The sequence below is a fragment of the Typopeltis vanoorti genome, chromosome 23, assembly GCF_054136105.1.
Source record: "Typopeltis vanoorti isolate ZY-2024b chromosome 23, IOZ_Tvanoo_1.0, whole genome shotgun sequence".
Classification (NCBI taxonomy): domain Eukaryota; kingdom Metazoa; phylum Arthropoda; class Arachnida; order Uropygi; family Thelyphonidae; genus Typopeltis; species Typopeltis vanoorti.
In genome coordinates this window covers 93040494-93252500 of record NC_143571.1, presented here as the reverse complement: position 1 = coordinate 93252500, position 212007 = coordinate 93040494, and the positions used below count along the sequence as shown (strand labels likewise).

The window sequence follows — 212007 nt, the reverse complement described above, 5'->3', positions numbered from 1 at the left end:
TGTGTGTGTGTGTGTGTGTGTGTGTGTGTGTGTGTGTGTGTGTGTGTGTGTGTGTGTGTGTGTGTGTGTGTGTGTGTGTGTGTGTGTGTGTGTGTGTGTGTGTGTGTGTGTGTGTGTGTGTGTGTGTGTGTGTGTGTAAACCGTTAAATTAACAGTGGTTTGCGACGGGTATTGAAACGAAACAATGAAACCACCGCTATGTATTATCTTCCTAAGACACGCTCTGCAGAAGCTTCGAGGAAGAAAGCAGAAATGTGACCAAACAAATTATTATTATTATTATTATTGTGTATATTTATAGAAAATTATTCCATTACCAATATCGTTAAAATGAAAGAGATCACTCTTACCATCTTAAAATAACCATTGTGATAGAAATGCAAATACATTACAGGAAAACAGCGCTTAATGCGAATTCGATACTGGAGATAACTAGTTAGCGAGATTGTGTGAAATGATACTATTTCCAGCTTTAAGCGAGTGATTAATCAGTTATCGCGATTTTTTATGTAATGCAAAATTTTACGTTACTCGAAGTTTTTTGTCTCCAATCTGCAGCGAGCGGCAGCACTTGTCAATGTAGCAGCCAGTGGGCAGTGGCAGTGCTCTGGGCGGCGGCCGGCGACACTCGGCAGTTGACTCAAAACTTTCATCGCAAACGTGCAAACTCTGTTCTGTTGCTCCATCACTTCTCCTTCATTTTGCTTTAATTTAAATATCTATAAAGCCTTATTATGTTCAGCCCCTGATATGGAAAAGAGATAGACTGATAAAGAAAGTGGTTGTAATAAAAAGAGAAGAAAAGTGATTACGTCACAGGAAAAGCTGGAAGTCATTGAGACATGAAAGGCTAGTAATACAATTATTGTGTGAGACCTGGGATGTAGCAAGTCTACTTCGAACTATATTAAATATGAGCAAAAAATTCAAAGAAGAAGAAGAATTTGCTACTGCTCCTTTAACCATGCAGATTACCAGAAATCGAAGCCATTAAGGATCTAGATAGAACGTCTTCTATCAATCTCGATTGAGGATTGTAACCAAATAAGAATACCTCTTAATACAAGGAATATTCAGGTAAAATCTTTCAATTTTTTACAGCATTGAAAGAGACCACATTTCGAGAAGAATGTGAAACCTTTACTGCGAGTTTAGGACAGTTTGACCGCTTTAAAAATCGAGCGACTGCATAACGTAAGAATAACTGGGGAATCTGATACTGCTGATAAAGATTTTGCAGCCAGGTTTCCTGAAGAATTGCAAAGGATAATTCGGGAGGGTGCCTGTGAGGATCAGCAAATATTCGACGCCGACGAAATTGGTCTCTTTTGGAAGCGTATGCTAACAAAAACATTCCTAGCTAAAACTGAAGCATCTCGACAAGGATACAAAGCACCTAAAGATCGTCTTATGCGTTTATTGGGAGGCAATGAAGAAGGCGATTTTAAACTGAAGCTTATGTTAGTTTATCGTGCGCAAAATCCAAGAAAATTACATGGATGTAGCCATCAAAAATTGGCTGCAATTTGGGAAATCAAATAAGAAGGCTTGGGTGGCGAAAACACTTTTCGAGGAATGGTTCAACTGTTATTTTTGTCCTTCGGTTGTAGACTACTGCAGGAAAAATAATCTTACCTTTAAAGCCCTTTTGTTATTAGATAATGCTCCCAACCATCCGATATGAATGAAATGTAAACGTTTTTTTCTTTACCCGAGTTTTGCAACTTCTTTACTTTATCCGATGGACCAAGGGGGTCATATCATCGTTTGAAGCGTACTACCTTCGTAGAAACTTTGCCCAAGCCATTGAAGCAACGAGGAAAGAGAATGCAATTTCTTTACCCGAGTTTTCGAAATAATACGGTATCAAGCAAGCAGTAGAAAATATTCATTTAGCATGAGAGGAAGTCAACGCCAGCAATATGAGAGCTCTGGCAGAAGATCTTACCTCACTGTGCAAATGATTTTGTTGGTTTTAATAACCCAGCTGATAACAGTATTGAAGAACTCAACGCAATTAGAAAAGAACTTGGATTTAATGAACTGGATAATGAAGATATGAGAAGCTTGCTCGATTCCCATTCGGAACAGTTAAGCGAGAATGATCTCCTTCAACTAGAAGAAAAGCGTGCATATGAAGAAGAAGCGGAAGAGGATAAGAAGTGCGAACAAGGAGAGAAAGTTACGACTAAGAAGCTAACTGCAAAAGAACTTGCGCTACTATTCAATCACATTGAGCACGTTAAATAAATTTTGTTTGTTTGTTTAATCCTGATATGCAACGAAGCTTCGAAGGCCGAAGAAGTCTAGCACGATTCAAACATCTTTACTTAATATTTTGTAGAAAATTAGCTCAAATCAAATGCTTAGACAGGAAATAAAAATTTAAGCAATTGATTTTTATTAACTATGATGATTTTATCGTCTAATATATCTTTTTTTTTAATTTAAGCTAATTGTATGAATTATAATTATTTCTATAGTTTACAGTATTCGCTTAACGCGATTTCTCAGCGCTCATTAATTGATGGATTAAGTAAACGCGTTATGCGAGGTTTCCTGTATTATTATTAATATTTATCAATATTTATATATTATTTACTTAACCTTCTGGATTGAATATTTGCACTGAACAGAAAATGTGATAGCTCCTTCAATTTCATACTTGTAAAAATTATGTATATGTGATCAGAACAATAAACTTATCAATGTCAAAAAAATTATTATTGTTGCTCAGTTTCAAAAAACTATACAGGTTTTAAAGGCCTTTCCTGCTCCCTATAAGGGAATAAAAGGGTTTAGCTGATTTTTTTCATTATAAAGCCGATGTTGCTGAGTGGAAGTGGCGCTTTTGTCCTCTGTGCTAGGCCTCCCGAAGTGACTTCACTACAAGTTTAGTTGCTGACTGGTGGAACTTTTTCCAAGCCTATCTTCAACCGCTTCCCGAGTTAGTCGATTTCTGGCATGAGCGAGCATGTTTTTTTCTCCCAGAAAAGAAGGTTTTTCTTCCAGTAAACTCAAGAAATTATACTGTAGGATCCACACAATTTTAGACAGTAACATATCCTGTTAGGGTTTGGTACCAAGAGATGGCAGCACTTGTTTGTCTGTCGCGTCATTGTTATCGGCTTATAATTAGTGATAGTAATGGTTCAGCTATCTCTGATTGGACCCTGCTGGAGATTGAACTGCCCATTCACTCTCCAAAAGCTAAATAGGATTAAAAGGCCTTGCCGACTCTCTATAAGGGAATAAAATACATTATCTTATTATTATTATTATTATTTTATTAACACCTCTGTAGCTCAGGAGAAGTGGCGCATACATCTTCTGCACTAGACTTCCAGAAGATAGACTTATTAGTTCAAGTCTAGTTGCCGACTGGAGGAACTGTTTCTAAGCCTTTCTTCGACAGGTTCCCGATTTATTCGATCTCTGGCACATGCATGAGGGTTTTTTCTCCGGTAAACTCAAGACAATCGACAGTAGAACCCACATTATTTCATACAGTAGCACATCCTGTTAGGGTTAGATAAGAAGAGATGGCAGCAATTGTTTGCCAGTCTAATGGCAAACAATTGCTGCCATCGGTAGCCACCTATAATTAGTGATAGTGATTGCTATATCTGATTGACTACTATTAGAGACTGAATTGCCCACTCAGTCTCCAAAAGCTAAATAGGGCTAAAAGGCCTCTCCTACTCCGAATAATGGAATAAAGGCGTTAGCTTATTATTATTTTTTTCCTGCACTGATCCTAATCACTGAAAAATAAAAAGTGCTGATCGTAAAACCATAACCATCACATAAGTGAGAAAAACATGTTATCTGGGATTACATTTCAATTCTGATCAAATTTCGAAAAGCTATACAAATTATCTACACAGGATAATAGCAAGCAAAATATATCAACTAAAAGACATTGCTCAGACGCACAAAAAAATAGTAATCTATAAAGCATTATGTGAAAACATTTTAAGATACACAATTACACTATACACATTCTCTGTAGACTACAAACGTAACAGGTTACACTCAATGCAAACTGAAATGATAAAGCTAATATTCTCAGAATAAAGAGAAGAGTCCACTCTCACACAGACAGCAAGGACAGAACACAAAATATTTAAGGTGAAACACTTATGCCAGTACATAGCCACTAAAAGTTTATTTCAGTCCAACTATAGAGTAACCAGAACAACATATCATATAACAAGACACCACAGTCAATAAACTACATAACATATAAATACAGTATAATAATCACTACAGAAAAGTCAATCAAAACTTTTACATAACTGACATAATCAACAAACTACCATTTGACCAGAGACACCTAGGGACCTACAGAGAGCTGAAACAGGCGCTATATAGATATTATAGCACGACTTAAAATTAGAAGGAAATTACACACACACACATTCCTCTCAAACATTATTACAAAGACACAAGAGCCTCCATAGCTCAGTTGATATAGACTTCCTCTATATCAACTGAGCATTAGGCTCATTAGCCGGTCTCATTTGGAGGTAGAGGATTTTTTCATCTGGAAACTTGGGTTTTTCGTCCCTCGGAGCATTCAAATCGGCCAATGAACAGACCCGGATCTACATTGATAAAATACAACATACTTAATCCCTCATTACAATGGCTCAACTAGTAATAAATAAAATAAAATCTAGAACACAAATATATATATATATATATATATATATATACAGGGTGTTCGGGATAAATTTGACAGTTTCGTAAGGAAAAAGAAAATCTTCTTTGTATCTATTAAATTTAATGAATTGACAAAAAAACATTACAGGCAGAGTTATTACAATACTATCAACAAGATTTACTCAAAATAACCACCATTAGCATCGATCACAGCTTCAATTCTGCTTCGGAACCTCGAACAAGCTGATGCTACAGTCTCCCTGGGAAGGGCCGCAAAAACTGTTTTAATTTTATCCATTAACTGGGCTTTTGTATTACTGGAAGTGCGATTGGTGTCTTTTTCAACTGCGCCCCATACAAAATAATCCATGGGGTTAAGGTCTGGGGAGTTTGGAGGCCAAACATTTGGACTGGTGAAGTCGTAGAAATTTTCAGACAACCATTTTTGACTTTTCCCAGAGGTGTGGCAAGGGGCCGAATCCTGTTGCCATACATACGGCCTACCATTGGCTACCCTTGTTATCCAGGGCTTGACTACAGTTAGCAACTCCACGAACAAAGCCCGAATTCCAATGCCAGGGTTCTTCAACACCTGTTCCTGCAGATTTGCGAGGAATTCTGCTGTACGAACGCAATCAGATCGTCTGCTAGGGATCTTTCTTCTTGCTACATCCTCGTAGTCACCATTGCAAGTCTCTAGTTCATGCCTGATTGTTTTTACTGTATTCAGGGAGCATTGGGCAGCAGTCGTAATATCCTTATTTTGATGGCGGGCACGAATCATCATGATACAAGTTATTCTCTTCCATGATTCAGGTGGGTTCCAGCTATCCATCCTTTCTGACATCTTGTATATGAATGAAGAAGGGTCCAAACTTTTAAATGAAGAGAAGTGTGTGTTAATACATGTAACTTACGGAAAAATATAATTAATTATAAATATGTCAAATTTATCCCGAACACCCTATATATATATATATATATATATATATATATATATATGCTTTACATACCTATGAACAGGTAAATGTACATCTGGCTCACGACGGTGAAACAAAACCACGGAACCACTGCCATCTATTATCTTCTGCAGATGAACTATGCAGAAGCTTCGAGGAAGATAGCAGAAATGCCACCAAACAAACAAACAAGCATATCCAAAAAAATTTACTCAGGAATTTGTGTACGAAATTTTTGTAGAGAAATAAAACAATAATAAAAATTATTTTTATCAAAAATATCTCTATTAAAACTATCTGTATTAAATACTGAATATATAAAAATATTGAATGAAAAACACTAAAGACAAAATGCAAAAAAAAATTAAGTATATTAATATAAAATCATTCCATTATTATTACTACCATTAAATGGTTGGCGGTACATTTGAGCCGTCTCTCTTCACTGTGTACTGCTTAATTAGTGATATCCTTGGGCCATCAATCTCTGATTGGTACCAGTGGAGATTGAACTGTCCACTCAGTCTCCAAAAGTTAGATAGTGCTAAATGGCCTCGCCTACTCCCGTATACGGGAATAAAAACGTTAGCTGATTTTTTTTAAATGGTTGGTTATATTAAAACTTTGTATAAAGCATTGTATTCACATTCATCCCAATCCATTTGTAAATACGATGGATAAATATTTAGCTAGTTTAAAAAAGTTATATTTATAAAAATTCAAGTATTCCACATATTGTACTGAATCATTGTGCTCCACAGAAAATACAATGTCTCATTGTATATATATGTAAATACACTGTGTGATAATAATCCATGTCATTGTAAAAAAAATTATTATTAGCAGACTCGACTACTCCTATAAGGGAATAAAAGGCATTAGGTTTTATTATTATTATTATTATTATTATTATTATTATTATTATTATTATTATTATTATTATTATTATTATTATACAAACGGGTACATGGTGATATTGCTGCTCCAGGTTTTTTATAGTTTTAAAGTAGTTCTAACTCCTGTTTTTAATTTGAAAGTATTCCCAAGTAACTCTACTTGTCACGTCGAAGACAGTGATATAAAATTAACCGAAATAGGCTAAGAAGAAACCAAATTTTGAAGTGCTTTGCTCATGGTCAACAATGAGCAAAGAACAAAGGACGTCGCCATCTTTACAATCACACTACAGTTGTTCAAGGGAATAAAGGTGAGTCATGAAATGCATAAAATACCTGAAGGATTTATCGTACGACCGAAATCACATAACCTGTAGGAAATGTCATAGGAATCTACAATTTACATGTGCTGACCTTTCAGAAACAACCTGGCAATGTAAATCCAATTCAACACGCAAGGAACGGAAGTGCCTACTCTGCAGGGAGAACAAAGAAACACATCTAAGGCAGCCACCTACAGCACAAGCGATTATACCAGAGGCAAAATCAGACAGTGAACTGAACAGACAAAAAATGCAGGTGAGTCCTATAATTTCAACTCTTTAAATATACTAATAGAAAACGGTCTAGAGACTATAAAAGCCTGCTTAATAGATCTTGTGCAAGAACTCTCTGATAAACAAAACGCACAAATAATAAAAAATCTAGAGAATATGAGGATTTGGTCAAACATAACAATTTAGCAGTGAAAGAAGTCTTGCAAACGGTAAAAGATATTAAAATCAGCATTAACGCAATAACTGACAGGCAACACAATTTGATGAAAGAGACATCCTAACTCCGTCAAGTTCTTAATTCACTAAAACTGCAATAAACATTAAATCAGCAACGATATAAAGACGATCTTGTTATAAAGAGTCTTGATGAAACTGCGCCTACAGAAAACCTCAGAGACGTAGTTTTAAAATTAGGCCATGTAATCGACATCCCTCTACAGCATAACGACAATCAGACCATAAATGGGAATTCCCAAGAAGAGCAAAAAACAAGGCCTGCCACGATCCATACCAGTCATAGTTCATCTTACAAGCAAGTCCATAAGAGACAATCTCATAAAAGCCAGCATACAGAAAAAAACAGTTGACAAGGACTTGAACGCATTGCAAGACAATACACCAATCTTCCTATCAGAATGTTTAACACAATTCAACCAGAATCTGTCGTACCAAGAGAAAAGCAAAAACAGAAACAAATTATCCATTTTTGTGGATCACAGATTCCAAGATATTCTTGAGGACATCATAAACTTCAAAACCGATACAAATTAAAAGCTCAGAAGACATAGAAAGACTGCCATAGGGAAATAAAAAGAATGTCTCCTAATTAGTTCAAAAATAAAAACAGAATAAAAATGAATGTGAACCATCGATGCAAATGCAATAACACCAGAAAAAAATATTGCAATTTCACTTTGATCAGACCTTTCAGATCATTCGTTTGACCTCTCGGATATCAGCCTACTTCCAACATGGCAATCAAATTAATAAAAGATATCTAACCAGTGTAATCCTCAGATAAGCTTATTAAAAAGCATCGAGGATTCAAGACATTTATTACATTGAGGTGTTGTAGTTGCAGTGCTTGAATACATTAAAAACAAAAATTGCAAAACATAACTTATTGTTAGGTTATATGTATGTAATATATGTATTATTCTATGTATGTAATTTTTATAATTTTTGAATTTGGTAATTTCTATAATTTTATAATCTAATTATTATATGTATGCAAGACATAATAAAGTGTTAAAAAATGAGCTATGATATTGATATTGAAAAAAAAAATTATGACATTTATATTTTTAAAAAAATCACTGCACTCTACATTTTGTACTGAACAGAAAATATAATAGTATGCTTGATTGTATATATGTAAATACTCTGTATGATGATAAATAAAATGTTAATACAGTTTAAATATTATTATTATTATTATTGTTGTTATTATCATATAACTATATTAAATAACTATACAGGGAGTTGATGGTCAAGCTCTACAATTACTTATTGATTATGTATATTCTGCCGAAATAAAGGTGACAGAAGAAAATATACAGGTATTATTACTTGCAGCTCATATACCACAATTAACTGATGTCAGAGACGCATGTTGTGATTTTCTTCAAGCACAGCTTCATCCTTCAAACTGTCTAGGCATTAGAGGCTTCTGCTGATCTTCATGGTTGCCTGGAATTTCTCAGCTATGCAATAGCATACAGAACAACAGTTTGTAGAAGTAGTCGAAAGTGAAGAATTTTTGGCTCTCTCTTCTTCTCATGTGTGTAAACTTATTTCAAGTGACATGTTAGCAGTACCATCAAACGAAAAGGTATTTGAAGCAGTTATGGCTTAGGTAAATCATGACTTGGAAAACAGAGAGGAATACTTAGCACAACTCATGGAACATGTCCTGTTACTTGAAAGGGAGATGGTAAATCCCGTTTTAACTTATAGCCAGGTCCGAAACTCGGATAGTAATCGATCCGAGCGAGCCCAAGTGTAAATGATCACTTGGGAAGTACAACACCAGGGCAACTCCATGCAAAGGTGGAGCAAGCTCCGTCACTAACTTTAATATTCTCTCATAATGTAACACCCAGCTCCTAAGAGATGTATATATGTTGTTTTACATTATGAGAAGAGATCACTACACAGACCGGTTTCAACCTTTTTTTTTGAGGTCTCATCAGTGCGTAGATAGACCTGGAATATGAAGGTTTTTAAGTGAATACGAACTTATATACCTCTACTATCGAATTGCCGAAGTGGTTTTTTTTTCGGCATGAAACTCTATGGATTTCAATCGGAGTTTCGGACCCGGCTATAAAATAAAACGGGATTTACCATCTCCCTTTCAATTAACAAATTCGCCGGTAAAATAGCCTTTCGGCTTATTATCTTAGTAATGTCCTGTTACTTTTGTTATCGCAAGAATATTTAGTACAGCAAGTGGAGGAAGACCCTCTTTTGAAATCTAATCACCTTTGTAAAGATTTCCTAATAGAGGCAATGAAGTACCACTTATTAAAAGGTGAACAAAAGGTGATGTATAAAACTCCACGAACAAAACCCAGAACTCCAGTAGGAAGACCAAAGATTCTCTTAGTTGTTGGAGGACAAGCACCAAAGGATATAAGAAGTGTCGAATGCTATGATTTTTAAGATGAAAGGTGGTATAGCAGTTAGCTGAGCTTCCAACACGTCGATGCCGAGCTGGACTTGCTGTTTTTTTAAATGGGTTTGTTTATGCTGTGGGTGGCTTTAATGGTTACTTACGAGTTCGCACTGTAGATATATATGATCCAGTACGAGATCAGTGGTCTCAAGCTCCAAGTATGGAAGCACGTCGTAGTACATTGGGAGTGGCAGTATTAAACAATTTGATCTATGCTGTGGGTGGCTTTATTAGCTCTATAGGCCTTAATAGTGCAGAGTGTTATGATGTCTGACTTGGAGAGTGGAAAGTTTTGGCTCCTATGAGTGCCGGAAGGAGCAGTTTTGGTGTTCTGTTGAAGTCCTGATTGGATTCCTCTATGCAGTTGGAGGTTATGATGGTGCTTGACGTCAGTGTCTGAGTTCAGTAGAATGCTACAATCCTGAAACAGATAAATGGTCCTTAGCAGCAGAAATATCACCTAGACGAAGTGGAGCAGGTGGTGGTGTACTGGACAATTTTTATATGCAGTTGGAGGCCATGATGGCCGTCATATCAGGAAGCGTGTGGAGTGTTATAATACAGAAAAAAACAAATAGTTGGACCTCTGTGGCAGATATGGTTATGTGTCGGAGGAATGCAGGTATTATAGCTGTTGATGGACTCCTCTATGTAGTTGATGGTGATGATGGCTCCTCCAATTTGGCATCTGTTGAAGTGTTTATAACCTAAAACTGAAACATGGACTATGTTGCCTTCATTTATGATTATTGAACGGAGTTATGTTGGTGTTGCTATAATTGGCAAGCCAATGTGATTGCTTTAACATAGCTAATCAAAATATTTCCTTGTTTTCAGTATAGACATTTTTGAAAAGAATAGCTTTATCAACATAGGCTGGAAAATAAACTGAAGCTACTTGTAAAGTAATTTTTGTCAAATTTTTAATAGGATACCGACAGTTCCATGTGCTAAAATTCATAGCCATATGAAACAACATTTTTACTTTAAGAATATTAAAAGTACTCTCCTAAGTGTGATGAAAAGTTTCATTTCTGTGGTAAAATGCTTAAAGCAAGCGCAGAAGATGTTTAAGTGCATTATTCAGATTTTCATGTGTGTTTGATAATAAATAAGTTAATCTTTAAAAATTATTATTATTATTATTATTATTATTATTATTATTATTATTATTATTATTATTATTATTATTATTATTATTATTATTATTATTATTATTATTATTATTATTTTATTCACATAAATGATACATAGTCAAAACAAGATATCATATAAATAAACGTTTGACAGGTGATTCAGAACAATTCAGATTCTACCCAAGAATCTAAGAATAGTTCGTCAGGTAGCGTCGCAAAATATGGATCCAAGTAATGCTGTTTTTTGTAGGTCATATGGGGTCACTTCGTTGATTTTTAATTGCTATAAATAGTTGGACAGCTTCTTTGAAGTTGCACCAAGTGCACCGATAACTATTGCGATGACTTTGGTGTGTTTAAGCCACAGTCGGCCAACTTCGATTGCCAGATCTCGATATTTTGTAATTTTTTCCAGTTCTTTGTTGTTAATGTTGTTATCACTGGGTGCTGCAATATCGATAATCCAAACCTGTCGATGTTCGATAATTGTGATGTCAGGTCTATTGCGTTCCAAATGCCGATCAGTTTGTATTCTAAAGTCTCAGAGAATTTTTGCTGTTTCGTTTTCCAATTGAGTCTCTATTTTATGCTGCCACCAGTTATCAGAAGTAGGAAAGCCATATTTTTTGCATACCTGCCAATGAACTATTTTCGCCACTTGATCATAGCTGTTTTTATAGTCAGTTTGAGCTATTTTGCTGCAGGCACCGATTAGATGTTCTACAGTCTCATCTTTCTAATTGCATAATCTGCATTTGCTGTTATTATTGATGTTGAAAATTTTGTTTCGATTGCATTAGTTTGTAATGCCTGTTCTTGAGCTCCTAGAATAAATCCTTATGGTTCTTTTTTTAATGTATTCATGTTGAAGCCATTGCCATGTCTTGTTCACGTCAATTTTGTCCTCAGAATTTCGAAGAAATTGGCCATGCAAAGGTTTATTTTCCCAGCGCACATATTGCATATTTTGTTGTTTCTTTTTTTGTAATCGGATTTGTTTCCTGTTGCTTTTAGAAGGACCTCTTGTGTAATTGCTTGAAGCATTGTCTCAGAGCTATTGTCGATGTAATTTCTTAAACCAATTTCTTCTTCTTCCACAGCATGTCTCACTTGCAGCTGACCCCGTCCACCTATTCTCCTCGGTAGGTACAACTGATCAACATCACTTCGTCGGTGTAATGCATGATGCATAGTCATTAGTTTTGCGGTCTGGTTTGTCTAGGTCTTCTTTTTTCCAATTTATTATGCCAGCTGTGTATCGGATCACTGTATAGCCCAAGAATTCATTGCTCTAATTGTGTTTAATCCATTTAGTTTTGTTTTTAGAATACTTCCAAATCTTTTAATGTATTCTGATTTTGCCTGTTATTTAACTTTCGAGTGGAGAATATCATTTGCTTCTAATATTCCTAGGTATTTATAGTGTTCGTCAGCTGAAATTGTTTTTATATATTTCACTTGATCAAAATTAAAGTTGCTAGTGTCATTAATTTTTCCTCGTTTAATATATAAAATTGCTCATTTATCTAAACCAAATTTCATTTTGATGTCCTGATTGAAAATACGAACTGTGTTCAATAAAGAATCTATTTGCTGGGCCGATTTTCAATATAGCTTCAAGTCATCCATATACAACACATGAGAAATTTTAATATTACATTTAGGAATTTCATATCCAAGTTTTGTTTTCTTCAGAATCACAGACAAAGATATCAAAGAAATGGTGAAGAGCAATGGTGACAAAGAATCACCTTGGAAAATTCCACGTTTAATCCTGATATCTCCAAATCGTCCATTATTCATTATTAATGTTGTTTTCCATGATTTCATGGCAGTAGCCAGAAACGAACATATGTTTTTGCTAATTCTAAATATTTTTGCGATTTTAAGATCCAGGAGTGTGAGAGGGAATCGAATGCTTTCTTGTAGTCTATCCATGCTATGTTTAAATTAGTTTTTCGTCTTTTTGTGTTTCTGAGAATCATTTTATTAATAAGGTTCTGGTCGTTTGTTCCTCTAGATTTTTGAAAATTGCCTTTTTGTTCACTCGGATAAATCTCATTATCTGATAAGTAGTGGTAAACGAAATTTGCTATGATTGCATTGAACAACTTAAGCATAGTTGGGAGGCATGTTATTGGACGATAGTTACTTGGATCTACACTCTTATCCTTATCTTTCATGAAGAGAAAAGTGCGCCCAGATATCATCTAGTCTTCCACTGAGCCTGACCGGAACAAATAATTAAAGTGTTCTGACATTCGATCATGTAGACTGGTTAGATGTTTTAACCAAAATCCATGTAGTTCGACTTTTCCAGGTGCACTCCAGTTTTTTAATTTTCTAGCTTGAGCACTGACCATTTCTTTAGTGATAATGACATTTTGCATTTGTTTTTGTTTCATTTCTGACTCTATTTCCTTAATCCATTAGGCATCTTTATTGTGTTCAATAGGATTATCCCAGATCGACTTCCAAAATGTGAGTGTTTCTTCTTTTCCGGGTGAATGATGGTTTGCATTTGTATGTCTCTGGAGAGACTGAAAGAACTGACGTTGGTTCTGTCGAAATTGCATATTTTGTGCATATTGGTTTATTCTTGCTTCATGTCTTAATTTTCTGTGCAGTCGCTGTAATTCTTTGTTTTCACTCCTCGGTAACTTCAGCAATTGTTTTGTTGGCCATATTATATGTGTTAATCAGTTTGTTTTTGATGTTATTATTTTTCAACCGTCCTTCTTTAAAACTCTTTAAGTTGCTTAGATCTGCTCGAAGCCTGTTGACCTTTCGTTCTAACCGGATTTTCCATGGTGCAGATTCTTTCATCCTCAGCTTTTGCTCTTTCAGTTTGCAACCCAGCTTTATTGAAATGATATAGAACTCTGGTGTATAGGAGCTGATTTGTTTCCTTTATACTGTTGGTTGTGATGGTTCAATTACAGCATTTGCGTCTAAGAGGAGCTGTTTTAGCTTAGATTGTTGTAAAGATTTTAATGGTGGTAGTCTTATACGGTCATTTATGGCATATGTTCAAATATCCCTGACTTCATTTTACACTGCCCTTCTGTCAAACATTCTGAGGTATGTCATCAGCTTGATGTTTACTGAGTTGAATTCCAAAGTTTGATGTAGCTACCTTGTGATGATTGTCTGTTACTGGAGTTGTTGGCTTATTACATAACTCTTGCAGATCAAGATCAGTAAATATTTTGTTACAGAAAATGAAATTCTTTTGGTGCATAAGTCTTTGTTCTCTTATTGCAGATTCTGGGAATTTTTGTTTCCAAATTAAATTCATACGCTTTCTGAAACCTCGTTTTTCTGGTGTTGATCTGTAAAACCATTACATAATTTCTCTGTTTTCTTCTACGGTCCATTTTTTACGTTTGGTTTCTTCCAGTCGCTTTTCAGCTTTCTGCCCTGATTGCTCAGAAAAGAGAGCTGGATCCTGTAGCCCACATGTCGCCTGATGCACAGGATCCCCACCATCTGATGCAGTCCTTGATGATCCGGGTGTCGACTGATCCGGTATGGATCTCTCCTTCCTTTTCACCATTAAGATGTGGGATGGAAAACTGTTAGTCTGGCTCCTCAGTTGAGACCTGTCTGACAAGGGTGGCCCTCCTGGCAGCTATGCAACCGCCAGAATAGCTCTCAACATCACTGAAGCACGCAAGCCCCACCGTCACGGAAATGCCTTTTTCCTTTTATTATTATTATTATTATTATTATTATTATTATAAATTATTAAAATCAACATAAAAATCCTAGGATAACACAAAACTTAATGCTAGAAATACACAGAAAGGACGCTTTATGGAAAGAATTAAAGCCATATCCAAATAACACAGCTTTAAAAACTGAATATAAGATAACAAGGAATCGCCTTACAACACAAATCAGAAATGCAAAAAGAAGCTACTACAGAGACAAAATAACCTCTGCACAAAACAACATGAAACAAACCTGGCATCTGATCAATGAGATGCTAGATTTTGTTCCCAACACTACTGCCTCTGAAACCATAAAACACAGCTTCATGAAAGACGCAAAACCTACCCAACAACTAGCAAATGACTTTAACCAATACTTTGCAGACTCCATTCAAGAACTGCGCAGAAATATTTCCCCCAATCCCAAAACGAGACCCTCCACTTGGACCACAATCAAAACAGACATTATGGTTCCCAACCATAAAAGAAGCCGAACTTCTCTCTGCAATACATCAAATCAAACCAAACAAAGGCACAGGAATTGATGGTATAAGACCTAAAGATATAAAGCAACATGCAATTAGTTTAAGTCCTATCCTACTAAAATTAATAAAATATTTAAAACAGGACAGATACCAAGTATGCTAAAGACCAACAAAATCACACCCATCTACAAACATGGGAAAAAAATTAATCAGCAATTACAGACCCATAGCAACATTACCAATTATCAATCAAATTATGGAGCGGATCATACTGAAGAAACTCACAGCATACACTGAGATCTTTCATATTATCCCCAAAACACAATATGGTTTTCAGAAAAATAAGGGAATAACATCTCTCTTGGAAGACTTTACAGACTTTATTAATACCGCCTTAGACAAAAACAAAATTGCCATGGTAGTCTTTGTTGATCTAACTAAAGTATTCGACACACACTTACACATCAAACCTTGTTAGAAAAGCTGAGGCATGTTAGAATAGACGGGCCTCTTCACAGGTGGTTTACAAACTACCTTCAAAATAGAAAGCATATCACACGTATCGGATCAAACCGAAGCAGAGAGCTACCAGTAACCGGTGGAGTACCACAGGGAGCTGTACTCTCCCCAACTCTATTCAACATTTACACGCATGATATCAATCAGTTACCACTCAAAGGTAAGATATTCCAATACTCAGACGATACAGCAATAATATCCATCCATAATAACGCAAGCATAGCCCAAACAAATATGCAACATGACATAAATCTGATCATAGACTGGCTCACGAAAAACTCCATACACCTAAACTCAGAAAAGACAAAATTAATGATATTCAGAAATCCACTGACTCGACCAGTTGATAACAAATATATAACCATCCAACATCCACTTTCCAACATAAAAATCATCACACAGTATAGAAAAACCACTACAATCACTCAGGTTGAAACAATACGATACCTTGGAATTTACTTCGATGCAGATATGAACTGGAATAGCCAAATAAACCATTTACACCACAAACCCCGAACAATAAGTGGCAAACTCTACAGGTTAAAAGACATAGTTCCCATACGCCTAAAAACACAAACATACAAAGCACTATGCCAAAATATACTAAGATACGCTATAACAACGTATGCTTTCTGTGCACCCTACAAATTAAATAGATTAATGTCGCTAAAGTACAAAATGATAAAAGTGATCTTTTGGGAACAAAGTGAAAATAACGACCTTGTATACATTGCAATGTCAGAACACAAAATACTGACAGCAAAACATTTATGTCGCTATGCAGCTTTGCTAATACATTATTTTGATGCCAACTACAGGACAGTCAGAAATACATACCGTATAACAAGACCTCAGACAACTAATTATATCACATATAAATACAATAATCACTACGGAAAGGCCACGCGAAACTTCTACATTCCAGCATGATAAACAAATTACCTTTTGAATATAGAAACCTTAAAAAACTACAATAGCCTGAAAAGAGCTCTGAGGACATACAATGAACAAGAAATACGCACCCAAAATACCATACAAAATTAATGAAACACAATATATTCGTTCAGGCTTCCAGTTCAGCGAAGCGCGTGCGTGCGTGCGTGCGTGCGTGCGTGCGTGTGTGCGTGCGTGCGTGCGTGCGTGTGCGTGCGTGTGCGTGCGTGCGTGTGTGTGTGTGTGTGTGTGTGTGTGTGTGTGTGTGTGTGTGTGTGTGTGTGTGTGTGTGTGTGTGTGTGTGTGTGTGTGTGTGTGTGTGTGTGTGTGTGTGTGTGTGTGTGTGTGTGTGTGTGTGTGTGTGTGTGTGTGTGTGTGTGTGTGTGTGTGTGTGTGTGTGTGTGTGTGTGTGTGTGTGTGTGTGTGTGTGTGTGTGTTTCATGGGGACACCAGCATATAATTAATTATTCAGAAAAGGTCTAACTGCTGCCGCCATCTCGACTGTACTCTAAGAATTCCCAGTCTTTAACAGGAAAGAAATATCACACTTATTTGAAAAGTCGTGCCGCCACCTATAGACGACCAAAGACAAAAGTTCAAGACAATGGCGAATGTGTGTCACCCTGGGAAATTCCAGGATATCTTATCTCTAAATTTCACCCACAATTTCTTAGGCAAACTAAAAACACCACGTGATGTCATTGAGACATATGTTCTCCAGAAATTTCAAAACTCATATCGTCACGATTCCTTATCTCTAAACGACACTCACAAGGTCATACGTGAACCAAACACACCTCGTGATGTCCCTGACAGATGGGGGCCCCAACGAAATTCCAAACATTCCATACTCTGTCTTACCTATGCCATCACCCACAAGGCCTTATGCAAACCATTTACTTATCTACATCTCACAACAGTACACATCCATGACACTTATGTCGCTTCACCCATTCACCCTATCCCTGTTTGGTTTGAAGTGTCCTACTAGTCACGGTACGAATCCTTCTCCACTAATATATCTTCCTTTTCCATTCAAATCAATAACGTCACTTATTTACAACTAACGAATTACGTCACTTATCTTCAACTGATAACAGCACACATCCACGACACTAATGGCACTTTCCCCATATACCCCACCAATATTTTGTTCATATTGTACCACCAATCACAACATGAATCCTTATCCACTAATATATCTTCCTTTTCTATTCAAAACAATAACACGTCACTTATTTACAACTAACAAATTACGTCACTTATCTTCATCTGTTAACAACACACAACCAGCGCACTGACGTCGCATTCCCCATTCGCCCTACCCCTATTTGGTTTAAACTGCCCCACCAATCACGACACTCGTATTTATCTGTAAACAGCACCCACAATTCCATACGCGAACCAAAACACAAGACCTGATGTCACTGACACATATGCCCCCAGGGAAATTCCAAACATTCCAAACTCATGACATTACACAGACAAAGATGTCATCAGCTGAACAACCAATCACGTCACGATTCTTTATCTTATCTTGATCTTGATCTGGTTCAAAGCGCCTACCCTACTAATCGTGTAATCTTCATTGTTAATATTAGAAGACCACGTGTTGTAAATATAGATGAAAAAGAGTATTATTATCAAAAATTTAATTGAAATATAATGTACAAAAGGAATCACATATGCAGCACTTAGTGTTGAGTTTTGTAAAAATTACAAGTTGGAATATCACTAAAGATGATTATTGTAATTGTGTAAATATTTCATAAATCAATAAAAAAAAATAAATAAAAAACTATTGAACTCTGTGTTGCATTAGTTCATTGTAAATTGAATTGTATGTACATTCGTGCCAATGCTTATATAAATAGGATGGATATATATTTAGCTAGTTTTTAAAATCATATATATTTACATTTATAAAGAATTAAGTACTCTCTGTTTTGTACTGTACAGAAATATCTCATTGTGTGTGTGTGTGTGTGTGTGTGTGTGTGTGTGTGTGTGTGTGTGTGTGTGTGTGTGTGTGTGTGTGTGTGTGTGTGTGTGTGTGTGTGTGTGTGTGTGTGTGTGTGTGTGTGTGTGTGTGTGTGTGTGTGTGTGTGTGTGTGTGTGTGTGTGTGTGTGTGTGTGTGTGTGTGTGTGTGTGTGTGTTCATTTTAATATAAACTGACTAAAAACCCGAGAATTATAACAAATTAAGATTTATTTGAAAACGCAACATGTTTCGTCGGGATTGACTTCATCAGGCGTTAAGAACATAGAAAGCTATTAAAAGACACTGAAAAAAAAAACATTGAGACACTCTAAAGCTATACAATTATTAAATATTCGACTGTAAATTACAGTTATTATGAACTTGAGCTATAGTCCGTGTTAAAGTTCTATTGTTGTACACTCGTGCGTGTGTGGAACCACGCGATCTCCAGTATCTGTAGTAGGGCTGAAAGAGTCAGGCAAATTGTAGCTCAGATTATTGTTCATATGAAGAGGGGCCAAGGTGATTTCTTTTGACTCGACAATGCGGCGTTCTACCTCATCGTGGCAAATGTGTAGGTTTGAAGTTGTTGTCCAATTTACTTCATGTTGGCGGCTTTCGTTGTTCGTGTTTATTGAAAACAGGACATGGCCTAATTGGGCAGTAGCTCTGGTTCTCTTCTAAGCAATGTCTCTCTGGCGTTCCTAGAGACGTAGGATGATAGATTTCTCCGTTTGGCCATAGTAAGGTTTTCCGCACTCACATGTGACTTTGTATACACCTGGGAATTGTAGAAGGTTGTGAGATTGTTTGTAGTTGCTAAAACTTGATCTTATTTTTGGAAGAGTCGAGAAGCACGTTTGTATGTTAAATTTCTTTAGGATTCTACTCAGTTTTTTGGATAGTGTGCTGATATATGGCAAGGAGTATTACCTTTGGAGTCGTCCTGTGTCTCTACGTTTCTACGCTGACGGTGGGATAATTGTTAGTTGATACTTTTTAACGAGTAGCCATTGTTCTTAAAGGTCCATTTAAGATGTTGTAGTTCTTTTTTTAGGTTCTTCTTCATCTGCCAGTACAGATCTTGCACGATTCGCAAGAGTTGATATAATACCCAACTTTTGCGCTGGATGGTGATGTGAGGACCCATGCAAATATCTGTCCGTGTGTGTTGGATTTCTAAATATAGAGACTTTTATTGATTCAGGCGACTTGGTGAGTTTAACATCTAGGAACAGAGGGAACAGTTTTCTCCAATCTCCATGGTCAATTTGATATCCTGATGGAGGTTGTTTAAGTGGTTAAGAAACCTGTGAAGATTCTCAATAGTATGCTCCCATATGAGGAATATATCGTCCACATATCTAAGCCAAATTCTTGGTTTTAAACTAAAAGGGGATATTGCCTTTTGTTCAAAATCCCTGTGTGTATGTATATATATATATATATATATATATATATATATATATATATATATATATATATATATATATATATATATATATATATATATATATATATATATATATATATATTCATTCTACATAAAAAATCTCCGACCTATCGTATATATTATACGATAGGTCGGAGATTTTTGATGTAGAATGTTAGTCTACTTGGTTCCTCATCTGACTGGTGGCTTCGACTGGGCAAGATAACTCTATACAAAACAGCCTAAATGTTAGCTAGTAGGCTAACATTCCGTATGAAAATCTCCGACTTATTAAACCCAGTTTATATCATCTTATAATATATAGTGGTCGAAAAAAAAACATTCATCTTTAGATATTAGTTTTTCATTATATAAAACTCTGTGTAATCTTCATTATTAATATTAGAAAAAATGCCTTGTACATTATTACAAAGTTTTTATTGAAATTTAATGTACAAAATGAACAATATATGCAGCATTAAGTGCTGAACTTTGTAAAATAATAAGTTAGAATATCACTCAAAATCATTATTGTATACAGTGGTACCTTGGATTGCAGTAACTTGGTCTGCGAGTGTTTCGTAAGACGAGCAAGAATTTTTAATAAATTTTAACTTGATTAACAAGAAACATCTTACAATACGAGTACTGTATTACCTATAAGCTTTGTCTGCCGATCGTCACGTGATCACAAGCCGCTCGGGATTGTGGGTAATCGTCGGCACACCTCATTCGCATAGTCAACATTCGTGCTTGTGTTGTGACCACGTGTGTGTGCGTAAAGCATTTTTTTATTTTGTGTCCAAATGTAATGGCTGTTCTTTATTAAACTGTACTATGACAATGGCCAATGAAGAAAAGGGTTGAAAGAAGTGACATCCATAGTTGTGACTGTGAAGCACGGAGACGCTGCGAGTTCGGACGCAAAGGCAGCTGTGGCGCTCGTTGCCGAGTTTCAGAAGCTCATGGTTTCCGAGTGTTACCTGCCGCAGCAAGTTTTTAATTGCGATGAGACAGATAGCAGTGATTCCGTTAGTGACAATGAAAGTCGTCCTACCCAATACAGTTAATTGTATTTACTGTAATATGTAATTGTAAAAAAAAAAAAATCAGCTAACGCCTTTTTATTCCCCGTATACGGGGAGTAGGCGAGGCCATTTAGCCCTATCTAACTTTTGGAGACTGAGTGGGCAGTTCAATCTCCACTGGTACCAATCAGAGATAGATGGCCCAAGGCTATCACTAATTAAGCGGTACTCAGTGAAGAGAGACGGCTCAAATGTGCCGCCATCTCGTGGTCCCTAACCCTAACACAATATATTTAATGTCTGAAATAATGTGGGTTCTACGGTCGATTTTCTTGTGTTTACAGGACGAAAAACCCGAGTTTCCGGGAGGAAAAACTTGCTTGCCCGTGCCAGAGATCGACTAACTCGGGAACCGGTCGAAAAAGGCTTAGAAAAATTTCCTCTAGTCGCCGACTAGACTCGAAACCAAGTCTTCCTTCGTGCGGCCAAGCGCGGTGGTTGGCAAACGCCACATCCACTGAGCTACACAGGCTCTTATATGTAATTGTAATGTATTTAATAAATTCGATTACTTTATGTATTTTGTATTAATCGTTTTTATATGAATATTTTTGAGTTTTGGAACGAATGATCTGAGTTTCTATTATTTCTTATGGGGAAATTCGCTTTTATATAGAGTGCTTTGGATTACGAGCACGTTTCCGGAACGAATTATGCTCGCAAACCAAGGTACTGCTGTATATGTAAATATTTTAGAGATCAATAGAATTAATATTATTGTTATTAAAAAAAAAATTTTATTAACATGGCCTTGGGTACTCCCTATAAGGGAATAAAAGACGTTAGTTATTATCATTGCCATTATTATTATTATCTTATAAACATAATTGATACACAGTCAATACAAGATATCATATAAACAAAAATATGACTGGTGATACAGAACAATTCAGATTCTACACAAGAATCTAACAATAGTCCGTCAAGTAGCGTCGTAAAATATGGGCAGTTCCAAGTAAGGATCTAAATAGAGCTCTATTTAGAGTTAGTTCCAAGTAATGGTGTTTTTATAGATCATATGGGGTCACTTCGTTCATGTTTAATTGGGGTAAATAGTTGGATAGCTTAAAATTTTCAATATTTGGTCATAAAATACAAACGCAACTTTTTGTGGTTATAAGACCATATGTTTTTTTTTTTTCGCCAACTAGTTTGTTTCGCTAGCTACTGTGTAGCTTAAAATTTAGCTACCTAACAGTTACAAACATTTCTGTATTCTTTCTTATTTTTTGTGTGTACCGGCAGAGACTTGACAAAGTTAGACCGTAACTAGCGAAACTAGCCGGCGTTTTTATACTGATATATGTATTAATAAAAAAAAAAAAACATATGGTTTTATAACCACAAAAATTTGCGTTTTTAGTTAGATAACTTCTTTGAAGTTGCACCGATAACTATTGGAATGACTTTGGTGTGTTGAAGCCACAGTCGGCCAACTTCGATTGCCAGATCTCGATATTTAGTAATTTTTTCAGTTCTTTGTTGTTAACGTTGTTATCACTGGGTACAGCGATATCAATAATCCAAACCTGTCGATGTTAGATAATTGTGATGTCAGGTCTATTGTGTTCCAAATGCCGATCAGTTTATATTCGAAAGCCCTAGAGAATTTTTGCTCTTTCGTTTTCCAATACAGTCTCTATTTTATGCTGCCACTAGTTATCAGAAGTAGGAAAGCCATATTTTTTGCAAACATGCCAAATGAATTATTTTGGCCACTTGATCATGGCGGTATTTATAATCAGTTTGAGCTATTTTGGTGCAGGCACTGATTAGATGTTCTACAGTCTCATCTTTCTGATCGCATAATCTGCATTTGCTGTTATTATTGATGTTCAAAAATTTTGCTTTGATTGCATTAATTTGAAATACCTGTTCTTGAGCTGCTAAAACAAATCTTTCTGTTTCTTTTTTAATGTATCCTTATTGTAACCATCGCCACGTCTTGTTCACGTCAATTTTGGTATAGCCCAAGAATTCATTGCTCTAATTGTATTTAATCCATTTAGTTTTGTTTTCAGAATATTTCTAACTCTCTTGGTGCATTCTGATGCTGCCTGTTGTTTAACTTTCGAGTGGAGAATATCATTGGCTTCTAGTATTCCTAGCTATTATAGTGTTCGTCAGCTGAAATTGCGTTTATATATTTCTCTTGATCAAAATTAAAACTGCTTGATCAAAATTAAAACTGCTATTCCTTGTTTAAATATAATATAAAATTATATATTATATAAATTTTAAAATTGTGCATTTATCTAAACCAAATTCCATTTTGATGTCCCGACTAAAAATACGAACTGTGTTCAATAATGAGTCTATTTGCTGGGCCGATTTTCAATATAACTTCAAGTCATCCATATACAACAGATGGGAAAGCTTAATATTACATTTAGGAATTTCATATCCAAGTTATATTTTCTTCAGAATCATAGACAAAAGTATCAAAGAAATGTTGAAGAGCAATGGAGACAAGGAATCACTTTGAAAAATTCCACGGTTAATGCTGATATCTCCAAGTCGTTCATTATTCACTGTTAAAATTGTTTTCCTTGATTTCATAGCAGCAGCCAGAAATGAACATATGTTTTTGCTAAATCCAAATATTTTTAGTGATTTTAGGATCCAGGGGTGTGGGAGCGAATCAAATGCTTTTTTGTAGTGTATCCATGCTATGTTTAAGTTAGTTTTTCGCCGTTGTGAGTTTTTGAGAATCATTTTATTAATAAGGTCTTTTGTTCCTCTAGATTTTTGAAAATTGCTCATTTATTCACTCGGATAAATCTCATTATCTGATAAGTAGTGGTATACGAAATTTGCTATGATTGCAGTGAACAGCTTAAGCATAGTAGGTAGGCATGTTATTGGACGATAGTTACTTGGATCTGCACTCTTATCCTTATCTTTCATGGAGAGAAAAGTGCGCACAGATATCATCCAATCTTCCACTGAGCCTGACTGCAACAAATAATTAAATTCTTCTGCCATTCGATCATGAGACTGGTTAGACGAACTCCGTGGATTTTTGTTAGAAATCCACGGAGTTCGTCTTTTCCAAGTGCACTCCAGTTTTTTAATTTTCTAGCTTGAGCACTGACCATTTCTTTAGTGATAATGACATTTTGCATTTGTTTTTGTTTCATTTCTGACTCTATTTCCTTAATCCATTAGGCATCTTTATTGTGTTCAATAGGATTATCCCAGATCGACATCCAAAATTTGAGTGTTTCTTCTTTTCCTGGTGAATGATGGTTGCATTTGTATTTCTCTGGAGATACTAAAAGAACTGACGTTGGTTCTGTCGAAATTGCATATTTTGTACATATTGGTTTATTCTTGCTTCATGTCTTTTAATTTTCTGTGCAGTCGATGTTATTCTTCGGAAACTTCAGCAATTGTTTTTTTGGCCAAATTATATGTGTTAATCAGTTTGTTTTTGATGTTATTATTTTTCAGCCATCCTTTAAAACACTTTAAGTTGCTCCGATTAATTTGAAGTTTGTTGGGTTTTCCTTCTAACCGCATTTTCCATGGTGGAGATTATTTCATCCTCGGCTTTTGCTCTTTCGATTTGCAACCAAGCTTCACTGCAATGATATCGGCTGTGCTGCATAGGAGATGATTTGTTTCCTTTATACTAATTTCTTCTTCTTCCTTATTATTATTATTATTATTATTATTATTATTATTATTATTATTATTATTATTATTATTATTATTATTATTATTATTATTATTATTATTATTATTATTATTATTATTATTATTATTATTATAGCTTGAGCACTGACCATTTCTCTAGTGATAATGACAATTTATATTTGTTTTTGTTTCATTTCTGACAAAGTTAAAAGAAACATATTATTTAACATATCAAAACAAAGACAAATACCAAATAATATCCTAAAAGCTGTCACAAGTATATATGAAAATAATCAAATACAAATAAGATTAAATCATGAGCTATCATATACAAGAGAGATAAACCAAGGGGTCTGACAGGGATGTCTCCTCTCAGCAACTCTTTTTAATATCTACTTAAATGAAATAATAATAAAATGGAGTAAAAATTTACATCAAGGAATTAAACTTTCACCTACAGTTAACTTAAACACTCTCCTCTTTGCAGACGACCAAATAATAATTAAAAATTCTGAAGATAACTTACAGAAAGCTATTTTAAATCTAAATGAGATATCCAAAGATTATGGTATGATAATATCAACGGAAAAATCAAAAACTATGGCCTTTAAAGGACAAGATCCAGCAAGAACTAAAATAGTATTAGATAACAAGATCTTAGAACAGGTGAATTCATTTAACTACCTAGGATGTATGATCACTTATGAAAATGAAAAAGATATAAACATAAAAATTGCAAAATATTTAAAAATAACAGGAATAATTAACTCTATATTTAAACCAAATCTAGTTCAAAAACAAACCAGGCTAAAAGTATACAATACATTAGCCCTACCGGTCTTAATGTATGGAAGCGAAATCTGGACAATAAAACAAAAAGACAAACAAAGATTAACAACAACAGAAATGAAGTTTATGAGAAAAACTGCAAAGTATACCCTATTTGATCATAAAAGAAACGAAGATATTATGAAAGAATTAAACCAAGAACCAGTAATTGAAAAAATTAAAAAATATAAACATAGATGGATGGAACAGTTCAAAGAATGAAAACAGAAAGATTACCAAAACAAGCCTTAAAGTACAAGCCATTAGGAAAAAGAAAACCAGGACGTCCTCTTAAACGATTCAACGATGACTTCTAAGGCCGGAACAGGCCATACTAGGCCTAAATCCTTGATACGTATGATGATGATGTTTCATTTCTTACTCTATTTCCTTAATCCATGAGGCATCTTTATTGTGTTCAATAGGATTATCCCAGATTGACTTCCAAAATTTGAGTGTTTCTTCTTGGTGCTATATTATCACCCACTCTATTCAATATATACCTTAACGATGTTCATAACATATCCATGAAAAGTCAAATATTTCAGTACGCCGATGACACTGCACTACTAGCAATCCACACAGACATCAACACGGCTCTCTGCAAAGCACAACAAGACCTAAATGAAATCACAACATACTTCCACCAAAACGCAATTCCAATTAACGGCACCAAAACACAGATGTTGGTAATACACAACCCATGAATCATACGCTCCGCATCACTATCGATACACTGTCACACATGCCGCTGCATTAACAACAAAAATACCTGCCAATGTTCCGAAATCAATCCTGTAACACAAGCAAAATACCTCGGTCTCTATATTGATTCCCACCTTAAATGGACAAAACATATAGAATACCTACACACCAAACTCCGGATCATCACAGAAAAATTCTCCCAAGTTAAAGACATTATTCCATCCAACATAAAGAAAAACTCCTATATCACAGTGAATCCCTACTCATATACTAATGACAGTCTATGCAAACATATCAAACAGCCACCTAACAAAATTAGAAACATTACACGGGAAAATCGTGTCAACAGTGATCTGGACACCTTACACGCAACAACCAATATCCGACAAGCACATGGCGATACACAGAATTCTGAGCATAAAACCCTGAAACACTACATGACATTAACAAGGAATTATTTGAACATCACCTATCGAAACAACAGAGACACATATCGTATAACACGACCCACAACAACTCTCTACATCCCTACACCCTTCATCAATTCATATGGTTCTTTTGTGAGATCTCATCAGATACCCACGCAACTCAACAACCTACCGAGACATTTAAAACACATAGATAACTCCAGAACATTAAAACACGAACTCTGGAAAATATACCAACAAAGTTTATATCCGATTAACACTAATATACACATCACAAATCACCAGCATCCAATGCCAACATCCCATACATAAACAGCAACAACAACATAAATAGTGAAGCCTAAATCCCACTCTCTTCACAAAAGCTAACCCAAGCTTCGAAGTAGGTGGGATTAACTCGCCTCACTCAACCACACGTAATCCTTATAACCAAAGAAGCAGATTATGTAATAAACAGATAGTAATGTTACAACAATAAAGAAGATACTGAAGATACTGATTATTATATGATAATATCATTAATATAATACTCTTATGTAACATAAAAAAATAATGTAATAAATTATTCTTATAATCAAAAAATTATATAAACAATATATATATATATATATATATATTATACAAAAAATTCTGAATAATCTCATTGTTAACATTAGAAGAACATGCGTTGTAAATACATAACACAGAGGCAAAAAAATACTATTAAAAATTTTAATTCAAATCCAGTGTAGAAAATGCAGCACTTAGTGCAGAATTCTGTAAAATTTTAAGTTGCAATGTCACTCAAGTTGTTTATTGTATGTGTAAATATTTTAGCTAATAAAAAAAAATAATAATAAAAAATAAATAAATAAAATTATTATTATTTTATTATTATTATTATTATTAATTGACACATCGAAGGTGTCTAAGAATCTTCGTGGGATGGTGCACTACTCCATTGCTCAACTCACCTTCTACCCTACTGAATTGGCCTATTACACGATTACCATCAACACACAACGCCAACTAGCTGCCACCACCACAAATAGTGTTTTTTGTCTGTAAACGTTGTGTGTTTTCATGATCTATTTGTCTGTTAGCGGGATGAAAAACCCGAGTTTCAGGAGAAAAAAAAAATATGCTCCACAAGTATGAAATTCAATAACTCACCTTCAATGGAAAAAGTCCATATAAATATTCCTGTCGTCTCGACAAGCATCGAACCCAGGTCTTTTCCAATCAAAGGGCGCAATGTCCAGTTGTTCATCCAATCTCTGTGCATAAGTGCCTTATATGTTTGGGGTTTTCACTTTTCACCACAATTGTTGAGCAATTCATTTATCTCTCATCAATTCTATCATCGAATATTCGAGTTTTGTCCAATTCCATGACATGTTATTTAATCCATTCTGTTTCTAACAATGAAGCGATTCTAGACTTCCCTGGTCATGTTGAGAATTACTGATGTAGTCTATTACATCTTTATTAAGTTTGGTACATGAACGGTTAGCTTACTTAGAAATAATAATTTATTTATATCAAATCCATTGGAAACAGCACAAAATCAAGCAGTTAAATTACTCATATCATAAAATAAGAAATTTTGTCATGTTGTACCATCATTTTTTATTTTGGTTTAACCAATAAGAATACAATTTGGTCGGCTAAATCCCAAATTGCCAGCCCATCCTCGTTCGTTCAGTATCAAAGTAGATACCCAACAGGGTGCACCACGAGAAGGTGAGGATTGGACATTAGGTCAGAAGCCCTGGTCGGTTCTCCGCATTCCTTTAAAGGCTATGTGCAGGTCTCCTCTCAGTTATACAGCTTTGACCCTTAAGCACCCCTAAGGAGTAGCCATAGTATTCAACACAAAATACGAGGCTAATCTTCTTGAATGGCAGTCAGTCTCAAGTAGAGTAATGTGGGCAAATATGAGAATGAGGAACTGGACAATGAGACTTATTTGTGCCTATGGTCCCACAGAAGGTTCTACTAAGGTAGAAGTGGAGGAATTTTTTGAGGCTTTAGAAAAAGCAACTGACACAATGAAAAAGGAAAAGTTGGTCCTTGTTGCGGATCTAAATAGTAGAGTAGGAAATGATTGTGAGACATACAAAAATATTTTGGGAAAATTTGGAGAAAAGAGCAAAGCTAATAATAATGGCAAATATCTGTTGGATTTCTGCTCAGGACATGGACTGGTTATTACTAACACCATGTTCCAACATAAAAATGTGGACAAATTCACATGGAGAGAAGAGGCTAGGAATAAGAAAAGTCTCATTGACTATGTTATTGTTGATAGTGATGTTTTCTCCCTGGTGCAGGACACCAGAGTGTACAGAGGATTTGAAATTGGAAGTGATGACTATTTAGTCTTGAGCAGAATAAAATTGAATTTCATATTGAAAAGAATAACATGTAAGAAAGTTTTAAAGCGAATAAAAGTTGAGCAGCTCTCAGATGTAAACTGTAGACTAAAATACAGAAATATTATTGAAAAGAAAATGAAAGAGTTTGAGAACAGGAATCAAACCTTGGAGATTCAGTGGCAAACTCTGAAGGAAACATTGATTGATTCTGCCAGAGAGGCATGTGGTGAGGTTGTGTGCAAAGATAAAAAAATCAGAACTCCCTGGTGGACACAGGAAGTTAAAGAGGCAGTGAAGGAAAAGAAGAAAGCATATCATAAGTTCCTGGCAAATAAGTCAGGTTTTACTCTTACAGAATACAGAGACAAATGTAAGAAAGCTAAACAGTGTGTAAAGCTAGCTAAACAAAAGTCATGGGAGGACTTTGGCAAGAATATAGAAAATAAATATCAAGAAGGTGGCAAAATATTCCGGAGGTTGTTGAAGAAGCTTAGGAATGGAGGAAAGAGTGCTGTAAAAGGAATTAGAGATGATAAAGGTAACATGAAAATGGGAGAAAAAGATATCCTTGAAGTATGGAGTAATTACTTTGAAAAACTGCTAAATGAAACAAGCAGTGATGACAGCACAGTGATAAAAAACACTGACCAGGCATGCAGTCAGGAATATATATCCATACTTGAAGTAGAAAAAGCCATCAAAGGCTTGAAATGTGGAAAGGCAGCAGGAGTAGATGATATTCGACCAGAAATGCTGAAGTATGGTGGTATAAGAGTCTTACAGTGGCTGCACTGCATAGTTCAGAAAGCCTGGACAGAGGGACGAATTCCCGATGATTGGAGTAGAGCTCTCATAGTACCCATATATAAAAAGGGAAATAAAACTGAATGTGAGAATTACAGAGGTATTTCCCTACTGAGTGTTCCTGGCAAGTTCTATGCAAGTATACTTGAGAAATGGTTGAGAAGAATTGTGGAAGAAAAGCTTGGTGAAGAACAAGCTGGATTCAGGCCAAATAGAGGCTGTAAGGATCAGATCTTCACTTTACGACAAATAGTCGAGAAAGCATGGGAATATAACAAAGATCTGTATTTAAGTTTTGTCGATTTGGAAAAGGCATATGACAAGGTGCCAAGAGAGAAGCTATTCAATACGCTGCAGTTATATGGTGTGAATGGGGCATTATATCAAGCAATACTTAGTCTTTATTTGAGTTGTGAGCCAGCAGTTAGAATTGAAGGAAGTACAGGAAGATGGTTTAATGTTAAATCTGGTGTGAGACAAGGCTGTACATTATCCCCTCTGTTATTCATTATCTATATGGATCACATTATGAAGGAATGTGGTATTAAATCTGATATCAAATTTGGAGATGTTAATGTCAGCTCTTTGCTTTATGCGGATGATGTTATACTTCTAAATAAATCCGCTACAAGTCTGCAAGATTCTCTGACTAAATTGAATAGCTGTTGTAATAGATATGGTATGAAGGTCAGCAATAAAAAGACAAAGACAATGAAAATAGGCAGAATCATTGAAAATGTCAACTGTGTTGTGAATGGAGAACCTGTGGAACAAGTAAAACATTTCAGCTACTTAGGCACAATTTTTACTGAAGATGGTAAACTAAATATAGAAATAGACAACAGAATCAGCAAAGCTGGTATCGTGGGAAGTCAATTGAATAAATTCATATGGAATAAGAAAGAAATTAGTCGGAACACTAAATTAGCTGTATACAAGACTGTGTTCAAACCAATTCTAACTTATGGATCTGAGAGCTGGGTCAGAAGTAAAACACTTGACCAAAGACTAGAGACCGCAGATATGAGAGTCCTGAGAAAGATTAGAGGCGTGAACAGATGGCATCAATGGCAATATCATATTAAAAATGAGGATATTAGGAAAGAACTTGACATTGTCAGCATCCAGGAATGCGTTAGCAGAGCTAATCTCAGATGGTATGGTCACTTAAATAGAATGGGGAGGAAAGATTAGCAAAACAAGTGTTCTCTGCCAGGTTGGCAGGAAAACGACCCAGAGGAAGACCAAGATATAGGTGGATTGATACTGTACAAAGTGCCTTAGACGATAGAAATATAAGATCTGATAATGTTGGAGTCTTGACAAGTAACAGACTGATTTGGAGGAAAATTGTAGATAGGAAGTTAGTAATGATGTAATTTTTTCATGCAGTACTGTCATATCCTGTACACCCCTTGAGGGTACATGGCAGGAATTTGATGATGATGATGATAAAATAAGAAATATTGTTTGCATTATTATTATTATTATTATTTGAGAGTCGATCTCTGGCATGGGCAAGCGGGTTTATCCTCCCCAAAACTGGGGTGTTTTTATCCAGTAAACTCAAGAAAATCGACCGTAGTACCCACATTATTTCAGATAGAAACATATCTTGTTAGGGTGAGGTACCAAGAGATAACAGCACTTGTTTGCACCCTCTTCATCGGTGGCTGCTATAATTAGTGATAGACATGGGCCAGCTATTTCTGATTGGCTACCGATGGAGATTGAACTGCCCACACAGTCTCCAAAAGCTAGATAGGGTATAAAGGCCTCGCCTACTCCCTATAAGGGAATAAAAGGCGTTAGCTGATTTATTTTATTTATTTTATTATTTGAGACCACCAGGGAGTCAAGGACTCATCAAGGGGGCTATAAATCACCCAAACCAGCAGTCATACCTACTCTTAAATTCATTCACACTAGATGCACTCACTAACCCTAAAGGTAAACTATTCCGGAAAAACATTTATTGGGATTATATTGATCAAGTGTATATAATAAACAACTAAGTTATACCAACTAGTTTCACCAACGAAGTCTGTTGGCATCTCCAGGGTACATAACTGGTGTAAGGCACTAAAAAGTAAAAAACTGTTACAAACTAAAATCAACCGATTCCAATTATATTAAACAAAGAACAGAGCGCGTACAATACATTCATAAGAGCGTGGATGATCTCACTTGTTGTTATTTAGGAACGTTCTATAGTTGGCACTATAATTCAGTTCTGGGGAGTTGAAGGATCTGGTAAGGGCCTTCCAGATCACGGGCAAGATTAGTCCTTGGTTCCTGTTAAGGTTTTGTGTACAGCGGGCAATTGTTGTGGCCTCCTTAAAAATTCGGGAGCAGAAGTCCTCCTCCATGTAAAGCATTGTGCTTCTATTCCACTCTATGGTATGGTTCATTCTTGAGAAATGAAAAGCTAACCCCGATTTTTTTTCTCTGTTATTATTGACATCACCTATATGTTCTTTTTGCCTAATTTTTAAATAACAATAAGTGAGATCATCCACGCTGTTATGAATGTATTGTACGCGCTCTGTTCTTTGTTTAATATAATTGGAATCGGTTGATTTTAGTTTGTAACAGTTTTTTACTTTTTAGTGCCTTACATCAGTTATGTACCCTGAAGATGCCAACAGACTTAGTTGGTGAAACTAGTTGGTATAAATTAGTTGTTTATTATATACACTTGATCAATATAATCCCAATAAAAGTTTTTCCAGAGCTTTTTGATCAAGAAAATCAAACGTTTTTAACAGGTAAACTTTCCATTCACTCACTTCTCACTGGGAGAAAAACCTAGCTTTTACTCCTTTCTTGACTGCAAATAAATTCAACTTCCATGGATGCTCCCATGTTCTCTCCCCACCTTCCATATAACGCAAAATTCATCAGATGATATCCAATAGCACGCATTCAAAAGTTTATAGACCTTTATCATTCAAACGTTTATAGACCTTTATCATATCACCCCCTCTTCTCCTGTTAACTAGAGTCTGCAATCCACATACTCGAAATCTGTCCTCGCAATTTAAATTCCGTAATCTAGATATGGCACGAGGCATTATGGAAAATTTTAGAACATTATGGTATTGACAACAAAATCATTAGGATTATTAAATCTCTTTATTCCTCATCTGATATGAGAATTGAAATTAAAAATTACAGCAACGAACCGTTCTGGGCAGAACGGGGGTAAAACAGGGATGCATCTTGTCCCCTCTTCTTTTTAATTGTTTTCTGGAATATGTCATAGATGAAGATCTTTATGAATATGACACTGGAACAGTAGTTTGCGGAATAAGAATAAATAACTTAAGTTTCTGACGATATCAATCTTCTGGCAGAAAGTGAAGAAGAATTACAAGAGATAACCAGCCGTGTTTTCGGAAAATTAAAAAAATATGGATTACACATAAACCTACAAAAAACAAAAACAATGATAACCTCAAAATCAGACATTGAATTCTTTAAGACACAAATTGGCAATAAGTAAATTGAGAATGTAAAGAAGTTCACTATCTAGGAAGCACGTTGATGGTCGTTCAAAAATCGACATTAAATACTGAATTGCTAAGGCAACCGTGGCTCTACAGAAGTTAAAACCATTGTGGGGAGATAACAGAATAGCAATCACAACCATACTAAGACTAATTGACACCTTGGTGAATTTTCCTTTTGTATAGTTGTGAGGCCTGGACTTTATTGAAGGAAGATGAGAGGAGATTCCTGTCTTCCGAAATGAAAACTTACAGAAGACTTTTCAGAATTCCCTATACCGCTCACGAAACCAATGAAAATGTCCGAAAACTGATTGACTCAATAGATGGGAGAAAAAGGGAAAATATTCTGACAGTAATCAGAAGAAGGCAGATGAAATGGTTCAGACCTGTGAAGAGGGCTAATGGCATTCTAAAGCAAACCCTAAAAGGAATCGTTCCGGGATCAAGGGTTAGGGGCCACCCTCGATTAAAATGGACTGACAACATCAAAAAATGGACAAATTCTTCCCTTACTCAACTGACATCAAGAACAAGAGACCGAGACGATTGGAGAAGGCTAGCAAAGAGTATCACCTACCAGCCATGAATGACCCAACGGTTCATTTAGGACTATGGGAGAAGAAGAAGAATCTAGATATAATATAATCTTTGTAACTCTTCTTTGCACCCTTTCCATAGCTTCTTTATCCCATTGGAACCCGAGAGACTAAATATGCCACAATAATCCAGGTATGGTCTTATCAAAGCCTTATAAAGAGGCAACATGACTTCCTTATCCCTACGTGTCAAAGGTTCGCTTCAACATCGCAATTATCCTCTGAGTTGTATTTGCAACTTTTACTATGTGACCTTTGAATTTTAAATTCCTATCCACCAATACACAATAATCCCTTGCCTCTTCAATTTTTTGTAGCATAATCCAGCTAATATAATACCGCTGGAACTCTAATCACGCCAAAGTGCATAAGTTTACACTTACTAACATTAAATTCACAGCCATTTTCGTTTGTCCAAATTTCTAGTCTATTCAAATCATTTTGTAATTGATGAATATCAGTAGCATCTCTGATTGCCCTGCCTATCTTCGCATGATCGGCAAGCAATTGCACATCTGATGTTAGATCCTTCCTGATGTCATTAATATATAGATTAAAAAATAATGGCCCAAGGACTGAACCCTGAGGCACACCAATAGTCACCTTAAATCTGGCAGATTCAGATCCACTGAATACACTTTTTGATATCTGTCTGGCAACCATTCCATGATCCAGGTCAATAGTTTATATTCCAATCCCATATTATCCAGTTTATGCAACAGCCTTTCATGTAGTATCCTATCAAATGCCTTAGAAAAATCCAACATTATTATAGTTAATCCATTCCCTTTATCCAACTCTACCATACATTATTATAAATTATGAGAAAAATGCTAAAACGTGACCTTCCTTTAGAAAACCCATGCTGTTCCTTGCTAGTTTGTCTACCCATTTCTGTATGCAAGTTCTTACCAACTTCTCTAAAATCTTTACAACAACTCCAGAGATAATTATAGGCCAGTCGTTAGAAACATCAGTTTTTGCACCACCCTTGTGCAATGGAACTATCATACAATCCTTCCATTCCTGTAGTATCATTACTGAGCTGAGACTCGAGTTATACAAAAATGTGAAAAGTGTAGCCAATTTGGCTGAACATTACTTTAGCAAACGGGCTGATAATCCATTAGTTTCTATAATTCAAATTATAGCAGTAGCTATAATTTGAATTATAGAACAATGCAGCAGTAGCACTGTGCACCATGTTACATACACTTGGTTGATATATCTTAGCAAAGTAAGCACTCATTAACTGAACGATCTCATTAGCTTCCGAAAGTCGACACAAGTCAGTGATGTGATTTGTTCAATTTTCTTTTTTATAATTTAGTTTAAATCCATGGAGTTTTTTCATAATAATAATAATAATAATAATAATAATAATAATAATAATAATAATAATAATAATAATAATAATAATAATAATAATAATATCGGTCCAGAACTATGCACACTAGATCTAGTACAAGGGTCTGAATTATCTGATTATCCCATTAGTGACGCTGCGTGGAATATAAGCGCCTTTAGAACCGTGCAATTCCTTTTGTGTGTTGACAAAGGAAGAGCAGTCCGATTTGTCACCTGTTTTAGTTGGATTGCATCACTACTCCCAGAAAAAAACTGATTGTTAATTATTATTTCTCCAATTCTATGATTCTTGATCTTTTTGTCAAATCTCTTTCTTCCTAATTTACGCTCATGCGTAGACCTGCACTTTTCACCGTGTAGGCATTCGGACCCGAAATCCTACGGAATAGGTTGGTTACTCCTTATTCCTGGAGGTATCCTATGACTGTAGGATATCCTATGAAACCTGTGTGTTCATGGGGCTGGTTTGCCTGCTTGCGGGATGAAAAGATAAACTTCACACGAGCAAGACTGGCTAACTTGGCTTTGGCTAAGGATGATCCTTGAGCTCCTCACGTCGTCGACAGGAATCGAACCTATAACAATCCTCCCCAGGCGTATAATGCCTGGGGAAGGATTGTCCTAGATTGTCCTTCACAAGCATTTGGTTGCGAAGCGCATAGAGCTAACCGCGCAGACACTCGACATTCGAATGCCTTTAATTATTTTATAGAAAGAAATGAGAACTTGTCTCCTATCCGGCCTGGTTGGCTGAGTGGTTAGTTTATCTGCTCTCCAGTCAAAAGGCTGCGGATTTGAATCCCCCCATTGGCATGGATGTTTGTGATTGTCAATGAAAATAGTATTGGTAGTGGTGGGCAGTAGATGGCGCTGGTATAGGTGATGCGGTTCGCTGTAGTTCGTGGAGACGGATAATTGTAGACTAGGTGCCCTCCCTCGATGAGTCTTTGGACACCTTGGAGGTGTCAAGTAATAATAATAATAATAATAATAATAATCAAATTGAATATCATGAAGTCTTCTGGCTCGATGGCATTTCTATAATATTTAAGAAAATTTGCGCTCAAGAGTTGACACTTCTTTTGTATTACATTTTCTTCCCTCCTATTCCCTAGTTTTTTCTCCTGGGGATTAGCGTATATTTCACTATTTACTGTACTTTTAAGGAGCAGAGTAATTTTATATATATAACGGAAATCACTTTTTCCACTTCACTTTGGACTCCTTGGAGGTGTCATATAATAATATCTTCTCCGGACTTAATTAAACCTCTCCACTCTCTCTGAAAGCTCATAAGCTGGTCCACGGTAAATTCTTTTGATTCATTGGAATCGGCTGTCAGAAAAATCCATAATGACTAGCTGAAAAATATTAGAACAAATAGGCTAGCTGATTTATTTCTTCAATAGTACAATACCAAGGCAACTCGTGTCAGCGGTTTGCATTTTTCAATATAGTGATGATTATCGAGACCTTTTAAAGCTTCAAAAGCTACTTTAATCATTTTAAAGATTACTAATTTGAAATTATTTTATAAACATTTTGATATTAGGGATTTCGAAAATTGCGATGGCGCTTTGAGTGTAAAAAAACAACAGATCTTACTAAAATGCGATACTGATCATATTGTGACTTCCTTTAATAAAATGTATTGAGACGTACACTTTATATCAGCTTTATGAAATTTCATTTCAGAAAGTGGCTATATTTGTGTCTTTCAATAGAGACATGAAAGCTTATTAAGCTTTCAAGGAAATTTTTCGCAAACTGTTACTGACGTGGCTTCTGCCAACTTGTCGGCTCACACTTCACGGTGATAGCGTAATGTGGTGATCGCTTGTATTCTGGTAGTGTCGTATTAGGTTGAGATTTTTTAGTTTATAACTTCTACATGTTGCTGTTTAGTTACAGTGTGTGATTTTAAAAGAAAATGGTATGTATATATGGATTTTAATGCGTTTGTGTTTATATGCTTTTTGTATACATATATGTGCGTGCGTGCGGCCGTAATGCCTCAATTGGTGTGGTTGCCCTTCCATTAAAAACGTTATTTCTTACTCCTTTCACTTAAAGCTTTCGCCAACTCAGATGTGCTTTGTTATTACATGACATCGCTATTATGACACACAATCTTCTGAAATTACTCAGACCACCACACGTAGATCACTAGTGTGCAGACTAAACAATATGCCGTTAGTAATATTTCTATTAATATTTGGCATACATACACTTTCTTTTTAGTAATAATGAAGACACAGATAGGGAATTCATATTGTACTTCTACAAAGTACACTAGCATAATATCCTTAGTTCATACTCTAAGTTGCCTCTACTGTAATTTAGAACAGCTCTTTCCTTGTAGTGCCTAGTAGACAAGTGCACAATTATTTGAAGCTTCACAATCCCCCATAACTACATTCAACTCTCTCATAAAATTTGCTGTTCCTCAAAGTGAGGATAACCTTTTGCATTTCACTACTATCATAATGCACACATAAATTTTTCATTACTTTTGATACTGCTTAATCTCAAAATGTTATTATTATTAGACCTCGAGAAAGTTAAGGACCTGTTGAGGGAGGCCATACCAGCTGTCATATCTTCTCTTAAACTCCTTCATGCTAGATGGAGTTTAAGAGAGTTTACAGTTCTGTGAAAGAAAAATGTGCCCCTCACCCCTTTTTTGTCTTGTCATGTCGGATGTCATCTCCTTCCAGGAGGTTGACACGAGCTTCCACCATGTACGGTTTTGTGCTTCTCTTTTACATTCTTCATAGGACAAAAAGGTTCAGTCCTTAATATTTCCCATCCAATCTGTTCTTTTTCCTTGTATAATTCCTTCTAGAAGTTTTGTAGGGATTCATGCCTTAGTATATGACCAAGGTAGGTGGTTTTCCTTTTCTTAATAGTTTTCAACAGAGTCCTATCTTCTCCAATCATCTCTAATTTTTCTAAATTAGTGTTTTTGGCAAAGCTAAAGATCTTGTACAAATAATCAAGAAAAGGAAAACATCATAATTTGGCCTCATCATGAGAAACAGCATATACCAACTTCTACAAACTATTTTGGTAGGAAGAATTGATGGCAAAGGAACTAGAGGAAGAAAAAGAATATCATGGTTTGACAATATTAAGACGTGGACAGGAAAGAGCAGTGCACAACTGCTCCGATTAACACAAGAATGCAGTTTTTTTTGCCAAGATGGTCGCTGACCTTCGATAGAAGATAGCACCATAAGAAGAAGTGTTTTTGGTAGTCCATGGACCTCTAAGAATTCTGAGAATCCACATCTCAAAGGCTTTTAGTTTATTTTCACAATATTTTGATATTGTCCAGGTTTCTGCTCCATATAGCAGTGTTGACCATACGTAGCATTTGGACAGCCTAATTCTTGTTTTTGTGTGAATTTCCCCTTGAGGTCAGAATGTTTTTCATGCTAATGAAAGTTGATCTAGCAATTTCTATTCTTCTTAATATTTCCTTATCACACTTTCCATTCTCTGTAATTAGTTGACCCAAATATATATAACTCTCTACTTGATCTACAGTATTTCCTCTGATCTTAATATTTATATCAGGTATTTTCCCTTTTTCTCTTGTTACCAGCATAGTTTTTGGTTATTTTGAAGTTGAAATTAAGTCCATATTTTTCACTTAGTTACTAGTAGGTTTTGAAGATTTTCAGCTAGCAGTACTGTATCATCTGCATATCTTAAGTTGTTTATATTCCTACCTCCTATGCTGACTCCTTTAAAAAATTCTTCTAATTCCTGGAAGATATTTTCACAAAATATACTGAAAATATTTCAGTATATTATCAGTATAGAGGTTAAACAATATATTATTATTTGACACCTCCAGGGAGTCCAAAGACTCATCAAGGGAGAGCACCTGCTCTTCAACTGCTTCCACCACTCATTCACTAATTATCCACCAACTGACTGCAACTACCTCAACCCCCATCTACCGCTGACCACCACCACTAGTTTTCCCACAAATCACAAGCATCCATGCCCACAGGGATTCGAACCTGCAGCCTTTTTAGCTGGAGAGCAGATATGCTAACCACTGGCTAAACAATTGGCCATTAAACAATATAGGCATAGCCTTGCCTGACACCCTTCTTTACTGGGAATTCCTCCGAAGTTTCTCCTGATATTTTTATTGAGGCGGTTTGCTCCCAATATAGATTTATCAGTAATCTGGTATCTTTACCATCTACTCCTAAATTTTCTGATGCATTTGATTAGTTGTTCATGTTTTATATTATCAAAGGCCTATATGTAGTCAATAAAACATAAGTAGACTTCTTTCTTCTTCTCCAGATATCTTTCTATAATAGTTCTAATGTTGAAGAGTCCTTTTCTAGTTCCTTTATTTTCCTGAAAGCCAGATTGTGTTTCATTAATTTCCAATTTGATTTTATGTTTATTTCTTTCTAGGATGATTTCCTCGATGAGTCTTTGGACTCCCTAGAGGTGTCACATAATAATAATATATAATATAACGTTTGCTATCTGACTGATAAGACTGATTGTTCTGTACTCTTCATATTTGATTGTCTTCAATATTTTAGGTATTGGTAAGAATGTTGAGTGCTTAAAATCTTTTGGCAGGTGTCCAGTTTTGTATATTTTATTACATATGTTAGTCAGTGATCTTATAGCCTTATAAACAGCATCAATAATTCCCCCACTCTAAGCCCATTGGAACTCGCAAAACAAGTTTGTTTTCCTCCTCCTCCATCCCTGGTACTGTGGAAGTCTTTCCCCTGATGTATTTCCCAAGGAATACAATATACAGGCTTTTAAATCAAATGTAAACAAGTTTCTCCTTGTCCAACCCACTACCCATATACGGTACTAACGTACTGTAGGTTGACCAGCCAGCGTCTCGTATATGGGCAAAACATTAAAAAAAAATAAAAAAAATAAAAAATTATATGAAGTCATTAGTTCCTGTATACAAGTAACCTAGTAGTGAAGTGACGTCAGGCATAAACTTTGTTTGCTTACACTTGGATAAAGGATGAAACCGAGAATACAATTTCTTGACATCTTTAATTTATAGTATAACCAAGTGAAAAAGCTTTGAACAACTTTCTCACTGGCCACTTACTACATATCTTGTCAGCAGCTAGATCGGTTGAAAGCACCATTTCTCTGATCACTACAGTTAAGCAAACCTGAGAACAGTTAGTACTTATGAAGGTGACCACCTGGGAACCCTGGTTGCTCTGGCATTAATTGTTTACTGGCCGAGTGGTATCTGCTCTCCAGCCAAAAGGTTGCAGGTTTTAATCCTGCCGTGGGCATGGATGTTTGTGATTGTCTGTGGAAGTGGTGGTGGTAATGGGCAGTAGATGGCATTGGTGAATTTGAGTGGTGGAGACAGAGTTGTAAAGTTGGTGCCCTCCCTCGATGAGTCTTTGGACTCCCTCGAGGTGTCATGTAATAATAATAATATCATGGTGGATGGTTTCTTCTCCTCAAATTTTTCCACCTATGCAGAGTATCTCAGGGTTCTGTGCTTTCACCCACTTTCTTCCTCTTGTATATAAATAACCTATTATCATTATGGATACGATTTGTCTTCAAATCCTATCCATATCTCTGCTGATGACAGTATACTTCATTCCTCCTTTTTATTTGACAAACCTTATAGTACTCAGTTGTTTGAATCTCAAGATCCAACATGACCTATGTCCTGAACTCCAATCTTTTAGCTATATTTTCTTTTATATATAGTATATTGTTTTGTATAGATTTCTAGTTAACTATAAAATTTCAGTTTTTGTTTAATATAATTTTTTTATCCCTAGGTTCTTCTGGCATCAGCAATATGTACAAAGGCTGGGAAAGGTATTTTCAGAATTTTATTATTATTAAATCCAATATTTGGATGTTGGTAATTCAGTTATCCACAATGATTAATTTTAGTAACTTGTATTCCATTTCATAGGTTTTAGCAAATGAAATTACTTTTCTAATGTGAAGTGTGTTTCTCATACTACAAAACTGAATTCACATCTCTTATCATATAGGTAACAGGATACTATGATTGTACTCTGTGAACGGTTACATTACTGCTTTTCTATCTCAACAGTTTTTTTCCCTCCATATTAGTCTGTTATCTGCCAGAACTCCATATTATTGTATTAGATCTTAGATTTTGGTGTACTAAGGCATTTCTAATGGCATCAATCCATCTGGATCTTGTTCTTCTGTAGTATTTTTTTTCATGGCATCAAAAACTCATTTTGCTTACTTTCAAGTGACCATGCCTGAGAAAGCTCTGCTTATGCATTCTGAAATACTAACAGTGTCAAGTTCCTTCATAATGTCTTCATTTTTAACATGATTTTGTCATTGATGCTGTCTGTTTCCTTCCCTGATTTTTCTCAGACCACTCATGTGCTATCCACAGATGAGAATTGAAAATTATACTTATATAATTTATCAGTATAATTCAGTGTAGACCATTTCTGTTTGTAAAGATGTTAACATAGGAACAATTCTAAGATATTCAGAATTTAGGAAACTTTCTATAAAGATAATTTTCATTTTTCTCTTCCAGTTACCTAGAAATTAACTGGAAACATTTTAGCACAATCTCTTGAAATTTAAAATTATTATTGCTCTTCAGTAATGCAGTTCATTAACAAATCAACTTAATTCAATATATACTGCTTCCAGATTAATAATTAAGTAACATTGTTGAGTGGTTGTCAGTCATTTAATCGGTTTTCTCAAGTAGTCAGCATGTTGTTTCCTATACCAGCCTGTTGTATATAAAAAAAAAGAAACTGTAAATTCCTTTCATTCGTTTTACTTACATTTATTAAAAATGCATCTCAAAAGTTTTTTTTTTTAACTTTGATTTTTTCGAAACTACTCTCTCTCTCTTTCTGTGTGTGCGTGTGTGTGCACGCACGTGCGAACCGTTTTAGCTGTTTTTTTGGCTAGTCCAAGTGATGTCTGCATGTAGCACTGGATTGTTATTGAGATTCTAAATTCAATTCAGAAAAAAGTTTGTGGAAATTCATCAAAACATATACAGTTGACTGGAACAGCGCAGGGGTTAGGGGGCACTGATCCCCCACGCAGTTGAAAATCCACATAACTTTTGACTTTCCAAAAATTTAACTACTGTTGACTGGAAGCCGTACCGATAACATAAACAATCAATTAACACATATTTTGTATGTCATATGAATTATATACTTTTTCTTACAATGAAGTGAGCTAGAGAAAAGAAAATGTTATTAAGAAAATCATAAGGAAGATGAAATACATTTACAGTACTATACTGTATTTATGAATACTTTCTGAAAAAAATGTATCAATGAGATGAAATATTCCAAACTAGACTTACTCAAAATAAATAAATATCGTAAATTTACATCATCTGTATACAAGATGATTGAAGTCTGTCTGTCAATACCTAGATCAATATTGTCTTATGATACAAAACACTTATATATTATACGTATTACTAACACTAGACTTCAAAAATAAAAAAATAATGTGAAAAAAAAATCATATTTATTTACAGATATAACGATTCATTGATAATGAAGAAGCAGAAATATAATTGCTTTATGGTAGCCTATTTTCATTTTTATACTAATGAATTAATAACATTTCATTTTATGCAATTATGATTTAATACTGCATCTTTATGTTTGTTTACATTTCTCTCGACTGCAAATAGCACCATATACAGTCTGTAAGTGTTTGTGTGCGTAATTTTTTTTTTATATTTTAACTTTTTATAATAGATTTATGTATATTTTATGGTATTAAATTATAAAATAGATACCATCTATTTATATTGTATGCATTCATGACATACCTAATTTTTTCTTAATTTTTTTGGTATTTCTAAGCTATTCAATTCTTCAGTGAATTGAGTAGCTTAGAATCTTATCTGTTTTTTCAAATTGTTAAATTTGAAATTTCAAATTGTTAAAGCTTATCTGTTTTTTTCAAATTGTCACAAATCTCAAAAAAAAAATTTTTCCAGTATATTTATTGAAAAAAATCCTCGTATAAGTGGACCTGTGCAGTTCAAACCCATATTGTCATCATCATCATCAAATTCCTGCCATGTACCCTCAAGGGGTGTACAGGATATGACAGTACTGCATGAAAAAATTACATCATTACTAACTTCCTATCTACAATTTTCCTCCAAATCAGTCTGTTACTTGTCAAGACTCCAACATTATCAGATCTTATATTTCTATCGTCTAAAGCACTTTGTACCGTATCAATCCACCTATATATTGGTCTTCCTCTGGGTCGTTTTTCTGCCAAACTGGCAGAGAACACTTGTTTTGCTAATCTTTCCTCTCTCATTCTATTTAAGTGACCATACCACCTGAGATTAGCTCTGCTAACGCATTCCTGGATGCTGACAATGTCAAGTTCTTTCCTAATATCCTCATTTTTAATATGATATTGCCATTGATGCCATCTGTTCACGCCTCTAATCTTTCTCAGGACTCTCATATCTGCGGTCTCTAGTCTTTGGTCAAGTGTTTTACTTCTGACCCAGCTCTCAGATCCATAAGTTAAAACTGGTTTGAACACTGTCTTGTATACAGCTAATTTAGTGTTCCGACTAATTTCTCTCTTATTCCATATGAATTTATTCAATTGACTTCCCACCATACCAGCTTTGCTGATTCTGTTGTCTATTTCTATATTTAATTTACCATCTTCAGTAAAAATCGTGCCTAAGTAGCTGAAATGTTTTACTTGTTCCACAGGTTCTCCATTCACAACACAGTTGACATTTTCAATGATTCTGCCTATTTTCATTGTCTTTGTCTTTTTATTGCTGACCTTCATACCATATCTATTACAACAGCTATTCAATTTAGTCAGAGAATCTTGCAGACTTGTAGTGGATTTATTTAGAAGTATAACATCATCCGCATAAAGCAAAGAGTGGTGTTATTAATATCAGCACTGTCTGAAGATGAATTTAAAAATGAAAATGGAATAATGTATTGAAAGATCTGCTTAAATCAGACAGATCATCAGGAACCACTACTGTTTATAATCAGAGAAAAGTGAATGGGTGTGATAAGTGCTTGAAAAAAAAAACTTTTTTTTAAAGCTAAGCCTTCCGATAGAAAAATCTATGATACTGAAAAATTTGTCACAAATGGTTACTTTTTATGGAGAGCCCATCTACGAGAGGCTGGTCAACCTATAGTATGTTAGCACTGTGTATGGGCTATAAGGAACTTATTCACATTTGATTTGAAAAACTGTGGATTGTATTCCTTGGGAAATACGAGTGGAAGACTAGGCCAGAGGACAGCAGCGGAAAAGATAAACAAAGAAGAGTAGAAATTTGTTCTGTGAGTTTGGAGTTGAACTGTGAGAAGGTGCTGGTTAGCTGCTGCACTGTTTGGATAGATTTTCAAGAGGGTGGGTGTGTTATTGATGCCATAAGGATTTGCCACCCTTTTTAGGAATAGGTTGTATATATGGGCTAGTTTCCGACTTAAGGATAGATACCAGTGGAATAAGAAAATGTAAATAGGCAGCATAAAGTGGTAGTCGGCTCTTGGGCACAGACGTTTAGAACAATTGGAGGGATGCCATCATGGCCGGGAAATATTTTGGTATCCAGTTTGAGCAAAATTTTTCTGGCAAGAGATCTGAGAAAGATTTTGAAAGAGATGAAAAATTGTATCAGTGAGATGAAATATTCCAAACTAGACTTACTCAAATCTTCTAGAGGTGCAAATAGCTCCCTCTCATTACTGATGATGATGAGACTGATATATCACTACAATCTAAAAGCTAAGTGTTATTTCCAAGAAGGGAAATATAAATGATTTCCAACACTAAAAAAATAAAAATAAAAAACTTTCCAAGCTGAGTACAAAACAATTAACAACATTATTTTGTCAGATTATGAGACCTAAGGAAAGCAAAGGTATGCAGATTTGGAGAAGATATATCTATTCATTATAACAAATTATGGAGATAACTACCATGTTAGAGTATCAACTTCAATTTAATATGAACTAAAATAATAACCTGCTGTTTGAACCTGTTATCTCAGCTATGTGTGTGTATACATACATACACACACACTACATAAATCAGAGAGCCTTTTCAGAAATTCCCAATGATTGGAGTAGAGCTCTCATAGTACCCATCTATCAAAAAGGGAATAAAACTGAATGTGAGAATTACATAGGAATTTCTCTAATAAGTGTTCCAGCAAAGATTTATGCAAACATACTTGAAAAAAGATTGTGGAAGAAAAACTTATAGAAGAAAAGCTGGATTCGGGTCAAATAGAGGTTGCCAAGATCAGATTTTCACTTTAAGACAAATAGTTGAGAAATCATGAGAATATGACAAGAATCTGTACTCATGTTTTGTAGATCTAGAAAAGGCATGTAAAGGTGCCCAGAGAAAAGCTTTTCAAAACACTACAATTATATGGCGTGAATGAAACATTATAATGAACAATACATAGTCTATATTTAAGTTGTCAGTTAGCAGTTAGAATTGAAGTTAGATTACATTATGAAAGAAAGTGGCATCAAGCCTGATATTAGAATTGGTGATGTCAAACTCAGCTCTTTGCTTTAACAGATGTTGTTGTTGTACTCTTAAACACATCTGGTGCAAGTTTCCAGGATTTATTAACTAAATTGAATAACAGCTGTAACAAATTTGGCATGAAAATAGGAAGGAGAATAGAAAACTTCAGCTGCATTTGAATGGAGATCCTATAGAACAAGTAAAATATTTCAGCTATTTAAGCACAGATTTTAGTGAAGATGGCAAGTTAAATTTGGAAATTAGACAACAGAATAAGCAAAGTTCATATGGTTGGTAGCCAGCTGAATAAATTTATATGAAATAAGTGAGAAATTACCCAAAACGCTGAACTTGCAGTATACAAGACAGTGTTTAAAACAGTTTTAAGTTATGGATCTGAGAGTTGGGTTAGAAATAAAGCATTTGATCAAAGACTGGAGACCACAGATGTGAGAGTTCTGAGAAAAATTAGAGGAGGAAATCAATGGCAGAATCATATTTAAAATGAAGATATTACAAAGGAACTTGACATTATTGGCATTCAACATGTCGGCAGAGCTATAGAAGCAACAGAATCCTCGAAACATACTCCAACTCATGGGTCTTGCCTTTTTGTAGCATCTACCCCGAAAAATTAGGTCGCCGCGTACTGTATGTGCGCGTGACCACTTGAGGCAACTTACTAATCCGGTGTCTTGCCCACGTACTTTGACCTTATATGGCCACTTAAATAGAAAGGGCGAAGAAAGGTTAGCAAAACAGGTGTTTGATGGCAGGAAAGAGACACAGAGGAAGGCCAATGTAGTGGTGAATTGATTCGGTTAGATAGATTGATTTGGAGGAAGATTGTTGATAGGAGATTAATAATCTGAACATAATCGTGCAGTGCTGTCATAGTAACCTGAAATCCCTTGGGGACACATATCAAAAAATTGATGAAGATATTATTATTATTATTATAAAACAAGTTATTATTAAAAACAAATAAAACAAATTATTATTATAAAACAAGCCTCAAACTACAAGCCATTAGGATAAAGAAAACCAGGACGTCCTCTTAAACGATTCAACGATGACTTCTAAGGCCAGAACAGGCCATGCTAGGCCTAAATCCCTGATACGCATGATGATGATTATTGTACAGTGCAGAATTGAAGTATCATTAGCTTCAGGGAATGTGGCATGTGCCATAGAGAAACATCACTGCTGAGGCTAATGAATGCCTTCCACATTGTCAGCTCATAATCAGTGACACTTTCAATTGTGTTCTTCAGTTAAAAAAGAAGTAGTAAATATTTTATTTATTATTTTATTTTATTATTATTTTTTTTTGGCATAATAGCTTGTACACAAGCACACAGAAGAGGACAGCAATTAGAAGATTCTTGATTCAGGAAAGGGGGGGGGAGCAAGAGAGAGAGTTAATCACAACAAACTGTAAACAATGTTGGTTTCACTTATTTTTTTATTATTATTATTATTATTAGTTAGTTCATTATTGCATTTATTATTATCAGTTAGTTTATTATTTTTGTCTGCGTGGTTAGACGAATGGCTATGGGCTTCACAACAACCATATCCCTGGGAAAGGAGTGTCCTGGTTCGATTCCTGTTGCTGACAGGAGGAGCTTAGGATGTTTCTCAGACATAGCCAAGTCACCCAGTCTTGGACTTGGACTGCAGGGATTTTCTTCTCAGTTTATATGGGGTTTTCATCCTGCAAGCATGCAATACACCGGGAGGCATAGGGCTAACTACCTTATCCTCATATAACGGTTGCAGTTAAACAAATAGAAAACCCTTGACACCGCAAGGTAAAAGAAGGGGAGAAAAGGAAGAAGAAGTTTTATTATTATTATTACGGGTATCTCCATGGAGTCAGTAGACTCATCGCGGGAGACCCAAACTAGCAAAACAATATCTATCATATCTCTTCTTGAATTCATTTACAGACGAAGAACTCACAACTAAGTCAGGCAATGAATTCCACTCATTCACTACCCTCCAGGCAAAAAACCTTGTTCTCACACCCTTGTTAACCACACTCTTCTTTAATTTCCAGGGATGACCTCTTGTTCTTCCATCACTATCACACAGCTGAAACATTTCCCCTGCATCGGTCCTATAAAAACTTTTCAGTAATTTAAATGTTTCTATCATATCCCTTCTTCTCTGCATATCACCCAACCTCTGCAATCCACAAGCTCTCACTCATCAATGTAGGGAGCATTTTTTATCTATATATCATCTAACACCTCCAGAGTCCAAGCACTCATCATGGGAGGGCATTCTATTCCACTACACAACTCAGTGTTTCTCACTAAGTAATTCTCTGATTACATATAGCACTATCTATGGCCTTCCATCACCAATTGTATTTTTTGTCTGTAAATTTGCTTATGTTCTGGCTGATTTGCACCTATGCAAGATCAAAAAACATGGGTTTCTTGGGGGGAAAAAAAAAAAAAAACTGTTATATTGACTTCTTTAAATTTGTCAAGTTTTTGTATGATGTTAAGGAACAGATTCTTCTCAACCAGTTTGGTGTAGGGTGTTGAGAGCATGATCAGAGCAACTCACTTAACCAAAATTGTTAAATTTAATGTTCTGTATTTTGTGTTTTTTTTTTATGGATTGAAATTGTGCCTCTAGTTTCACTAATATAAGAATAAGTTACAAATGCAGTGGATTCAATATACCCCAGAATGGGGATGCTTGGAGGAGTTAAATATATTCTGTTTATTTTATGTGATATCCTTATAATATATAGAATAGCTATGGTTTCACTGTAATCTTCTTTCCATTTTTAGGTATAGTTTTGTGAAACATTTTATTGATATCCAATAAGTGAGAGATTTAAATAATTCAAGTTTTCTTATGCTAAAGTAATTTAACAGTTTTCTTTCTCAAGTTTTTCACTTCTTGGCTGTCAAACACTGTTAAGAAGCTGTTACCACATTATGCATGTTCTCTTAAAATTTATGGTATTCCTAAAGTATGCACATATAACGTCCTTCTTTGTGATAGTTGAAAGAAGTATAGACAGCCATGCTTACCATCTAGCCAAGAAACTAGTGTCAACACTCAAGAAGTTGATAGGTCATTCTCCCTGCTATAGAAAAAAAATGCACAACACTTCATAAACAAAATTAAAAACATAACACTTTCAAACATGATTTATTAGTCCAGTTTTGATGTTTCTACCATTTTCACAAATGTCCTAATCTGTAACACAGTTCTTCTCTTGCGGAACAAATTTCTGCCCAGTATTATGGCTCTTTGCCCACTTAAAAGATGGAACATTCCAAACTTGATTTACTCAAATTGTTTAGAGGTGCAAATACCCCTCTGCTTCATTACTGATGATGAGATTTCCATATATTACTACAATCCAGAAGCTAATGCTATTTCCAAAAAGTGAAATATTACTTATAACTGCTGTTATACATATCAACTCTCCCATTTATCTTAAACTGTTGACTGCACCAGTTGTCATTCGTGTCATTAGGCTGCATCAGTTGTGTTAAACCCCACCTTATCTTTATCCAACCTTTTCTATTAAAATTAATGAACAATATTTCTATATGCATTTATTTATTTATTTATTCTTTTTAGTGGTTGGTTAGAATATTTTAGATTCCTATCCTTGATGGTGCATTGACTTCAAAAATCAACATACTCTGTGTGTGTGTGATATATTATATATAAAATACTTACTCTAAACAAATATACAGTATCTACCAGTAATTGCCTGGACACTATACAGGTGAACTTAATAGTGAGTATTTCCACCTTTTGGCTTTGATTACCTCCTGCACCTTTTTGAGAGAGGCTTTCCACCAATGTGCAGCAGACATCAGGTGGAATTTGTCTCCATTTCTCCATCAAAGCAACACTGAGTTCAGCGACAGAGATGAGGACATGCTACTCTGGACCTCAATCGCTGCTCCAGTTTGTCCCATAGGTGTTCATTGAGGTTGAGGGACTCTGCATAGGCCAGAGCAGTCATTTAAGACCCATCTCATACCCACAAAGCTGCAGCTGTTTGGCATGGGGTATTGTTGTCTTGATAGTAACATGGGGCTATTCCATAAAAATTCCACACTATAGGCAGCACCTGATTATCCAGAATATTAAGGTACTGAGCTGCCTTCGTAGAACCATGGACAACGACCAGTGGTCCCACTCCAAACCAGCTGAATTCACCCACACCATTACTCCTTCACCACTAAACTTTACTATAGATACAACACTCTATGGTAACAAGCATTCACTATGCTGCTTCCACACCCTGTCATCATACTAGAAACAGGTGAGCCTTGATTCATCGCTCCAGAGTTCCATTTTCAACTGGTCAGTTGTCCAATTCACATACTCTTGCACCAGGTCAGATGAGCCACAGTGTTCGTTGTTGTGATGTTCGGCTTGTGTGCCGCTGCTCTTCCATGGAAATCCAGTAAATGGAGTTCTTTTCGTACAGTGTTAGTGCTCACCATCGTGTTACTGGTGCACTGGAACTTATCATGGATGGTCTGTGTCGATTGCATCCAATTTTTGCATGCCACCTGTTTTAACATCCTTCTGTCTCTGTCAGTCATTTTCAGCTGCTACCCTGGGTGTTTTACTGCACTAATGATGCCAGAATGTCTCCATTTGTTGATCATATCACCAGCTGTTGATTTTGGATGCTCCTCCAGTTGACCGGCAGTGGCACATATGGACATGCCACCAATGTGACAGCCCACTATGACACCGCTCTCGAAGTCGCAGACTTCACATCATGTTGCCATACCACCTGTATTCAATTGCTACGATGAAATACTGCTTCCCACTATCTCTGCACCAGTTTTTATGTTATTAATAAACCTTGAATGTTCTATAACTTCAAATAACAGGGGTGTCCAGACAATTATTGGTAGATAGTGTATATACACACACACGATAGATTCGGTTCTGTATATTAAGTAACTCTCTCGAAGTTCTGACATTCATATTTTGTATATAATTACAATTAGTAAATTCTAATATTCTATTTGTCTAACTCTTAAATTCTAATTAAAAACAAAGGACAGATATATGGCCATTCTAGAATTACATAATATGAACTCAAAGCCAACATTATCTCTGATTCTCTGAAATTTGTTTCTGAAAAATGACATCAAATATTATACTAAACAAATTAAACATATGTAGCTGAAAGTTCTATAGTTTCATTTAACTATATGTGAACTTCCTGTCTTTATCTTCCTTTATTTACTTCATTCCATTGTTTTTATTCATTCATTCAGTCTTATCTCTCAGTTTCCTTACAATACAATAAAAGTTAAATATCTCACTCGACTAATATACTTGCGTATGTTTTCTTCTAGTAAACAAGTTTTCTTAATTCATCTTTCTTTCATTTTGCTGAAACAGGCATGAAGAATAATCAGTCAGACAATCATTGTCATTCTCGTCTGTTCAGGATGGGTTGAGTGTTCCATGGATTCTTTTCCTCCATTGGGTTCTATTCTCTGCCAGAACCATCATCCTGGCCATCTGTTAGAATGAGTTCAAGCCTGAATGGATCTCCCTGGCTTCACACCATCTGTTTATCGGTCTTCCTCTTTGGCCACTCCAACTCATCCTTAAAGGATATAAGGTAATCTTTCTTGGCGCATTCTGGCTGTGTCTGAACCACTATAGCTGTCTTTTGTGTAGCCTATTTAGGAAGTTATCAGTGTAGTGCAACTCTTTCCTTTTATCACTTTTTTTTCAGTCCATTTTGTGCTGTTGATTATTCTTAAGCACTTGATTCAAAACTTTTAATGTCTTCTTGTTTCTGCTCTGTACAGTACCATTGAAAGGATCATTGAGTAGATATGTTTAGTCTTTATAAAGGTTATGGCTTTTTTTTTTCACTGCTGACCATCCCAGACTGCCCAAAGACAATGAGTGTTTGGACTCCCTGGGGGTGTCACATAAGGAAGGCTCCCATTAGTAGCAGAGGCTCTACCAATCGACCAACCTTTGCTGTAACTTAGATCTTTAGTGATTAATGATCCTAGATAATTGAAATGGTCCACTTGTTCTATTATTTTATTATTTATTGTAATATTGACATATTTTTTCACTCTACCTATTACCATAATTTTGGTCTTATTGATTTGGTTTTATTTAGACTACCTTATGTCCTTTTGTATTTGTTGCTGGTTAGATTTTGATTAGAAATCATTGATTTTAAGTGCTCTAAATTATTGAGTATCAGAACAATATCATCTGCATATTTTAAGTGGGTGATATTTCTTCCATTGACAGTTACCAGGCTCAAACAATAGTTTAATTGAGCAATTCCAAATATACTTCCAATAAAAATAACTCTGTTGCCGATTCAATCCTGCTCCTTGAAACTTATACCACTTTTTTCTCATTAAGCACATAACATTCTCACTAATATACAAACACTTCATATCATTATACTGTCTGTCAGTATTAACTTCAGAGTTCCTCATTGAAGAGTAGTGCATGCCCATTATTGAGATTCAAATCAAACTCATGACAAAATGGCTGCCATTACTGAGTGCTCACATGTAGTGATTATGCATGGCATAAGAAACTGCTATAAACAAACATACAATAATATACATGCAACATTATTTCTATGAAAATCTTTAAAGATTACAACATGGTAAGCAAGAAGAACAAAGCTTAATAGCAACTCAACATACAATAGAAAGAAGAATGTGCAATCTTTTTCATAATGAATAGCATTATACACATCCACGGTTGGTCGATTGGTAGAGCCTCTGCTACTAATGGCTCAGCAAAAAAAAAGTTAAGCAAGTTATCATTCGATGCTGTTGGCACACTCTCCCTCAGTGAGTCCTTGGACTCCCTGGAGGTGCCACATGATAATAAATAAAATAGACCACATCAGACACAAGAAATCAGGAAGAAGTCTGGACTCAAAGATGTAATAAAAGCAATCTACAACAGCAAAAGTAGATGGGCAGATATCTTGCCAGAATGAGAGACAACAGATGGCCAGTCAGAGTAACAAATTGGTATCCGAGAAATATCAAAAGGAAACTTGGAAGACTGGCCTTAAGGTGAAAAGACACAATGATCATGAAAGTTGAAAGAAAATGGAGAAGAAAGGCTCAAGACAGGAATAGTCAGACTCTTTATGACCTACAGTCATGGAGAAATCCTGACTGAAATCACAGGTCCATTAAGGTAAGCAAGTTTACTACTAAAATATATTTAAGTCTCCTTTCATTATGCTGTTGCAGTAATACTAAGTGTACAATCGCATTGATAAATGCAAACAAATGCATTTATTTAGAGATTATCTTACACACACGCGTGCGTGCGTGTGTGTAACAAAACTTAAAGGTATTTATAAGATTTTAGTTCAGTATATATAATATTGTAAAAAACAATATATATCCACTATCCCCTTCTGTTGTTAATTTTTATATGAAAGCTTCTAAGCAATGCTGTTCTAAATCCTTTACTTTAAAACCTGTAAATTGGCTTTAGATACACTGAGGATGTTTTTATTAGTTGGCCACATGGCTGTCAAACTTTAAACACCTTCAGTCACCTGAACAAATAACAAGAACACATGCAATTTACCACTGAAATTGAAAACCAAAACTCACTTCCTTTTCTGGATACACTTGTCATGTCTGTTCCTTTAGGCAGTTATCCTACAATGTTTATTGCTAGCCACACATACTGGCCAATATATACATACAAACTTTTACCCTTTCACGAAAATGTTGTATTTAATATTCTCAAAAATAGCTATAAAAATTTGCTCTAATGAGCAAGCTCTTAAGCAAAAATTACAAATTATTAGGATTATATTTATAAACAGTGGCGGTAACAAAAATACTATCCATAAAATTCTTCACAAAACTAATCTAAAAATGGAAGTTGGAAGTTTATTTTGCACTTGGTTAGACTATAATAAATTTAGTTTAATCCTTTATCCAAGTGTGAGCAAACAAAGTTTGCGCCTGAAAATATCTTCAGGACTGTAGTAAGGTGGTGCAGCTGTTGGCAACCTGGAGCAAAGGTGGACCAAGCTCTCACTCCTTGCAGACATGTATAATGCTATGCATTGAGGGAAGGGCCACTACCCAGACTGGTTTCGACCTTTATTGAGGTCTCGTCAGTGGGAGGCAGACCCAGAGGTGTTGACACTAAGGCAGAAGCAATAGAGAGGTCATATAGTGGCCCTTCCCTCAATGCATAGCATTATACATGTCCACAAGGACATGTGCTTTGCATGGTGGGAGATACTGAGACAAAGAGTGATGAGAGCTACCATGCTACTATTTGGGTAAGATAGAAGAGGTAGCACAGATGGACAAAAGTTGCATCAAACAGCTTTTGCAAGGGACCAGAAGGTGCAACTGCCAGTGGCATAAGCAGCAGTCTACGTTTCTACATTTATCCTTGTTGTATTTAGACTTTATGCTTTTAATGGTAGTTTTACAAGTGTTGTGGGACTGTGTAGGCTGTGAAAGAAGCGCTGGTGTTTTGGTCTCTAGCCATTTGCAAAAGGCTGATTGCTTTCCTTGGACAGCCCTGGCACATTTCTTGGAGAACCTTGGTTTAGATATGGGTTGGGAAATTTGAGCAGAGTGAGGAATGAAAGTTCCCATTCCAATATGGATTATTTCTGTAAGAAGATCATACCAGGTATCTGAATCGGAAGATGGAAACAATAGTCTGACCATGGGAAGGAACAGTAAAAGTTATGTAAGTCTTCCCACTTGGGATTGTTGTAATGCCAAAGTACATGAGGTTGTGAATTGTTGATAGGACATTCCATAAGAAACTAAACTTGAATGAGATTGTGATCTGAATTATTAAGAGGAGCAGTCACCTGAACAGAGTATCTGGAAGAACTGGTTAAAAATCTCAACTTCTCAATCAGCTTGATCAGTGAAATTCATAAAAGGGAACCAATTAGAATTGTGGACATTGAAATCACCAAGAAGGATTACATTGCTGTTTTGAAATTTTGACTGAATGAAATCAAGCTTTGAAGATAGGAAGTAAGAGGTAAGATTGATTTTCAGAATTGGGAGAATGGTAGAGGCAGCAGATGATGAAACAAAATGTGTCAAAGAAATTTTAAGCCACAGGAGGTCAATAAATTCTACATTAGGCATCCTTTGGCAAGGAATATCAGAAAGCACAAGCAGAATATCAGAAAGCAAAAACCTTAAGGAATTTCTATTTGACTCCTTATCATAAAAAGGAGTCATATAGGATTAAAATAGGAGCCACAGTATATGTGCAACTGGCCATGACATCTATAGACATCAAGGTTACAAGGATGTGAAGTGTTTCTTAAAATTGTAATACCATTGATATTATATTGAAATATATGATGGATACGAAGTGTATGAGGAGTGTGTATTTTATCCATATGGCCGGTTGTGTAGTTAATGGGCAGCAGATGATGTAATATGTAAATGAGCATTAATTTTAGACAATAGTTTGTGTAGAGCAGTATTTCTTAAACTGTTCTGCAGAAACTAATATATGTTCCCCAGGTTATATAGACATTTATAAATTGAATTAGTGGTTTTTGAAAGATGCTTTCAGTGAATGGGAAAAGTACTACTTTTTTAAATGAACTATTTCTAAAACAATTATGTTACTTTATTATTTGTAATATTATGTATCAAATGTTTTCATGATCAAAATATTTTGCAGTAACACTTTATTGTGATAATTGCTTTCCGGTCGTTTTCTATAAAAATTTCATAGGTATTTCACAAAAAATAAATAGTTTTATATAGGGGTACAGAAAAACTTTAAGAAACACTGGCAAAGAGCACTTTCCTGTGTGACCTTGCATATCCTTGGGGATGTCATGTAATAATGTCTTAAATTCAGTGTTCAAAAAATGTATCCAGAATGAGGTGGATACATGGAAGACTTGAGTGTAAGCATAATAATATCTGTATATAAACTTCAGCTTATTTTAAATATTTTTGATTTTGTTCAACACAGATTTGCTTTTAGTAAAGTTACCATCTGAGTTGTAGGTACTCACACAGAGTTCGGAATTAAATATAATTTTAAAAATGAGAACCTTTTACTCCAATAAGTAAGAATATCTGAAATATGCTAATATCTTATTCTGGTCACAAAAATAGTAAAATTAAAAAATTTAACTTAATGTATTCATAATTTTCATTAGTTATGAATATAATAAATGTATCTGTAATTTAGGAACTACAATTAATTTTTGAGGAAGTTGAATACTACTCTTGACATAATTTCTATCATCTTTTCTCCATTTAGATCAAACAAACCTCAATCTCCTCCTCCACACCTACCACTCTCTCTCTCTTTCAGAGAGAGAGAGAGAGAGAGAGAGAACATTATCTAACCTCTTGACTTTAGCCAGATGAAAAATTAAGAAATAGCAGCACTTAATTAAATTTGAGGAAACAAGTATGCTTAAGAACCCTGTACAGTGACAGTTAGCCATCACAGATTTGGTCTTCAGAATCTTGAATACTGAATATAATGTGAAAGTGCCAAAACTAAACCAATAAAATGATTATTAAAAACCCTATGAATAAATACTTATGTTGGATGGACAAATTACTGAGCCTAAAAAAGGAACTGAAGATAATCTTCTGGGCATAGCCAAGCAGATTGCATGGGGCTAAGCCTCAGAAATCCAAAATCATGAAACTGATGTTCTGGCCACCACTATGTGGAGTATGCCAAACTTCACTGAAGTTTGGTTGGTCTCTAGCAAACCAACTCCTGTGCCTACACCTTCACATAGATGAACCTGTCAGTAGACTGGTGGAGAGGACTTTTAGAAGTTTACTAATGTAGCTAGTGGACAAGGTGAAGTGTGTGTGTGTGTGCATGCACACACATCCCCTCAGAGGGAAGGCAAAACACTTCTGTGGTACTGGCATCACTAGGTGGTAGATGAGTTTCATCATTTGTTATAATACCACCTCATTGTGTATTGGAAGCTTGAAATTACTAAAAACTATATTTGGATTCTTGAGAGCCCAGTTGCTTTTATCCCATTGCTTCCAGCATCTCAGCCCAATGTTTCATCTCGCCTCTTTTCTTCAACCTTTCTGTAACTCGTTATCCTGGGTATCATATGCCGTTTGTTCTAGATGCTTTGTCCATTTGGTTTTGTATTTTTCTTTACCATTATTGATATTTGGTTTAGTTCTTTAAGTATTGTCTTCGTTTTTCTTTTTGTCTATCTCTATGATGTCTCTATGACAGAGACATCATAGAGATAGACAAGAGAAAATTGATGATTGACCTTTTTCAATTCCATGATATTACCATTTCTCATGATTGCATCTAACACTGTGGTTTACACAGAGTAAACCACAATCAAGGTATGTGTCTCGACTATTCCACAGTAAATGAAGTGTTTCACATATTTCATATTAATGTAGACCTGGCATGTTCTGCTCTGGATGAGAGGGTCATGTCAGTCATCAGTTTAAAGTGGGGAGAGAGTGTGAGAGAGAATGCCTATATATGAACCTGATATCAATTATAATTGTTGAAATATTTCTTTTTGAATAGCTATTGTTTCCCGCCAGTTTGTGGAAATGTCGCGTACAAGAATTGAAGGACTCTTAGCTGCCTTTCCAAAGTTATTGGGCACTGGGAAACAACACACGTTTGTTGAGACTGAAAGTGTTCGTTATGTTTATCAGCCATTGGAGAAGTTGTATATGTTGCTGATAACCACACGAGCTAGCAACATACTCGAAGATCTAGAAACCTTGCGCTTATTTTCTCGAGTGGTAAGCCTTTATAAATAGATTTTTTTAACAATGAGGTATATATTTTAAAAATATGATAAAGTAACATTAGGAATTTTTTTGGAAAAAAAAAAAATATTCTAGTGAAATACTTGAAGCTTTATTGTGGATTAAGAATCTAAGTTAAAAAGAAACATAAGTTTCCAGGATAAGTGTTCAGTGTTCTCAGCTAAATCTCCACTCTTCAAGTATGGAGAGTCAATCTCTTTCCATTTATAGACATCTGTTTTTATCTCCTGTGTCTTTCTCCTGATCTTGTTAAGAATAGAACATAGAGCATTGACCTTCCAAGGCATCAATGACCTAGTGATTGGATTAGAAATGCAGCGGTGTATTTCTGCCAGTAAAGTTTTCAGACTACGGTGATATCAGACACCTCATCTACCATTTGTACAGCAGTTCTTCAATCAGGTTAAAGCCTGACTGGGTGAATCATTTTATTCTCCATAATGTGAAGGAGGTGCAATCTGTTGACATCTACTAGGGAGAACATATGATATATATTCGGCATCATTGTTATGGTAGATCTAGCAGACTATGCCTTGAACATCCCTTCACATAATGATGTTACACATAAGTCATTACAAGTCAGAGAAATTGCTTTTGGAATCAGCAGCGGCTTTTAAACATTCCTTTGAACCTTAACAAGTATGCTATATCAATTTACCAAAAAGCTGGGAGCCAGTCACGACGGAATTGATAGTTGTCAACCTCTTTGTCCAACAGTAGATGGCAGTAATTACATCTTTAGTTCTTTATGTAGTTTCATTACAGTTTTAAACTGTGTCTCACTATTATCTAATTGTTGCTGTTTGCATACTGTGACAAACTGTTCTTGATCTGAATATCATCATCAGTGCTCATGGGTCCCATGCTCATTGATGTCTGATGCTTGTTTCACCATTCCTTGCCATTTCTCTCTATCCATTTCCAGGCCACTCAAATCTTGCAAATTCTTTCCACACCACTCTTTTGCATCATCTACCCACTCTCGCCTTGGCAGTCCTCTTCTGTTTATACCATCCATGGTACCAAGCATCAGTGTTTTGATCTTTCTGCAGCTATATCCAAATAGCTTTAGTTTCCTTCAAATGATTTTCTGCATTAAGTTCTCTTTGCAGTTTTCTTGATTTGTTACCTTTCACACCCATCTAATTCGTAGAATCATTCTATAATGTGTTCTCTCAAAAGCCAATATTCATCTAACAGTTTTTTGACTGTTACCCATGTCTCACAACAATAGAGAGCACTTGTGAATATGTGTTTCCAGCAGTCTCATCTTTATGGGAAGGCTCACTGATTTGCTTTTGTTATTCAAGATCTTATCTCCTTTTAAATCATGTCACGTTGCACCCTAAGTACATGAAATTTCTAACTACTTCCAGCTGCCACGTCCATTGATCTTTATTTGCTTTTTCATCATCTTCTCTCCGAATATGATCATTTTAGTTTTTTTCAACGTTCATTATCAACCATATCTCTTTTCTTCTTCTTCACTTAATTTCGGCACTCTTCTTTCTAGTTCCTCTTCTGCTTCAATAATGACTGTCATCCACAAATCATAAATTATTTATTTTTGTACATTGAATTGAAATTCTCCTTATGTTATCCTTTATAACATCCATTGTTCTTTGCAAAAGCAAAATAAAGATGCTTGGGGAATTGGATCTCTTTGTCTCGTGCCTCTTGTCCAAAACCAATCTTCCTATTTCTTCAGTTTCTCACAGCAGCCTCTTCATTGTCATTGATGTTCTGCAATATACATACCAGGTTCCCAGCTCCATTCCATAAGATTCAAGTACAGCCCATGCTGCCTTTTGATCTGTACTGTTGAATCCTTTCTGAAAATCAACAAAGCAGATATAAACATTCTTATTTTTACAATTAATCTTAACATTAATGTTTAGTGCACAGTATTTTTCTCTCTTCTGAATCCATGCTTCATCATCTTCAAGATTTGCTTCCATTAGTCTTCTTATTCTTTCTCTTTTCTCTATAGTTCTTTACAGTCCATTTTATTTACTCTTTTTTTTTTTTAAAATGGGTATTAGAATTGATATTGTCCATTTTTTCGGTGTGTTTCCTTTGTCTCATGAACTGTTGCACAACCACCATAGGTCCTCTGTGATCACCTTGCCAAAGGTAATCACAGAGAGTGTGTTTTAGCATTGGGCCAGTGATCTCATCATTCCCAGGGATTTTCTGGTTCTTCAGATGTTTTAATGTCTTTACAGCCTCATTCCTCAATATGTTTGTTTCTCCCTCTATGCTTGGTCATGATGGTGATATATCCCACAATTCATCAATTAACCTCTTCTGCACCTACATCTGAGTATCTTATGTAATGATGACTCTATAATAAAGCATGCTATTGATGAGCGAGTTATAACTTCGAGTTTTCCTGGAGCGAAAATTAAGAATATAAAGGAAGCAATTCAAAAACAGAAAAGAAAAGTAAATGAGATGGTAAGTGTAGTAGTTACTAATAACTTAACTAGCAATAAGTTCAGTATAAGAGAGGACATGAAAGGGTTGTTGAAAGAGGCAAGAGTGAAGAGTAAGAAAATGAAAATCATCAGTATATTACCTAGATATAATAAAAAAATAAATTAAGAAAGGCTGTGATGGCAAATGATTTGATGCATAGGCTGTGTAGAAGGAATGGATGTGCAGAGTAAGTTTGAGGGAAGATTGGATTTGTATAAGAGGGATGGCTGACACCTGAATACATTTGGTATCAGGAGTCTTGAAAAGCTAATAACTGGTATGAGACCTAACACGGAGAGTCAGGGAAACTAAGTTATAAAGGGAGGAATGGTAAGAATGCGAGTGTAAGAGCAACAATATTATATAAATGACGGGAATGGGTTTAATCATAGAACTTTTGACGAGGAGAGAACAATTTCAGCTTGGTGTTCATCCAGTTCAGATCCATCAAACATGTGCAAAGATGTCTATGTGTATAACACACTACAGACGAATAGAGATCTGCAGACTGTAGACAAGAGTATACAAAAAAACATTCAGGTAGATTATTATGTCTGTACACGAATGCTAGGAGAACCAGAAACAAAGGGGTGCAGTTTGTTGCCTTAATCAATATATTGGGACCTCAGATTGTAGGCATTAGTGAGACCTGGCTATCAGAATCAGACATACTAACTGGTATTGAGTGTAAAGAGTACAGTCTTTTTTTGGAAGAATAGGGGAGGAGGGGGGGTGCTGCTAATGATATCGGATGATTTGAATCCAATTACAGTTGAGACCTATGATTGTAGTACTACTACTAACAATTTTTTATGTGGTAGTGAGTTTGAAGCCATCTGGTGTGAGGTGGAATCTAACAAGATAAATTACATAGTGGGATGCTATTACAGACCTGGTAGATCAGTTGCTAGGAATGAAGAAATGCATCACCAAATAGAAAAGATGAGCACGAAAAGAGTAATCATAATGGGAGACTTTAATTATCCAAATATTGATTAGGTATCAGTAGAATCTCATGAGAAGAATGAAAATGTATTTGTTCAGAGACAATTTCCTCAAGCAGCATGTGACAGAAGGAACTCGAGGTCAAAGAGTATTAAATTTGATTGTGTCAGGGGGATTTTAGTTAGACGTAACTATTCTGCCTCCAGTTGGTGACAGTGATCATGCAATATTCACTTAGGAAGTGACTAAGTTTATGAATGTTCCATTCAGACAAGGTTACTGAGTTCAGTTGTTACACCCTGATAAGAATGTAGAATTTCCAGTTATCATGGTGTAACACGAAGAGAAAATAAAATAAAATCCCTGTATAAGAGCTAATATATAAACTATTTAAAGAAAGAAAAATATTCTTGCATCCAAGTGAAATATATAACAAGAAGTGTTTATTGAACTAAATAATAAAAGAGGGAATATATTACAGTTGTGATATAAAAAAAAAAAAAAGTTTATTTAAGATAGAAAAGATTAGTCATAAGAAATTGTATGTGAGAGGCTAGTTTAACACTTGAAATGAAAGATTAAAATCTTAAGTAAATTCTTAGAAAATTTGGAAGGGGGATTAATTTAGAGGCTAGCAAAAAACAATAGACTATCACTCAGGGTCAATTCCCGAATTGAGATGTCGTCGCGTGCTCGCCGACCGCATGATGTTTGGCAGAAAAACACCACCCTAATTGGTCGGTGAAGTCGACTACAGTAAGGGGCAGAGAAAAGAAATTAAAGAAGGTGCCAGTAGGGGTCAAGGTATAAAAGGGTTAGGAATCCTCCCCCTCCCCCCACAAGGCTTTTTTCTTTCGGATAGTTTCTTCACTTAGAGTTTTCATATAGGTCACACACGGTTTTCCTGAGTGAAGGTTTAGGAGTTTATCTCTGCCTGACACAACAAGGGAATAAAGTGTATGGGATTTCGATTCAGTGTTCCTATTGCAAGAAATGAGGAATGCTCTTTAGTAAAAAGAAAGAAGATATTGTCTATGTGTTTCATCATCCAGTGACAACTACGAGAAAAAGAAATCTGTAAAGAAGTCTGTGTTCACGTGGTGAGTTTCACAGCCATTGTATAGATGATCCTAAGTGTATCCTTAACTCAAGTACGATAGGTAAAGATTGCGAAAGTCCAGTTTAATGCCAAAAGAACTTAGGAGTGACAGATTATAGATTAGTTCATTCCACGAAAGTACGATCGGAAAAAGGTAGAGGCCAATATAAAAAACCCAAGTCAAAAAGGTACTGTAAAAATCTCTTGTTAATTGAAATCGAATGTGATTGTAATCATTGTTCTATTACTGAACAATTGAAGAGACTAAGGAAAATTATACTAGGACTTTAGTACATAACTGATTATAATGAGAGTATGCATGTTAATATTAATATTACATAAGTAATCATCAGGTTGTTCAATTAATGAGTCCCCATTTTGTTAAAAGCTATCAACCTGGTGTATGCGACATTGAGCTCACTGCTGAGATGAGGTATTAGAGCTGTTACACAAACTGAATAAGAATTCAGAAATAGGGACTGATAGGATATCAACACGTGTGCTAAGAGAGTGTTCAGCTGAACTGGCTATTCCTTTGACCAGGCTGTTTAATATGAGTCAGAACAGGGAAGATTCTGCATGAATGGAAATAATGTATGGTAATTCCATTGCACAAGGGTGGTGCAAAGACCAGTGTAACCAATTATCGACCAATTAGTATCCCAGGAGAGGTGAAAATTTTGGAAAAATTGGTTAAGATTCTCATTCAGAAATGGGTTAACAGTGAATCTCTACTTTGCAATGAGCAACATTGGTTTACTAAGGGAAGGTCATGTTTTAGCAACTTACTCACATTCTCTAACAATGTTACCATTGAACTAGACAAGGGGAATGGATACACCATGGTACTTTTTGATTTTGCTAAGCCTTTTGACAGAATACAGCATGGTAAACTGTTGTATAAATTACAGAATATGGGTTTGGATTATAGAATATTAGCATGGTTAAGAGGATAGTTGCCTGACAGATACAGAAAAAGTGGTATACAGAAGATGTGAGTCTGCAAGATTTAAGGTAACTAGTTGTGTACCACAAGTATCTATGCTTGGTGCACTGTTATGTACAGACTGTTATTCATTCTGTACATTAATGATATTGGGAAGGATTTGACTAGCAACATACAGCTATTTGCTGATGCAAAGTTAGGGTAATCAGGAATGCTGCTGATATGCAGTATTTGCAAAATGATTTGTATAGGCTAGAATTGTTAGAATTGTGGGCTTGGGAAAATGGATGACAGTAAATATAAAGTCATTCGCTTTTGTGTGATTAGATATCCAATGTCGTATTATATTGGTGGGATGTTAGAAGAAACTGCTGAGGCTAGGGATCTTGGAGTGTTAGTAGATAGGAAGTGGAAGTTCAGGAGCCATGTAGCAAAGAATGTAAATACATTGCAATGCTGAAATGAACATTCACATGTAAAGATAAGGATGTCATTTTGTCTCTTGTACTAAGCATTGATAAAACCTCACTTGGACTATTGTGCACAGGTCTAGTCTCCTGGTTTCCGTTGCGATTCTGATATTGTGGAAGGAGTGCAAAGGAGTGTTAAAAATGATATCAGGATTGTGGAGTACTGATTATGAAGACAGATTGAGAATTTGTAGACTACAGACATTAGCACACAGGAGGAGGTGTGTCTAATGTCTGGTCTAATGGTCCCATGGTTGCCAGACATTAGACACATTCCTTAGCCACCTAAACAAACAACACAAACGCATACAGTTCACAATTGAAATTGAAAAACACAACACACTTCTGTTTCTAGATACACTTGTCGCACGTCTTCCCTCGGGCAATCTTTCCTTTACCGAAAACCGACACATAAAACTAAAACACAGAGCTCAGACGATTTGTTCCAGTGAACAGGCACTAAAAGACGAATTTAAAATTATCAGTAATAACTTACAAAAAAACGGATACAGCCAAAACACTATAAACAAAATTCTTTACAAAACCACAATAAAAAACAAAGACAAACCAGACTACAGTAAAACCATAACCATTCTCTACATTAAGAGAATATCAGATAAAATAAATAGAGTACTACAAAAGTACAACCTCAAAGCCACCTTGAAACCTCCTGCAAAATTAAAAAGCTTACTCAACTCATCCAAAGACCCACTCCCTCCACTAGCTCACCCTGGAGTATACCAGATTTATTGTACTTGCAACATACCATATATAGGAGAAACAGGACGCACTATTCCTGTTAGACAAAAAGAACATAAACGACACATTAAATATAATAATTATGGTGAAGCTGGCCTTTCTGATCATGCCCTGAATACCTTACACAGAATTGACTGGAAAACCACCAGCTGTCTACATCACACTAGAACATGGTATGAACGGAAATTCAAGGAAGCCTGTGAGATTATCAGCAACCACCCCAATCTGAACAACAATGATGGTTTAAAAATCCCAAACATATGGAAGGTATATATTCGACCTTCCTCACCAAGAACAACTATAAACAGGACTGTAGAAAATCCAGTATTGTAAATCAAAAATAAGAATTGTAATACTAAAAATAGGACACCAATTGTTTCTGAAAGAAAACCATCTAAAAGAATGTTTATTCCTGTCATTGTAAAAATAGAATTTAGCTTGATGTAATTCCTCCCCCCCCCCCACCAGAGGTCACGTCAGTAGAATAACATGTGATCAAATCATTGTTTCTCTAGCTTACAGTTAATGATGTAACTCAGCTTGTTCTCTGTATTTATGTACGCTCCAGATGATGATCTTGATGTGAAGATCGAAACGTCGGGATAATAAAAGTTTTTTTAACACGGTTGTAAATTCCATAAAATTTTTAAAATGAATCTTTGTTTCACTTATTCACTGTCTTGTATACATGCTGCTCTGAAATTCAGCGAAATATAAGCAAGCTAATAAAACATCTATTTTATAAAATATTCGGTGGTGAACCATTAAAAATAATTCATGAATAATCAAGGTGATGTATAGAGCTTTCATGATGATTTAAATAATCTGACAGTATGGGAAAACATAATGGATGTCAATTTAATGTAAAAAGGTGTAAAGTTGTGCATTTTGGGATATAAAGATTACAAGCTGTGTACCACATTGATGGAACTATACTCCAATAAATTGATGAAGCCAGGGATTTGGAGGAGTATAGATAGAGTTGAAGCTTAGAGGGGCATATTGCTAAAATAGCCAGGGTAGCTCAAAGGATTACTTAGTTATTGAACACACTAACAAGCAGGGATAAGGGAGTAATCATTCCTCTTTATAAAATCTTGATACAACCACATCTGGGTTATTATGCTCAGGTCTGGTCACCTGAGCTTCTTGGCGATGACATAGTGGAGTGAATCCAGAAGTGAGTGACCAAGATGTTGCATGTTTTGTGGAATGCTCCCTATGAGGATAGAGTGAGAATTTGTGGGTTGCAAAGATTGATTGATAGGTAAAAAAGTGGAGATATGATAGAAACATTCAAGTTACTTAAAAGATTTTATAGGATTCATGCAGCGAAATGTTTCAGCACTTGTTTAGAGGCGACAAAACAATAGATCATTTCTGGAAGTTGGGTAAGAGTATGGTTAGCAAGGTTGTGAGGAGTAGATTTTTTGTTTGGTTAGTGGTGAACGAATGAAATGGATTGCCTGAGTTAGTTGTGAGTGCTTTATCTTCTGATGGTTTCAAGGAGAGTTATGATAGTTATGTTGCTAGTTTTTAGTCTCCCATATGAGTCTTAGCTCTCCATGTAGGTACTTGTGCAATAATAATAAGAATGACTGAGCAGTACCTTGTCCATCTCTCTCTCTCTCTCCTGTTTTTCCTGTATTCATGAAATTTTGCTCATTTCATCTTTGATGGTTTTCATACTTTGGGCTAGATTTCTTCTTGATGTTTCTGATCATCTTGGATACCGCTCTTCTTCAGATAGTATTTATTGATATCATCACACTGTTCTTCCAACTATTATGATTTGTCCCTTCTGACTGCTTTTTTTTTTTTACTTCGTTGCATTTTGCTGTATGGTTTCTTCCATTTCCACTGAGATCTTGATTGATATGATAGAGACGTTTAAGCTAGAAGGTTTTATTGGATTAATCCAAAGGGGGTTATAAAAGGCAAGGGGGGGAGAGAACCAGAAGCCATCCCTGGAAGTAATGTAATAGTGCGGTGAAGAGGAGGTGGGAGGAATAGATTTTTTTTACATAGAGAATTGTCAGTGAATGGAATGCATTACCAGAATATGTTGTTAATGCATGGAGTGTTAAGGATTTTAAAATTCGATATGATAAATAAGTTGTCAGTTGAATGAACCTTTCACGATGAGTCTGCCTACTCCATGGAGAGTGTAATAATAATAATAATGATCTCTCCTAATCTTTAATGCTCTTTTTTCTTGATTTAACTTTAATGTCCTGTGATATCCACCTCTTCCTCAGCTTTTCTGTCTCCAGGACTGTTCTGCTGCTCCCTTTACTGCAGACATTGCTTTGTTTCTATTCTCCAGTTAGTTTTCCATAATGGATTTTAGTTCTTCCTCCAACACTTTTCTATATGCTTTCCCTGTGATTTTCATGCCCAGTGTCCTCATGTCTTTCTGATTATGAAACTCTGCCTTAACTTGAGTTTCAACTTAATGCCAGTCACCAAGCTATGATCCACTTCCATGTCTGCCCCTCAAAATGTTCAACACTGCACTAATGTGATCCATTTGATTCTTATGAGTATCATGTCTGCAGTGTTCTTTGTTCTTCCATAAGGTGACTGCCATGTCTACTTGCTGTCTTTTTTCTGGAGTTTTGTATTGCAAATTACCATGTCATGCCTCCAGGCAAATTCAAGCATCCTTTCTTCTCTTTCATTGCTTTCTCCATATCCATATTTGCCTATTGTCCTTTCCAATCTTTGCATTCCAATCTCTTCCAATTATTATTATTATTACAGACTACTCCATGGAGTCTTTAGACTCATTGAGGAAGGACCTAAACATCATGCCAAGCACTATCCAACATTTGTGCAGTACTATCATACTTTGCTTGGAACTCATTCAGTCATGGTACCCACAACAGGCTCTGCCAGCCTATTCCATTCATTCACTACTCTCCAAGCAAAAAAAATCTAATTCTAACACCCTTGCTAACTACACTCTTGCTCAGTTTCCAAAGATTTCCCCTAGTAGTTCTCCCACCACCTGACCTGATCTGAAAAATTTTCTCTGTATTAATGTTGTAAAAACCTTCAGTGATTTGTATGTCTCAATCATATAACCCTTTTTCCTCCTGTCAACTAATTTCTGTAACCCACAACTCTTCAACCTGTTCTTGTATAGTTCATTCCATACACTTGCTATCATCTTGGTCACTCACCTCTAGATCCTCTCCACATCTTCCTCATCACTAATAAACCCAAATGACCAGATCCCATATAATGAAAAATTTGATCCATGTTGGAGGTTTAATGGAATATTATCAGCACTGAGAAAGGATTAAAACAAATTTTAATGCTTCCAATATTTCATCTCAGTCACAGAGACATCTTGGATTACAAAATACTTTTTGTAACAACACACACATACAATACAACAGTGAGTGAAACTGAAGTCCTATCTAGGTTATGTGCCCTCTATGTGCATTTGCAGGTGGCCTACAATGTAAAGAGGGATCTCTGATAATTAACGTTTCCCAAATTTTGGGAAGTTTTATCCAACCATATTTGTTTAAATTAAGTTGATTCCTGAGAGCAGATTCAAAGAACAGTCTTTCTTTTTTGAATTTACTATGGTGGAGCATAGTTGTTTTTTTGCAGAAGATCCTGTGGGTTGTATCCAAAACATGATCTGCAAGGCCAGATTGACCATAATTGTGATTGCAGATGTATGACTTGTGTTCTTCTAATCTGATGGTTGCTGATCTGCCTGTCTGTCTGTAGTAAGCTAGTTTACAGGAACAAGCTACTCTATATACTCCAGGCACTGAGAGAGGAGGGAGCTGATCTTTGGTGGAATGGATAAAGGTAGCAAATTTATGGTGGGGCTTAAAAGCTGTATGGAGGTTGTACTTTTTTAACAATCTGGCTATTTTTTCTGATGTGCCATGAATGTAAGGTATGGTAATGGCATTTCTGAAGTCCATCTGAAGAGATGGTCCCAGAATGGGGAAGGACTTGATTATATTTTTAATTCTGTAATTATTGTAGCCATTGGAAAGGAAGGTATTGTGGATGTGTTTGAGTTCGGTTGAAAGGGCAGTTTCACAGGAACAAAGATTATGGGCTCTATTGGTTAGAGTTTTAATTATGCCATATTGCTGAGAGGAGTGGTGGTGGTAGGAGAGTTTGTGAATGTATCCGCCTGTATGAGTAGGTTTCCTATATACAGAGAAAGAAAGGTTACCATTAGGAAGGAGACTTTCTAATGGTAATATGGTCAATGAGTTCAAGGAGTAGTATGATATACTTTGTGTTTCTTAGGGGAGGGGGACCTCCCCTCGATGAGTCTTGATAGACTTTGTGTTTCTTAAGAAGGACCTCCCATGATGAGTCGTTTGACTCTATGGAGGCCTGAATAATAATAATAGTTTCTGCAGCTTTTCTATTCTCTCTGATTCCAGGAGACCAAATCTGCATCCATTAGTCCAGGTGTAGTCATATCATGACCTTGTAAAGAGCCAAAATGATTTTCTTACTGTTATATGTCAGTGTTATTTTCAATATTGCAATTATCCTCTGAGTTGTATTTGCAAATTTTGCATTGACCTTTGAATTTCAGTTTCCTATCCACCATAACTTTCAGAACCCTTCCATCGATTTCTTGCAACTTAATCCTACCCATACAACATGCAGTTGGAAATTTCATCATGCCATAGTGCATAACTCGACACTTACTAACATTGAATTAAGATTCATTATCATTTGCCCACTGTTGCGGCTTATTTAAATCAATATGTAAGTGTTGTATATAAGTAGCATCTCTGATTGCCCTGCTTATCTTTGCATCATTAACTAACAATTAAACATCTTCTGTCATGTTTTTCCCACTATCAGTAATGCATAAATTGAACAACAGTGGTCAGAGGACTGATCCTTGGGATGCAACACTGGTCACCTTAAATCTAGTTGATTCACATCCCCACCATATGCCACTCTCTGATACCCATCTGTCGGGCTAACTACTTATCCAAGTCAGGATTTTATATTCCAATCCCACATTTTTCAGTTTATCCTACTCAGATGGAACATTGAAGTTTTCCATTCTTCTGCTGTATCTTCAATTTTGGCTTCTTTTAAGTAAAATATTAATTATGATTGATATATTTTAATGCTTTCTTCTTATGCTAGATATACTTTGTATACTTCAATCTTCATTTTTTTTATTCTGTTCTTTTCTTTTTTTTTTTTTTTTACTGTTGGGCTTGTGAATACAAGAATGGCCATGTCCCTTTTTCAGTATAACTACAAGCACATTGAATCTACTGCTCTTTCTCATTTATTCCACCTATCTTTCCTCTTGAACAGCCTTCCAGCCATAATGTGTTTCCCAACATTTTTAGCCTCCAGCTCTTTCAGAAAAAAATGTCAATATATTTCTTCTTTCTCAATTGTTACTTGTGCCTCACACATAGCACTGATGTGGTATAGGTTCTTTTACCTGTCACGTATAGAACAAATAAAATATTAAAAAATTGTTTTTCATTTTGTTAGTATTTTTGTTTTAGAAACAACTAAATATCTGAAAAAGATTTGATTTAACCTCTAAAAATTTGTTTCTTACATGTGAATCTAGTTTATGATTAGTAATGATGTAGTCAGTTATACATGTTATTCCTATCATTTTAAGTATATTTATTATATTATTTTTTCAGAAAACAAGTATTAGTTATTTTTAAATTTTTAAAAATGCAAAAATCTAATATTATTATCATAATCATCATCACCATGGAGTCAAGAGACTTATCACTGGATGACCCACTCTTACATGCACAGCTCATCATACCTTGACTTAAATCCTTTCCAGTCACCTACCACTCCATACAAAAAATCTATTCCTCAATTCCTTGCTCCTCCTACTTGAGTAGCAGTTACCCAAGCCAATGTTTTACAACAAAAATTAGAACTATCGAGCTACGTAAATCGCAATAAGTTGGATATTCTGGAGAGGATTGCAGACGACTCGACAAAGCATGTTACTTAAGAACAAAGAAAAACTAATAGTGAAGTTTCAAGCACTGAAACAACAAGAAAGCAACAGACAATCTAGATGCCATACCCAGAGGAACAGCCAATTACAAATTAACGATACAAGGAGCAGCCAATCGCCTACAAGTGAAGTTAGGAGCAACTAACCACCAACGGACCACTGCCAAGTTATCAACAAATCCAACTACAACCTTAACAAAGGGGAACTCTTACTTCTGGAAAAAGGCCTGAACTACATCATTGCATCAACATCAGTTAAAAAATTAGATTTCATTTATCACATTGAAAGAGGTCTAAAATTCCTCTCCTCCAACATAGCTGACAAAATACAAATGGAAACATCATACATATTAAATTCTAATAAACAACTAAGTTGCAACCTAACAAGAGCAGAAAAATTGACCCTTAAATCTTTAAAAAAAAAACGAGACTTCATGATAACAAAAGCAGATAAAGAACATGGTTCTTCCTCAATTTCTTCATGGTGATTATCATAACTTTTCAGCACATCCCTTGTATGTTTTATTTTATTTTTTAAATCTCTTGAAAAAAAATCTTGTAAAAAAATAAAATTATTTTTTAAGAGATATAAATAAAAATTAAATAAATAAGAATAAATTTTATTATATTTTTTTTAATTTCTGTTCGTTATTTTTAATAGAACCTTCATGTATTTAGACCATGACACACTACATTATTACAGTAGAATCTGCTTATTGTGATCTCTGATAATATTATCAATCATCTATTGTTATCAAAATCAGTTGGTCCAAAACACACCATTTAAAATGAATTAAAAGTAATCTGTTTATTGTAATCAAAGTTCCGGTTATTGTTATCAAAATCCTTGAATGTTTAGCCTTTTGCATCTCGGAATTAAGAACTTTAAAGGCTAATCAGTAGAAAATTTGACAAAGAACAGTTGTCGAAATCTGACTTGTTCATCTTTTAATCTTAATCTTCTTTTAATGTTATTCTTCTGTAAATCTTATATCTTCTAGGTAAACACAGGTGGTTTATCTTCTTATAATCTTAATCTTTTTTTTTTAATCTTAAATCTTCCTGGCAAATTGTTCATGGGTATAAATATAGTCATTGTGAGTTTTTGGATTTATTTTTGTGCTCTCTTTCAGTAAGTGAATTTGACTTTAAGTGCGCATTAAAACTGCCCTTATATTATGGCAGAAGCAAGTAAAAACGTAAATATTCTTCTTTTCAAGAGAAGCAAAGAATTTTGGAGTGCTGTGATAAGTTGCCAAAAATGAGTCAACGAAGTGCGGCTGTACATTTAAAAATTTCACAACCACTCTTGTGCAAGATCTTAAAAAAATAGATCGCTTTGATTAATGGGCCTTTGATGCATCAAAAAGCAGAACTTGCAAAAACAATGGGCAAAGAAAATTTCACTGCAACTGATGAATGGGTTAATAGGTGGAAAAGTGAGAGAATATGATGTACAAGTGTATTCATGGTGAAGAAAAAAGTGCTGATTTTTTATCATCTGATGCGTGGATTAAGACTGAGTTACCAAAAATTATTGCTGAATATTCTCCTGAGGATATTTACAATGCAGTTGAAACAGGCTCTCTATTTTTGTGCTTTATCTGAGCATACTTATTTGTTTAAAAATGAAAGACTAGAGGCTTTAAATCTTCAAAAGAGTGAGTGACAGTTCTTTGTTGTTGTGCTAATATGAAAAGTGAGAAAGGAGAGTTCCTAGTGATTGGAAAAAGTAAAAATCCTCGGTGTTTTAGAGGTGTCAAAAGTTTGCCTATTGACTACTGTTCTACTGCAAATGCTTGGATGACTGATGCCATTTTCAACAATCGGTTAGTTAAGTGGGATCTTAAATTAAAGGGAAAAATTGTCGTGTTAGTAGACAACTTCACTGCACACACACAAACAATTTATCATTAAAGAACATCAAAGTAGTCTTCTTGCCTTCAAACACTACATTGTTAATTCAATAATGTAACTAAGACCTCATACGAGCTTTTAAAGCTTATTATCACAGGGAAATTTGTATGAGAATTATAGCTGATGCAAGTGCAATTACAAAAAAAATTTTCTTTCTTGATGCATTGCATTTGGTAGCAATCTCATGGAAGCAAGTCTCAGAGAAGACTATTGAAAACTGTTTCCAACAGGGTGGATTTTTTTAAAAATAACTTTGAAACTCCATCTTCTGAAGAATTTGAAATCTTACAAATGAAAATTTTGATAAAACCCCAGATGGTGTGTCAAAAGAAAAATTTGAAAATTGGTTGGATATTGATACAGTGTTGGAAATATGTCAAGATACTTCTGATGAGAAGAACTTTAAACTAATAGAAAAAAGTGAACCTAATATAAGTATAGAAGAACAAATTTTAGAAGCTTCTGCAGCCAATGCAAGAAGCTACTTCGTCATGGTGTGCAACATAGAGCAAGAGACTTCCAAAGGCATTATGAGTATGAGCGATTTATTCATGAAGTATTATATTCAAAAACATGACAATACCAAAATAAATTTTATATTGTTGTTTATGACAATAAATTGAGATAAATTGTGCAATTTTTTTTATATCCTTTGCTTAATGTTATCACCCTAGTTATTGTTATCAAAAAGCGACTGTCCCAAAATGATCACAATAAGCGGCATATACTGTATTATTATTATTATTATTAACATCACATCTGACCTCCATGGAGTCAAAGGACTCATCACAGGAGGTCTGTACTCTCTCATGTCAAAAGATCATCAAACTGTACCTTGAATCCAGTTGCTGTTTCCGCAATCACCACACTTTCAGGCAATCCATTCCACTCGCCAATCACTCTCCATGCAGAGAATTTATTTCTCATTCCCATCCTCCTTTATACAGCTTACATGGTCTCTTGTTCTACCCTTGCCTCCCGTACTCTGAAATATCTTCTCGTGTTAATTTGGTAACACCCCTCGCCAACTTATGTCTTAATCATATCCCCTCCTCTACTATTCACAAGGCTATGTAAACTCCATTCCCTCAATCTCCTCATATCTGACATTCCATAAACCTGACACTAACTTAGTAAACCTCTGGACCTTCTCCAGTACATCCTCATCCTCCTGAAAACCAGGTGACCAAATCTGTGTACAGTATTCCATATGTAGCCTGATCAAAATCTTATACAAGGGAATCATAACCATGCCAATTTCTTCCTCATTATTGCCATAATCCATTGGGATGATCTTATAAATTTAGCAATGTGACCCCTTAAACTTCAGGACTGTCCACAATCACTCCTAGCTCTCTCATCTCCTCTACCTCCCCTAAAATTTCTCCATCAATTGTATAGTCTGCATCCCAACCTTACCTACCAAATTTCAAGGCCTTGCACGTTGCAACATTAAATTGATAGCTCTACTTCTCATAACCCTTTCCAACTTTGCATCATTGACAAATAGCTGCTTATCTCCAGTTAAGCCTGTCCCAGTGTCACTAGCATACAAGTTAAACAATAATTGTCCCAAATTAGCTGACACCTTTCCAACAGCCAGTCAGCTATCCAACTTACTAGTCTGTTATCTTATTCCATTTGTTTTAGTTTATCTACTAGCCTATTAAGGACCTTTGGAAAATTCAAGTCTCCTTTATAGTAATTTACTGGGGTAATTTGCTACCTTGTTGTAATACATTAAACAGATTGTTGAAATATGACCTACCCTTAACAAACCCATATTGACCATCATGAAGAATACTGTTATTATCAACCCACTTCTGAATCCTAGTCCTTACCAACTTCTCTAATATTAACCTTAACAACAATCTCTGACACACAGATTTGTCTATAATTTGTAGCCTTAGTTTTATTCCCCCCCCCCCCCATTGTGAAGTGGAACAGTTTTCTCGCTTTCCATTCATTATGTATGTTCAGTTTGCACATCTCATTATTGAGATTACCAGTTTCTGTTCTTGTTGTTTGATTTGAAAGTCATACTGAAGATGCTCTTCATACTATGGCAAAAATTTTATGCAAATAGAATAATAAATTAAATCCATATTATGTTTAACTAATTATCATATCTTACATTCCAGTTATTCAAGGTATTTCTTTACTATGTTCTTCAAATCTGTAGTCTTAATTTAAGAAGCTTTTATTTGTTTTTAATTTAATTATCATCATCATCCATATCAAGGATTTAGGCTTATCATGGCCTGTTCCGGCCTTAGACGTCATTGTTTAAGAGGATGTCCTGGTTTTCTTTTTCCTAATGGCTTGTACTTTAAGGCTTGTTTTGGTAATCTTTCTGTTTTCATTCTTTGAACGTGTTCCATCCATTTATGTTTATATTTTTTAATTTTTTCTATTACTGGTTCTTGATTTAATTCTTGCATAATTTCTTCGTTTCTTTTGTGATCAAATAGGGTATACTTTGCAGTTTTTCTCATAAACTTCATTATTATTAAACTTTAATTATTATAATGCAATCATTTACACAAGTATTTTTTTATTGTATTTTTCCATTTATTATCAATTAAAATGGCCACTTCACTTGAAGCTTTGATATATATTGGTGTACTCCACTATATAACATGATATAATGAAGTACACTATATTAAACTTGTCAAGAAATTATATTCTTGTTTAATCCTTTATTCAAGTGTAAAGAATTGTATGTGAAGTATTATCTGCACGACTAGGCTTCTTTTATATAGAGACTAATCACTTCACATCAGTTACCTTACTATCCCATAATGCAAAGCATACATCCTTTCAGACATGCATAATGCTATTCATCGTGGAAAGGACAACTACCCGAACTGGTTTTGACCTTTATTGAGGTCTCATCAGCGGAAGCCTCACAAAGGTTGAATTAATGCTGAACAAGGATATAATTTCTTGGTAAGTTTGGTTTAATTTATAACCAAGTGAAGAAACATTCTACAATCATCTATATCTTTGGCTACTTTTTAGAATGTCTGAGATTGCTAATTTTTTATCTTTTCCTGGTCATAATCCATTAGTCCTGTTCAGTGAAGTTTTCATTTGTTTCTGAGTTCTTGGGATTTTTATTTAGTAAGATTAAACAGCCTTATGAATCCCCAGTCTGGAGCACCAGGGTCTCTCTCTCTCTCGCACCTACTTCTTGACTTGTCCAGCTAGTATGCTTAGCTACTGCTGGCATAGCTCTGAGATCACTGATACCTAGAAACCTCTTACCATATTCACTAAAAATTATGCCTAAATAGCTGAAATGCCTTGCTACTTCTATTGGTTTCCTATTCAGTATGCAGGTGATGTTTTCAATGTTTGTTTTTGTTCTTTTTTTCTTTATTTTTATTATTATTATTATTGATTTTCATCCAATTTGTTACAGCATTATTCTGTTTAAAGAATCCTGCAGACTTGTAATTGATTTGTTTAATAGTGCATCATCAGCATAAAGTAAAGAGTTGAGATTAGCATCTCTAGTTTTATATCAGGTTTAATGCCACTTTCTTTCATAATGTGATACATACAGATGATGAGTAACAGTGGAAATAAGATGCACTCTTGTCTAACAATCTGATTTTGTATCAAGCCATCTTTTTGTACCTTCTTTAATTCTAACTGCTCACTTACACCTCTAATATAATTGCACCACATAATATCCCATTTACACAACATAATTGTGGAATTTGAACAGCTTTACTCTTGTTACCTTTTCAGCTACAAAACTTAAATACAGATACTTGGTATAGAACCATGATTTCTCAAATATTTCTGATTATATGAATTAGTGAGACTTGGTTGACTAAGAATGATATAGAGATAGAATGTTACTGATGCAGTACTTTCAGGAAGGACAGAATGGGAGAGGATTTACTAATGATAGATGAAAAGTTGAAGCCAAAAAGAGTAGAAGTGCCTCAAGATAACAGGTATACAGAGGGTGTTTCATTTGAGACTATTTTGTATGGGATAGAGATCAACAGAATGAAATATGTAATTGGGTGTTGCTATAATCTTCAGGTGGTATAAAGGAGAATGTGATGGTATTCATTGACAAATCTGCATGATGAGTGAAGGTTTAGTAATTATTGAGGATTTTAACTATGGGAATATAGATTGAGAGAAGGAATGGTCACGAGGAAGGAAGGAAATGAAGTTTATACAGTTAAGAGATAATTACCTGAGATAGCATGTAATGGAAAGGACAAGAGGTTCAAGGGTGTTGGATCTGGTCATAGCATTGGAAAACATATCAATAACCAATTTAGTCACACTGCCTCCATTTTGGGAAAAGCAATCATATGATCTTGACAGTAAAGAAGGGATTAGATGTGGAATTACAGGGCTGATGATTATGACAAGCTGAGAAGTCAGCTTTCAACAGTGTTATGGCATGAGAATTTGAAGGGGAGAGATGTTGATGGTTCATGGGAGATTTTCAAAGAGAGTTTAACGAAAGCAGTATCAGACTGTATACTTAGTCAGGAGGATTAATCAAGTAGGAGTAAAATGGATGAATAGTATTATTAAGCAGGAGTTGCAGGTAAAGAAAATGGTAATCAGCCCATGAGCAGTACAAGGTAGAGGCAAGGAGGGTGACCTATATGGTAAGGGAAGGCCAAAGCTAATTATGAGAGGAAGCTAGCTATTGAGTCCTAAAGAAATCCTAAGGAATTCTTGCACTACGTGGCAAATAAAATGAGGAATAGCTATGGAAGGATCACTTTCAAAAGTGCTGATCATAGGAAAGTAATAGAAACAAATCAAATATTTAAGTTACTTAATGATCATTTTGGAAAAGTGTACCAATTTGGTTGTGATATTGCAATGTTGCAATGCTGAATGTATCACTGACTGATCAGAGTATGGCAATCCCATACTTTTGATAATCTTCTAATCTCTAGTCAAGATCAGTTTTCTCTTTTTGGGTTGATTTTCATTATGCATCACCCATCCATAGTCACTCCATTCCTCCAACAAACTTGGTTTCCTCTTTTGTTTGAAACACTGCTTCTCATCTATGTAACTTTCAGCACTGTCTGTACAACCTCAGAACACTTTTCTCACATTTAGAACAATGTACCAAAACTTTCTTAAGCTTGCTTGATGTTATACTATAGAGAGCAGCAATCTGCTTTATAGATAAGCCTTCTCTCACAGATTATCCAATCATTTTCTCATGATGTTCTCTTTCTGCAATATTTTTTTTTTGAACAGGTATTTTCCTAGACCCTGCTCCACTGAACTGACCATCACCATTCTTTTAAATGTATAATAGCACAAGCAGTTGCTGGTACATTCATACACATTGCAACTCCAGACTTATCAAACCAACTTTTCATTCTCTTTTTTACATTCTGTCTACCTTTGTTCTGTAGTAAACCCTTCCCCCATACCTTTTGTACAATTTATACCTTTTCAAGAAACATTAACAGATTCCTTCTTTCTTGATAATCACCTCTCCACACACATACACAGCACTGTTATTTTATAGATTTTATGATCTCTTATGCATGTAAACAATATCACAAATAATAAATATATATTTGTGATATTGTTTTGCTGTTGTTGTTCTATTGCTGAGAGGGAATTTGCATTCATAATAATTAAAATATCAACCACAAAAGATAAAAATATATATATAAAAAAATGTTGAAAGTTTATTTTTCACTTGGTTAATAAAATTAGTTTAATCCTTTATCTAAGTGTGAGCAAACAAAGTTTGCACCTGAAAGTATCTTCATTAAATTTTATTATATATATAAAAAAAATTCCTATTCTTAATAAAAATTAATTTGGTGTAGTTTCCAATTTTATATTATGTGCTATTTTCAGATTCCTGAATATTGTAAAAATATGGATGAACAAGACATAATTGAGAATTCATTCAATCTCATTTTTGCATTTGATGAAATTGTTGCTCTTGGATATAGGGAAAATGTAAATTTAGCCCAGATTAGAACTTTTGTAGAAATGGATTCCCATGAGGAAAAAGTTTATCAAGCAGTTAGACAGGTAAGTATTCGTTATTGCTGTTTTGTAATTGTGTATTTTCTAATTATTTCATATATTTAGAAATTACCAATAGACATGCTTCCACATCATAACAGTAGAGTGTATTATATAATAAAATCATTTGGAAGAACCAGAACCTACAACTGAAAATCTTGTAATCCTGTAATTGCCAGCTGAAAATTAGTTAACATAGAATTAAAAATCCATAGCTTAAATTTGTAATAAATAATTTGACTAGCTCTGTATTAGATTATTGAAAGGGTAGTATACATATTTTTTCTAAGTAACCCATTTGTTATTATAAACATAATTGTATACTTTGCAGATATGAAATTAGAAGGGATTTCATCTAGGAGATCTCTTTTGTCATGCAGACACCACATTCTCAGGCAATGCATTCCAATCATTCATAACTCCATGCAAAAACCTTCTTCTCACTCCTTCCCTAATCTGTCACCATTTTATGAAAAACCTCCTCAACATTAATCCTTTAACAATCCCTTACCAACTTGTATATCTCTATCATATCAGACCTCTTCCTTCTATCCACTAGACTTTGCAAATTGCATCATCTCAATATTTCTTCATATTCAACATTCTAGAGATCAGAAACTATTTTAGCCAATTGCCTCTGGACTCTCTCTAACATCTCTTCATCCTTTCGAAAACCAGGTGACCAAATTTGTGTGCAGTAGTCCATATGTGGCCTAATCAGACCCTTATATAGTGGAACCAGAATCTTCTTACTTCTACAAGTTAGCATTGCCAGAATTTGTGTTGTCCTCTAAATTTTAGATCATTATCTACCATCACCCCAAGATCTTTTATTTACTCCACTTCCAACAATATATCTGTGCCAAGAGTAAATTCTGCATCCCATCTTTGTTTTCCAAATTTTAAAACCTTACCTTTCCCAACATTGAACTGATATTCCATTCCTTTGCCCATTTACTCAGTCTATTCAAGTCTTCTTATAAGACCACAACATCTGCTCTCCTTCTCAATTCATTCCAGCTTTGCATTATCAGCAAAAAACAATATCATCAACATACAGGTTAAAGGCCCTAAAACAGACCACTGAGGCACATTGCTAGTGACTTTCCTCTTCTGGAATATTGCACCCCCCCCCCCATATACAGCTTGCTGATATCTATCAGATAGCTAATCTACAATCCATTGCACTAGTCGAATATCCAATCCCATCTGCTGTAGTTTGATTATCAACTTATCATGCAGTAATCTATTAAAAACTCTTTGCTAAGTATACTACTGTGTATCCATTTTCCATGTCCAATGCTGCTGTCACTTGATTGTAATAAGTAAGTTGATTACTAAAACATGGATGATGAGAAGGAGATTACTCACTTTAGCAAATCCATGCTGATCATCAACGATAATGCCTTGTTGTCAATCCAATTCTGGATCCTGATTCTCACTGCCTTTTACCACAACACTTGACACACACGGGGGTAGGGGGGGAAATCCTTAGCCCACCTATGCTTATAAATGTACTATAGGTTTAATAGTAATCTTTGGTGGGTAGTAACCACATAAAAATTTAAAAAAAAAAAAAAAAAACCTTCCATGATCATTCTTATTTTTGCTGGCTGCATATCAAAAGAACTTTTTTTTTTTTTTTTGCTTCATTAGCAAAAAAAAAAAAAACCTCATGCCTTACCTCTTCATTCATCCATTTCATACTACTTTATTTAACCTTCCAAGCAAGGTTTGGTTCTTGTTTTCAAACTCTCATTTTATCATGAATGGTGTTTGTGTATTTGAATTTACAGTTCACCTCTGAAAGCTATGTAGCTTTGATTTGTTTTCTTACACTTCTTTTCAACATAAAATTATTTATCCTACTCAACACTAAATAGTGATCACTTCCTGTTTCAAATCCTCTGTATATTCTTGTGTCCTGAACCAGTGTGAAAACGTTGCTATCAACTCTAACATGGTCAGTGAGACTTATATCTTGCATCTTCTCTCCATGTGAATTTGTTCAGATTTTTATGTTGGACCATATGGTGTTAGTAATAACTAATCTAACTCCTGAACAGACATCCAGAGGTACTTACCATTATTATTAGCTTTTCTCCAAATTTTCCCAAAATATTTTTGTATGTCTGGTAATCATTTCCTACTCTGCTGGTTAGATCTCCAACAAGAACTAACTTTTCCTTTTTCATTGTGCTATCTGCCTCCTCTAATGCCTGAAAAAATTCGTCCACTTCTTCCTTTGTAGAACCTTCTGTGGGACCATAAGCACAAATGTCATTTTCCAGTTCCCATTCTGATATTTGCCACATCACTCTACTTGATATTGCCAGCCATTCCATTCTCATATTTAGTATTGAATAATATAGCTACTCTCTCTTTTTCCTGATTATAACATTTTGTATTTGTTACTCAGAAAGATCTCACCTGTGCTTGTCTTCTGTGTTTCAGCCAGGCCCGTGATGTTGATCTAGTACTTATTGAAATCTTCTGCTAGTTCCATTTCTTTTCCATTGATGCTTCTAACATTGATAGTACCAATCTTGAGTTCTGTTGTTGAGTTGAGATGTGTTCCACGATTTGTTGCAGTAACTGACTGCACTGTTTGCTCTGGTTCCCTGACGAAAAAAACTGGGGCCTTGTTTAACCAGGTGATACCTCAGCTGGCATGAAATTCTGTCATGTTGTACCATCAATTTTCATTGTGGTTAAACCAGTAAGAATACAATTTGGTTGGCTAAATCCAAATTGCCTATTGCCAGCCCATCCTGGTTCATTCAGTATCCAGGTAGATACCTAACAGGAGTGCACCACGAAAAGGTGAGGATTGGACATTAGGTCAGAAGCTCTGTCATATTGCTGTATTCCTTAAATGGCTACCTGGAGGTCTCCTCCCAGTTATACAGCTTTCACCCTTAAGCACCGAAAAAAAAAAAAAAAAAAAAAAAAAGACTAGCATTGTTGCAAAAATACTGTATTATAGTCAGAACAAAGTTTGATTTTTTTTAAAACAAAAAAAAAATTAATGGGATATACAACGTCTCCTGTTGTAGGAGACACTGCATCTACTGTCTCAGATACGTGAAAACATCTATTTTAACATTGGTTGGTTCTTATAAACTTTAATTGGCTGATTTAGTAACATTGTTTGTCTAAAAGAGGTTAATGTTTAACAGTTTTGTCCTTCCAAGTTTACATTAGATTTGTATATAATTCTTATTAAATTATATATTTTTATTCCAGTGCTCATTCAGTTATTTTCTAGATTCTAGAATAACTAAAAATATATCAACTGGAGACAAATAGCTTTACCAAACCAGTTGATTAGTATTTTTTATGTATGTTTTCTGGTCTAGAGTAGTGGTGTGGATAAAATTAATTTTATAAAGTATTTAATGGCAGGATTTTAACTGTGCAATAGAATTACTACCATATAAATATGACATTAACCCATTTTATCCCAGCGCACTCATTTGAGTACAGCACCTAAAATGGCTTAGTGGTGACATCTCTTGCACAACAGTCAAACATCGGGGAAGGTTGCAGTTTTAGCAAGCTATTCTGCTACATTTTCGCAAATTAAAAGTTAAGTGACGCTGTAGTCATACTTTTTCAGTACATATTCTAAGACTGACCTGTCAATTCCTGTATGATAATTCAAGTGCTTTATTTCTTGTAGTTTTATCGAATATTTTTTCATTGTGCTGACTTTGTGTTACAAAGGTAAGTACTAAGTCCATTTTTTTATATATCAGCACCTCTGTTTTATTACGGGTTGAGAACGCGTAAAAAAATGGACCTGTACTCATTCGAAAATGGTGGACTTATAAGGAGTCAATATATATTTTTTTTGTTCTAGGTTTAGTACCTCTGAAAAAATGGACTCAGGTGAATTTCAGCCAATAAGTTCAGTTCAGTTTTATGGAAAGCGTTGCAGAACAGTTGGGTTAGCTGCAGACGACATAGCAAATTTCAATTACCAAGATATATCCGTAGTTATCATTCCTCCTGATGTTGATTAACAAATGGATAATGAGGACGATGATCTTCAGCCTGACCACCTTCCCGGACATGGTCAGGCTGAAGATCATCATCATCATCATGACATTCCAGGAGAAATAGAGCTTCATTATGCGAGTGACAAATCAGACAGTGATGATGATCTTCCTCTAGCCACGATAAGAAGTTGCTTGGCTGTGCAAGGTAAAGTAATTACCAACGACCCCGTATGGACAGAAGATATCTTAGACATCAGTATGGCAGTAACTACAGAGTATATGGATTGTCTGAGTAATGTGAAGGACCAAATCCAAAATAAAACTCCAGTTGAAATATTTGAAAGATTTATCGATAAAGAAATTATTACCGTTATTATTGAACAGACCGATTTGTACACTATGCAGAACAATAATCATGTATATCAAGTAACTCAGAAGACATCAAGGTATTTATCACAATTCTACTTTTAAGTGGATACCACAGGTTGTCAAGAGAATGTCACTATTGGTGTTTAGATGAGGATCTCCTGGTTTCCCCAGTGGCCAACAGTACGTCAAAGAACCGTTTTGAAGCAATCAAGAAGAAATATCTACATTTGGCCGATAATTCACAAATAGATAAAAACGATAAAATATATAAAATAAGACTTCTAATGGATAAACTAAATAAAAAATTTCAACAGTTTGGCATATTCAACAAATGTCTCTCAATCGATGAAGCCATGATCAAGTATTACAGAACCTTAATGTGAACACATCTGTGGGATTGGATGGTATACCGGCACGGGTCTTGCGTGAAGCGGCTAAAGAATTATCAGTGCCCTTGACCATGTTGTATAATCTGAGTCTCGGGTCTGGTTTAGTCCCGAAGGTGTGGAAAGAGGCGAAAATAGTTTCACTGCATAAAGGAGGATCCAAGACTAGAGTTGCAAATTACCGACCGATCGGCATATCAGGAGTCGTTGTCAAGGTCTTAGAGAAAGTAGTCAAGGGAAAAATACAGGAATGGATTGATGAAAACGAGATACTGTACAAGGGACAGCATGGCTTTGTGAAGGGTAGATCATGCTTCAGTAACTTGCTCAAGTTTTATAACAAGGTGACAGCTGAACTGGATAAGGGAAATGGGTTTACAGTGATACTGCTGGACCTGGCAAAGGCATTTGACAGGATACCACATGGAATACTAATCTGTAAACTACAGCATATGAGAATGGATATAGGATTGGTGAGATGGTGGTTGGTTGATGGAGAGATATCAAAGAGTAGTTTATTCAGGAGTAGAGTCCAAAAGACGGCCTGTAACTAGTGGTGTGCCGCAGGGTTCTGTTCTTGGACCACCGCTGTTTAATGTGTTCATTAACGATATAGGGAAGGATCTAAGTGGAACAATTCATTTGTTCGCTGATGATGCAAAGTTGGGTAGGGCAATAGTGAATGCAGAAGATTCTTGCAGGATGACTTAGATAGATTGGAGTTCTGGGCTAAGGAGAATGGATGTCAATTTAATGTGACAAAATGTAAGGTTATGCATTTTGGGGTGAAAAGATTAGCAGCAGTATACCACATTGGTGGAACTGTACTCCAAGAGATTGATGAGGCCAGGGACTTGGGAGTGTTGGTGGATAGGGAGATGAAGTTTAGGGGACACATTGCAAAAGTAGCTAAATCAGCTCATCAACTCACTTGGTTGTTGAAAAATACCTTGACGAGCAGAGACAAGCAAGTTATTGTACCTCCGTACCGAGCCTTGATAAGACCTCATCTCGACTACTGTGCCCAGATTTGGTCACCTCGGTTCCTTCTTGATGGGGAGAAGGTGGAGAGGATCCAGAGGCGAGTGACTAAGATGATAACAGGTCTATGGAATGAACCATGTGAGAACAGGTTGAAGATTTGTGGGTTGCAGAAACTAGTTGATAGGCGGAGGAGGGGAGATATGATTGAGACATTCAAATTGCTAAAGGGATTCTATAGGATTAATTCAGAGGATATTTTTGAGATCAGGACTGGTGGTGGGAGAACTAGGGGACACCTATGGAAGCTGGGCAAGAGTGTGGTTAGCAGGGGTGTTAGAGCTGGGTTCTTTACTTTTAGAGTGGTAAATGAGTGGAATAAGCTGCCAGAGTCTGTTGTGGGTGCTATGACGGTGAACGAGTTTAAGACAAGGTATGATAGATACTGTGAGAATGTAATCGCATAGTTGTGTGGACATGATGATGTTTAGGGCCTCCCTCGATGAGTCTAAGGACTCCTGGAGTCGCCCGAAATAATAATAATAATAAAATATTTTGGGCATCACTCTGCTAAGCAGTTTGTTAATTTTGATACCTGATCTGCCCATTGTGCTCATATGAGTATACATATTATTTTTTAAAATTATGCTTTTTTTTTCTTTAACTGTCAGTATAGTGTAGCATTTTGACACATTTTCAATTAAATAATATGAAAAAATTACATTTAAAAAAAAAAAAATTTGGGAGTATCAAATGGGTTAAGTGGAGCAGTTTTTATTTGAATATGATGTAACCCTTTAAAGCAAATTAAGTTGTCAAATTTTCTTAGTTTGTCTTTTTTTTTTTTTTTTAATTTAGACACAAGAAAGAGAAGCCAAGTTGAAAATGAAAGAAAAGGCAAGAGAACTGCAGCGAGCCAGGCAGGAAGCTGCAAAGAAAGGACGATCTCCTGGATTTGGTCCTGGTGGTTTTGGTAGTGGCACCATGGGATATACGCCATCTCCTGTTGTAGGAGACACTGCATCTACTGTTTCTGAGCCTACAAAACCATCATATACATCAACAAGGTAATGAATTTTTGATATTTAATACAGTTTTCTGCTTGAGTGTGTTATTCAAGATTTTGCCTTCATAAAAATAGTTCCTTCATTATACACAACAGGAAGTATTATACAATATAAAAACCGTCAGTGTCATAATTATTACCATTGGAATTTGTCTGTAAGAGTACTTTGTTTCATGCTTCACAGAACATTGGATAGCAGAATCATCTTACTAGCATGTTGAAGGATTAGCTATTATTTCTGTGAAGTAGTGGTAAGTCAATATATTATTAACTTTTAGTAGTCTCTCAGAGAGTATCAGACTTTTTAGCACTGATGATAACTAAGTTAATAAAGGTATCGGGTATCTGCATGTTTCTGCGCAAGTAGGCATTGAGTTTGAATCCCACTGTGATATGGATGTTTGTTGAAGTCTTCAGATGATACTGTTTTTCACCTGGAGTGTGACCACATTCTGCATATTTGGAGGCCTGAAGTGACTTGAAACCAAACCCATCTTTGGTTCCTAGAGCAGAGTTCCTAGATCATTTGACTTTTAGCCCACCTATGTTACATTGGGCACTCACTGTAGCAAACTCCAGAAAGAAATAGTAAATTCACTTCATGCAGGGTTCACTATAGTGAATTTAGGGAAAAAAAAACTGATCCACATTCTCCATTAACTCACAACAAAAGAATTGGTGGGAAATAGAACAAAGCAAATGGTCAGAAACAGAACATGAAAATGGCAGAAAACAGAATGCAAAAGAAATGGAAATGACAGGTAATAGAAACAAAGGAAATGGTAGAAATTATAATTGATGAAAGACAATACAAAGGATTGGAAAAACCCATACATGAAGCACATAAAACAACATGAAAAAGTAAGAGTGCAAACAATAATGAAAGACTGTTTCTGACATACAAGATAAAAGAGAACTAGAAAAGTATGATGGGAGATTATGAAAAATCAAACTCCAGAATTAACATTTAAATTTCTGAATGTTATGTTAGCTTAATGTCACTTACCTGAAATCTTTATAGAGAACTAAATTATGTGCAAATAAATTATAATGGACAAGAAAATATATTCTTGTTTTAATCATAGATCTAAGTATAAGCAAATAGTTTTTGTAGAAAACTTTCAGATGCGAACATCATTTGCTTATGCATGGGTATTGGATAGATAACCAAGGGGGGGGGGGGGGGGGCTTTCTATAAATATGCGCAGTCTGTACCATTAAAATTAACCTGAAGACATCAACAATTAGTGGGACAATTTTATATTTGGTTGCCACTTATAAATAGAAAAGAACATAAGTGATGAAAACCAAGCCTGCGTTGGTTAGTTCCATTATTTGTTACATCATTATTACAGCAATGCTGTGCTATCCCTTATACAAAGTCCATCAGTAAAAATAAGTAGAAATGTAAAAAACATAATTATTATTATTATTATTTGAGACCTCCAGGAAGTCAAGGACTCATTGAGGGAGGCTATAAATCACCAAACCAGCAGTCATGCCTTCCCTTAAATTCATTCACTCTAGATGCACTCACTACCCCTAAAAGTAAACTATTCCATTCACTCACTGCTTGCTGGGAGAAAAGCCTAGCTCTTACTCCTTTCTGGACTGCAAATAAATTTAACTTCCACGGATGCCCCTATGTTCTCTCCCCACCTTCCATATAATGAAAAATTTCATCAGATGATATCCTATAACACCCATTCAAAAGTTTATAGACCTCTATCATATCACCCCCCCTTTCTCCTGTTAACCAGAGTACAATTTACATACTCACAATCTGTCCTCATAATCCAAATCCTGTAAACGGGATATAATCTTTGTAACTCTTCTTTGCACCCTTTCCACAGCTTCTTTATCCCCTTGGAATCTGGGAGACCAAATCTGCACACAATAATCTTGGTGTTGTCTTATCAAAGCCTTATGAAGAGACAAAATGACTTCCTTATCCTTACATGTCAAGGCTCACATCAATATTGCAATTATCCTATTGCAACTTTTGCTATGTTACCTTTGAACTTCAATTTCTATCCACTAATATCAAAATCATCTTTAAACACACCTAATAAAATTAACACATTTAGCACAACCAGGGTGGCATTGCATGATTCAGAAGGTAAAATTCTGGATGACTGAAGTAGAGCTCTCATAGCTCTCATCTGTAAAATAAAATAAAATAAATAAAAAAAGGAAATGTGAATTCCTAACATTCCTCTGAATGTAAGAAATACAGAGGAATTTCTCTGCTGATTCAGGTAAGATTTATGCAAGCATAAATCTAGGCAAGATTTATGTTACTTGGATTTACACAGAGAAGAGACTAAGAAAAATTGTGGAAGCAAAACTTACAAAGAAACATTTGGGTTCAGACTAAATGGGAGTTGTGAAGATCAGATTTTCACTTTACAACAAATCGTTGACAAATTGTGGGAATGTTTAAGTTTTGTAGATCTGGAAAATGTGACAAGGTGCCAAAGAGAAAATCTGTTCAGTGGTAAATAGAAATACAGGGCAATGTATAGTCTATATTTATGTTGTATGTGAGCAGTTAGAATTGAATTACAGGAAAGTTGTTTGATGTGAAATCAGGTGGAAGATTTCACATCAAACAACTTTCAGAGTTCACTCTCTCTCTCTCCACGTTATCCATCTATGGATCACATTATGAAAAAAAGTGGCATTAAATCTGATATCAGAATCAAGATATCAAACCATTAGCTCTTTGCTTTAAACAGATGATATGCTACTAAACAAATCCATTGCAAGTCTCCAGGATTTTTTTAACTAAATGAAATAACAGCTATAACAAATTGAGCATGAAAATTAGCAGTAAAAAGACCAAAACTGTGAAAATAGGCAAAAACATGGAAAACTTCAACCACATTCCCAGTGAAGTATCTGTGTAACAAGAAACTGCTCTTAGTTTCATTTATGCATGATTTTTAGCAAAGATAGCAAATTAACTTTGGAAATAGATGAGAATAGAATAAGCAAAGCTTTATTCAAGTGGTTCCAACTACTAGTCAGGGGAACCACTTGAATAGATGTATGTATGAAATAAGAGATAAATTAAACAAAACACTAATTGTATACAAGTTGATATTCAAAAATATGTGACTAGAGTTAATCTCAGGTGGTATGGTCAATTAAACAGTGGAAGTTGAAAGGGTAGCAGAATATGTGTTTGATACCAAGATGGCAAGTGAAAAAAACCCAGATGAAGACTAAGATCTAGGTGGATTGCTGCAGAATTATTATGGGGAACTTCAATTTTGGAGACATAGACTAGAAGGAGGAAAGAAATGGAATTTATACTCTTACATAATTACTTAAAGCAGAATGTGATGGAGGAGACTTGAGGTATGACAACATTAGATCTGGTTATAGGATCAGAATATTTGTCCATAACCAAGATGGTTACATTGCCTTCATTTGGGGAAAGTGATAATGTGGTCTTGACTTGGGAGTTAGCAAACCATGAAAATTCCAGTTAAGAAGGGATTGGTATATGTTGAACTACAAGGTAAGTGATTATGATACACTTAGGAGCCAGCTTGAAACAGTACCATGGCATAAAGATATGAAAGAGAAGGATTATCTGGAAGAAAAAATATCGCACTGTACACAATGTGAGGAAGGTGAGTTAGGAGTTAGATGGATGAGTAGTATCATTAAACATGAGCTGCAAAAAAAAATAGGATATGTTGTGGAGAGTATATGAGGAAAAAGGTGATCAGCACGGTAAGCAATGAAAAATCAGAATATGAGAAGAAATTAGCTCAACAGGCAAAAGGAAATCCCAGAGAGTTTTTTTTTATGTGGTAGGTATGAGGAAGAATGACTATGGAAGGATAGCTTTAATAGGTTCAGATAGAGTGGTAACAGAAGTAGATGAAATTGTTGAGCTACTGAGTGACCACTTTGCAAGATTATATCATTCAAAAGTGAAGATGTTGTTATGGCAGAGGTGACAGGGACTGATGTGGGAACAAATGTTGGTGAATTGGAGGTAATTAGGATATTACAGAATCTGAATGCAAATACAGGTGTGGGATTGGATGGGATATTGGCTCATGTTCCCCTGGAAAGAATATGCAGGGGAACTGATGCATTTAACCAGGAGGATCTAAGTTTGGGATAGCAAATTATAGACCAATCAGTATCTCAGAAGTGATGGTAAAAGTATTGGAAAAGTTGCTCAAAATGAGAATTTAGGAATGGGTGGATAAGAATGATATGTTCTCAGGGAAAACATCGCTTTGTGAAGGATCAGTCATGCCTTAGTAATCTACTGACTTTTTATAATAGTTATTGCTAAGTTGGATAAAGGGAATGGCTACACAATGAGGCTGCTAGATTTGGAAAAAGAACTGTTATGCAAACTGCAACAAATGGGGATGGATATGAAACTGGTGATATGGATAAATGGTGGCTAATGGACAGATACCAAAAAGTAGTATATACAGGAACAGAATCCAGGAGAAAGCAGATGACTAGTGGTGGGCTGCAGGGCTTTGTGCTTGGACAACTGCTGTTTAATTTGTTTGTAAATGATATAGGAAATAACTTGAAGGTAGATATTCAATGTTTGCTAATGATGCAACATTGGGTAGAGTAATAGTTAATCAAGGTGATGTAGAGAACGTGCAGGATGATTTTAATAATCTGACAGTATGGGCAAAACATAATGGATGTCAATTTAATGTGGAAAAAGTGTCAAGTTATGCATTTTGGGATACAAAGATTACAAGCTGTGTACCACATTGAAGGAACTGTACTTCAGTGAATTGATGAGGCCAGGGATTTGTGGATAGTAGTAGTTAGAGTTGAAGTTTAGCCTAGTGGCTTTGTGCTTCACAACCATATGCCTGGGGAAGGAGTGTCCTAAGTTTGATTCCCGTCGACAACATGAGGAGCTGAAGGATCTTCTTCAACCATAGCCAAGTTAGCCAGTCTTGGGCGTGGACAGTAAGGTTTTTTTTTTTTTTTTTGCCAGTTTATCTGGGGGTTTTCATCTCGCATGCAGGCAAACTGGCTCCGTGAACACACACCAATTACAGTCATGAACACTACTCTTAGGGGATGCAGCAAAGAGTGACGAACCAGCCGCATTAATTTTGTCGTGAACCCCTCATTATATACCTCTACCTGTCCTAAAGGGATGGATGACATCAATCAATCAGAGTTGAAGTTTAGAGGGCATATTGCTAGAGTAGCCAGAGTGGCTCACAGGATTACTTGGTTATTGAAGAATGCACTAATAAGAAGGGATAAGGGAGTTATCATCCTTCTTTATAAAGCCTTGATAATGACCACATCTCTGTTGCCTTTATCAGGTCTGATCACCTGAGTTTCTTGAGGATGAGGAAGTGGTAGAGAGGATCCAGAGGCAAGTGACCAAGATGGTGAGTGGTCTGTGGAAAGTTCCATATAAGGATGGTTTGAGGGTTTATGGGTTGAAAAAGTTGTTTGATAGGTGAAAAAGGGAATATGATAGGAACATTAGAGTTGCTGAAAGGAATTTTTAGAATTAATACAAAGGAAATATTTCAGCACTTTTTTAGATGGGACAGAATCCTGGAAGTTGGGTAAGAGTGTGGTTAGCAAGGCACAAGGACTAGACTTTTGTGCTTGGAGAGTGGTGAATGAATGGAATTGATTGCCTGAGTCTTTTGTGAGTGCTTTGTCTGTTAATGGTTTCAAGGAGAGGTAAGATAGATAATTGTGTTGATTGTTTGGGTTTCCCTCAGTGAATCTTAGGACATGTAGTTGCCTGTGCAGTAATAATAATAATAATAATTAGAATGATCTGTATTTAACTTTGTAATACAGTTTAATGGAATAACTAAATATAAAGAGAAATAATTAAAAACAGCAGCATTAATTGTTTCGATATTTCATCTGTCACAGAGACATCTTCAGGAATACACTGTTAAAATTGTAATACACACAAACAAGAAATGAAATTAGAATATTTGAAGACTAAAGTCTTATGAGTGGCACCCCCTTTGGATATTGTTGGCTAGATGTTGGGCTACAGGCCTAAGAATTACAGGATCAGTGCTGTAGTTATTCCATTAAATTGCATTATGAGTATAAACCAGCACCTAAGCCTAAATACTCTGTGTGTTTAAGTTTTATATGGAGAAGACACGGTGCCAAAAGAAAAACTTTTCAAAATGCTACAGGGATTTGTTGGAGTGGAACATTATTTCAATCAATACATAATCAATATTTAAGTTGTATGTCTGCAGTTATAATTGAAGAAAGTACAGGAAGATGTTTTGAAGTAATCAGGTGTAAGATAAAGGTGCACACTATCTCCATTGTTCATTTATATGAAACATATTACAATGGAAAGTGGCATTAAACCTGATTTCAGAATTGGGGATATCAAGCTTAGATCTTTGCTTTATGCAGGTGATGTTATATCCTTTTAAGGATATACAAAATAAATCCATTGCAAGTCTCCAGGATTCTTTACTTTGAATAATTGTTGTAACTTATTTGGTTTGAAAATCAGTAATAAAAGACAAAAACCATGAAAATTTTCAGGGTTTGATTGATTAGACAAAGCTAGTTGATATCAACTTGGATGCTAGCCGAAGTGTAACATATTTCTCTGATCTGTTGGCAGTTGCATCTTAATCTTTAATGTCCCGATTTTTTACTTTTTTACATAGTCATGAAGTAATATGAGAATGCATCATCAAGTTACTTCATACCTGGTTTCCTGACAATGATAGGGAAGCGATTTTTGGCCTACCATTGCTTGAAACTTATTCATGGATTGACTTGTATTGGATGTTTCAGTTGTCAATTAAATCTATCCTCAGAGAATTTTTATATCAATCCATCAATCAGCTCTACACATGCAGAGTTACTTTATCTCATCTGTGCATTGTGTATGAACAAGTTCAGAGGCAAGAAGGAATCTGTTGACTTGTTTGTTTCTTAAGCAGCTGAAGTTCATAATCTTTGGGAATGATAGTTATGGAAACTGTTCCAAAGAGTAGGAGTAGACAGAGTGAAAGAGAAGTTGGCTCTCTGAGTTGGTAGCCAGACTGTTAATGGAGGTTGAGCAACAGCTGCTCATGTTCTTGGAAATTGTGGAAGAAAGTGGAGGAATGATGGTTGCAAGCTCAGTGAGACATTGAGTATTATGAAGAGGGAAGTGAAGTGAGATATTTCTTGTAAGAGAATGAGATGAAACTATATTTTGGTAGCATTGAACAACTCACTGAAGGACAGGAAGGTGATCCTAGTTTAAACTGTTGGTTATGGAAGATCTTGAAGCTTCTAATGATTCTGCACTGTAGGCATTGTTGAATGAAGAAGCAGCAGCGTAATCATTAATAGGATTTGACGGGGGGGGGATCATTTTTGTATAGGAGGAAGAAATATGAACCCTATGGTACACTGGCATTGGTGAGGAAATTGGAGGAGAAGCAGCCATTAAAGAAGAAAATTGCTGACCTCAGTTACTAAAGGTATAAAATAGACTAAAAGATAGTAGTCTGCTCATGAACTTGCTAGAATGTCTGTAAGAAAGTCAGCCAATTGCCTTCTTGTGGATGGCATCATGCATTTTTATGGAGATTTTTAGTGCACCATCTGAAGTTTATGAAGAGTAACCCTACCCCCCCTCCCTCCCACCACCATCACCACCTTTTTTCCCCCAGAGCCAAAGTGTGCTAGAAAAGACTAGAAATATATCAGCCCAAAAAGAGAAATCTTATTCTGGAATCTTTTCTTTCCTTACCCCCCCCCCTGAAGAATAGCAAAATGAGAGATTAAGGCTTTAAGGCATTGTTTATATGGAAGATTGTAAAGCTCCAAATTATCATGCACTGCATAGGAATGAAGTGTATTGTCAACATAGTATATGGATAGGGTTTGAGGTCAGTGAGAGAAAACCATTTATGTACAGGGGTAGGGGGAAAGTACAGAATCCTTGAGTACTCAAGCACCAGTACAGAAATCTGCGGAGAGAAAGCCATCAACCATGATGCATAGTGAATGACCAGAAATGAAACTGCCATTGTGACTATTGACATTGGATTGCAAAGTTAGTGTGCAATAGCTTAAGATATATGAAGGAGAGAGATAAATAGATCTTTATAAAATGTTAGTTTTTTTTTTTTTTTTTTTTTCCCAATTATTAATATACATTTTTTTCCTTATTTTGTGCTTCAGATGATTTTTGTTTTGAGGCTAATGAGCATATTCCTTATTCTGCTGGTCATGTAAACAAATGAACTGTTTTCAAATATGTATTGAGTTATTATTAATTATTTGCATATTATTAGTGCAAATGTCTAAAGATAACTTATAATTCAGGCATAGTATAGTAATGCATACGCACACTAAAAATATATTCACTCACTTAATCATTAAATGTTTTAGAACTTCGGCACATCAGGACAGCAAATTATTTTAATACGTGGCATGTATAACAGTCCACTAATAATCCAAAGTGTGCTATATTATTATTATATGGGCACCTCCAAATGGAGGTGGAGTCCGAAGACTCATTGCAGGAGATCCAATCTATCATACCTCTCCTTGAACTGACTAACACACAAAGCACTCACAACTGACTCTGGCAACCCTTTCCACTCATTCATAACTAAGAACTTCCAGGGATAATCCCTTGTTCTGGTCCCTCTAGCCAAGTGCTGAAACATTTCCCCTGCATCTATCCTATAAAACCCTTGAAGCAACTTAAATGTTTCTATCATATCCTTTATTTTTCTTCTATCAACCAACTTTGGCAATCCACACACTCAACCTATCCTCATAGGAAACATTTCACAAGCCACTCAACATCTTGGTCACTTGCCTCTGAATCCTCTCCATTGCTTCCTTATCCCCCAAGAAACCCAGGGGACCAGACCTGAGCACAGTAATCCAGATGTGGGCATATCAAGGCCTTCCTTATCTCTACTTGTTAATGTGTTCTTCAATAGCCAAATAATCTTATGGGCTACCTTAGCAATAAATCCTCTAAACTTTAATTCTGTCTACCACCACCCTTAAATCTCTAGCTTCATCTATTTCCTGGAGTACAGTGCTGTCAATGTGATACTTGACTTGTAATCTATTTATCCCAAAATGCATAACTTTACATTTTTCCACATTAAACTGACACCCATTATCTTTTACCCATACTAACAGCCTGTTTAAATCATCCTGCAAGCTCTCCACATTGCCTTGATTAACTATTATTATTATTCTACCTAATTTTGCATCATCATATTTCCTCTTAGGTTATTTCCTATGTCATTTATGTACAAATTAAACAACAATGGTCCCAGCACCTCACCTTGCAGCACACCACTAGTCATCTGTTTTTGCCTTGATGTTTTCTCTCCATATACCACTTTCTGATATCTGTCCAGCAGCCACCCTCTTATCCACTTAGCCAGTGTGATGTCCATCCTTATTTGTTCTAATTTGCATAAGAGTTCCATGTGATATTCTGTCAAATGCCTTTGCAAAATCCAGAAAAATCATCACATAACCATTTCCAACTCAGCTATTACTTTATTATAAAAAGTTAGTAAATTACTAAGGCATGTTGCCCCTCATATAGTATCATATTTTTATCTATCCATTCTTGAATTCTCTTTTTGACCAATTTTTTTAGTACTTTTACCACCATGCCTGAGATACTGATTGGTCTATAATTGGCTACTGCAATCTTAGAACCTCCCTGATGCAAGGGAATTATTTCACCCTCTTTCCACTCACTTGGATATGCCAGAGCTGTGCATAATCTAAAGGAATGCGTTCATGTGGAATACCAATGACAACTAGCTCATTACAGATGATTAGAATGAGGATTTCTCACACTTTTGGTATGGATAAATCATCATTCAGATATGTAAATTAGACCAAGGTGTCAGTCCCCAAGCTCTGCTTGAATAAGCATTCATATCTATAACAGCTACTGTGGATCAAATCTTTAGAAATGGTGTCCATTTATATAATTATATAAAGGAATTGGCACATTAAATATTTTATATTCGTCGTAGTCCAGCAACATCCTCTAGCAAGAGGGTTGCAGCAGATGAGCAGCCCTTCATTTCTCTCTGTCTGTCGCTTCCATCATTCTTAAACCAGTCCATTCCACGATGTCATTAAACCACTCTCTAGTTGGTCTACCACGTCTTCTCTTCCCCTCAACTTTCCCTTGTAATATAGTTCTTGTCAGGTGTCCCGAAGAACCTCTCAGAAGATGTCCTGCAAATCTGGTCTTTCTTTGCATAATATTCTTTAGCAGTGTTCTTTCCATCCCAACTCGTCTTAAAACTTCTGGATTTGATATTCTTTCTGTATAGCTAATCTTTTCCATCTTTTTATAACACTACATTTCCAATGCATTAATTCTTTCCATATCTCTCTTTCTGAGTGTCCATGACTCACTTCCATAACTTGCAATACTCCAAACTGTTGCTTTAACTATTCCAATTCTAATGCCTATTTTAGTGTTCTTGTTTATTAAAATTCTCTTCATTTCTATAAATGCCGATTTAGCTTTGCCTATTCTATTTCGAATGTCCAACTCTGAAGTTCCTTTTTCTGAGATCCAGCTACCTAAATATTGAAATCTTTCCACTTCTTCTAAAATCTTTCCTCCACATCTTATTTTTACATCATCTCCTATTTTTCTACCCATTATCATTATCTTTGGTCTTTTTTGTGTTAATTCTTAGTCCATGCTCTTTACAAGAGTTTTCAATTCTTTGAATAATTTGTTGTAACCCATTTTCACTTTCTGCCATCACCACTACATCATCTGCATATCTTAAGTTATTAATGATTCTTCCATTTATTTTTATTCCTTCTTCTACATCCTCAAGTGCCTCTCTAAACATTTGTTCACTATAAAAGTTAAACAATAATGGTGATAACTTGCATCCTTGTCTGACTCTTCTCTCCACTGGGAACTCTCCATTTACACATACTGATGCTATTTGTAACCAATATAATCTCTTTAAAATTTCCAAGTCATAAGAGTCAATATCAGTATTTTCTAGAATGTCAAAAAGCCTTTCATATTTCACTGTATCAAATGCCTTTTCAAAATCTAGAAATCCCCAAAACAACTTTCCACCATGGTTTAGTGTTTTCTCCCCAATAATTCTTAGACGAGTTATAGCCTCTCTAGTTCCTCTGTTGGTTCTGAATCCAAACTGTTCCTCATTCATTTCTTTTTCTATTTTATTCCTAATTCTCTCTAAAATTACTTGCACCAGAATTTTTGCTGTGTGAGTTATAAGACTTATCTTTCTAAAATTGTTACAGCCTAAAACTCCTGTCTTTTTTGGAATGGGGATAAAAATTGATCTTCTAAACTCCTTGGTAATTCTTGTCCTTCATAAATTCCGTTAATAATTTGCCATAACACTTCCATACCTTTTTCACCTATATTCCTTATAAGTTCTATCTGTATACCATCTATTCCAGGCGATTTTCCTTCTTTCATCTTTTGAATTGCTAGATTCAATTCCTCCCTCATCATGCACAGTCTCTGCCCACTATATTCTTTCCTTTATATTCATATATGAAAAATATTATGAAAAAAATTATTATATTTTATATTATATTTTTAAAAAAATCATTATAATGGTCAATTTGCCCAAATAGCAGATACTTGATATACTCTAAGTCAGGGATGGCCAACCTATGGTGCATGTGCCAAAAGTGGCACATTGGATGATTAGAAGTAGTGCATTAGACCATAATGATGATGATAATAATAAAAAAAAGTAAGCCTATTCATGCAAAAAGTATTAACCAAAATCCAATCTATAGAAGAAAAAAGCTAAAACTTAATCATTATTTTAAGTGATTTTGTTGTTTCCTGCACATCTTTTGCACATTCGCTTGTTTGATCTTGAGGCACCAAGTGGTGTTGACAACAGCAGTGCATTGCAGGTTTTTGTCAGTCTGTTTACAATTGATTCTCATGCCTACGGAGTTGTGTTTTCTTTGTCCTTTGTGAACATTTGCAGTTTTGTACTTTTTCGAAAATTAAGCCTTGTTTTTACATTCAGTTACCCATCACAGTGCAAAAGAAAAACAGAAGGTGATAGTGAGTGTGAATTTGATGAAAAGTGGGGCAATAAGTTCTTATTTATAGTAAATCCATCAGGAAAACTGTTGTGCATTGTTTGTGAAAACAATTTCTCGCATAATAGACATGTGATGTTTTACGGAAAGTTTTTAAGGGTGCAAGAATTGTATGGGGCATCTGAACTCATACGTGAAAAAACTGGCACATAGAATTTAAAAGGTTAGCCATCCCTTTTCTACGTAAAACAAAGAAATGAAATGGAGGATGACAAAGATATAACTAGATGGTTGCAGTTAGGGTGCATCAGAATATTTAAGTATGTGAGAGCTGATCAAATTAGAGATCTAACAATTGATAAACCAATTTGAACAAGAGTGTTTTATTGGAAACTATGAAGTCTTAATTATCTGATATTGTCATAATGGCAGGTGTATGCCTTGGGGATATACTTCAGATGATAATGATATTGATTTCTTGACTTTTTTTTTTTTATGTGGTCACTTAAGGGTCAAATCCAGATAACTAGGAGGAGACCCCCACATTGCCTTGAATGAATGTGGAAAACCAACTGGGACTTCTTACCTAATCCTTACCTTCACATGGTGTGCCATGTTAGTAATCCACTTAACAATGAACAAATGAGGATGGGCTGGCAATTTGCTTAGCCGACCATATGGAACTCTCTGTTGATAAGATCCTTACCGTTTTTATCAAGGAAACCAGGCAAATAATGGAAAGGCAACTACTGAAACAAATTCCAACTCAACTAGAAGAATAAGCCCACCATCACAAGAACTGAAGGTAGGAACTATCAACACAGCAGTATTAACCCATTTTTTCCCAACGTACTCATTTGAGTATAGCACCTAAAATGGCCTAGTGGTGACATCTCTTGCATGACAGTCAAACATATTTGACTGTCGTGCAAGAGATGTCACCACTAGGCCATTTTAGGTGCTATACTCAAATAAGTACGCTGGGATAAAATGGGTTAATGAAAAGGAAACAAATTTGCAGAAAGACTGGAAATGTACCACATGGGCATAATTGCCATTACTGAGACAAAGAAGACAAAAATTGGTGAAATACTTGAAAGTATAAGATGTTGCATTCTGGAAGCAATGATCATTATAAGGAAGGAGTAACAATAGCATTCAACACCAAACATGAAGATGGAATTTCTTAATTGGAAAGTACTTCAAGTAGGTTATATGGCACACCTGAAAAGGAACAATGAAATTTATCTCTTTGCATTTAGTCCCACAAAAGGTTCTTTATAGCAGGAACTGACAAAGAAAATGGGGGGGGGGAAAGTGGTCCTTGTTGGTGATGTAAACAGCAGCATAGCAAATTAATCTCACTAGGCATATAGAAATGTTTTGATAAAATTTGGAGAAAAGGACAAGGCTAATAATAATAATGTAAGTACCAGATGGATTTCTGCTTAGGATGCAGATTAATCATTACTAAAAATTAACACCAAAAAACAAAACTTATGATAATAAGCAACAACCTTTCAATAACAGCTGACTTAATTCTAAATGGAATAAAATTGAACGAACAAGCGAATAAATTCAAATACCTGGGATCCTGGCTAAATGAAAGTTTAGACTGTGAAATGAAGGTAAGACCAAGAATTGAAATTGCAAGACAGTCTTTTATCAACGTGAAACCCATTTTATGTAACAACAACTTAAACATTGAAATTTGAGTATGAATAATGAAGTGCTATGTATGGTCAAGTTTTCTATATGGAGTTGAAACATGGATGTTAAAGACAAATACAATAAAAAAAAAAAATGAAAAGAAAAACTGAAAGCCTTTGAAATGGGGAATATTTAGGATGCTCAAGATTCCATGGACATAAAAGGCAATGAATGAAGAGACCCTGATAAGAATAAATAAAAAATCAAGAATTAATATTGTGAAAAGAAGAAAAACTGCCTATTTAGGACATGTAATGTGCCACTAAAGACAAGTAAATTTGCAAAGGTGTTACTGAACTCAGGAAATAGTACTTCTCTTAAACGCTTAACAACTGTAACAAATTTGGCATTAAATTAGCAACAAAAAGACCAGGATCTGTCTAGTATTCATTACTCTTACATAATCTTATTTATCAACATCAAATTTCTGATTTGTACCCTCAAAAGATTGTATGGGATACCATAATAGTACAACATAAAGCTAACACTATTACTAACTTCCTAATAACCATTTTCCTCCAAATTAGTCTGTTATCTCTCACTGTATATATTGTCAGATCTTTTACTTCAGTCTTCTGAGGTACTTCCATCAATCCACCTAGTTCTTGCTCTTCCTTCTAGGTTATTTTCCTGCCATCTTGGCATCAAACCCTTGTTTTGATAATCTTTCCTTTTCCATTTTGCATTAAGTGACAGTACCACCTGATATTAGTTCTGCTCAAACATTCTTGAATGCCAACAATGTCAAGTTCTTTACTAATAACTTCATTTTTAATATGATATTGATGCTATTTGTTCACCTCTCTAATTTTTCTGAGAACTTACATATCTGTCACCAGTTTGTGATCAGCTGTTTTATTTTAACACTTCATTATTTTGTATGGTCAAAAAAATGTACAAAATGTAATGGATATTGGGATGAATGTCAGGTGTGTGAATGTAAGTTCATCTGTGGTATGCAACCATGACAATGATATGAATGTCATTGAGCATGGTTTTGAATCTATTGAAGGAGTGGAAATTTGCATTCTGGGTTCAGACTTTTTGAATGTGTGTATGGACAAAAAAAAGAGAAAGGTGCCAAAAATTGGGCAAACTAGACTGTAGATGTAACTATGAAAAAGCCAGGGGATAACTTTTTATTATATCTATATACAAATGCTGGAAGCATCAGAAACAAAGAAGTGGAGTTCATTGCCTTAGTGAATATGTCTTGGCCTAAGATTATTGGTATTAGTGAAACCTGACTATCAGTCAGATGTAACTGGAATCAGATATAAAGGGTATACTAATTTCAGGAAGCAAGGAAATAGAAAATGAGTGTGTGTGTGGGGGTGGTGCTACTAATGATATCAAATAATTTGTGTCTAGTAAGGATAGAAACTCCTGAAGGCAATAATAATGTCCCTTGTAGTGGCAAGTTTGAGGCTATCCAGTTTGAAGTCAAAGCTAACAGGATAAAATATATGGTAGGGTGTTGCTACAGACCTGGTGGTTCAGCTACTGGAGGCAGTGAAATGCATTGCCAAATTATCAAGTGGGTACTTAGTGAGCATTATGAGTGATTTAAATTATCCAAAACACTGATTGAATAGAAGTCTAGTGACAAGAATGAAGAAATTATTGGGTTGCTGCAAGACAGCTTTCTTAAGCAATAAGTGAAAGAAGGAACTTGAGGTCAGAAGGTGTTAGATTTGATTATAGCATCAGAAGAGATATCAGTTAAGAACGTGACAGTTTTTCTCACCAGTTGGTGACAGTGATCATACTATACTTTCCTGGGAAATAGATAAGTATATTGATGGTTCAATTAGGACAGGTTACATGTAGAACTACAAAGCTGGAAATTATGACACTCAGGCAAATACTATCTTTAGTACCATGCTATTAGTTTCTTAATGGGAAGATATCAGCAGTGCATGAGAATCTTTGAAAAAGTGACCTTTATTGAGGTCTCATTCTGGGCAGTGACTCCCACTGACAAGACCTCAATAAAGGTCGAAAGCGGTCTCCAATAATGCATAGCATTATATATGTCCATAAGGATATGTGCTTTGCATTATGGGATACTAAGACAAGTGCTGTGAAGTCATTAGCCTCTATATATGAGTTGCCCAGTGGTGCAAACTTTGTTTGCTTACACTTGGACAATGGATTAAACCAAGAATATAATTTCTCATCATCATCAAATTCCTGACATGTACCCTCAAGGGATGTACAGGATATGATAGTACTACATGAAAAATTTACATCATTAGTCTATTACTTGTCAAGACTCCAATATTATCATTATCAGAACTTGTATTTCTATCGTCTAAGGCACATTGTACCATATCAATCCACCTATATCTTGGTCTTCCTCTGGGTCGTTTTCCTGCCAACCTGGCAGAGAACACTTGTTTTGCTAATCTTTCCTCGCCCATTCTGTTTAAGTGACCATACCACCTGAGATTAGCTCTGCTAATGCATTCCTGGATGCTGACAATGTCAAGTTCTTTCCTAATATCCTCGTTTTTAATCTGATATTGCCATTGATGCCATCTGTTCAACGCCTCTAATCTTTCTCAGGACTCTCATATCTGCAGTCTCTAGTCTTTGGTCAAGTGTTTTACTTCTGACTCAGCTCTCAGATCCATAAGTTAAAACAGGTTTGAACACTGTCTTGTATATACAGCTAATTTAGTGTTCTGACTAATTTCTCTCTTATTCCATATGAATTTATTCAGTTGACTTACTACCATACCAGCTTTGTTGATTCTGTTGTCTATTTCTAATTTACCATCTTCAGTAAAAATCGTGCCTGAGTAGCTGAAATGTTTTACTTGTTCCACAGGTTCCCCATTCACAACACAGTTGAAATTTTCAACAATTCTATTTCCGTTGTCTTTGTCTTTTTAATGCTGACCTTCATACCATATCTATTACAACAGTTATTCAATTTAGTCAGAGAATCTTGCAAACTTGTAGTGGATTTATTCAGAAGCATAACATCGTACGCATAAAGCAAAGAGCTGACATTAACATCTCCAATTCTGATATCATGTTTAATACCACTTTTCTTCATAATGTGATCCATATAGATAATGAATAACAGAGGGGATGATGTACATCCTTGTCTCACACCAGATTTAACATTAAACCATCTTCCTGTACATCCTTCAATTCTAACTGCTGACTTACAACTCAAATACAGACAAAGTATTGCTTGATATAATGTCCCATTGACCATATAACTGTAGCGTATTGATTAGTTTCTCTCTTGGCACCTTCTCATATGCCATTTCCAGATTGACAAAACTTAAATACAGATCTTTGTTATATTCCCATGCTTTCTCGACTATTTGTCGTAAAGTGAAGATCTGATCCTGACAGCCTCTATTTGGCCTGAATCCAGCTTGTTCTTCACCAAGCTTTTCTTCCACAATTCTTCTCAACCATTTCTCAAGTATACTTGCATAGATCTCGCCAGGAACACTCAGTAGGGAAATACCTCTATTATTCTCACATTCAGTTTTATTTCCCTTTTTATATATGGGTACTATGAGAGCTCTACTCCAATCATCGGGAATTCGTCCCTCTGTCCAGGCTTTCTGAACTATGCAGTGCAGCCACTGTAAGACTTTTATACCACCATACTTCAGCATTTCTAGTCGAATATCATCTACTCCTTCTGCCTTTCCACATTTCAATCCTTTGACTTTTTCTACTTCAAGTATGGATATATATTCTTGACTGTATGCCTGTTGAGTGTTTTTTACTACTGTGCTATCACTGCTTGTTTCGTTTAGCAATTTTTCAAAGTAATTATTCCATACTTTGAGGATATATTTTTCTCCTGTTTTCGTGTCACCTTTATCATCTCTAACTCCTTTTACAGCAATTTTTCCTCCATTTCTAAGCTTCTTCAACAACCTCCAGAATATCTTACCACCTTCTTGATATCTATTTTCTGTGTTCTTGCCAAAGTCCTCCCATGATGACTTTTGTTTAGCTAGTTTTACACAGTGTTTAGCATTCTTGCATTTGTCTCTATATTCTCTAAGAGCACAAGCTGACTTATTTGACAGGAACTTTTGATATGCTTTCTTCTTTTCCTTCACTGCCTCTTTAACTTCCTGTGTCCACCAGGGAGTTCTGATTTTTTTATCCTTACAAACAACCTCACCACATGCCTCTCTGGCAGAATCAATCAATGTTTTCTTCAGAGTTTCCCACCGAATCTCCAAGGTTTGATTCCGGTTCTCAAACTCTTTCATTTTATCTTCAATAATCTTTGTGTATTTTAGTCTACAGTTCACATCTGAGAGTTGCTCAACTTTTATTCGCTTTAAAACTTTCTTACATGTTATTCTTTTCAATATGAAATTCAATTTTATCCTGCTCAAGACTAAATAGTGATCACTTCCAATTTCAAATCCTCTGTACACTCTGGTGTCCTGCACCAGGGAAAAAACATCACTATGAACAATAACATAGTCAATGAGACTTTTCTTATTCCTAACCTCTTCTCTCCATGTGAATTTGTGCACATTTTTATGTTGGAACATGGTGTTAGTAATAACCAGTCCATGTCCTGAGCAGAAATCCAACAGGTATTTGCCATTATTATTAGCTTTTCTCTTTTCTCCAAATTTTCCCAAAATATTTTTGTATGTCTGACAATCATTTTCTACTCTGCTATTCAGATCCCCAACAAGGACCAACTTTTCCTTTTTCATTGTGTCAGTTGCTTTTTCTAAAGCATCAAAAAATTCCTCCACTTCTACCTTAGTAGAACCTTCTGTGGGACCATAGGCACAAATAAGTCTCATTGTCCAGTTCCCCATTCTCATATTTGCCCACATCACTCTACTTGAGACTGCCTGCCATTCAAGAAGATTAGCCTTGTATTTTGTGTTGAATACTATGGCTACTCATTCTTTTCCTTGATTGTCAAAAAAGGGGTGCTTGAGGGTCAAAGCTGTAGAGAGACCTCCACATAGCCTTTAAAGGAATGTGGAGAACCGACCAGGGCTTCTGACCTAATGTCCAATCCTCACCTTCTTGTGGTGCACCCTGTTGGGTATCTACCTGGATACTGAACGAATGAGGATGGGCTGGCAATTTGGCATTTAGCCAACCAAATTGTATTCTTATTGGTTAAACCAAAATAAAAAATGATGGTACAATATAATTTCTTGCCATCTTTAATTTATAGTATAACCAAGTAAAAAAAACTTTCAACGTCTATCGCTAATCCAGAGTATTTTACAACTCTCTATCTCCACCAACTACTACGAACCACAACTACACCAGTGCCATCTACTGCCCACCACTACCACTAGTATTTTCACAGACATTCACAAACATCCAAGTCCACCATGGGATTCAAACCTGCAGCCTTTTGGCTGGAGAGCAGATACGCTAACCACTCGGCCAACCAGGCCGAATTTGATTTTATTAGTTGAAAATCTACATATTCATCATAACATATTTAAGTTAAATTGAGTTCCATTAGAACTTTGAGAATATTGCATACATTTACTACTGAAATACGAGTCATTGAAATTTTAAGGCAAAGCATAATGAAACTAAAGTAGTTCATAGTTCTCTATGTTCTTCACACTTTACCTGATATTTTAAATAAATGTAAATTTTAAACCTTAAGTATCAAAACAAGATGACTGGGACGTACATCCTTTAAGGAACGCAGAGAACTAATTGTGGCTTCTGGCATAATGTCCCACCCTCATCTTCTCATAGCACATCCCATTATTGTTAGCATTCAGGATTATGTGAGCAGAGCTAATATAAGAGTATCATCACTTAAATAGAATGGAAGAGAGAGAGAAAATTAGCAAAACAGGTGTGTTATGGCAAGATGATAGTTACAGGAAAAATCTGCAGGGGAAAAAAAAAAAAAAACATTGGTAAACCAAGCTCTAGGTGGATTGATGCTAGAAGTGTCTTAGAAGTCCAAAATTTAAAAATGTTAATATTGCAGTTCTAATATATAACAGGGTAATTTGAAAGAGAATTATACATAGGAAGTTAGTAATGATGCAAAGTTATCATGTAGCACTTTCACAGTACTACATGATAACCCTTAACGTTTCATATCATGAATTTAGTGATGATATTTTAAACTTTTTTAGGTAAATTGAAAACTTTAAAAATACATTTCTGAATTCATTTAAACATAGGTATAATTAGTTTCAGTATTTGAATTGTTGATTTTAGTCGACCCATCGGTTCTAGCAAAGCGTTGAAGTTAGGTAGCAAGAATAAAGATGTGGATTCATTTGTAGATCAGCTTAAATCTGAGGGTGAAAGTAAGTAGTTTTGATGCTTTTTTGCTTGTATTTAATTGTTTATTGAACTTATTTTTAAGTTAGAGGCACAATACAGTTGATTTTTGAAGTGCACTTATTAATATTTGAAACCTTGAAGATATGATCTATATTATCATTTTTAATACTTCAGTTTGGCTAAAGAATTACAAGAATGGATTACTGCAATTCATACTTATTGATATTGTAATTCTCGTGCAGTTTTTTGCTGCAAATTTATAGGAATAAAATTCTGAGACAGACCAGATCCACAATTTTTACAAGGGTAAACACCATTCAGGAAAAAGGAGAGAAACAAAACTGGCTTGTGAACATCTGCGCTGCAGTCCAAAGAGTTTTTTGCTATGTGATGAGTAGAAGGAAAAATGATAGTGGATGGATTGCCTTGCTGGATGGAGATGGGACTCGGGTGACCAATGCAGATAGCAGTTATTTAATGATAATTTTTATCAGTGTTCCATCCTGATACAGCAGGCTTTATTCCTAGAAGGATGATTAGTGGTCAAATGAATAAAGAGGATGCATTCCAAATATAGAGTATGCTAAATGTCATAAGGCAGGGAGACTAGATGGAATTTCGCTGCATGTTTTAAGGGAATGTGCTGTGGAACTGACCATGCCATTAACTTTGTGTTTAATGGAAATATTGAATGAGGGGACAGGAAGAGAGTAGAAGGAGGATAAGATAGTATCATTGCATCAAAGTAGTTGTAGAATAGGGATATCAAACTATAGGCTTGTTTGTATTTCGTCTTTAGTTGTTAAAATTTTGGAGAAATTGATAACTTGTATACTGAATTGGGCAGATGAGAGCAATATTATTTATGCAAGTCAGCATTTATTAAAGGATGCTCTTGTTTTAGTAATCTGGCTAACTTTTGCAATAGAGTAACAAGAGCAGTGGATGACGGTAAAGCATACAATGTCTTTTTTCTCCCAAAGGCATTTGACAGGTGCCACATGAAAAGTTGGTTTTTAGGAAGTTTATTTTCCACCTGGTTATACTATAATATATTTAGTTTAATCCTTTATCCAGGTGTATGCAAACAAAGGTTTGCACCTGAAGTATTCTTCAGGACTGAGGCAACTACTCGTAGTAAAGGTGGACCAAGCTCTCATTACTCCTTGTCTCAGTATCTCCCATAATGCAAAGCACATCTGCTTGCAGACATGCATTAAGAGAAGGGCCACTACCCAGACTGGTTTCGACCTTTATTGAGGTCTCATCAGTGGGAGCCAGACCCAGAAGTGGCGATACTAAGGCAGAAGCAATGGAGAGGTCATATTTACTTATACAAGTTGCCAAAAGGTGTACCACCTTATTATTAGATTACTCTGGAATTAGAGAAAGATGTTGGAAGTTTATTTTCCACTTAGTTAGACTATAATAAATTTAGTTTAATCCTTTATCCAAGTGTATGCAAACAAAGGTTTGTGCCTAAAGTATCTTCAGGACTGAGGTGGTACAACACCTTTTGGCAACTCGTATAAGTAAATATAACCTCTCCATTGCTTCTGCCTTAGTATCACCACTTCTGTGTCTGGCTCCCACTGATGAGACCTCAGTAAAGGTCGAAACCGGTCTGGGTAGTGGCCCTTCCCTTAAAGTGGCATTATGTCTGCAAGGAGATGTGCTTTGCATTATGGGAGATACTGAGACAAGGGGTGATGAGAGCTTGGTCCACCTTTACTACAAGTTGCCTCAGTCCTGAAGATACTTCAGGCGCAAACCTTTGTTTGCATACACTTGGATAAAGAATTAAACTAAATTTATTAAAGTTGGTTTTTAAGTTGCAACATGTGGTGGATTGGATTGGTAACTGTCTTTCTAATAAATATCAGAGAGTTGTGTATAGGAGAGCAGAATCAGGAAGTAGGAAGGTTACAGGTGGAGTTCCACAGGGTTCTGTACCAAGACCATTACTGTTCGATCTTTATGCCAATGATATCGTCACCGGACTACAGAGAGATGTTCAGTTGTTTGCAGATGATGTGAAGCTTGGGAGGGTTATAAGTAATACTGCTGATGTTTTGGCTCTTCAAGAGGATTTCAATAATAATGTTATCACCTAATTATTATTATTATTATTAACATCTGATCTCCATGGATTCAGATTCATCGTAGGAGGTACACACTATCACACATAATGCTCCTCTGACCATGCCTTAAACTGATTGTGTCCACATTCACAACACACTCAATGCATTCCACTCACCAAACACTCTCCTTGCAAAGAACCTACTCCTCAATCTTCTGCTTACACCTCCTTTATAGTGTTTCCAGTGATGGCCTCTGGTTCTATCTCCCCCCCCCCCTCATTCTATGAAAAATCTCTTCCATGTCAACCTGATAACAACTCCTGCCCAGCTTATATGTCTCAGTCATACCTCCCCCTGTTCATCCTATTCATGAGGCTCTGCAACTTATATTCTCTCAATCTGACCTTGTACTCCACATTCCAAAGACCACTGACAACCTTTGTGAATCTTCTGTGGATCCTTTCTAACATGTCCTCATTACCATGAAAACCGATGACCTGATCTGTGCACAATAATTCCTATGAGGCCTGATCTAGGCCATATACAATTGCATCATAACCTCTTTATTTCTGCATGTAAGGGTCCTCCGCATCATTGCCATTATCTGGTGTGATGTCTTCACAAATTGTGCAGTGTGGCCCTTGAATTTCAGGTCCTTGTCCACCACCCCACCAAGTGTATACTTTGCATCCCATTGTTCCTTACTAAATCTCAAAACCTTACACTTTGCAACATTGAACTGAGAGTCCCACTTACCTACCTATTCATGTAATCTTGAGTTGAGTGTAAATTAATTTATCAAACTTGATTTTACAGGGTTTTTAGTCCTAAATCATGATTTAGAAAATATTTCTGTAAAATTCCTTTGTCTGAATATAAATTAACTGTATTGTAATTTCTGTTAAATAATTCATGTTTAAAATATTGTACTTAAAATCTGAGAAAATGATATTAACATTCTAAGTAAGCAATAAGAATAATGTATCAGGAAAGTTCGCAACAACTTGCGAACAAATTGATTGCCTGAGGCACGGATCTTCAGCAAGAAAACCAGAGCGACGTCATCATGCCGCCAGATAATTACGTACATTCGAAGGTTAAGAACAAAGAGTAAGGAGCATATTTAAGGGGATTACTATGTGCTACGAGAAGAGGGAAGAAGGGAGGACTTGGACTTTTTACTACTGCTGTTTCAGTTCCTGATTGGCCAAGTGGAGGAAGAGAGAAGAAGCAATGACATGGAGTTAGCAACCAGGGGTTTAGCACCCATCATCAGAGCTATGTCTCGGCAATTCCTCTAGAATGTTCCATCATTGGCTGGACGTGATTCCCGAAAAGGGCTTGATGTCAGGGCAAGGAATTAGCCAACGGTGGAATGAGAAGTACAGAAATGTCAGAGTCAAGAATGTGTCCTATGTAATGAAAAGGATTCAGGATATTCTGACTGAGGTATAGTTCATGAAAGAGGACTATAAGCTTGCTGAAAGAATTGTGAGTAGATAAATGATGATGTTGTTATTATTTTTCTTGTAAATTAGATAAGTGAGAATTGTATGTAGAATTGTATGCAAGTGTTACAGAAGGTCGGTGGTATAGTTTTGTATGATATTGTATAGCAACAAGGCAGAACGAGTGTATATATATCATTGGTGCATGGATTATTTCCTGGAAGTAGTTATGTTAGAGGGAACAGTTGTTCTGTATCTGTTGTAAGGAATGTGTGTTTTTTAGTGCTAAGCTGAGTGTAAATGTTAAGTGAATGTAAAATATATACACTTCAATGATGTAATAATTTTGCTGAAGTTAGACATGTTAAGAGAGTTAGTCATTCCCACTGTGTTGTAATTTCAACTGTTAAGTTAGAATAAAATGTTTTGCTTAAGCAACAATTGATCTGATCATTTGCCAGTGCACTATCTCAAATAAAATTCATATCTGTGTGCATGATAGATTTAGCCACAACTTACTATATAGTTAAGGAGCAAAGGGAAGGGGTAGGAAAGAAGGTGGAGCAAGAGTTTTAAGACAGGAGGGCTTAGCGAACAGAGAAAGTAAGGAAGATTAAGGATTTATGAAAATAGGCGAAACTTTGCGAGTAGTGTAAATTTTACAATGCTGCAGCCCAACAAGATTACAAGTTACTGAGTTAATAATTAGATCATACATAAGATAGAATACGAATGCAAGAGAGCACAATAAATCCCCCCCCTCCTCCCCAATAAGACATAAATTTACAGTATAAGGGTAGAAGCAAGAAGTGGAAGAGTAAGAGTAAAGTATGACCAAAAGCTTTGGAATAGATAATACTTAGTTCTGGGACCCCTGGTTAGCCATGCCCGTGTCTGCACGTTGCAAGCCCCATGTGGAAGTTACCCTTAATATGTATGTTATAATTGATATTCTAGATGTCTGGAGTAATTAATTAGAAGGATTGCTAAATGAAACAAGCAGTGACAGAACAGTGGTAAAAAAATATTCAAGACAAATGCAAAGAGGATTATATATAGCAATACTTGAAGCACAAAAGCTATCAAAAAGTGAGAAATGCTCAAATATGGAGGTATAAAAGTTTTACATTGGCCACATCGCATAATTCAGAAGGTTGAATTCTATGATTGGGGGTGGAGCACACATTTATAAAAAGAAAAATAAAACAATGTCAGAATTACAAAGGAATTTCCCACTGAGTGTTCCTGGTAAGATTTATGCAATTATACTTGAGAAAAGGCTAAGAGAAATTGTGGAAGGAAGATATGAAGAACAAGCTGGATTAAGGACTAATAGAGATGGTCAAGGTCAGATTTTCACTTTAAAAGTAATAGTAATATAACAAGGCTCTTTAATTTTTGTATATCTGAAAAAGACATGACAAGGTGTCAGGAAGAACTGTTTAAAATGCTGCAGTAATATGTTGTAAATAGGGCATTATATGGAACACTACCTAGTGTATATTGGAGCTATAAGTTAGACTTGAAGGATGTACTGAAAGATGGTTTGATGTTAAATAGTTGTAAAATAAGAGTGCACATTATCTTCACTGTTATTCATCATTGCCTATGATCCCATTTGCAGTATTCCCTGACTAAATGAATAACTGCTATCTCTAGTATGAAATTCAGCAATAAGAAGAAGACAGTGAAAATAACCAGAAGCATTGGAAACTTCAATTGCATCCTGAATAAAAGAACCTACTGAACAAGTAAAATATATCAGCAGAGTTTATAGTGAAGATGGCAAATTAAATATGGAAATGGACAACAGAATAAGTAAAGCTGGCATGGTAAGAAGTCAGCTGAATAATATATGAAGTTAGAGATAAGTTAGTTAAAACACTAAAGTAGCCATATAAAAAACTTTTCAAACCAATTTTAACTTATGGATCTGAGAAATTAAGAGTTAGAAATGAAACTGTTGATCAAAGACTGGAGAACACAGATATCAGTCCTGAGAAAGATTAGAGGACTGAACAGAATGGCATCGATGACAGATCAGACCTACATGCAACAGTCCAAGTGAGGTCTTATCACGGCCTTGGGAAGAGGCAAAATGACTTCCTTCGTTTCAGCATTACCATTATTCACTGAGTTTACTTAAAATTTTTGCTATATGACTCTTGAACTTCAATTTCCTGACCACTAAAACTCCTAACATCGTCAGTTTCTTCAAGCATAATTCCACCAATATAATCTGACATTGGATATCTAATCACACCAAAGTGCAGACTTTACATTTATTAACATTGTAATGACATCCATTTATACATGCCCATAGTTTCAGCCTATTCAAATCATTCTGCAAGCGCTACATATCAGCAGCACTACTGCTTACCCTACCTATCTTTGCATCATCATCAGCATATAGCTGTATGTCACATATCAAATCTTTCGCAATGTCATTAATGTGCAGATTAAATAACAATGGACCAAGGACTGATCCTTGAGGCATACCACTGGTTATCTTGAATCTTGCAGATTCACACCCGCAATACTACTATTTGATATCTGTCAGTCAGCCATCCTCTAATCCATGCCAACAGTTTATAATCTAATACCATATTTTCCAATTTATGGAATATATTTCCATGCTGTCTTCTGTCAAAAAAAGCCTTAGCAAAATCTAAAAGTATCATGGTATATCCATTCCCCTTGTCTATTTCAATGGTAACATTGTTCTAGAATGTGAGCAAGTTGCTAAAACATGACTTTCCCTTAGTAAACCCCTGTTGTTTGTTGAAAGTAGAGCTTCACTGTCAATCCATTTCTGAATACAAGCCCTAACCAACTTTTCCAAAATCTTCACCACCACTCCTGAGATACTAATTGGTCAGTAGTTGGATACATCGGTCTTTGCACCACCCTTGTGCTATGGAATTACCATACAATCTTTCTGCTACCTTGGAATCTTCCCTTTTCTGATAAAATTATATACCCTGGTAAAGGGAATAGCCAGTTCAGCTGAACATGCTTTTAGCATCTGTGCTGATATCTCATCAGTTCCAGCTGCAGAATTCTTATTCACTTTGTGCAACAGTTCTAGTACTTCCTCCTCATCTACATGAGTTTCATCATGCAGTGAAGAGGTAGCAGTGAAGCTACCTCTTCACTTTCTTTTACTTGCAGCATAATGATAGAATTCTTTAACTTGCAAAACCAGTTTCTATTCCTAGTCGGACTTAGCTTTCCATACAACACTTGCGACTCTTCTGGCCTGCTGCTTATAATTATTGTAACTGACATCATCCTTATGCATGCAATATTTCTTCCGCATAATCATTTTCATGCAAATCTCTTGCTTCATTAGATTACACATCCATTTCACTCCTATTCTACTTCAAACTCCAGAGATTCAAACTCCAGAGACATATTCTGAAATCGCATCATTTAAGTGTTTTTTAAACGATTCCCACACACTGTCTATATCCTACCCATCCAATAACTGATACCATGGCACAGAACCCAGCATTCCCATGGTCATAATTTCCTGCTTTGTAGTTCTGCATGTAACCTTTTCTGAATGAAACATTCATAAAGTACTGCATGATCACTGTCGCCAACTGGAGGCAGAATAATTACATCTTTAACTGAAACCCCCCCCCCCCGACATGCTGCTTGAGGAAGTTGCCTCACAACAGTTCAATAAATTCAGTTTCATTCTCTTCATGTGATTTCATAGCTATACATTCAATGTTAGGATAATTAAAGTCTCCCATTATGATTACTCTTTTCATACAATCGTATTTATTTGTTGATGCATTTCTTTGTCACTAGCAACCGATTCACCAGGTCTGTAAGGACACTCCAATGTGTATATTTAATCTTGTTAGACTCCCTCTCATACCAGATGGATTCAAACTCACTGCCACACGAAAATAATTACTAGTTTTGCAGTCAGAGGTCTCAACTCAACTGGATTCAAGATATTTGATAGCATTAGCAACATGTCCCCTCCTTATCCTGTCTATCCTTCCTGAAAATACTGTGCTTTTTGCACTCGATACCAGTCAGTACATCTGCTTCTGATAGCTAAGTTTCACTAATTCCTACAACATGAGGTCCCATTATATTAACCAAGGCAGCAAACTCTACTGCTTTGTTTTTGATACTTCTAGCATTCATGTGCAGACATAATAAATTACCTGCATGCTCTTTTGCATACACTTGTCTGTCTTCTGCATGACACATTTTGACAAACTGCAAATCACTGTTCTTCTCTCATTCCTTACTTATGCAGACATTGTTACAAATGCTTGATAGGGCTAAACTGGATGAACACAGAATTGTTCTCTCTTCATAATCAGTTCCATCATTAAGACAGTTACCTAACATTGTCGCTCTTACTTACAGATTCTCACGATTCCTCTCATGAGAATTCATTTTCCCTGATAATTTTTCCAGACTCCTGATGCCAAACACATTCAAGTGTAGGCCATCCTTCTTATACAAATCCAGCCTTCCCTCAAACTCACTCCACACATCCAAAAATTCGCATTCATTCCTTTTACAGCCTATGCATCAAATCATTTGCCATCACAGCCGGTCTTCTTAATTCATTTTTATCGTATCAAAATGATATATTTATTATTTTCACTTTCTCACTCTTCACTCTCCCCCTCTTTCATGTCCTCTCTTATACTGAACTTATAGCTAATTAAGTCATTAGTGTCTACTACAATTATGATCTTGTTTCCTTTTCTGTTTTTGAATTGCTTGCATTATATTTTTAATTTTTGCACCAGAAAAACTTGATGCTATAACTTGCTCATCAATGGCATGTTTTTTGATTTGATTATCACCATACCAAATAACATCCTTCATTTTATAATCAATTTTCCATTTTGCTGTTGAACTTTTTTGTTTCTCTAAATGCCTCTCAATTTACTGTAGTTACTTTGTTTTCTAATAATCTGCTTTAGCCTAGAAATCTTAGATATTAATTTTTTTTTACATCATTTTTAATATTGTCTTTAGTGGAGAAAACTTTTTGTGTACTACTTCACTGTTCTTGTTAATAAAACAGATAAAAATCACCAATTTCACACAAGTGCTAAATTACACTGACTACTCACAACATAACCTTGAATCCTCTATTTCATGATTGCACTTAACAGAAAATTGTATTCTTTCTTCAATCCTATATCCACATGTAAGCTTAAGCACCCACTGATGAGATCTCAAAACCAGTCTAAGTAGTGACTCTTCCCATAATGTATTTGCATTATGGAATACTAATGCAATTGATGTAAAGTCAACAGCTCCTATGTACAAGTAGATCAGTTGTGTAAATTGTGCATGTAAAGGATTAAAACTAGAACATAATTTTTTGTCAAGTATAATACTATTCGGATTCCAATGGCTCAGTACTAGTACCTGTATTGTTTAACCTTTATATCAATGACAGTGTCAATGGATTGCAGAGGGATATTCAGTTGTTTGCAGATGATGTGAAGCTAATAAGGATTATTAGTAATTGTGCAGATTGTAGTAGCTCTTCAAGAGGATTTGAATAAACTATACGGATGGGCAATGAATGGGGTGGCAGTTTAATTCAGCTAAACATGGTCTTGAAGTTTAGGATACAATGATGGGAGACTGTAGTCTTCTCTAGAAGAATTGCACTGGAGGAAGTGGGGAAGGCAAGGGATCTCGGGCTGGTGATTGATTAGAAATCTGAAATTCAGGGAACATATTGCAAAGGAGGTGAAAGTAACCCAGAGGATTGCTGCAATACTGAGAAGGATGCTGACCAGCAGAGATAAGTTGTCATTCTATTGTATAAAGTCCTGATCAGACTACACTGGACTGTTGTGCTCAAATTTTGTCCCCAGGATTTGAAGTGGATAAATTACCCTAGGAAAGAGTGCAGAGATGTTATCAGGACTGTACAATGTTAGTTATGAGGATAGACTCAGTGAATGTGGACTGCAAAGGTCGGTAGATAGGAGGGAGTGATATGACTGTTGAGAGGTAGTTACTGGGAGTTCTTTTGCTTGATGGAACAGGAGAAAGGAGCAAGGACTGGGGTGAGGGGGGGTAATCCCTGGAAGTTGCGAGCAAGAAGATAAGTGGTTTCTTTACATGGAGGGTGGTTGAAATGTGGAATGCATTGCCTGATAGTGGTAAGAGTACAGATGGAGAATGAGTTCAAGGAGTGATATTATAACTGTGTTTTATAGAGTAAGCCTTCTACAGTGAATTTTGTGACTCCATAGATGTCCTGAATGATGATGATAATTATAATAATACTTTACAAGCAAGAAAAACTTGAATCTTTGAAATGGTATGTTGATGAATAATAAACTACATCAAACAAAATTGTTTCATTGTCAAGCAAACATAGATCATTAATTTATCTTTGAAATCAATGCTGTTTTTGATAGAACTGGAAATACCAGTAAAGCTAACAGATAAGCTTAGGTGTTGATGGTTATTCATGACTTATTTTTCATGGTATTAACACCACCACACACACACACACGTTTATCACAAAGATGTTTTATTAACGCTTATATTTCGCTGATTTTCAACTCAGCATCTTCAGAGCACAACACACTTGTATATGCGACAGTGAGTGAGTGAAACAATATAATTGCAAAAGACAAAAGATCTAAAGTCCTATTTTTGGCACCCTCTAACGGGGGGGGAAGCTATCCAGGAGTTTTTCTTAGGATAACCGTCTCCCAAATTTTTGGCAAATGAATGCAACCATATTTGTTAAGGTTGGGAAAATTCTTCAAAGCCACTGCTGACTCGAAAATAATCTTTCAGATCTATAACGACTCCTAAATAGCACATTTGTTTTCCTCCATCTAATCCTGTGTGAAGGAGTGTCCAAACCGTAGTCTGCCAATCCCGACTTGCCATAGTAATAGTAGCGATCTTCGTTTGTTCACTGATCTTCCTGTTTGTCCATAATAGGCCAAGTCACAGTCACAAGTGACTGTGACTTAGGCAAGTGGATCAGAGTTGCCAGCTTGACATGAGGTTTGAAAGTGGGGCAAAGGCAATGCTTCAACAATACTTTGGCTATCTTTTCTGATGTACCTCTGATATAGGGAATAGAAATGGTCATTTTGTATTCTTGTGTATTAGAGGAGGGCAGAGTAATGGGCCTATGTAGTATTTTATCTATTTTGTAGGGATTGTAGCCGTTGGCTAAGAACGTATGACGCAGGTATTGGAGTTCAGTGGTCAGAGCTGTATCGTTAAAACAAATGGCTCTGGCTCTGTGTGTAAGTGTTTTTAAAATGCCGTACTGTTGGACTGGATGATGATGTGATTGTTTATGTAGATATCTTCCTGTGTGCGTAGGCTTTCTGTAAATAGAAAAAGATAGTGATCCATCTGCAAGACTGGTGACTAATGTGTCAAGAAATGATAAACAGTTATTTGATTCTTTTTCTACTGTGAAGTGAATTTTGGGGTGTTGGCTGTTTAGGTAGGTGACAAAAGCATCCAAAGTGTCTTGTCCATGGTGCCAGAATGCAAACACATCATCTACATAGCGTAACCACACTTGTGGCTTGTATGTAGCTGTGGTAAGTACTTTGTTTTCAAAGTGTTCCATGTAAAAATTTGCTAACGGGGGAGAAGGGGGAACTCATAGCAGTACCATTACTGTTATGGGTTACTTTACATGGGGAGGAAAATTCTACAAACAGATTAATGGTACTGCTATGGGTATCCCGCTCCCTCCCCCCCTCCCCCGTTCGCAAATTTTTACATCGAATACTTTGAAAACAAAGTACTTACCACAGCTACATACAAGCCACAAGTGTGGTTACGCTATGTAGATGATGTGTTTGCCATCTGGCCCCATGGACAAGACACTTTGGATGCTTTTGTCACCTACCTAAACAGCCAACACCCCAAAATTCACTTCACAGTAGAAAAAGAATCAAATAACTGTTTATCATTTCTTGACACATTAGTCACCAGTCTTGCAGATGAATCACTATGTTTTTCTATTTACAGAAAGCCTACACACACAGGAAGATATCTACATAAACAATCACATCATCATCCAGTCCAACAGTACGGCATTTTAAAAACACTTACACACAGAGCCAGAGCCATTTGTTTTAACGATACAGCTCTGACCACTGAACTACAATCCCTACAAAATAGATAAAATACTACATACTCTGCCCTTCCCTAATACACAAGAATACAAAATGACCATTTCTATTCCTTATATCAGAGGTACATCAGAAAAGATAGCCAAAGTATTGTTGAAACATTGCCTTTGCACCACTTTCAAACCTCATGTCAAGCTGGCAACTCTGATCTGCTTGCCTAAGGATAAACTTTGCCCTTTAGCACACCCAGGAGTGTATGAAGTTCCTTGTGACTGTGACTTGGCCTATTATGGACAAACAGGAAGATCAGTGAACATCTGCCTGGAAGAACATGAAAGATACATTCGCTACTATTACTATGGCAAGTCGGGATTGACAGACCACGCTTTGGAAACTCCTTCACACTGGATTAGATGGAGGAAAACAAATGTGCTATTTAGGACTCGTTATAGATCTGAAAGATTATTTTTTGTCAGCAGTGTCTTTGAAGAATTTTCCCAACCTTAACAAATATGGTTGCATTCATTTGCCAAAAATTTGGGAGACTGTTATCCTAAGAAAAACTCCTGGATTGCTTTTTTTTTTTTTTTTTTTTTTTTTTTTCCCTGTTAGAGAGTGCCAAAAATAGGACTTTAGATCTTTTGTCTTTTGTAATTATATTGTTTCACTCACTCACTGTCACATATACAAGTGTGTTGTGCTCTGATGATGCTGAGTTGAAAATCAGCAAAATATAAGCGTTAATAAAACATCTTTGTGATAAAAGTGTGTGGTTTTGTTAATACCGTGAAAAATATGTATTTGTCGTTATGGTACAAATAAATGTCAATATAATCAACTGTAGGATATAGTGGATAACCTATTGTCTGTGTAAAAGACCAAATAAGTTGAGAAAAGATGCATTTGCAATTGGTGGCTACATATCTCAAAAGTGTACCTGACTGGTTTAACTTTGAGTTAAATCTGCTGATTACACATGTAAGTAGATTTATCCCTGAGAAAAATATTGAATTTATAATTTGTACTAGAGTATTTTTCAGTTGATGAAGGCATTACCTTTATTGGCGTTAGATAGAACTGTGCCAACAATACTGATGATATTGGCGCAGCATACACAGCAATAATTATAAACACTCCTCTGTCATCCACAGCTCCTTAAGCTTCTAGCAGAAACCAACTATATATTTTGTCCTCTTGGCTTTTATCTCAAAGCAGTTGTAGGAGTACATTTGAATAGCTTCAAATGTACTCCTACAACTATGCCTTACTGCTAACTTCCACTTCTTCATCTTTCATTCTTGCATTCTTTTGCTGTTATTTTAAAATACCCTCTCAGTCCTGTTCTTTCCCTGAAAATGCAGTATTCCTTACATTCTGTTTCTGTAACAAATTCTTGGCCAATTCAGTTCAAGTTAACTAGCCAAAAGCTCCTCGTCCTTGGTTCTGATATAACATTAGTATACATGCATCACAGTATCCCGTTAGACTAACGAGTACTATTGAATCTTTTAATGCTAAATGCAGTTCTTCTTGTCTCAGTTGGGACAGATGTATATATATTTTTAATTAAATATAGCAATCTTATGTCCAAAAGATCAACCAGATTAATTATTAACTGGATTTTTCTGCATCCAGGCAGAGAGATTACGTAGCCATTGGTTATTAAATGTAATATTTACAAATTTGGTGAAAATTACAATGTTTTGGATCAGTTCTTTGCTTAGTTCTAGGCCGTTAAAGTGCAAGAAAATCTTTTCCCATCTTTTTTTTTAATGGGGGAATATTATGCTGCTGCTATGGTGGAAACCAGGTATGGTTTCAGGTGATACTGTTGTCCTGCTCAGTCAGCAATTGGTTCCTCTTATTCCAGTGTTTGCATGGTGGTGGTGATGCTCATGGAGAAGACTACTTCTCACCTTTTCTTTAAAAGCTGCGAGTAGGTTGTTAGTTGCTTCTCTAAGTGAAGGTATCATTGTCTGCTTTGGTGTGTCAGAGATAGAAGTTATATATTACTGCTTTCGCAGTGATAAACAGATAGTTACAAACTGGGTGGTTTATATATTATGTATGGACAAGGTTGAAGTATTCTTCCTCTTAGTTCATCCTACTGCAAGAGAGTTGCTGCAGTTTCCCGAGATGAACAGATCAGTTTGTTGTTTAGGACATTCCAGGTAGATGTGATGAACTGGTTATTAACTGGTGATGAACTGTTGCAGAAATGGGGGGGGGGGGGCATTGTGCCACATTCTCCACTGTATATCAGCATCAGGTTTAAAAGCTCTACTTCAGTAAAGCACATCTCACTTAGTGGAGGTTTGTTGAGATGTGGAAGGGTTCTGTTGTAAAGTTGATGGCTGTTCTTTCGATTAAAAAATCATACAATTTTTGCATGTTGGATTGTTGAGTGCCACCACTATACAGCTTGTTTTCAAGAGATATCTAGGTGCTTTTTTTTTTTTTTTTTAACTGCTATTGGTTCTTGATGGCCTGTTTCAGATGCAATATCTGACATGGCTATCAAGGGATGCTAGCAATTCTGGACAGTGCCATGTGAAGTTGATAAAATATCTGCTATGACTCTTACCCTTTGCCAACTCCATACAGGGAAGAAAACCAGTTGGTTAGTGGTAGAACTTCTTATCATGTTATTGTTGAAGAAGCTCTTTGAGTATTTCCCGAAGTGATGCTGCTTCCACTGTGTTGTAGATCAAAGCTTTTCACCTTTGTAGGGCATTTCTATAAAAGTGGTCAGATGTGCCAGCACATGCACTGTTGTCATTCTTAGGAGATTGGAGGAGAGATGTCTGCTGGCAGAAGAGAAGATGAATTCCGCAGTCTCTTTATGTTGCCATTCATGACTGACTGTTTATGAAAAACAGCATATGAAACATTATCTTGTGCTTGACTGACACCAACCATTGCCCTTCCATACGAAGAGGAAGACAGAGCTTGTTATAGGAAAGCTTTTGTTTCATACAAATTGGTAGATTTCTTATTTTATTTTCTTAATGAAGTGTTCTGGAGGAGCTAGAATTTTTAATGTAAAGAACACTTAGAAATTATATGGTTTATAATTATCACTCTCCCTCTAACTGAGGCTGAGCTCGTACTACCCCATTTTTCTAGTATGCTTGCTTGAAACATTTACTAAGTATTTCCCAGTTTTTGTCAACATAGGAAGGTGTGTTTCCTAAGTGAATTCCCAAGTATTTGTTACCCTCTGCTGATCAGTGGCCAGACAGATGGACATCAATTCGGCTTCTCCATTTTCCACACAACAGTCTTGTTGTTTTATGTGTTTAGTTAGGCTCCTGAGACTATTTGCTATTCTTGGTATGCTGTTTAAAGAGATCCCTATCTTGGTGGACTAGATTATTATAGGAGAGCCAGATTACATCACCATACAGCCAGGTGATGATGTTGTAATTAGGATGGGCTAGCCTAAGCAACATGTTCAATCGACTCAGAGAAGGTTCTATGGCAATTGTATAAAGAGGACCAGAAAGAGGACAACCTTGTTTAATTCCTCTGCTGTATGGTATAGATATGGTGAATTCGGCTTCTCCATTTTCCACACAACAGTCTTGTTGTTTTATGTGTTTAGTTTGGCTCCTGAGACTATTTGCTATTCTTGGTATGCTGTTTAAAGAGATCCCTATCTTGGTGGACTAGATTATTATAGGAGAGCCAGATTACATCACCATACAGCCAGGTGATGATGTTGTAATTAGGATGGGCTAGCCTAAGCAACATGTTCAATCGACTCAGAGAAGGTTCTATGGCAATTGTATAAAGAGGACCAGAAAGAGGACAACCTTGTTTAATTCCTCTGCTGTATGGTATAGATATGGTGAATTCGGCTTCTCCATTTTCCACACAACAGTCTTGTTGTTTTATGTGTTTAGTTTGGCTCCTGAGACTATTTGCTATTCTTGGAATGCTGTTTAAAGAGATCCCTATCTTGGTGGACTAGATTATTATAGGAGAGCCAGATTACATCACCATACAGCCAGGTGATGATGTTGTAATTAGGATGGGCTAGCCTAAGCAACATGTTCAATCGACTCAGAGAAGGTTCTATGGCAATTGTATAAAGAGGACCAGAAAGAGGACAACCTTGTTTAATTCCTCTGCTGTATGGTATAGATATGGTGAGCCTGTTGTTCATGCAGAAGTGAGCGTTGATGTATAGTATCTTAATGCTTGAATGATGGGATCTCGATCTGTAATTTGATATGTTGACTGGTCTTGGAGAAGTGCGTGCTTCTCCAAGGCCAGTCTTCTCCAAGAAAAGAATAAGGTGTGAAAGTTATTGAACAAAGTCGCTTCCTGAGCCAAAAGAAACAGTCAACAAACTCGAATCTCTCCACGTTAAAACACCCAGGATATATGGAGCTCTAAAAATTCACAAACAAGGTACACCTTTACGCCCTATTGTAGATAGTATAAGCAGTCCCACATATAAACTTGCTAAACATTTAGCCAAACTACTAGCCACTTGCACAAACAATTCTCCCTCTTTTGTTAAAAATTCTACCCACCTAAAAAGTATTTTAGAAAACCACACCTTAAAAAGTTCAGACTTAATAGTGAGTTTCGATATCACCTCATTATTCACAAATGTACCTTTAGCTGAAACTCTTAACTTACTAAATTCACAATTCCCCCCTGATATATTTCAACTATTTAAATTCACAGTACAGGCAGGTTATTTTACATGGAAAGGGAAAATATACAAACAATTAGATGGGACAGCTATAGGATCCCACTTTCTCCCCAACTTCTACATAGAACATCTAGATAAGCTAGCTATCAACACAGCCACTCTCAAACCTAGTCTCTGGCTATGCTATATTGATGGTGTGTTTGCTATTTGGCCACATGGCCCAGACACATTGAATACATTTTTAGTGAATCTAAATAACCAACACCCTAAAATCCACTTTACAATGGAACTAGAAGCCAATGGCTGTCTACCTTTCCTGGACACACCTATCACACATCTTCCAGAAGGTTCTTTATCATTCTCGGTTTATAGAAAACCCATACATACAGGGAGATATTTACACAAACAATCACACCATCACCCTTCTCAACAATATGGTATCTTAAAAACACTAACCCATAGAGCTAGAGCAATTTGTTCCAATGACATTGCTCTTGCTGCTGAACTTCCTCACCTGTGTCACACCTTCCTGACCAATGGCTATAATCCCCACAAGATAGATAAAATACTAAATGCTCCCCAAAAATCCCCTCCCCCTATCTACTACAGAAGACTCCAACAAAACTATCATCATCCCATACATTAAAGGCACATCTGAAAAGATATCTAGGGTGCTTAACAAACACCAACTATGCACTGTATTTAAACTTTATGTGAAATTGCCAACTCTCATCTGTTCACCTAAGGACAGATTCTCTCCTTTATTGCATCCAGTAGTCTATGAAGTGCCCTGTTCATGTCATCGAGCCGACTATGGACAGACAGGAAGAACTGTGAACATCCGACTCGGTGAACACAAAAAATATATCCGGCACTTTCACTATGGCATGTTGGGTCTGGCAGTCCATGCTTTGGATACTCTCTGCACACAGGATCAGTTGGAAAGAAACAAAAGTACTGCACAGAAGCTTTTACAGTCAGAGAGGTTGTTCCTGGAATCAACAGAAACCCTGAAACATACTCCAAAACTCAACAAGTATGGCTGTATAAATCTGCTAAAGATTTGGGAGACAGCCATCCTAAGACCAAATTAGTATTTGGTTTTTTGTTTTTTTTTTTTAACTTAGATGGTGCCTAATTAGTCTTTATGTTGCACACTACAATTACTCATACTAGTCGCACTGTTACACTGGATTGCGGTTGTCTCGCTGCTGTAACAAACTTTGTTTGTATGCTCTGAAGATGCTGGATATAATACCAGCAAAATATTAGCGTTTTAGTTAATAAATAATAAGAAAATAGTTATTTTCTTATCTATGTTATTTAACGGTATAGTGTTCGCATCTATACCGTTAAAATCCAATCAACATGTGTGATGAACACATAAGCCTTTCTACACGATTAAGATGTCTCTTCTATAGTGTTACAGAGTTTTTCAAAGAACATCATTCCAAATAGAATCAAAGGCTTTCTGTAGGTTGATAAAATTACGGCACGAAAGGAAAATTTAAAAAGAACAGTAGTGCAACTAACCATATAGTGATCGTACTTATTTCTTTCTAATGATATGGAGGATCACTATATGGTCAGTTGCACTACTGTTCTTTTTAAATCCATCCTGGAAGTCAGAAAAATTGAATTCCATTTTTCCTTTAACACATGAAGAGTAAGATGTCCAAAATTATTTTACTTGCCTGACTGATGTGACTAATTTTCTTAAAATTGTTGCACTTTTTTTGGAATAAAATGGGAATAAAGATAACTGTGTATGTACCAGTCTTTTGGCCAGATCTCAGTGTTCCACACCTGTTGGAAAATTTTATGGAGTGCAGTAACAATAGCTTTTCCCCTTCTTTAATTAATTCTGTTGGAATATTTTCAATTCCTGCTGTTTTTCCTGATTTTGATCGTAAGATTACTCTTTCTACTTCTCTAAGATAATCACTGCTCTCTGTTATCAATGGGACAATTCCCTCTTAATTTTGTTGGTCCAAGCTCTCATCACACCTGAATAGTTACTTGAATAGCCATACCATCTTTTTAGTATTTTTTTCATGATCAATAATATTGTTCTCATCCTCAATTATCTAGCTTTTACAAACAAAAGGCTTTGTTAATTTATTAATTAGTTGGTATGATGTATAGTTCTTAAGAAGATTATTGTCAATTTCTTTACATTCTTCGGAATAAACATTTATTTTTTTTTGCACATTTTAGCTCCTTTTTAATCTACCTGTTCAGATATTTATATTGTTCATTATTGTTCCCAACATGCCAAATTAGCCATAATCCTCTCTGCTGATCACAAAGCTTGTAATATTTCTTGGGTAATCCAAGGTTTATTAATATTGCATTTTCATCCTAGAATATTTTAAATTGTTTCAGTTACTGCCCTTAGTAAGAAATATCAGGATCAAGAGAGTCAGCAGGGATTTCAGAAAGAGCAAAATTTGTTTTAAATATTTCTTTAGTGGCATTTGATTTGAGTTGTATAAGGTTAAACTTTTATTAAATTTTTCCCATGGTTCTAAATCCAAATTCAACATAAATGTTGCTATGCCTATATCATGGTCACTTCCAGTGTTAGCACTGGGAAAGATCTGTTCTTTGAAGTTTTATATGTAGTTTTTATAAGTATATAATCAGGTTTCCAGTTCTTCCATCTGGGGTGATCCAGGTCCATTTTCGTGAGCTATTATTATGGAAAAAGTGTGTTAGTTATAGTGAGATCATTCTGCGAAGCAAATTCTATCAATTTCATACCCCTTTCATTTGTTTCTCCTAATACAAAAAGGCTGACTAAGGGAAGAAAATTCCTTATTATATCTGTTCCTAATTGTGCATTCCAATTCCCTTGTACTACTATTATAAAGTCTTTCTTGGGTGTTTCATGGATCAAGTTATTGATTTGGTCATAAGAGATCCACTTCCTGATCATCATATGAAGTTCTTGGTGCATGTATTTGTATAATAGATATATTTAGTGGTTTACACTTTAATTGTTCTTCTGCAAATCAATTATTTACATGTTTAAAGTCTATGACACAATTAAGATTCTTTGGGATCAAGAAGAAGAGTAAAGAAAGATTTCCTTCCCCTGTTAATTCTCCAGATTCTGGCCATCTTGTCTCATATATACCAATATAGACCATTCATAACATGCTAATTCTTGTTGCAGAAGATGAAATTCAATTTAAATATCTTTATATTCATGGAAAAGTCATTGTCACCAGTAGCACATTATCTTCTCATTTTCATCATTTTTCCTGATATCTCCAAAAGATAATGCAATCCTTGTTTGTCCAGGCCATCATGACATTTTATAAGGTTTTCTTCATATCTAAATAGTGGGTAATTAAGAACAGGTGGTACCCATCTCCTCCTGTCTTTGCCTGCAAGCATTTAGCTGGCCATAGTAGAACAACCTTAATGCCTAGGATTGACCCTACCAGGAGCATGTATACTTCTGATGTGCTTGTTCTGTCCAGTGTCACTCCTCCATCATAATGAAGCAGCTTGGAGGAGTACTATATCATACTATACATACAAACATATTATTATTATTACAGCTATTATAGTCTGTTTTTGTTTAAGAGTGTCCCTTATTTTAAATATATTGGCTATTTTTACTAAAAAAAAAAGTTTTATATATATTTTAGGGCATTATGGATGAATGTTGAAGGCAATTATAGTAGAATAAAAGAGGAGGAAAAATTTTTGTACATATCTTGTTTTGATACTAGGATATCTTCAAATTCCATGTTCCTGGAAGGTTGTTTATAACAAAGGGGAAGGGAGCATTGGGGGGGGGGGTTAATGCGGGAAGAATAAATTGGAAACCCGGGTTTATTTTAATATATATATATTATTGTGTTTAAGGGCGCTTTTGGGGGGGGGGGGGTTTACTTATGGGAAAACTAGGGCAGGGGAGATGCTAAATGTTAACGGAGTGCAATCTTTCAGTCAACTGACCATCATCGGAACATTTACGGAATGAGTGTAGGGTTATGTCATGACTGCAAATTGAATCTGCCAAATACGGGCATTTGTTGTCGATAAATGGCCGGAACCTTGGCCTGATTTGTAAGTTGTGGATGGCAGTTGTTTCGGATATTCTAAGCACTGTTTCGTTGTCTTGTTTGTCTATGATTATGGCCTTGTTGTTTTGCAGGATGTGTTTCAGTTCAAGGGCGTAAGCTGCAATTTCTGTCTTCCCTGTACTCTGTATTTTATTTTTCTTTTTGATGTTGTGATGTTTTTTTGTGATTAGATGTTCCGGAATGGGGATGTTGCAATCCTGGAAATGCTCTTATAGTCTAGTCCATAAAGACCTAATGGTGTAGCCAGCGTAGGTGATGTCACAGTCTTTTTGACAAGGAAATTTTCCACAATGTAGTCTACAAATTTCCTTGTCAAAAAGACTGTGACATCACCTATACTGGCTCTACCATTAGGTCTTTATGGACTAGACTACAAGAGCACTTCTGGGATTGCAACATCCCCATTCTGGAACATCTAATCACAAAGAAACATCACAACATCAAAAAGAAAAATAAAATTCAGAGTACAGGGAAGACAGAAATTGCAGCTCACACCCTTGAACTGAAACATATCCCGCAAATCGACAAGGCCATAATCATATCCGAAACAATTGCCATAAAATGCAATGAAAACTCAATCAACGTCCACCAACCCTACCTAATTTCCGAATGTTGGACAATCCACAGCTTACAAATCAGGCGACACATCCGGCCATTTAGTGACAACAAATGCCCTTATTTGGCAGATTCAACTTGCAGCCATGACATAGCTCTACACTCATTCTGTAAATGTTCCGATGATGGTCAGTCGACCGAAATGGTTCGCATCCCGTTAACATTCTCCCCTGCCATAGTTTCCCCATAAGTAAACCCTTCCCCCCTCCCAAAAAAAAGTGTCCTTAAACACAATTATATATATATATTATTATTATTATTAAAATAAACCTAGGTTTCCAATGCATCAACCCCCCCCCCCCACGCTCCCTTTCCCCTTGTTATAAACAACCTTCAGCAGGAATATGAAATTTGAAGACATCCTAGTATCAAAACAAGGTATGTACAAAAAAATTTTTCCTCCTCTTTTATTCTTCTAGCCTTCAACACTTACCCATAATGCCTTAAAATATATATAAAAAAATTTTTCAGTAAAAATAGCCAATATATTTAAAATAAGGGACACTCCTAAACAAAAACAGGCTATAATAGCCGTAATAATAATAATAATAATAATAATAATAGTGTTTAAGAGGAATAGCATGGGAATTTTCCCAGTGGCAATACCTAATACAAACATATATCTACATACCACTATCAACATTCACTTCATTAAGCTTCAAACAAGAGTTTCTCCAAGCTCTTAAGCCTTACCACACAGATTATCTACATGTTAGTTCCCACCACCAACACAGAAGCAAGGCATGATAAAAAAAAAATATGATAAAAAATGATATAATTGATAAAAAATGATTAAAAAAAAACTGGGAAATATATGTTAAAGACATTCATCTAGAAATAAATGGTTACAGCATCAGTTATAATAGTGTCTTGAATGAATCATCCTGCTCTTGAAAACAAGCAGATGATTACAAATGTGCCATTTCCTTACCTTACATCAGAAAACTTAGACAAAATAGTAAAAACCTGTTACAGTATAATTTTAAAATTACTTAAAAGTTGCCTTACAACTGTTACATTAAGAAAAGTATGTTATGTTAAGATCATCAAAACAACTTTATCTGCCTATGAAGAGACTAGGAGTATATGTAATCTTTGGTTATTGTGGCATTTGTTATATTGGACAGTCTGGTGAAATCTATCAAAAAGAACATTTAGAAATGTGGAGAAAAAATGGACATATAAATCTGGACTAGCTTCTCATACTACCAACAAAAAAACATCAAGTTAATCGACAAATTTGCTAAAATGCTCTACATAGTATTTAATAATTATATACATAGATAAGTGATAATTAAGATAAGCAATAATTAAGTAGATCAGCAAAATAATATGATGTTTGTCTCAATGTAATAAAACCCAGTTCTAATCTTAAATCAACTCTGGGCTGAATACCTAAAGGATCTACATACTAATGAATTGGCTATGAAACGAGCTATGTGATATCTTGTAACAAGTGAACAATGCATTTGATATCTCATCCTGCTTTCAACATCTGTTTCATATTGAATGAATTTAAAAAATGACAGTTGTTAATTAAGAAATCTCTCTGTAAATACCAGTTTTTGTTTTCTTTTCCAGTCTTAAGAAGTACATAGTAGTGCTGAATGAAACTAGTAATTATTAAAAAGTACTTTACTTTTTTTACATGGTTTTCACTGGTAATTAACAAAATAAAGTCCATGATGAGATCGAACCTGGGTCTTTTCCACTCAGACAGCACATCCCATCATTCTTTCAGTAGTGCTACAAAAACATTTCTATGACTTATTTTGCTTTCTCCAAATTTTCCCAAAACATTCAATATGTCTGAGATTCATTTCATACTTTGCTAAATGCTTACATATCCAACAGCACCACCTTTTCCTTTTCTTTATTTGCTGCCTTTCTCTAATGACTAAGAAAAAAAAAAAATTGCTCTAATTTTTCTCCATTAGAATCTTTTTTGTAATCATAAGCACAAATGAATTTCATTGTCATATTTCCCATTTTGAATTCTCTCACTCCTCTCTAAAATTGCCTACCATACAATAAGTTTATCTTTGTGTTTAGTGTTCAATAGTGTAGCTGCTCCTTCCTTTCACTGATCAATATTATATCATGATACAGTAATCTACCATTTATCCAACCACATTGGAAGGCAGTTTGTCTTTCTGATAATCTGAAGTACAATTACATGGTGCTGTACCAAAATCTGGTTGGCATGAAAAGGTGAATTAACTGAAGTGTCACTGTTTTGAAAGTTGGGTAAACAGTACATTACTGTACATCTTATGCTTCTTATGTAGAAGTGTTGCCTTAGTTATTTCTGTCTGCATTTCAGTAACACTATTACAAATACTAAAATGGTAGCCTCTTTTCAGTGTGATACTCGGTTTTTATCCTTCTATACTCGGTTTTTATCCTTCTAAATGATAATTCCTCATTCAGATTCTCTGTATATTCTTGCTTTCTGAAGTCTGTTAAAGTTTTTACATGGGAACATGTTGTTCTCTCCAAGTGAATTGATGTGTATCTTTATGTTCAGGCATTGTCAAATACTAATTCCTTATCATTCCTTTTCTTGGCCACTTATTTTATTTTGTTTTCATCCTCACATGCACATGAAAGATAACTAAATCTATGATGCAACAGTGCTTTATATGAGCGACATATCTGATGAAATATATTATGATTATTTATTCTAGAATGTGGCTGTGGTATAGATTTAGTTATCTTTCATGTGTGGTGATAAATGTGTATTATCTAAATTTTCTTAGATAAGAAAATTTAGATAATACACATTTATTAATATTTTATATTTTAATATAAATATAAATAATTTTATAAATAATTTTTACTATAAATAATTCATATTTTATCTGTATTTTCTTTCAGATGTTAGTAATGCTGTTATGACAAAGCAGAATACTGTGGCCAAGGTTATAAATGCTGTCCCAACAGAAAGGTTTGGCTTTAAATTTCAATTTTGTAAATGTACAGAATATTATTGTTAGACTTCTTGCAGAAGTATTCATAATAATATTCTGTACACTTATACCTAAATACAGGTAACCCTCGTATAATGCGAATGTTAGGTTCCACAGAAATGGCGCATTATATAAATCGCATTATACGAGACTTAGATCACATGGAAAAAGTAGAGTTAGGTTCCGAAATCGTTTTTTTTTTTTTTAATTATATAAACAACAATGACATCCAACAAAAATAATATTTTTATTTAATTCAGGTAATTCATGTAAGTTAAGAAAACATAAACTATGAGACAAATACATAGTATAAAATTATAAAAATTACAAATTTTACATAAATTTCATTGCACATAATGCATAAATGTTTTAGACACAATAAAATAAATTGCATATTTTAATCGTCATCACTGTCTTCAGAAATAACATTTCATAGATGTTCTTTAAGTGCCGGAGGTCGTCACCACATGAAATCTGTTGGACATCATTTGTATAATTCTCATTGCATACTTCGGCTGGTTTAGTCATCAAGAAGTCAATAATAAGACTTTGCTTTCCACTATGCTGCAATTTTTTATTAAGTTCATAATATAGCGCTAAACAAATATCCAATTGTCTCGTGAATTTTCCCAAGCGCTCCATTGATGGATCATTATCAGTAAAATAACTTCCTAACTTTCTTGCTAAGTCCAATCCTTCTGCTAATTTCTTTAAACTGAATTTTTTAACAGATTCATCACAATCAGAATCTTCGGCAGAACTTTCCCTGCCATTTGGTTCAACGCCATTATTAATTGTACCAGTTCCTCCTCATTTAAATCTGTTTCTCTAATTTCATTTTCAACCATATCGCAAAAGCCCTCTCCACCAAAAATGTGTGTGCGACATTTATTATACGACGTAGCTCGGCATCCACTGGAGGTATGAAATTTTGTTCCAGAACAGCTTCAGGCCATATTTTTTTTCGCATTCAGCATAGAGGGTTGTAATTCCTTAATGGACAGAGAAATAATTTTTACACAATTCAATATTGAAAACTCTTTCCACGCTTGAGGCTGTGTCATGTTTGGATTAGATTCCATTTTTTTCAAAATTAATTGAAATGTTCGCCAAATGATATTATTCCTTGGTCAAGTGGGTGAATAAGTGAAATAGTATTAGGCGGCAAAAAAGTTATTTTAATATTCGGATGGCTTAAATTTGTTGGGTTTCTAGTGCGTTATCTAAAATTAGTAGAATATTGAATTCCATATTCTTTTTCTTTGTGTAACTGTCTACATCGGGTACAGAACACTTGAAAAACCAATTTTCAAACATGCTAGCTGTAACCATGCCTTTTTGTTGGCCTGCCAATAAACAGGTAGGGTGGACTTCTCAAGCCCTTTCATCGCACGAGAATTTGCGGATCGGTTAATAAACATTAGTTTTGTCATGTAATCACCTGATGCATTACTACAAAACAGTAGAATAATTCTTTCTTAGGAATCCAGGAGCTGATCTTTCATTTTTAGAAATATAGGTGTGTTTGGCATTTTTTTTTCCAATATAACCCAGATTCATCCGCATTGAACACCTGGTCTGCACTGTAACCACCTTCCCTAATGATTTTTAAAAGTTCTACTGTGCATTTCCAGGCAGCTTCAACATCTGCTGATGCTGATTCTCCCTGGATTTTAAGATTATACAAAGAAAACCGCTTTTTAAAGTTTTCGAACCAGCCCTTACTGACACAAAATCCATGCTGAGAGATTTCTTCTCAAGAATCTTGATTGAGTTCTTTTTAAATGTTTATAAACTTTGAGAGCTTTTTGTTTAATAAGGTGTCCATCCAAAGGAATTTTCTTTTGAGTGCAATCTTCTATCCAAATCATTACAGATTTCTCCATTTTTTTCTATTAGAATATCACAAACACGAGCAACGCGCTTTGCACTTACCATTGACTCAGCAATAACACTTTCTCGGATTTTATGTTCATTTTGTTTGATTGTTCAAATTGTTGATTCATTTAAATTCAGAGTCCTTGCAACAACTCTTGGTTTTTCTCCAATTTTCAACCGATCCAAGATTTTAATTTTTTTCTTTGAGAGAAATGAATTTCCTCTTCAATGTTGTTTTTTTCCCTTTTGTTGCAGTTTAGTGGCCATTACAATAAAAAGAAACTTTTACATAAAAAAAAAAGCCTTACATATGTATGTAACTCACCAGAAAATGAGCTGCTCAGCTTGAGAATAACTTACTTATGATTTTAAATGTGCTTTCCTGGCAGAAAACAAAGACAATTTTCAACAATAAACACTATACAGTAAACCCTAGATGGCGAACCTATGGCACTTGTGCCAGGGGTGGTATGTCTGAGAATTTTGCTGGCATGTCAGCGATTTACAGGTGATATCCTTTTTTACGCTTATAAATTATTCAAGTTATTTTTTAATTGTTACAGTATGTACAAGCTGAATTTTGTTTTACACAAGACAGCAGCTATAAAGATGTGCATATGATTGGTGCAGTATTAACAAAAGATCGCGCCACCCAAAGACAAAAGCAACCGAAAAGTGTTGAATTGAAATGCTAATTCTCTTCAATCAGAATTCCATAACATCTGAAACTGTCATAACAACATTCACTATTAGTTTTAACACATTCACAACAGGGTGTCATTTATCATTCCAATGGACTTCTCATTACTGACTGACTCAACCCACACAAACGTTTCAACCCTTGGTTGAATTTTATGGCTTCTTGGCAGGCGAACTCACACATTCATTATATGGCATGTTTCAATTCTTGGTAGTCTTTTATTTTAAGTTAGCCATTGTGATCTGTCATAATGATATCGAGAATTTCAAATGCAATAAAACAAACACTTATTTCATAATTGAAAAATTGGACAATAGTTTTTAGTTAGATAGTGTGTTTCGGTATCCATGCATCCTTTAACTCCGAGACTCTATGACGTTTCAAAAGTGCACAAAGTTGGTATTCCTTTACGCCCAACGTTGATGCAATAAACTCTCCTACCTACTTATTGTCAAAACATCTCTTGAAACTCTTATAACAACACATCCACAACTCAGAGAGTTACATTAAAAACTCCGAATATTTTGTGGAAAAGCTAAAAAAACATCAACATATCGGATAATGATCTTCTAGCCAGCCTAGATGTCACCTCTCTTTACAAACGTTCCTGTAGTGGAGGTCATTGACATCTTAAGTACCTTGTTCCCACAAGATATAACCTCATTGTTTACTCACTGCCTAAATTCTAACTACTTTACGTGGTAAAATAAGATCTACCAACAATTAACAGACTTGGCAATTGGGAGCCCACTCTCACCTTCATGTGCTGACCTCTTTACGGAAGACTTGGAAAATAAATTCGTATCCCAAATTATTCCCAAACCTAAAATTTGGTTTAGATATATGGACGATATCTTCATCGGGTGGAACAACAACAAAGATGACCTATATGATGTTCTCAAAAAGATCAACTCCTTCCATCATTCTATTAAATTTACTCTGGAACTTGAAAGAGAAAAACAACTACTGTTTTTAGACATCTTGATCAACAAACAAATTGATGGCAGTATAAATCTATCAGTGTACAGAAAACCGACCAATACAGGTCGCTACCTACATTTCAGCTCCTCTTACCACATCTCACATAAACTCAGCATTGTACACATGTTAAAGAAGAGAGCGATTTGCATCACAACAGACGAGACCCTTCAAGGTGAGTTAACATTAATTTCCAACAATCTGTACTTGAATGGCTATCCAAGAAGACTAGTCAATAAAGTCCTTTTCTCTGAACCACCACAAAAAGAACAAGAAGATATTCAATATATAAAAACTCTTGCAATTCCGTTTGTAAGTGGCATCTCCTACAAGCTTGCCAGCCTCCTCAAACAACACAAAATAAGAGTAACATTTAAACCAATAGAATCTATTCGTAAACTACTTAGATCTCCAAAAGACACCCACACTTTCTATAAATATGCTGGAGTTTATAATATTCCAAGCTCGTGTGGCTCTAGTTACATCGGACAGACTTCGAGAACCCTTGAAATCAGAACATTGGCTATGTCCTGATTTCAAGAAGACACATTGGCTATGTGTGTCTTCTTGAAAAAGGGGGTGCTTAAGGGTCAAAGCTGTATAACTGAGAGGAGACCTCCACATAGCCTTTAAAGGAATGCAGAGAACCGACCAGGGCTTCTGACCTAATGTCCAATCCTCACCTTCTCATGGTGCACCCTGTTGGGTATCTACTTGGATACTGAACGGACGAGGATGGGCTGGCAATTTGGGATTTAGCCGACCAAATTGTATTCTTATTGGTTAAACCAAAATGTAGAATGATGGTACAACATGACAAAATTTCATGCCGGCTGGGGCATCCCCCGGTTAAACAAGGCCCCCGTTGTTTTCGCCAGGGAACCAGGGCAAACAGCGAAAAGTCAGCTACTGGAACAAATCTGAAAATAAACCCCAACTCAACATCACTAGAGTTAAAGATCGGTACAATCAACATAAGAAGCCTGAATGGCAAAGAAATGGAGCTAGCTGAGGAATTAGATAAGTACCAGATCGACATAATAGGGGTGACTGAAACAAAAAAGACCAAAACTGGTGAGATCTTTCTGAGCAATAAATACAAAATGTTATATTCAGGCAATGACAATCAAGGAAAAGAAGGAGTAGCCATAGTATTCAACACAAAATACGAGGCTAATCTTCTTGAATGGCAGTCAGTCTCAAGTAGAGTAATGTGGGCAAATATGAGAATGGGGAACTGGACAATGAGACTTATTTGTGCCTATGGTCCCACAGAAGGTTCTACTAAGGTAGAAGTGGAGGAATTTTTTGAGGCTTTAGAAAAAGCAACTGACACAATGAAAAATGAAAACTTGGTCCTTGTTGGGGATCTAAATAGCAAAGTAGGAAATGATTGTGAGACATACAAAAATATTTTGGGAAAATTTGGAGAAAAGAGCAAAGCTAATAATAATGGCAAATATCTGTTGGATTTCTGCTCAGGACATGGACTGGTTATTACTAACACCATGTTCCAACATAAAAATGTGCACAAATTCACATGGAGAGAAGAGGCTAGGAATAAGAAAAGTCTCATTGACTATGTTATTGTTGATAGTGATGTTTTCTCCCTGGTACAGGACACCAGAGTGTACAGAGGATTTGAAATTGGAAGTGATCACTATTTAGTCTTGAGCAGGATAAAATTGAATTTCATATTGAAAAGAATAACATGTAAGAAAGTTTTAAAGCGAATAAAAGTTGAGCAGCTCTCAGATGTGAGCTGTAGACTAAAATACACAAAGATTATTGAAGGAAAAATGAAAGAGTTTGAGAACAGGAATCAAACCTTGGAGATTCAGTGGCAAACTCTGAAGAAAACATTGATTGATTCTGCCAGAGAGGCATGTGGTGAGGTTGTTTGTAAGGATAAAAAAATCAGAACTCCTTGGTGGACACAGGAGGTTAAAGAGGCAGTGAAGGAAAAGAAGAAAGCATACCAAAAGTTCCTGTCAAATAAGTCAGCTTGTGCTCATAGAGAATATAGAGACAAATGCAAGAATGCTAAACACTGTGTAAAACTAGCTAAACAAAAGTCATGGGAGGACTTTGGCAAGAATATAGAAAATAAATATCAAGAAGGTGGCAAAATATTCTGGAGGTTGTTGAAGAAGCTTAAGAATGGAGGAAAGAGTGCTATAAAAGGAATTAGAGATGATATGACATGAAAACGGGAGAAAAAGATATCCTTGAAGTATGGAGTAATTACTTTGAAAAACTGCTAAATGAAACATGCAGTGATAACAGCACAGTGGTAAAAAACACTGACCAGGCATGCAGTCAGGAATACATATCCATACTTGAAGTAGAAAAAGCCATCAAAGGCTTGAAATGTGGAAAGGCAGCAGGAGTCGATGATATTCGACCAGAAATGCTGAAGTATGGTGGTATAAGAGTCTTACAGTGGCTGCACTGCATAGTTCAGAAAGCCTGGACAGAGGGACGAATTCCCGATGATTGGAGTAGAGCTCTCATAGTACCCATATATAAAAAGGGAAATAAAACTGCATGTGAGAATTACAGAGGTATTTCCCTACTTAGTGTTCCTGGCAAGATCTATGCAAGTATACTTGAGAAACGGTTGAGAAGAATTGTGGAAGAAAAGCTTGGTCAAGAACAAGCTGGATTCAGGCCAAATAGAGGCTGTCAGGATCAGATCTTCACTTTACGACAAATAGTCGAGAAAGCATGGGAATATAACAAAGATCTGTATTTAAGTTTTGTCGATCTGGAAAAGGCATATGACAAGGTGCCAAGAGAGAAGCTATTCAATACGCTGCAGTTATATGGTGTCAATGGGACATTATATCAAGCAATACTTAGTCTTTATTTGAGTTGTAAGTCAGCAGTTAGAATTGAAGGAAGTACAGGAAGATGGTTTTTTTATTACTAATGCTTGTATGGGTATTTCTCATTATTATAAGCACTCACCTTACTTGCTAGGAACTTTTGATATGCTTTTCTTTTTTACCAACCTGCTCACTTACCTCAAAGGAACCTATCCACATTTGCTTGCATTCTCTGTAATAGTTTTAGCTTCCTTGGTTGCTAACCTGTATCCCTCCCCTCCCAATAGCCTTAATTTCCCTGATGTTGCACTTCCATTCTTTCATTGAACAAAAATTCTCCACATACCTAACTACAAATCAATAAAAATCCTTTCATCCACAATGCACAGCAATGTAGACCTTCTGTGAGGTGTGCTTTTCATTATGGGATACCAAAACAATTGACTTGAACTGGCAGCCTCTATATACAAGTAGCCTAGTCATGAAGATGCTTCATGTGCAAACTGTTTGCTCATTCTTATATGTAAACGATTGAACAAGAATGTAATTTCTTGGCAAGTATAATGACATGGTGCTATTTTCTGTTACACTTTGGTGCCACTAGCTGCAGTGTAATATTATGTAAACCACACACACACCACCTTAAGCACTGAATTAGAACTGTATTATAATCTAAATATAACATAATTTTAGTTTTGCTAATTTTATTTTATTTTTTTGCAGAGACATGTTTATTATTATTATTTAGGCCTCCATGGAGTTGAGAGATTCATCATGGGAAGTCCTTCCTAGGAAACACAAAGTCTATCATACCACTCCACTCATTGGCCATTCTTGCTCTCACCACTCTATCAGGCAATACATTCCACGGTTGAACCACTCTCCGCTCATAGAAACCACTCCTTGCCCTCTTGCTCACAGCTTCCTTTCGTAACTTCCAGGGATGGCCCCTTGTCATCACTCATTCCCCCTGTTCTACCAAGCAAAAGAAATCCCCAGTCAACCCTGTAACTACCTCTCAACAGTTTTAAGTCAATTATCCTTCTGTCTACCAAACTCTGCAGTCCACATTCTCTCAGCTGATCCTTATAACTAACATTGTAGAGTCCTGAAATCATCTTTGTTATCTGCTTCTGTAGCCTTTCAACAGTTTATCCCTTTCAAATCCTGAGGACCAAATTTCATATTTATAACACCCTTTCTTCTATACATTTCTTCTACCCCCCCCCCCCAGTAGACTAAATATGTATATATATAATCTGCTCCCCATCCAAAGGCTGTGGGTTCAGATCCCATCTAGGACATGGAAGTTTGCAGTAATCTTTCACCTTCATACATTCATTCATAAATATATGCACTCTCCCAAGGTGGACTGGGTCACTGTGGAGGAAGTAGACTTAACCCTCCTGCAATGGGAGAGGCCTTAATCCAGCAGTGGGAAAGATACAGGTTGAATATGATAGGTATGAAGTTATGGTAAGATGAATTTCATGGAAATTGTATAAGCTAGAGGAGGCCTGGATTCCTCTTTCTTCACTTCAGTTTTTTAATACCTAAATCTGAAGTGGAATATAAATATGATATCAAAATATAAAGATCTATTTAAAATCAAATCTGAATATTTTTTATGAAGTTTTATATATAATTAATTAAATAGTATTTTTTACTTTTATCTCTTAGCTTTCAGTCATTTAATCTTTAAAAAAAAATACATATTTTATACACACACACATATATATATATATTTAGTGTTCATCTCCATATTGAAGAAAAAATCACATTAACTGCATTAAGAGATGGTGGACTTCAAAACATGGAGGTTCATGGTTTAATTACTCTCAGGATTGCTGATGAAAAATTTGGTCGTATAAAAATTCAAATGGACAACCAAGATGACAAGGGAGTACAGCTGCAGGTATGTTTTTCCAAAGGAAAAAATAATAATTTAGACTGAAAATATTTGATATCTAAGGTATAGTTATTATAATAAGCTGTAGAGCTATGTCACTTTTTTTTTATGTCGAGCCCACACACAAGGGGTTGGTTGATCAACCTATAGTTCATTAGTGCCATATGTGGATAGTAGTTTGGGAAAGGAGGAACTTGTTTACATTTCATTTGAAAGACTATATATACAGCAGTTGCAGGGATGAATGAGGATGAGTAAAAAAAACTTGTTCTGTTTGTTTCAAGGTGCACTGTAAAGGGATGTTGAGCAGCAGCTGCATGTGTTCCAATGACCTTAGTACTAAGTGGAAGAATTACTGATGTTATTTCAGATAAGCATTTCCCATGGAAATATTTATCTCTATTGACCCATTGACCCATTATTGACCCATAAATAAAATTAAAATATTGACTCCTTACTTATTAATGGGTCATTAATAAGTAATTGCTCTCCTCTGTATTGAGTCAACATTTTGAGGGAGCTTTTAGGAGCCCACCCCATATTGTGAGAGCAATATTCAATAGCTGGGCAGATTTGTGCTTTGTATAATGTTAAACAGCTGTTCAGGGATGAAGTAACATCTTGAGCGAAAGAGAAATCTTACTTTTTTTTTTTTAAGCTGAGGATGCAATGGTTATGATGTATTTATGCCAGCAAAGGTTTGATAGCAGTGTAATTCCAAGAAGACAAATCTCAAATTATCTGAAAATTTGGGTATCGTCAAAAAAAGACTGGGAAAAAATTGTTCTTTTTATGAGAAATAAGTCAGAACTGAGTTTTACTGGCATAGAAATTGATGTGGTTATCTGAACCCCGTTGGAGAATGGCTCAGAGATCACAATTCAGGGCAGCAGTGGTTGATGTTCTGTAGGTTGAGGTGAGTTGTGTAGAGTAAGGTTTATCAAATGAAAGGGAGGAGTGCAGTGTGCTGTCTGCAAAACTGTGTATTGGGTTGGAGGTCATTGATATATGAGGTGGTCTGGAAAGTTCTTGGCATAACAATGAAAAAACGAATTTTTAATTTCAAAATTTTATTTTTCAACATAATCTCCCTTAAGACTAATACATTTATTCCAGCAATGCTGCAGCGCCATTATTCCGTTCCTGTAGTGGTTCTCAGTAAGATCTGCAAAATACCCCTCTACTGCTGCAATCACTTCTTTTTTTGAAGAAAAACATTGACCAGCAAGGAAAAGATTTAGTTTTGGGAAGAGATAGAAGTTAGAGGGAGCCAAATCTGCAGAATAGGGTGGATGTTCAAACAATTCATAGTGCAAATTCCTTAATTTTCCCATTGCCAAAATACTTTTGTGGGCAGGTGCATTGTCCTGATGAAAGATGATTTTTTTCTTCTGCAAACCGGGTCTTTTCTCACGACTTTTTTCATCTTGTCTCATTAAAAGATCCAAATAATATTCCTCAGTTATTGTTTTACCCTTTTCAAGATAATTAATAAACAAAATGCCTTTAGTATCCCAAAACACTGATGCCATGACTTTTCCTGTTGATGGAACTGACTTTGTCTTCTTTGGCACTGAAAGATGTACCAGCTTCTGTCCACTGTTTTGAGTGCTGTTTGGATTCTGATGTGTAATGGTGAATCCAAGTCTCACCCATAGTAATAAATTGATGCACAAAATCAGTTTTATTCTTGTTAAAATGCTCCAAGCACTGTTCAGAGATTTTCATGAGAGTTCATTTTTGATCTGCTGTGAGCAAGCACGGCACCCATCTTGCACGAAGCTTTTTCATTTTCAATTCTTCATGCAAAATATATCCTGCACATTCTTTTGAAATGCCTATAGTCTCAGCAATTTCACGCACTTTGACTCGCCGGTCATCCAATACCATATTGTGCACTTAAGCAGTGATTTCTGGTGTTGTTACACTTGGACGTCCTTCACATCGATCATCTTCAAGGCTGGTACCGCCATGTTTAAATTAGGCAGCCCATTTCTTAATTGTTGAAAACGAAGGAGAAGAGTTCCCATAAACTTTTATGAACTTTGAATGAATTTCTTTTGGCATTAAACCTTCTTTTACAAAGAATTTTATAACTGCACAATACTCAATTTTATCCATTCAAGGGATACAGACAACACTTTTGCTTCAGACAGCTGTATAAAACTACTTGATAGAATGATTTGCAATTTCACATGGATGCTTATGACAGATGTACCAACTTAGAAAGAAAAAAAAAATCTTGCCGATAGCTTCGCCATCTATGGTTGAGGCCCAGAACTTTTCGGACCACCCTTGTATAGCAGTAAGAGGGTTGGTGAGAGGGCAGAACCTTGTGTAACCCTGGCATTGGTTAAATGATGGGAGGATAAGTAGCCATCCACCATCACACACAGTGTGCATCCATGCAGAAAGATGGCAGTCTAGCTACAGAAGTCCTGAGACAGACCAAGTGATGATAGTTTGCTTAGTAAGCCTTTGTGCCAGATGCAGTCAAAGGCTTCGGAGATATCAAGTGAAACCACTTGAGATTCACCAAACATCTCCATGGCATTTGTCCAGAGATGGGTGATGTATGTGAGCAGGTCCACTGTTGATCGGCAGTGACAGAATCCATACTGGCGGTTGTTTATTAGGTGGATGCCTTCAAGTTAATATAGGAGTTGGGAATTGATGATTTTTTTCCATTACTTTAGACAGGACTGAGGTAAGTTGTTGGAAGTTTTTCCACTTGGTTATACTATAAATTAAAGATACCAAGAAATTATATACTTAGTTTAATCCTTTATCCGAGTGTGAGCAAACAAGTTTACATCTGAACTATTTTCAGGACTGAGGCAACTTGTATAAAGAAGCTAATGATTTCACATCACTTCCCATAATACAAATCACATCTCCTTGCAGACATGTATAATGCTGTGCATTATGGGAAGGGTCATTACCCAGATCGGTTTCGACCTTTGTTGAGGTCTCATTAGTGGGAACCAGACCCAGAGGTCATACTAATGTTGAAATAATGCAGAACTCATATTTTCATATATGAGTTGCCAAAAAGTGCCACACCTTATTATTAAAATACTCTGGATTAGAGAAAGTTGTTGGAAGTTTTTTTTTACTTGGTTATACTATAAATTAAAGATACCAAGAAATTACATACTTGGTTTAATCATTTATCCTAGTGTAAACAAACAAATTTGCACCTGAACTCTTTCAGGACTGGGGCAACCACTCATGGTCACTACCCAGACCATTCCATAATGCATAGCATTATACATGTCTCTGCAAGGAGATGTCCTTTGCATTACGGGATACTAAAGCAAGTGATGTGAAGTCATGAGCTTCTTTATACGAGTTGTCCCTGTCCTAAAAATAGTTTAGGACCAAACTTGTTTGCTTACACTCGAACACTCCCACTGATGAGACCTCAATAAAGGTCGAAACTGGTCTGGGTAGTGACCCTTCCCATAATGCATAGCATTATACCTGCCTGCAAGGATATGTTCTTTGCATTATGGGATACTAAAGCAAGTGATGTGACGTCATGAGCTTCTTTATACGAGTTGTCCCAGTCCTGAAAATAGTTCTGGCACAAACTTGTTTGCTTACACTTGTATAAAGGATTAAACCAGTTATATAATTTCTTGGGATCTTTAATTTATAGAACTGAGGTAGGTGAGATAGGGCAGTAGTTGGACGGCAGTGACTTGTCACCCTTCTTGGGAATGGGTTGAATATAGGCCAGTTTCCAGGTTGTGAGATAGATACCAGTGGAGTAAAAGAGTATATACAGGTGACACAGGATATGAGTCAGTTCTGGTGCACAAACTTTCAGGACAATTGGGAGGGGTGCCATCTGGGCGAGGAGACGTGTTTAATTTGGGCAGTTATTTTCTGATCTCTTTCTGGCAAAAAAAAAAAAAAAAAAAAAAGATATAGGGGCATTTACCATTGTCAGTTTGCATGCATTGGAAGCAAAGTGTGAAGCCAGAAGATTGGCTTTTTCTGTGGGTGATGATGCAGTAGAGTGATATGTGTATGATGGGGTCTGAATAGTGTTGGCAGAAGTTGCAGCTTTGGCGAGAGACCAGAAGACTTGGCTGCTGTTTGGACAGGCTGCTAATTTCCATCTTTTTGCTCTTTCAAACTCCGTTTTGGAAGCATTGATTGTTTTTTTTGCATCTATTTCGGGCTTCAGTATAAGCTTAAAAGAGAATAGGGTTCTTGATTTGCCAAACTGTTGAATGGGAGTGGCTGTGTAAGAGTTGTTGCATGGGAGAGGATATGAGCACTAGATTATGGTCAGAATTACTTGGAAGCGGGGGGGGGGACACTAATTTCACTGTGTGTTTGGAAGGGTCATTGGTGAGGAAAAGATCTAGGGTGTTTGGGGAGTGGTTCAAGTTATCTGGTATTCTGGTTGGCATCTGAACAAGTTGTTTCAGATCATTAATGATGACAAATGTTTCAGCATCTTTGCCTACAAGATCTGTACAACTGGAGAAGGAAAGCCAGCTGATGTTTTGGACTTTAAAATCTCCTAGGAGGATAATTTCGCTGTTGAGAAAGTGGGACTGAAGAAAATCAATTTTTACGGAGAGGAAATTAAAGAGCTCAAAGTGGTTGGTTGCATTTGGGGAGTGATAGAGACAGCAAATGAATTTCACTAAGTGTGGAAGGGATTTTTCAACCAAAGAAGATCAACGTTGTGAAGGGTCACTACCAAGATTGCTTTCGACCTTTTTTGAGGTCTCATCAGTGGAAACCAGACCCAGAGGTGATACTAATATTGAAGTAATGCAGAAGTCATATTTTCATATATGAGTTGCCAAAAGGTGTCGCACCTTATTACTAAAATTTCTCTAATCCAGAGTAAAAGTACTCTGGATTAGAGAACGTTGTTGAAAGTTTTTTCACTTGGTTATACTATAAATTAAAGATACCAAGAAATCACATTCTTGGTTTAAAACTTTATCCTAGTGTAAGCAAACAAGTTTGTGCCTGAACTCTTTGAGGACTGGGGCAACTACTCAGCCCTTCCCATAATGCATAGCATTATACATGTATGCAAGCAGATGTCCTTTGCATTATAGGATAGTAAGGCAAGTGATGTAAAGTCATGAGCTTCTTTATATGAGTTGCCCCAGTCCTGAAAATAGTTCAGGCACAAACTTGTTTGCTTACACTGAGATAAAGGATTAAACCAATTATATAATTTCTTGGGATTTTTAACACGTTAACTACCATGTGCAACAAGTGTGCCTCACACACACACGTTCCGCTAGTGCCATGTGATACATATCTGTTTCACAGGTTAACTTGTTATTATTCCCAGTGGCCTGTGAAGATGGAAATAAAAATTAGTATCGTGGCAGTTAACGTGTTACTTTATAGGACTGAGGTAAGCAAAATAGGGCAGTAGGTGGGGACAGCAGTGATTTGTCACCCTTCTTGGGAATGGGTTGAATATAGGCCAGTTTCCAGGTTGTGGGATAAGTAGCAGTGGAGTAAGAGAGTATATACAAGTTTTTATATTAGTTTGGTGGTCAGAGTGGATGTATGTGCAGACACCAGCCTTTGGTCGAAAGGAGTTAAAGAGTATAGTTTGAAAGGTTGAGATAAAAGTGCTGGGGGGGGGGGGGATGAGATTTGTGTTTCTGCCAGGAAGAGTAGGTGGGATTTCGTTGACTGAATGTGTTTGTGGACACCATTAAGGTTGGAGTTTAGACCACACATGTTGGTGAAGTGGATATGCAAGGTCCTGTGAGGCATATATTTGACTGCAAGAGTCTTGCACATTTCCTATGCAGTACATGCATAATGATTTCCATGGTGGCTTCTAGTGGTGTCACTTGATATTTGCACCAATTTTAACTTGCTTGTAGTTGATGATCCAACTGGTGTCTCCATTTTGACATTTTTCTTCAAGTCTCTTCAAAGATGGTGTCTTTTTTCCCACTGTACAAATGTTAGGTCTGGTCGAGCACATATACACGATTGGGAGCAAGTGTGTTTCAACTTGCTGTTGATTGCTGTTATTAATTAGATGTACTTGTCGGAGTGTCATCACTTTTGAGGCGTGGAAAGTTCATTCTGGCCTTTCTTTTAGTTATGGGCCTGAAACAATGGCATCTGATGATATTTTTGGAATCAATGTTGCATTCTTCAGCTAATTTGTTGATGTCTTCTTTTAATTGTTTTCCATTGGAAAGTTCAGAATAACGGCGTTTAATTTTTTGTTTTTGGCCTCCATCGAGTTGTATACCGTCGATGCGATTGGGCCACAGAGTTCATTCGCAAACAAGGGTGAACTTGTTTGTGAATGAGCGTTGCAGCACTAGTTGTCAATTTGTTTAAGGTTAGCCTCCACTGCTCGTATTTCGAAGGAAAAAGTTTCATTCATAGCATTCATGTGCTGCTCGAGGTTTGCGACTCGTTTACCTATGTTCAGGAGTTGTTTTACAGAAGAGAGGCACAGTGAATGAACAAAAAAAAAAAAGGGCTGTTGAGGTCAATAAATAGCTTGTGCACCAATTTATCTATTTTGAACAGGAAACATGCAGCCAGTGGCAACAGATCTCACAGAATATACTTCTTATTTTTTATCTGTGACACCAGTTTTACAGCTGTAATTTGTAGGTTTATCGATGGTGCTGCACTGGCGAGACACAAGATGCTCGCTTGGTATTAGCTTTGGTTGCTACCATCTTTGCTTTGTACAGTAGGCATAGCAGGCACTACTTACATGTGGCTGATTTAATGCATTATAAGTACTTTTGGAAGTAATCCACTCCTTAGTACCTGCTGTTAAGATTTCCATTTAATGATTAATTCATGATAAAATGTGGGAGCACAAGTTTAGAGTAGCTTATTCACCGAAGCATGGTTTATGGCTACTTATCGGAGATTTGAATGCAAAAGTGGGAGAGACTGAGGAATAGCAGGTCGTTTTGGTTTAGGTATTCGTAACACCTGCAGGGAAGAGACTAGTTGAGTTTTGTGCAGAGAATTCTTTGTTTGTTGCTAACAACTGCTTTAAACAGCACAAAAGAAGATTGTACACATGGATATCACCAAATGGCCAATACAGAAATCAAATTGACTATATACTTGGACAAAGAAGATGGAGAAGTACAATTCAGTATGTCAAGACTTTTCCTGGTGCAGACTGTGGAACAGACCATGAGTTATTGGTGGCTACTATACATGTGAAATTATGGAAACTGAAAACAACACAAATGTCAATCAGATATGATCTTGGAAACATACCAGCTGAATACAATATTAGTATACACAGCGGATTCAACACACTCAATTTCTGTGAAAGAGAACCAGATGAACTATGGGAAGAGATTAAAGATATAATTAAAACATGAGCAAAGAGTAATATTCCAGCAGTTTGTAAGAAGAAGAAGTTTAAATGGCTGTCATTTTCCTCCTTTCCTGAGCAGTGTCAAAACTGCTCAGGAAAGGAGGAAAATGAAGACCATGGGAAATTTGCAGTTAGTACAGAATTTGAATGCAGAGCTTCAACAACAAGCCAGAAGAGACAAGGAAAAATACTTTAACCAGGAATGTCAACAAATAGAAGACCAAAACAAGAGATCTTTTCAAAAAGATCAAAGAACTAACAGGGAAGTTTAGTGCCAAGGTGACAGTATTGAAAAGTAAACACAAAGGATATCTTACAGAAGCTGAGACATCAAAGAAAGATGGAAAGAGTATACAGAGTCCCTTTACAGAAAGGACTCCAAAATTACTGAGAAATTTGAAGAGCTGGATTATACACAGGAGCCAGTACCACTGGAGATTGAAGTGAGGTGGGCACTGCAACAGCTATCCAGTAAGAAGACACCAGGAGGAGATGGAATACCTATTGAGCTGCTCAAAGCCCTAGGAGAAGAGGCAGTTAAAAATTTAACAGATCTATGTCAGCAAATTTGGATCACAACTAAATGGCCTAGAGAATGGAAAAAATCAGTTTATGTACCTTTATTGAAGAAAGGCGATGCAAGAGAGTGCAAAAATTACAGAACTATAACACTGATTTCTCATGCAAGTAAAGTCTTACTTAAGATCGTGCAAAAAAGACTGGAAACATTCATGAAGAGAGAAATGCCAGATGAACAGGCAGAATTTCGAAAAGGTAGAGGAACAAGAGATCAAATCGCCAATGTGAGATGGATAATAGAAAGAGCACAGAAATATCTAAAGAATATCTGCCTTTGTTTCCTTGACTATAGCAAGGCTTTTGACTCTGTAGATCATGTGAAACTGTGGAATGTGGTAAAAACAATGGGAGTACTAGAGCATTTCATTATCCTTCTGAGGAATCTTTATTATGAACAAGAAGCTACTGTCTGAACAGATCTTGGAGAAACTGAGTATTTCACAATAGGAAAAGGGGTGCGGCACGGATGTGCTTTATCTCGTACCTGTTTAATTGTACAGTGAATACATTTTAAGAATGGCAGGGCTGGAGGAATCTTCAGTTGGAATTAAAATTGGTGGAAGAAATATTAATAATTTGAGGTATGCAGATGATACTACCTTGCTAGCAGAGTGCAAAGAAGATGTGGAGGAACTTATTATGAAAGTTAAAGAAGAAAGTGCTAAATATGATCTTAAACTTAACCTCAAAAAGACAAAAGTTATGGCAACATGTGAACTTAATGATTTTGAAATAGATGGGGAGAAAATGGAAGCAGTTAATAATTTTGTGCTCCTAGGATCCCGAATTGATCAAGATGGTTATTGTACTGAAGGAGTTAGAAGATTATTACTAGAAAAGAAAGCAATTACAAATTTAAGCAAGATCTTTAAAGATATTAGCCTCGCAACAAAAATCAGAATCGTGAAAGCAATCGTATTCCCTGTGGTACTGTATGGATGTGAAAGTTGGACCCTGATAAAGAGTGAAAGAAGGAAGATAGATGCATTTGAATTATGGCGTTTGGAGATGCTTATACCATGGACTGCAAAGCAAACCAATAAATCAGTGATAGACAGAATAAAGCCAGATTGCTTCCTCGAAGCTATGTTCATCAAGCAAAAATTGTCATACTTTGAATATATTATGCAAGCAAATGACAGTCTGGAGAAGATGATGATGCTTGCTAAAATTGATGGAAGCAGGAGAAGAGGAAGACCAAGAATTATATGGGTGGATGGAGTTAAAGAAGCAACTGGAATGCGCTTGAAAATTCTGAAAGATGTGGCCAAGGACAGATCTGAATGGAGAATGTATGTTCATAGAATCACCAGGAGTCGAAAAACGACTCAATGGAACATAACAACAACAAATTATCCGATGCCTCCAGGTGGAATTCAAACGTTATATACATTTTAATTCAAAAGATAATAATGCGCAGCTCAGCAGTTTGGAAAATACCCACGTGTTTTCTTTAGCAGCAAAGAAGTATATGCAAACATGAGAAACTATACCAAGAGAAAAATGCATTCTTTCAGCATTGTACAAATGTTTAAACTAGACTTTTTCCTAACACAGCTCCTTATTCCATTAGCTACTTCCAAATTTAATTTGTCGTCATCAATAAAACTTGTTCTAGGTACTCCATTCAGAATACAAATATTTTCAATTTTCCTGTTTATTTGCATAGCTTATATCATTTTATTTTCTGATTTTTATGCCAAATTGGTTGCAGCAGTTATTCAATATCATTAAGGAATTTCCTGTATAATGCAGTATATGTAGACTCCAAATAAGAGACTACATATGCTGCACCTTAGAGATGCAGCCATATCTCTAAGAATAGAGATATGGTGCATTTTGATAGTAATTATATTGTTTTTAACAGGTTTTCTCCTGGCACTTTGTCATATGCCCTTCACAGGTCTATGAAACTTAAATGGAGCCTTGTTATATTCCCATAATAAGACAACTATTCATCTTATTATATTAAAAAATATGATTTTGAATGACCCCTTTTTGACCTGAATCCAGCTTGTTTTTTCTCCTGGTTTCTCTTCCAAATTTCTTAAATGCTTCTCAAGTATGCTTGCCTAACTCCTACTTGGAACACTCGATTAGAAAATTATTTTTATAATTCTCACATTGTTTTCCTTTATTTTTATAGATTTGTACTATAATAGCTCCACTCTAGTCATCTGGAATTAAAGCTTCTGACCAGACATTTCTGAATTATGTAATTTAGCACCTCTGAAAAATTTTGATACCACCATATTTTCTTTTTGTTAACCCGCTGGTACAACATGGCGGTGAAAGCCAAATCATTGTGTTGGTCTGCACAAAAGATAAAGGCAGAGAACAATTGTTTTGCTAGTCTTTCCTTTCTCATTCTGTTTAAGTGACCATACCAAATGAGATTAGCTCTGCTAACACATTCCTGGTTGCTAACAATGCTAAGTTCTTTCCTAATATCCTCATTTTTAATATGATGTTGCCATTGATGCCATCTGTTCACACCCTTAATCTGTCTCAGGACTCTCATATCTGCAGTCTCTAGTCTTTGGTCAAGTTTATTTCTGGCCCAGCTCTCAGATCCATAAGTTAACTTGGATTTGAACACTGTCTTGTATATAGCTAATGTAGTGTTTACTAATTTCTCTCTTGTTCCATATAAATTTATTCAGTTGGCTTCCTACCATACAGTCTTTGTTCATTCCGTTGTCTATTTCTATATTTAATTTACCATCTTCACTAAAAATTCATCCTAGGTAGCTGAAATGTTTTATTTGTTTTATAGGTTCTCCATTTACGATGCAGTTGATATTTTCAATGTTTCTGCCTATTTTCATTGTCTCTCTCTCTCTCTCTCTCTCTCTCTTGTTATTGCTGATTTTTATACCAAACTTATTACAACACTTATTAAATTTAGTCAGAGAATCTTGTAGATGTGCACTGGATTTATTTAGAAGCATAACATCATCCACATAAAGTAAAGAGCTGAGATTAACATATCCAAGCTGACTTATTTGCCAGGAATTTTCAATATGCTTTCTTCTTTACCTTCCTGTGTCCACCATGGAGTTCTGATTTTTCTGTCCTTGCAGTCAACATCAGCACATGCCTCACTGGCTGAATCAATCAATGTTTTCTTCAGGGCTTACCACTGAACCTCCAAAGTTAAGTTGCTGTTCTCAAACTTTTATTTTTTTCTTGAATACTGTTTGTGTATTTTAGTATATCGTTCACATTTGATATGTGATCAACTTTTATTCACTTTAAAACTTTTTTGCATGTTCTTCTTTTCAACATGAAATTCAATTTTATCTTGCTCAAGACTAAATGGTGATCACTTCTAATTTAAAATCCTCTGTACACTCTGGTGTCCTGCACCAGTGAGAAAACATCACTATCAACAATAACGTAGTCAATGTTATTGTTGTTAATGTTGATCAATGAGACTTCTTATTCCTTGCCTCTTCTCTCCATGTGAATTTATGCACATTTTTATGTTGGAAAATTGTGTTAGTAATAATCAGTACATGTCCTGAGCACAAATTCAACAGATATTTGCCATTATTATTAGCTTTTCTCCAAATTTTCCCAAAATATTTTTGTATGTCTGATGATCGTTTCCTACTCTATTTAGATCCACAACAAGGACCAACTCATCCTTTTTCATTGTGTCAGTTGCTTTCTCTAAATCTTCAAAAAATTCCCCCACTTCTATCTTAGTAGAACCTTCTGTGGGACCATAGGCACAAATATGCCTCATTGTCCAGTTCCCCATTCTGATATTTTCCCACATCACTATACTTGATATTGCCTGCCATTCAAGAAGATTAGCCTCGTATTTGGTGTTGAATACTATAGCTACTCCTTTTCCCTGATTGTGATTGCTTGAATATAATATTTTGTATCTATTGCTTAGAAAGCTCACCAGTGTTTGTCTTTTTTTTTTATTATTTCAGTCACCCCTATTATGTCGATCTGGTACTTATCCAATTCTTCTGCTAGTTCCATGTCTTTGCCATTGAGGCTTCTTATATTGATAGTACCGATCTTGAACTATGGTTTTGTTGAGTTGGGGTGTGTTTCCAGATTTCTCCCATTAGCTGGTTTTCACTGTTTGCCCTTGTTCACTGGCGAAAACAATGGGGCCTTGTTTAACTGGGTGCGCTACAACCAGCATGAAATTTTGTCATGTTGCACCGTTTATTTTACTTATGGTTTAAGCCAATAAGAATAAAATATGGTCAGCTAAATCCCAAATTGCCAGCCCATCATTGCAGTGAGTATCACCTTCTCATAGTGCACCTAGGCAAGGTGCACTATGAGAAGGTGAGGATTAGACAGTAGGTCAGAAGCCCTGGTCAGTTCTCCACGTTCCTTTAAAGTTATACAGCTTTGACCTTAAGTACCCTTTGAAATAACATTCTTTATGAACGTTTAATATCTATTTATTGCATTTAATGTTCATATTTTCGATTTATTTGATTCTTGAACATAAAACTCATGAAGTTGGAGTTGCCTGTACTAAATTCACATATGACAACAACACCAAAAAAAGTAGCTTTCTTATTTTTTCAGCAGTCCCATTCTGGTATTTTCATCTCTTCAGCCTAGCTGAAGAGATGAAAATACCAGAATGGGACTGGTTTTGCTTTATAGTCACCCATCAAGAGTATCTCTCATAAAATTTCCAAGTTTTTTTTTTACATAACTTTTTGGCCTTCAAAGCTAGCCCTTTTTTAGATTTTGAAACAAATAAAACTGCAAATAAGAAATTAAAACATACACACTCTGAGCATTAAATGACAATAAAAAAAATCAGTAATTGGATAATCTAGAAATTAAGTAATAATTAATTTGAAAAACCTCAGAAATGGTAAAAATTCTATGGATCTTCCAAATAAAAATGGTCACCACAATTAATAGGATGCCAGGAAAAATCTAAAAACAAATTTCTTCCATCTAAAGGATAGGGCAACCAAATAATTCACTTTCATCAAAATAAGAAGTAATGCAGCTTCAGTTTAAATTTGAGTTCAGACGGAATGACTCACTGCTGAAAGAACGCTTAGGTTTTTAGAGTGCAGAAGTTTTGTGTTGTGTCAAGCTCCTTGTCCAAAAATCTTCTTGAGTAGGAACAGGAATGATGTCTGAAGTTTCTCATTATTTTTTCTTTTTTCAACATTCTGCTCTGACTGATTGAAAAGTCAATCAGTCAGAGTGGAATGTTGATTTGATGGTCAACTTTTGCTATAACATTCTTTTCATAGAAAAAAAAAAAATTAGGAACTTCAATTCTATAAATAGCAAATGGCTAACTATTGCTAACAGGGGCTCAGTGGATGTGCAGCCATTTGAGTTCATTACTTGTTGCTAATTTAATGTAGCTAGCATACATTAAAGATTTAAGAATTTTTCATTTAATTATCCAGTAAAATAATAATATATATAAAAAAGGAAAGCTATTTCAATTTAATCATGTTTATTTTTCCCCCTTATTTGTTTGCTTTTAGACACATCCAAATATAGATAAAGAACTGTTTAAATCTCAACAACAAATTGGTTTGAAAAATCCAAGTAAGCCATTCCCTCTTAATTCTGATGTCGGTATACTGAAATGGCGTTTCCAAAGTCAAGATGATGCCTTTGTTCCACTATCAAGTAAGTGCATTAATGGATTTTTTGTGCTAAATTGAATTATCTTATATAATGGAGACAACCAGAATGAAAAGAAGGGACTAATATGGTGAAATTATAAATTCACTAAAAAGCAGCTATTTGCATTTTTGTAAACTTAGATGAAAGTGAAGAATGTGAGTTCAGTGCACAGAAGGGGGAAAAAATGGATTATCTGTGAGACAACTAAAGTAATCTGGACAGAACTGCTCTCATCGACATGAAGAATTTGTACAGTTTTTGTTTTAATCTCTCAAATGAGAGAAATGCTTTGTGGAGCTGCTTTAGGGTCAAAGCTAGATAACTGGGAGAAAACAATCACAATAGCTAAAGGAACCAACTGGAGTTTTTCCGAAATTATTATCCAAAATGAACATTACTGATGTTCATTTTGGAAATTTTGGGGTAAACATTTTGGATAAGAAATAAATGAGGATAGGCTAGCAATCTGGAACTTACCCAACTTATTCATATTCTATTATTGGGTTAAACAAAATGATGAAATTTCATGCCAGCTAAGCATTTTCCAGTAAACAAGGCTTCTGCTGTCTTTGTCAGGAAACAAGACAAAAAGTGAAAAGTTAGCTACTGTAATAAACACTTAGCATCAGAACAGCTGAACATAAGAACCGTCTGCAAACAGAAATGAAACCAGACTGGTAGAAGAACTAGAGAAGTATCACATCAATATGAGTGGATCACTGACATTAGAAACTAAAATAGGTCAGATTCTGCTAAATAACCAATATATGTTATATTTGAGCATTAATGATCAGAGAAGTGAAGCATAACATTCAATGCTAAACCAGAAGAACAAGAAATAAACATTGATAGGAAATTTCAGGTAGAGTGACGTATTTCAGAATGGAGAATTAGACAATAAAACTTATTTGTGCCTGTGATTTTACAGAGGTTCTATAGAAAAATTCCTTTGCACTCACACAGAAGAATTTTTCATATCATTAGAGAAGGCAGCTGACAAAGAAATAGAAGTCCTTGTTGGAGATTTAAACAGCAGAGTAGGAAATCAATACCAGACATACAAAAATGTCTGGAAAATTGAGAAACTTGAATCTTGAAAATTTGCAAACTTTGAAGAATAGGACTGAGCCAATAATAATGGAAAATGCCTGGTAGATTTCAGGTAGGGACATAGATTGATCATCATTAACACCATGTTCCAACAAGATGTGAATAAATTTACATGAAGAAATGACAAGAAATAAAAGTTTTATTGACTATTGTTGCAGATTGTTACACCCTGATAACTTAAGAATGTGAAAATTTCAGTTATCATGATGTAACAAGAGAAGAAATAAAAACCTTGTATAGATAACTAAGTAAGCAAGCTCTTAACAATATCCTAAGCAGATATCGCTAAAAGCCTTTGAAAGTAATGAATACAAAAAATAAAAAGAAAGATAAACATGCTTGTATCCAAGTGAAAAATATAGCTGAAATTGTTTGTTGAACTAAATAAGAAAAAAGAAGGGAATTTTATTACAGTTGTGATATGATAAATAAGGTTAAGTAAAGCAAAGAAGATTAGTCATAGGATTTTGTATGTGAGAGGCTAGTTTTTACACGTGAAATAAGAAATTAAAGATTCGAGTTAATTCTTAGAAAATTTTGGAAAGGGGATTAATTTAGTATAGATGACATAGAGGATAGCTTAAACCAAAGCTCAAGGTCATAATTCCCAAATTGAGACTTTGTCACGTGTCAGTTGTGTACACACGGACTGCATGATGTTTTGGCATTACAAGTGATTACAAGCGGCCATCCCTGGAAGTTACGAAAGGAAACTGTGAGCAAGAGGGTGAGGAGTGGTTTCTTTGCGTGGAGGGTGGTTGAACCGTAGAATGCATTGCCTGATGGAGTGGTGAGAGCGAGAACGGTCAATGAGTTTAAGGAGTGGTATGATAGACTTTGTGTTTCTTAAGGGGGACCTCCCCTCGATGAGTCTTGACAGACTTTATGTTCTTAGGAAGGACCTCCCACGATGAGTCTTTTGACTCCATGGAGGCCTGAATAATAATAATAATAAACTAATTTAATTCATGACAGAGATCTAGTACCTTCCTTGTCAGCAGTGACATCTAGGTTAAAATTCACACATTTCACATAATAAACAGTGTTTAAGTTTAAGTATGATATAAATGAGAGAAAGTGACATGTTTGTTTGAAATATCTTTAAACATAAGGAATGAACTCCTCTAATTCTGTTTACACTTATTCGCTCCCAAACACACATACACACACACATGCTCTATGCCATCTCTCTCTCTCTCTTTGAACAAAATAAATTTGGAGTAGAATGTTTTTATTCTTGAAATATCATAAGATAGTTTTTGTTTAATTGGTTTAATGTCAGACATATGGTGAGCTTATTGGACATATTTCATAGAACCATTGTATATTCCAAGACCTGATATACAGTGCTGTGGTATACCTATATATAATTTTATATATATGTGTGTGTGTGTGTGTGTGTGTGTATTCCTGAGCCTCGGTTGTTATGGTACATTTTAAAAATAGATATTTAATGACTTTAAACCGAGATAAAATATTAAGTTTTAATGAGAATGATACAACTAGTATCATTCACATCAAATAACACAACAACGAAACAAAAAAGACCAAAACTGGTGAGATCTTTCTGAGCAATAAATACAAAATGTTATATTCAGGCAATGACAATCAAGGAAAAGAAGAAGTAGCCATAGTATTCAACACAAAATACGAGGGTAATCTTCTTGAATGGCAGTCATTCTCAAGTAGAGTAATGTGGGCAAATATGAGAATGGGGAACTGGACAATGAGACTTATTTGTGCCTATGGTCCCACAGAAGGTTCTACTAAGGTAGAACCTTCTGAGGAGTTTTTTGAGGCTTTAGAAAAAGCAACTGACACAATGAAAAATGAAAACTTGGTCCTTGTTGGGGATCTAAATAGCAAAGTAGGAAATGATTGTGAGACATACAAAAATATTTTGGGAAAATTTGGAGAAAAGAGCAAAGCTAATAATAATGGCAAATATCTGTTGGATTTCTGCTCGGGACATGGACTGGTTATTACTAACACCATGTTCCAACATAAAAATGTGCACAAATTCACATGGAGAGAAGAGGCTAGGAATAAGAAAAGTCTCATTGACTATGTTATTGTTGATAGTGATGTTTTCTCCCTGGTGCAGGACACCAGAGTGTACAGAGGATTTGAAATTGGAAGTGATCACTATTTAGTCTTGAGCAGGATAAAATTGAATTTAATATTGAAAAGAATAACATGTAAGAAAGTTTTAAAGTGAATAAAAGTTGAGCAACTCTCAGATGTGAACTGTAGACTAAAATACACAAAGATTATTGAAGATAAAATGAAAGAGTTTGAGAACAGGAATCAAACCTTGGAGATTCAGTGGCAAACTCTGAAGAAAGCATTGATTGATTCTGCCAGAGAGGCATGTGGTGAGGTTGTCTGTAAGGATAAAAAAATCAGAACTCCCTGGTGGACACAGGAAGTTAAAGAGGCAGTGAAGGAAAAGAAGAAAGCATATCAAAAGTTCCTGTCAAATAAGTCAGCTTGTGCTCTTAGAGAATATAGAGACAAATGCAAGAATGCTAAACACTGTGTAAAACTAGCTAAACAAAAGTTATGGGAGGACTTTGGCAAGAATATAGAAAATAAATATCAAGAAGGTGGCAAAATATTCTGGAGTTTGTTGAAGAAGCTTAGAAATGGAGGAAAGAGTGCTGTAAAAGGAATTAGAGATGATAAAGGTAACATGAAAATGGGAGAAAAAGATATCCTTGAAGTATGGAGTAATTACTTTGAAAATCTGCTAAATGAAACAAGCAGTGATGACAGCACAGTGCTAAAAAACACTGACCAGGCATGCAGTCAGGAATACATATCCATACTTGAAGTAGAAAAAGCCATCAAAGGCTTGAAATGTGGAACGGCAGCAGGAGTAGATGATATTCGACCAGAAATGCTGAAGTATGGTGGTATAAGAGTCTTACAGTGGCTGCACTGCATAGTTCAGAAAGCCTGGACAGAGGGACAAATCCCCGATGATTGGAGTAGAGCTCTCATAGTACCCATATATAAAAAGGGAAATAAAACTGCATGTGAGAATTACAGAGGTATTTCTCTACTGAGTGTTCCTGACAAGATCTATGCAAGTATACTTGAGAAACGGTTGAGAAGAATTGTGGAAGAAAAGCTTGGTGAAGAACAAGCTGGATTCAGGCCAAATAGAGGCTGTCAGGATCAGATCTTCACTTTACGACAAATAGTCGAGAAAGCATGGGAATATAACAAAGATCTGTATTTAAGTTTTGTCGATTTGGAAAAGGCATATGACAAGGTGCCAAGAGAGAAGCTTTTCATTACGCTGCAGTTATATGGTGTCAATGGGGCATTATATCAAGCAATACTTAGTGTTTATTTGAGTTGTAAGTCAGCAGTTAGAATTGAAGGTAGTACAGGAAGATGGTTTAATGTTAAATCTGGTGTGAGACAAGGATGTACATTATCCCTTCTGTTATTCATTATCTATATGGATCACATTATGAAGGAAAGTGGTATTAAACATGATATCAAAATTGGAGATGTTAATGTCAGCTCTTTGCTTTATGCGGATGATGTTATACTTCTAAATAAATCCGCTACAAGTCTGCAAGATTCTCTGACTAAATTGAATAGCTGTTTTAATAGATATGGTATGAAGGTCAGCAATAAAAAGACAACGACAATGAAAATAAGCAGAATCATTGAAAATGTCAACTGTGTTGTGAATGGAGAACCTGTTGAACAAGTAAAACATTTCAGCTATTTAGGCACGATTTTTACTGAAGATGGTAAATTAAATATAGAAATAGACAACAGAGTCAGCAAAGCTGGTATGGTGGGAAGTCAACTGAATAAATTCATATGGAATAAGAGAGAAATTAGTCGTAACACTAAATTAGCTGTATACAAGACAGTGTTCAAACCAGTTTTAACTTTTGGATCTGAGAGCTGGGTCAGAAGTAAAACACTTGACCAAAGACTAGAGACCACAGATACGAGAGTCCTGAGAAAGATTATAGGCATGAACAGATGGCATCAATGGCAATATCATATTAAAAACGAGGATATTAGGAAAGAACTTGACATTGTCAGCATCCAGGAATGTGTTAGCAGAGCTAATCTCAGGTGGTATGGTCACTTAAACAGAATGGGCGAGGAAAGATTAGCAAAACAAGTGTTCTCTGCCAAGTTGGCAGCAAAATGACCCAGAGGAAGACCAAGATATAGGTGGATTGATACGGTACAAAGTGCTTTAGACGATAGAAATATAAGATCTGATAATGTTGGAGTCTTGACAAGTAACAGACTGATTTGGAGGAAAATTGTAGATAGGAAATTAATAATGATGTAATTTTTTTCATGTAGTACTATCATATCCTGTACACCCCTTGAGGGTACATGGCAGGAATTTGATGATGATGATACAACTAGTTTCAGCCTTTTACAGCCTTCATCAGGTATCCACTAAAGGTAGAACAATAATAAAAAATTGAAGTTACAAAAAACTGAGAATTACAGGCAAAAATGCAATACATAATTGACATAGAAAATGTATTTCTCAATTTGTTCTATCCAACGTGCCATTGGACATACCATAGCAAGTTTTGACATTATTTACTAACGTCCCTGCTGAGGAGGTATTAACATTACTAAAGAACAAATTGTCGAAAAAGATATTTGCTTTATTAAAAGCATTGTATTCAATCTGGCTACTTCAGATATAGGAAATCCATTTACAAACAGAAGCAAGACCTAACAATGGGCAACCCTTTATCCCCGGTTCTAGCAAACATTTTCCTTGAAGATTTTGAAACGAAACACATGTCGTCCTTCTCACTTAAGCCGAAACTTTGGAGACATTATGTTGACGACATTTTCATTATATGGAGTCACAAGCATACATCTCTCATGGATTTTCTTCATCATCTTAACAACCGGAATTCTAATATAAAATTCACTGCCCAACTACAACGAAATAACTGCCTTACGTTCCTGGATGTAATTCTCACACGATGCTCTGATAGATTTAAAGTCTATATACAGAAAACCCACTCATACCAATAGATATCTGCACTGTCAATCTCATTACTTTCCACCACAAAACCTCGGAACTATCTCTACCTTAGGACACAGAGCACGCTGTCTTTTAAATGAACCAGATGAGCTCCAAAAAGAAATTAATCACCTTTCTCTGATCTTTAAACAAAATAGATATTCTGAAAAAACGATTAAGAAATTTCTTATGAATCCTCCTAGGCAGTGTACAATGGAAACTACTAATTTTAAAGGTAGCATCTCCATCCCATACATTAGTTCAGTTTCCAATAAATTGGCTAAAGTCCTTAAGAAATACATCAGGACATTTTTCACTACACTACCTAAAATCCATTCTCTTATAAGCCATCCGAAGACTATTCATTACAACCTAAAATATCCAGGTGTATACATCTTATGGTGCAATTGTAATATTCCTTACTTTGGACAGACTAACAAATCTATTGAACTATGTATAGAAGAACATAAGAGAGACATCTCCTATTAAAGATCACATGCATCAGCACTATCCAGTCGTGGTCTTTCCTCAAACAATCCTCATGATGATCTACAAAGTCACTCAGTTTGCTGGGATAAATCTGAAAACATTTTTCGCTGCAGTGATGAGTTTGAACATTTGAACAGCAATTTAAGTTACATCCCTGATAGCCATACTGCATTTGTTCAATACTGGCATTCTCGAGAACTTACAAGCACGCACGCACGCAACAGACAATGGCGTGTTGGATAGAACAACTTGAAAAATACGTTTTTTTATGTCAATTATGTATTGCATTTTTGCCTGTAATTCTCAGTTTTTTGTAACTTTAATTTTTATTATTGTGTTCTACCTTTAGTGGATACCTGATGAAGGCTGTAAAATTTTGAAACTAGTTGTATCATTCTCATTAAAACTTAATATTTTATCTCAGTTTAAAGTCATTAAATATCTATTTAAAAAAAAATGTGTGTGTGTGTGTATTCCTGAGCTTCTACTCAGTTGTTATGGTACATTTTAAAAATAGATATTTAATGACTTTAAACCGAGATAAAATATTAAGTTTTAATGAAAATGATACAACTAGTTTCAGCCTTCATCAGGTATCCACTAAAGGTAGAACACAATAATAAAAATTGAAGTTACAAAAAACTGAGAATTACAGGCAAAATTGTAATATATAATTGACACAAAAAAAGTTGCATTTTTCAAGTTGTTCTATCCAACGTGCTATTGTTTGTTGTATGCGTGCTTGCAAGTTCTCGTGAACGCCAGTTTTGACAACTGCAGATTGAATGGCTATCAGAGATGTTGTAACTTAAATTGCTGTTCAAATGTTCAGAATTAAGGAGGATTTCCCTGTATTCTACAATTTTTCTTTCGAACGCATCACCATAGCAAAAAATATTTTCTGATTTATCCCAGCAAATGGAGTGATTTTGGAGATCATCATTGGGATTGTTTGAAAAAAGAACATGACTGGACAATGCAGTTACAAAAAAACTTATCTTTTATAGGAGATGTCTCTCTTACGCTCCTCTATATGTTGTTCAATAGATTTGTTGGTTTGTCCAAAATAAGGGATATTGCAATCGCACCATAATTTATATACACCTGGATATTTTAGATTGTGATGAATAGGTTTTGGATGGCTGATAAGAGAACGGATTTTTGGGAGTGTGGTGAAAAACGTCCTAATGTCGTATTTTTTAAGGACCTTACCAATTTGTTAGAGACTGTGCTAATGTATGGGATGGAGATGCTACCTTTAAAATTATTAGTTTCTGTGGTGCACTGCCTAGGAAGATCCAGAAGAAATTTCTTAATTGTTTTTTCGGAGTATCCATTTTGTTTAAAGATAAGAGAGAGGTGATTTCTGTCTTTCTGGAGTTCATCTGGTTCATTCAAAAGAGAGCGTGCTCTGTGTCCTAAGGTAGATATAGTTCCAAGCTTCTGTGGTGGGAAACGATGAGAATGACTATGTAGATATCTATTGGTATGAGTAGGTTTCCTATATATAGAGATTTTTAATCTTTCAGAGCATCGTGTAATCATTACATCCAGGAATGGTAAGGAGGTGTGTGTATATATATATATATATATATATATATATATATATGACATCGAATTTTATTTGCAACATGGTACTGTTCTCTTTAATTTTTAGTTTTATTGAAAGTAATAGTGGAATGGTATCTGATTTGTCACCTAGCAATAAGGGAAGAAAACGGATGATATTAAACATTCAACAGAAAATCACAATTATAAAAAAGATTGAAGGAAGAGTACCCAGATATCAGATTTCAATACTGTGATATTTTAGCAAGAAAGGAAAGTTTTTTTTTTTCATCTGCATCGAATCTTCTAAGATGCTGAGTATGCAAAAGACACTGACAAAACTAAGAACAGAGATTGTTGATGAAGTGATGTGTCAGTGGTATCAGCAGCAGTGAGAAAAGAAAATTCCCATGCTAGGTTGACTAATTAGAGAAAAGACAAAATACTTCCATGAGAAAATAAACATACATTCAAATTACATGTATAATGAGGTTGTATAAGTTCAATAGTATCATGGAATCAGGCACATAGTCGTACATGGAGAGCAGCAGTTGTTGGATTTGGAGGCTGCACTGCAGAAGACTAAAAGCTTTCCAAGAAATGTCATAATGAATGTATACTGCAGATGAAATCATCTTGTCCTGGCAGATGTTGTCCACAGCAATGAACACAACTTGTCAGCCAGATATAAACAGTTAACAGCGGGTTAAAGCTTTTATGCTCAATAATTGAGTGGATATGTATAAGGTTAATGGTTATTCAGAGGTAAAGCAATGCCTTGAGTGAAAACTTTTTTTTTTTAATGCAGAGGAGAGAATGATTGTACTGAGTTTATGCCCAGGGAGAGGCATTTGTTAAGGCTTAAATGCTGAGAAAAACTTATAATAAAAGTTTCATGGAGGAAATGATTAAAAATAGTACTTAATGCTTCCAATAACTGAGATCTATAACTGAAATGAAATACTAGAAGCATTAAATACTATTATTAATTGTTTCCTAGTACTGTTTCACTTCATTAAACATTTATCATGGGCCAAGAGAGACCTTGATGTGAAGGTAATTCCAAGAAGTAAAATCTCATCTTGTCTAGAGATTTGAGTATTGTCAGAGGTAATACTGGAAGAAAAAAGTTATTGTTTGTGAGAAATAAGTTAGAACTATGTTTTGTTGGCACTGAAATTTATAAGATTATCTGAATCCTGTTAAAGAATTGCTTGGAGATCATAATTGAGGGTAGTAGATGTTGATGCTCTGTGGAACCGCATATTGGGTTGGCTGTCAGCTGGAGTAGGTTGTTGTTATACAGAAGGAAGTGGGTAAAAAATAAGAAAGCAGATTACATTACATGTAATCTGTGTCTATTCAGAAAGTTGCAACCCATTTGCATGGAACTGATCAAATGACGGATGCTTATTTAATAGACCTGTTGTACGACTCTGTCAAAAGCATTGGAGGTGACATATCTTCTGAACAGCAGTAGTGGAATCTATATTGGTGGTTATTTTTTGGGCCTTCAAGGTAATGTAGCAGTTGGGATTGATGGTTCTCAAAAAAAAGGTAAGAGAGATTGGGTGGTAGTTTGATTATAGAGATTTATCACCCTTCCTGGGAATGTGTTGAACATAGGTCAGTTCCCAGGCTGTGAGTTCTGGATACCACTGAAATAAGAGTGCATGAAATGGTGACACAGGACAGGAGTCAGTTCTGGAGAACAAACCTTCAGTACAATCACAGGTAATTTGATGTCTAATTTGGACTGGTGAAAGGACAGAAAGAGCATTGAGTATTGATCATTTGGAATGGTTGGGAAGCATTATCAAAATCAGCTATATATGCATTTGAAGTTGAGTATGAAGCCAGAATATCTTTTTTCTCTGAATGATGTTGCAGTAGAGCCATCTGGGTGCAACAGGAATGGAGAAAATGTTGGGCAAACTTTGACTAGTTGTTTTGCCAAGAGACCAGAAGTCTTGGCTACCATTTAGACATGATACCAAGTTTCTTGCTTTTGATTCTTTCAAAATCACTTTTGGATATGTTAATGCCTTCCTTGCAGCTGTTTTGGGCTTTGGTATAAGCAGTAAAAGAAGATTGGGGATTCTTGACAAAAGCCAGTTGAGAGTAAAAAATAAGGATCAATATACTTGATGATTCACTTGTTCAGCCTTGAAGCACATTGAAGCTGAATCCTTATCAATGGATGGAAACTTCATGCCCAAACAGAAATTCAATGCATTTGTTTTTGATTATCTTGCATTATACAAAAGGTAAAGTAACTAATGATGTATTCATTACTGAGTTCTAATTTAGTGGTTCATGTTGTTTAACTAGTGAGTTTTGATGGATTTTTCCTTGAATAATAGGTTGCTTCCTTCCAAATACCATTCTAACCTTTTGTTAAAATTTATTTTTAAACATGAAGAAACTTAATGTCTGTGTTGGTGTTATACAAGTTAATGTAGTATTTTCTCTGTAAAAGTATTTCCTATGAAAGAGTTAACAGATTCTCTCTTTCAGTAAACTGTTGGCCTTCAGAAAATGGAAGTGGTGGATGTGATGTCAACATAGAATATGAACTTGAACAGGATAATCTGGAACTAAATGATGTGCTAATCTCCATTCCAGTACCGTAAGTTTAATTCCTTTAATTTGCTTTAGCATGTGGTTCTTAAGCATTTTTGTCATTGTGAACAATGACAAAAATTAATGACATGCTTGAAACAACAAAAAACAATGATAGTAATGACGTGCATGAAATGTGACAAAAACAATGATAGAATTTAATTTTTAAATTCAAGCAAGCCAAGAAATTAAATTATTAAGTCTTTTCAACTAAAAGTGAGTTAGCTGGTCTCATACAGAGTAGAGGATTTTTTTTCTCCCAGAAACTTGGGTTTTTCATGCCTAAAAATAATCAAACCAGTCCTATGAATGCACACATCTACAGACATAAATACTTACTGTAGGGCAAGGAAGGCAACAGGAAACTACTTTGTTCCTTAATCATTGTTCCCTAGTAAAGTAGTATATTGCTATCCCAACAGCCATAAGGTTGAGGAAAGAGGAAGACTGTGTGACTTACGAAAAGTCTGGTAATTGCAGTAAAGTTAACAATGAATATGCAAAATATAAAGTGTCATTTTAAATCTTTGTATTTACACACTTTATATTTTGCACATCTATTACCTTCGGTGCCTTTACTTCTTTGGTTTCTATGGGCAGGATTTCTGGATTTGGAAAAATAAATAAAATGAAATTATAAAAAAATAAAAGAAATGCATAAAAATAATAATTTAAAAAAAAAAAGAAAAAAAATCCATAATCCACCTGAGGGTACAAGAATAACGTACTAGTTTCATTAAGTTTTATGGGTAGGAGCCATCCACGTTAAATATTTTTTGTTTTTAATAGAACTATTATTCAAACAATGAAGTGTCACTTGCTAACATGGTTTAAAGATGCCAAGAAATTATATTATTGATTTATCCAAGTGTAAGCAAACAAACTGGGTTACTTGTCTATGAAACACAATACCATAGGGAGTCTAAACTTTAAAAAAAAAAATTTAATAAAAATTATTTATTCTTATGAATACGTTTTTAATAATCTTTGTCTGAAGTAGCATTAAGAAAGTTTGAGATTAAAACTATACTCAAGAAAACCTTGATTGATTCCATGGTGGCATACAGTGACATGAGGATAAAAAATCAGAATTCTACATTACTCATTAGAGCCTGTCCTTGAAAAGAAGTGTATTGTAAGTTTCTTAGCAATTAAGTTAGCAGGTGTCCTGAAAGAATTTCTGGAGGCTGTTGAAAAGACTTAGAAATGGAGAGAGGAGTACTATAAAAGGAATTAGAGATAAGAGACAAAACCTGATGATAGACGTATTCTGCATTCTTCAAAGTATTATTAAATGAGAAAAGCAGTGACAGAATGGTTTTTATCAAATATTCAAAAGTAATTCAATAAGTAGGACATGCCGATATTTAGAGATGGGAAAAGTCATCATAAACATGGAAAGACAGCTAAAATATTGATATTTAATCAAAAATGTGCAATTATGGAGTATAAAAGTTTTACACTGCTAATTATGCTACATAATTCAGAAGGTAAGACCACTTATAATCATCAAATTCCTGATACAATGCAAGTTGTGTACAGCATACTAAGAGTACTGAATGATTAAATTTACATCAATATTAATCTCTTATCAACATTTTTTTTTTCTCAAAATTTGACAGTAGTACACTATTGTTAAACCTTATTTAATTCTAGGATACTTCTTACTGCATCAGTTCACCTAGATTTTGGACTTCCTCTAGGTCTTTTCCTGCCATCTTGTCATGAAACACTTGGATCACTATCCTTTCATCTCCCATTCTGTTTAATGACTGTACGAATATCTCAAATCAATTTGAAGATATTAATAATGTAACCATAACATATATCATCATCAATTTCCTGATATGTACTCTCAAGGGTGGGGGGGAGTTACGGAATACTCTAACAGTACTCCATGATTAAGTTTACAATCTCCTGTCAACATTTTTTCCCAATTTGGTCTTCTCTGGGTCTTTTTTTTTTTTTTTTTTTTTTGTGACATTCAAACACCTAATTTGTTAACTTTTCCTTTTCTGTTCTGTTTAAGTGACACCTTAGATTAGTCCTACTCAAATATTCTTAAATGCTAACAGTGTCAAATTCCTTCCTAATAACTTCATTTTTAACATGATGATGCTATTGTTCAGTCATCAAATTTTACTCAGAACTCATTTGTAGAGTCTAGTCTTTATGTGCTTTATTTAACCCACTCTCAATCCTTAAGTTAAAATTGGCTTGAACACTGTCTTCTGTACAACTAGTTTAATATTATGGCTAATTTCTCTCTTATTTCATATAAATTTATTCACTGGACTTCCAACCATATCAGCTTTGTCTAATTCTATTTCCATATTTAATATGCCATTTTCCCTAAAAACTATGCTTAAATAGCTGAAAGATTTTACTTGTTCTATAGTTTTTTTGCATTGAAAATGCATGTGAAGTTTTTTTATATTTATGAATATTTTCATACTGTGGTCTTTTCATTAGTTGAATTTCATGCCAAATTTTTACAACTGTTATTCAAATTAGTTAAAGAATCCTAGAGACTTGCATTGGATTTGTTTAGAGATTTGCACTGGAGTACATCACTGGTATAACATAAAGAGCTAAGTTTAATATTTTTGATTCTAATATCAGGTTTAATGCCACTGTCTTTAATAATGCAATCAATGTAGATGATGAAAAAGACTGGAGATAATATGCCCTTGTCTTACACTTATTTGCAAGGTGTCTTACACCTTGTCTTACACCTTGCCTTTCGCTTCCATGCTTCTTTATCTCTTGCTTCTGTAAGATTCTTGCCCATCCAATCTTTGATGTTGTCTTTCCATTGCAGTCAGGGTCTTCCTCTTCCTCTCTTTCCCTCCACCATCCATTGCAATACTATTCTGGGAAGCTCACCAGTAGAACCCTTCATCAAATGTCCTGCAAACGCTATTTTTCTTCTTTGGATACTAGCTATATGGTCTCTTTTCATTTTGAATCTTTTAAGAATCTCTTCATTGCTCGCTCTTTCAGTCCAGCTGATACAATCCATTTTTCTCAAGCACCACATTTGAAATGTATTCAGTCGGTCACTCATCTCCTTATTGATCATCCAGGACTCACATCCATACGTCCCCACACTCCAGATCATTGTCTTGAGGATTCTTACTTTTAACTGTTTGTTCAGATTTCTGTTTCCTAATATGTGGTATATTTGGGAAAATGCTGCTTTTTTAATTCCGTGCTTAATTTCATAATTAGATCTACTGTCTTCTGTTATCCAACTCCCAAGGTATTCAAAACTTTTTACATTTTCTATTCTTTGTCTGTTCAAAGTGATTTCCTTTCTTTGAAATCTTCATCAGACTACATATTGCTATGTGTAACGTTCCATTTACCCTACATAACTGGAACGTTTTGAGAAGCTTTTTTTCTGGGCACCTTATCATATTCCTTTTCCAGATTTACATAACTTAAGTATGGTCCCTTGTCACATTCCCACAATTTTTGAAGTGTCATAAAGTGAAAATCTGATCTTGACCTGTCAGTCTAACCCAGCTTGTTCTCCAAGTTTCTTGTCCACAATTTTTCTTGGCTTCTTCTCAGATATCATTGTGAACGTTTAGTAGAGAAATTCCTCTGTAATTCATACATTCAGTTTTATTTCCTCCTTTTATATATGGCAAAGCTTTCTGATGAAGCATTCACAACCACTTTTTTTTGGCAACCCATTCTACCCACTCACCATCCACCAAGCAAGTTACACACTTACCCAATTTCCATGAGTGATCCCACATTCTCTCCCTTCCTGTCATGTACTGAAAAAAATCTTCAGTGTGAATCCTATAAATCCTCTTTAACCAGAATTATGCTTTTATGCTTCTGTCATGTCTCCCCTTTTTCACCTGTCAGCTAATTTTTGAAGGCACACAGACTGTCAATCTCTTCTCATAGGTGGCATTCCATAGACCAGCCACAATCTTTGTCCCTCACCTCTGGATTCTCTCCATGACTTCATCTCCGTGGAATTCGCTGTTAGATCTGCATGTAGTCCAGATGTGGCCTTATACAGGGGAACAATAATCTCCTTATCCATGCTTCTCAGTGTGTTTTGCAACAACCAAATAATCTGAAGTTCTCTTTTGGATAACTTTATAATATGCACTCTAAACTTCAACTACCTGTCCATCGTCCCCAAATCCCTTGCATAATTAATTTCTTGCAGTTTAGTTCCATCAGTATAATACACAGCTTGCAATCTCGTTTTCCCAAAGTGCATCACCTTATACTTGGCCACATTAAATAGGTAGCCATTTAACTTTTCCAATACTACTAGTCTGTTTAAGTCTTCCTGCTGCATCTCTACATCACCTTCATTTACCATTGCTCTTCCCAGTTTAGCATCATCAGGAAACAACTGAATATTTCCTATCAAATCATTGATGTACAAATTGCAACAGAGAACCAAGTACTAAGCCTTGTGTACAGCACTGGTCACCTGCCTTCTCTTGGACTCAACTCCTCCATAAGCCATTCTTTGATATCTGTCCATCATCCACCCTGTAATCCAAATCACCAGATTCATATCTATCTCCATTCTTTAATCATAAAACATTTTCTCTTTAAATATAGTCAATGATGTTTTTTTTTATATATCTCTTGTCTGCTCTCCATGTGATTTGTTCACATCTTTATGTTGGAACATGGGGTTAGTAATTACTAGTCCAAATAGTGACAGAAATCCAGCAAGTACTTACCATTATTATTAGCTTGCCCTTTTTCTCTAAAACTTCTATATGTCTGTTGGGATTCATTTCCTACTCTGCTCCTTAGATCTCCAACAAGGATCAGCTTTTCTCTTTTATGTCAGTTACCTTCTCAAATGACTTGAAATATTTCACTTCTTCCTTAGGACAACTTTCTGTGGGTATAGACACAAATAAGTTTCATTATCCATTTCCCCATTTTGAAGTTGGCCCATAATTCTATTTGAAATTACCTTCCAATCAGGAATTTATCTTTGTTTGGTGCTTAATGCTATTATTACTCCTTCCTTTCCTTGATTATTAATGCATGACTGTAACATCTTATGTTTAAAACAGTGAGATCCTACACTATAGTAATCTTTGTATTGTAGGATTGGACATAAGGCCCCAGTTGATTCTTTATATTCCTTAAAGGCTATGTGGAGATATTTCTCCCAGTTATTCTGGCTTTAACCCTTAAACAATCCCATAATCTCCTATATCTACCCTATATATATAAAATGATAAGCCTTTTTATGTCACGTTTTGAAACTTGGGCTACCCTGAGTGTCGAGTCATCAGAATTCAAGGAGAAACAGCCTACCAGTCTGGGACTGGGGGGGGGGGAAGAACTCCCCTTTCGAGTCTTCAAAATTTGTGTCATCAGAATTCAATGAGAACTGCCCTACCAGTCCGAAACATGGGGGGTTGGGCGCCGGGGGGTGCATAACCCCCCCAGTGTGTGTGTGTGTGTGTGTGTGTGTGTGTGTGTGTGTGTGTGTGTGTGTGTGTGTGTGTGTGTGTGTGTGTGTGTGTGTGTGTGTGTGTGTGTCATCATTATCAGCCATTGTCTATCCACTCCACTGCTGGATGAAGGCCTTTCCAAGATTACTCCAAAACTGTCTGTCCATGACTCTCCTGCATATCTGATATCAATTCCACTATGATTTAGGTCAGCTTCTTGGTCGTTTTTCCTCTCGTGGAATCCAGTACTTCTTTTGTCTATCATTGATCTTGTCTTCGAGCAATCTGCCCAGCCCATTGCCACTTCAGTTGTTTCACTCTTCCTATGATGTCAGAGACTTTGGTTTGATTTCTTATCCATGTATTCCTTTTGTGATCCAGTCTTGTGATACCAAGCATACTTCTTTCCATACTGAATTGTGTTGTTCTTAATTTTTGAATTTCCTTTGCATTCACTGTCCATGTTTCACAGCCATATGTCAGTATAGGAAGAATACATTGGTTAAAAACTTTTCTCTTCAGGCATAATGGTAGTTGGCTTTTGAATATTGAATGTAATTTTCCAAATGCTTTCCACCTAAGTATCGTGTGCCTTTTAATTTCGTCATGATATTTTGTTCCATTGATATCTGTTGTCCTAAGTATATTTAATGATCTACTTGTTTAATTTCCTCATTATTGATTTTTATTATTTCTGGTTGGGCATAGCTATTGAACATAACTTGGGTCTTCTTTAGGTTTATCTTTAGGCCAGCTGTTTTGCTTGCAATTTGGAGTTCATGAATATGAGTCTGTAATTCATGCGCAGTTGAAATAAAGATAACTGTCATCTGCAAAGCGTAAATGACTTAAATATCTTCCGTTTATCTTCAGACCTTTTCCTTCCCAATCAAGGTTTGAATATTTCTTCTAGGCACGCTGTGAATAATTTTGGAGGTATTGTATCACCCTGTCTTATACCTCTGTGTTTCCATTGAAATGAATTGCTGCTGTGACATTGGTGTATGCTGATTTAATAGTCCTGATGTATGATTCCTTCACTTGTTAGTTTCGTAATGTTTTAAGTATTACACAAGTTTTAAGTGAATCAAAGGCTTTCTCATAGTCAATAAAACCAAGACATAGTGGTAATTGATATTCGTTACACTGTTCAATAATCTGCTGTACAACTTGAATATGGTCCATTGTACTAAAGCCCCTTCGAAAGCCTGCCTGTTCTTTTGGTTGTGCTAGGTCTAGAGTCGCACAAAGCCTATGAGTTAAGACTTTTGTAAACACTTTGTGAACCACTGATAGTAGACTGATCGGTCGGAAGTTCTTCAAGTCTTATAATTCACTTTTTTTATGTATCAGAATTAGGGTAGCCTTCTTCCATGTTGTTGGTACATCATTTTTTTCAGGCATAAAGTAAATAGTTTTGCTAAGAGTTTGTAGATTATTTCTTCACCTGTTTTTAAAAGTTCAGCTATAACTCCATCCTTACCTGCAGCTTTCCCCATTTTGCAAGCTTTGGATGCTCCACATAACTTCTTCTGGTAGAATCTGTGGTACTTCAGCTGTGTCGTAGTTGTCTTCTTCTTCTTCTTCATTTAATTCATCATCCTGATATAATATTGAGTAAAATTCAACTCTTTTTTGCTATAGCATATCTATCTCTGGTGATTGTCCTGTCTTGTAGTTGTTGACTGCGACCATCTGTTTGTTGCTATTCGTCAATTGCTGTTTGGCTTTTTTGAGACTACGGTTGTTTTCAATTGTTTGTTGTATGAATTTACAATTGAATTTTCTTATTTCTTCTGTAATACGTTTTCTGATCATTTTGCACAATTCAGTTTATATTCAATTTTATTCTATAGGTTAATTGATTGTTTCATTTCTCTTCGTTTCTTCATAAGCTGTTTTGTTTCTGGTTGAATTTTGTCTTGTTTCTGTTCTGTGGTACCAGCTATTTCAAGTGAGCATTGTAAAGGATTTTGGGTAATAATGTCATTACATTTCTGATAGATCAGAAATGTAATTGGGGTTGGCCCAATTGTGCCAGACAGGACTATAGATTTAAGTATAAGAAAAAGTGAGGAGGTAATTTGCTATGTCTGTTCACGAATGCCAAGAAGCATTACAAACAAAGCGGTTTGAGTTTGTTGCTTTGGTGAATAAGTTGAGGCCTAAAATTGTTGGCATTAGTGAAACCTGGTCCTCAAGTCAGACGTAACTGAAATCGAGTTCATGAAAATACCCTGTACTCGATTTCAGTTACGTCTGACTTGAGTACCAGGTTTCACTAATTTGCCAAAGCAACAAATGACAGAAGAGATACGAGAGGAGAATGAGTACTACTAATGATACCAGATGACTTCAGTCCAGTTAAAACAGAAATGCATGAAAGCAGTAATAGTAGTAATTTCCCTTGTAGAGTTTCAGGCTATCTAGTGTGAAGTGAGACTAACTGGAAGAAATATATGATAGGGTGTTGCTATAAACCTGGCAGTTCATTTGCTCAATGAAGAAATGCATTGCTAAATTGCAGGTGAAAAAGTGTTTATTATGAGTGACTTAAGTAATCCAAATATTGATTGGGTATCAGAAACAATTAATGGTAAGAATGGAGAATTTGAGCTGTTGTGTGACAACAGCTCAAATTCTCCTGGCGATTCATTTGCTCAGGATGAAGAAATGCATTGCTAAATTGCAGGTGAAAAAGTGTTTATTATGAGTGACTTAAGTAATCCAAATATTGATTGGGTATCAGAAAAAATTAATGATAAGAATGGAGAATTTGAGCTGTTGTGTGACAACTTTCTCAAGCAGCATGTGAAAGAAGCAATACAAGGAAAAGTGTTTGATTTAATCACAGCATCAGAAGGTGTCTCAGTTAAGGATGTCACTATTTTACCACCAGTTGATGACAGTGATCATGCTGGACTGACTTGGGAAGTGGTGAACCATATGAATGTTTTAATCAGGACAGATTATATGCTGAACTACAAATCCAGAAAATTATGACAAACTCAGGAGAATACTAACTTTTGTTCTATGGTATCAGTTGTTGAATAGGGAAAATATCAGTGCATGAGAAGCTTTGAAAACTTGCTTAAATAATGCAGTATCTGAATGTGTTCCTAGAGTTCAAAGAACAAATAGAATGGAAGTGAAATGGATATGTAAGGAATGTCATGAAAAGAAATTGGATGCACAGGCTAAAGGTAACCCAAAAGAATTTTATCATTATGCTGCAAGTAAAAGAAAGAATGACTTTACTAAATGCAGACAGTGTCAGAAGCAGATGAAGTAGGTGAAATAATGAGTGCCCACTCACCAATATCTATCAACCTGGTTGATTAACATAGTGCTATCACTGCATTGGATGAAGAGATAGCATTGCATGACAAGAAGGTTGTAGAGCTGTTGCATAACCTGGATAAGAATTCAGCAGTTGTGCCCAATGTGATATCAGCATGTGTGCTAAACAAATGTTCATCTCAAATGGTTATGCCCTTGACTGGCTTGTATAATTCGGATCCTAGTTTAGGATAGCCCCCACAGGATTGGGAAGAATGTATGAATATCTCATTGCACAAGTGATGTGTCTGACTATTGACCTATCAGTATCTCTGGAGTAATTGTAAAGATTTTAAAAAAATTGGTAAGAACTTGCATACAGAAATGGGTTGACAGACAGTTATACTCAGCAAGGAATAGCACAGGTTTACTAATGAGAAGTTATGGCTGAGTTAAATGAAGGGAATGGATGCACTGTGTACTGTTGAATTTTGCTAAGGCATTTAATAGAATACTGCATGTTACGTAAACTAGAAAATATAGGGTTTGAATATAAACTGTTGGTTTGGATAAGTGGGTGACTGATGGACAGGTATTGGAAAGTGGTGTATGGGAGGATGTAAATCTGCCAGATTTAAGATTGATCAGTGGATTTCCCTAGGGAACTCCTTAGACCATTGTTTAATCTATACATTAATGATGTAGGAAAGAGAACTTCACTTGTTTGTTGAGGATGCGAAGATAGGCAAGGCAATCAGAGATGCTGCTGATGCAGGTTTTACAGGATGATGTGAATAGTCTGAAAGTGTGGCCAAACAATAATGCTTCAGTTCAATGTTAGTAAGTTCAAAATTATGTACTTTGGCATGATGTGATATCCAACAGCATATTATAATGGTGGAATAGCTTATGAGGCTAGAGAACGTGGAGTTATGTGGGTAGAAAGTTGAAGAAACTCAATTGTCACATAACAAAAATTGCAAATGCAACTCAGAGAAATAATTGCAATGTTGAAATGACCTTTAACATGTAAGGATATAGAAGTTGTTTTGCCTCTCTGCAAGGCCTCGATATGACTGCACCTGGACTAGTGTGTGTGATTGTGTGCAGATTTGGTCTCCTGGTTCCATAGAAAGGCTGGAGGAGTTACAAAGATGATATTGGGATTATGAAATATAAATTACAAGGACAGATTGACAATATGTGGACTGCAGATACTGGTAGACAGAAGAAAGAAGGGATGATATGATAGCAGTCTATAAACTTTTGAGAGGAGACGTTATAGGATATCGGTTGAAATTTTTCATTATATGGGTGGTAGAGAAAGGACAAGTTGGCATGCATCTAAAAAATTCTAAGTTTATCTCTCATTGAGCTGTGAGTGGAACAGTTTGCCTGTCTAAGTAGTGAGTGCATCTAGTGTGAATGAGTTTAAGGGAAGGTATGACAGCTGGTTTGAGTGATGTATAGCCTCCCTCAATGAGTCCTTGACTTCTTGGAGGTCTCAGATAAGAATATTAAATTATTTTAATGAATTTTGTGCATTATTTATTATATATGAAAGCATTTGTTTTTGTTGAGCTTTCCTGAAAACTAAGAGAGACACTTTTATAGAAAGTATTTTACCTTGGGCATAATAAATGTTAAAGATTCCAAGCTATTTTAAACCTGGTTTTACTCCATTTCCAAAGTAAGCAAACAGACAATTCAGACAAGGTTTAAAATAGCTTGGAATCTTTAACAAATAAGAGACATTTTGTTTGTTTAGTAACAAAATAAGAATATCATCTGAAAAGAAATGTTTCCCTTATCAGTTAGTATAAAGAAGGGGAATAATTAAATAAAAATCCTAAAGAAATTAACACTTATGTTATCTGACAATGATTCCAGGTGAATACAGTTTAATTAACAATATGAGTGCAAATAAAGTTAAAGATGAGTGCAATTTAATTAACAGTATCAGTATGCTGATGGTTTAATGAACTGAAATGAATATGCAAACACTAATTGAATTGCTGAAAATAAATTTGATGATACCAAAAGATCGAATATGGATGTTCACATTATCCCCCCCCCCAACATGAAGTGCCCAGACTCCAAACATGTTCTCGAACTGTTAATGGATAGGTAAGACATCTGGATAATCCATTGTTTCTGAGGTTTGTGATGATTTTTCAAAAAAAAAAAAAAAAAAAAAAAAAAAGACATGCCTGTTTCAGCACAACAGTGCTATGTCATACTACAGGTGCTATTGTGGCATGATTTCAGAAAGATTGGCAAGTCTGCCAGATGTCTACCCATCAAAACATCTTTTAGGAGAATCTGAAATGTCATGTGCAGACCAGTGTATCCAACAATGGCACATGGACTGGTGAAAGAAGAATGATCCAAAATTCTTGACTAATAATGCATAAACTGGTAAGGAGTGTGCCCTGGATGAAGGGAGGGCGTTCACTTTATTAAGATGTGTGTGCATGTTAGCTTTCTCTAAATAGCCAAAGTTACTAAAAATTAACAGAAAATGACAAAAATTAAAATTTTACTAGAGTAGTATAGTAATCTACTGTTTATCTGATCTCCAAAACAATAACCCTTCGGTTTACTGACTCTTGCATGTCAATTGACACCACATAAGTACACCTCAGTTATCAGAATGGAAAATTGCTTTCCTAATGTGGTCTGAAAAATGGTAGATTACTGCAAATTGTTAAATTTGTTTTGTGGTCACACAATTTGTTGTAGCAGTACGCTAAATTTTCAGAAGTTTGTTTATTACGCATCAATGGGTGCTAATCCTGTTTAGTGCAGTTAGCAGATTTAAAACAAACATATCACTATTTTTTATTGAATATTATTAGTCACTAAATGATTGTTCATTATTTGGGACAGATCTGGTGCTGGAGCCCCTATCGTTTCAGAGTGTGAAGGAGAATACCACTATGATAACAGAAAAAATATTTTAGAGTGGAAGTTGCCTGTTATTGAATCAGAAAATAAGAGTGGCTCAATGGAGTTTACTGCTGGTGGTAAACCTAATGATTTCTTTCCAGTTTCAGTACAGTTTGTTGCTAAAACACCATACTGCAACATTAAGGTAAGTACTATGGTTTTCATTGATTGAGAAGTTCTTTGCATTCGACTCTCAATGTAGCAAACTCTTGTAGACTAAACAATCAGTTTGCTTCACTGGCACAGTTGTTATAGTGAATTTCCTTCAAATTAGTATTGCTTCGATGTGGCTTTGAGAATTTTGTAATTTATTATAATGGTTGCGTTCACTAAACCAGTTTCCTATAGTGAGATGTCGAAGTATGTTTTAGTAAATTAAATACATCTCCAGATTCATGTAGTATCATAAGTACAGGCCAAACACAGCCCTCTAACAATTGTTATCAAATCTTCAAGAAATTGAGTTAAAAAAACATCCATTTTTTTTTCTTGAAGTCAAACATTGCACATGTTTAAGCATTTTAGTTATGAACTGTAGATAGTTAATTCTTGTGAGCATTAACCATAGCATCATTAAGCAGCCATTGTTATTATCATACATTTGCAAGAAATTTGTTTTTATCACATGAAATTAAGCAAATTTAAGGCTATGAATAGAATATTAACCATTCATTTATGCTATTTATTGCAAATTTCTGTATCATCTACCAAACCCAGTTTAAAATTACAAATTGTTCCAGTTCCATTAATGTAATTTTTTTTTTATCATTATTTTTTTTTAATGGTAAATTCCATTCACATTAATTAGAGGAATTTCTTTACTGAGTGTTCCAGGTAAGATTTATGAAAACAAACACTTGAGACTAAGAAAATTTGTGGAACAGCAACTAGTACGTTTGTCTCCTTGACAGGATTAATTGAATCAGGACCACTTAAAACAGTTAAGAAATCATAGGAATATAACAAGGATCTATATTTCAGTTTTGCAGATCAGGAAAAGGAATAATATTATTATTATTAAGAGAGACCTTAAGGGAGTCAGGGACTCATTAAGAGAGGCCGCATACTACTCTCACCAACTATCATACTTACTCTTGAATTCATTCACACTGCTTGCACTCACAACATCCAAAATCAATCCATTCCAATCACGCACCACACTATGAGAGAAAAATCTAGTCCTCATTTCCTTCTTATCAGCATTCATTCTCACCTTCCAAGGATATCCTTTTGTTCTTACCCCACCCTCCATAAATTGAAAAATTCTGTCAACTGAAATCCTGTATGTCCCTTTCAGAAGTGTGTAAGCGACAATCACATAACCCCTCTTTCTCCATAGTTACTGGTATCTGCAGTCTACAAATTGTCAATCTGTCTTCATAATCAGTATTCCACAATCCTGATATCATTTTAACACTCTCCTTTGCACTCTCTCCACTATATCAGAATTACAACAGAAACCAGGAGACCAGACCTGCACACAGTAGTCCAAGTGAGGTCTTATTAAGATCTTGTAAAGAGACAAAATGACATTCTTATCTTTTGAGTTGTGTTTGAAATCTTTGCTACATGATTCCTGAACTTCAACATTCTGTCTACTAACACTCCAAGATCCTTAGCCTCATCAGTTTCTTCTAGCAATATCCCACCAATCTCGGTAATCTGAACTAATAAAAACCGTGCTCGTTCGGATTAGCAAATTCCCCCCACGAGACAACAATAACTAGCGTTTGAGACAAAAATAATTAGATTCTAATGGTACATCAGTTTAATTCTGTAAATAAATGAAGTAAGTGATAGAAAAAAGCTACTGTACTGTAATGTAAAACTTAAAAAATTAATATAACACACGTTTATTTTAGTAAAAATTTAGTTTGTATGTACCTGTATTGTTGAGGATTCCGATTTAATAAAATTGCATAGTTCAGTACATAACTTAATTTGAGTGAAAAATATCACTTTCTTGTACTCAACACAAAAAAAGGGTTTTTATTTCTTTGTCACTGATTTTCTTTTGTTTCTTCGAAGCTAAACTTTTTTTTGAATGCTTCTTCTCGGAGCTGCATTAGCAATAAAATTTTGTGGAATGGCGTATCATTTTGCTTAGCACATTCTATACACATATTATAACTATCAGCTGCCTCTCCATGTTTTACTTTTTTTCCTTCGAGTTCTTCATCGTCTTCTACTCATTAGAAGACGATGATGATGACGATCATTCTACATAATACATAAATATGTAGCGTCATATTTATAATTTCAGCATCTGATTTGATTTCGAATTCACTTTCGGTTCTACCTGTAATCCATTCCGTAACATCTGTTTGTGAAATTTCGACATCTGGATTTATGTTTATAACCAAATTATGCATGTTTTGAATTTCCTCTTTTTTGTGTATATTTGTGATTCATGCCGGCAATGCAGTACGTACTGTACAGTATAAAAAAGCAAACGTGAGCACACAATACATCAAAATAGACCTCCAGTATAACCGTACAATCGACAGTATGAAAAAAATACTGTACTGTAATAATAATAAAATAAATAATAATAATTAAAATAATAATTATTAAATAAAAATAATAGTACACAAAATAATACGTAATGAATAAAACTTTTTTTCTTTCAAACTGCAGTTCGGATTACTGGAGGGTTCGGACTAAAGAGGTTCAGATTAGTGAGATACCACTGTATTCAAATCATTCTGCAAGTACTGCATATCAGCAGCATTCCTGATTATCCTACATATCTTTGCATCATCAACAAATAGCTCTATGTCGCTTGTTAAATCCTTTCCAGTATCGTTAATGTGTGGACTGAATAACAGTGGACCAAGCACGCACTGATCCTTCTGGTACACCACTGGGTTTTTGTTTTTTTTTTAAATCTTTGTACTGGTTATGGGCAGTACTACCCTTATATCACGTCCAGACTTGATATAGGTCTAAGCCTTTACAAGTGTTTTGCCCTGTTTTAGTTATTATTGTAGTCATTCTCTGGTGGCAATGCCATGCCACCAGTGTGCCCTGTAGTGCCCTCAAAGAAAGAACTTTAATATTGTTCTGCATAAGCCCAAGCTGTTTTAAGTCCTTATATCTGCGCTCCATACACCATGTAAAGAGATGGTGGTGCTGGTAATATGGGAGGAGCATGGGAATTTCCCCATGCTCCTCCCATATCTTGCTAACTAGATCTTGGTTATTCTTGTAATAGTTTACCTTATTATTATGGCTATAGGCAAGTGGGCGAATTTGACATCAACTACTCAAACATCACCATCGCTTTTAATCACTAAGTCTGGCTTACACAAACCCGTGGAAGTCCTATAATGTGGTTCTACCACTGTCTCCCAGCGTTTGTTCTTAAAGTGGTTCAGAATGGAGACCACGGTATCATGCCTCGACACATGGACCCCATGGGTGCTGAAGCAACACTATATGAGACAATGTCTCACTGTACTGGCAGCCAGCCCTACAGTTTGAGTCGTCACTACCCCATTGAGCTGTGCGGGCTCGAGTAAGCAGGGCATTGATCTTCGTCCTGATAAGTTCAATATACTCAAACCCAGGGAGGAGTCTGGTGCCATCCCTTACCTAATCATGCTGGGGAGGCACCAGATATGACTTTTAAAGGAGCACCATCTACAGAACAGTGCAGCAAAGATGCCCATCTCTTGTGATCTGCGGGTGCTGACTCAGTTAAAGGTACCTTGATAATGGGACCAGCCTTTAGCCTGCCTAAAGTCTTCTTGTTTTAATGGGCTATAGAAAGCCTCTCTGCAGATAAGGGAAGAAGTTCTAACTTCACGATTCTGGACAGCTGCATGAGTGGGATCAGCCATCTATGTGATGGAACCCCGAGCCCACCACGAGTAGAAATATGCAGTAGGAGTGTCAGGTGGCAGTCGAAGCCATGATCTCACGGCTGAATGGATAGCCCTGTCCATTCAGGACAGTACTGAGATATATGTCTTACCAAGCACCAACTTGTGGTAAAAGCGAGGTAGGAGATAGTGGGAAAGGAGAAACGGTCTTTGCTGGGGCTTGAGAGGAACTTTCCTCAAAGAAGCGATCCCAGCTTCTAGGATAGAAGACCTTCCCTTTGGGGTGAACATGATACCAAGGTATCTCTACTCTTCCAGCATGGTCAAAGCATGCAACAGCCTCCCGTGCAGAGAAAACTCTATAGTTTCGACCTTAAGATTCTTGCAGGCGTAGACTTCTGTGGCTAATTGGTTCAAAAGATATATTTCGGTGATTACACCACATTTATTATTCAGTTATACAAAATACTGAAATAATAGTTCCCGACAAGTTTCGTAAATCGTAGGATTTACATCTTCAGGGGGTAAATAGTATAACTTAAAGTTTAAACAAGAGAATTAATAAATACAAATCATAACCGTCTGGCTATTCATAAACTCAAATAACAGAATGCAGATATAAAACGTTATTGACGTTGAACAATACTAGACGATGTCATGTGTTCTTGTTCTCGTTCATACAATTCGAGCTCAGATTGGGGTAGATTTTTTATTAGAGCTGACCACACTTGATGGAGAATCAAACCTTGATTTTTATTGCATTGGGTTGGGTTTTTCAGCATATTAGCAGCTTCTTTAAATTTTCTTATATAACTGTTGTTTTCTATGTATGACATAGTCGTTTTTTACCAGAGTACATCGTGTCCAGTGGAAGTGGTATGGAAAGCAAGACCTGTCTTTTGTTCTCTTTTGTATTGTACGTCTTTTTGGTGTTCAGCCATGCGTATTGCTCCAGATCTTCCTGTCTGTCCTACGTAGCAAATCCCATAAGAGCAATGGATTTTGTAGACTCCTGGTTTTTTAAGAGGATGATGAGGTGGTTTTGGTGGATGTAGGAATCTTGAGATTTTTTCCATAGGAAGGAAGGCTACTTTTATATACTCCAACAGAATGGGTATGAAACAAAAACCATCAAGAGAATCCTTAAAATGCCTCCAACTAACAACACAATAAAACAGGATTACAAAGACACAATCTCGCTCCCTTATATCAAAAATGTTACAGATAAGCTAGCCAAATTAATGAACAAACACAACATAAAAGTAGCCTTCCTTCCTATGGAAAAAATCTCAAGATTCCTACATCCACCAAAACCACTTCATCATCCTCTTAAAAAAACCAGGAGTCTACAAAATCCATTGCTCTTGCAGGATTTGCTACGTAGGACAGACAGGAAGATCTGGAGAAATACGCATGGCTGAACACCAAAAAGACGTACAATACAAAAGAGAACAAAAAACGGGTCTTGCTTTCCATACCACTTCCACTGGACATGTACTCTGGCAAAAAACGACGATGTCATACATAGAAAACAACAGTTATATAAGAAAATTTAAAGAAGCTGCTAATATGCTGAAAAACCCAGCCCAATGCAATAAAAAACAAGGCTTAATTCTCCATCAAGTGTGGTCAGCTCTAATAAAAAAAAATCTACCTCAATCTGAGCTCGGACTGTATGAATGAGAACAAGAACACGTGACATCGTCCAGTATTGTTCAACGTCAATAACGTTTTATATCTGCATTCTGTTATTTGAGTTTATGAATAACCAGACAGTTTATGATTTGTATTTATTAATTCTCTTGTTTAAACTTTAAGTTATACTATTTATCCCCTGAAGATGTAAATCCTACGATTTACGAAACTTGTCAGGAACTATTATTTCAGTATTTTGTATAACTGAATAATAAAAAATGTGGTGTAATCACCAAAATATATCTCTTAAGATTCTTGTCACGACCAGAAGGGACAAGAGCTAAAGAGCAGGACTTCTCTACATTAATAGAAAGGCCTTGAATAGAGAAAAAGTCACCTGCCTGGTCAAGGAGTTCCTGCAAGCCTACCTTAGTAGAGGCTACGAGAATAAGATCGTCCACAAAGACCATAGCATTGAAGGAAGAAGCACCTAGAGAGTAGTCTATATGGCTAGGAAGAGAGTGAAGAAACTCATCTATGACGCAGTTAAAGAAAAGGAGAGATAGAGGATCACCCTGGCAAACACCCCGCACTGTAGGAATAGAAGTCACACAGAACCGTATAGTGATGGAGCTACCCAAGTATAGCTCCATAACGTAGGAAAGAAAGGGTTCTGGACATCCAGCAATAGACAGTGCTCGAAGGAGAGCAGGAAGGGATATGCTATCAACAGCTTTTTGGAGGTCCAGTGACGCCATATATAGAGGCTTAAGGCGGTGGTGGGAATCAGAGAGAAGAGAAAAAGAAGATATATATTCTTGGCACAGCTGTCTGAAGGGACAAAAGCTCTCTGTCTATAATCATGCTGTATATGTTGCTGAAGTCATTTAACTATGATTTTATGATAGAGTCTAAGTGTCACAGGAGAGATGGTAATAGTTCTAAAGTCTGATGCACAGCTTGAAGTTTCTTTCTTCGGAATGAAGATAGTTCTTGAAGCTCGTAGGTATGGTGGTATTGCTTTACTGGAAAGGAGAATGTCCAATAAGTCTTGAAGAATCTTCAGCAGCACCTTCCGAAGCCTAGCCGTGGGAAGCCATCAGGTCCCGAGCCCGAGAAATTAGATGGAAGAGCTGCTTTGATCTTCTGGATGGAGACAGGCTGGTATATTTGAAGGGCAGGAATGGACCTCAATATCGTAGGTTGGTTATTTCATCAGGGAGTGGAGGTGGAGCAGAAAAGACTGTACTCCAGAATTTAACAAAATCATCATGTAAGTCTGCTAGAGGTGGAGGGGAAGCATCCTTAAGGATGATCTTGGCACATTACCATCTATTCTTTTTATAGAGGGCCTGCATAGGCCCTCTTCCTCTGCTTCTTATTTGACAAAGTCATTGTAGAATGAGACATAGGCTGATATTGACGAGGCATTAAGTGTTCAGACTTCAGCATGGAGGTGGTCATTTAACTGATCTGTGATATCCATTCCCAGAAGGTGAGTCTGGATGAGAGATTTAAGAATTTAATGGTTATATTCCGGAAGAGGAGGATCATCTAGAGATGATGTCAGTCTGAGAATCAAAGCTTCTTCTTCAACAGCAGGATGGTGGTTGGAAGACGAAGAGGCAGGGATAGGAGATATTACCTGTTCCTACCTGTGGCAGATGGGCTGCCAGTTCTTGAACTAAGGCTTTGTAACTGGCTTTCCGTCTATGACACTATGACATCCAAAGATCTTAATGGGAGCACCCTAAATAAAGCCTCATTGATGTTCTTTATCCTTCGAGCCATCAACTCTATCTCATGAGCAGCAAGGATCTTTTCTTCTTCGGCAGTCCAACGTGCTTTGACCCGCTCAGTTCTTATTGCAGTGTTGGCTTCTGCTTAATGTTTTGAGGTACGATTCATGCCAAGGCTGACTGCAGTGGAGAACGCACGATCACAGACCTGACACACAAAGTGTCTTAAATCAGACTCTCATCCCCCCATATACCACTTTTTGATATCTGTCAGTCGGCCATTCTCTTATCCACACTAATATTCTATAATCTAAACCCATATTCTCCAATTTATGCAACAGTCTACCATGCTGTATTCTGTCAAAAGCCTTAGCAAAATCCAAAAATATTATGGTGTATCCATTCCTTGTCTAGTTCAATGGTAACATTGTTATAGAATGTGAGCAAGTTGCATGAAACCCATGTTGCTCATTGAAAAGTAGGATTCACTGTCAACCTATTTCTGAATATGACAAAGTAACAAGTGAAAAATTATTCAAAAATCTACAATTATATGGTGTTAATGGGATATTACAGAGCAATACAAAATTATATATATTTTTTTTAATGTGATTCCTACCCATGAGAGTTTGTAAACATATAGTACTTTAGTATAATGGGAAGTAATGTTTTTTATATTAATTTAAAATATATATATATATGTATATATGTTATTATTATTATGAGATCTTTGGCGAAGATTTCAACTACACATCATCCAAACCATCTCTTGTCCTTAACTCATTCACACTAGATGCACTCACCACTTCAAATGGTGAACTATTCCACTCACCCATTACTCTGAGAAAAAAAAATCCAGCTCTTCTCTCTTTCTGAACTGCAAAACAAACTTAACTTCCACAGATATCCCCCATGTTCTCTCCCCACCTTCCATATAACAAAAATTTCATCAGACAATATGTTATAATACCCATTTAGAAGTTTATGAACCTCTATCATACCATCCCTCTTTCTCCTGTTAACAAGAGATTGCATTCACACATACTCTCAATCTGTCCTCATAATCTACATTCTGTTATCCCGATATAATCTATATTACTCTTCTTCGCAGCCTTTCCACAGCTTTATCGCAGGAGACCAAATTTGCACACAGTAGTAGCACAGTCTTATCAAGGTCTTCTATTGAGGCAAAATCACTTCCTTATCCTTACATGTCAAGGTTCATTTCAACGTCGCAAGTATCCTCTGAGTTGTGTTTGCAATTTTTGCTATTGCGATATTTATAATTCAAATTCTTATCCACAATAATGCCAAGATCCCTAGTCTCACCAGATAACCCTGCTGATGTAATACGTCATTGGAAATCTCATCATGATAGAATTCATAACTTTACACTTACTAACACTGAACTGATATTTCTTGTCATTTGCCCAAATTTCCAACCTATTTGAATCATTCTGTAAGTGCTGGATATCAGTAGTATTCCCTGATAGCCCTGTCTATTTTTGCATCATCAGCATGCAGGTGAACATCTCCTGTTAGATCTTTACTAAAGTCCAATGTATAGATTTCTCCAAAAACTAATCTCTGAAATACTCCACCAATCACCTTAAATCTGGTAAATTCACACATCCCATATACTACTTTTGGATACCTATTTACCAGCCACCCACTTCTCCACGTCGGTGAGTTATATTCCACTCCCATATTCAGTCATTTATGTAGTATCCTATCAAATTTCTTAGCAAAATCCAAGACTGTCATAGTATATCCATTCCACTTATCCAAGTCAACTGTAACATTGTTTTGAAATATAAGCAGACTGCTAAAACATAACCTCCCTTGATTAAATCCATGCTGTTCTTTATAGAGTATAACTTTTATGTCAACTTATTTCTGTATGCAATTTCTTAACTTCTCTAAAATCCCTACCACACTAGAGAAACTTGTAGGTCAGTAATGAAACACATCATGTTTTTGCACCAACCTTGTACAACAGAACTAGCATGCATTCTTTCCATTCCTGTGGTAACTTTTCTTATTCTATCTGTCCCTATCGTCAAATTTTTATGCAAGTTATGTAACAGAACCTCCTTCTTATGCACTTCCATCTCTTTAATGTAGTGTTAGTACTGTGCACCATGTTACATATACCTGGTTGATATATCTTAGCAAAGTGAGGACTCATTAATTGAACAATCTTATCAGCCTCTGATCTGCATTCAATAAAGTTATTTTTGTATCACATTTATTCAATCTTTTACTTGCATTTAGCCTGCATAGTTAATTTCTTTTCATTCTCTGATAAAGTTTTCTGCTCAGTACTCATAACTTTTCTGGCTTGCTCTTTATATATAACTCATCTCACTGTTATTTTCACAATATTCCTTCTACATCATCTTCTTCAGGAGCTCTTGTTTAATAAGGTTGCACATTCATTTCACTCCCATCCTATTTATTCTTTGAACTCTAGGAATACCTTCAGATACTGTCTTATTTAAGCATTTTTTCAAAGGTTCTCTTGCACTGCTTATATCTTTCCCTTTCAGTGAATAATACCATGGGACCAAAGATAGTATAATAGTCATAATTTATAGCTTTGTAGTTCAGCATGTAACTTATTCTAATTGGAACATCAGTATAATTAGCTACTTTCCTGGAAAGCACAGCATGATCACTCACCTATTTGTCACCAACTGATGGTAAAGTAGTCATATTCTTAATAGAGATCCTTTCTGGTACAATGAACAAATCTAACGCTCGTTGACCTCAATCTCCTTCTTTCACAAGCTTGAGAAAGTTGTCTCGCAACAATTCAATAAATACTATTTCATTCTTATCATGAGATTTCTATTCTACCCAATCAATGTTTGGATAATTAAAGTCGCCCATAATGATCAGTTGTTTAGTACCCATCAGAATAAATTAACAGTGTTTCATTGTTCCCTGTAACTGAACCACCAGGTGTGTTGCAACAGCCCACTATATATTTCATTCTGTTAGCTTCCACTTCACACCAGATAGCTTCGGACTCACTGTTACATGGGACATTATTACCATTTACCATTATTGTTTCTACTGTAACTGGACTCAATTTGTGTGATATCATTAATAATACCCCCCCCCCATCTCTTCTGTCATTCCTAAAAAAATACTATACCTTTTACACTCGATCCCAGTTACAATATCTGATTCTGATGGCAAGGTTTCACTAATGCCAACAATCTTATTGCACAACATGTTCAATAAAGCAACAAACTCAACTACTTTGTTTATGGTGCTCCTGGCATTACCACCTGGTTGTTTCTTATAATTAGATATGCAATCTATTTGGGCTTGTAGAACTTGCTCTTTTCCCTCACACTCAAAAGTTTTGGACCCAAAGCGTACATTTCTATTCCTTTGCCAGATACATAACCATGTTCAAAGCCATTCATGTCTTTGCCATGTTTGCACACCATAGCTAAACTTTCACATTACATTTCCCCCATTCCTTTCATTTTGAACTAGCATCCCTAACTCTGCACTAGGTCTCATCCCAATTAGTACCACATTTTTTGCCTTATGAGTCGCACTTTTTTGTACATAAACTTTATCTGAAAATTGAGATACGTCCTATAAGCCAAATACATGTTATACACACCGATGCATCTTATACACCAATGTATTTTTTTATGTATGTGCAGTTGCGGTACATCATTGCTTGTCAGTAATGCATGATCAGTTCGAATAGTTGCACAGTCATTAACAGTTCATGCATTTAAACTCATAATCAGTACATTATTATATTTAAATTTTTTTATAATCCATGGATTCTAAGAAGCACAGATACAGTTGTGTTTAAGCATACTGTGATTGAGTATGAAAAAAAGAATAGTAATACAGCAGGAGAGCAGAGTGGCACTTTGGACCTCCATCTACAGAAAAAATTGGTACAAACTTGGTCCTTCAAATTTGTACCAATTTTTGACAATTTTTAACAATCGATAGAAGTAAATTCTAAAAAACACAATCTCCACAGAAAACCAGCAAAATGGCCAGAAATTGAAAATGAATTAAAAACTTGGATAATGGATCAAAGAAGATCAGGTTTTGCTTGTTGAATAATCAAAAATATTATTCAACAAGCAAAATTATTGGCAACAGAAAGAAATATCGATTTTCCAGGGTCCATCATAGTGCTTTAGATTTGTGAAGAGAAATGCATGCAAAAACGAAAATATCACAAGATAGCTAATATGGATGAAGTGCCTCTCGCTTTTGATGTGCTCTTGACTTCAAAGGTAAAAAAGTGTTAAAACTTCTAGCCACAAAAAAAAAAAAAAAAAAAAAAAACTAGTGTTGTTTTGTCCTCCTATGCAGATGGAAACAAAATTGTCATTTTTTTTTTTTTTTTTTTTTTTTTTTTTTTTTTTTTTTTTTAAAGAAAAACTTAGTTTTAAGAGAAACTTGTGCCATAATACTATATAATACATACATAAAACAAGATAAAAATATTATTTATTAAATATACTGCCAAATATTTCAGTGTGAAATTAACAGACTATCATCAATGGCCATAAAAGTATACAATAAATTGCATATTTATGTTAATTACTTAACTAATTAATAAGAATTCATTTTATGCCGTTATAATTTAACACTGCATCTTTACATTTGTTTACATTTCTCTCAATTGCAAATGGCTATGTATGGTCTGTAAATGTTTGTGTGCGTAAGTTTTGATAAATTTTAACTTTTTATAATAGATTTGTGTATACTTTATATTAGTAAATGATAAAATAAACTAGTGTATACATATATTTTATGCATTCCATACATACCTAACTTTTTCTTAATTTTTTTGATATTTCTAAGCTACATCGCTTGTCTGTGAGTTTTTTCAAATTGTTGCAAATCTCCAAAAATTTTTTAAATATATTTCAAATATGCAAGAAGTTGCTGGTTGGCCAAGTAGTTAGCATATCTGCTCCCCAGCCAAGAGGCTGCAGGTTCAAATCCCGCAAAGGCATGGATGTGTTTGTGATTGTCCACTCCCCCAATACAGACTGGGTCACCATGGAAGTAGTAGACCCAAAACCTCCTGCAATGGTGGGAGAGGCCTCTACCCTGCAGTGGGTAGAAATATATAGGCTGTCAATTTTTATTTATTTTTTTTCAGTGCAAGAAATTATATACTTGGTTTAATCCTTTATCCAAGTGCAAGCAAACAAAGTTGGCACCTGAAGTATTTTCAGGACTGGGGCAACTCATGTAAGAAGCTCATGGCTTCACATCACTTGCCTTAGTATCCCATAATGCAAATCACATCTCCTTGTGGACATATATAATGCTATGCATTATGGGAAGGGTCGCTACCCAGACCAGTTTTGCCTTTTATTGAGGTCTCTTCAGTGGGAGCAGACCCAGAGGTGATACTAAGGTTGAACTAATGCAGAAGTCATATTTTCATATAAGAGTTGCCAAAAGGTGTCACACCTTATTATTACTCTGGATTAGAGAAGAGAAAGATGTTGGAAGTTTTTTTCACTTGGTTATACTATAAATTAAAGATACCAAGAAATTATATACTTGGCTTAATCCTTTATCCAAGTGTAAGCAAATCTTTAATTTATAGTATAATAAAGTATGACACCTTTTAGCAACTCATATATGAAAATATGACTTCTGCATTACTTCAACCTTAGTGTCACCTCTGGGTTTGGGAAGTGACCCTTCCCATAATGCACAGAATTGTACAGTCTGCAAAGAGGAGATGTGATTTGCATTATGGGATACTAAGGCAAGTGATGTGAAGTCTTAGCTTCTTTATTCTAGTGGAAAGGCTTAGATGTTGGTTATGAATTATTATTACTAAATAGTTTAGGGAAATAACAACGTAGACTAGGATATACATTAAAATAACTTTTTAATACAAATCCAATATTTCGACAACGTCACATTGCCATTGTCAACAAGAACGTGTGAGCAAGACACGTGCATGTAGTCACAGCAAACAGTAAATGAGGACGAAGCAGGAAGCTATTCTTTCTCCTAAAGTCCTACTGGTGCCCCCAGGCGGGCAATGTTGGTATTCTTGGGCAATTGGGCTGAGGTCTTCTGATGTAGGTTTCCCAAATTTGAGGCAGTCTCATGCAGCCAATTTGTTGAGGTTTGGATTGTTTCTTAGGGCTGAGGCTGATTCCATGAAAAGCCTTTCGTACTTGTATTTACTACAGTGAATGATCATGGCTTTCTTCCACCGTATTCTATATCCAGAGCATGGTCTGCAAGATCAGAGTGGCTGTATTGGTGGAACCAGATGTAGTCCTTATGTTCTGTAATTCTGATATTGGCTGTCTTGCCTGCTTGGCCAAAGTAGGACAACTTACAGCTGCAAGGGACCTGGTATACACCAGGTAGGTCTAGGGGAAGAGGTTGGTCTTTAGTGGAGCTGATAAGGGATGCCAATTTCTTATATGGTCTGTAACAAGAAGTTAAGCCGTGTTTTTTTTTAGGATTTTTGTAATTTTTTCTGAGGTGCCTCTGATATAGGGTATGGTGATGGATTTAGAGTAATCCTTGTTGTGAGGGGGGGGGGGTTTGTAGTTTATTGGTTTCAATATTCTTTGGATTGTTTTGGGAGGGTAGCCATTGGCTGAAAAAGTGTTGAGAATGTAGTTTAGTTCTGTGGTTAGGGCATTGTCATTTGAACAGATAAGTTTAGCCCTGTTGTGTAGTGTCTTAATGACACCATATTGTTGTGAGGAAGGGTGGTGGGATTGTTGGTGAATGTATCTGCCTATATAGGTGGGTTTTCTGTAGACTGAGAAAACCAAGGTTCCATCAGGCTGGCAGGTGACTAGTGTGTCTAAGAAAGGAAGGCAGTTGTTTTTTCTTCTTCCAAGGTGAATTTGATTCTGGGGTGTTGGTTGTTTAAGTGTGTTAGGAAGGAGAGGAGTGCATCGGAACCATGTGGCCAACACATCATCTACATATTGAAGCCAAATGGTTGGTTTTTGTGGGGCAGAGTTTAAGGCTTTCTCTTCAAAAGTCTCCATATAAAAGTTGGCCAAGGGTGGGGAGAGTGGAGAATCCATGGCTGTCCCCGCTATTTGTTTGTAGAATTTTCCTTGCCAAACAAAATAGCCTGAGTTCATTGTGAACTGAAATAGGGCTGTGATATTGGGAGGAAATTTAGCTTGGATTAGCTCTAAGGATTCTTTGAGTGGGACATTTGTGAATAATGAGGAGACATCAAAGCTGACCATTACGTCAGTGTGTTTGAGTGTAAGGTTTTCTATGCTGGCTTTGAAGTGGGCTGAGTTTTTTATGTATGAAGGTGTGTTGCCAGTATAGTGTGTGAGAGCTTTGGTCAAATGTTTAGCTAGTTTGTATGTGGGGGGAATCAATGCCATCCACTATGGGACGTAATGACACATTTTCCTTATGTATTTTTGGGAGTCCATAAATACGGGGACGGGGGGGTATGGAGTTAAATGGTTTTAATTTGTTAGTGACTTCCACAGGCCAAGAAGTGACCTTAGCTTCTTTATGAGTTGCCCCAGTCCAGGAAATACTTCAGGTGCAAACTTTGTTTGCTTACACTTGAATAAAGGATTAAGCCAAGCTCATAATTTCTTGGTATCTTTAATTTAATAAAATATTTATAACAATTCAATCATTAGTATATAGGCTAGGCTGCCACGAAGCAATCATATCAATTGCACTACTCTACCATAAAGCAATCATATTGTTACTTCTTCGTTATCAGTGCATGAATCATTATACCTGTAAATAAATATGAATTTCTTTTTCACATTATCTTTTCATTTTTGATGTATGGTGTTAGTAATACGTATAACATTTGCAGTGTTTTGTATCATATAAGACAATATTAACGTAGGTACTGATAGATGTATGACTCATCTTGTAAACAGACAACATAAACTTATGGTATCAATAAATACAGTATAATACTTTAAATGTATTTTCACTTCCTTATGATTTTCTTTTCTCTAGCACACTTTATATTGTAAGAATATAGTACACATGCATACCATACAAAATGTGTTAATTGACTGTTTATGTTAACAGTAGGCTATTGGGAGTCAAAAGTTATACCCGGATTTTCGAACAACACGGGAGGTTGGCATCCCTAACCCCCGCATTATTGAATAGTCGACTCGTGTGTGTAATTTATAATATCATACTAAACAGATCCTCTGATAGATGTAGTATCTAGTTGGTTTCTTAAAATAAATATCATTATTGGTCTTAATTAATAAAAAAAAAAAAAAAAAAAAAAAACTATTATTCAGATCAAACTTTCCTATATTTTTGATATAGGAAAGTTTGGCTTAACAATTTTTACAAGGTAGAATGAAACAATTGATTTATTGATAGGCAGTCATTCCAATTCAAGTTAAGGCGCTGAAGTAATGCCTCAGCACTCCTTAAATAGCTATTCGAATTTGTACCAACATCTGTGTAGAATCAGTGTTTCAGACCAGAGAACGTTGTGGTCTTCCTCTGTTCTATGTTACACTAATCCAGACTTATCGGATTTGTTGTGAAAAATATATGATTGATGTTTTTTTTTATATTATTTTTTCTGTTGAACGTCCAGTTTGTCCAAAGTAGGAAAGATGGCAGTCACATGGAGCTGGGTATACACCTGAAAGAGACATAGGTGAGTGTTTATCTTTAGAACGGTGGGGGGGGGGGCATAGAGAGTTTATTAATAGAGATATAAGTCACTACTAAATTACATTTCTTCAGAATTCTTGGAGTAGGTTCTGAAATGCTGGAGATGTATAGGATTCGAAGTATCGATTCTTTATTGTTTAGGTTAGGTTTGTAGGGGTCAAACACATGTGTAGTCCTTTTGGAGAATCCATTTATATTATTTGCTTAATATCCACTTATATTGTTTGATAGTAGAGAGTTCTTCCGGTAAATGATGGGGAGTTGAACAATTAGTCTTTGCTCATTCTATTTCGAATAAATCAATTGTGTGCATCCTACCTTGTAAAAACATTTTAAGCCACCGACGATAGTCTGTTAATTTCAGACTGAAATATTTGGCAATATATTTAATAAATAATACTTTTATCTTGTGTTTTCGTGTATGTATTATATAGTATTATGGCACAAGTTTCTCTTAAAACTAGAATTCAAATCCTTCACAGGAAAACTTCACCAAAAAGACCAGTAAACTTGGTAAACTATCTGTATTACAAGGTAACTGTGAGCTAGGATTATATTTTAATGTTATTCTGCAGATTATTCCAAACTTCGCTTTGATAAAGGAAATTATAAAATCACCTGGTGCTCATATTATTTACAGGAACACTAGCTTAACTCTAGTCCTCAATAAACTCAGAGCAGCTTAATGTTATCTGGCCATTAATATTCGTCTCGTTGCTGATCTCCGGACTTTTATCTCCTCAGACCCACAACTTTCCTACGTAGTTCTTAATGTGGTTAAACGCTCTCTAATTCATTTAATAAGCATAATCGACATCTAAACCTTAAATTCGATGTCTCTTTGTACCAGATAATTGGGTTATCAACGTTTCCGAATGCCCTTTAACTGACAGTGAAATCCTTATTCTTTCAAAAGGACATGAATTCTAAGGAGTTCTAAAAAAAGATACCCTATTTAGATTTCCTTTTTAGCATTGAATGAAACTTATTTAACCTTTCCAGTGAAAAGGCTAATAATTTCCACTTAGAAGTAGCATCCTTCCTACTTAAATCCAAACTTCCACCATCTAACATATCTCTGTCTGTAAAGAAAGCTTTACATTCCCTAAGACACTGCAGGTCACCTTGTTATCACCAAAGCAGACAAGGGAAAAAAGCTACAGTAGTTATGGATTCCACATTATAAAAGAAAAATTTCTTCTTTACTATGAGATCATCCAACCTACCAGGAACTGGATCATAATCCCACTAACAGGCAACTTAAGAAATTAAACTCCCTTCTAGAGGAAGTTATAAATTTAGATTCAGACACTATAGAAAAGTTAAAAACGTATTTTGTAAGACTGCTGAGGTTTTATGGTCTACCAAAGATTCATTAAAAACGTTCCTCTCCGTTCAATTGTATTGATTCACTTACGTATCATATAGCCAAATACTTAGCAAACTTACTGAAATCACATATAGGAAAGTCCCGCTCTTTTTTTAAAAAATTTCAGATTTCTTGGACAAATTAAAAAATATCTCCATACAACCTACTGATCTTATGGTGAGCTTCAATGTAGAATCCCTATTAACAAACATACCTCTCAAAGAGATTTACTGAAATATTCCCACAAAATATGGTAAAACTGTTCAAATTCATGATGCATTCTGGATATTTCGTTTGTCAAAAAAAATTCTACAACAAAGTAGAAGGAACTGCCATGGGAAGTCCACTCTCCCCTGCTTTAGCCAACTTTTATTTAGAACAATTAGAAGGTATCCTTATTTCATCTATACACCCTCAGCCTTTATTTTGGGTTAGATATATAGACAACATTTTTGTGGTGTGACCTCACAATATAGATTTCTTACCAACCTTTTTAGCTATTATCAATACTTTATATCCATGTATCAAATTCATTATGGAAATTAAAGAGACAACAAATTATCATTTTTAGACATTCTTCTCATCCACTCACCGTCAGGTAATTTAACAACATCAGTTTATAGAGAACCCACTTTCACTGGATATTACATTCTTCAACAATCTGCACATCATCCTTCTCAAAAGACAGGAATCATAAAATGTTTCATTTGACGTGCTAAGACAAATTGTTCAACTCCTCATCATTTACAGGAAGAACTTGACTATCAAACAATATATGAAATTAAATGGCTTCTCCAAAACAACTACACATCTATTTGACTCCTACAAACCTAACCTAAACAAAGAATCAGTACATCGGATAACAATCCCATACATCTCCGGCATTTCAGAACCTATTTCAAGAATTCTGAAGAAATGTAATTTAGTAGCGACTTATATCCCTATTAATAAACTTAATATTTCTCCTCTTCTAAAGATAAACGCTCACGTATGTCTCTTCCAGTTGTATACCAATCTCTGTGTGACTGCCATCTTTCCTATTTTGGATAAACCAGCTATTCAACAGAAAAAAGAATACAAGAACATCAGTCATATATTTTTTACAACAAATCTGATAAGTCTGGATTAGCGCAACAGAGAATAGAGGCAGACCACAACATTCTCTGGTTTGAAACACGCCTTCTACATAGATGTCGGTACAAATTTGAACGCCTATTTAAGGAGAGTGCTGAGGCTTTTACTTCATTACCCTAACTTGAATCGGAATGGCTTCTTATCCTTATCAAAAATATGGGAAAGTTTGATCGAATAACACATTAAAGTTTTTTTACTAATTAAGACCAATAATGATATTTATAAAGACATAAATTCTTAAGAAACCAACTAGATACTACATCTATCTGATGATCTGTTTAGTATGATAATATATATATATATATATATATATATATTAGGATAACCAAGTTATTTTATAAACTTGGTTATTTTAGCTCCTAATCCCAAGTTAGCAAACAGTTAAGTTTGCGCCTGAAACAAATTTCAAGTCTAAAGATGATACAACACCAGGGCAACTCATTGTAAAGGTGGGTAAAGCTCTGATCACTATTCTTAGTATTTTCCCATAATGTAAAGCACATCTCACTAGAAGATGTATACTGCAATGCATTATGGGTGGGGTCACTACCCAGACCGGTTTCAACCTTTTTTGAGGTCTCCTCAGTGAGTAGCTAGACCCTAAATACCATGGTTATAGTAATACGGAGCCTTATCAACTTTACCTATAGAAGTTGCAACACCTTGTTGCAACTTCTATAGGTAAAGAAAACTGCTAATCCCAAGTATGCAAACTTAATTGTTTGCATACTTGGGATTAGGAGCTAAAATAACCAAGTTTATAAAATAACTAGGTTATCCTAATATACAATATCCCCAAGGTAAAAAATTTAATTCATATACACACACACACACACACAGCTGACCCTTGAGGAATGCGAGTTTGAACTGCTAGGTTCCACTGATACATATTTTTGAATAAATATAAGCTTATAGGAAATTTTTTAGAGATTTCGACAATTTGAAAAAACTCGCAGACGAACTGCATAGCTTAGAAATATCGAAAATATTAAGAAAAAATTAGGTATGTCATGAATGCATAAAATATACGTAGATACTAGTCTATTTTATCATTTACTATCACAAAAGATACACAAATCTATCATAAAAAAAGTTAAAATTTATCAAAACTTACACAACCTTTTACAGACTGTACGTTTCGCAGTCAGGAGAAATGTAAATAAACAGAGATACAGTATTAAATCATAACTGCATAAAATAACTGTTATTAATTAGTTAAATTAATTAGCATAAAATAAAAATTACAATTCATTCAATATATAGGCTAGGCTACCGCAAAACAATCATATTGATTGCACTATGCTACCATAAATTAATCATATTGCTGCTTCTTCGTTATCAATGCATGAATCGTTATACCAGTAAGTAAATATGAATAATTTCATTTTCGCGTTATCTTTTCATTTTTAATGTCTAGTGTTAGTAATATGTATAACATTTACAGTGTTTTGTATCATATAAGACGATATTGATGTAGGTATTGACAAACATAAGATTCATCTTGTAAACTTACAATATCAATAAATACAGTACTGTAAATGTATTTTTACATCCTTATGATTTTTCTATAATATTTTCTTTTCTCTAGCTTACTTTATTGTAAGAATATAGTATATAATACATACATACAATACAAAATATGTGTTGATTAACTGTTTACGTTATCTAAGGCTTCTGGTCAAAAGTTATATGCAGATTTTTGAACAATGCAGAGGGATTGGAGCTTCTAACCCCTACATTGTTCAGGGATCAACTGATTTCATTTCCTTCAGTGAAAGCATAACGCTATTTGCGATTTAATATCATGCGGCTCGTTCTGTTTTAAATAAACCAATTTGTTTGCATTCTACCTTGTAAAAGCTGTTTTTAAGCTACTGAAGATAGTCTGTTAATTTCAGACTGAAATATTTGGCAGTATATAAATAATACTTTGTGTTTTCGTGTATATATTATATAAAGAAAAACTTCCCAAAGGAGTTTACATTCATATTCATCCAAAAGGATGGATGGATGAGGAAGGGATGAAGTTATGGATAAAGAAGGTGTGGTCCAGATGTCCTGGCAGTTTACATCAGAAACCGGCTGTGTTGTTTAGTATGGGATCAGGTTAGATGCCATAAAACCAAAGCTGTTAATGAATGAACTTTGCAAAATAGCTGTAATCCGAGGAGGACTCACTTCAACTTTTAGATGTATCAATAAACAAACCATTTAAAGTATTTATAAGAGAAAATGTCAATTGGATGCAATCTCCAACATTTGAGGAAACATCTAAAGAAGGCTATAATTTCGCAGGTGTGCTAATGGATAAGATTCACAGAATAAAGTGAAACCCGAAATTATAAAATCTTTTCAAAAGTGTGGCATTCGTAATTCTCTTGATGGTATGGAGGATGACTTATTATTTCAAGACAGTGATGACTTGTTTCTGATGAAGAATCAAGTTCAGAAAATTTTGAGAGTGAAGCTAAAGATGAATAAAGATTTGAAAAGATTAATGAAATTTATGAAAATTATTTTGTTTATATTATTATATATATATAATATAAACAGAATTATATACTGCAAAGAATTTTTTTTTTACCCAAAAAATTTTACATGAAAATTGTGGTGCATCCTATAAGGAAGAAAAATGTGGTAATTTTTCCAGGCTCCTGATGCCAAATCCATTCAAGTGCTGACCATCCCTCTTATACAAGTATTTTCTACCTTCAAACATACTCCACACATTTAAAAACTTACATTCATTTCTTCTACACAGCCTGTGTATTGAATCACTTGTTATCATTGCCCTCCTTAACTCAGTATAGGTAGCAAACCAATAATTTTTACTCTTACATTTCTTTCTCACTTCTTTCAGTAGACCTTTCATATCCTCTCTCATTCCTTATTTATTGCTACTTAAATTATTAGTTCCAACAAGAACTACCATATTTTTTATCTGAAATCTTTGAGAGTTCTTTTCACTGATGGTGCAGCCAGCTTGAAACGGAGGTACAAGTATTTTATGCCCTGTAAATTGAGTTTTAATTAGTCATATTATATAAAATATACAGACACATCCAACTAACTTTGCAAACATAATGTGCTCATCTTCATAATATCTTCATACAAGATAGTGAAATGCATAATTTGAAAAACATGAATTTATTCTAAAATCAATTATTTAATTTGTGCACTACATAAGTCAAAAGCTGCACCAAATACTTTTTTCACTTCATACACTTGTTTATTTGCAATCAGAAGCTTTGTTGGAAGGTACATACTATAGCATATTCTCACACTACAGGTTTCCCCCCATACACACATATACACGTTATGCCACTTTGCATACGTTGCTACATGTTTAGGCACGTGTGTGTGTGTGCAGCACATCACATCATCTCTGCTAGTTAAAAATTCATGCCGATTTGATGACAAACTTTAAAATTATAAATTTTAAAGAAAATAAGTTTCTTGAGTTTTTGAGGAACAACTACCTCAGGCAGTATGTAACAGAGGACACACAAGGATTGAGAAGCTTGAATTTGATCTATTGGAGGATGTTGTTATAAAAGAGGTGTCAAATCTTTCTCCAGTTGGTTAATGACCACGAAGTGATTATCTGGATAGCTCCCAACCATGTTACGACTTCCATGAGGAAAGGGTATATGTGGAACTACAAGGCTGGTGATTATGAGAAGCTCAGGAGACAGCTTGCAGTTGTAGCATGGAATGAGGAGTTGGCTGGAAAAGAGATCATTATTGCCTGGGTGATATTCAAGAACTATCTAATAGAAGCAATGTCTAAATGTTTACCAAAGGTCAGATGGTTGGTAGGTGTGAAATGGATGAACAAAGAGATGCAGCATGCATTACAGAGAAAAAGGTATTATAGAGGCAACATAAGACTCCATGACAATAAATTACAAAGAAGAGGCAAGGAGAGTGACGTGGTAAGGGTAGCAAAATTCAGTGTGAGCAGCAGTCATACTGAAATTCTAGAGAAATCCTAGAGAGTGCTTTCAATATGTAGCTGGGAAAAATAAGATTGATTATGGTAGGATGACACTGATTGGATAAAATGGTTATAAGAACTACTGCTACAGAAGATATAGTTGAGATATTTAAACAGCAGATCATAATAGTCTTTCATCCTTGTAAATGTGACATCATGGAGGGTTTGAGAGCAGTGGATGTTGAGGAGGAGAGACTGACTCTGAGTGAAGAAGTATATGGGGAATTAAGCAAACTTGATATTAATAAGGATTTGATGACACATCACTGCGTATTTTGAAGGAATATGGCAAGAAGTTGACATCTTCCTTGACTTATTTGTGTAATATCAGTCTTGCATCGAGTCAAGTTCGAGAGGAGTGGAAGGGTAGATTGTACCACATCATAAAGGAGGTGTCAGAATTCAAGCATTAACTTGTGTGTCGTGTTGTGTTAGATAGGTTGGTGAGAATCTGGATCCAGAATCAGGTTGATAACAATGGTATGATCTTTAATGGACAGCACGGATTTGCTAAAGGGAGGTGATGTTTTAGTAATCTACTAATATATTACAATAAGGTGACAGCAGCATTGGACGTGGGAGATGGATACACGGTGGTATGCTTAGACTTTCTAAAGGCTTTTGATAGATTACCACATAAGTTAATCAAACTAGACAGAGGCATGTTAGATTAGTATATTGGATTGGAGATTGGCTGTGTGAAAGGTATCAACAGTTGACCAAGTTGTGCATGGAGAACAATATCTCAGAAGAGAAAGTTCACTAGCGGTGTGCCTCGGGGGTCTGTTTTAAAGCAATTGCTTTAATCTGTATGTTGATGATATTAGGGAAATACAGTTTGCAGATGATGCAAAGTTGGGATGAACTGTGAGGAGTAGAGCTAATGTGGCTTACAAAGACTTGAATAGACTGAGTGAATGAACACAGGAGTGGGGATATAATTTGGAGGTGGAGGAAATAAGAGATCTTGTGGTAATGGTGGATAAGGATCTAAAATTTAGGGGGCATATTGCGAAAACTGTGACGAGAACACAACAGATTCTGGGAATGATGCATAGGAGGATGCTTGTAGAAGTAAGGAGATTCTAGTTCCATTGTATAAGGCTCTAATTGGGCCACATGGACTACTGTGCACATATTCGGTCATCTGGGTTTCAAAAGGATGGAGAGTTATTGAAGAGGTTCCAGATGCTATTGACCAAAATAGTTTCTGATCTCTGGAATGTTGGATATGAGGAAAGGTTGAGACAATGGATTTTGCAGAGTCTAGTGGATAGGAGGAAGAGGAGTGATATGATAGAGGTGTACAAGTTGGTAAGGGGTTGTTATAACATTAACGTGAAATAGGTTTTTTATAAAATGGTGAGAAATTGGGGGAGAACAAGAGGTTATCCCTGGAAACTGCGTGAGCAAAGCGAGTGAGAAGCAGGTGTTTTGCATGCAGAGTTGTAAATAATTGGAATGCATTGCCTGAGAGTGTGGCATCTGGATAGAATTTGAATGTGTTTCAGGCACAGTATGATGAACTATCTGTATGACAAAAGGGACCTCCTAAATGAGTCTGTGACTCCATGTGAGATAATAATAGTCTTGTATCTCAGCATCCCAAAGCATTGCATCTTGCATTTATTGATATGAAAACTATAATCTCACTCATCTGTCCAAACTAAAAGCCTATTCAAATTTTCCTGCAGAGATTTTAATTAACTAGAATTTGCAGCAATATCCTGATAATTCTACCAAACTTTGCATCATCAGCAAACATTTGAAGATCTCCAGTCAACCCACATTTAAATACCATTAGCAAATTAATCCAACTCTTAGGCATGCCACTAGTTACGTTCCTTTTCTGAGACACATTCTCCGTCATATACAACTTGCTGATGCTGTTCAGAAAGCCAATCTCCAATCATCTAATTAATTTGTTATCCAACCCCATCTTCTGCAGCTTAAAAATAATACACCAGTTTGTCATCTATCAAATGCCTGTGCAAAGTGCAATGGAATCACTATATATGATCTCTATTATCCAACACATTTGTCACCTTATTATAAAATTGTAAACAGACTGCTAAAACAAGACCTGCCCTTCACAAAGCCTTCTTGTCATCATAGAGAAGCCTATGTCCATCATCCCAACCTCATATTCCATTCCTTACCAGTTTCTCCAATAATTTGATCACAACTACAAATATATAGACCAGTCTATAGTTGGAAATTTCTGTCCTAGAACCATACTTTTGGAGACGTACTATTTTGCCTTCTTTCCACTTAAAGAATCTGCCTCACTGGATGACTTTCATTCAATCATCTTCATGTACAAGCATTATTTTAAGGAAATTTCTGAATTTCTATTAATCATCTTACTCTGAATTTCAGTTGTAAACCAATGTAGCCTGTGGACCTTTTTCTAATCCTTTCTTTGAGGGATCCCAAGTTAGTTGACCTCTTGCACAGAGAAGTAGGGTTTTCCCTTTAGACACTGGTATTTAACCCTGCATTTCAATAAAATTGACTGTACAACTCACGTTATTACAGATAATAATCCAGTGTTATAGTTCAGAGTCACAAGACACTTGTTGTCATCTACTATACCCTCCCGCCCCATAATAAAAAAAATAAAAACAGCTTAGGCTCACTATCAAGTTGAGACTTGAAGGATGAAGCAGTGTCTTCATAAAATTGTTAGTGGTAAAGGGGCTCCTATTTTGTTTGGAGAATAAAAGAAATTAAAGGCATATATATGTAAAAAGTTTTTTTACCTTGGGAATAATATACAGGGTGTTCGGGATAAATTTGACATATTTATAATTAATTATATTTTTCCGTAAGTTACATGTATTAACACACACTTCTCTTCATTTAAAAGTTTGGACCCTTCTTCATTCATATACAAGATGTCAGAAAGGATGGATAGCTGGAACCCACCTGAATCATTGAAGAGAATAACTTGTATCATGATGATTCGTGCCCGCCATCAAAATAAGGATATTACGACTGCTGCCCAATGCTCCCTGAATACAGTAAAAACAAGCAGGCATGAACTAGAGACTTGCAATGGTGACTACGAGGATGTAGCAAGAAGAAAGATCCCTAGCAGACGATCTGATTGCGTTCGTACAGCAGAATTCCTCGCAAATCTGCAGGAACAGGTGTTGAAGAACCCTGGCATTGGAATTCGGGCTTTGTTCGTGGAGTTGCTAACTGTAGTCAAGCCCTGGATAACAAGGGTAGCCAATGGTAGGCCGTATGTATGGCAGCAGGATTCGGCCCCTTGCCACACCTCTGGGAAAAGTCAAAAATGGTTGTCTGAAAATTTCTACGACTTCACCAGTCCAAATGTTTGGCCTCCAAACTCCCCAGACCTTAACCCCATGGATTATTTTGTATGGGGCGCAGTTGAAAAAGACACCAATCGCACTTCCAGTAATACAAAAGCCCAGTTAATGGATAAAATTAAAACAGTTTTTGCGGCCCTTCCCAGGGAGACTGTAGCATCAGCTTGTTCGAGGTTCCGAAGCAGAATTGAAGCTGTGATCGATGCTAATGGTGGTTATTTTGAGTAAATCTTGTTGATAGTATTGTAATTAACTCTGCCTGTAATGTTTTTTTTGTCAATTCATTAAATTTAATAGATACAAAGAAGATTTTCTTTTTCCTTACGAAACTGTCAAATTTATCCCGAACACCCTGTATATTATATTAGGGTTACCAAGTAATTTTATAAACTTGGTTATTTTACTCCTAATCCCAAGTAAGCAAACGGTTAAGTTTGCGCCTGAACATAATTAAAGTCTAAAGGTGGTGCAATGCCAGGGCAACTCATTGTAAAGGTGGGTAAAGATCTGATCACTATTCTTAGTATTTTCCATAATGTAAAACACATCTCACTAAGAGATGTATATACTGCAATACATTATGGGTGGGGTCACTACCCAGACCGGTTTCAACCTTTTTTGAGGTCTCCTCAGTGAGTAGCTAGGCCCTAAATACCAAGATTTTAGTAATACAGAGCCTTATCAACTTTACCTATAGAAGTTGCTACAAGGTGTTTTTATTTTGAATAAGAATCTCTGGAGGAGATATAGATGTAAATAAATTTTTTTACCTTGGGAATAATGTATATTTGGGTTACCAAGTAATTTTATAAACTTGGTTATTTTACTCCTCCAGAGATTTTTATTCAAAATAAAAACACCTTGTAGCAACTTGTATAGGTAAAGTTGATATGGCTCTGTATTACTAAAACCTTGGTTTAGGATCTAGCTACTCACTGAGGAGACCTCAAAAACAGTTGAAACCGGTCTGGGTAGTGACCCCACCCATAATGTATTGCAGTATACATCTCTTAGTGAGATGTGCTTTACATTATGGAAAATACTAAGAATAATGATCAGAACTTTACCCACCTTTACAATGAACCAAGTTTATAAAATTACTTGGTAACTCTATATATATATATATTAGAGTTACCAAGTAATTTTATAAACTTGGTTATTTTACTCCTATATATATATTTTATTATAGGAGTTATATATAGGAGTTATTTTACTCCTGTGTGTGTGTGTGTGTGTGTGTGCGTGCGTGCGTGTGCGCGCGCGCCTTTTGTCCAAAAAGAAACCGAACTTTTGATAGAAAATAAAACACAAGCCAATTATAATTATTCAAATCATTTATTTCAATCAGTATACTCTCCCTCAGCTTCAATACATTTGAATTCTTCATGGATTGGAATCATAGAAACAAATCAGCATTGTCTTTACTTTTGACTTCTCCAATCAACTTTTTATCAGATGCCCCTTTCTGGTGGTCTCCACTCAGCACTCTAGCGCTTCGGTTCGGGCTCATACTCAAAACACCACATTTTGTCACCAGTAACGATCATTTCAAGGAAGTTTGAGTCCTTACAAGCAGTTTTATGCAGTGTTCAATTCAATACATTTTTTGGTTCTCGGGCAAAATGTTGTGCACAGTTGATTTTGGAATCCCCAATTCATCTTCAATCAATCTGACAGATGATTTCGGGTTTTCTTTGATGAAATCACACACTTTTTTTGATGTTAACTTTGCTCAGTCCAGTTTTTGGATGGGCCGACTTTTCGTTGTCCTCAAGCGTCTCACGACCACTTTGAAATCACTTAAACCACTCGTAAATTTGAGTACAGGATAAGCATTCATCATCGTATGCTTTTTGAAGCATTTGATGAGTTTTGGTAAAACTTTTACCAAGTTTAACACAAAAGCAATTGCAGCTCTCTGTTTGAAACTCATTTTCTGACCGTTCATCAAAACACTGTCACTCTTGGCACTATAAACTCTACTTCTAATGAAACAAATGTCATAAACAGTTGGCACAACACTAATGAAGGTTGCTGCTTTCAACAAAAAAGATGCAACAGGTGGCGCCAGTAGTTTCTTCCATTTTCGAAAAGTTCGGTTTCTTTTTCAACGGAGGGTGCATGTTACTAGAGCACATGATTATTGAATGAAATGAAGTTTGGATACAGGCCGTTCATTATTTATATTTCCACAATACAAATAAATAATGTATTGTGGAAATACTTCAGAATTAAAACAAATTGAAATAAATCAAAGGCAGATTGAAATAGTGAATTCATACAAATATTTAGGAGAAATCATTACAAACAACCATAAATTGATAATGAAATTTCAGCAGGATGGAAAGTTTTTAATCATTATAGAGAGATATTTGAAAGTAATCTACCAAACTGTCTAAAAAGGAAGATCTACAACCAGTGTGTACTCCCAACAATGACCTATGATAGTGAAGCCTGGAGTCTGACTAAAAATCACCTAGAGAAACTGAAAACAACACAGAGACATGGAAAGATCCATTTTGAGAATAGCACAATTAGATAAAAAGAATAATACTTGGATAATGATACTGAGGTAATAGGCATTGCCATAATAATACAAGGCAACAGATGGACACCAAGAACTGGTTATCAGAAACCAGGAAGACCTGGAGAGATGCACAAGACCATTTAAAATTGAAGTAGAATGGAGAGACATTCATTCAGCAGTGGATTGAAGAAAGCTGTTGATGATGACGACTAGTTTAAAGATAGCTGGTATTAGGTATACAACTAATAATAATTTGCTTTTTATGAATTTCCTTTAGTCCACTAGCCAAAATATCTGTTAGCTTTTAGTTAAATATATTTAGCATTTTTACTGTGAGACATACTTATTTAAAACTGAAGTACTTATTATGAAAAGTATTTTCTATTAATTTTTTTTTATATGTTATATCCCTTTAGATTGCTGATGTGTTGCTGCTGGACAGCAATCAGCCTGCTAAGTTTTCATCAACTATTGTTTTCTTTAGTGAAAAATATGAAATTATTTAAAGCATGGCAGCACTGTTAGCCTGTCTTGCACTAATGCAGATCCTCATGTATTCCTGTAAACATTGTAAAATCAATGATCACAAATCAATGGTATAACCGTTCCGTGCCAAGATGGAACACCAGGAATCAAGTATTGAAATACCCTGCCTCTCAAAAGGACTCCAGTGAAGTAACAGTGCATTGATTGGTTAAAAATTAGTCTACTCTGAATTTCTTTTATAGTATTTAGCAATGATTTTTTATATATATATATATATATATATATATATTTCTTATGTGACTTTGTTAAAGTGGTCAGTGGTTTACAATAGTAAAGAGCAAAACTTTATGTAAATTAAATGAAAAGTTACATAATAAAATATGCACTAAAAAGTGTATTTTTATTAATCATGTGTATTATTGATTGTCTTCTTAGGTACAGTTCGTGCATTTATTCCTACTGTAATTATCATTAACAAATTCAAAATTCTATGAATTAAAAATGGAATTTTTTTTTCCATAGCCTTCTTCGTCATAATCCATAATTAGAAAACTTAGAAATGACAGTATAGATAGGAATAAAAAGGTGTCATACTTCATGATGTTTCATGCACTGTAGACTGATAAAGTAATTCATTTAACATCATAAGAATAATGGATATATGCAATTGTTAACCGAGCCTCTCCATAAGTTGAATTGGCTTAGCTCACAGTGATGAATGTTTTGTTGAAGAGTTTAAGGAGATGGCATTGTGTAAATAATGGTTACTATGTCATCTCCTTAAACTCATTCAACAAAACATTCATCACTGTGAGCTGAGCCAATTACTCTTATTCGCTATTCTCCACATGAGGACTGGAAAACTTCTTCTCTTCCCTCTTGTTGTTGTGTATTGAAAACATTTCCTTCTACATTAACTCAATAAACTGTATGTCCCTTAATTATTACCTTGAATGTGTCTATCAATTGCATAAACATATAAATCTAGTCTATATGGAGCCATTGCCAGGAAACTCGTGCAACCAAATCTGTGCAGATGTAAACATATACCCTTATAAAAAGGGATAATAACATTCTTGTCATTGTGCTCTTCAACAACAAAGTAATTCTTAAATTTAAAAATTTATACATAAGCAGGGTACATGATAATAGAATTAAAATAATGGATGGCATTTTAGGAAAAAATTTTTTTAAATGTCCATTAGATAGAAAAACTACAAGTCAAAATAAATGATTAGTAACAATGCTAGTCCAAATGTTGGAGAACAGTTCTTTGATTGTCATCAACTCACTGGCGGAAATTCTCATCATCAAATTCCTGCCATGTACCCTCAAGGGGTGTACAGGGTATGATAGTACTACATGAAAAAAAATTACATCATTACTAACTTCCTATCTACAATTTTCCTCCAAATCAGTCTGTTACTTGTCAAGACTCCAACATTATCAGATCTTATATTTCTATCGTCTAAGGCACTTTGTACCATATCAATCCACCTATATCTTGGTCTTCCTCTGGGTCGTTTTGCTGCCAACCTGGCAGAGAACACTTGTTTTGCTAATCTCTTCTCTCCCATTCTATTTAAGTGACATTACCACCTGGAATTAGCTCCTAATGCATTCCTGGATGCTGACAATGTCAAGTTCTTTCCTAATATCCTCGTTTTTAATATGATATTGCCATTGATGCCATCTGTTCATGCCTCTAATCTTTCTCAGGACTCTCATATCTGTGGTCTCTAGTCTTTGGTCAAGTGTTTTACTTCTGGCCCAGCTCTCAGATCCATAAGTTAAAACTTGTTTCAACACGTCTTGTATACAGCTAATTTAGTGTTCCTACTAATTTCTCTCTTATTCCATATGAATTTATTCAATTGACTTCCCACCATACCAGCTTTGCTGATTCTGTTGTCTATTTCCATATTTAATTTACCATCTTCACTAAAATTCGTACCTAAGTAGCTGAAATGTTTTACTTGTTCCACAGGTTCTCCATTCACAACACAGTTGACATTTTCAATGATTCTGCCTATTTTCATTGTCTTTGTCTTTTTATTGCTGACCTTCATACCTTATCTATTATAACAGCTATTCAATTTAGTCAGAGAATCTTGCAGACTTGTAGCGGATTTATTTAGAAGTATAACATCATCCGCATAAAGCGAAGAGCTGACATTAACATCTCCAATTTTGATATCATGTTTAATACCACTTTCCTTCATAATGTACATCCTTGTCTCACACCAGATTTAACATTAAACCATCTTCCTGTACTTCCTTCAGTTCTAACTGCTGACTTACAACTCAAATAAAGACTAAGTATTGCTTGATATAATGCCCCATTCACACCATATAACTGCAGCGTATTGAATAGCTTCTCTCTTGGCACCTTGTCATTTGCCTTTTCCAAATCAACAAAACTTAAATACAGATCTTTGTTATATTCCCATGCTTTCTCAACTATTTTTCATAAAGTGAAAATCTGATCCTGACAGCCTCTATTTGGCCTGAATCCAGCTTGTTCTTCGCCAAGCTTTTCTTCCACAATTCTTCTCAACCGTTTCTCAAGTATACTTGTATAGATCTTGCCAGGAACACTCAGTAGGGAAATACCTCTGTAATTCTCACATTCAGTTTTATTTCCCTTTTTATATATGGGTACTATGAGAGCTCTACTCCAATCTTTGGGAATTCGTCCCTCTGTCCAGGCTTTCTGAACTATGCAGTGTAGCCACTGTAAGACTTTTATACCACCATTGTTGTGTCCCAGTTTACTATTTTTATTCTATCTAACAATTTCCTCTTATCTATATTCTTCTATTATCTTCGCTCGAGATATCACCAAAAATTTTACTAATACTTAAATTATTTCTCCCCTTAGTACCCCTAATATTTGTATTTATACTGCGCCTTTTGGGATATTTAGTTTAAGATATTATATACAAAAACAAGGAGAAAGAACTCAAATATGTCTGAAAGTGTAACTATGTTGCAGTCATGACACTTTATCTCGTTTCTTAACATTAATTTCCCGCGTGATTAGGTTCGTATTTTTCAAGTGGTGCATTGGACAGCAATTTCAGACAACTCTTTTATCATTGAGCAAAGGTTTATTAAATTCCTTAACATGGTAGAAATCAATTTTTTGTGATTACTCAATTTAATGCTAAACTTAGATCTAAACTAATGCTATGATCCTATAATGAGTAATACGATCATGCCCCCATAACATTCAACACATAAATTCACTTGACATGGACAAATAAGATTAATTCACACTATTTAACTATTCAAACTTAAGTAGATTAACTAAACCATTTACTGCACTAACACAACTAGTATTACGATCATGCCGCCATACACATTCAACATGTAAATTCATTTGACATGGACAAATAAGATTAATTCACACTATTTAACTATTCAAACTTGAGTAGATTAACTAAACCTTTTACAGCACTAACACACAACTATGACAACATTTTTACTTTCCTATACATTACAATAGACATGCAAAATTCTCAGGACACTTAATTTTTCACATAACATTAACACTAGCCAGCTTACTTTTAATATATTCTGTCAGATACTAAAGTCCTAGTATAAATTTTCCTTGGTCACTTCAACAGTTCCGTATTAGAATAATGATACTTATCACAGACAAATTTTAGTTAACATTAGATATATTTTACAGTACCTTTCTTTCTTGGGTTTTTCATATGGACCTTTACCTTCTTCTGATTGAACTATCTTGATATAAACTCACCAATAATCTGCTTCTCCTACGTTCCTTTTGGAGTTGAACTAGGCTTACGCTGGCTTAACTTTTCGTAACTCCGAACACATTTTGAATCATCTATATATCAGCTGTGCAACTCACCACGTGGACATCGATTTCTTTACCTCTTTCCCCTTCTTGTAGTTGTCACTGAAGACGAAACACAAAGAATATGTTACCTTTTCTTTGACTTTATGTCATTCTTTGTGTGCTCGCTAACATCCGCTTTTTACTCGACATTTTATCCTAAAATAACTAGAATCTTGATGCACAAAAAAACGAACTGAAAAATCATTTAATAATTTATAAATTATAATAAACTTGAAAATCTCTGTTTATGTGATATAGAAACTGCTTTTGCACAACTAATTAATACAAAAAGGAGCAGCACACATAAAAACCTTTTGTCTCAGGAACGTGTTTCAAAATGATCGCAAGTTCGATACTCAGCTATCTGTTTTTTCTTAACAGGATTCTGGGAAATCACGGGGTGAAATATTATTATTATAAAACCTTCATGGAGTCAAAGACTCATCGTGGGAGGTCCACTGTTATATACACGGTTTATCATACTGTGCCTTAAATATATTCACTGTCTCTGCACACACCACACTCTCGGGCAAAGCATTCCAATCACTCGCCACTCTCCATGCAAAAAACCTGCTCCTCACTCCCTTGCTCACACCCTCCTTATACAGCTTCCAGGAATGACCTCTTGTTCTCCTGCTATCCTCACCCATTCTGTGCAAAACCTCCCCGACGTTAATCTGGTAATAACCACTTAACAGCTTATATGTCTCAATCATATCCCCCCCCCTCCTCCTCCTATCCACCAATTTCTGCAAATTGCATTTTGTCAATCTGACTTCATACTCTACATTCCAGAGACCAGAAACCACCTTAGTCAATCGCCTCTGAACATTTTCCAACGCAATTTCATCTTTTTGAAAACCAGGTGAGCAGATCTGTGCACAGTAATCCATATGTGGCCTGATCAAAGCCTTATACAAAGGAACCATAACATCCTTACTTCTACAAGTCAATGTCCTCCGCATCATTCCCATTATCCGCTGTGTTGTCTTCACTATTTTAGTAACATGTCCCCGAAATTTTAGGTCCTTGTCTACAATCACTCCCATATCTCCCATTTCCTCTACCTCTTCCAAGATATTTGCACCGATTGTGTACTTTACATCCCATCTCTGCTTCCTAAATTTCAAAACCTTAAACTTTGAAACATTGAATTGACATCCCCACTTATTTACCCATTCAGACAGTATTCAAGTCCTCTTGCAAGCTACAGCATCCACACTACTCCTGATAGCTCTGCCCAACTTTGCATCATCTGCAAACAACTGCACATCACCATTCAGACCTCTCCAGATATCATTTACATACAAATTAAACAGCAATGGACCCAAAACAGACCCTTGAGGTACACCACTAGTAACTTTCCTCTTCTGGGATATCGCTTCTCCATAGACAACTTGCTGATACCTATCAGACAACCAATCTCCAATCCAGTGAACCAATCGACTGTTCAGCCCCATCCGTTCCAATTTAATTACCAGCTTGTCATGTGGCAATTTATCAAACGCCTTTGCAAAATCTAAATATACCACTGTATATGCAATACCCTTATCCAACGCATTTGTCACTTTATTATAAAAAGTAAGCAGGTTGCTAAAGCACGATTTTCCTTTAGTAAATCCATGCTGGCCGCCAAAGAGTATTTTTCTGTTGTCAACCCAATTCTGAAATTTATTCCTAACTAACTTCTCTAATACCTTGACCACAACTCCAGACACGCAGACTGGTCTATAATTCAAAGCCTTACTCTTATCACCTCCCTTATGAATTGGAACAATTTTACCCTCTTTCCACTCTTTTGGAACTTGACCCAGTGAGAGACTCGTGTTGAAAAGATATACAAAAGCTGTTAACTCTCTGGCACATTTCCTCAAGACACGTGGTGAAATAGCATCAAGTCCCACAGCCTTATTTACATCAAGTCTATTCAATCCTCATATACCTCCTGTTCACTTACGAACAGTTCCTCCTCCTCCTTTCCCACTGCTTTCAAGTTCTGCATGATGTCACATTCACAAGAATGAAATACCTTTATAAATTCCTCCGCAGCGGTTATCATTCCTCTGTTTTCACCAATCAATCCCATTCTACCATAATCATTCTTTCTTTTACTGGCGACATATCGAAAAAACTCCTTAGGATTTTTTTTGGCCGCTTTAGCTAGCTGCTGCTCATACTGCATTTTTGCTACCCTTATCAAGCTAGTCACCTGCCTCGCCTGCTCTTTGTACTTCTCATGCAACTGGTTGTTATATATACTCATTTTGTGTTTCTTCCATAATACCTTCTTGTTCCATATTGCATACCTTATCTCTTGATTCATCCATTTTACACCCACTCTGTTTACCCTCTTGACCCTTGGAATACACTCTGATATTGCCTCCACCAAATAGTTCTTGAGTATGGCCCAAGCAGCATTGATATCCTTTCCATCCAGTTCTTCTTTCCAATTTATTGTTGCAAGCTGTTTCCTGAGCTTTTCGTAATTACCAGTCTTATAATTCCATATATATCCCTTTCTAACAGACATCCTCGAATGACTGGTCACCCTGCACGTGATCACCTCGTGGTCATTCTCACCAACTGGTGGAAGATTTGATTATAATGACATCATCATCTGATGAGATGATCAAATCCAATACTCTTGATCCTCGTGTACCCTCCGTTACGTGCTGCCTAAGGTAATTATCTTTCAAAAACTCCAAAAATTCATTTTCTTTACCCCCAGATGCAGTCTCTTGCTTCCAGTCTATATTACCATAATTAAAGTCGCCCATAATGATAACTCGTTTCTTGTAAGCTAGGCCAATTTGCCTATACATTTCCTTCTCATTACCCTCCATATTACTAGGTCAATAGCAACACCCAACTAAATATATTACACCCTGTTTACTTCTACCTCACACCATATGGCCTCAAAACCGTGACGCACTATTTGCACCTTGCAATTCCACCTTAGATGGGCACAACTCATCTGCTACCATTAACAGTACTTGTAAGGACTTTTGTAATGAATGCTTGTGAATTCTCTTCAAAGTGTGCACTGGCGGCGAGGAGGCGCGGCTGACGTCATTTGTTTTTGAGGAGGTGACCGTCGGTGAAAAGAAAAGATATAAACAGAGAGTTTTTTCTGTAAGAAGTGTGCGGGCTCTGTAGTACGGCGACGTTTAGTTGTGAATGTATTTTCATTTTTTTTATCCATTTGTTCTGTGCTGCTATGTGTTTCATGTCAATAAAGGGTTAGCAGCTAATCTCAGCAAGCATTCATTCTGAGTAATGATTAGCACTTTCACCAGCTTTACCACTCACCACGAGTCCCGAGTTTTACTGGTGCAGTCAACAGGATCTACAAGGTGAGAGCAATTCGTTATGTAAATGCATGCTCCCATATTTTAAAGTTCTATTTTGATTGTTTGAGCAAAAATCTGTTTTAATACAAAAAAAAATGGTGTTCGGAGGTTGTTCCATCCTGGAACAGTAGTAGTTTTGATTTCTCGCCAGAGAAAGAATACATCAGTATTCAAGTTTTGTTCCATCCTGGAACAGTAGCACAATAGTTTGGATAAAAGAAAAACATGCCAGTGTTCAAGCTATATTTTTGTCCCAGATAATTCAGAATAGTTTTTTTTTCTCATTTTAAATTTATTTTGTTCTGTTTTGTATTTACCATTTTGTCCTGATTTACATGTTTATTCCATCTCGGAACAGTCAGTACTTTTGATTTCTCGCCAGAGAAAGAACACGACAGTGTTATCATAATTCATTTTTGCATACTGTTTTGATAGTTCTGTTTCGAGATTTAAGTTATTATATAGTAGTGGTGTAAAATCTAAACTGTTTTGTTTTGTTTTTGTTTATATATATATATATATATATATATATATATATTCATTTTTCTAAATTAACTGACTTAAAACCCAAGAATTATAACACAATGACATTTATTTGAAAAAACGCAACATGTTTCGTCAAGAATGACTTCATCAGGCGATAAGAACATAGAAAGATATTAAAAGACACGAAATTAACATTGACACAATCTAAAGCTATACAATTATAAAGCCATAATATTCGACTGTAAATTACAGTTATTATGAGCTTGAACTACAGTCCGAGTTAAAGTTCTATTGTTGTACACCTGTGCGTGTGTGGAATCACGCGATCTCCAGTATCTAATAGTAGAGTTGAAAGAGTCAGGCAAATTATAGCTAAGATTGGATTAAATTAAATGGATCTTTAAAAACAATGGCTACTCTCTAAAAAATATTAACAACCAATTATCCCACCGTCAACGTAGCAACGTAGAGACACAGGACGCCTCCAAAGGTCATATCGTCTTGCCATATAATTCTAAAGAATTCTCATAGAATTCTAAAGAAGTTTAACATAAAAACGTGCTTCTCGACTATACCAAAAATAAGATCACGCTTCAACAACTATAAACAACCTCACAACCTTCTACAATTCCCAGGTGTATACAAGGTCACTTGTGAATGTGGAAAGCCTTACTATGGGCAGACAGAAAAATCTATCTTACTACGTCTCGAAGAGCACCAGCGCGACAATGCTTATAAAAGAACCAGAGCAACTGCTCTGTCAAGCCATGTCCTGTTTTCAATAAACACGAACAACGAAAGCCATCAACATGAAATAAACTGGCCATCAACTTCAAACCTACACATCTGCCATGATGAAGTAGAGCGCAGCATTGTCGAGTCAAAAGAAATCACCTTGGACCCTTTTCACATGAATAACAATCTTAGCTATAATTTGCCTGACTCTTTCAACTCTACTATTAGATACTGGAGATCGCGTTGATTCCACACACGCACAGGTGTACAACAATAGAACTTTAACTCGGACTGTAGTTCAAGCTCATAATAACTGTAATTTACAGTCGAATATTATGGCTTTATAATTGTATAGCTTTAGAGTGTGTCAATGTTAATTTCGTGTCTTTTAATATCTCTCTATGTTCTTATCACCTGATGAAGTCATTCTTGACGAAACATGTTGCGTTTTTTTCAAATAAATGTCATTGTGTTATAATTCTCGTGTTTTAAGTCAGTTAATTTAGAAAAATGAACATATCCCAACCCTGAGTTAATAGTACTAACCATATATATATATATATATATATATATATATTTGTGTATTTGAAATCATAGTAAATTGTGTAGTTGAAGTTTTATCTCATAATATTGTAAGATTTATCTATGTTTAGAAATGATATGTTGAATTTAATTATGAGTCCCATAATCGCCAAATATATACATCTCTATTTGGGCATTTAAAAAATTAAAAAAAAAAAAAAAAAAATTTGCAATTGAATTTTTTTAAGGGTGATTTTTTTTTTATTATCAGTAAAGAGGGTTATTGTTAAACACCATGGCTTATTTAATCAAAGGTAGAAAGGAAGATTTATGTAAATTAACTGAAGAATTGGGAGAGAAGCCAACTGTTGAAATGAAAGTGATAGATCTTAAAATTATTATTACAGAAAGTAAATTTTATGAAGAAGAATTTGTTAAAGGGATGTTAGAGACGATTATTAGTACCAGACACGAGGAAGAATTGATGAAGAAAGAAGAATTATAAGCTCAATAGTGGAAAGAAGAACCAGAAGCCCAATGCCAGAAAGATGAATTGGGAGCCCAACAGAAAAGAGAACAAATGGAGTTCGAATTGAAGAAACTGGAAATTGAAGCACGTGTTCAACCAACCTCAACTCCAGTATCCAGTGACAATAAACCACATTGCCTTGAACTAA

General features: G+C 35.6%; 1 protein-coding gene and 1 pseudogene across 1 annotated transcript; both read left to right on the top strand.

The window, feature by feature from the left end:
- Window positions 1-8543: 8543 nt before the first annotated feature.
- Window positions 8544-10550, top strand: LOC150094068 (kelch-like protein 3 pseudogene; annotated as a pseudogene).
- Window positions 10551-36880: 26330 nt separating this feature from the next.
- deltaCOP (coatomer subunit delta) lies at window positions 36881-202776 on the top strand. Its single transcript, XM_090412650.1, has 12 exons — window positions 36881-37211; window positions 41101-41140; window positions 57443-57666; window positions 78194-78373; window positions 84963-85171; window positions 105181-105272; window positions 129163-129232; window positions 137388-137553; window positions 150997-151144; window positions 161841-161952; window positions 173573-173777; window positions 202300-202776. The coding sequence occupies exons 1-12, from the start codon at window positions 37209-37211 to the stop codon at window positions 202387-202389; spliced, it is 1539 nt and encodes a 512-aa protein (XP_090268776.1). The 5' UTR covers window positions 36881-37208; the 3' UTR covers window positions 202390-202776.
- Window positions 202777-212007: the final 9231 nt, after the last annotated feature.

Coding starts and splice junctions, on each gene's coding strand:
- deltaCOP (XM_090412650.1), top strand. Junction 41,141..57,442: donor ATGTACAAAGGCTGGGAAAG/GTATTTTCAGAA, acceptor CTTTTTGAATAG/CTATTGTTTCCCGCCAGTTT. Junction 57,667..78,193: donor TGCGCTTATTTTCTCGAGTG/GTAAGCCTTTAT, acceptor TGCTATTTTCAG/ATTCCTGAATATTGTAAAAA.